Source organism: Capra hircus, chromosome 3, assembly GCF_001704415.2.
Source record: "Capra hircus breed San Clemente chromosome 3, ASM170441v1, whole genome shotgun sequence".
In the NCBI taxonomy this organism is placed as follows: domain Eukaryota; kingdom Metazoa; phylum Chordata; class Mammalia; order Artiodactyla; family Bovidae; genus Capra; species Capra hircus.
This window is the reverse complement of record NC_030810.1, coordinates 90,966,235-91,254,592: the sequence shown is the minus strand read 5'-3', so window position 1 is coordinate 91,254,592 and position 288,358 is coordinate 90,966,235. Positions and strand designations below refer to the sequence as shown.

The following is a 288,358-nucleotide window of genomic DNA, read 5'->3' as shown; positions in this document are numbered from 1 at the left end:
TGTGTGTGTGCACTCAGTGTCAGACTCTCTGTGACCCCACGGACTGTAGCCTGCCAGACTCCTCTTCCATGGGATTCTCCAGGCAACAGTACTGGAGTGGGTTGCTACTTTCTTCTCCAGGAGATCTTTCTGACCCAGGGATTGGACCCCAATCTCTGGCATCTCCTTCACTGGCAGGCCAATTCTTTACCACTAGTGCCACCTGGGAAGCCCCCAAACTTCTTTGATTTCCCACTAAAACATCTCCTTCCCTCTCTTTCCCAGTCTTGGTAATGGCTCTGTGCTCAGACCAGAATCCTAAGAGTCATTCTCAGTTCGCCCACTCATCCCCAACACAGGAATCTCCAGCAGGTCCTGTCCCCTCGGGCTATGTATTAAAGCCAGTGTGGTCTCATTGACACACTGCCACTACCCTAGTCAATCACCGATATCCTGCTTCTGGGCTCACTGCTGTGGCCTGCCTAATCTCCCTACGAGTAGCTTCCACTCCTGCTCTCCTGGAGTCCTCTCTCCCAAAATGCCTGTTCACAATTTAAAACAAATCAGATCATATTTCTCTCCTGGTTAAAGCCCTCCAAAGGCATCTCTTTCCACCTAGAATAAAATCCAACTATTTCCATGGTCTGCAAGGCTCAGATAATCTGGCGTTTGGCCCCTCTGTAGTCCCATCAATTACCACTCTCTAGCTGTGCTGCTCGTTTTTGTGGTCCTCCAATATTCCTTGGCTTTGTTGTTTTCTTCACCTACAAGGTTCTCCTCGGACTTCCATTGGCTCTTTGCTTCCTTCTCATGATTTAGACCCCAAAGACCTTCCCTGACCATATTTAACATTGTCTCTTTGCCCAACCCCACTTCATCCCATTACCCTGTTTTATTTCCTTTAGTCTCTGAAAATTAGCATATACATTTATTTTTCATTAACTCTCTTGCTTATATTTTGTCTCTCTCCATTAGAATTTCAACTGTGGATGGGACTTCCCTGGTGGTCCGGTGGCTGAGAACCTGCCTTCTCATGTAAAGGACATGGATTCAATCCCAGATCAGGCAACTGAGCCTGTGCCACAACTACTGAGCCCACATGCTCTGGAGCCCAGACTCTGAAACAAGAGAAGCCCACGTGCCACAACAAAGGCCCAGCCCAGCCAAAAAGTGGTAAACAAAAATAAATTTTAAAAAAATTGGAAAGGAATTTAAACTATGGGAGCAGGGGCCTCATCTCCTGGGGTCCACTATTCTGATGACTAGACAGTATCTGGCACATAAGAGGTGCTCCATGAATGCATGAATGGAATACTAAGGTCCTCAAAGTGGGATCCTTGCTTTGGGTGAATTACTAGTGTCTTCTGCTGCTCCCAGGTCAGCACTGTGGCCCAAGCAGGTATCCACCAAACGCATGCTGGTTGCATGATCAGAGAAAATTTTCTCCTAGAATTTCTGGGTGGTACTAGGACTTCACATTCAGAAATCCATCCCATCGTGTTCTTGAATGAGACCCAGAGAGTCCTCCTCAGTTTTTCCCTAGAGGAGGTCTCTGCTCAGTGAGACATAGTCATCCTCCACACACAGATAGGCCTGACCTACCCCAAACGTGGGACATTGCTGTTTTAACCAAACTCACATACGTAAACATTTTCTGGATTTTTAATTACTTCCAACACAGAGAACACATGTGGAGGCCCTTGCCAGTCATTCTGCATCTCTTACCACTTCAAACTGCTTGGGAAAATGAGTTTTTCTGCCACAGGGGACATAGAAGAAAATGAAGGATTTTTTTTAATTAAGTCCATATTTAGTGCTCTTCTCAGACGCCTTGCGTCCATGTGTAATAAATGGAAGTGGGCTCGTGTTCTTGGAAACTGATTTCTCCATTCCCCTGAGTACTCTGTATTTGCTGGGCCGCTGACTTTAACAGTCCCTTGGAAAGCTGTTCTGAACTCCAGATCCACTACGGGGAGTGGTGGGGGTGGCCAGGTCTGGCAGCTAGAACTGTGGCAGCAGGTTCCTTGAGCCTCCTGAAGAGTCTGCAGGAGGCAGAGTCTGACGAGGAAAACTCTGAGCTTTAGATGTTGAGTCCTGGGCAGTTGCTGCTCTTCTGAGAGTACGTGATCACACAGAACAGGAAGTCCCCAGTACAGCTGTTTGTGTCCTGTCCCCGTCTGCCCACCCCCACTCCTCATCACCATATTCATCCATTCCCATTCTGGCCTGATTACTCCAGGCCAGGAAGGAGGAGGAGGAAAGTGATTTAAAGTAAGTTAAGTAGGCTTGGCATTAGCCTCAAAGAAGGAAGCAGCCGTGTCTATTTTGGGCAATACCATTTCTCAACAAAATTATCCAAACTTCTCTTCCTTTGGTAAAAGGTGCTGGGAAACCAAGCTGACTAAGCAATGTGTTTGCTTAAGGCTCTTTTTGGTTGCAAATAATAAATACCCACTTGGGCTAACTTCAACAAAATAGGAAAATGGATCATATGGATACAAGAATATCTCACAGAACCAAGGATCGGGGAGAGGATACGGGTCTCAGGACAGATCTAAACTAGGAGCCATGGGAAAGTAACGGGCCATTTTCTATTTTTCTTTTACTTTAGAATCACGTAGACACTCATGTCTGTTTCTCTCTGTACCTCTCTTTGATTCTTCTCTCTTCTGCCATAGACTTTTTGTTTCTGTTTGTTTCTGCTTCTCTCTACATGAGACCATTATTCAGCTCTCAGTTCATACTTTCTCAGTTCAAGCCACACACAGGAACCCCCTGCTCATGAATCACAGGTTCTCAGGAGGAAGAATCTGATTGGCTCAGCTGAGTCAAGTACCAACAGCTGATCCAATCCAATTTCAGCCAGGTGGACATACGTTGCTGTTGTTCAGTCACTCAGTCGTGTCCAATTCTTTGTGACCCCATGGACGGCAGCACAACCACAGGCTTCCCTGTCCTTCAGTATCTCCTGGAGTTAGATCAGACTCATGTCCATTGAGTTGGTGATGCCATCCAACCATCTCATCCTCTGTTGCCCCCTTCTCTTCCTGCCCTCAATCTTTCCCAACATCAGGATATTTTCCAATAAGACGACTCTTCCCATCAGGTGGCCAAAGTGTTGGAGCTTCAGCATCGGCCCTCCCAATGAATATTCAGGGTTGATTTCCTTTAGGATTGACTGGTTTGATCTTCTTGCAGTCCGAGGGACTCTCAAGAGTTCTCTCTAGCACCACAGTTCAAAAGCATCGATTCTTCAGCACTCAACCTTCTTTTTGGTCCAACTGTCACATCCATACATGACTACTGGAAAAACCATAGCTTTCACTATATGGATCTTTGTAGGCAAAGCGATGTCTCTGCTTTTCAATATGCTGTCTAGGTTTGTCATAGATTTTTTTCTAAGGAGCAAGTGCCTTTTAATTTCATGGCTGCAGTCACCATCTGCAGTGATTTTGGAGCCCAAGAAAATAAAGTCTGTTGTTGTTTCCATTTTTTCCCTATCTATTTGCCATGAAGTGATGGGACCAGATGCCAGAATCTTAGTTGTGAACATATACTAACTCATATTGGGAAGTCATCCCATGCATCACTGGGGCCACAGAGGGCTAGGCAGCAATCCCCCAAATACTGAGAGTATGTGATTACCCTTCACTGACAGAGAGCCACTTTTTCTTTGTTGCTGTTCTGTTCCTTTAACTCCAGCAACCTTGGAATATTCAAAAATGACTATAATCTGACTCTTTGTTTATTGCTTTTTTATCTAAGAAAGGATCATTGGTTATTAGACTTTTCTAATGAATCCTAAAATTATTTTTTCCAAAGTAGATTTTTTCCCCCTTCTTTTTGAATGTCTGAACAAGGGTTTTCAAACCCTAGCTCATCATCAGTCATTCAAACACTGGAAACTAAGGTAGCAGTCCTGGGACCATTAAGTTAGTTAAGGCTAAGGAATAATAGTAATGATAATCATAATGGGAAGTGGAAAGTAAAGGAGAAGAAATAGATGTGGAAGAGGAGGAGTGAATGTGTATTGAATACTTACGATTGCCAGGCATTGTAATAAACATCTTAGGGACCCAGTGACCAATCCTTTCCTCAAGCAAGTTAGAGACACAGGGAGCTCTAACTGTATTATCCACCCACGTTCAGGACCACTGCTCTGCCCCTTCACCCCTGTGGGTGCTTGGCTTGATTACACAAAATATTACTGACTATTTTCGTTTACACAAATAGCTTTCATTTATACCTAATCACCACATAGCACAAAGATGATTATGTGTTGATTAACTTTGCTTTAAGATTAATCTCAACATTAAACTCTTCCCATTATTTTCAGCCTTCCTAGTTAATTGTTTGTACAAAATTGATTGTCTACTCCAACTTAAAAATAATTAGAGGAAATATTATGATAATAGGCTATAATATAGATGGCACACGCACGGGCCCTTCCCAAGCAGCAGAGGATAATTGGATATTTTGAAAAATTGATCTTAGACTATCTGGATATCCCTTTGGAAATGGAAAGAATATTAGTGTCATGGAGATCTATAGTATGGTCTAGTTGCATTTTTAAGATGCTAAATAGAGAAGTGGGCAACAAGTTACTGTGGAAGAATACCATTACTAAAATCAAAGTCATGGTCAGCCTGCCTCCAACAACAACTAGCTATGATACTTCTGGGAAGTGAGGATATGGGGTCCTGTAGGGGTAAACATTTGTTGCATGTATACCATTGTAAATATTAATACTGCCTGATACTTTAGTAACAATAATAAGTAATGACAATAATACAGAAACAATAGAAACAAGATAGCTAGCATCTATTGAGCTCTTGTACCATGTAATATCATATTTAATCCTCAGAATAACCCTGAGGGGTTGGTGCTGTCACTGAAGCTCTACTTTGGCCACCTGATGCAAAGAGTCAACTCATTGGAAAAGACCCTGACGCTGGGAAAGATTGAAGGCAGGAGGAGAAGCGGATGACAGAGGATGAGATGGTTGGATGGCATCACGAACTTGGTGGACATGAGTTTGAGCAAACTCCAGAAGATAGTGAAGGAGAGAGAAGCCTGGTGACTTACAGTCCATGAAGTCACAAAGAGTCAGACATGCCCTAGTGACTGAACAACAACAGCAACAAGTTGGTGTTGTCATTGCCCTGAGTTTTCCAGAAGAGGAAACAAAAGTTGGGAGACGCTAAAAAAAAAAAAGACCATGTTGGTAATTCCTAGCTAATCTGGATCTGAATCCAGGCCTGTCGAGCATCAAAACTTACAATCTTTCCTGTTCTTCTAGGCTGTCTCCAAGATCGCTAATCTCCAAGAATCTCAGCTTCCTCATTTGTAAAGTTGGATAATAATATTTTTACTTAAAACACAATATCTTGATGAGAGTCACAGGGTCACACACCTGTGTTGCTCACCTAGCAGTGGCTCAGGGCAGAGTTGCTACATGACGGATGATACTGTTGTTGCCATTATAGCACTCACTGAAGAGAGATGAGCAATTTCCTTTTAGAATATCATCTTCGTGCTGAGTCTCAGGCACAAACCTGGAAGCACTTTTTAAATACTAGAACATGTAAACTTGTTAACAGACTCACAAAGTTTACCTATTTTCCTTGGGAAATGTAGGCAATCCTGCCTTCCTTCTCTCTTTTCCTCTTTCTCCCCTTCCATTCCTTTTGTCCCTCTTTAATTCTTCCTCTGCTGTCTTTCGATGCTGCAACAAACTCACCACCCTTTGCACTCCTGCCTCGTTGGGGAAAGCATTAACCAGGGAGCCCAGGAGAGCATGTGTTTTCATCAGCCACCTGTGATTCACTGAGACGTGGCTTTGTCGCCCTGAAGACAGACGGAAACCTGAGAACGAGCTGCACACCCAGCAGTGGCTCAGGGCAGAGTCGCCACGTGACGGATGATTCTGTTGTGCCAGGTAGGGGACTCACTGGAGAGAGATGAGCAATTTCCTTTTATAATATCATCTCCGTGCTGGGTCTCGGGCACAAACCTGGAATTCTCTTAGAGGAAATTAGACATCTGCCCTTGATAGGGTAATACAGATAAGGCATAGCATCTGTGACCAGAAGATTAAGATCTGAGTCCCAGCTGTGCTACTCTTTGCTGTGTGACCTTGGGGAAGTCACTTAATCTCTCTGAGCCTCAATTTTCTCATCTCTAAAAAGAGGCTCGTGGTAACAATGTTGTGTTGGAGACGTGTATATTAAATGAAGTAATAGATACTTTGTAAACAGTGGTCTTATGATTAATCACAACTTAGTTGTGATTATAATTATATATTTTTTCCAGCAATGAGGAGAGGATAGGTGAAAGGCAGTGCCCTGAGACTCTTCCTCATGGCTAGAGTCTACACAGGGTTCACCTGGCATTTATAGTCTTTTATTTTTATTATTAGAAAAACAAGCACAGGTGTCTCTTAGAACTTGCAGCATGGACTCCTGCGCCTGAGACAAAGGCAGTGGTGAGCGTGGGCACATGGGGTAACTTCTAGGGGACTGGGCTTTGGGGGGACGAGCCATTTCCTACAGGAAGAGCACTAATGGCTCAGGAAAGTAAATGAAGAAGGGAGAGGCAGATATCCATTATACACAGTTAGCAATCACCCCACAGCCCTGGCCCCCATGGATTCCAACACCCGCAAAGCTATTGCCTTTCCTACCTCTGTCTCTAACTGCCCAGATACTCCTTCTAGTCTGACTTTGAGGAGGCAAGGATGCTGGAGAAGGAAGATATCTTGTGAGGTTTGCCCCAGACCCTGCATCCCCTCATTGTCAGAGCAAGCTCGGCTGTATCACATCCTTAGACAGAGCAATGGCCACACCCCCACGGAAAAAGGAGTGTGATCCTTGAAGCTTGGTGTTAGAGAACAGGGAATCATTCAAGTTCTGCCACAAAAGTGCTGTGACTTCAGCAGTTCACTTAATCTCTGAGCTATATTCTCAGGCAAATGGAGATGTTAACATTTGTTCTGACTTCCTCATGTTGTTGATATGAGGATCAAATTAAAAACCAAAACAAAGAAATCATGGGAACTAAAAAGTCTGTTTAAATGTTTATTTTTATTATTTTTAAACATTTTGTTTATTTGTTTACGTAGAGCTGCACTGGGCCTTCGTTGCTGCGCTTGGGCTTTCTCTGGTTGCGGTGAGTGGGGGCTACTCTCTGTTGCCATGGACAGGCTTCTCATTTAAGTGCCTTCTCTTGCTACAACGCACAGGCTCTAGGGCTCAGGCTGCAGGCGTTGTGGCACACAGGCTTAGCTGGCCTGCAGCATGTGGAATCCTCCCGGACCAGGGATGGAGCCCACGTCCCTGGCATTGGCAGGCAAATTCTTAACCAATGGACCACTAGGGAAGTCCTGAATGTTTATTTTTATGAGAACAATAAAACAGTTAAAAGCAATAGGCTAGGTGAACACCTCGCAACATGGTTGGATCTTAAATACCTGGCCCTAAATAGAAAATGCAAGAAGTATATAATGAGCTCTCTAACACAATGCCAGTCACATAAATTTAAAGCATATGCTCACTAAAAATAATAAAATATATGCTCACAAAACAGTCATTCACATTTTTCAAAAATTCAGCCCTAAACAAATTAGAACAGTAATAAGGAATGGGGATAAAATGAATGAATGAATGGCAAGGGTTTGCGTGGACCAATGGCGGTAGTATTCCATGAGCTGAGGAGTAGATGAATCCAATCCCATGTACCTAAAATTCACACACACACACAAATTGTTATTATTAATGTGTCAACTGTGGGAAGTAAAAGAGGAGTATCGACAATATTTTTTTCTGTGATGTGGTCATTCATTCCAAACATCTACAACAGACCAGACTATGCCAGCTGCTAGAATTATAGAGCTTTAAAAAAATAGGTCCCATCCTCACATCTGCTGTTTACAGAAAAGGAAACAAATGATTACAGTATGAGTGATGGTGTCTGACAGAGATGAGGGTGAGGGGACGCAGAGAGAGGGCCTTCATCTAGCTTGGGCCGAGGGAGTGGGCTAGGGCAGCGAAGGCTAGAAGAGGGGTGCTTGGGCTGTCCTGGAAGGATAAAAGGTGGGAACAGAGGCTTCAGGGTTAGGAAATGGCAAGTTCAGTGGCATCAAGGCTTAAAAGAGTGAGAACAAGGGCCCCACAGAGCTGAGGCTAGAGACACAGGCTAGACACTGCTCTGAAGAGCCTCTCAGAACAGGATGGGGAGTCTAGATTTTCTGTAAACTCATGGGTGCCAATGTGGCTTTACACAAGAGAATATCACACCCAGAGATGCATTTTTAATAGCATCTCTGGACACAGAAATTTTCTATGAGGGAAGCCTGAAGGTGAGGAGACCGCTTAAGGGGTTGTGGAAACACTGGAAGCCTGATCTAAAGCAGCAGCCGTGGGATGGAGAGAAGAAGCCAGTCTCCTCTGACCACCTCTGACCAATTCTCTACCTGACGTCCAGCTGGACACCAAGCCATGTGATCCTGGATTCTCCCTCACCTTCCTATCTCACGTCCTTGGTCTCCATCTCCACGGCCACCTCTTTAGTTCCAAGCTTCTTTTCGGACCCCAAGTTCAGGTGATCATGTCCTTCTCCAGAACAGGAAATCCAGGAGGAGGCAGGCTTGGGCAAGACAATGAATTCAGTTTTGGAGAGACAGCTTGTGCACACAGGACTGCAACTCAGGAGAGGCTGCCGGAGTCTAACTCCAGCAGCCAGAGATTCAACCTGAAGAAATGGACGGTGTTGGCGAATGAGACAGCCTCTCATTTTTCTATGGACTGCCTGTTTATTCCAAGTTTAAGATTCTCTTTGATACTTTTACAAAAACATTAGGCCAGAGGTTTGACATTTTCAGTTCCCCCTCTCCCAGATTTATTATCTCCATAAATCACTGTTGCTTCTCAAACAGAGTTCCTGCTTCAGTGATTCTCTCGGAATCAACCTTATCATCTACTATCTACCTCCTCTAATGTGTCCTATAGTTGGCTTGTGATTACATTGTATTCATGCTATATTCCTCAGCTTACTACTTATCTTCCTAAATCCTGTTTGCTCCTAACATCCTGAGTTCACTATATCTTAAAAAGGCTTCTAGCTATCAGTTCAGTTCAGTCACTCAGTCGTGTCCGACTCTTTGCGACCCCATGAATTGCAGCACGCCAGGCCTCCCTGTCCATCATCATCTCCCGGAGTTCACTCAACTCACATCCATCGAGTCAGTGATGCCATTCAGCCATCTCATCCTCTGTTGTCCCCTTCTCCTCCTGCCTCCAATCCCTCCCAGCATCAGAGTCTTTTCCAATGAGTCAACTCTTTGCATGAGGTGGCCAAATTACTGGAACTTAAGCTTTAGCATCATTCCTTCCAAATAAATCCCAGGGCTGATCTCCTTCAGAATGGACTGGTTGGATCTCCTTGCAGTCCAAGGGACTCTCAAGAGTCTTCTCCAACACCATGGTTCAAAAGTATCAATTGTTCGGCGCTCAGCCTTCTTCACAGTCCAACTCTCACATCCATATGTGACCACAGGAAAAACCAGAGCCTTGACTAGACGGACCTTTGTTGGCAAAGTAATGTCTCTGCTTTTTAATATGCTATCTAGGTTGGTCATAACTTTTTTTCCAAGGAGTAAGCGTCTTTTAATTTTATGGCTGCAGTCACCATCTGCAGTGATTTTGGAGCCCAAAAAAATAAAATCTGACACTGCTTCTACTGTTTCCACATCTATTTCCCATGAAGTGATGGGACCGGATGCCATGATCTTAGTTTTCTGAATGTTGAGCTTTAAGCCAAATTTTTCACTCTCCACTTTCACTTTCATCAAGAGGCTTTTTAGTTCCTCTTCACTTTCTGCCATAAGGATGGTGTCATCTGCATATCTGAGGTTATTGATATTTCTCCCGGCAATCTTGATTCCAGCCTGTGTTTCTTCAAGTCCAGCGTTTCTCATGAGGTACTCTGCAGAGAAGTTAAATAAGCAGGGTGATAATATGCAGCCTTGATGTACTCCTTTTCCTATTTGGAACCAGTCTGTTGTTCCATGTCCAGTTCTAACTGTTGCTTCCTGACCTGCATACGGATTTCTCAAGAGGCAGGTCAGGTGGTCTGGTATTCCCATCTCTTTCAGAATTTTCCACAGTTTATTGTGGTCCACACAGTCAAAGGCTTTGGCATAGTCAAGAAAGCAGAAATAGATGTTTTTGTGGAACTCTCTTGCTTTTTCCATGATCCAGCAGATGTTGGCAATTTGATCTCTGGTTTCTCTGCCTTTTCTAAAACCAGGTTGAACATCTGGAAGTTCATGGTTCACATATTGCTGAAGCCTTGCTTGGAGAATTTTGAGCATTACTTTACTAGCATGTGAGATGAGTGCAATTGTGTGGTAGTTTGAGCATTCTTTGGCATTGCCTTTCTTTGGAATTGGATTGAAAATGGACCTTTTCCAGTCCTGTGGCCACTGCTGAGTTTTCCAAATTTGTGGGCATATTGCGTGCAGCACTTTCACAGCATCATCTTTCAGGATTTGAAACAGCTCAACTGGAATGCCATCACATCCACTAGCTTTGTTCGTAGTGATGCTTTCTAAGGCCCACTTGACTTCATATTCCAGGATGTCTGGCTCTAGATGAGTGATCACACCATCATGATTATTTGGGTCATGAAGATCTTTTTTGTACAGTTCTGTGTATTCTTGCCACCTCTTCTTAATATCTTCTGCTTCTGTTAGGTCCATACCATTTCTGTCCTTTATCGAGCCCATCTTTGCATGAAATGTTCCCTTGGTATCTCTAATTTTCTTGAAGAGATCTCTAGTCTTTCCCATTCTGTTCTTCTCCTCTATTTCTTTGCATTGATCGCTGAAGAAGGCTTCTTATCTCTTCTTGCTAGTCTCTGGAACTCTGCATTCAGATGCTTATATCTTTCCTTTTCTCCTTGGCTTTTCGCCTCTCTTCTTTTCACAGCTATTTGTAAGGCCTCCCCAGACAGCCATTTTGCTTTTTTGCATTTCTTTTCCATGGGGATGGTCTTGATCCCTGTCTCCTGTACAGTGCCATGAACCTCATTTCCATAGTTCATCAGGCACTCTATCTATCAGATCTAGGCCCTTAAATCTATTTCTCACTTCCACTGTATAATCATAAGGGATTTGATTGAGGTCATACCTGAATGGTCTAGTGGTTTTCCCTACTTTCTTCAATTTGAGTCTGAATTTGGTAATAAGGAGTTCATGATCTGAGCCATAGTCAGCTCCTGGTCTTGTTTTTGTTGACTGTATAGAGCTTCTCCATCTTTGGCAGCAAAGAATATAATCAATCTGATTTCGGTGTTGACCATCTGGTGATGTCCATGTGTAGAGTCTTCTCTTGTGTTGTTGGAAGAGGGTGTTTGCTATGACCAGCGCATTTTCTTGGTAAAACTCTATCAGTCTTTGCCCTGCTTCATTCGCATTCCAAGGCCAAATTTGCCTGTTACTTCAGCTGTTTCTTGACTTCCTACTTTTGCATTCCAGTCCCCTATAATGAAAAGGACATCTTTTTTGGGTGTTATTTCTAAAAGGTCTTGTAGGTCTTCATAGACCCGTTCAACTTGAGCTTCTTCAGCGTTACTGGTTGGGTCATAGACTTACTTGGATGCAGTCTCAAAAATGACAGAATGATCTCTGTTCGTTTCTAGCTATAGTGTCTCTAAAAATTCCTAACTTCTATAAGCTATAGTAAAATATGCTAACTTTACAACTTTCCTTAAATCTTTAACTTCTATTTAACTATTTCTAAACCCTAAATTCAGTAAACTCCTTTGCCATAAACATTCTCCTTGCAAATAGGCTTCAGATATCAGTCTCTCCCATGGCCTCAAGCTGCGGCCTATGTGCTCATCCTGGAACACTCTTTTGTAAAAGTCCTTGAACAAATGTCAATGATTAACTTTATGAATTATTTTCAGAGCAATGCTGCAGAAGGTTTTGTGCCTTCTCATGCTCCTCTCAAGAACAATAAGCACCTTAATATTCCTTTTCAGTCAACTCAGCCGAGGAGAGGAAAAGACAAGTCAGAATTAGGAGGCCTAACTCCTTCATCCCGGGATCCGTGCCTGCGGAATGAGGAGAGGGGGCTGGGGACCGTGCCTCCATTTTGTCAGTAATGCCTAACACGGCTCCCAACAAGAGGCCCTGAGTTGGAAATATCCACATTTGGCAGCACTGAAATGTGAAGCCTCTGGAAGAATTGATATATCAGGAGAACTTAGAGCTGAAAGAAGAGGGCCAAGAACAGACCGTTCATTTAAGTTGGGGGAATAGAGACTGTGAAAAAGGGAAAGAAGAGAGACCAGAGGAAATGAGATTAAAAGTGAGTGGTGGGGCTCAGAGCTAAAAAAATTCCACCTGCCAATGCAGGAGACACGGGTTTGATCCCTGACCCAGGAAGATCCCACGTAATGCAGAGCAGCAAGGCCCATGCAACACAGCTGTTGAGCCTGTCTGTGCTTCAGAGCCTGGGAGCTGCAGCTACTAACGCCTGAGCACCCTGGAGTCCATGCTCCACAACCAGAGAAGCCACCACAAGGGGAAGCCTGTACTCCACAGCTAGAGAGCAGCCCCCGCTCGCCACAACCAGAGAAAAGCCTGCAACGAAGACCCGACATAGTCAACAACAAGATAAACAAATAAAATTTTAATGAGTCATGAAAAGGAGGAGGAAGCCAGGTTCATCAGATAATGCAAACAGGTCAAATAACATCAAGACTGAGGTGAGTACAGCAACCAAAAGGCCTGTGGTCACAACAGAGAAAATAAAAGCAGCAGGTACAGAAAACTTTTTCAAGAGATCTGGCTAAGAAGAGAAAGAGGGAGATAGAACTGGGACTAGAGGGAAACAAGGAAGGAATTTTAAAAGAATGAGAACATACAGCATATGGAACCATATTCAATATCTTATAATAACCTACAATGGGAAAGAATCTGAAAAGGAATATATATATATATGAACCATTTTTCTATACACCTGAAACATTGTAAATTACCTATACTTACATAAAACTTAAACATTTAAAAATTTTTTTTTGAAGAATGAGAACAACTTGAGTATCTTTAGAGGAAAGGTATGGGGAGAGAGGAAGAGATTGAAGATTCAAGTTCATTTCAGTTCAGTCACTCAGTCATATCCGACTCTTTGCAACCCCATGGACTGCAGCACACCAGGCATCCCTGTCCATCACCAACTCTTGGAGCTTGCTCAAACTCATGTCCATTGAGTCAGTGTTGCCAACCAACCATCTCATCCTCTGTCGTCCCTTTCTCCTCCCCCTGCCATCTTTCCCAGCATCAGAGTCTTCTCCAATAAGTCAGTTCTTTGCATCAGGTGGCCAAAGTATTGAAACTTCAGCTTCAGCATCAGTCCTTCTAATGAATATTCAGGACTGATTTCCTTTAGGATTGACTGGTTGGATCTCCTTGCAGTCCAAGGGACTCTCAAGAGTTTTCTCCAACAACACAGTTTAAAAACATCAATTCTTTGGCACTCAGCTTTCTTTACAGTCCAGCTCTCACATCTGTACATGACTACTGGAAGATGCAAGAAATATGGGAAAACTGATGCTAGGGGATCCCAGAGAAGGTGATGAGGGCAGAGCAAGGACACAGCTGAAAGGGCCCATATGGATTGAGGAAGGGACACCTTTACCCCTGGATGCAATGAATTTTCCATCTTTCCTGAAATAGTAATGTGTACACAGCTTTCTGCTCCCTGTAAAATAAGACTGGTATCTGTTAACGAGATTACTCTAAATTTTCATGACTTTCCCATTTTCTCTTTCCCCAACTTCCTCCAACAATGGCAAGAATGCTGAGGCGGGTGCCTGAGAAGCAGGAAGAAGGGCCAGGAGCCAGTAGAGTTGGGAATGGGAAAGGGAAGCAGCCCATAATGGGACATAGAGAGGCGTCAACATTCCTTCTAATCGCCAATTTAATGCCTCTGCTGAACCAGGCAGGCACAGAGAAACTGTCCTGGCTTCCCCACTGTTTAAACCTGTTCTTACTTCCCCCTCCTCCCAACTCCAGATCCACCTCAGTCTTTAACTTCCCCACTGTTCTTTCATCGCTGGCTCCTGATACTTTGCGCTGCCTCCAGAGTTCTGCCTTGTATTGAATACTTTGACACTCTAGAGGGCTTTTGTCTATCTTAGGCAAAGGGATCTGAGGTGGTTAACTAAGATATATTGAATATAACAAGATTTTTAAAATACTTAGATCACGAATCAAAAGAAAAAGCAAAATTAGAATAGGATAGTCAAGGTAAGGTGAAAATGCCCAAAATACATTCCATAAGTTTCTTTTACTATAAATGATCATAGATTGAGGACTTTCCTGGTGGTCCAGTGGTTAAGAATCCGCCTGCCAATGCAGAGGACATGGGTTCAATCCCTGGTTGAGGAACTAAGATTCCACATGCTGCGGGGCAACTAAGCCCGTGCATCATAACTACTGAGCCCACGCTCTAGAGCCCAGGCTTTGCAACAAGAGAAGCCGCTGCAACAAGAAGCTTGCGCATCTCAGCCAGAGAGTGGACCCCATTCTCTGCATCTAGAGAAAGTCTGTGTGCAGTAATGATGACCAAATGCAGCCTAAATAAATAAAATAAAAATGATCATAGATTGGCCTCCTAACAGCCAATATAAGGCAACAGGAGAAGGTATGCAATTTACTGTGCTTTTAAATAAAAACTAATGCATTAAAATCAAGAATAAAGGCAATCCAAAACAAAAGAGGGGCAAAAGGAACCTCCAAGATGAACGTTAGGACAGTTCCAGAGTACTAGCCATCAGAAAGAATGTTGTAGGAGCTGTCTCCATCAGAGGAAACTGATGGAATACCTGATACGTTTGAAAGTATTAAAAAGTTTAGACAATTAAAGGAATGTTTGGCATGAAATAATGATAAATACTTAGAAATTAAGCATAAAGACATGGTAATAATTATCCCCAGCATAAACAAATAAAACAGTGTAAGAAAGAAAGACTAATAGGGCTGCTACAAATAGCATTTCTGTGGTCCTAATTATGTAACCATGAAATATCAATATAATGTTGATCACATCTATGCCATAATGAGAGGAGAAGAAAGTCATTGTGAGAGATAATAATGTTTATTGCTTTAATTTGCTAGTTTGCGTGTAATTGTATTTCTCACTATAAAAATGAAAAAGTAGGAAATTGATAACACCTCAAACAATAAAAAAAATCAGGAAGAAGAAGTTTAAGCTTGTTATTTAGAGATACAAAAGTTTGTAACAACAACAACAAAAATAGCTTACAAAATTAGGGGCTGGAGATCCACTTCCAAGATGGCTCATTCACAAGACTGGCAGGTTCTTGTTGGAAGATGGAGAATGGAGGCCTTGGTCCCTTACCACACAGACCTCTCCTTAGGGCTGATAGCGTGTCCTCGTAACAAGCAGCCAAATTCCCCCAGAGTGGGCAGGACGGGTACGCAGGACGCAGTACCTGATGATGATCTAGCTTCAGAAATCACACTCCGTCATTTCAGATGACTCCTACTGGTCACACAGGAGGACGCTACTCAGTGGGGGCAGTGACTAAAGAGAGACGTGAACTACCAGGTGGCCTGGTGGTAAATAATCCACCTGCCACCGCAGGAGATGCACATTCAGTCCCTGGGCTGGGAAGGTTCTCTGAAGGGGGAAGATTCCCTGCAGGAGGAAATGGCAACCACACTCTAGTATTCTTGCCTGGAGAATCCCATGGACAGAGGAGCATGTCGGGCTACAGTCCATGGGGTTGCAAAAGAGTTGGACATGACTGAGCAACTGAGTGCACACACACACAAGGATTATTGAAGGCTGCTACACAAGTATCCAAAAAGTATTATACAAACTTGCTAATAAAGTAAACCACATTCTTAACATTCTTATGATAAGGACATCGTTAGGCCAGTGGCATAGCAGAGAAGTCCTGTTCTAAAAAGCTAGCCAACCAAAGGCCAAAATGATAGGTGCCAGCACCCTGCTCCCTGAAGGTCTCTGTACTTATCTGTAGATAAGACAGGGAATCCAGAGGGAATGCATGTCTTTTGCCTCCAATGATGCTATTTTTTGCAACCGAGCATTTGGTAAATGCTGAGCTGCAGGAAGCTCAGTGTTATGCTATTTGACAAGTACATGGAGTTCAGCTCCTCCCTGCTACCAATTAAGAGCAGATCCACAGTCTTTAATAGGCTGAGCTGGAGACGGGCTGTCATCCACCTGAGAAAGTTCAGGAGCCTGGCTGGGACACATGAGTGGTTAGAAGGACAGCCTCTTGGATGTAATATCTGTCCTCCATACAGAGACCCTTGGCATTCAGGACATCCCAGCTTTAAATCCATACCCTTCCTTTATGCCCAAGAGCAGGAAAATGATTTGTTTCCTCTTTTAAAGTTCTGTTTTTAAAAAATGTATTTATTTTTTTAAATTACATTTATTTTGGCTATGCTGGTCTTCTTCGCTGCCTGGGCTTTTCTCTAGTTGCAGTGAGTGACTTCTTATTGTGGTGGCTTCTCTAGTTGCAGCTCCCAGGCTCTAGAGTACAGGCTCAGCAGCTGTGGCTCATGGGCTTAACTGCTCCGTGGCACATAGGATCTTCCCAGGTCAGGGATTGAACTCGTGTCTCCTGCATTGGCAGGGGGATTCTTTACCACTGAGTCACCAGGGAAGCCCCATCTCTTTTAAAGTTCTATCAACCCTCAAAGTCCAGTTCAAAGCACCCAATCCATCAAGGCTTCATCACTCCCTCCATACCTGCTATTCTACCTTCTCCCAGCGAGCACTCAGGCCGCTCAGACTGCTCCCTATACAAAGTATGGTTAACAGGGTGGACGTAGTGACTCCAACAACTCCACCGTCTCTTTCAGGTACAGATCACACCTCATCCAGGCTTGTACCTTCCTAGGCCTCAGGTCTGTCCACAAGAAGCCCTTGGCACTTTTGTACCTACAAAGTGTGCCTTCAGAACTGGATGATTCCAGGGGTACAGGGGTGCCTGCAAAGAACAGCCATGATTTTGTGTGTTTGTTCAGACATTTCTTCCCCCCTGAGGAAAAAAACAGTTTTCATCAGAATCTCATGGCCCAGAGAGGTTAAGAATCCTTGTCAGAGGACACAAATCAGAGGGCATGCAAGGTTATTGGTTTGGACCACAGAGTGTTTGGAGGAGGAAGGGAACAATATTTAAAAGTAAGAGGATTTTACACAAAAATAAAGATTTATAGCTATACAAATAAAAAACAGACCCAAAAAAATGGAAAAGGAGGCAACACTGAGCCCACATTCCCTGGTGGCAAGAATTAGCTAGTTCGGAGCAGAGCTGCTCTTCAGATGGGACACAGGCTCCCCACAGTCCCCACCAGACCAATTTCTTTTTGATGATTCTGCCTTCTTGACCCTGGTTTAGATTCTTTGTTGTAGATCTTCAAAAACTGGTGACTGTTTCTCTCCCAGCAGTCGGTTTTACTGGTTTCAGGCCACTGCTGGCCATTAGGAACTCTCTGCACCCCAGAGCCGCATCTCACAGGGGAGCTCACCCTTAGGCAGGCTGTTCTTCCCGTTGCTAACATCTCCTAGCGGGGAAGGGACCTATCAGAGCTGACACTCCTGCCTGACTGCGCCCCCCGTTCCTGATTGGCGGCTGAGCAGAGAAAGCTGGCCGTGTCCTTCCTCCCTCCCTCTCCTCCCGCCCCAAGCCACCCAACCCATCAAGCGAGTGGGCTTCCGTTTCTTCAGGCCTTGTGGACATGTGTACAAGGGAAGGACATTAACAACCTCATTTTGCTGGATATGAGCGCTTTTTAGAAACATAGCTTTATTTAGTTATTTATTGTTTTAGCTGTGCTGGTTCTTTGCTGCGGCATGCTTGCTTCTCGTAGCAGTGGCTTTTCTTGTTGCAGAGCATGGGCTCTGGGACACAGGCTCAGTTGTGGCTCGAGAGCTGTAGAACCGGGGCTCAGTAGCTGTGGCACAGAGGCTTAGCAGCTCGCAGCACGGGAGATCTCTCAGACCAGGGATAGAACCGGTGTCCCCTGCATTGCAAGGCGGACTCTTAATCACTGGACATCAGAGAAGTCCTACATGTGAGAGCTTTAATAGGTAGTGAAGGTGATACTTTGTTCTCCATTGGTCTACACAGTTGTGTATTTCCTCTTGAGACTGTATATGCAGGAATCACAGTGCTCTACACTGTGACCTTAGGCAAATCATTTAATCTCTCTTCTGCCTCAGTTTCCTGGGCTGTAGAAAGAGGATAAGACTAGTGTCACCTTCAGTGAGATGTTTAGAATACACCAAATAATCCATTTTTTACTTAATATTCAGGACACAATAAGAACTCAGTAATTGTAATCTATTATCGATATAATTTCTGATCTCATTACTAAAAATTAAACAAAACAAAAGTAAGAAAGCCAATAACAAAATAGACAAATGCAGATTTTCTTTGCTTGGAGCACTCCTCTCCCTCCTTTCAATGGCCTCTGAAATGGTCCCAGGAAACCCCCAGGCATTCACTCCCAGGGGTCCTCCAGTTCAGTTCGGTCGCTCAGTCATGTCTGACTCTTTGCAACCCCATGGGCTGCAGCACATCAGGCTTCCCTGTCCATCATCAACTCTCAGAGCTTGCTCAAACTCCTGTCCATCACGTTAGTGATGCCATCAACAATCTCATCTTCTGTCATCCCCTTCTCCTCCTGCCTTTCAATATTTCCCAGCATCAGAGTCTTTTCGAATGAGTCAGTTCTTCTAACTCATTGGTGTGTTCTATTGAATACACCAATCTGGTGTATTCTATTGAATCAGGTGGTCAAAGTATTGGAGTTTCAGCTTCAACATCAATCCTTCCAATGAACACCCAGGACTGATCTCCTTTAGGATGAACTGGTTGGATCTCCTTGCAGTCCAAGGGACTCTCAAGAGTCTTCTCCAACACCACAGTTCAAAAGCATCAATTCTTCAGCATTCAGCTTTCTTTATAGCCCAACTCTCACAACCATACATGACTACTGGAAAAACCATAGCTTTGACTAGACGGACATTTGTTGGTACAGTAATGTCCCTGCTTTTTAATATGTTGTCTAGGCTGGTCATGGCTTTCTTCCAAGGAGCAAGCATCTTTTAATTTCATGGCTGCAGTCACCATCAGCAGTGATTTTGGAGCCCAGAAAAATAAAGTCAGCCACTGTTTCCGCTGTTTCCCCATCTATTTGCCAGGAAGTGATGGGATCGGATGCCATGATATTAGTTTTCTGAATGTTGACATTTAAGCCAACTTTTTCACTCTCTTTCACTTTCATCAAGAGGCTCTTTAGTTCTTCTTCACTTTCTGCCATAAGGGTGGTGTCATCTGCATACCTGAGATTATTGATATTTCTCCCGGCAATCTTGATTCCAGTTTATGCTTCATCCAGCCCAGCATTTCACTTGATGTACTGCATATAAGTTAAATAAGCAAGGTGACAATATACAGCCTTGATGTACTCCTTTCCTAATTTTGAACCAGTCCATTGTTCCATGTCTGGTTCTAACTGTTTCTTCTTGACCTGCATACAGATTTCTCAGGAGGCAAGTAAAGTGGTCTGGTATTCCCATCTCTTCAAGAATTTCCCAGTTTGTTGTGATCAACACAGTCAAAGGCTTTAGCATAGTCAATGAAGCAGAAGTAGGTGTTTTATGGGAATTCTCTTGCCTTTTCTATGATCCACCGAATGTTGGCAATTTGATCTCTGGCTCCTCTGCCTTTTCTAAAACCAGCTTGAACATCTGGAAGTTCACAGTTCATGTACTGTTGAAGCCTGGCTTGGAGAATCTTGAGCATTACTTTGCTAGCATGTGAGATGAGTGCAATCGTGCGGTAGTTTGAGCATTCTTTGGCATTGCTTTTCTTTGGGGTTGGAATGAAAACTGACCTTTTCCAGTGTTGTGGCCACTGCTGAGTTTTCCAAATTTGCTGGCCTATTGAGGAGTGCAACACTTTAACAGCATCATCTGTTAGGGTTTGAAATAACTCCACTGGAATTCCATCACCTCCAGTAGCTTTGTTTGTAGTGATGCCTCCCAAGGCCCACTTGACTTCACATTCCAGGATATCTGCCTCTAGATGAGTGATCATGCCATTGTGATTATCTGGGTCATGAAGATCTTTTTTCTATAGTTCTTCTGTATATTCTTGCCACCTCTTCTTAATATCTTCTGCTTGTGTTAGGTCCATACCATTTCTGTCCTTTATTTTTCCGTCTTTGCATCAGATGTAATCTTGGTATCTTTAATTTTCTTGAAGAGATCTCTAGTCTTTCCCATTCTATTATTTTCCTCTATTTCTTTGCATTGATCATTGAGGAAGGCTTTCTTCTCTCTCATTGCTATTCTTTGGAACTCTGCATTCAAATTGGAATATCTTTCCTTTCTCCTTTCAGCTCTCCTTTCCTTTCTCTCTTCTCAGCTATTTGTAAGGCCTCCTCAAACAACCATTTTGCCTTTTTGCATTTCTTTTTCTTGGAGATGTTCTTGATCACTGTCTCCTATACATGTCACGAACCTCTGTCCATACTTCTTCAGGTACTTTGTCTATCAGATATAATCCCTTGAATCTATTTGTCACATCTACTGTATAATCATAAGGGATTTAAGTCATACCTGAATGGTCTAGTGGTTTTCCCTACTTTCTTCAATTTAAGTTTGAACTTTGCAATAAGGAGTTCATGATCTGAGCCACAGTCAACTCTCAGTTTTGTTTTTGCTGACTGTATGGAGCTTCTCCATCTTTGGCTACAAAGAATATAATCAATCTGATTTCGGTATTGACCATCTGGTGAAATCCACGTGTAGAGTCTTCTCTTGTGTTGTTGGAAGAGGGTGTTTGCTATGACCAGTGCATTCTCTTGGCAAAACTCTGTTAGCCTTTGCCCTGCTTCATTTTGTACTCCAAGGCCAAATTTTCCTGTTACTCCAGGTATCTCTTGACTTCCTACTTTTGTATTCTAATCCCCTATAATGAAAAGGATGGCTTTTTGGGGTGTTATGTCTAGAAGGTCTTGTAGGTCTTCAAAGAGCAGTTCAACTTCAGCTTCTTCAGCATTACTGGTTGCGGCATAGGCTTGGGTTACTCTGATACTGAATGACAACTGTTAAAGACAGCAGAGTGGAAGGATGTATGCTCATCTTCTCCTGAGAGCACTCCAAAATTACAACTCACTGCTGAAGAACTGTCTACAGGAGAACATTTGATCCCACCATAAAAAGGTACCCCATGTCTAAGAGCAAAGGAGAAGCCCCAGAAAGATGGTAGGAGGGGCAAAATCACATTTAGAATCAAAACCCATATCTGCCAGAGACATTCAGAGGGCTCAAATGCTGGGAGCCAGCACGGGAGATCACACCCTTGACAGGGTCATGTGGAAGAGAACTGTTAAGCAAGGCTTCAGGACTCGAGGGGCTCCCTAGACTTTCTCAGGCATCTACCCCAAAACCAGAGTCTGTCTGCCTTATTGTATTATGCCTGTCACCAATGCTCCTGACATTAACAGGGGGCTATCTCTGACCACCTTTCTCTGGAGAAAATCAACTTAGGGCTCTAGCTAATAAGTCTCCTGGACATGAGCGGAATATTTCAAATCAAACCCCCTCTGTTAGCATTCTAGCTTGCTTGGCAGGTATATCCAGACTCTTGCAGCTACACATATGATTATTTACAGCCTCCCAACTGTGAGAGGCATGGAAAGCCTAAAACATAGAGCCTTTCAAAGAGTTAAAAGTTATCAGAGTAGTGCTGGTGTAGGATTTCATTATTGGGCCAATGCTTGTTGCTAAGTTCCCATATCTCTTATCCACTGTGCACCTGGGAGTGCATTAGTTAACATAGTGAGAATGTAAGAAAAACAAGTGTAGCCTTGAATTTAACCACATCAGAACTTTGAGCTAATTGGTTCTTTCTTGTAACTCACTGCACCTTTGCCCTGTGAAAAACATAATTCTGTTTAGCATTTTTTGAGGCTGACATAGATTAGAAATATAAAGAAAAAATACTTTGTGGGAAAATAAGTTTTCTGGTTGAGCAGCCTTTATCAAAAAAGAAGGTCATAAATTGTTCACAGGCCTCCAAGGCCAGAAGATACTGTACACAACATCATTTGTGGGAAAGGTATGCAGAAAAAATCCTGGTTTCGATAAGGGCAAAACTGCTGGAATGTTTGGGCTGACTCTGTATGACCTTGCATCTTTCATTTCCCTCTATGTATGAGGCAAGGTATAAAAGTACCATTTGAAAAATAAAGTAATGGGGCCTCGCTCACTGAAGCAGCTTGGTCTCCCCGTGTCAATCATTCTCTCTCTCTCTCCCTCTCCTTCTCTTTTTCAGGCTGATCCCTTGGAGCATAGAGGCTCCCTGCGTTCACTTATCTGCCCAGGTTTCTAAGACCTGAACAGGAAGATGTTCTGCGTCTTCACTCCCTTGGGAGACCAGGAGGGCACCTATGGCCTCCGTGAACAGGGCAAACTTCTTGTCTAGGAGTTTTATTGGCTTTCTATGTAAACCAAGGAATATCAGCCTCTTTCTCTCCTCTATTTTCTTATCTACAACATTCTTTCCTTATCTCTCTCTAAATCCTCCGCTGACGCCGTTTTTCCTTCAGGTTCCCCTAGATCCTGTGAGGGCTGGAACCCAGCACTCAAACAAAACTTTGTGTGCATCAGGAGACCCAACAGAGCCTGAGCCAGACCCTCCTTTGAGTGTTTGAATGTGTCCTGTGGACGTACAGGTCAGCAGTGGCCTGCCACAGGGGCAGAGGCTCTGGGTGCAGCAGACCTGGATATGGGATAAGCCCTCTTGGAGGAGGTTGCCTTTAACCCCACCACGGAGCCTCCAGAAGTTACACAGGACTGGGGAAACAGACCAGGACCCAGGAGGGCACAGATAAAACCTTGTGCACCCCAGGACCCAGGAGAAAGGAGCAGTGACCCCACAAGAGACTGACCCATACTTGGCCATAAGTGTCTAGCAGTCTCTGACAGAGGCATGGGTCAGCAGTGGCCTGCTGCAGGATTGGGGGCACTGAGTGCTCAGTGCATGCACAGGACCTTTTGAAGGAGGTCGCCATTATCTTCATTACCTAAACCATAGTTTGGTCCTCAGGTCAAACACTAGGGAGGGAACACAGCCCTGTCCACAACAGAAAATTGGATTAAAGATTTACTGAGCATGGCCTCGCCCATCAGAACAAGACCCAGTATCCCCCTCAGTCAGTCTCTCCCATCAGGAAGCTTCCATAAACTTCTTATCCTTATCTATCAGAGGGCAGACAGAATGAAAACCACAATCACAGACAACTAATCAAACTAATCACATGGACCACAGCCTTGTCTAACTCAGTGAAACTATGAGCCATGCCATGTAGAGCCACCCAAGACAGATGGGTCATGGTGGAGAGTTCTGACAAAATGTGGCCACTGGAGAAGGGAATGGCAAACCACTGCAGTATTCTTGCCTTGAGAACCCTATGAACAGCATGAAAAGGCAAAAAGATAGGACACTGAAAGACGAACTCTCCAGGTCAGTAGGTGCCCAATATGCTACTGGAGAACAGTGGAGAAATAACTCCAGAAAGAATGAAGCAAAAACAACACCCAGCTGTGGATGTGACTGGTGATGAAAGCCTGATGCTGTAAAGAACAATATTGCATAGAACCTAGAATGTTAGGTTTGTGAATCAAGGTAAATTGAAAGCGGTCAAACAAGAGATGGCAAGAGTGGACATTGACATTTTAGCAATCAGTGAACTAAAAAGGACTGGAATGGGCAAATTTAACTCAGGAGTCTTCCAAACTTAGTTCAAAACCACTTTTTTTTTCTTCAGACAATACTACAAAACTACAGTGATCAAAACAGTGTGGTACCGGCACAAAAACAGAAATTTGGCTCAATGGAACAGAATAGAAAGCCCAGAATTAAACCCGCACACCTATGGCCAATTGTGTGTGTTAGTCACTCAATCATGTTCAACTCTTTGTGACTCCCATGGACTGTAGCCCACCAGGCTCCTCTGTCCTCTAGTATTCTCCAGGCAAGAATACTGGACTGTGTTGCCATGCCTTCCTCTAGGAGATCTTCCCAACCCAGGGATCGAAACAGCATCTCTTATGTCTCCTGCATGGGCAGGTGGGTCATTTAACAGTAGCACCACCTGGGAAGCCAAATCAACTATATTTTAATTAAAAAAAAAATAGTACTTAAAGGAAAAAAAAACCATTAAATATATAATATATATATATATTTTTTTTATTCCCTCTGCTATTTCAATGTTCTCCACCAACCTGGTGCTGGAGTTAGACACCTGAAAGTTACCATAGATTCCTCTCTCTTCCCTACTCTTCAGCAATGCCACACTCTGTTGGCAATCCCTCTTAAATTTCTCCCCATCTCTCACCTTTTCTACTATCCCTGTCATGAATTCAATAATTCACTCATTTAGCAAATACTGATACCTACTATATGCCAGGTACTGCAATAGATACTATGGATATAGCAGTGATCAAAACAAGCACATCCCTGCCTTCAAGGAAGTTTCATTCTCCTGGAAGAAGACAGAACATAACAGAGAAGTAAAAGATGTGGTAGGTGGAAACAAAGAAACAAACATGGAAGCGGGATAGGGAGAAAAGGACTGTTTTAAGTAAACTAAGGGTCTTCATTCAATTCAAATGATGATTGGACCTACTATTGTGAACAAGAATCCCATAGGGAAAAAAAAAAAAGAATCCCGTAGAAGAGATGGAGTAGTCCTTATAGTCAACAAAAGAGTCTGAAATGCAGTACTTGGGTGCAATCTCAAAAATGACAGAAGGATCTCAGTTCATTTCCAAGGCAAACCATTCAAATCACAGTAATCCAAGTCTATGCTCCAACCACTGATGCTGAAGAAGCTGAAATTGACTTTTTCTATGAAAACCTATAACACCTTCTAGAACTAACACCCAAAAAGATGTCCTTTTCATCATAGGGAATTGGAATGCAAAATTATGAAGTCCAGAGATACCCAGAATAACAGGCAAGTTTGGCCCTAGAGTGCAAAATGAAGCAGAGCATAGGTTAATAGAGTTTTGTTAAGAGAACATGTCGGTCATAGCAAACACCCTTTTCCAACAACTCAAGAGATGACTCTACATATGGACATCACCAGATGGTCAATATCATACAGTCAAAGCTATGATTTTTCCAGTAATCATGTCCAATTCTCAGATGTGAGAATTGGACCATAAAGAAGGCTGAGAGCCAAAGAGTTGATTCTTTTGAATTGTGGTGCTGGAGAAGACTCTTGAGAATCCCCTGTACTGCAAGGAGATCAAACAAGTCAATCCTAAAGGATATCAACCCTGAATGTTCATTGGAAGGACTGTTGCTGAAGCTGAAGCTTTGCCCACTTAATGCGAAGGGCCAACTCATTGGAAAAGACACTGATGCTGGGAAAGACTGAAGGCAAATGGAGAAAGGGGTGGCAGGGGGGATAAAATGTTTAGATAGCATCACTGACTCAATGGACATGAAACTAAGTAAACTCCAGGAGATAGTGGAAGACAGTCCATGGGGTTGCAAAGACTCAGACATGACTTAGCAACTGAACAACAACAATGCTTCATTAGAAAGTAGACCTTAAGCAAAGGCTTAAATCAGGTAAGGGAGTGAACCTTGTGAACATCTAGAGAAAGATCATTCCAGACAGGAAAGAGAAGGTGCAAAGGCCCTGAGGTCAGTGTGACAGGCATGTTCAAGGATCAGCTAGTAGTCGGTGTGGCTGAGCCAGGAGAGACGGAGTGGGAGATGAGGTCACAGAGATAATGGATCAGTCTGGGGGCCTGATGCTTCATTTGTAATGGCTTCGGTCTTTACTCAGAGTCCATGGGAAACCTTAACTGAAACTCATTTCTCACCTGCCTCACTGCAATGGTCTTCTGTCTGGCCCCTCTGACTCCAGTCTTCACCGGTCAGTGCTGCCAGAGTCAGCCTTTTAAGGCCCATCACTCCCATTCTTTACACCTTCAGCAGGCCCCCACTGTTGCCAGAAAATATCAGTTTCCTTGTGAATTTTTTAAACTTTGTGGTTCAGGTTTAGATACACCTCTCTCATCTTCCTATAGTGTGGTCCAAGGAGCATGCCCTGCCCTCAGCCAGCTGAAACCCATTCAAATTCCTGTGTGGGGCCCCACCTCTCACCCTGTATCTGTTTCAGCTGTTCCTTCTGCTTACAGTGTTCAAGCCTTTCCCTTCCATCTCTTCTGAACACCCAAGCACTTCCCTAACCAGCCTGGAGGTGGGGAAGGGCCAGGAGGCTCCCATCCTGTGGGTGCCTCTGCCACAGCCCTGTCTCGTTGTTTTCTCTTGGCTCATTCATCTGTCTGAGCTATAGAGTGCTTTGAAGACTAGCGTCTTTTTCAACTCAGTACCTCTAGTGCTCAGTGCAATTCCTTGCACGTAGTAGCCACTCAATTAAATTTTAGTTTTAAAATGAATGATCTCTTTCCTTCCCTCTTCAATCCCAACCCATTAAGCTAGAATTAATCTCTCCTCTGCTCTTAAGCACCTTCTTGCATTTGATTTTTAGCAGTTATCACAGTCCAACTTTCATTAGTTTTGTGTGTTATAGCCCCTCCTGGATTATAAACTAACTGTCCAGGAACACTGGAATTAATTTTGGTAACCACATTCCATTTCATCCCCTCACTACCTAGAATGACGCCTCTCACAGAGAGATTCTAATAAAATTAAGAGCGTGGGCTTTGGGATTGAACTGACATTTGATTCTCAGCTTCCAGGTCTGTGAAGGCTTGTCTGGCTACACTTTGTCCATCCTTTTTTGGAAAATGAAGATGAGGATGGTGATGCCTATTTCAAGAAAAATGAGCACAGGGTTTGTCTGCTCATCAAGGGCTCAACAAAGGCAGCTGTGATCATTAGAGGCCCTGTGCAGAATTTTTCAAATTTGTGTGAAGTTCAGCCCTCATCCCCATCCTACCTTTTAAAAAATATTTATTTAATCATTTATTTGGCTGTGCTGGGTCTCAGTTGTGGCATGCAGGATCTTTAGTTGTGGCATATGGGATCTAGTTCCCTGATCAGGGATAGAACTCAGGGCCCCTGCATTGAGTCTTCGCCACTGGACCACCAGGGAAGTCCTACTCAGCCCCTTTTATTCCTTTTTTTCCCTTGGGTGCACTGTGAGGCTTTCTTATCTCTTCTTGCTATTCTCCGGAACTCTGCATTCAGATGCTTTTATCTTTCCTTTTCTCCTTGGCTTTTCGCCTCTCTTCTTTTCACAGCTATTTGTAAGGCCTCCCCAGACAGCCATTTTGCTTTTTTGCATTTCTTTTCCATGGGGATGGTCTTGATCCCTGTCTCCTGCACAATGTCACGAACCTCATTCCATAGTTCATCAGGCACTCTATCTATCAGATCTAGGCCCTTAAATCTATTTCTCACTTCCACTGTATAATCATAAGGGATTTGATTGAGGTCATACCTGAATGGTCTAGTGGTTTTCCCTACTTTCTTCAATTTGAGTCTGAATTTGGTAATAAGGAGTTCATGATCTGAGCCATAGTCAGCTCCTGGTCTTGTTTTTGTTGACTGTATAGAGCTTCTCCATCTTTGGCTGCAAAGAATATAATCAATCTGATTTCGATGTTGACCATCTGGTGATGTCCATGTGTAGAGTCTTCTCTTGTGTTGTTGGAAGAGGGTGTTTGCTATGACCAGTGCATTTTCTTGGCAAAATTCTATTATTCTTTGCCCTGCTTCATTCCGCATTCCAAGGCCAAATTTGCCTGTTACTCCAGGTGTTTCTTGGCTTCCTACTTTTGCATTCCAGTCCTATAATGAAAAGGACATCTTTTTTGGGTGTTATTTCTAAAAGGTCTTGTAGGTCTTCATAGACCCATTCAACTTCAGCTTCTTCAGCGTTACTGGTTGGGGCATAGACTTGGATTGCTGTGATATTGAATGGTTTGCCTTGGAGATGAACAGAAATCATTCTGTCGTTTTTGAGATTGCATCCAAGTACTGCATTTCGGACTCTTTTGTTGACCATGATGGCTACTCCATTTCTTCTGAGGGATTCCTGCCTGCTGTAGTAGATATAATGGTCATCTGAGTTAAATTCACCCATTCCAGTCCATTTTAGTTCATTGATTCCTAGAATGTCGATGTTCACTCTTGCCATCTCTTATTTGACCACTTCCAATTTGCCTTGATTCTTGGACCTGACATTCCAGGATCCTATGCAATATTGCTCTTTACAGCATCGGACCTTGCTTCTATCACCAGTCACATCCACAACTGGGTATTGTTTTTGCTTTGGCTCCATCCCTTCATTCTTTCTGGAGTTATTTCTCCACTGATCTCCAGTAGCACATTGGGCACCTACTGACCTGGGGAGTTCCTCTTTCAGTATCCTATCATTTTGCCTTTTCATACTGTTCATGGGGTTCTCAAGGCAAGAATACTGAAGTGGTTTCCCATTCCCTTCTCCAGTGGACCACGTTCTGTCAGACCTCTCCACCATGACCCTCCCCTCTTGGGTTGCCCCGCAGGCATGGCTTGGTTTCATTGAGTTAGACAAGGCTGTGGTCCTAGTGTGATTAGATTGACTAGTTTTCTGTGCGTATGGTTTCAGTGTGTCTGCCCTCTGATGCCCTCTTGCAACACCTACCATCTTACTTGGGTTTCTCTTACCTTGGGTGTAGGGTATCTCTTCACGGCTGCTCCAGCAAAGCACAGCCGCTGTTCCTTACCTTGGATGAGGAGAATCTCCTCTCTGCCACCCTTCCTGACCTTCAACATGGGATAGCTCCTCTAGGCCCTCCTGTGCCTGCTTAGCCACTGCTCCTTAGGTTGCTCCTCCCGGCCGTCGGCCCTGGCCTCGGGCATGGGTGGCTCCTCAGGGCCACCACCCCTGGCCTCGGGCGTGAGGTGTCTCCTCCCGGCCACCACTGACCTCGGACGTGGGGCAGCTCCTCTCGGCCGCCTCTCCTGACCTTGGACGCGGGGTAATAGAGGAAAAGAACAGAATGGGAAAGACTAGAGATCTCTTCAAGAAAATTAGAGATACCAAGGGAACATTTCATGCAAAGATGGGCTCGATAAAGGACAGAAATGGTATGGACCTAACAGAAGCAGAAGATATTAAGAAGAGGCGGCAAGAATACACAGAAGAACTGTACAAAAAAGATCTTCACGACCCAGATAATCATGATGGTGTGATCACTCATCTAGAGCCAGACATCCTGGAATATGAAGTCAAGTGGGCCTTAGAAAGCATCACTACAAACAAAGCTAGTGGATGTGATGGCATTCCAGTTGAGCTGTTTCAAATCCTGAAAGATGATGCTGTGAAAGTGCTGCACGCAATATGCCCACAAATTTGGAAAACTCAGCAGTGACCACAGGACTGGAAAAGGTCCATTTTCAATTCAATTCCAAAGAAAGGCAATGCCGAAGAATGCTCAAACTACTGCACAATTGCACTCATCTCACATGCTAGTAAAGTAAAGCTCAAAATTCTCCAAGCAAGGCTTCAGCAATATGTGAACCATGAACTACCTGATGTTCAACCTGGTTTTAGAAAAGGCAGAGAAATCAGAGATCAAATTGCCAACATCTGCTGGATCATGGAAAAAGCAAGAGAGTTCCACAAAAACATCTATTTCTGCTTAATTGACTGTGCCAAAGCCTTTGACTGTGTGGATCACAATAAACTGTGGAAAATTCTGAAAGAGATGGGAATACCAGACCACCTGACCTGCCTCTTGAGAAATCTGTATGCAGGTCAGGAAGCAACAGTTAGAACTGGACATGGAACAACAGACTGGTTCCAAATAGGAAAAGGAGTATGTCAAGGCTGTATATTGTTACCCTGGTTATTTAACTTCTATGCAGAGTACAACATGAGAAACGCTGGACTTGAAGAAACACAGGCTGGAATCAAGATTGCCGGGAGAAATATCAATAACCTCAGATATGCAGATGACACTACCCTTATGGCAGAAAGTGAAGAGGAACTAAAAAGCCTCCCTGTGGTCATGTATGGATGTGAGAGCTGGACTGTGAAGAAGGCAGAGCACCGAAGAATTGATGCTTTTGAGCTGTGGTGTTGGAGAAGACTCTTGAGAGTCCCTTGGACTGCAAGGAGATCCAACCAGTCCACTCTAAAGGAGATCAGCCCTGGAATTTCTTTGGAAGGAATGATGCTAAAGCTGAAACTCCAGTACTTTGGCTACCTCATATGAAGAGTTGACTCATTGGAAAAGACTCTGGTGCTGGGAGGGATTGGGGTCAGGAGGAGAAAGGGACGACAGAGGATGAGATGGCTGGATGACATCACGGACTCGATGGATGTGAGTCTGAGTAAACTCTGGGAGTTGGTGATGGACAGGGAGGCCTGGCGTGCTGCAATTCATGGGGTCACAAGGAGTCGGACATGACTGAGCGACTGAACTGAACTGAACTGTGCTGTGAGGTACATGGGATCTAAGTTCTCCAACTAGGAATCGAACCCAAACCCTCTACAGTGGAAGTGCAGAGTCTTAACCTCTGGACCACCAGGGAAGCCCCTCATCCTTCCCCCGACCCTTTCAGCCCCTTTCAAAGGGGACATTTTTCATAGGCTCCCTTAGAACTCAAGTGCAAAGACAGTGACTTAAAAATATCTATAAATTGTGTCTTTATAAAAGGTGTCAGTAATTTTGTAAAACTTGCCATAAGACTGAAAAGTCAAAATTCAAGCAATTGTTAAAGAACTTGCAGAAGCTCAGGCTTGTGTCCACAGACCTTTTGTTTACTAAGTGGACTTGGGACAGAACCAAAGGCCCAAAGGCAGAGGGTGGCTGGGGGAGGCAGTGGGCGAGGGAAGGGGTGCAGGGAGGGGCAGTTGGGAGTCCTTGGTTCTTCCCATGATGGGAAGGGGGACACTAGGGAGGAGGAGTCAAAAAGCCAGCTGTTTGTCCCTGGAGACTCTAGCCTGGTGTACAGCCAGCTGGTGGGAGTGAGGAACCTCCCACCAGAGCCCAGGAACCTGCAGCGCCTTGCACAAGGCTAAGGGGAGATCAACTGTGGGCAGAGGCAGAAAGAAGTTCTGGGAAAACACTATAACTCAGAAATTTTTATCTGCAGCAGATGGGAAAGATCACCAAGCCAACAGAGGGTCATCCAAGCAAAGAAGAACCAGGGCAACTAAATATGAAGCCAGACCCCTGCTTCTTCCTGGCCCCATACCCTGCCGGAGCCAAGGAGCATTTGGGGTCTGCTTCATTGCTCGTCTCTAAAGACCACTTCTCAACCCCAGGCCTCCAAGAACACACGCCTCCCCTCTCCTCTCACCTGGCAGTGACCCTGGCCACTGACCCAGAGCGGAAACATCTAGAGGTTCTCCGAGATCGCGAGAGCCCCCTCCCCCGACCCTAGCGTCGTATGGCAGCTTCTCCCACAGTCAGACAGGCCTCGGCCTCCACAGTAAACAGACCAATCACGTATTATTCCCCCTCCCCAAGACAGAAAGAAACATCTAAATGACCCAGGCAGCCACAGGCCGACTCCTTCAGCAACTGCAAACAGAGATCATTTATATTCAGAATGGATCTGCAGAGGGCAGCGGCCTCTCCATGCTCTTTTCACACTGGAAGAGGCTATCGAGCTGGAGATGTTATTTTCCTCCACTCAGGAGGCTTCAGAAGGAGTGCAGATGTGCAGCTAAGCTGAGCACCCTTAAACATTCCCAGTGGCATCTCTGTGGGCTTCCCAGGTGGTGGTAGTGGTAAAGAGCCTGCCTGCCAATGCAGGAGATGTAAGAGACGTGGGTTTGATCCCTGGGTTGGAAAGTTCCCCTGGAGGAGGGCATGGCAACCCACTCCAGTATTCTTGCCTGGAGAATCCCATGGACAGAGGAGCCTGGTGGGCTGCAGGCCGTGGGGTCGCAAAGAGTCGGACACGACTGAAGCAACTTAGCACAGCATAGCAGCCCTGCAGGGGCAGACGGTGTCCTTTCCCTACAGCCATCGAATGTGACACAGCTCCTGGGAGCCCTCTTTCCCCGGCTGTCAGATCCTTAGTTGTCTCCTGGAAGAGCTGTAGATGAGAGGAAAACCAGCTCTGTTCCAGATCTTTGTAGTGTAGACCAGGATCCGAACTTGGAAAAGAAACTCAGCTGCTGACCCAGAGCCCAAAGGCCCCAGCAGAGCTCCCTTGTCTCCCATCACTGTCTTAGCCCTTCTTCCACCCCCTCCCTCCTCCCTTCCCCACTGGAATTTGGAACCCTTTTCCAGAGGCCTATTTGGCAACGATGTGCGCCAAAGGTCTTCCTAAGTCTGATTTCTAGGAACTATCCCAAGAAAATAATGTTTTGTTTATATCCATGAGTATTCTCTTTGGAGTATTATTTATAATAAACACAAAATGACCCAACAGTAAGGAGACTGAGTAGATGATGGTATCCTTATACACTAGAGTATCATAAAATCTGAGGGGAAAAAATATAGCTCAGGCTACACTGGGAATTGTTTAGAAGCATTTTCCAATACATTATTCCTGCATATTGCCAATGACACAAAGATAGAGGAAAGCAAAAATATGTACAAAAGAGGACTAGAAAGTTATGTTGCCGTGTGCTGGGTATATGGACGGTTTCTTTGTACTCATCATTTTTTCCACAGTTAACATGTCTTATATTTCAGTCAGAGTGTAAAAAGCAATTAATTGTCCATCTTTTTAAAACACAGACACGTACTTTTACCCAATACACATATTTGTGGAGCAAACATCTTAATGGTTGGTCTTCTGAGAAAAGCCAGAGCTGGAAAGGGCAGATGACAGAACAAGAGATGGGTCAGTGAAAGAATCACCGGCTGGTGGGTGTAGCTACATAACTTCAGGACCCAGTGCACAATGAAAGCAAAGGGGCTCCTCTATCAAAACTTACGAACCTCAAGACAGCAAGAGCAGAGCATTAAACCAAGTGTGGGACCCTTCTAAGTGTGGGGAGCTTTGCGACCCTTGTGCAGGCATCACCTGCCCAGGAAGCTGATTCTGTTCATTGACCTTGAGCAGAACACTGTGGCCCAGCAGATGAGGGTGCGCAGACCAGCAGCGAGCTCGGAGGAACAGCTCAGAGGCCCCACTGTCCCCTCGCCTGTTGCTGAACAGGTTTCATTCTTCATGAATTCCCCTTCCCAGCAATCAACCTCTGAAACAAAGGCAAACTTCACCATCTACGTGCAAATCAGAAACCAGCCAAGATGACTTAAACCCTGGATCATAACCTCCCCCACCTTTTTTTTTGAAGGTAACTGTTTATTTATTCTAAGGATAACAGAAAGATGCCAAGCCATCTTCTACCCTGAAATTAATGACTGTCCCTACTGAGAATAGAATGTGGATTTTTTTTTTAAGCAATTTCTGATTGTTTTCTCTCCAGAATCATCAAGAACCCAATTGGCACAGTTTCATGGTCTTTTTCAGCTCCCAGTCCCCCCTCCGTTTTTTTTGGCCAATCCCTTTATTTTGCAAACAGAGAGGAAATTCATTAACAAATTCACTACAGAGCATTATTCATTCCACATGTCTCATTCGGAGGTTTTTAATATCAGGAGTTACAGTAAATCACCTTTGAGTTGTGATCCTATGAATCTAGCAAGGCTCATAGAGCAGTATCCCTGCTAATGACCAAACGAAGGTGAGGTTGGAGGAAAGTGTGTTGATTCCCCTTGTCTGGGGAGGAGCAAACTCAGTAACTAACCCTTGGATTAAATTATGTGCAAAGCAAATCTCTCCCTCTGCAGCCAGTCACAGAGGCCGCCTGCTGCAGAAATGCAAACAAGTCGGATTCAAACCACAGCCAGACACCTGCCTAAGCCAGAGCTTGTGAAAAATGGATTGGGAGTCACTCAGGCAGAAATGTACACGCCAAATTTCTTCCTCCATCTTCTCCGGGAGACTTCACCTGAGGCCGAGTCAGGGGTGGGTGGGGCAGGACCCAAGTTCGACCCTTTGCCCTAGTAGCCAGAAGAGCGTCGCTCATTTTCCAAGGTGAAGCATGCGGAGCTTTGCCCCATGGCCAGCCATGCCAAGGCCTTTGAACTCTTCTCTCTTGACTTTCCTCTTTTTTATCTTGCTAAAAACTTTAACAAAATTTCAATGTTGGAAAATATTGTGAGGGGCATCTATTCCACTCCTCTAACACTTGCCTTCCTCTGTGGAGCCCCACCCAACTTTCACCCAGCCTTTGCTTGAATACCTCCAGGAATAGGGAGCTCACTACCACCAAAGGTAATAAAACATTCTAGCACAGGGCTGACCATTCTTCCTTTTGTTAAATGGAACTCCCTCTCTTTGTGTAATTTATCCCTACTGAGGGCTGCCGGGAGCCAGTGTGAGGAATCCCGCCCGTGACAAGGTCATGAGGAAGGAAGCTGACATACGCAAGGCGTGCTCAGACTTCAGGGGCCCCTCTGGAAATTCCTAAGCATGTACCCCAACAAAAATCTGCCGGGTTTTGTGCTCTGCTTTTCCACTCTTCTGACATTTTCTGGAAAAAGTCAATTCAGGGCTTTAGTCTTCGGCATTTGAAAGAGTGTTTCAATCCAAAAACCCTCTGATGGCTTTCTAGCCTGCCTGCAGGACTCGTACAGCTGCGCATGTGATTGTTTGAGGCCTCCTGACCGCAGGAGGCACAGGAAGCTTAAAACATCCTAGGAATGTAGGAGCTTCCGAGGAGTCAAAATCTTTAGAATAGGACTGATTAAAAGTTTCATTTTTTGGGTCAATGCTTGCTGCCAAATTTTCATATCCTTTATTTTTGGATATAGTTGGTATATAGAAAAACAAGTGGTAGACCTGGTATTAGCAACATTAGATCTTTGAGTTAAGTACCTTCTTTGTTATATCCCACTGCACCTTTGTTCTATAGAGATGTAACTTTGACGCTTTAAGGAGATGCAGATTAAAGAAAAACACTTCAGGGGAAACAAAATTAACATTCATTAAGGAAGAGAGCCAAAAAGTGTTAACAAGCCTCTTGGCCAGAAGATAATGTAAATCACCTGAGACCTTTTGTATACAAAATGATGTATAAAAAGAATCTGGGTTGCGAACGCTACGTAATTTTGTGTTACCCATTGATCTCCGTGTTTTATCAAAAGTATAAAAGGCCTTCTGAACAATAAAGGATGGGGCCAGGGGCCAGGGGCTAGGGGCCAGTGGCCAGTTTCTCGGGCCAGCTTCTCGAACTAGTCTCTCGGCCTGGTTTCTTGGGACTCTGGCTCCCCCCATGTCTTTCTCTCTCTTTCTTCTTCTCTCCCTTTCCCTCTCTCTGCTCTTTACTTTAACTTCAGGCTGAATCTCCACCTGGGGCGCGGAGGCTCGCCGGGTCTACTTACTTGCCCTGGCTGTTAAGACCCGCGCGAAAGGGAGCTTAAGGCGAGGCACCCTTAGATATTCAAGCGGGCGCCGGTGGCCCAACGTAGATGGTGCAAATTCCTTGTCTGGAATTTTATTGGCCTTCCGCGTAAACCAAGCTATTCAGCCCTCTTCCTCCACTTAATCTTCTTACTACACTATAGTTTCTTAATCTAATCTTACATTAATAAACAAACAAGTCTTTCCACGCCAACGCCGTCCACTCTTCGAATTCCCTGGATCCACCGGGGCTGGACCCCGGCAGAGGGCCTTGCTTTACACTTACGGGCCAGATGAAACAACTGTTATGATGACCTTTCTCATATTTGAAGACAGGGCTCTTACTTCCCACAGGTCTTTTCTTCGGTGGATATTAACAATACCAGATCCCAGTGACCTTGCCTTGTGACAGCCTCTTGGAGGCTCAAATTTCTTGCTTGTAGAATAGAGATAATGACATCAACTTTTCCGGATTGTTGCTGGGATTAAAAAGAAGGCATGCAAAGCCTCTCACAGCAGCCTAGCACCCAGTAGGTGCCTAATAACTAGTAGCAGATCTGATTAGCCATTTCACCTAGGGCAGAAAAGAACATTCTTTCTCAGACCTGACCCAGCAGAGTGACCAGACTGATTCCCGCAGCCCCCTAGCCCCGCCCTCCCACCGCCCCACTAATGCTGTGCTTCTCATTTGGCCTGAGATGTCTCATCTTCAGGGGCAGTCACAAGACACACAGCACCTACTAACATAAACCTTATAGCAACTAAAAGCCTGAAGTCTTCTTGTTTGTAGCCTGTCATGCTATCAAAGGTGATTGTGAAATGGGAAGATGCCTATCAAGGACACATTGTAAAGGCTCAAAAAAAGCGAGGAGCTGTTAGCTGTTACTGGTTGACCAATACTGTCCAGGAGGGGGAGGGGAGGCTGGCCACGAGGCGAGTTGCTGTGGACCCCTGGCAAGTTCCCCTGGCCCTCACTTCTTAACCATATCTCCGTCGTCTCTTGCTGCCTTTGTGCCAAATTCCCTTTGCTGTTGGCTGTTCCCCTAATTTTCCTTCTCAGACTTAGAGCTGATTCCCAGCCCTCACCTTCCCAACAGCTGATTCTTCCTAAGGTCAACTTTCTCCATTTCACTCGGTATCTCATCCTTTGCTCTTCTGCAAGAAGCCTCCTACACACACGCCTGTCCTCATCCTGTGTGGGCTGGTTCCCTCTCTCCATCACACTGACCATCAACCTCTGCCCAGATGCCAGGCTTTCCCCTTCTGGAAACAAACTCTGAGGAGAAACAGGAATGGAGCAGCACCCCACTGGGAAGTCCCAGTGCCCTGCGAAGCCCCAGACAGATGCACCACGACGCATGCTTCCCCCACTTCTGGGGTCTGTCCAGGACCCTCCCACATGGACACAGGGATGCCTGAACCAGGATGCTCTGTACTGTGTGTAACAGTGAGAAGTGGAAACAGCCAGCAGGAGGGGAGAGACAGGCGCAGGAATACAGCAGGAGTGAAAATGAAGGAGCCGGAGCTCTGTGACCATCCTGGGCAACCTCCAAAATAATGCTGGAGCTTAAAAAGATTGCATACATGTACTTAATAGAAGGCACTTCCCTGGTGGCTCAGCAGTAAAGAATCTACCTGCCAATGCAGGAGACCTGGCTTCAACCCCTCGGTGGGGAAGGAAATGGCAACCCACTCCAGTATTCTTGCCTGGGAAATCCCATGGACAGAGGCGCCTGGTGGGCTACAGTGTGTGGGGTCCCAGAATCGAACATGACTGAGCAATGGAACAACAATAACATTTATGGAAGATACTTTTTATGTGAATTTTAAAACATACAAAATAATTCTACAAGCTGACTTGGTACAGATATGTGCAATGAACACATTGTTTTAAACACAAGGGGATGATACTGATTTAAGGATAGTAGTAACCTGTGAGGAGAGAGGTGAGGTGAGGGTGGGGAAGATGGTTAACTGAATCTGTAAGCTTATATGTCTTTTTTTTTTTTAAGAAAGAAAGATCTACAGCAAGCATCAGAAATGTGAACATTTTAAGTCTGAGTGGTGATTCATGGTTGCCAATTATATTATTTTCTGTACATTTAAAATATCAACATTTCATAATATAAAATATTTAAACAAAACTTCCCTCAACCCTGCTTCTCTTTCTCTCCGCCTCCTGCCAAGCACACCTGCCTGTCGAACACCCAGTTTCTTCAGTGAGCAGCCTTGTTTCACGGCCTCCCCTCCCCTCACCAACTTGTACTTCAAAACAGATGCCCTCCAGCTGCTTCCCTCACCATTCTGACCTCTCCGAATGTTTGAGGTTCCTGGCTGCCTCCTCCTTCTTGGTCCTTCCTCCTCTCAGATTTAGAAATGAGGACTTTCCCTAGTTCTACACAGTCTCTTTCCTCCACTGGCTCCTCTTCATTCTCCCACGCATGCTAAGCCGCTTCAGTCGTGTCCAACCCTTTATAAACCTATGGACCATAGCCCGCCAGGCTCCTCTGTCCATGGGATTCTCCAGGCAAGAACACTGGAGTGGGGCGCCATTTCCTCCTATAGGGGGTCTTCCCCACCCAGGGATTGAACCGGTGTCTCATATTTCCTGCGTTGGCAGGTGGGTTCTTTACCATTGGCACCATCTGGCAATCCCCTCAACATGCTTAGTTCATTAGTTCAATGCTCAGTTGTGTCTGACTCTTTGTGACGTCATAGACTGCAGCACACCAGGCTTCCCTGTCCATCACCAATTCCCGGAGCCTACTCAAACTCATGTCCATCACGTTGGTGATGCCATCCAACCATCTCATCCTCTGTTGTCCCATTCCCCTCCCACCTTCAATCTTTCCAAGCATCGGAGTCTTTTCCAATGAGTCAGTTCTTTGCATCAGGTGGCCAAAGTATTGGAGTTTCAGCTTCAGCATCAGTCCTTCCAATGAATATTCAGGACTGATTTCCTTTAGGATGGACTGGTTGGATCTCCTTTCAGTCCAAGGGACTCTCAAGAGTCTTCTCCAACACCACAGTTCAAAAGCATCAGTTCTTCAACACTCAGCCTTCTTTATAGTCCAGCTCTCACATCCATACATGACCCCTGGAAAAACCATAGCTTCTACTAGGTGGACCTTTGTTGGTTAGCTCAACTCAAAAAGAACTCCCTTAGCAATATGGCCTGATTGAGAGTTTTGGGCTTTTATCTCACTGTACACCCTTAGAGGCAATTTATATTCTCATAAAACTCACCTAGTAGCTCTTTCCTGACTATGCTTGCACCTGACCATCTCCACACCTGGGCTCCTGTCCTCTCCTGGGGCACCCTTTCAGTCCAGCCCTTCCTCTGAGGCCACCTCAAACACTACCACCTCATGGCACCTCTTCAAATCCCCCTCCTGGAGTACGGACCACTCCCTCCTTGGAATTCTCATGAAGCACTGCTCTCTAACACCACTTATCCTAAACTATCCAGCCACAGGCAGAGGGAAATCCATGCCTGTCTTATCATTCTACCCTTGGCCGCCTCCCCATTCCCCCATCCCAACTGAGTGGTCAGTTTCTGAGGCCCGGAAGTCATCACGTCTTCTCAGCCCCCAGCACAAAGTCTGGCTCTCATTAAATGTGTTGGGAATCACTGTTTTGAGGCTTGAAACCACTGCACTTGTGCTGTGCAGGGTGGGTGCCAAAGGCTCTGTAAACAGTGCCGCTGTTTATTATTTCTGTGGGTGGCAGGCCTGGAGGCAAGTGCTCTACAGAGGCTGCGGCCCAAGGCGAAGATGAATTCCGGGGGGGCATCCAGTGAGACTTGCTGCAGGGGATGCGCAACTGGCAACAAGGTCCTGTTCCTAGGAGACTTGTAAGGAAAACTGCAAAAAAAGGAGAACTGGCTAGGGTTCTGGCTGCTGGCTGTCTCCCGAGGGAAGCTGCTCCTTCAGGAGAGCTTGTGTGCTGGTGTGTGCTCCGTCGTGTCTGACTCTTTGCAATCGTGTGGACTGTAGCCCGCCATGCTCCTCTGTCCATGTGGTTGGTTCTTCAGGCAAGAATACTGGAGTGGGTTGCCACTTCCTACTCCAGGGGATTTTCCCGACCCAGGGATCAAACCCGCGTCTCTTGCATCTCCTTCACTGGCAAGTGGATTCTTTACCGCTGAGCCACCCGGAAAGCCCTCAGGAGCACTTACACCCGTGCAAACTCCTAGTCCAGAGCACTTGCCTTCAAGCTCACGGTGAACAAGTTTGGAAGGAGAGGACAGCCCTGGACAGTGAGGACCCTCCTTCCTCCCTTTGTGCCCTTCCCTCTCCGTGTTCTTCGCAAACATCCATTAAGCCTGAGGAGTAGCTACCACCGCTATAAAGAGGAAGTCAGTCTAGTCCGGGAAGATGGGTCCATTAACAAGCAGTGACATACAGCAAGACACCGTGACACAGGCACTGGAGCCAGGAGAGACTCTGGGGCAGGACGTCAGTTGGGAGACTCCTGCAGTGGCCCAGCTGAGTGATGACGAGAGTGGTGTGCAGAGGGGCCCTCCCTCCAGTCAAGCTGAGGACCCTCCAGAAGTTGACACACTCCCTGTACCATGAACAAAGTCCTCTTGCTGCACAAGTCTGACCACGCTGCAGTGTGGTTTCTATTTATTCATGTCTTTAAACCAGAAGTCCACAAACTGTGAACACATGTCCACATCCTTGGACATTGACTGTTGTGAGGAAGTGAAGTTGCTCAGTCGTGTCCGACTCTTTGTGACCCCATAGACTGTAGCCTACCAGGCTCCTCTGTCCATGGGATTTTCCAGGCAATAGTACTGGGGTGGGTTGCCATTTCCTTCTCCAGGGGATCTTCCCAACCCAGGGCTCGAACCCGGGTCTCCCGAATTGTAGACAGATGCTTTAGCATCTGAGCCACCAGGGAAGTCCAATTGTGAGGAGGCATGTAGTATATACTTCACCAATATCCATTACATTTTTCATTAATCAATTGCCTGTCCAAGCTGGCTTTGACATGGCAGTGTTCCCACAGGTGCTGCTTTTCACACAAGCCCCATTCAGACTTCAGCATCTCTCAGTGACCTTCCCTAACTCAGATGTGTGTCTCACCTCCAGATTTGCTTCCTGCTCTATGACTAGGCGGACTTCCCAGGTGGCTCAGTAGTAAAGAATCCACCCGCCAGTGTGGAAGCCACAGGAGATGTAGGTTCTGTCCCTGGGTTGGGAAGATCCCTTGGAGGAGAAAATGGCAACCCACTCCAGTATTCTTGTGTGGGAAACCCCATGGACAGAGGTGTGGCTACAGTCTACGGGTCGCAAAGTTGGATGCAACTGAGCATGTGCGCGCTATAACTAGGCATTGGGCTTCACTCTACACTGCGTGGTGTTCTGACTTGCAGCCTGGGCACCATCTATGACTGCGTTTTCTGCCTTCTGATGACCGCTCACAGTGGTTCAGTCTCATAACAGGGTCCAAGTTCCGTAGAAATCATATCCCCTTTGAGAGTCTGAGATGCCTATTACAAGTTCCTTTTGTTTGTAATAATCAACTCTCCTAATGATGTCTTTTTTTATTTGTACAACATCCCCTTTATCCTTCTTGCCAGACAGGTTCCTCGGCCTGTCCCATTCCTAGCACAGTCACGAGACACTCGACGATAAATCTTAATGGAGTGATCTGAGCAGCAGGCCTGTGTGTGGCTCTGTGATTTACAAAACACTTTCACATGTGTTATCTCATTTTAGTCATCACACTGCCCCTGTGAGGGAGATACGAATATTGTTGTTACCTTACAGGTGAGGAAACTGAGATTATGCAGGCAGAATAGAGCTGAACTACAACTTGAATTTCAGATGTCTGCTCTGGGCCCTGCCACTGTCCTGTCCTCGGGGAAATGGTAAGCCATGCTCATCTTTCCCAGACCATGAATCCGTAAGAGTGTTGAGCTGCCTCCCTTGTCCTCATTAAAAACCCACAGATCATAAATCCCAATTTGTGGCTGATAATTTGTCTGCAATTTACAGGCTTTCAAATGAATACTAAAGCCCGGTTTAAATGAGATTACTTCTACCTCAATTTAAAATCCAGTGATAAAGACTTCCCTGGCCGTCCAGTGCTTAGGACTCTGTGCCTTCACTGCTATGAATCCAAGTTCAACCCCTGGCTGGGGAACAAAGTCTGCAAGCCACAAGTGACAGCCAGCCAAAGGCCAAAACAAACAAACAAAAAACCCACTGATAAAACTAACATTTCTCTTACCTACTTATTAAGCTAATGTTGCTAGCTTACATCATTAAACCTTCCCTTAGATATCTAAACAACATACAGCAGTAAAAAGTATTTCACCTCAGTCTGGACTAAGGAGGGTTGGAAAGGACGGAGAGAGAAAGCGAAGGGAATTTGTAGGTCATAGTCAGGAATGAGAGGAGAAATCCACAGCTGTGTGCGTTTACTTCCCCCTCTGCTGGGAGGGAAAAATGCTTAAGAATCCAGGTCATCAGGCAGATATTCCAGGGGTAGAACATTGAATCCTCAGTCACTGCCAGCATAAACCATATACCTGCTTCACAAATCACAGAGTAAACTGATCACATCACGCTGGAAGGCACTGGAAGGGCATGGTGAGTTAGAAAATATTTGCGTGCCTTGAGGGTCCTAAACCAGATGACATTAAGCCTCTTCCAGATTAAAATAGGCTATGCTTCCGGTCTGTAGAATACTCTGCCACATTCCTTGTGACGCCAATAAAAGTGCCTGGCATGATTGCCAACTTGAAATCTTTCAGAGCCTTTTAGCTCTTGTTCCGTCCAAGCCTAAGTGGACAGCCAATTAGAAACAGTGATGGAGATTTCTCAGAGTGGCCCCAAAGGCTACAGGCAGAACTGACAGGTGACAGTGAAGGAGCAGAGAGGAGAAACATGAAGAAGAAAAGCATCATAGCCGCACTGTACACAGCATAACTGGTTCCGAAGGCATCAGGGCAAAGCAACACGATGCAGTAATTGATGTTGATAACCCGGAGTCACCAAGAGGTTAAATCATAGATACGTCACTGCGAGCTGATCATTCAACTCATTTACAAAGTATTTATCAGACACCTCATGTGCACCTGACTCTGCCTGGATCCCCAGCATAGCAAGATGAATATGACACGGTCCCTGCCCTCAAAAGGCTCTCTGGACTTCAATTTCTTCGAGTGTAAAAGGAGGGAGCTAAACTCAATAATTCCTAAGATTCCTTCCTGGAGATCCTAAAAGCTTTATGCATTAGGACTTGAACCTCAACAGTCCTATGAGATGGTAATCCAGATAACATAATCCTATTTTGCAAATGAGCACTGAGACTCAAGGAGGTTAGCATGTGACACAAGGTCACACAGTGGATGAGGAGCAAAGCCTGGACACTCAGCCACACGAACCCGTCACACTGAGATGGAAAGGTCTTTCTCCCTTCCCTGTGCTCTCTCCACACTGTCTTCCTTCCTCCAAAAGGACAGGCAGAATAGATGGAAAACAGCTCATGCATTTCACAGCTGCCTGGATTTACAACATTTATAATATTCAGCAGCCACAAAACAAAAATCACGTGCAATTGGACAGTAAAAAGTATCTGTAAGATCAAGTGCAACCAAAGTGCACCGAAGGATCTGTCAAAACCAACAGCAAATAAATCCAAAAAAGTCAACAGTGATGGCTACTAGGGACACATGCTGAACAACTGAAATATCTCCAAGGGAGAAAACGTGGTAGAAGGGAAAAGGCAGCTTGGGAGCACTGTATTTTTTAAAAAAGAAAAGAAAACTAAGACCTACACACACACACATATCATTGCTAGTGGAGTTGGTTCAGGTGCAGAGAAAGCGTGGAGGTGCTTCCACACAGCTTGCTTTCTTCCCCCACCGCTAGCACAGGACACCTGTCAACCCTGCTGTTGTTGATCATGTACTGATTATGGTGGGAAACAAGGGCTCTCCCTTCCCATAGACAATGTACAAGTGGAGAGCGAAGGCAGCCAGAGAACCAGTGGGTTGAGACAGATGGCTGATCACCACACAGAGACGGCAGCTGCATACTGTCTGATATGCGACTGCAAGTCACATCCCTGGGGACAAGCATGCAGTGAGCTCCTTTATTTTCCTGGATGTTCTGCTAGATATTTCATACACAGTAGTCCATCTACTGCTCACAACACGTCTGTGAGTGGGTAACACTCACTGACACTCAGAGAATTGATTTGCCCAGGATCATACAGCCAGTGAGTGGCTGAGCAAGGATTTTTGTTTTCCCCTTGGTGGCAAAAAGCTTTATTGTTTCTATTTAGTCCAAGGGTTGGGAGAGGGATCCAGGGTGGTTTAAAAGCTGCCTAGTGGTTGCAGAGAGGGGCTTCAAAGAGAAGCCTTATTAGGGGGGCTCCTCAATGGCTGCTGGGCTCCTGAGGCTCCTAGCCATGCTTAAGGGTGAGCCTTTGGAAGATAAATTCACCCAGCCCAGCATGGGGACCAGCCAGCCTGTGGAGGTTGGTCAGGTGGTCACCCATCTTCTGAAGAGTTTCAAGTTTCACCTCCTCACCTAGGAACTGGCTCTCCAGGAAGTTACAGAGGTGGGAATCTGCACGGGCAGAACCCAGGCCATGCAGATCCAATATGGCCAGGTTTGGGTTCTTCTGTATGAGAAGGGTGGCTTCCAGGGTGTCCCAGGTTTTACACCACTCATCTTGAGATGGCTTCTGCACATCCTGGAGGAGGGCGTGATGCCACCCCGCTGGTTTTGCATTTTCAAGAGACCTTTGGCACCCTCTCGCTTCTCCTCAGCCAATTTGTAAAACAAAGTGGCCCAGGCCTTCCAGAGCCACATCATCTCAGTGGGAATAGAAGCTCAGAGAGAGGTAGGTGTAGGAGGCCGGCAGACATGCTAACCAGGTGGCTGATGGCAGGCTCCACCTCAGTGGAATAATTCTGATAAATCTGGGAGTTCATCAGTTCCGTTCGGTTCAGTCACTCAGTTGTGTCTGACTCTTTGCGACCCCATGGACTGCAGCACACCAAGCTTCCCTGTCCTTCACCATCTCCCGGAGCTCGCTCAAACTCAAGTCCATAGAGTCAGTTCTTCACATCAGTTCATGGTTGTTCAGTAATAAGGAGTTAAGCTCAAAAAATGATGTTGGCTAAATATCGTATATTAACACATAAGACTGGAATCTAGAAAGATGGTACTGATGAGCCTATTTGCAGGGCAGCAGCAGAGACGCAGACACAGAGAACAGACCTGTGGGCACAGCAGGGGAAGGAGAGGGTGGGACGGATTGAGGGAGTCGCATGGAAACATACACATGACCACATGTGAAATAGATAGCCAGGGGAATTTGCTGTGTGATGCAGGGAGTCAGCATTGGTGCTCTGTGACAACCTCGGGGCGGGGATGGAAGGCGGAAGGAAGGTTCAAGAGGGAGGGGACATAGGTACACCTATGGCTGATTCTTGTTGATGTATGGCAGAAACCAATACAATATTGTAAAACAATTACCCTCCAATTAAAAATAATTTTTTTAAAAAAGCAAAAAAAAAAACCCCCAAAATGGTGTTAGCTGATGGAGGACAACTGAGTGGCTGATTCCAAAGGCTGCGAGTAGAAAAAAAGTTGGAGGGTGGTCAGAGGCTGGAGCAAGGAGCCTCCCTGGGTCTTTTTCATCCAAGCACGAGACAGATCCGTGGGGCCGTGGGGGTGTGCTGCACCTGAGCAAGGATTTGAACTCAGCTGTGTTCAGAGCTCCAGCTCTTCCAGCTCCTCCCCATAGCCTCTAAGACTGTATTCTGGTCCCACGACACTCATGATGATGCAATCATAGACCAATCATTAAATCTCTTCTATTCCTCAGGTTCCTGAGAACTGCCTGTCTCACGGAATTGTTGTAAAGTCCGAGGAGATAAAAAGCACGAGCCTTTCTCAGTCTGAGAAGACTCCTGCAACCAAGATGATGTTGATAACGATAACAATGCTTATTGAGCACCTATTATGTGCCAGGCACTGGTTTGCTGCTTTACAAGGATTACCTCACTTCGTTCTCACAGCTATACATGGAATTGGTATTATCTGCATTCTATAGATGAAGAAACCCAGGCTCGAAGAGAAATAATAGGAAATAGGAAAATAGTAAAGAGAAGTTAATAGGAAACCCAGGCTCAAAGAGAAATGATAGGAAATGGCAGGGCTGGGGAGGGAATGGGCTTAACTATTCCATGATCCCTGCTGTGAACCAGATGCTGAACAACAAAGGTCTGCCCACTGCCTTCTGTAGTTTTATTGCCTTCCTCCCCTGTGGCCACAGGGCTTAGCCTCCTTTGAGACATTCTCCTTAGATGTAGGAGCTAGAAATTGTCACTGTGAGAAGGCCAATATATCCCGCAGTTGAAAAGAGACTGCATTCTGTTTTTATCTGTAGCTTGTCTTTGTCCAGCTGAATTGAAAAATGCCACCAAAAACGTTTACTTCTTGCTGAACTGAGTTAGCGGACAAATCTGCCCAGAGTTCCAAGGGTTCACAGTCTCTCGGGGGACCACGAATACAGTATATATTGAGCTCCGTCTGAGCCAGGGTCTGGGTGAGGCCCTGGGGACTCAAAGAATATCAAGAAACAACACATGATGGTACTGGCTCCACCTGGGATGCGCAGAGGGTAAGTCAGGGCCCAGAGGGAAAAGACCCTGGCCCTGCCGGAGGGTGGGGGGACCAAGGGAGATTGGAAACAGCCAGGAAAGCCTCCCAGTGGAAGTGGGGCTTGAGAGCTACATTCTGATAAAGAGTTGGCGTATATGGTCTCTAATCCTCATTGCAACAATCCTCTTGGGCAGATATTATTATCTCATAGATAAGGTATTAAGCAACTTGCTCAAAGCATCAGAGCAGAGCCAGATGCCGACCCAAGGAGCGTTCTGACTCCAAGCTTGCCAGACCCTAAAGTAGCATCAGGCTGCTGCAGAGAATAGTGTTATGAGCTACGATGGAGAAACACACCAGGAGGGGCTGGTAACAGGCGAGGGTAACTGAGTCGCCATCTCTGAGGTGTCAGGAAGGACAAATGGTGTGAGCCAGCCGTGGTACAATGATTCAGGACAGGCCTGCACAGATTCTTCATTATTCTAGTGAGTCCTCTAGGTCCCAGGCAGGGAGGAACATCCTAAAGCAGGGGTCCTCAACCCCTCTAGCAGGCCCCACGCCTGTTAGGAAGCAGGCCACACAACAGGAAGTGGGCGGTGAGGGATGGAAGTCTCATCTGTACTTACAGCTCCTCCCCATCACTCCCTTTACTTCCTGAGCTCCGCCTGCTGTCAGATCAGCGGAGGCATTAGATTCTCATAGGAGCACAAATCCTACTGTGATTGTTCATGCAAGGGATCTAGGTTGCATGCTCCTTGTGAGAACAATCTCGAAACCATCTTTCCCATGCCAGTGCATGGAGAAATTGTCTTCCACAAAACTGGTCCCTGGTGCCAAAAGGTCAGGAGTCACTACTCTAAAGAGTCAAGGCCTCAAGGCCATGTGCCCAACAATTCAGGTGATTTTTTTGGTGGGAAGCTAAGGTAAGATGAGGAATCAGATTGGGGTTTTAGGAAACCTACTTGAGCAAAAAAATGAATTAAGAAAAGCAAACAAGCAAAGGGGGTATTTAAGGATTCAGGCATTTTGTAGAACCCAAGGGCTAGTGAGGTATTGTGACCACAGGAGGGCTAGTTGAGATCACTGCTCACAGCCTGCATCAGCTGCCCCCTCCCTCCTGCCTCTGCTGCTATCTGGTGTCTCCTCATCCTTTGCCCTCTGTGGTCTGGCTCTCACTCTCTCTCCACGGCAGGGAAAAGATGCTTCCAGACACTCTCTCAGACCTAACGTCTCTGATTGCAATTCTAAATCCCCAGGAGAGGCAATCTGATTTGTTCCCCTTGGGCCACACAATTGTGGATGAGGAGGTAGGGTGTCCATTCTCAGAGAAGGCAGAGTTGGGAAGGCTGGAGGTCATGACCTGGAGGTCATGTCAGGGTGTTCTGGAGATGAGTCCAACTGCAGATATTGTCAGAACCCATGTTCTGGAGAGAGGCTGCCAAGAGGCCTTCGTTTTTACTTTCTCATTCTGCTCTGCAAAGTAATACACTGGCTTCCATATTTATAATTCTTCTATGGTATAATTAAATCCATAAATGAAGATTTAATCTTTTAAGCTCTGCATTGTGAGAGCAGAAGTTAAAGAGCAGGCAGAGGAGAGCTTACCAGGCCTGGTGGCCGGGGCAGCAGAGGAGGATGCATCCTGGCTGCAGGGGCAGAGCAACAGGAGAGGCTGCAGCTGCAGAGAGGGGCTAAGGGTGGAAGGATGGCTCCTGCCCTCTGGCTGAAGCCTGGAAGAGCCCTCCTAGAGCAGAGACGGCACTGCTGAGGCTCAAAGTCCTCTCCTGCAGGTTGGGAGACACACCAGGACCGTCTCCACAGCTCTCACGGTGAGCATGTTCTGACCTAAAGCAGGTGGAGAAATAAGAATCGGTGGAAGGGATGCTTCCAGGAAACTTGGGGAAGGGTCCCTATGCAAGGAGAAGGAATCCAGAAAGTTTGCGACTGGAGGAGGAAAAGGGCAAGGACTCTGGTTCCTGTTTAGCTCAGAGCCCGATTCCAGAGGAAGCACTGACAGCTGAATCAACAACTTCATTCCTTATAACTCTGCCCTCTCGCTCCCCACCATTTGGGACTTAGACAACACTGGCTCAGGTTCCTCCATGAAAAAGTGACAACATGAACACGTTGGTTTCTCTCGTGGGCAGACACAAAGGCCAGCACTGGGGAGGAGAGGATATTGAGAATAAAGAGGAGAGCTGGGAAGTGAGGGTGGGGAACTCTTGAGGGCAGAATAGGGGTAAAGGGGACCTCTTCAAGCCTGCTTGTGATGCAGAGACACGCCTGGACCAAACACCTGGCAGACAGCTGTCCCCGCAGCAGCGGCACCTCCTGCTGCTTGACTCCATTCCTGCATCCCCATCCCTGGTGGTTACTGCCTTCAGGCTGGGGGCTGGAGGCAGATGTGGAACTTCTCTATGGACTCTTAGCCCCTCCTTCTCCCATTAGGGCCACTGCTTCCCACTGTCTTTTGTTCAATCCAAACCAGAGGTCATAACCTGCTTCTGTCAAGTGACATGTAATGGAGGGTCTGAAAAGGGGCTGTGAAGCTGTTTTCTGATGATAGGATTCAGCCACCAAGGTACTCTCTCTGAGCAGCAGTTAATTTCCGTTAATGAATTTGGACAGTTCACTGGATCGGCCCACACAGTTCCACTCACCTTCTAAAACAGCTCCCAAAATAGCACTAGCTATTGTACAGGAGCCAAAAAGAAAAAAAAAGGCAGAAAGTAAGTAGTGACAAGACCTCAGAGATTTCCGCCCTTTCAGAAAAGTCTGAGTGAACTTTTCCAAAAAAATTTTAAGCAAAAAAAAAAAAGTAAATAAAAAAGCTACTTTTTTCCTCTTTGAGGAACCCGGAAAAGAAAGATGACATAAAGATAGGCACACACATGGTGAGGCTGAAGCACCAGTTCTTAGTCCTCACGCCTCATACTGATGGAGAAGGCAATGGCAACCCACTCCAGTACTCTTGCCTGGAAAATCCCATGGACGAAGGAGCCTAGTAGGCTGCAGTCCATGGGGTCACTAAGAGTCAGACACGACTGAGAGACTTCACTTTCACTTTTCACTTTCATGCACTGGAGAAAGAAATGCAAGCCACTCCAGTGTTCTTGCCTGGAGAATCCCAGGGACGGGGGAGCCTGTTGGGCTGCCGTCTATGGGGTTGCACAGAGTCGGACACGACTGAAGCGACTTCACAGCAGCAGCAGCCTCACACTGATGTCATTTACACAGAGCCCCGGAGCTATTCCCTCCTCAGGGTCTTCAAAAAGCCACTTCTGCCGTTTGGTGCTGTATCAAGATACCTCTACAGACGGGGCCTGGTCCTCGATCCAGCAGCCTATGGTCAGGTCCTTACCGAGTGTCACACTAAGGAGCCGAGCTCCTCCCCTCCCCCACCCCGCCCCGCGTACACGCCCCCTCCTCAGAGCCCGGGCCCCTTGTCTCCAGGCCTGCGGGAACTCCTCCTCCTCCACAGCCTCTCGTGCACCGTGCGCTGCGGAACCAGATGTTCCGTGGGCAGACCCCTCTGTGGGCTGACAGGTGGTGATTACTGCTGCCAGCCTCACATTACAGAGAACTGAATGGGAGCGAGCCCCCACCCGTCCTGGGCTCCCCACAATAGGGCCTTTGTGAGGTGCTTCAGGGCTTTCTTTTCCCCTGCCTCCCCAACCTACGTCAGGAGCAGCTCCGCCTGGGGAGACAAGAAAACAAAAGGAGGATGGCAGGGCCCTGACTGATAACCTTACCCTGGGTTGCGGCTGGGCGAGGGAGAGATATCCTCGGAGGAAAAGACCAGGTCCCTTTCCCCTCCTGCTAAGAGATTAAAACCAGGGGGACCCCGGGGGCTGCTCCAAGGTCAATTTCACTGTCAAAGCAGTGGATCTTGTCCATCAGAGGGCCTTGCTCCTGAATGTTGGTCATGAGGATGAGGCTGGAACCGGGCCTGGTACAGAGCTCAGCAGATGCCTAGAGAATGGACTCCAAAACCTAGGTTTCCATCTCCTGTCCCTTCTCCCTTCCCACAATGGTCTTCTGCATGTCTCGACCAGAGGCCGGGGTGCTAGGCAGCAAAGGGTTAAGTTTCCAGGACTTCTGGACAGACTTCCAGGGCTCCAGGACTGAGGTAGGTAGGTGGGGGCGAGGTGGGTGGAGAGAAGGATGTGTTGGGAAACTGGTAAGGACGTGGTCACTGCCCCTCCTCCTCACCCAAACCGCAGACGCTGTGGCAGCCGGAAAATCAGAGTGCTGCAGACCAAGAGTGCAATTGAGCAACCTGGCCCTGGGGGTGAGCCCCAGGCTAGAGGTGGGAGCGGGCTTCAGTGTAGGGGCGGCGCAGAGTCCACTTCAGAAGTGAGACAGTTCTTACTGAACACACACGTATATTCAGGGCCCTAGTTCCCACGTTCGACTGCAGTGTGACTAAAATCCATTTTCTGCTTCAAAACCTCAGAGAATTGGAATTGGAAGCTCTGCCCCTGGGCCCCAGTCCCGTGGCCACAGGCACGGTGCCATTTGGGGTTCTGGGAAGGCTGGTGTGGACAACGGTGGGTGTGGAGGGAAGCCTTTCGCCCAACCTCCCTAAGTGGCAGATACCCCGCCTCCCCAGGCGCCTCCCGATGAAGTCTGTAACTAGAGAAGCCCCTCTGCCTTGGCCTGGGAGCCTATCCAAGGCCCTAATGTGGCTTAAGGAGTGGCTATATGGCGGAGAAAATGGACGATCCTGGGGAGAAATCTGATCCAAGGGCTACCCCAAACACACACAGGCGCGGAGCAGTGGATTTTCCTTTTAATGCAAAAGTCTGCAGTACAGAAGGAGTCCCATTCTCTAGGGCACGGAAGGGAAAGGGAGAGAGGGCAGAGCTAAAAGTCTCCTCCTCACCGTCTCTCCCCTGACTCCCACTGAAGCCAGAAACATTCTGTTGCCTGATCACTGGGGTTGCCCCCATGCATTTAAAGGTCAGAGCTCTGGAACGGGGTCTTCTTTCACTGGCTTGTAATTTGTTTACATGTGGCAGCAGAGGAGTGAACATCTGGGGCTTTCTTTTAGCTCGGAAAGGATTCCTTAAGATCTGGAATCCCATGTGAAATGCATGGGGCCGGGAGAATTTAGCTTCCGTGGATTAAAAACAGAGATTTGAATCACAACTTGCCCACATCTGGAGAATGAAGAGCAGGAAACTCAGGATATAAATGTATGGAGGTGAAAGAAATTCAAAAAAATAAGACCAGCTCCCTCAAACTTCTTCCTCTTTCTTCCTCATCTCCAGCTTGTAGACAATCTGGTAGCCATCATCCCAGGCGTAGAGCTGGCGCTCACGGGGGTTATAGCGCAGGCTGGCATGGGCGCCATATCGGCGGGGGAAATAAGGGAGTGCTGCCCTTTCAGGGGTCAGGGTGCCGCTGGCGTCAAAGGAGCACTGGACACGAGCACGACTGGCAGGGCGGGTATTATAGACGACGTAGAGGGTCCCACAGATGACAAAGGCGGCCTCAGCATTCTCTCGGGGACATGGGGTATCCCACTGCTGCTCTGTGTCCAGTGTCTGTGGGTCTAACTTGGCCAGACACAAGTGCCTGTCATCTTCCCGGGTGGCATAGACAGCCCAAAGGCCCTCCTCGTCAGCCGCCAGGTCTATGTATGTGTCTGCTGTCAGCCCATACGGGGGGATCAAACCCTCTGCTGGGAACACTGAACTGTCCGCCACTGTCCGGTTTGCCAGGTGGAACTTGATGAGCTGCAAAGTGTTCTGCAACTCACCGCCCCCTCCAGGCCCTCCGGGGGGCCTCCGGGCATAATACAGAAAGCCACCATATACCAGCTGGCCCGTGCCTACCCAGGGGAAGGGCACCCGGACCCGGGAAGCCTTCCGGGCGGCCATGGCAAGGGTGAAGTCACGCAGTCTTGGGAAGACAAAGGCTGTGTCATTCTGGGTGCCATCTAACACGTAGATCTTCTCTGCTGGGCCCAGTGGATCCTTTGTCCATAGACCGGCTGGGCCACCAAACCGCTTCAGGATCTTCATTGATCTCACCTGAGAGATCGTGTAGCCACAGTCTCATGGGAAAGGAGAAAAACACAGAACAAGGAAATACAGGCAAGAGTTAGATGCTCACTGCAGGAACCTCCCTGGGTGGGCAGTTTGGACAAGAGCGGGCATTTGCCCAGTGGATGCCTCTACTCTATGGAAGATTGGGAGAAAGGGCACCAGAGGCCTGGGTCCCCAGAAACTCTCCTCAATGAACCTGATATTACAGAGATTTCCCTAAAAGAGACTCCAGAAGATAGAGCCAAACAGACTGGGATAAGGAGAAAAAAGGGAAAGACTCAAGGAAGAACACAGGGGTCTGTTTCAGATTGCTTACCTGTTATCATATCATACTTCTCATTTCTTCTGCCCTTGCCTTTGGTTCCAGGGCCTCCGGTCACCTTCTCATCAACCTCTACACATGGCAGGGCTGGATTCTGGGTCTCCAGATAGTCCACCTCCCGCTCCAGACGGTCTACTCTCCCGGAGATGGTGTCAGCTTCGGTTCTGAGCGCCTCCCGTTCCTTCTCGGCCACCTCCAACAGCGGCAGCATCTTGTTCTTGAAGTCCCGCAGCTCAGCAGCATGCCGACTACTCTGGTCCTGGCACTGGGCCAGCCGTTCCTGAAGGGATGGGGCAGCAGGAAGGAGGGCTGCAGGGTCACAACTCCCAGGCAGGAAGAGGCCCGAGCAGGGAGTCGGGAATGGAAAAAGGCACAAACTCAGCCAGGCATCAGCATTCCCCGCAATCCCCACAGAAAGGAAACAAAATGTTCAAGATGCTCAATGTGCAAAGAGCCGGGCTAAGACCCACACAGGCCCCTATCCTGACTTTGCATCCTCTGGCCTGCTCTCTGTGAGCAGTGCCACCGAATCATCTGAGCCTCTAGGGCAGTCTAAGTGCATGAGGGTGAGAAGGGATCTCTGCTCCATTATGCTACCCCCCTCTTAGGAATTAGGATGCTACAGGCTCCAAGCCATTAAATAGAAAGGTGCAGATTCTCTGAGAACTTCCAACTTTTAATAGAACCATCAGCTCCTCTTGAGATGGATAAATCCTTGCAGTTCTAGCTCTCACTTCCTCTGTTCCCTTATCCCATTTAACCCCAGGGGTGAAACACAGCGGTCTGTTTGCTTTAGAACTGCACTATGAATGCTGGCTTCCCTGGTGGCTCAGTGGTAAAGAATTCGCCTGCAATGCAGGAGATACAGAAGACTGGGGTTCAATCCCTGGGTCTGGAAGATCCCCTGGAGGAGGAAATGGCAACCCACTCCAGTATTCCTGCCTTAAGAATCCATGGACAGAGGAGCCTGGTGGGCTACAGTTCATGGGGTCTCAAGAGTCGGACAAGTCTGAGCACACATGCACTGCATTCTATGGATGTGGGGAAAGAGGAAGACTTGCAATTCTGAGAATCTTCTTATTAAAAGATGGAGTTTTCTGTAGGTACTAACAGAGCCTAATTTGTCATCCATCCCCAGGTCCCTGACAAACTGGATGAATCAACTTAGAAGATATGGAATCCTTCCGGGCTGGGCCAGAAGAGTCACTTACCTCTAAGGCAGCTAATCGGCGTTCCATGTATTCCACAAGGTGGTGCTGCTGTCCTTGAAGGGGTCCCAACCATGACAAAAGGAACAAGATCAGGAGCGGAGTGCGGGGCCCCATGGCAGTGGAATAGTAGGGCCAGAGTGTGTAGTCGTGTGTGCGGTTGGCCTCTTCCACTCAAGCCGGCGGGTTAGCTTTGGAGGCGGGGTGGGGGCGGTGCCTTCTCTCCTCCATCTCTGGTCTCTCTCACTACTCTGGAATGCTTTTAGTCTCTTTAAGGCCCCCGCCCCCTCCTTTCCGCCTGGACTGATCAAACACAGATGGCCCTATTGCAGAGCAGCCAGAAGCTTTAACCACTTCCTGCCTAGGCTGCAGGCTCCCCAGGAGAGGAGATGGGGACTGGAAACCCTAGGGCAAAGGCCTTCTGGGCAGTCATCCAGGAAAAGGAGCTAGCAGGGGGAGGCAGAAACCCCAGAGAAAACTCAGCAAACTTATTTCTGCTTTAGAATGCTTCCGACGCTGACTTCAGAAACATTCTTCATTTACCCTTCCTTTCCCAGCAATAATAGCATGGATTGTTTTCTGCCTTTGGTGGAAGCTGGAAGCAGGGGAGATGAGGTCTGAGGGGAAGAGGTGGGAAAAAAGGCCATAGTGCTCACGGCTTTAGTATCTTCCTCTACAGCTCACTGGCGCCACCTTGTGCTAAGCACCCGGTGTCATCTCACAATTAACAGGAAAACCAAGGCTTAGACTTCACCTCCAGTGGAAAATTTTCCACAAGGCAAGCCAAGTAGACTGAATTTACAAGGGTTTTCATGATTAAAATGCACCTTTCCCCACGGACTATCCAATTACCTAAGGAGCTTCTCTTTGATATAGCCTAAGAAAGACAATGTAACTGAGATTATAACTAAAGAAACAAAAAAACCCAAACCAGGTCACTGAAAAATTAGTAAATTAATTCTTGATTATCTGGAAGACAGCCTGACAGCAGTCATTCTATATTCCCTTTTGCCTGAAAGCTCCTAGAATATTATCTTACCAAAACTAGGGAGTGTTCAGTGAGTTCACAATAATTTTACACTCATTTAGGGGGAAAAATCTGAAAAATATATATTTGTAAATAAATGTACTCTGACTTCCCTAGTAATGGGAGAGAACAGACTATTGATAATTTCTCTTGGTTACGGCTCCAAAGGGCGTTTCTGTTTTCTCATTTCTATATTCCAACTATGACTGCAGGAGCCCCAAATGAATTAATGGCCACTGTAAGATAGACTTGTCTTGAAACCCATACATCAAAAGAAGTCAAATAAACATAGCATGTATTCAGAGACCCACGGTGATGAATCTAGACAAATCAGGAGAAATTTTATTCATTTTAATCATGAGAAATCTGATCAGAAATTCTCCTCTAAAAAACAAACAAAAACTAGTCTTCTAACAGTACAGCTTGAAAGGAGGGGAAAATAGCATCATCTTGTGGTTATTCTTATTTTCATTTTGGTACTTTAAATGTTTGGTGGAACATGCTAGGAAGCAGTTTCATTAATGAGGGTCAGAAGTTTCTGCCTTTTCCAAAGGGCTAGATCCAGATGCTCTTAAGTTAGGGCCCTGGACACTCCATTCTGGGGAAGTGTCCCCCTATCAGGCCCTAGTCATTTCTGCTGTGGAGATTTGTATGAAGAAGGAACTTGTCTCTAACATTCTACCAGTCTTCAGATGCAACGTATTCAGCCACTCCAAAGATGCCATTGTTGATCCTCTTTGCACCCTTGTAACACAAGTCAAAACCAGTCACATGAATCAGAAAATTTACCCATTTTATTGATGCATTGCAATTGCTCTACATTTTACCATATTATGTAGAAAATACTGAAAATACAAGCTACTTTGTAAAACCAAAGACAAACATTGAATCCAAAGATAAACTATGTTTTACACAATGGACCCTTTTCCCGTAGTTAGTATTAAATTTTAAATATCTATTTTTTTTGTTAAAATGATTATTTTACATACTCCCTAAGTACATCTGCGTTACAAACATAGCTCAGTAATTCTCAGAAACTGTTTCTAGAGGCTTTTTGTAAAAGGAAGCGCACAACCAGAAAAGGGAGAAAGCAAAAAAAGTTTAAATCGCACACAGTAACTAGCATATCAAATACATTTAATAAAGTTGGAATTCCATTGCAATTTCAAGGATTCGAAGCAGAAATACTAACGTTACATATAATGTACATAAAATGTACTGCTACATGTAGTGAGATTATTTTTCAAGCTGAATCAAAACCACACATTATATAAAGTTTAGCAACAAACAACCATGTAGACATGCTGCACCATCCATCAGTTTAAAACAAAATCGAAATAGGAAGCAGGCTTGGGTCATTCCTGTCACTGAGAGGCAATTCATTTCCTGTCCTAAAACAAACCATCCTAACCAGTGGGTTTCTGCGTAATAACGCTGAATAAAACACACATTACTGCACTTGCCTGGCTAAGGGCAGTCAAGCTAGCCCCTCCAGTGGAGGACGATGGGCGGCCAGAACTGTTTAAATGGTGTTCTCATTCCTGGGGCTGGGGTTTTAGCTGAGCACTGACCAACTCTGGAGTGATCAAGTGTCCTGATGAGCCTAGAGTGGCTGCACCTTCCCACTTTCTCTCTCACCCCTGAAGTGGGGAAGCTGGAAATACAAGTTCTGAGAGGACTTAAAGCCTTAAGCCTTAAGTCTGAGGTGAGGCCTCTGTGACCTGGGCCAGCTGCTCACTTTATTCAAGGGACTTCCCCCATCCTGTCAGGGCTAGCAATGTTAAGCCCCAGAGACAGAATCTAGGCCACATTGAGCACATACGCATTCAACAGACACGGATGCATTTTCATCTTGGTAAATCTGAAATGCCAATTTGCAAAATTAAAACTGAAGATCTCTAAAATTCTTAAAGCCACACACTGCTAGTAAGGTGACTATGATAACAATATAAGCTCTGAGTATTATTGTCTTCTCCCCATGAAGACTCCTATCTTAAGTGGTATCCACTTACCAGACTGAAGGTGGGGGGTGGGGGGGCGCAGGAGTGGAGTGTTTTGTGTCCCGCCCCCCCACCCCGCATCTCATTTCTTACAAAAACAACAAAACTTATCCCTTGTAGAGGAAAGATAATGAACAAAAAAAGCTTCCACAGATCTGCCTTTGAGCAAGAAAATGAGAATGTGTTTGGCAAAAAGAGACACAAAGATCACCCACGCTGACACAGAAAACTGTATAATACTAGTGACAGAAACTGTACATATTGCTTGGGTATCTTGACCAATACAGTGCTGAAAACAGAACTCAATATAATGATGAAAAGAAAGCAGAAAAACATCAACATGTTCCTGGTAGGCTGTTCTGACTATCTGCCCCATCCTGAAAGCCCTTCCTCCTTCCAATGAAGAAATTCCAAATACCTTGACAGCTCCTCGGTGTTCAACCTGGTACAGAGCTTGCTGACCAGGTCCCATGAAATCTCCCATCTCCATCCTGCACCTCCTTGACACCATCTCTACAAAGAACCAGTCCTAGATGTATCCCTCAAATCTATAACCTTCAGTTCAGATGGAACACATCCACATCTTAGGGTTAACCTTCTTTCCCCAAATCTTTTACAGGCAGGAACTTTGCCATCCCCAGTACCCTCTTCTTGACCCAGATCCGTGCAGGAGCTGAGAGTACAAGGACAATTTCACAGTTTGAAGGGCCCCAAGAATACAGAAGTTGTTAAAAAGAAACCTCAAAAGCCCAATGACTCAACAGGCTTTGGTTCCTTCTTAATATTCTTCACCGGTTAAGAAACCTTTCTGTGAGTTCCCGGTCACCAGCGGCATCACAAAACTCCTCCTCACAGTATTGGGGACATGGTGGGCAATACAACAGGCTCTTTGGTATAAACACATCTGTTAGGCGTTTTTTTTTCAACAAGCAAATATTTTACTAGGAATGTTGACTATTCGCAGGAAGGACTGCCACATGGGAAAAGGAAAAATAATCAATCATCTAAAAGTGATTGCACATATTTAAAAAAACAGGGCGGGGGGATGCATATTTAATATTGACTTGACTCCTCTCACCTGCTTCCTAAATTCTCACAGAAGCAAAGTAGCAATGCACAGTGAGAGAGCCACATGGGGAAAATGCTTCTGTGAGAACACAGCTGAGAATCCAAAACAGAAAAGGGTAGAGATGGTGAGTGAAAAAGAGAAGCTGCTGTTTTTATTTTCCAATGTCGGCAGGGAAACTGAGAACAATGCATATACACAACACAGCTACTAATCCTGTTCTGATAAATCCCAGTGAACAGCTTTGGGTCCACGGGGGCTTGCTGGTCCGTCCTAAGGCAAGCTCACTGTAAACTCTATGAACCACTACATTATCATATAAGGCACTACAATAAGGGAAGGAGGAGAAAGGGAAGGAAGAGACACACACTGAACAACTCCTCACCAGACACACCTGTGCAAAACAATTCCAAGGGTCTCCTCTCCTTGCAGGCAATGCCCCTGCTCACTCAGCACTACAGTAATATGCTCTATTATAATCGCAGTTAGTTCACATACATTCCAACAAGTATCAGTTCATTTTGGTTTAAATACAATGGAGACATCAATTTTATCTCCGGGGTAACACTGGAGGATCAGATACACACTAAATACACAATTCAAGTGTAATCACTACACATTTGATTACAAATAACATTTTGGGTTAGCAGGAAAAATTGCTTGTTATAGTCTTCTAATCAGTATGTACATATTTAATTATGCAAAATATTAAAACACCACCATTACAAAACTTCTAAAATATTTTTAAATTCAGTAATAAATTTTTAAAATATTTTTTGCAATTCCTACATGCACTTATTATATAAGTCTTAGTAAGAGAGCATTCAATTTGCTGCTGGCATACAAAGAAAGCTACTTTTAAATATAAAAGCTATACACAACGTTCTTATCTGATTTCAGATCCTTTAGCTTTCTCCCCAAATAAATCACATAGAACAAAGGGAGAGATGAGGCAAAGAGAGAAAGAGGTGTATTATTGAAAATTCATACTAATCTTCAGGCAAAGCTCATCAATGCTAGTATCGCATAATACAAAAAGAGCTTGCATATAATAAAACCACCACCACCATACAATAATAACCACCTTAATGGCTTTTCCAAGAATAAAATTGAAGCTGAATCAGAGAAAGACTTTTTTAAAATAATTTAAAAAGAATGCACAGGGTTTCATTTAAAAAGAACACCCGGTGCTTTCTTGGTAGGTATGGATTCCCTCACACTAAGTTACCAGCAAATGGTGAGCTGCCTTTTTTAACACTACTTTATAATAAACACAGGAGCAACTGAGAGAATCCCAATAGTAACACAGAGTAGTATGTAACCAGTTTTGCAAAAATAAAAATTTCCCACTAAATATAACATGACATGAAAACAAAACTAAAACACTGTAAGCTTAAATGTCCCATTAGCAAAGGTGAAAGTCTGAGAAATGCGAGACAGTAAAATACAGACTTGTGCAAGCTGCTCTTAAGAGAAGCAATGAAGTCTTGGTTTTTAAACAAGCAGAAAGTAATGGTTTTCCTTTCCTTACTTGTTACCAGATTTCAAGTCCTCCTATCAGCATGTTTCCTCTGACCAGGAATTACAATAAAATAAAGTTAAATAAAGAGATACTTCACTTGTTTTTAAAAGCATTTATAGAAATCAAGTCAGAGAGGGAAAATATTTTTCAAAGGTAACTTCAGAATGATCTCTCTTCCTTGGTAACTGCAGACGATGGGCATCTGAACTCTTCCAAATACCAAAAATGCTGTCACAAAAATAAAGAATTAAAAAACAGGGCAGACTTTGGGAGACTACAACAATGCAGTCAATACTGAGACAGGGTCCCCAGAGAAAAGCCTTCTGCTTCAGTGGGCCCCTGTGGAGCAAGTTGCTGGCTACGGAGTTTCAGGAGAGGGTAAGGGAGGGGCTCATGACAGCCCATTAAGAACTCTCAACCCTCCCCTCCCTTATGCTCACCAACTACAAGTAAGAATACTGGCTGATCTTGGTAGGACTCAGTGGGTATCCAGTGTAAATGGTTGAGCCTCGGGAAGACCCAATGTAAGACTGGGTGGCAAACTGGTGTTGGTACTGAGCAGGGGCCACGCTGGCAGAAGTGAGGAGACTGGGCCCAACACTGACAGGGACCTGGTGCACCAGAGTGCTCGGATGGGTGGCATAGGCTGCAGCGTGCCTTGAGGAGCCCTGCGGGGAGAAGAGATGAGCAATGGAGGTGGTGGAGCCCAATGCAGCCGCAGAGGTGGGGGCAGCATACGTATACAGATGAGGCTGGCTCGGCAGGTGAGCAGGGGCTGGGGCCAGGTGGGGGTGCCCCGTCGAGTGTAGTGGGCTGCCATGCTGGAAGGCGTAGGGGGCTTGGGAGAGCGGGGCCACAAATGCCTGCTGCCTGCGGGGGGCAGGGTTGCTGCTTCTCTCCTGCGAGGTTGGAGCTGATGATGACTGCTGGTTCTGGAAGGAGGAAGAAGGGAGTGAGGAATCTTGAGGTCACTAATGGCCAATTTTGAGAGTTGAGGTTCTAACGTAAACTGCTTCTGGGCTGCCAGAGCACAGAACTCCCAGACTGACAATGCTGTCAGAAGGCAGCCATCCATCCCTCTGCCTCCTGGCAGAACAGATCCTAACCCAGCCCAAACAGCAGCAGTTTGCTCTCCAGTATCACAGAGGAAAGGGGGAAAAAAAGAGTTCACAGGGGTTACCCACTCCTACAAGCGAGTAACTGTCAACTCAACTCACCCTATTCTGGCGTCAGTGACTTTGAATCTTCCCTAACCTCTCTTCCTTGCCAATGTTTCTTTTGTTCTCCTCTAAGTTCTTCACATCCCTCTTGAACTGTGGTGCCTAAAACACATGCACTAACTCGAACGTACATCTGCACCTGCATGTGCTCTCTCTCACACACACACACACATGTGCACACAAACCCACAGTTACACACTCAGTTACACTTTCTCACTGCTAATAGCTTTCATACAAGCACCAGAATTTTAGCTGAGGAAAAAGTGAACACAAATAGAGTAGGGACCCTCCCCACCCATTAGAAGATCAGATGCGGGGAAAAGAGCCCCAAATCCCAGACTCGAGCAACATGTAAGACTAGAACCAGTAGATTAAGTGTATAGACAGCTTTTCACTGTCCCTTGCTTCAAGTAAACAGAATGAGGCTCAAGTGATTTATGACCCAGGAGATAAAAGAAGAGAATCTGGTCTCGGCGCTGGTGGTGGTGCAGAGCTAGGCATGGACTAAAGCATCCTTTGGTGCTTTCTAAATTCCAGGCATTTCTCTAATTATCCAGGACAGACTCAGAAGGCCTGATGGGAAACCTGGACCGTATACTCTGAACACACTCACAGAGGGAACAGAGAGACACGGCACATGCAGATGCGATGCGGGCCATGAACACCAAGCTGTCTAACACAAAAGGTGCTTCATTTGGCTTTATTCAGCAATCCAGCCAGAAGCGGGTTTCTCCAGAAAGCAACAATAGGGGGCGTCCCAAACAGAAAGCAGCAGCCCCTAGCGCTTACCTGGCTAAGGTTGAGTGGCTGCGCTGCGCTGGTCCCCCCGCGTTGAGCTCGGTACCCTGTGGGGGTGATACAGCATCCAGATGACTGCCCACTCACTGAAGCCACTGGCTTGGTCTTACTACTCAGGAGACCTAAAAAAAGGGTCAGTCAGGCCTTAGTTATGAGCAGACATGGGCTCAGGATCACTGAGCTAAACCTCACATGCCAGCACATTAATCTGTATGAGGTTTGCAAGAGTTAAGGTTTCATGTGTATCTTATTTCCTCAATTATATTTACACCAGAGGAACAAAAACTATGTTATCCCTTTTTGTCTTCCTATAGAGCTCCAAGAGGGTCCTTAGAAGGGTCACTTCAGTAAATGGTATCTGATCTCCAGTAACGTGTTAAGGTGCTATTAGAAATATAAATGCAAGTAAGAACAGACCCTGCTCCCAAGAAGCCTAGGGTTTTATGTATGAAGGAATTAAACAAGAACAGAAATGACAATGTGAAACTGAGTAAGATACTGGTAATACTTCAGAACATTAAGGTGTCAAAGGGGTTTAAAGGAAGACAAGATTGTATCTTGTTGGGCATTCACTGTCTTGAAATTCTAAGAAACTACAGCTGAATATAAGCATGATCAGTTTTCAAAATTTTGCTTCCTTCTGTGGCCTCATGAGGAAAACTGGAGCATATATTCAGTGACTGGTGGAGCATCCTATTTTCTTTGGACCCAGTACAGGACAGAGCTCCTAGTAATGCTGCTCAGGGATTCCCCAGTGGCTTAGTGGTAAAGAATACGCTTGCCAACGCAGGAGTCCTAGGTTCGATCCCTGGGTCGGAAAGATCCCTTGGAGGAGGAAATGTCAAGCCACTCCAATATTCTTGCCTGGAGAATTCCATGGACAGAGAAGCCTGGTGGGCTCTAGTCCATAGGGCTGCAGAGTCAGACATGACTGAAGCAACTTAGCACAGCTTAGCATCAGAAAGTTTTGCCCTGTCTGCAGTGGACAGCTATTTCTGAGGAGAAGAACCACCCTCAAACTAGAACCCTGCTTATGTCTCTGGTAGTATTATAATTCACAGTAAAATACAAAGTTATAAAAGTATGGAAGGGATGGCTATATTGATGCCAAAAATTCACAAGCCTCTCTATAGAGTATAAAGTTGCCACTGAAAAAGAGCTGCCTAGACAAGGACTGTTTTCTAGGCCCCCTTGCTTCTAGGTGGGGACATGTGATGAGTTTTCACTATTTCCGGGGCTAAAGAGGTTACAACTGTGTGTGCCTGCTCTATACTTCCTTCTTCCGTCCGACTGGATACTGAGGATTCCAAGGCTCTGATCCCTAACTTTCTGCAGGCCTACCAACCAGGAGCACTGGGAACTCATGCGAATAAGGAGAAAATTTCTATCATGTTAAGCCAGGAAAACTGGGGTTTGTTATTACAGTTTGCATTTCATTACCCAATAACTAAACCAGGAAGCCTAACCCCAGCATCTCACAGAACAAACAAAGATGGAGGTAATTCGGTTGATAATACAACCCATAAAAGCATCACTGCTATGCCACTGGGTAAGAAAAGATCTAAAGTACCTACTGCTTTCCAAAACAGCTTTTGTAATCATTTTTAATATTATCAGTATTCAATATTACCCTATTTCGGGACTGTCAAATTTGAATCACCTGTGGCAAAAAAACCCCACCAAAAACTGCCTGCTAATTCTCCATGCCACCCAACACATGTCTTATCTACCTTCTTCCATCAACAGTAAGTACATTTCTGAGACTACAAGCTCATTTTTATATTAATCCAAGCAAAATGAACACAAGGAGATAAAAATTGATGGCAAAAAATAATTTCCCATTACAAGGAACTGATTCCTAAATTAGGTAACTTTTAGGAAAATCTATACCACGAGACTGTACCACTGGCACAAGTTGTAGTTGTTGTTTAGTTCAGTCGTGTCCTATGGACTTCTGTCCCTGGGATTTCCCAGGCAGAATACTGGAGTGGGTTGCCGTTTCCCTCTCCAGGGGATCTTCCAGACCCAGGGATCGAACAGGGATGTATGTACTAAGGATACACACATTAAAGGAGAATTCAATTCCAGCTATGACAATACTCACCTGAGGCCTGGGTTGCTACAGTGCAGTCACCAAGCTGAGTTTTCAGTGGAGGTACAATGATGGTGCGGGTGCCAGGACCCTCTCCCACGACTCTGCCAGGCCCCTCCGGAAGGGGCCCACTATTGCCCCGGAGAGCACTCAGGGTCTCAGTGGAGTACGGGCTGCTCAAGGAAGAGTCAGAGTCTGGAGAATCATTGACAGTGACGTAACTGATGACATTAGACCTTGCCTTCAGGCCAGAGCTGAGGAGAAGAAAAATACATGAAAATTCAACCTTCTTATAGCAATGTTTCTTTGCTAGTCTCCAGTCCTCCCGTTACAGCAATGATGATAATCATTGTGATAGTAATAATTAACAGTAGTGGCAACAAATTTCTGAGTACTTTTTATGCATCAAGCACTATTCTTACACTCTACATGTATCTCATTGAATCCTCACAACACTTTCAGGAAGCAGGTACTTGATCCGTGTTTTGCAGAGAAGGAAACTGAGGCAGAGGGAGATTAAGAAACTTGACTGTAGTCACACAAGTGGTACGTGGTGAAGACAGGATTCAGATTCAGGACAGTGACTCCAAAGTACACACTTTTAACAACTATTCTATGTTGCCTCTTAGCCATTCCTATTCACAGTAATTTCAACAGTATTCTTCAAACACCACTTTTTTTTCATATCACCCTGCTATAAGGCAATGGCACCCCACTCCAGTACTCCTGCCTGGAAAATCCATGGACGGAGGCACCTGGTAGGGTGCAGTCTATGGGGTCACTAAGAGTCGGACACGACTGAGCGACTTCACTTTCACCTTTCACTTTCACGCACTAGAGAAGGAAATGGCAACCCACTCCAGTGTTCTTTCTTGGGAGAATCCAAGGGACAGGGGAGCCTGGTGAGGTCACACAGAGTTGGACACAACTGAAGTGACTTAGCAGCAGCAGCAGCAGCTAGACTATAAGCAGTTCCTTACTCTAACTAAACTTTTCACTATAGGTGTTTCCTAAAAAAGTTTCTTCACAAACTAATCCCTACCTTACTACTTTTACTTTTTCCTTAATTTTAAATAGGCTTTGCTCCAGTCAAAGCAATCCTGCCAGTTATATAATTTTTGTCATTATTATGTTCCTCAGTGGAAAATTTACTTTTTTCTTCCCCAAATCAGTTCAATGACCACTCTCAAAACTTAGTTATCACCTCTTCTATATGCCAAACACCAAAAACCCAATGAAAAAGAACACAGAACAATCAAGGCAACTGACTATGCTCAGACCAAGAGAGGTGTGTATCACAGTCCTTAAACGTATCCACTCTCTTAGTTCACTGCTCAATTAAACTTGGATTAAGGTGTTGGGATAAAAGGAAACAATCTGGTACTTAAACTCTTAAGCTGAATGATCATGTAGCAGTCGGGGGAAAGGCGGCAGCCCTACTTAAAGCTCTACCTCTTCCAAAGAGGTCTGTTTACATAAAGAATTACACGAATTTCAGATAATCTCATATCTTCCAACTTGTTCCAATCAACTGTTGTTTATATGCTTCTGTTACAGTACCTGTTTTCAGACTCTGAAGTTCCTTAAAACCAGGGGATCATGTCTGTAGTATATAATGCGCATTCTAAGCCGGAGTAGCCTGAGTAACCATCGAATGTATCTGAACGAATGACTTAACTGATGAATGTAATATTAAAGAAAACCTGACAATGTTCAGTGATGGAAACTTCAGTGCTCTGGCTCACTCACGAAAGGCCATGCTTCCAAAATAGCCCTTTTCAGTCCTTCCTTTCACAGCCACTAGTCTGAAGCCAACAGACTAAGACCAAAAGCAGGAGCCACAGAGCCTGGGGAACTGTCACCTGTCTTACCTATTGGGTTTGTATTTGTTGTCCTCTTCCTCATCAGTGTCGCTGCGGATGGTGATGACACTCACAGCAGGGCTGGGAGTATCTGGAATGATGATTGGCTGATGCTGATCCTGAACAGGAACTAGGGAATTATAGGAAGATGTGGTACGGAGGGGGCTGCTCCCAACCAGAGAATAGACTTGAGATGGCAGAACATCCAGAGAGGACCTGTAACAAAAAGTCGTAAGAAAGATCATTCAGGCTTGGTCCCCCAAACTATAATAGATAACTTTACCCCAGAACTCTGATTTCTTTTTACCAAATCATTAAGCCAATATATTTAACTATAAAAGTTCTAAACTAACTGCTCTAGCCAGAGGTTCCAGGGGCAAGAACACCATAATTAGAATATAGATTTTCATTTTTGTATGCCTTTTTACCCTGTGGTTAAATTTCACTGTGTAAAGTGGGCAAAAAAATAAAACATCAGCCAAAATCAGGCTGGATTCAAAGTAGCAGCAGAAAGAAATGATTAGTGTAACCAGGACACCTCTGTTCTGTGTGCATGCCCAAAGGTTAGCTCTTTCCCATTTGGCAGCTTCTTGCTGCTTCATACCAAAAGTGTCTATACTCCACACTCTAAATGCCAGGCAACATCTCTCTCAAACTGGCAGTTTAACTATCAGCCCTAACAGAGACTTACTTAGAAGAGACTGGAGCAGACTGCTTATTCTTCTTTGAAGGGAGGGAACTGGATTGTTGTTGTCTGACAACATGGGCAACGCCAACATTAAGGGGCTGAGCAGTGGCCAAAGTCACGTGGTTCGTCAGCAAGGACGGCTGCTGCATGATAGTGCTGTACTGGTTGCCATGAGAGTGGGCACTCCTGCAGCGACAGGAAGAGAAGCGTGAATGCCGCAAACACTCAGAAACCAGGGCCAAACAGGTACGAAAAGCAATGAAAACAACCGAATAAACAGTCTTTATTTCAGGCTGGGCACCTGGATTATAAAGCTTTGGGGGTTTTCACTGTATGGTTTCTAATTGTATAAGACTTCCTTTAAATCTGAAGAAATCAATTCCTGAACTTAAAACCTACTGTTTCCCTGTATTCGAAGTTTTCTTGTAACTCCATCTCCTAGCCTGATATGGATTCTTTTCTTCAAGGGTTTCACAGAGATAAATCTTTCCTTTATTTTCTTCCTGTCTCACCAAATCTTCAAGTGCCCCTTCCCTAAGGGATCTGCCCTTGTAAATCTCCCAGAAAGGAACACAGGGCACTTGCCTCCAGTCTGTGAGCTGCTGGCCGCTGCCCATGGCCTCTGGGATCACTGCAGTGGGCTGGACAGAGTTGTGTAGAGCTACCCCAGGCAACTGTTGCCAAGTGGAAGGCAGGAGAATTTGTTGGGTTCCTCCAGGCCAAGCCTGCTGTAAGGAAACACAAAAAGATCCAGACTTGACTCATTCTTGGCTTTTTCTTTCTTTTTAGATGAAAGAAAAATTCATATCTTAAAAGAAGTTCCTTGTAGATTGTTAACTTGCAGAGATTAAAAAAGGAAGGTCAGAGGGGCTCAAGGTTACAAGTCTCATACACAGGGAAAAAGAATGCACTGCTTTCTCTTGGCCACCTCCATAACCTGACCACCAGGGTATTAAAGAAAGGCAGATCCCTGTGGTTAAGAGTTTCTACTGCACTGTAGAGTAAAGAGGTAAGCTCCTGTTAAATGCTAAAGTAATATTTTTGCAAAGGGTCTAAAACTGTCCCTAGAAAGAGTTAAGACAACTCCCTTGAGATTAAAAATAAGAATTTAAAAATGTGAGTGCCAATCAGATAAAAGACATCAGGTCAATTCGACCCATAAAACAAAGAGAAGAATTGTTCCTTTTTAAAACTGTAGTACTCGGAAAATGGAGCCAGATGTGGATGACCAAAGGCCAAAATCCTTTGGCAAACAAGCTTATGCCAGCAAGAGAAAACTAACATCATTTATAAGTCATGTGATAGAACTTTTTAAAGGCAATAAAAAATATTTAACAAATAGATGCAGTGTACCATATTTTGTATTTGGTAGTTTCCTAAAATATGTGTAATTTGTAAGAACATAACTCGACATAAAAACTAATCACTGAAACAAAATACATTATTTGTAGTTTTTAACAAGCCATGCCACTTGCAATAGATATCAACAAATGTGTTTTCTGTACTTCTTATGAAAATTGTGGCATTTCCTTAAAAAAAGGGAACAGATTTGAAAGTCTGCTTTTTAAACCTGAATTCTACAGTAGAGTCACCTACAATGCCTGAGTACATATTGTTCTGTTTCTTGAATTTCAAACTGCAAGGCCATCAACACACTGTTTTAAAAATATTTCTGCAAGTAACAGATCCACTTGTTACAAATACCGGTTCCAAACAAGAAGCCTTCAAATCAGAGAAACTGCAAACATGTCTGCTACCATAAGCAGAATTCAAAACAAAACAAAACAGAAAATAAGAGAAGTATGTTAAGTTACACCATGCGTCTTTCCATAAGCCAACACCTGCACAAGACAAAGCATGTAGTTTAATACAGAGCAAGAAATAACATTTCAACGTGAGGCAGAAATCTGGCGTTCCAAGCGACGAACTGTTTTGACAGAGGAAGAGCAAAAATATGCAAAGCTTAGCAAATGACTAGTGCAAACTTAAGAGAAGCAGCAAAGGAGAAGTGTCAACTACCATTCCCAACCTCAAAACTAGAGGTGTGCAAGTTAAAACCAGTGGCTTGGATCACTCCAAGTTGGAAATTCATCTGACTCCCTTATACTCAGCATTTATGCTCATGATGGAATTGTTTTGGCAGTGACAGACTTTTAAACTGGAAACTAAACAAACCCCAGCAACCAAAATATGTATTCTGAAAGTGTTTTTCACTCACATGAGTCCTTGAGAAACAACAAAAGAAATTTAAAGCCACTTTGAAAGATGGGGAAATATCAGGATTCAACAGTATCAAATAGGTTTTCAAATGCTTATCTGATTTTAATTTTTAAATAATTAAATGCTGGACGTCAAATAAATAATTCTAACTCTCCCCCCAAAACCAAAACACATCCAAAAATCACTGTTAGGGTTCCAAATGTTGAAATATACCTCAAAGTTCTATCTGAGATAGAACTAATTTCTAAGACCCATACTACTACATTTGATGCTGTATTTAATAACTTTTCTCCATGACTTTTGATAACAAAGATATTATTCTTACATAAAGTTTTTCAATCATATTTTCACCTTGGTATAAAGACCTATTTGTAAAATCATTTATTTCCCTATAAATGAGTTCACTTTTGATTTCAACCAACAAATGAAATATGATCTAAAAAGGCTCTAAGGGGAACATGTTTAAATGGAAGATATAAGCTGCCACTGATCATGAGTGGCAAAGAGTCATCTTCATAGGTTCATGGAGGGAAAGTTAATACCAACTAATGAATAAATTACAAGAATTTTAAACATTTCTAATGCACAAAACGTTTAGAAGCTTGAAACAGTAGGTAAAGGAAGGAAGCTAACTTGCCAAAGAGTTCAAATTTTGGCCATCCAGGTACCTGTAGCAGAGCCAAACTAAAGGCCACCTCCTTCATTCTTAAGGTTCAGAAGGTAAAAGATAGGGCAGAGAACAGATAGCAGTGCTGAAGCTCTTCTGAGGCTACACCAAGAGCTTTCATCACACTAGGCTGGCAAAGAAAAACCAAAGGATCTGACTCTTCCGGAGTCACACTGAACACCAGAGTCAAACAGTGAGCGCTTCAGCAAATGTCAGGGAGGAAAACAACGAGACATTAAAGATGCAGTAAGAACACAGCCACAAGATGGCACATGCTTCCATGCCCTCTGCAAAGACTCAGTTAAAAACATGTTTTTGGAAAAATGAGAAAACCAGAAAAAAACAGAACAGAAACAAACAGGAAAAATTAAAAATAAGAAAGAAACCAAAGAAACTCCGTTAGTAACACAATCAAGTGAGGGGAATTACCAGTACAGCGGCAGTCTGTTCAACCAGCGCCGGCCGGCCGGCTGCGCAGCTCAGAGTAAAGGGCACCGCATACTGCGGTGTGATGGTGGCTACTTGAGGGTGGAGAGTTGCTACCATTAGTGGTGTACAGCTTCCCTGAAATGTAGATTAGGCAGGTGAGTGAAACAAACACCGAGGCAGGTTATCTGGATTCAGAAGGGTTTTCATTCCCCCCAAGTTATTACCAAAAATATGCAGTAGTTTCACATCATTTAAAATTCATGTACCAAACACAACTTTCCCCTCCAACTCCGCACAGCATTGGCCAACTAGGTCAAATGTCAATGGCCTAAAGCAAAAAAAATATATAGGAATCCTTCTTGGACCAGATTCAGAGGATCAGGAAACTGAGTTACTAAAAAACTCAGTTAACAAAAGCATGTATTAAGATTTCTCCTCTTCCTGCTCACAATGAGGGTTTTGGATTTCAGGATTTGCTATATGTCGTGAACCACAAACATTTACACACAGAATTTAAAATACAGTATCTGTTGTTTATAGGAATATTTCATGAGTTTCTTGATCACCTTAGTTGCATTTTGCATGGCAGGTATAAAGTTTTAAAACTTTCTACAGCCTACTTAAACACAAGGAATGAAGGGATGTATTACTTGAAGAGATATCCTGATATGATCAAACCTCTCAACTGTGATGAAATTCTCAAAGACTAAAGGGGACACTAAGAGAGCAAAAGGGAAACCTTTTATGTTTAGAATTCAAGTGTTAAAATTACATGTTATACTTTAAGAGCATCTAAATAAAAGATTTACTTCATCCCACAAAATTAAATTTACTCGGGATGATTTCTCAAAGTCTGGCTATTTAAATCTCCAAGTCTAAGGAAGACCATGGCAGAGCTGCAATAGCTTTAGGAATGAGTACATCATTCCATTATAGACGTTCCATTTTAAGTCCACTGAATATGACCAAGAAAGATCTTATGGTCAAAGCAAATTTCATTTTCTAGGACCAAATATCTGATTCTCAACAGTGCTTCAGGGAACTTCGGCACTATTGAGTGTCCAAGCTGCTCTCACTCTTACCTGGGTGAGAACCCCCGACTGTATCTGTAGTGGCTGAGCAGCTGGTGCCTGGGGGACAATTGGCACTGCATTATCCATCCTCACAGGGAATCCAGAGTGTTTTGTTGTTGCTTGTAGTCCAGCTGTAAAAAGCAACATCACAATTATATTGCTTTGCTAGGTCTGGGGGGTACTACCTGTTTGGGAGGTTTTTGGTTTTTAGCTTTTCAGTTCAAATAATCCACCACCCAGGTTTTCAGTCTAGACACTTTAAACAAAGGAGTTTCACCAAAGTCTGAGAAGTTAAGAAAAGGGAGACTTGATTCCCTTCAGGTTAGATCAACAGAAAGATGCTTGACAGGGGGAGGGCTAGTTTCAGGAAATTCTAAATTTTTTTTTTATCCAACAAAGCTTAAAACATTATACTCATTCCACTCCCATTAACAGTAGAGGCAAAAATAAACAACTTTGCTTAGTAAGTTACATTCACCTTTTAATCTACTAAAGACAGAAAAAAACTTAAGCATTAAAAAAAATATATTAAAAGCAAAGACTTCATAACTTTTAGTTAGATAAGGAACATTATAAAAAGCTCAATAATTTATTATCTCAGTCACCTTCTTGTTTAGAATATTTTAAGGGGATGTTTTTACCCAACTCCTCAAAAATATATAACCTAGGTCACAAATTAGCCTTAACTATTATGTGAACTGAAGGAATTATACCTAGGACAAAAGTATTTTAAAAGTAGACATTGCGGTTTACAGAAATATTTTTCAGTACTTATTTTAGAAACCTGCTCTCATCACTAATAGCTTTCTAAGAAGACTCTTTTGTTGCCTTTAAAACAATGACCGTATCTCATTACTGTTTTACTCATTATCCTCTGGGCACACATGCTGAAGAAATGTTTCCTACAAATAGGAGTATCCCATTCTAGGGAAGAAGGAGGCTCAAGATAGTTTCCCCTTTTGCTAACACTTGAGAAAAGAACCTTCAAAGCTTTCTTTTAAATCTATCCTGTCAAAGCTTTCCATGTAGAGAACTTAAGTTTCTATTATGCCTCTAATTCACTAAAGCTTGCATTTTTGTTAAAAGAGAGGATACAGCCATTTTAATTAGAATACTCTGTCAGTGACACTTTCTGGGCTATCACCAACTAGTTTCTCTGAAAGTTACTATGGAGGTATCAAATGAGCACAACTCATAAACTCTAATATGTTGCTTCCGGGAATTTTCCATTTCATAGTTCAAGTAACTTAGTAACTAACTGTCATTTAGGAAAACATAATCCAGAAATCTACAAAGTAAGAGAGACTAGTAAAATAAGAATTAGAATACTGTAATAATAACTTTTTAAACAGTGCTCAGTTCAGTTTCAGTTCAGTTCAGTCGCTCAGTCGTGTCCAACTCTTTGCGACCCTATGAACTGCAGCACGCCAGGCTTCCCTGTCCATCACCAACTCCTGGAGTTCACTCAGACTCACGTCCATCGAGTCAGTGATGCCATCCAGCCATCTCATCCTCTGTCATCCCCTTCTCTTCCTGCCCCCAATCCCTCCCAGCATCAGTGTCTTTTCCAATGAGTCAACTCTTCGCATGAGGTGGCCAAAGTACTGGAGTTTCAGTTTTAGCATCATTCCTTCCCTGGTGGCTCAGATGGTAAAGCGTCTGCCTGCAATACAGGAGACCCAGGTTCGATCCCTGGGTTGGGAAGATCTCCTGGAGAAGGAAATGGCAACCCACTCCAGTATTCCTGCTTGGAGAATCCCAGGGACGGAGGAGCCTGGTAGGCTACAGTCCATGGGGTCGCAAGAGTCTGACTTCACTTCACTTCCAAAGAAATCCCAGGGCTGATCTCCTTCAGAATGGACTGGTTGGATCTCCTTGCAGTCCAAGGGACTCTCAAGAGCCTTCTGCAACACAATTCAAAAGCATCAATTCTTGGGCGCTCAGCTTTCTTCGCAGTCCAACTCTCACATCCATACATGACTACTGGAAAAACCATAGCCTTGACTAGACAAACCTTAGTCGGCAAAGTAATGTCTCTGCTTTTGAATATGCTATCTAGGTTCGTCACAACTTCCCTTCCAAGGAGTAAGCGTCTTTTAATTTCATGGCTGCAGTCACCATCTCCAGTGATTTTGGAGCCCAGAAAAATAAAGTCTGACACTGTTTCCACCGTTTCCCCATCTATTTCCCATGAAGTGATGGGACCAGATTCCATGATCTTTGTTTTCTGAATGTTCAGCTTTAAGCCAACTTTCTCACTCTCCACTTTCACTTTCATCAAGAGGCTTTTTAGTTCCTCTTCACTTTCTGCCATAAGGGTGGTGTCATCTGCATATCTGAGGTTATTGATATTTCTCCCGGCAATCCTGATTCCAGCTGGTGCTTCCTCTAGCCCAGCGATTCTCATGATGTACTCTGCATAGAAGTTAAATAAGCAGGGTGACAATATACAGCCTTGATGTACTCCTTTTCCTATTTGGAACCAGTCTGTTGTTCCATGTCCAGTTCTAACTGTTGCTTCCTGACCTGCATACAGGTTTCTCAAGAGGAAGGTCAGGTGGTCTGGTATTCCCATCTCTTTCAGAATTTTCCACAGTTTCTTTTTGGCATAGTCAATAAAGCAGAAATAGATGTTTTTCTGGAACTCTCTTGCTTTTTCCATGATCCAGCGGATGTGGGCAACTTGATCTCTGGTTCCTCTGCCTTTTCTAAAACCAGCTTGAACACCTGGAAGTTCATGGTTCACGTATTGCTGAAGCCTGGCTTGGAGAATTTTGAGCATTACTTTACTAGCATGTGAGATGAGTGCAATTGTGTGGTAGTTTGAGCATTCTTTGGCATTGCCTTTCTTTGGGATTGAAAACGGACCTTTTCCAGTCCTGTGGTCACTGCTGAGTTTTCCAAATTTGCTGGCATATTGAGTGCAGCACTTTCACAGAATTATCTTTCAGGATTTGAAATAGCTCAACTGGAATTCCATCACCTCCACTAGCTTTGTTCAGTGATGCTTTCTAAGGCCCACTTGACTTCACATTCCAGGATGTCTGGCTCTAGGTGAGTGATCACACCACCGTGATTATCTTGGTCATGAAGATCTTTTTTGTACAGTTCTGTGTATTCTTGCCACCTCTTCTCAATATCTTCTGCTTCTGTTAGGTCCAGACCATTTCTGTCCTTTATCAAGCCCATCTTTGCATGAAATGTTCCCTTGGTATCTCTAATTTTCTTGAAGAGATCTCTAGTCTTTCCCATTCTGTTCTTTTCCTCTATTTCTTTGCACTGATCCCTGAGGAAGGCTCTCTTATCTCTTCTTGCTATTCTTTGGAACTCTGCATTCAGATGCTTGTATCTTTCCTTTTCTCCTTGGCTTTTCGCTTCTCTTCTTTTCACAGCTATTTGTAAGGCCTCCTCAGACAGCCATTTTGCTTTTTTGCATTTCTTTTCCATGGGGATGGTCTTGATCCCTGTCTCCTGTACAATGCCATGAACTTCAGTCCATAGTTCATCAGGCACTCTATCTATCAGATCTAGGCCCTTAAATCTATTTCTCACTTCCACTGTATAATCATAAGGGATTTGATTTAGGTCATACCTGAATGGTCTAGTGGTTTTCCCTGCTTTCTTCAATTTAAGTCTGAATTTGGCAATAAGGAGCTCATGATCTGAGCCACAGTCAGCTTCCAGTCTTGTTTTTGCTGACTGTATAGAGCTTTTCCATCTTTGACTGCAAAGAATATAATCAATCTGATTTCAATGTTGACCATCTGGTGATGTCCATGTGTAGAGTCTTCTCTTGTGTTGTTGGAAGAGGGTGTTTGCTATGACCAGTGCGTTCTCTTGGCAAAACTCTATTAGCCTTTGCCCTGCTTCATTCCGTATTCCAAGGCCAAATTTGCCTGTTACTCCAGGTGTTTCTTGACTTCCTACTTTTGCATTCCAGTCCCCTATAATGAAAAGGACATCTTTTTGGGGTGTTAGCTCTAAAAGGTCTTGGAGGTCTTCACAGACCCGTTCAACTTCAGCTTCTTCAGCATTACTTGTTGGGGCATAGACTTGGATTCCTGTCATATTGAATAGTTTGCCTTGGAAATGAAGAGAGATCATTTCAGACTCTTGTTGACCATGATGGCTACTCCATTTCTTCTAAGGGATTCCTGCCTGCAGTAGTAGATATAATGGTCATCTGAGTTAAATTCACCCATTCCAGTCCATTTTAGTTTGCTGAATCCTAGAATGTCAACATTCACTCTTGCCATCTCCTGTTTGACCACTTCCAATTTGCCTTGATTCATGGACCTAACATTCCAGGTTCCTATGCAATATTGCTCTTTACAGCATCAGATCTTGCTTCTATCACCAGTCACATCCACAGCTGGGTACTGTTTTTGCTTTCGCTCCATCCCTTCATTCTTTTTGGAGTTATTTCTCCACTGATCTCCAGTAGCTTATTGGGCAGCTACCGACCTGGAGAGTTCCTCTTTCAGTATCCTATCCTTTTGCCTTTTCATACTGTTCATGGGGTTCTCAAAGCAAGTGCTAATTACATAAAAATAGAAGGGAACAAATCCAGGTATCCAGATTTTAAAAATTACCAGCCATTCTTCCTAAGGCAATGCTATTTAATTAGAAAGCTAGGTAACATCAAAATTCTTGTCTATATCCCCATGGCTTACCAACATTATTATATATATACTATAACTACATTATTATAATAGCCGCTTACAAATTGTTAGGAACTGAGGAGACAAAATTTAGAAAGAAATGTTCACTATAGAAGCTCAGCTTTGTGTCCTAGGATGATGAAATAAAAAGAGGACGAAATTACAGAATAATAGTTTCCACGGAGCAAAATGTGTATCTATTTTGGTCAACTGGAATACTACAGAAAGTAGTATTTATATACCGACCCACAAATGTGACTCTAAGTATTAGATTGCTACAGTAATTTAGGCTAAGCCACAGCAGTCAAGATAGTTTAAAACTAGCTTTTTCAGGGAAGCCTCAAGTGGAAACAAAGAATTAACCAAAGGCAACACTTTGGGAAGGCTCTCCCTGAGTCCTGAACTAAAAGGATTAAAGTTTTATTTTTGTTTTTGAACACAGCCCTTTAAATTAAAACAAAAAACCATGGAAGTATGGAAAGAAGAGTAAAACTATCTAATGATGAGGGTCTACTCTCCTCTAAGTACAGGCATCTCATAAAAGAGACGATGGTGAAACAAAGAAGGCAAACCTGTAATAGAGGACTGTTGGGCAGAGACCAGCACATGGCTATGGCTGGCAAATCAACTGACAACTCTTTACCACTATTTGAGTTTAAATACTGAAAGGTAGTAAAGAATAACACACTATATAAACTATGGACCCCACTGCCTGGGTTCAAACTGTGGTTCTCCCACTAACCAGTCATAAAAAAAACTGGGCAGATGAGGGACTCATGATCAATTTTCTCATCTACAAACTGGGGATAATGACATTACCCACTTCCAAAGGTTGGTTGTGAGGATGAATTAATACATGTAAAAGCACTTAGAACATTATCTGACATGCAGTAATACATATCAGTTTTAAATAACACTGTCATCACTGTATTCTAAAACTCCCTTTCCTTTGGAAATTTTAAAATTTGCTCTACCTAGCTCCTCAGGTTATTTAGGCTTCCTATATAGGAAAAAATTTTCTAAAGCTATACTTACCTAATTATACCAAAACCAGTTAAACCACTTTTCCCTTCTACCTCTTCTGTTTACATTTTTCTTTGCTAAAAGAACTAAAAGTTCTTCTGCCTCATCTCTTAAATATCATCTGAGAAGCAGGAGAAAACTTAAGAGTCCCACATCTGAAAACTGTTACAATGAAACTCACTTTGGAAAAGGTGATGGGGAAGGAGATGGCTATTTGCTAAGTAGAAGAATCACTCAACATATGATAACCCAGAGTACAGAATTTACTATGAAGCACACGCAAAAAGTAATTTGGTAAATTAGGCTAGATTTGCATTTACGGATCTTGAATCTGCTCCTCCGCTCTCCCTGCGGTTCCTCCCTGGTTTACATCGCTATCGCTCTCCTGTCCTCCCGGTAATCTCTCAGTCTCCCCTAGCCCCTCTTTGAAGCCTTCTGCTTGCTCCGACTCTGTCAGAAACCAAACAAACAAGAGGGTCACAGTCAATAAGTAACTGAAGTAAGAAGATAAAAATGCTAACTGCTTCTATGTGAACTGCTGTGAGTAGCCTGAATCCAGGTTTATTCCCAGAGGACACAGACACTGACTTTCTAATGGGAAAGTCCAAATGTTGTCAGAATATATCCTTAAAATAATTTAACTTTTAAAATTATTTTTTAAATGGTTCATGAGATCAATGAACACTGAACCACAGTGAGAAAATGAGGAAGGACAGAAATGTGAAAATCAAAATCTTATTCTAACACATTGGGTGAGAGCTCCCTTCTTCAGCTACTCTGTTCCTGTTGATAGGCGTTTGTAGGAACAATATAATTTATAAGCTGAAGCAGATAATCTTAATAATGCCTTCCCCACCTAAATACCTCAGCTTGTAGAATTTTTCAGTTCAATAATGATCTTTATTTCTGAATATAACAAGAGATTTCTATATTCTTAAACAAGAGTTTTACATTTTTGAATGAAATTACTTTTTCACTTGGAATACTAATTTTATTTTTATTATGGATTGATAGAGGAAATACAATTCAGTATACAGCAGTTCTGTTTCAAACAATTTTTCAAGATGTATATACTCTGCACATTGAGAAATACATGTTTATGCCAGATACAGGACATTGGTACAAGGTCTCAATGTACAAGAAAACTGGTATCGGGCAATTCAAATAAGCAAACAGTAACTGAACTCCTATGTGTCAGAGAGTATCATGATTAGACATGTAACCAGTATAAAAAAGGTCAGCCTTCTTCAGTTATCTTCGTATCAGAGACTGAGTTTAAATCTATCAAAGATCAAAACTAAGCAACTAGATACCTAATGAGGAGCTGCCTAAAGCAGGTAGGTCTGATACAGATAATACAAGAGTTTCCCCACTTACTTTGAAAAGCAGGTGGACATACTATAAATGTTTGCTGGAATGGATCTGTCTGAGTGCAAATCTGGGTAGCTCCAGGCTGCAAGGAAACACCCTGCTGGGCGACACCAGGGACGGGTGCTGCAGATGATGGGTACAAAGCTGACTGGTAGTTTAGCAGGGAGACATCGGAATTAGCCAGAGAAAGAGTAGCAGCTGCTGCAGTAGAACTGGAAGCTAGAACACTGGCCTAAAAATGAAAGGATTACAATTGGTACAGACATTCTCACATACACAGAATCTATCCAGAAAACGAGGAACAAAGTTTTAAAATGTAATGCTAACTGTCTTTGAAATAACTCTCTGCTTAAGAAATTCTTCCTATCTCTAAACTTAAGGTCAATTATAAAATTGGAAAATAAAAAAACCAAGAATAAAAAACAGTTCTGCTCTAGTTGAAGATATATGAATAAACCCCTACCTCTTCCTTCTTTGTAAAAAGCTACTGGATATGAGATCCCACAGAATTTCATATGCTCTTCCATTTAAAAGGTAGAACTAGCTAAGAAATTAGGAAACAATGTCTTCAGAAACAAACTTAAAAGTAAATATCACTGTTTGGCAAACAAATGCAAAACCACTCTTAATTAATGGAATTCATAGAAACAAAGAGTCGATCAGGGGTTGGTGGGCAGGACAAGATTTCAGTTTATCAGATAAGTTAATTCTGAGGATCTAATATACAGCATAAAAAAAAATTAGTGAAAACACCGTTTTATACATGTAATGAGAACTATCTAACAAAGAGAGAGTCATTTGTCTGAAGTCAGTACATGAACAGCAATAATAACTAAAGAAGCCAGGTTCCACTTATTTGACTATGCTAAGGCTATGTTAGCACATGACCAACAGGTATTATCAGTCTGAAACTTCTTATGAAGCAACCATCAAAGCAAAGACTGGTTTCTTTACCTCACCCTGTACTCTTACTAGGTTTTACCCCACTTAGGTTCTGAGTTTCCAAAATCATTTACTGAATACCTGATTGTGCACTGTATTGAGCTGGTTGCTGAAGCTCATAGTTAGATTTGTGCTTGTATTTGGAGCAACATGCGTGGTGAAGGGACTCTTAATCTGACTCACTGTATCATACATGTGGACCCTCCGTTTGCAGATCTCCATGTTCTGGAAACAAGACTTAACACTGAAAAGGAGATTAAAAAGTCAATGAAATAAATCTGTGATTTAAGAAGATAGCAAATAACTCAAGATAAATACGATCAATGTTTTTCCCTCCTGAGTACTTTCAGAGAAAATGAACCAAGCATCTTTCAGAGAAAATGAATCAAGCATTTTTATAACCATAAAGAGGAAAAACACACATCTAATTTTTAATCTCATCACTTTTCAATGAGAAGAAAAACCATCATTGAGCCAAATATGCAAGTACCAAAGCCCACTGCTCATGTGATACTTCCATACAGCTGTAAGATAAAAACAGAGAACCTGTTGAGTGTAAGTCAACAGACAACTACATCATGGCAAAATGCCCCAGACCATACTATACTCACTGATTGCTATGTGGAAAATCCAGAAGGTGAGTCATTGTCACAAACTGGTGGTTAAGAGTTTTCAGAGGAGTAATTCTCTTATCTGCATCAATTGTTAGCATTTTCTTTAACAGATCAATATATTCTCTTCGATCTGCCTTCTCTGCCAACATATCTGTTCCCTCTAAGTCTGTAGACATGTTCACCTTCCAAGGAAAATTTAGAAATATTACAGTTCATCACTTAACCTTTAATGCTGACATTTAATATCTGTATTGTATATATATATATTTATACATATATAATATTAATATGTATGCTTTGTGTGTGTGTGTGTGTGTGTGTGTGTTAGTCGCTCAGTTGTGTCCAACTCTTTGTGACCCCACAGACTGTAGCCCACCAGGCTTCTCTGTCCATGGAATTCTCCAGGCAAGAATACTGGAGTGGATTGCCATTCCCTTCTCCAGAAGAACTTCCCAACCCAGGAATCAAACCCTGGTTTCCTGCATGGCAGGCAGATTCTTTACCAATGTATGCTTTATAGATAAATACAAATATATGTGTAGAGATAGATAGATAGATAGATCTCAAGAGAAACACCTGATGAAATTTTTTCACAAATGGAAGCTCTTATACTAAAATATTCAATTTGGTACAGTTCATTGGTAGAATAAAGATGCATAAGCTCTTTTCATTAAAAATCTGTATAAAAGAGGTTAAACAAAAATGACTGTTATTACTTAAATACAAGTTTCTATTGCTGAAAAGATAAAATGAGACAGTATGTGATTAAAGAGAGTTTGGAATAAAAGCCCTAAATAAATGCAGCTTTTATGCAGGAGCTATTTATTCAGTAGAGAAAATGGACAAGAAAGAAACCTTCATAAATAGTATTTCAAAATTCTGACATGCATCAAGACTAGTTAAGCAAAAGCAAAGGAGAAATAATTCTAAAAATATCCTTTGCTAGGATTCAATCATTCTTTTAATACATGGCAGAATATTAACGTGTTTAGGTAAAAAATGAAAAAAAAACACTGAATCTATCTTTAATATAACTAATGGAAGTGTATCTCTGATTAAGGAGATACACAAATGTCTGACTTTCTGAAACATTCCATACTCACCTGAGCCATATCATCTAAACAATTAAAAATGTACTTTCGAGCTTCTTTTGACTTGATCCCGGTTTCCAATTCATGTTCTTCAGGTGTCTACAAAATACAGGTTTTAAAAAATTCCATCCGTATGATATTTCCACATTTTATTCTAAATTAAAGCCAGATTACAAAGAAACAAGTATCATCATCTTCCCAACTGGAGGTCACAAACATGAAAGTAATTTACAACCAGGAAGTCTTCCAGTAGAGATGGGACCTTGATACCTGGCCTCCCTTTCAACAGTGATAAAATAAATGTGCAACCAATGATGTAGCACAGTTCCTGAAGGATGCCAGTTAAGGACAGACATAGCCATTTTTCTCTAAACGCTACTTTCAAATGAAACAACACTTCAAATGCTACCTATTCAAAAGGTTCAGAAACAGAGAGTACTACTGGACTAATTAACTTACTCACATTTCAATGTTTTCAAGAAAATAGGTAAGGTCTTAATACGGGCGGTTATAAAATTATGCTGTGTATCATATTTACTGAGAATTCACTAAAAAAAGATAACCACTACTGAATTACTCTAGTTCTTCCTATCACTCAATGATAAGTGAGCACTACTCTCCATACCCTCTTCTTAGCTGCTGGTTCAAATATATAAAACAATCTCAGCTAACTGTACTGGAATTTAATGTTTTGTTTTTTTTTTTTTAACCTTGAGGATAAGGCATATGAGTACAATGAAATAATTTCTCCAAGTATTTCCTCCTGCAAATATACATTCTCACTGCCCACCATCCTTCACCTCAATTTAATAACTAAACTTTGAATTCAAATTGAGATTAAGGAGTACAGGAATGAGTAGTATAGAACAATAAAAGTCAGACCTTAAGTCTCCATAGCGGGTACCCCAGATTAGGATCTCTGTTGAAAAACCTAGTAGTTTTTGTTCCGGCACTGAGAAGATATTCAGCTGGCAGGCCTTGTGTTTGTGAAATGTAACGAATCTGAAATGTCAAAATCATCAAAACATTGATTTGGAGTGAAAAGGGAAATTATTAAAAACTTTCACACTAAAATATTATTAGCTCTAGTCCAAAAAGAAAAAGATAGGTACCACAAAGAAATTAACTATTTGATCAATACAAATGAAATTTATCTGTAAATGCATATATTATTCCCAAATATTTATTCAGTAACTTTCTTGTCACTATACCTGTTATTTACAAGGAAAACTCAGTTTTGAAAATTTTCTGTGTGGCCTTTATCGGTTTCCTGTAGACTTCTGATACAGAGCTCAAAAAAAAGAGATTTCTAGGACAGAACAAAGTTTTCAACAAACTATTTTATGGATTACCAAGGTTATGTTTGTTGATACATCAGATTCAAAAGATCAGGAGAAAATTTCCATAAGCCTCTTTCTTCCTTAGCTACCTCTAGCTCTAACTCTAGCTCCAGTCAATAGTCCCTAGTCAACTGTCCCTACTCTACACTGCCCCAGAGCTTCTCTCTCATACCATAAAATTAAGCACTTAATTCAGTTTCTCTATTCCCATATCAATAAGGGCAGGTACTATGCTCATTCATTCACTATTTATTGAACAACTACTTTGAACTAGGCTAGCAGTTCTCAAAGTGTGGTCTGGGGAACACTGCCACTAAGCTGCTGCTAAGTCACTTCAGTCGTGTCCGATTCTGTGCGACCCCATAGACGGCCTCCTACCAGGCTCCCCTGTCCCTGGGATTCTCCAGGCAAGAACACTGGAGTGGGTTGCCATTTCCTTCTCCAATGCATGAAAGTGAAAAGTCAAAGTGAAGTCGCTCAGTCAGGTCCGACTCTCAGCGACCCCATGGACTGCAGCCTACTAGGCTCCTCCGCGCATGGGATTTTCCAGGCAAGAGTACTGGAGTGGGGTGCCATTGCCTTCTCCGGGGGAACACTGAGGGGTCCCCAATATCTATTTAGGAATCTATGAAATATAAACTATTTTCATAATAGTACTAAGAAGTTATTTGTCTTTTTCATTTCTTTCTCACGGGTATACAGTAGAGAGTTCCAGAAGTGATGTGTGATGATGTAATTGCTCCAATGGCTAACGAGACATGTGCTTGTATATTCTTGTGTTTTAACAGTTTCCCAGTTTTATTGTCCACACCTGTCTTTACTTTCACAATTCTCTCTATCCCACAAGGCAATCTGCTCCTTTCCCATGCGGCTCAGCTGGTAAAGAATCTAGCTGCAATGTGGGAGACCTGGGTTTGATCCCTGGGTTGGGAAGATCCCCTGGAGAAGGGAAAGGCTACCCATTCCAATATTCTGGCCTGGAGAATTCCATGAACTATATATAGTCCATGGGGTTGCAGAGTCGGACACACCTGAGCAACTTTCACATAACCAATTGAAAGGAAAATAATAGGTTTTTTTTTTTTTACATTCCCCCCACCCCTCAGATATGCAGATGACCCCACCCTTACGGCAGAAAGTGAAGAAGAACTAAAGAGCCTCTTGATGAAAGTGAAAGAGGAGTGAAAATGTTGGCTTAAAGCTCAACATTCAGAAAATGAAGATGGCATCTGGTCCCATCACTTCATGGCAAATAGATGGAGAAACAATGGAAACAGTGGCTGACTTTATTTTTCTGGGCTCCAAAATCACTGCAGATGGTGACTGCAGCCATGAAATTAAAAGACGCTTACTCCTTGGAAGGAAAGTTATGACCAACCTAGACAGCATATTAAAAAGCAGAGGCATTACTTTGCCAACAAAGGTCTGTCTAGTCAAGGCTATGGTTTTTCCAGTGGTCATGTATGGATGTGAGAGTTGGACTATAAAGAAAGCTGAGCACAGAAAAATTGATGCTTTTGAACTGTACTGTTTGCGAAGACTCTTGAGAGTTCCTTGGACTGTGAGGAGATCCAATCAGTCTACCCTAAAGGAGATCAGTCCTGGGTGTTCACTGCAAGGACTGATGTTGAAGCTGACACTCCAATACTTTAGCCATCTGATGTGAAGAGCTGACTCATTGGAAAAGACCCTGATGCTGGGAAAGATTGAGGGCAGGAGAAGAAGGGAATGACAGAGGATGAGATGGTTGGATGGCATCACCGACTCAATGGAAATAGGTTTGGGTGGACTCCGGTAGTTGGTGATGGACAGGGAGGCCTGGCATGCTGCGGTTCGTGGGGTAGCAAAGAGTCGGACATGACTGAGTGACTGAATTGAACTGAACTGAACACCTCTAGGAGCTTCCCAGTTGGTGCTACAGATAGAGAATATATTGGCCAACAGAGGAGACACAAGAAACAAGGGTTCGATCCTGGGTCAAGAAGATTCCCTGAAACAGGAAAATGCCAACCCACTCCATTATTCTTCCCTGGAGAATCTCATGGACAGAGGAGCCTGGTGGGCTACAGTCCACAGGGCAGAAAAGAGTCAGACAACTGAGTGACCGAGCACACGTACTCCGTATGAGGATGGCTGTATTTAATGATGAAATCAGAAACTTGTAAGCAAGTTTCTCATCTCTCCGCCCCAAAAACTTCAGTTTTAATCATTAACGCAATGTATATTTATAGACATAAGCTATATAAAAGAGCTGTTTGGGGTCCTCAACAATTTTTTAAGAGAATAAAGCAGAGGTCAGTCTACAGGCCAAACCTGGCCTGCTAGCTATCACAAGACAATTTTAGACAATAGCAGGATATTACCCTGAGTCTGTAGGACATACTTAACTGGAAGCCGCAATAAAGCATTAGCAAAATAGAAAGAAAATTTTTTAAATTGTGAATAGGAACACTTTAAATGTGAACTTCTTTTGCATACACAAAGGGTGAAATACCAGGACAAAATCTGTTCAATTAAATACTATGCAGACATTTTAAATGATAGAAGTATATTTACTGACATTGTAAGAAAGATATTTCATAATATCCTAAATGAAAAAGCAGATTACAAATTAAATATAACCTCACTTAAATTACACTTCCCTGATTCCAAGAGGTATGTTTTTTCACATTAACATCTTTGCAATTAGGATATGTGTTAACAACTTACAGCCACGATAAATCATGGTTTAATTGCAAGCATTCTTTCTTAGAGGTACAGAAAAGTAGTGCGTCTCTCAACCAATGGTGTGTTAGATTTGACAGACAGTGTGTAGTTCCTCTATATCCGTTTATATTTGAAACATAACTATATGCAGCGCATATTCATTCATTCTTTCTTTCTTTCAGTAAGTACTTATTGAGCCAGACAACGATTTTTAAAACAAACATGACTCCTGCTCTCATAGACCTTGCAGTCAAGTGAAGGAAACAGACACTGAATGTATAATTCAAACTGAACAAGTATCCTGAAGAAAATAAATACGCTTCTACAAAAGGAACCTGACCAAGATGGAGGACTGGTGAGGAAAAGGTCCTTGAAGACGTGACACTTTAGCTAATAAATGAGTAGGGACTGACTAAATGAAATAAATGAGTGGTGGAGAAGCTTTCCCAACTAAGAGAACAGTACGCATGAGGGCCTGTGCTAGAAGGAAACACTCTTAACCAGTGCTGAAATAATGCCAGTGGGTCTAGAGCAAGAAAAGCAAGAAGTGGTGTGAGAGCAAATCTAGAAAGGGAGAGAAGAAGGGGGGGAACAACCCACGTAGGGGCTCACAGGCCATATTAAGAATTTAGCCCTTTAATCTAAGTGACAGGAAACCACTAAAAGAGGAAAGGAGTGGGATCATCAAATTGGTGTTCTGAAAAACATCGCTCTGGAAAAAAGACTGGAGGGAGGCCAGAGTAGATAAAGGGAGGTTGTCTAGTAGCCCATGTAAGTGATGGAGACAGACTGGACTAGGGTAATAGCAGCAGGAAAAAATGAGTATACTCAAGAGGCATTAGGACACAGATGGTCAGGTGATGCATGCGTGTGCACATGCACACACACACTGCAAAACGACACTTTCCTTCAGAGAATTTATCTCAATTGTCCTACTTAATTATTTGTATAATTATTAATGTCTATTTCCCATCACCAATATACAGGCTCCATGACGGTAAGGATAATGTTCTATTCAGTGCTGTATCCCACATAATCAGAGCACCTGTGATACAAAGTAGGTACTCAATAAATATATAAAGAAAATTAACAATTAAATGTGTAAATAAATATAAAATATACCAAAATGTAACAGGTTACCCTGGAGGGGTAGAACTACCAAAGCATGAAATTTTGTCTCCTGGCTCACTGCATCTTTTCTAGTTTTTCTACAATGATGCACTTACAAAATTAAAACATTAAAAAATTGTAATAACTGTTAAAGTAGAATGGGAACTATCATACAGATACTGCTTTTCACATAGCTTAAAATAAAGCAACAAAAGCCCCACCTTTATGTAAACAGAAAGTGTTACTGTCATTTGTTATTTTAAACAGTTGAAATGTTTCCAACAAAGTTGATGCTATTAACTAATATCTGGAGAGGATACACACATTTGACTTTAAGATTCACAAACATTTGCTGTAAAATCTCAACTTTAGCATTTCCAAAAACGCCACAGCTGATATCATACTTAACAATGAAAGACTGCTTTCCCCTTAAAATCAGGAACAAGACAAGAAAACCAGCTCTTGCTATTTCTATTCAACACTGTACTAGTGTGGTTCGGTGCAAAGCAGTTAAGCAAGGAGAAGAAAGGAATCCAGACTGGAAAATAAAATGGAAAATTTATTTGCAGATGACACGAATGAACAACTGAAAATAAAATTAATAATTCTATTCACTATAGCACCAAAAAAAGAACACTTAGAAGTAAATTTAACAAAAGAAGTAAAAAAAACTTGAACTCTGAAAATTACAGAACACTGCTAAAGAAAACCTAAATAAACCTGATCATGTTTATGGATCAGAAGCCAGTATTGTTAAGATGGGATACTTCCAAAAGTTATCTTCAGATTCAAGCAATCCCTTTAAAAAATAAATTAATAACTTTCTTGGGACAAAAACAGAAAAATCCACCCTAAAATTCCTATTGAATTTCAAGGGACCCTGAATAGCCAGATCAATCTTAAAACAAACAGTTAGAGGACTCACTCATAGCTCAGTCAGTAAAGAATCTGCCTGCAATGTAGGATACCCAGGTTCAATTCCTGGGTCGTGAAGATACCCTGGAAAAGGAAATGGCAACCCACTCCAGGATTCTTGCCTGGAAAATCCCATGGACAGAGGAGCCTGGCAGGCTACGGTCTATGGGACTGCAAGAGTTGGACACAACTTGGCGACTCAATCACCACCACCTGAGGACTCACAATTACTGTTTTAAAAACTGACTGCCACCAGACAGAGAAAGACAAATACAAATGGTGTCACTTATATGTGGAATCTAAAATATGACACATAGGAGCTTATTTACAAAGCAGAAATAGACTCAATGACACAGAAAACAAATGTATGGTTACCAAAGGGGAAAAGGGATGAGAGGGATGAATTAGGAGTTTGGGATTAACAGATATCCCGTATAGGGAACTATATCTATTATCTTGCAATCACTTAGAATAGAAAAGAATGTGAAAAAAAAGTACACACACACACACAGGAATCACTCTGCTGTACACTTGGAACTAACACAACATTGTAAACCAGCTATACTTCAATTTAAACAAAAAGAAGGAAAGAAAGCTGACTACCAAACTATAGTAATCAAAATGGCATGCTACTGGCATACAGACAGATATAGGATATAGGTCAATGGAAAAGAACCAACAATTCAGAAATAAATCATTACATTTATTTATGGTCAACTGATTTTTGACAAGAATGCCCAGACAATTCTTGGAGAAAGATGTCTTTTAGAAAACAGTATCGAGATAACAGAAAACCCACACACAAAAAATTGAAACTGGATACTTTCCTCACCCAATATTTAAAACTTAATAAAATGACTCAAAAACCTAAATGTATGAGCTAAAACTATAAAACTATTTGAAGAAAACATAGGAAAAAAGCTTAATTTGTTTTGCCAGTGATTTCTTAGATATGATACCACAAGTATAAGCAACAAAAGGAAAATTGACTTCATCAAAATTTAAAACTTTTGGGTAAACACTATCAACTGAGTGAAAAGACAGCCACATGGAATAGTAGAGTATTTGGAAATCATTTATTTGATAAGGGATTAATAATAAGAATACAGAAAGAACTCCCGTAGCTCAATAACAACAAAAATTCAAAAATGGGCAGTGGACTTGAATAGGCTTCTCCAAAGAAGATATACAGATGCCCAATAAGCACATAAAACAATGCTCATCACCACTAATCATTAGAGAAATACAAATCAAAACCCCAAAGAGATATCACAACATACCCATAAGAATAGCTATTATTTTTTAAAAAAAGAAAGAAAATAACCAGCCTTGGCAATGATGAAAGATGTAGGGAAACTGGAACTCTTGTACATTGCTGGTAGGAATGTAAAATGGTGTAACCACTGTGGAAAGAAGCTTGTTGGTTCCTCAAAAACTTAAACATAGAATTACCATATGACATTACCATATGACCCAGCAGTTCTATTGGGTTGGCCAAAAAGTTCTGTAAGATGTTACAGAAAAACTTAAATGAACTTGTTAGCCAACCAATACTTTTAGCTCTACACCCAAAAAAAGTCAAAGTGTTAGTCACTCAGTTGTGCCCAACTCTTTGCAACCCCGTGGACTGTAGCCCACCAGGCTCCTCTATCCATGGAATTCTCCAGGCAAGAGTACTGGAGCGTGTTGCCATTCCCTTCTCCAGGGATCGAACCTGGGTCTTCTGCATTATAGGCAGATTCTTTATTGCTGAGCCACCAGGGAAGCACCTTTAACACCCAAAGGAATTGAAAACAGGGACTTAAACATTTTGTTTAAGGCAGGAGAAGGGGATGACAGTCTTCCCTGGTGGCTCAGATGGTAAAGCGTCTGCCTGCAATGTGGGAGACCCGGGTTCGATCCCTGGGTTGGGAAGATCTCCTGGAGAAGGAAACAGCAACCTACTCCAGTACTCTTGCCTGGAAAATCCCACGGACGGAGGAGCCTGGCAGGCTACAGTCCATGGGGTTGCAAAGAGTCGGACACGACTGAGCGACTTCACTTATTGCTGAGCCACCAGGGAAGCACCTTTAATACCCAAAGGAATTGAAAACAGGGACTTAAAACATTTTGTTTAAGGCAGGAGAAGGGGACGACAGAGGATGAGATGACTGGTTGGATGGCATCACCGACTTGATGGACATGAGTTTGAGCAAGCTCTGGGAGTTGGTGATAGACAGGGAAGCAAGGCACAGGGTCCAAGGTGTCACAAAGAGTGGGACACAACTGAGCAACTGAACTGAACTGATCCATAGCACCATCATTCATGACAGCCAAAAGGTGGTAACAACCCAAGTGTCCATCAACAGATGAACACATTAAAAATGTGGTATACATATATTAATATATTTGTACACAGACACATATACACACAATGAAACACTAACCAGGCATAAAAAGTAATGAAGTTCTGATACATGCAACAGCATGAATGAAAAACATCATGCTAAGTACAAGAAGCCCATCACAAAACACCACACATTGTATATACTGAATAAAATATACTAGAACGGGCAACTCTAAAGAGACTGAAAGGAGTCCCTAGGGTGGCAGTGGTGGGGCAGTTAGCAGACTGGGTAGTGACTGCTAATAAGTACTGGGTTTCATTTTACAGTCCTGAAAATGTTCCAAACTGAGTGCAGTGATGGTTCACAACCCTGTGAACATACTAAAGACCACTTGAAATGGCTGAATTATATGGTATGTGAATTATACCTCAATAAAGTTGTTTAAAAAAACCTCAGCTGTAGGAATAATGATCCTGCCTCATGAATCTTTTTGTATAAGCAAAGATACCTCAAGATAAACTATCCCCAATCCTGCTCTACAACAACAACATCTGATTTATCCATTATTCAGCATGGGAAAAACAACTTCCTCCTACTACCCATAGTTTCAATCTATACACCAGGCAAAAATTCCCAAAACCACCAGATCATTTCTTTACATGATGAGCCCCCCACTGTACCTTAGCTTCTAGATCTAATTTTACTGGGTTCTACTTCCTGGGAACATTACAATATAATCTGTTCACTAAGTTTGAAGAGATGCCACGAAACAGCTGCCTAGGAATGGCACTCTGGAGGCTATAATTGCTCAGAGCAAGGTTTCTTAATCAGGGGGTCCATGAGTTCCCTAACTTTGTATATAAGACACTGTATATATATTTTTCTGAGAAGATTCACACCAGATTCTCAAAAGAGTTTAAAACCCAAAGGGGAGAATTAGTGAACTGGTCCAACTAATGGTGGCTTTCCATCATTTAATCTCCCTCATACTTATTTGTGGTTGTTAAAATAACGAAGGTGGCTCCTGGCTATAAGGTGGATGAAAGACTGAAAAATTAAAAATTACAAAACTCAACCTAACTGGTTACTTATCAAATGAGCAACTCATTGTTTATGTCAGACTCTGATGACAGGAAAGACTGAAGGCAAAGAGAAGGAGGTGGCAGAGGATGAGATGGTTAGACAGCATCACCGACTCAATGGACATAAACTTGAGCAAACAGTGGAGGGGACAGTGGAGGACAGAGGAAACTCAGGCGACAGTCCACGGGGCTGCAAAGTGTAGGACAGGACTTAGTGACGGAACAAAAACAATCACAGAGACAAGTCCAAAGAGCCAAACTGTTAGAAACTGAAAAATGCTACATCTACTCTAAAATGGATCTAGGTTGAATGAGAGAACACACTATTTTACTCTTTTTCCTTTTAGAAATTCAAAATAACCATTCACTTCTCAAAACAAAAACAAAAACAAAAACCTCCTGTATCTACTGTGTCCCAAATACAATGTTAGCAGTTGAGGATACACTGGTAGAATCAAGCAATCTCTGCCCTCAAAGAGCTCACAGCATAGTAGTTAGAACTGGCTTTTTGAAAGAAGAAGAAATGAGAATTCACAATTTTCTTCCAAGGCAAAACTTTTCCCTTTAGGACCAGTTTCTTAGGAAGCCATAGCATATCTTCTAAAGCTTGTCTATTCTGAAACATAGATCATTTATTAAAGTACCTTTCAACTCTTACGATTTCCCTCCTAAATCCTATGTTACAGCGACCTAATACACATTGCAGCTTCTGGGGTCCAATGTGTTTCAGTATGCAGAGAGTAATTACTTTAGTGGGTGTCATGTGTAAAAGGAAATAATAGCACTGAATGAGCCAAAGTTCGCTTTTAAAATTCCAACTTCACATCCTTACACTACTTTCATACCTTAACTGACAAGACACATTAGCTAACTAAAGTTAAGTCTCACTACAGGTCTGGAAAAGTAGCAATCTAAAGTAATACGAATAAAATCCTTTTTAAAAGTACAGAATTGCAAATATAACTTCCAGACTAAAAAGCAGGTAGACAAACTTTAATTCTTTATAAAATTATTTCTAATTGGATTATTCTTTCCCTGCAATCTAAATACTTCACTAGTAACTTCTATTCCTCTAGCATCTTTCACCAGTTAACTACTTGCTTCCTATCGCTATCCAAATAAACACTCTTACCTGATCATATTCTGAAGCACCAGGATAAAGAGGCCATCCCAGGAACAGCTCTGCTATCACACAGCCCAATGACCACATATCAATAGCTTCACAAAATGGTAAGCCAAGAATAATTTCAGGGGCTCTAGCAAAAACAAAAATAGCAGATTAAAAAAGATACACACTATTTTGGGAAACTGTGCTGTTACTATTCGTTTTAGTATTAGTAAAGGTATACTGATTTAATGACACTAAATATAATCTTGGGTATAAAATCTGTAATTTGAAACTTGGCCCTAGATATGGTTCTTGAATTTCAGAAAAGTACTACCCATGTATAAACTACAAACTGCATAATAATCCCTATAGAGTTCAGGAAGCATCACATAATCAAACACATTAATATTTCTGCAACAAAACATATGAGCAATCACACTAAGCCAGACAAATACCTTTAACAGCCTTACATTGATTCAAGTCAGGTCTTGCTAATAATAGCTTACACCAAACTTAGAAAAAGATTTAGTTTTGAAAGCTTTCTGAATTTTGAAAATTTAGCACTTTTTATCCTTAGCACCTTTTCAATTACAGAAAAATCAATTAAGTGGCCTGACCAATAAATACTCTTTGTGACAGATATGCCTTCTGTAGAAATAATGGTGGTTCATACCCTAGTTCCATCACTTGAAAGCTGCAGGCAATTAGTTTCTCCGTATGTCATGTTCCTCATTCATAAAATGGAGATGAGTACCTACTACACAGGGCTGTGGTAAGGTTTAAATAAATAAGTAAACAAGAAGATGATAATGCTGAAGATGTTGTTGCTCAAATACTAAAGCTCTTGATCAGTGTCTAGCACACAGTAAGCACTATGAAACTGTTAGATAAAATAATGACTATTATTATTACATCATCATTTTTAAAAGACTGAACCCTCTGTGTGCTTTCAGAAATATTCATTTTGATTAATACTCTAGTGAGAAACCCAACCCTAGGGAACCTTAAAGAGAAGACTACAGTAATATCATAAACTAAGAGCTTTACATATATATATATATATATGTATGTATATATATGAATACATCCAAGGCAAAGTCCCACTTACAGAGAAGGAAACAGACACAAATAGATTAAGAAATCTACCCCAAATCATATAATTAATTAATGGCAGAGCTAGAATTTGAATTCTAGTAGTCTAGCTCTGAAGTTGAGTAAATTGTACTATTACTCTAAGTAAGCAAAAGTTAAATACATACCCTGACATGAAAAGCCAACTCACTGAAAAAGACCCTGATGCCAGGAAATACTGAAGGCAAAAGGGAAAGACGGAGGCAAAGGATGAGAGGTTAGATATCATCACCAACTCAATGGACATGAATTTGAGAACACTCCGAGAGATAGTGAAGGACAGGGAAGCCTGGCATGCTACAGTCCTCGGGGTCACAAAGAGTCAGACATGACTTAGCGACTGAGCAATAACAACAAATACATACCCATCTATATACATCTATTTGGCATTGTGGTATACATGGTGTTTTCCAAACTGTGACAAATAGATAAATGGATTCAAGAGGGGGATAATATTAATAAACGACACATACGTAGGGCCAAGCGTGTACCATGCACTGTTGTAGGTTCTTTATAAATATGGGGTTTACTTAATCCTATTTACAACAATCTTATCAAAGTACTGTCACTGTTGAGCCCTCAATTACATGATGCACATTTTTCACATTTTAACATCTCTAAAATTGAGACACTTGCAAATGACAATATATTTTAGTTAATAGTAATGTTTTTACTTTCTTATTAGTAACATAAATAGTATTTCATCTTATAATCAATGGCACTTTGCCTCTACATTAAAAGTATCATTTCTATTTTAAAGATAAAGAAACTGGACACGGACAGGTTAAGGAGCTCAAGGCTGGCCACCAGGCAGTCTGGGTCCAAGAACTGAGCTCTTAAAACACTTTATTATCTCCAAATAATTTCCTTTCCTTCTATTAAGTACCAGAATTTGAATCCGTAAGGACACTCCAGATCCAGATCCTTCATTTAACAGGAGCTAAATGGAAAAGCAGATCTCTCCATTAGGACCCATCTCATAGCTGTCTCCTTGCAAGTGTCTCAAATTTTTACTTTCAAGCAGTATGTGTTTATTGTTGCTCTGTGTGTATGTGGAAGAAGGGGGAGGGGGACAAATATTGAGTGAGGAGGGTATAAAGATATTTCTTTTAATAAGAATATTACTTTCCTAGAGTAATTTTCTAAACAGCCCCTAGAAAACAGGGTAAATTAGAGGACTCCAATAGTGTAAGCTCCCGGCCCGCTGGGACTTACACTATGTGACCAGAAAGGGCAGAACCACTAATACCATCAGGTTTTGTTCCATTTGATGTGCCCTGTGTCTTTTTTAGCCAAAGAAAACAACTTTCAAAAGTGACATTCCTGTTGCAGGAGGCTAGAGCCCCACATTACTGATGGAATTTCAGAGTTCAATTAAATACAACCATGTGTCATATTTGAGAGCATTAATAAACTAGAGGGTAAGCCTGAAACATAAAAGCCTTTCTAAAATTAAAAAAGAACAAAATTTTTACTTTCACTGAGCAGACTCATTAATTTCTAAGTTCATGACAGTGCCAAAAATAGCTGGCAGGGAGAATGCAAATGGCTTTGTGCCAAAATAAAAACTGGGCTTAGAACATTCCTAAACATCAACTGAAGAGCAGCAGATTGATTTTGCCATTCCCACTATACCAGGAAGACATTTCAAAATCTGAAAGGTAGGTCACAGGGAGGGGCCAGACCACCCAATAACTTACTTTTTTTGAAAGATAGCCATAACACATGATAACTGTTAGGCTTCAAAGGCTTAAAATTTCAGGGAAATTAAGAAAAATGCTAATCCCATCCCCCAAACTCCATAAAACAAAAACCCCTGAAGATTGGCTGGAATCAGTTTTTCCATTTGGTCTTGCTCTGCTTCTAAGTAACAAAAGCAGCTAAGGATTTTGAGCTAAAGCTCACTCAAAACAGTTAACTCTGCCACTTCTACTATACAAAAATACGAAAGCAGTAAAAATAAAATAAGGCTGCTCAATCTACTGAGGACTTTTCACTACCATTACAGCCTCAACATGTTAGACTTATGTAAACTCTAGGAAGCAAAAAGACTGAAGCTATATACTTTTTTTTTTTAAATCATTTACAGCAGGTTTACCTCTAAAGACAGAATGGTTTAAACTTTGAATTCAGATCAAAATTCTCTGTAATATTCTCATTACGATAACATCTCTCCCCTGGCCTCTATTATTTCTCAATCCCTCAATATAAACTAGACACTGAAATTCTGGATCTACCTCATCTATATAATAAGTTACTCACTCTTCTAGGTTCTTATCAGCTCTGACATTCTAACAACTAGGCAGTAAAAAAGATTACACACAGGAAAAAGAAAAACAAACTAGCAGCCTTGAGTAGAAAAATGGCATTAACTGTACTTTGGACATAGTGACTCTCTTCTTTGAAGATACATTCCGTCCTTAAAGAACAAATACTAAACAAGATTTCCCAACTCCTGTAAATTGAAAAATTCCACCTAAATCATAAAGCTCTGTTTCACTGGAACCCAGAGCAAGCTGAAGTTGGGATAACTTAAGAACACAAATCATTCTCTGCTCATTTTCAGGAACACTCTTGTTTCATCCCACCCATCTCAGAGGCATCAAACCAAATAGATGTTATATAAAGTCTAACTTCCTGCATCTGTAGCTTAGGTGTAACTGTGGTTTCAGTGTCAAATGAAATTGCATTGCTTTTTGTCTAGGATAAACTAACGATTATACACTGGAAGTGAGAAATAGATTTAAGGGACTATATCTGATAGACAGAGTGCCTGATGAACTATAGATCGAGGTTCGTGACATTGACCAGCAGACAGGGTGCAACCCATCCCTAAGAAAAAGAAATACGAGAAAGCAAAATGGCTGTCTGAGGAGGCCTTACAAATAGCTGTGAAAAGAAGCGAAGCAAAAAAGCAAAGGAGAAAAAGAAAGATATACCCATTTGAATGCAGAGTTCCAAAGAATAGCAAGGAGAGATAAGAAAGCCTTCCTCAGCGATCAATGCAAAGAAATAGCGGAAAACAATAAAATGGGGAAGACTAGAGATCTCTTCTAGAATTTAGAGATACCAAGGGAACATTTCATGCAAAGATGGGCTCAATAAAGGACAGAAATGGTATGGACCTAACAGAAGCAGAAGATATTAAGAAGAGGTGGCAAGAATACACAAGAGAACTGTACAGAAAAGATCTTCACGATCAAGATAATCACTATGGTGTGATCACTCACCTAGAGCCAGACATCCTGGAATGTGAAGTCAAGTGGGCCTTAGAAAGCATCACTATGAACAAAGCTAGTGGAGGTGATGGAATTCCAGCTGAGCTATTTCAAATTCTAAAAGATGATTGTGAATGTGCTGCACTCAATATGTGCGAATGTGCTGCACTCAATATGAGAGCAAATTTAGAAAACTCAGCAGTGGCCATGGGACTGGAAAAGGTCAGTTTCCAATCCAATCCCAAAGAAAGGCAATGCCAAAGAATGCTCAAACTACCATACAATTGCACCCATCTCACACAGTAGTAAAGTAATGCTCAAAATTCTCCAAGTCAGGCTTCAGCAATATGTGAACCGTGAACTTCCAGAGGTTCAAGTTGGTTTTAGAAAAGGCAGAGGAACCAGAGATCAAATTGCCAACAAGAGTTCCAGAAAAACATCTATTTGACTATGTCAAAGCCTTTGACTATGTGGATCGCAATAAACTGTGGGAAATTCTGAAAGAGATGGGAATACCAGATCACCTGACCTGCCTCTTGAGAAACCTGTATGCAGGTCAGGGAGCAACAGTCAGAACTGGACATGGAACAACAGACTGGTTCCAAATAGGAAAAGGAGTACATCAAGGCTGTATATTGTCACCTTGCTTATTTAACTGCTATGCAGAGTACATCATGAGAAACGCTGGGCTGGAAGAAGCACAAGCTGGAATCAAGACTGCCGGGAGAAATAGCAATAACCTCAGATATGCAGATGACACCACCCTTACAGCTGAAAGTGAAGAGGAACTAAAAAGTCTCTTGATGAAAGTAAAAGAGAAGAGTGAAAAAGCTGGCTTAAAGCTCAATATTCAGGAAACTAAGATCATGGCATCCGGTCCCATCACTTCATGGGAAATAGATGGAGAAACAGTGGAAACAGTGACAGACTTTATTTTGGGGAGCTCCAAAATCACTGCAAATGGTGACTGCAGCCATGAAATTAAAAGACGCTGACTCCTTGGAAGGAAAGTTATGACCAACCTAGACAGCATATTAAAAAGCAGAGACATTACTTTGCCAATAAATGTCCATCTAGTCAAGACTATGGTTTTTCCAGTGGTCATGTATGGATGTGAGAATTGGACTATAAAGAAAGCTGAGCGCCAAAGAATTGATGCTTTTGAACTGTGGTGTTGGAGAAGACTCTTGAGTCCCTTGGACTGCAAGGAGATCCAACCAGTCCATCCTAAGGGAAATCAGTCCTGAATATTCATCATTGTAAGGACTGATGTTGAAGCTGAAACTCTAATACTTTGGCCACCTGATGCAAAGAGCTGACTCATTTGAAAAGACCCTGATGCTGGGAAAGATTGAAGGTGGGAGGAGAAGGGGACAACAGAGGATAAAATGGCTGGATGGCATCACCGACTCAATGGGCATGAATTTGAGTAAACTCCGGCAGGTGGTGATGGACAGGGAGGCCTGTAGTGCTGCAGTCCATGGGGTCACAAAGAGTCAGACACGACTAAGCTGAACTGAACTGAAACTGAAAATATGCTTTCCTTATCTAGACCTTGTCCTTCCATACATAATAAAGTGATCTCAGCTCTAAATGAAGGCCAGCTGGCCTGTTCAAAATGGAAAAGCATTGAGCTGTAAGTATGGCAAACCTTTGTGTCTAAAACCCAAGCCCCAAAGACAGCAACTTTTCTTGGAATTAATCTACATTTACAATTACAGTGGGTTAGGAAATAAAGTATTTTCATCCAGCCACACCTATGGCCAACAGAAACAGCACAGTGGCAAAAACTTATGTCAACTGATAGTATTCTGGCATGTTATCAGCGAGATGAAGCAATGTAAACTAAAAGGGAGGCCAGGGGAAGGCCGGCTCTGGAGCCAGAATGCTCCACTAGTCAAAAGGATTACAGAGAATTTTTCTGAAAAGACAAAGAGGGTAAGGATTTAATGGACTCTAATAAAGCAACAATGCAACATGAAGAGAACCACTGTGGATAAAATTAATGATAAAAAAGGAATGCCTGAGCTGCTACTCCCCTTGCCTTAGGCCCACCATCAAGTATTACTGTGATACAGCTTTATAAAACTATAAAAAGAAAAGATAAAAATAGACAAGGGTGGACTGGAAGACAATGTTGTTGAGATATTGGTACTATACAAGATGATTTGCAGATTCAGTGTGATCCCTATCAAACACCAAGGAGTTTTTTTTCAGAAACAGAAAAATCCATCCTAAAATTCATACAGAATTTCAGGAGACTCCAAATAGCCAAAACAACCTTGAAAGAAAATAAAACCAGAGGTCTCACACTTTCTGATTTCAAAACAAAGCTACAAGCAGTCAAAAAAGCATGGTACGGGCATAAGGACAGACATTTAGAACAATGGAAAAGAACAGACAGCCCAGAAATAAACCCTCATACTTATGGTCAAAGGATTCTGACAAAGAGTGTCAAGACCATTCAATGGAGAAAGGATAGTCTTTTTAGCAAATGGTGCTGGAAAAACTGAATAATCAACATGCAGAAGAATAAAACTGGACCCATATTTCATAGCATACAAAAATTAACCCAAAATGGATCAAAACCCTAAGAGCTAATGCTATTCAAAGAAAACACAGGGGAAAAGCTTCATGACATTGACTTGGCAATCATTTCTTGGATATGATACCAAAAGTACAAAGCAACAGCAACAAAAAAGACAAAATTCATCAAAATTTAAAACTTTTGTGCAAATGACACTATCAAAAGGGTGGAAAGGAAACCCCACTGAATGGGAGAAAATGTCTGCAAATCATGTATCTGACCAGGCATTAATACCTAGAGTATATAAAGAACTTTTACAACTCAACAACAACAACAAAAAAAGACAATCCAATTCAAAAATGCACAAAGAACTTGTCCAAAGACGATGGCCCCAAAGCACATGAAATGATGTTCATCATCACTAATTATTAGGGAAATGCAAATCAAAACTATATGAGATATCATTTCACATACATAAGGATGGCTATTATCCAAAAAAAAAAAAAGAGGGAGAGAGAAAGAAAATAACAACTGTTGGTATGCAGAAAAATTGGAATCTCCCTGCACGGCTGGTGGGAATAAAAAATCATGCAGTGGCTGAGGAAAACAGTTTGGTGGCTCCTCAGCAGGTTAAGTCATTACCATCTGAACCAGCAACCCTAATTCTAGTTTTATACCCCCAAAAAAGCAAAAACTGGGACTCAAACACTTGAATGTCAATGTTCATTACACCATTATTCACAATAGCCAAAAATGTAGAAACAATCCAAGTGTTCATCAACAGAGGAAAGATAAATAAAACGTGGTCTAGACATGCAATGAAATATTCAGTCCTGAAAAGGAATGAAATTCTAATACAAGCTACAGAATTTCAGAGATTAACCTTGAAGACATTATGCTAAGTGAAGTAAGTCAGACCCAAAGGACAAATACTTTATGATTCCACTTATCTGCAATATCTAGAACAGACAAATTCACAGAGACAGAAAATCAAACAGAGGTAACTGGGGTGGCTGGTGTAGGAGAATAGAATAGTTACTGCCTAATGGTTACAGAGTTTCTGTTTTGAGTGATAAAAAAAATTTGGAAGGACTTCCCTGATGGTCCAGCGGTTAAGAATTTGCCTGCCAATGCAGGGGACATAGGTTCCATCCCTGGTGGGGGACCTAAGATTCCGTGTGTGTGTTTGTGTGTGTGCGAGCACGAGCTTAGTTGCTCAGTCATGTCTGACTCTTTGTGACCCCACTGACTGTAGCCTGTCAGGCTCCTCTGTCCACGCGATTCTCCAGGCAAGAATACTGGAGTGGGTTGCCATTCCCTTCTCCAGAGGATCTTCCCGATCCAGGGATCAAAACCAGGCCTCCTGCACTGCAGGCGGATTCGTTACCGTCAGAGTGCAGTGCAGATCACTTGCACCTTGGGGCAACTAAGCCCAGGTGCCACAGCTAACGAACCCACACATCACAACCAGAGAAAAGCCCGAGCAACAGTGAAGAGCCTGCCTGCCGCTGAAGATCCAGCAGAGCCAGAAAACAAAATTCAGAAGCGGACAGCGGGGAAGGCTACAGGGCATTGTGAAGGCACTGCATGACGCTGAATGGCACGTGTTAAAAAGCTAAGTACCACAATTAGAAAAACAAAAAATAGATAGGTGGCATATTTTCTGAATCCCTGCACAGGTTAAAATATCCTTGTATTTTTTTCACTTGTAATATAAAATTCTTAGTTCAGAATTTCTATTCCCTCAAAATGTATTAGCCAAACATAAAACCTGACAAAACTTATTTTTGGGGTTATCTTTATTACTGTTTCACTTCCTGATTGGGTGTGTGTACAATCTGTGTTTAATGCATGACCATTAAAATAAATATCAGATTCCCTAAAATTAATAACTAGACAGATAAATGAGGTACTGAGAAATAAAAGTTCATATACAGATTTTTTCCTTTCTTTCAGTAATGCACCTTGATTATAGTACAGACAAAATTCTATATTTTAGCATTTAAGTTCTGTTCCAATAATTACTATGTATTGAAAAGGTAGCTTTATTAGAAGTATCAATATGGAAATATAAATCACTGAAGTATAAGGTGCTTCGGTCAAGGCCATTTTAGGATAACCAAATGAGTTCATATGCAAGTAAGTTCAAAGACCTATGGAGAATATTAAAACAAGAAAAGATCTTAGCAATTATCTAATCCAATTCTATTATGCAAGAGAGAAAACATAAAATAATAAAATGATGCTACAGTTAAAACTTGGAATTACTCCAAGGCATCTCACCTGCCAAGACTGGAACCTGGAAAAAATAGCAGCATATGCCCAAATTCATCACAATTAAGTAAATATCTTATATATTTAAAGATACTTTAAAATGGGAAGATTATGTATAAAGGTAGCAAGAAGGAATCAGATGCTAGAATAATTCAACTAGGAACAAATTTCAGAATCAGACTGAATTAATTTTTCTAGAGTTAAAATTGCAGAAATAAAATAATGTTACATACAGGAATCCCACATACAGGGAATAAACTGAAATATATTACCCTATTCTGTGCTGAAATCTGTAAATAATTCATTGTTATATGTAGCCCTTTGTAGTACATGCTAAATATAAAGACAGATCTCTAGTTTGAGACACGTGTTTTAGCATTTGCCACTTGCCTGTAGTAACGTGACTGTAAGTAGGTTGAGCACACAGCTTTGGAAACGTGACTAGCAGAACCAAAGTCAATGACCTTCACTCGGTAGGGCTGGCGCACTGGATCAACCAGCATTATGTTTTCAGGCTTAAGGTCAGCATGAATTAGACCAAGGCTCTTGAGCTTCATCAGGGCAGTGGCCACCTGCTGCAAGATTGGCCTGATGTACTTGAGTGGCAGTGGACTAAACTTGTTCTGCTTTAGAAAATCATATAAGTTCTGTTCCAGCATCTCGAACACAAGGCAGGTATGATTCTTATGCTGAAAGCACTCATAAGAACGGACAAAATTATACTCATCAGCATTTTCACTGCTTAGGCGAGAAAGAATGCTCACTTCAATCTGTCCCTGTCTGGCATAGGAGGGGTGGTTCTTCAAGATTTTAATAGCCACAATTTCCTTGGTGCTCCGCTTCCAGCACTTAGCCACCTGTCCAAATGTTCCCCGACCTAGGAACTCCAAGACTTCATAGCTGTTTGTCATAGAGCAAAGGATCTCATGCTGGACCAGCTGGTAATCCCCTTCTCCGCTGGAACTGCTACTCTTTGTGGTGACAGTGGTGGTCGTGGCAGCAGCACCCACCACAGTCCTGTTTTGCAGCATGAGAGGGGGATGTTCTTCTATGATTTGCACGCTACCGTTGCTGTCAACTTCCTCACTTTTTCTTTTCAATCCACATTTTTGATATGGCTCAAGCAAAGAAACGTTGCTTCTGTGAGTCAGGGTCTGGCTACTTTGAAAGGTTGACGTAGCAGCACTGGCCGAGCTATCAGCAGCTGTTACAACAATATGCTCCACTGCAGGAGCTGGGAGGAGGAGGCCCTGGTCGTAAGCAGGGATGTTGAAATTTGCTACCTGGTGAGAGGAGTTGGCTTGCCCTTGTGTGGCTGGGAGGGTTTTGCTGTGGGTATAATATTTGTCGTTGCTGCTCTGTCCAGAAACATCCCAGCCAGAGGGCTCTATTTTCAGCTTCTTCGCACTGCAGAAGGCACTCGACGACACTGATGGGGGGGAAAACACCTGCAGCTGTGATGCCATACCTACATTGAGAAAGAGGAAGAGGAATTAAGCCCTTAATTTTATACAACTCCTCACTTAGTACAGTAGGAAGTTTTCAGTTCAAAAAACCCACAAGTAAACGTGTATCTGGGATGTTTTATTTTATACATTTTCCAAAACTTGTTGCCCATTAAAGAAGGATAAACTTTTTGGTCTAATTACACATCCTGAATCACTCTTTGAGACTCAGCAATAATAGGACAGATTGTTAAAGCGTATGAACATCTATGATGGTTTATAAAATAAAAGCAACATCAATGATAATGCCTTAGATGACTGGTCATCTACGATGCACCAAGAGGCAGTCTAAGCACTTCAAACACATTAACTTAATTCTCACCACAACCTTTTTAAAAAGATACTATCCTTACTTCCACTCTAGAGATGAGGAAACTAAGGCAGAGAGTGGTTAAAATAACTTGCCCCAAATAAGAGAGCCAAGTGGCAGGACTAGAATTCAAACCCAAGTTCTTTGGCCTCAGAGTTTATTCCACAGCTCTGTCTTCATTGGAGAAGGCAAGAGCACCCCACTCCAGTACTCTTGCCTGGAAAATTCCATGGACAGAGGAGCTTGGTGGGCTGCAGTCCATGGGGCTGCTAAGAGTCAGACACGACTGAGTGACTTCACTTTCACTTTTCACTTTCATGCACTGGAGAAGGAAATGGCAACCCACTCCAGTGTTCTTGCCTGGAGAATCCCAGGGACGGGGGAGCCTGGTGGGCTGCCGTCTATGGGGTCGCACAGAGCTGGACACGAATGAATCGACTTAGCAGCAGCAGCAGCAGCAGCACTGTCTTCATTCCTGTCCTAATTAGCTTTTTAATCAATTATTTAAATTTAGACATAGATTGTATATAATATTATAACTATACAATTCATAGATGAATCAAATTTGGGCAGGATACTCAATATTACTAAGTAACAGATCCAAAAGGATCACCAAGAACAGAAACCATAAAGTAAACGTAGCTGATGACATTTAACACAAATACAGACTTCCTACTTAGGTCTGAAATCTGGCTAGCACAAAACACAAGGTTAACAGATACAAGGTTAAGCAGGAGCATATATGAAAAACACACCTTTGTTAGCAGGAGAAACCCTATGTAATAATGTTCCTCTCTCCTCAAAAGCGAATTCAATCTTAAACTATGTTCACAGAAAAAGTAGTGTCCAGAACATGGCAGACAATAGCTCTGTCCACTGCACTGTAAAAGGACCACCGATAAACTGACCAGAAGAAAGGAATCAGGATGAGGTGAAACCTAGAGAGGACCTTCTGAAGAACCTTGGGGAAATCATCCTTAGAAAAATATGGGGAAAGGTAACAAGAATTGCCCACTTATATACAGACACCTCGAGCTCAATAAGCCCAAAGACTAATTACAAATTTGGACCAGTACGAACTTTAGACTAAAGTCCAAACTTGGCACTGTGATAAAGAATCTGCCTGCTAGTGCTGGAGACGTGAGATGTGGGTTCCACCCCTGGGTCAGGAAGATCCCCTGGAGGAGGGCATGGCAACCCATTCTAGTATTCTTGCCTGGAAAATTCCATGGACAGAAGAGCCTGGCAGACTGCAGTCCGTAAGGCTGCAAAGAGTCAGACACAACTGAGCACAAATGTCCAGAGAGTTGACTGAGCCCACAAGCCATTTCATATTTATCTTCTCCCTTCCCAACTATATAACCCTCAGATGCCTCAGGGCTCATACTATCCTCCTCCTCTTGTTTCCCCCTTTTTACTACTTTCGAACAGTATTTATCTGTTTCTCTATTTGTAAATTTTCTCTAACCCAGACTCCTCTCTTCAGCTCCAAATCCTTATTTCACACTTCAATCTGGATCCCTTAGAGACATCTCAATTCAACATGCCCCAAATTCAACTTTTTTAAGACTCCCACACCCAGTTGTTTACCTCAACTGAGAGACACTACCATACATCCAATATCTCAAGCAGAAAATCTAGGTGGCAATGAGTCTCTGTTTCTTAATCTACAAAATGGTGACAGCAATACCTACATTTGGGGGCTCTTCTGAGAATTAAATGATTTAATACAGAGGACAGGCTTAGTGTCTAGAACTCATTTAATATTATTATCCTGACTCATTCCCCTCCCTTACTACCTTCCCTTGGGCTTCCCTCATGGCTCAGACGGTAAAGCGTCTGCCTACACTTCGGGAGACCCGGGTTTGAGCCCTGGGCCGGGAAGATCCTCTGGAGAAGGAAATGGCAACCCACTCCAGTACTCTTGCCTGGAAAATCCCATGAAGGAGCCCGGTCGGCTATAGTCGGCTATAGTCCATGGGGTCGCAAAGACACAACTGAGCAACTTCACTACACTACACTACCTTCCCTTAATCCCCATGTCTAATCTATAACCAAATCTCATCACTCCACCTTCTAAGTGAAGCTGTCTTACAAAATCTCCTCACTTCAATTCCTCCACCACTCCAGCCATGCTGCCCTTTTTGCAGTTTTGGGGAGGCCCTCTAGTATGCTGGGAGAATTTGTTAGGAAAACTGTTTCCTTCCTCTCACAAACTCTGTCACCACTACATTCCCAACAGCATGCTGTTCCTACCTTATAACATTAAATTATTTATTTATAATGTTATATTCCCAGGTACGGTAAAAGTTCCATGAACGCTGGGACCGTATCTGTCTTGCGTCACCAGAACGTGCCACACACGCTGGCGGGTGATTTGACCACTGCCAGCCAACCTCATTTCTAGTCCCTACTGCTTGTGCTAAACTCCAGGATACTCAAATGCTTGTTTTGGCTTTTTGACATCCCTCTTTTAGCTGTGCTGCCCTTGTGATAATGGGGGAAGTCTCCCCTCTAGTAGAGACTGTAGCTTTATTAGTCATAAGAGAATAAACACACATACCTAGAAAGGAAGGAAACATGGCAAAGGGATGTTACAGAACGAAAAGAAGCAACGTGTGTTTTTCTTTGTGCCTGGATGTAGCTAAAAACCATCTGCACTGGACCAAAGAGCTGAAAGGAAGAACCCTCAACCATCAATTTCTAAAATGCTGTCTGGATTTACTTTGAACAGGGTTTCCATAATTTATAAGAACCTTGAAGAGAAAAAAAGTGTAAATTAAAAGAACATCATTGCAATTTAACTCCTAGGTTACAAATTCACAAATCATCTTGTTCCACCTATATCACTGACATAATACCAAACTATAATAAAACAAGAACTGAAATCAAGTAGTGCCTTTACAAAATTTACCTATTAATATATGAAAAAATAACATCATAAAATCAAACATTTTTGAAATTGGTTTCCATCATATATTTGCTAAATCTTTCAGCACAACCTTCTTATACCTGAAAGTGAAAAAGTGAAAGTGAAGTCCCTCAGTTGTATCTGACTCTTGGCAACCCCATGGACTGTACCCTATCAGGCTCCTCTGTCCATGGGATTTTCCAGGCAAGGGTACTGGAGTGGGTTGCTATTTCCTTCTCCAGGGGATCTTCCCCCAACCAGGGACTGAACCCAGGTCTCCCACATTGCAGGCAGACGCTTTACCAACTGAGCCACCAGGGAAGCTTCTACCTAAGAGTATCATAAAACTATCTGAATACAAAATTTGCAGTTTGTAGCTATGTTAGGAATATGGAGGTTTAAAGTAATAACACTGAAAAGAATTCATGAAATATAACAACAAATTTTTAAAGTATGCTCCTAATTAGACACTTCGTAAAAATATTCTATTTACCAGAGCAACGTAATGACAACTTGTCACCCAATGAACTAAATAACAGATACTGATGGCTTCAAATTCACACTGAGCATTGCAAAAAGTACAAGTTCTAAGAAACTGTTCTGAAAGTTTAAGTATATAAATGAATATAATTCTTATCCAGTAAGACAAATTTAAGTCCACCCATAGGGAAATAACAACCCACAATTTCAGTGGCCTTCCCCCTCCCCCCAACCCCCCAGCAAGGGTATGTGATACTGCAGTCAACAGTTTGCCACCAGAACTCTCACAGTGTGGGTGACATTCATCCTGACCTCAACTAGCACTATGTGGGGAAAAAAAAAAAAACACAATCAAAACTGCCTAGAAAAATCTACACTCTTAATTTACATTACCATTTGAAACTCAGCTAAAAACAGCCATCCCTAGACACAAAATACTATGTCTCACAAAATTTGCTTTGTCAAATGGGGAGACACTTTTCTTCCTAGGCTGAGACTTCCCAAACAAAACTATGCAACAGAATTAACATCTGTGAAAAATTTACTATGTATCACACTCTGTTGAGCATATTACACATATTTTCAATTCACATGAGAACTGCTCCCAATAAATTAAAAGCTAACTTCCTGAAAATGTTGCACCTCTTGACTCTAGCAGTAAACTAGTCTTTGCATTTCAAACCTGATTTTCCAAGGATTTAGCTATCTAAATATAATGACAAACTTGCCCACTGAATTAATCCCAAACCAGAACCGGTAGCCAAAAGGCTACTGGTACGTGTATGTATTACTAAAAAGAGAACTGAGTCTTGCTAGGATCCAAGGCCGGAGAAGGCAATGGCACCCCAGTCCAGTACTCTTGCCTGGAAAATCCCATACATGGAGAAGCCTGGTGGGCTGCAGTCCATGGGGTCACTACGAGTTGGACACGACTGAGCGACTTCACTTTCACTTTACACTTTCACACACTGGAGAAGGAAATGGTAACCCACACTCCAGTGTTCTGGCCTGGAGAATCCCAGGGACAGGGGAGCCTGGTGGGCTGCCGTCTATGGGGTCACACAGAGTCGGACACGACTGAAGCTACTTAGCAGCACAGCAGGATCCAAGGCTATCAAAAACAGTCAAGTTAAGAGCTTCCCCACTCCCTCCCATGAGCACATCTATTTGACAATATTAACGGGGTGCCCCACCTTAGCGGCAGGATTCCCTGGTAGCTCAGCGGTACAGAATCGCCTGCCAGTGCAGGAGAAACAAGTTCATTCCCTGGGTGGGGAAGATCCCCTGGAGAAGGAAACGGCAACCCACTCCCGTATTCTCGCCTGGAAAATCCCACAGACAGAGGAGCCTGGCGGGCTACAGACCATGCACGGGGTCGCAGAAGTGCTGGACATGACTTAGCAACTAAGCAACAACCACTACCATCCTATGGGCACTACAGGTAGATAAGCAAAAAGTGAAACTGTTAGTTGCTCAGTTGTGTCAGACTTTGCAACTCCATCTTCTATAGCCTGCCAGGCTCCTCTATCCATGGAATTCTCCAAGCAAGGATTCTCAAGTGGGTTGCCATTTCTTTCTCCAGGGGTCTTCCCGACCCAGGGATTGAACCCCAGTCTCCTGCATTGCTGGCAGATTCTTTACCCACTGAGCTACCAGGAAAGCCCACAGGTAGATAATCTTACCATAAAGAATTCAGATATTATAATTATGAATGAAACTGCTGGGTATGACCATCAAAGTTACCACTGGTCAGTATTTTGCCTTAGTCTTCAGTAACTTCCTTCTTCTCCCTGAGACACCAATAATAAATTCCCAATGCTTTTACTTGGTGTCACCTTTGTCTTTTTGATACAATTTAACAACTGGTTAACTAAATAACTATAAAATCAGTACTATATACTGATTTCTTCCTCTAGAACTTGTCCTCAGCTGCCATGCACACAGATGTACATATTCTCCAGTACACTGATATAGAAAGAGTATTCAGTGGGTAAATAAGAATACACATTCTGTAAAAAAAGGGTAAGACTGGGAAGAAAACTCTTCCACTGGAACACCAAATATCTCTCACTCCACTCCTACCGTACAATCCTGTACTGCTTACTTCAACTGCCTAACCTGTCTCCCCAAATGGTAGTCTTTGGCCTTCTTTTTAAGCTCCCTTCTCCAATTCATTCTTCACCTTACAATCAAAGTTTTTACAAATGCATATCTATCTCCCACTTAAAATTTAGAATAAAGTCCAAAATCTCTCATTTGGATTGTCAGGCTTTGTAAGCTCTGGACCCTGACTATTTTGTAGCCTCATTTCACCAACTCTTTCCTGCAGCACTTCCTTTTCCAGTAGTTCTAAATATCTCTGGGTCTAAACTTGACTGCTCCTGCCTCAGTTCCTTCACACATAACACTGTCTCTCTAAATTTCATTCTACCCTTTTAGTTAGCCTTCTTTTAACTACCATTTATCCTTTCAGCCTCTACTTAAAGCTCATGTTTTCAGTGTGGCACAAGACTGTTGGTCTGGATTATAGTTTAGTCTCTCCTCCATCCCATGCACAAAGCCAGACTCCATTTACCAGTCCCTCTCTCCAATACAAAGTGATACATGAGCCTTTAGCATTCTCTTCCTTTTCCACCAAGAGGAACCCACGAAGACCCAGTTTCTGCCAGGAGACAACACTCGAGGGAGGGCAGAGCAGCAAGATGGAAAGAGCACGGGTACCTGAATGATCATATAGAGCAGAGTCCCCTGCCCATCAAAAAGTAGCAGAAGGACCCAAAAAGGAAAACAAGGGCCAGAACACATACTGACTTGTGGGCCACTCTGGATTTTTATTCTAAGTATGACTATTTGAAAATATTTATTTAAAAGATAACTTCTAAAAAAAAAGTTGACTTCCCTTCTGAACTGCAAGTTCTAAGAGGGCAATTGTCAATAGCAGAGTATCATCTTCCTTTGTATCACCAGCATCAATCATAATGGACGGAATACAGCATGTGTCAAATGTTTGATAGAATGAATGAATATAAAGAGACCATGTTATTTCTCCATATATAAAGGGATCTCAGAAGTCATTCTCACTAAATTAGAGAAATACACGTGATAAAAATTACAGCCTCTTGTCTACAAGAGAATACTTTTCTAAGTATAGTAATATAGAAGAAAAAAATAACCTTGAAGCCCTGAGGACACTATTTGAATCAAAGTTCCCCACCCCCTTTCCTGTAGCACTTCCTTCATATGGAACCATGTGTAAGGAGCCAGTTCCCCAACCAGTATGCAAAAACAGGGTGTGGAATAGTGGTGTTAGCTGACAAAGTAGTAACTCTACAATTCTATGTAATTTCCAGCCATTTAAACCAATTTTGGAATATTTTGGTAAACTGGCTGAGGTGCTTTCCTTCTAGGGAAGAAATTTTTTTCCTAAATTTCAATAGCTGTCTTAGATTTATTTGGAATGACAAACCTAAAGCAACAGAACAAAAGAAAAGTAGGTTTTTCTGGTGTTTGGTAAAATGGTACTATCCTAGTATGTACACAGGACAGTCTATAATATCTATAAAGTTAACAGTAAAGAAAACTATACCTCAGTTTCTATCATAAGAAAAATGGCAAATTAACAAAGCATAGACCAATATGAAACACGAACACTAAGAGAGGACCTTTAGCCAGAAAGGGCCTAAGGAAAATAGGACTCAAGTAGGGTAACAACAGTCTGACAGATGGAAGGCAGATGAAGGTCTTACAGATAAAAGAGCTAACTTGAGAAAGTATTCCAGGGGATATGGAAAAATGAAAAGCTGTTTAGAGTATTTGACTGGAGAAGACACTGGCAAAAGAAAAAAGTACAGGGATTCTTGCAGCTAAAATAGAGCTTAAAAGACCCTTTCTAAAACGCCCTAATTCTAAGATGAGAAAAAGTAGACCCAAGAAAGCCACACAAGTTTTACCCAGAGCTAATTAACAGTAATGCTGTCAAAAAATTCAGGTTTTCTGATTCTTTTTCATTAAGTATGGTGGGAAAGCATTGTCCCAGGCATCCTTAAAGAAGCCAAAAGAAATGCACCCAAGTTTCCCTGTCTCCAAAGAACTTAAAATGTTGCTTAGTTAGTGTGACACATAAAAAAGGAAAATATAAAAACAGGATGTAAAAAATTTTTTAAGTGTCAAATTATGCTTTACAAAAATACATAAGGTATTTAGGGAGCTGGGAGATTGGAAATAAAAAATAAAAACAAAAAAGGAACCAAAAAGCACATCAATGACTGTTGAAGTGGTACTTGAAAGAAAAATTATTTTGATGACTTCTGTTCAGAATGGAATTAAATTTAAGGGACGAAACTGGGGAGGAATTAATAACTGTAACTTTAAAAATTATGGATTGCTTTATACAGTCATGAAAATAAAAGGGCCAATCAGGAAGTTCATGTTTGCAAAATTACCTCAAATTACAGAAGAACCAGTTACAATATATAACTAACAAGTTGCACAAGTTCCAAGTGTAAGAAGTTCATAAGGCAGGTTTGGCTCACTGATTTCTACCAACAGAACCAATGACTAAGCTGTGCTTATGAAAACCAAACCACAGAAAAAAAGAATTCTATTTTCCAGAGAATTGTGGATGTTGAGATTATCTTTTTTTTTCCCCCCCTGTTAGTAGAAAGTTCTGGTTTGGTTTTCAATCTCAAGTTACCAATCAACTTGCTCTGCAATCCATAAAACTACAGTGTCCAGATAGGATAAAGATATCGCCAGCAAAAGTCTTATTATTAACCAGAGTCAGTATATTTACAAGATCTCATTCACCATTTTACTGGTAAAATGCTTTACTAGCCTGACTGCCTCCAGTTGCAACCACAAGTACCTTACCAAAATATTCTTCAAGCCAGGGAACAGTGTCTTAAAGTCAATGATATCCTTCTTCACACCATCATACCAGTTCTACAACACAGAACCCGGAGATTATTACATGTATCTCCAAAATCACCAGCTGCATTAACAACAACTATATAAAATGACCTGCATATTTTTTAGATGTTTTACAGAGAGCTTTAGACCTACATATGAAAAAGAGCTGGTAATGATTTGCATTCTCTGTATTTTAAAAAAAAACTACACTACAGACCAGGAATCAAAAATAGCTTTACACAAACAAGAGCAAAATTGTAGGTTTTGCTGAGGGCATCAGCCACTTAATTTAACCCCATTTCATCAGGAGCAGGAAGCCATGCTGCTGTTTTCATCAGTTACTAGGAAACAAATAAGATAAAGGAAGGATTGGGCAGAAGAGTCTATAGCTGAAATTAATAATTTGATACAGTGACTGAAAATTCCCAAAGGAAAAAAGCACCTAGAGCTGCCTCAAAAAGAGAATCTGCAACATAATCAATGGTTTAATTGGAGAAAAGACACACTCGAGCTTGGGGCTGTTTTTTCCCCCCTTCTCTAGCCCCTCCTCCCTTCCCCCACCTAAACAGGAAAGAAAGCGCGCCCAGCGTAAACACAGGCCAAACCTCACGGTTTGTCACCACAACAAACTGGAGGTTAGACCAGCGCTCTTGGAGACTGAGTCCCAGGTCTCGGTTGCTAGGCACAAAAACGGCCTCTTTCCCACAGACCTGTGAACACCGGGGCGGGGGTGGGGGTGGGGGACTGGGGCGCGGAGGCTCACCCAAGAGTTTTGGTGGTTTCCTCCCACCCCACCCCCGAGACTTTTTTTTTTTTTTAACGAAAGCTTTGGCAAAGTGGCGACAAACAGCAAAAGTTTCCCTTTGAGCCAGACTTCTAGATCTACCTAACACAGATATACATTTAGGTTGGCCGGTCCCACGGAGTCTCCACCATCATCACGATTTACCAAGCTAACGATTAAAGAACACAAGCGGAGAGGATAGGAGGGCTTCCACACCCACCCCACGCCGCCGTCCGTTCCAGACACCGCTTCCTTGTCCCCAGCAGCACAGATAGCCCCAAACCAAGGCGCTAAGCAGAGCTGTGAAATTCACACGCGCAAGCCATACAGTGGGAACCGGCCACGACACCCGAGGAAAAACCGGCCGGGTGAGGAGAGGCCAGGCGGCCCCCTGTCATCTGAGGACAACACGCCCAGGAGAGAAGTGGCAGGACACAGGAGGAGTTGCCTCGAAAAGAAGCCCACTGCCTCCCCACTTTCTTGGGAACGCCATCCCCTCCGCGGCCGGGCCGCAGGGCTTGGCGCCGGGTCCCGGGTGGGGGCTGCCGAGGGAGGCGCCCCCCGCAAGGCCGGGCGCCCCGGAGAGCCCGCGGCCAGCCTGGCCCCGCCTCGGGGACTCGATAGGAGATCGCTCCCCGCCGAGGCCCCTGCCCGCCCGCTCTCCCGCCTCGACTCACCGCCGGTGTGTCTTCTGGTTCTCAGCCGCGAGCTGGGGCTGCCGTGAGGAGGCGGCGGAGGAGACGAGATCCGGGGCCCCGCCGCCGGGTCATCATACCCCCTGCGCGAGCCGGCCCGGGCCCCGGCCCCCGCCCCCCGGAGCCGTCCCCGCGCCCGTCCCGCGAGGGGAGCCTTCTCAGCCTCCCGCCCGCTCCACCGCCCGGCCCCTCTCCGCCGCCGCCGCCGCCTCAGACCCGCGCGCTCCCTCCTCGGCCTCCCGCTGCTGTCCGGGGCCACCGCCGGGCCCCTAGCTCCGCAGCCGCGGTTGTCGCCAGACCCGACAAGCTGAGCGCCGAGCGTCCGCCCTCATCCGGCCCGCCCCGCCTCACGGGAACTAGTCCCGGGTCCCGCGCCATGACACCTACTGAGGCGGAAGTCCGGGAGAGCGGGAGGATTACGACGACCTCATATTACGGGTGGGAGTGGAAGTGGGAGTGAGTGGACCTCCGTGGGGAGCCAGCGTGGATCGAGTGCTGGGGCCATCTCCCCGCCCCCTCCGCACGGCCAACACCGAGGTGACTTAAAGGTGCCTAGTGTCGGTGTGAGGTCCAGGTTTAAAATGTCATCCCCGCTAGTGTGACATCACCACCGCCTAGTGTGACACCTCCAGAGATTGAGCAGCGCGCGGGGAGGCAGCTGGGAAGGAATGACCCAAGTTTAGGCTTTACTGTTTCCTCGCTATCTAGAGACGTTCTAGCTGCTTGGCAGAGGTGTATGGGATCTGTGAGCCTCCACGCCCATTAGGACCCCCTCAGGGGGCTCTTCCATTCCCTCCTAGGGAAGCTGGGTTTGCAACAGGAGGTGAGAAAGAACAGCTGTAATCTGAACCCTACCCCTCAAGCGCTTCAGTGAGCTCATACTACCATAATTTTCTCTCCTCTACCAGGAGATAGTAAAACCGAGTGTTCAGGAAAAGGAATGCAACGTTCTGGAAAAAATAAACGCTGCCTGAAAACTAGGTTATCCTAAAAGAAAGACAGTTTCCATCTCCCTTGGCCAAGAGATTCTGAAAGTCTTCAGATATACCTCTTGGTGTGTAAAATGCTCTGATTCCTAAAGTGTGGGACATTTTTAGGCAGACAGTTTATTTTTTTCCTTCCTACAAGTTCTGGAGGCAGCAAGGATCTGAGCCCTAGAAAGTGATTGTACAGAACTATGGTATTTACTTGCATATACTCTTTAAGGGGGCTTCCCAGATGGTGCTAGTGGTAAAGAATCCACTTGTTAATGCAGGAGATTTAAGAGATGTGGGTTCCATCCCTGCATCAGGAAGATCCCCTAGAGGAGGGCATGGCAACCCACTCCATTATACTTGCCTGGAGAATACTGGAGGAGAGAGGAGCTTGGTGGGCTATCAAGGGTGGTAAAGAGCTGGACACGGCTGAAGTGACTTAGAATGCTGGCACTCTTTAAGGAGAGGGCAGATACAGCTAAAACAAGATTATACTATCAGGTTACATTCCTCAGGTCCCAGTCATTTTACCTCTTTGGGTTTTGTTTGTTGTTATTATTCAGTCCCTAAGTCATGTCTGACTCTTTGTGACCCCAGGGATTACAGCACCCCAGGCTCCTCTGTCCTCCACAATTTCCCAGAGTTTGCTCAAATTCATGTTCATTGAGTTGGTGATGCTATCTAACCATCTTATCCTCTGCTGCCTCTCTCCTTTTGCCTTCAGTCTTTCCCAGCATCAGAGTGTTTTCCAGTGAGTTGGCTCTTTGCATCAGGTGGCCAAAGTATTAGAGCTTCAGCTTTAGCATCAGTCCTTCTCATGAATATTCAGGGTTTATTTCCTTTAGAATTGGTTTGATCTTCTTGCAGTCCAGAGGGCTCTCAAGAGTCTTCTCCAACACCACAATTCCAAAGCATCAATTCTTCGGTGCTTAGCCTTCTTTATGGTCCAATTCTCACATCCTTACGTGACTACTGGTAAAACCATAACTTTGACTGTGCAGTCCTTGGTCAGCAAAGTGATGTCTCTGCTTTTTTAATATACAGTCTAGTTTTCTTATAGCTTTCCTTCCAAGGAGCAAGCCTTTTAATTTCATGGCTGCAGTCACCTTCTGTAGTGATTTTGATGCTCAGGAAAAGAAAATCTGTCACTGTTTCCTCTTTTTCCCCTTCTATTTGCCATGAAGTGATGGTACTGGTTGTCATGATCTTAGTTTTTTGAATGTTGAGTTTCAAGCCAGCTTTTTCACTCTCCTCTTTCACCCTCATTAGGAGGCTCTTTAGTTCCTCTTCACTTTCTGCCATTAGAGTTGTATCACCTGTCTATTTGAGGTTGTTGATATTTCTCCCAGCAATCCTGATTCCAGCCTGGGATTCATCCAGCCTAGCATTTCGAATGATGTACTTACTCTACATATAAGTTAAATAAGCAGGGTGACAATATACTTGTTGTACTCCTTTCCTAATTTTAAACCAGTCAGTTCCATACCTGGTTCTAACTGTTGCTTCTTGACATGCATACAGGCTTCTCAGAAGACAGGTAAGGTGGTCTGATAGTCCCATCTCTTTAAGAATTTTCCACTGATTATTGTGATCCACACAAAGGCTTAGGCATAGTCAATGAAGCAAAAGTGGATGTTGTTAATATTTATTTTATTTATTTATTTGGCTGCACTAGACCTTAGTTGGGGCATGCAGGATATTTTAGTTGCGACATGCCGGATCTAGTTCACTGATTAGGGATCAAACCCAGCTCTCATGCACTGGGAGTGTGGAGTGTTAGCAACTGGACCAACAAGGAAGTCCCTTGTTAAACCTCTTTGGATCAAAGAGATCATTTTTGTGAAGATGTGCTCAAGTGGTTATGCAGCCTTTGGATTTCTCTCTTGCCTTAACAACACTAGAAACAGTTCTATTGGGAAGAGGAAAGTTTATTTCCCTGGAGAACCAGGGTTAGCAAGAATGTTCAATTCCACAGGGAAGTTTTGGTTACTTATTTTAACAGAAACTTGGAGGACATGAAGTGCTACACTGGGCTGACCTGGGAAACATCGAGACATAGAGAGTGGGCAAACAGGGCTGCCTGGGGGGCCAGGAGAAAGGCAGAGCTTGAGCTCCAGGGAAGAGCAGATCTCACTTGAAAAGCAGGCTTCCAATACCCTAATTGCTTACTGTGCTTTGGTTTAACTCAACTGCATGACAAGCCTCTAAGCTCCTGTTAGGAGAATAGAACATTATGTCCCTTTCTGCTTGTCAAACACATCTCACAATTTGCCCTGAGGATGCCTTTTCCGATTAACTCCCACTTCTAGTTATTCAGTCCTGCATCATTATTTGACTACTTCACTTGCTTCTAGTACACTATTTATTTATACTTGTTGATATCATTTTCATTGCTCTTTGGTCATTTCCTCAGTCAGTCTCACTATACGGAGACCTTTTCAAATCTGGTGTTTTCCCCTCTCTAATATTTATATCCATCCAACAAACTGCCTGCTCAATGGCAGGTACTCTCCTAGACCCTCAGTCAGATGCGAGATGAATAAGACATGGTCTTTTCCCTCAGAAAATTGAACAATGTAGTGGGCGGGGGCGGGGGGAGGGGTAATGCATGGGTGATGTATTTCCATGAAGAAATACATCTACCTGAAGAAGATTTGAATGACAGTGTCAAGACTGTCATTCACCATCAGAGAAGGTGATATTTAAGCATGGTCTGCTCAGAGAAGTTTCAGAGTTTAACCAAAGTTCATTTGTTCATTCCGCAGAAATCTATTGAGTATCTTCTGTGTGCCAGGCACTGTGTTAGAATTAAAGATACGAAGAAGAAAAGGTGTGGTCTGTGCTCTGAAGGAGCTCCCAGTTCAGCAGAGGAATGTCAGGATTGGGGAACTAAAATGGGCTGAGTCAGATTTTGAAAGGCAGCGCAGAGCTGGTAGAATTGAATCAGGCAAGAAATATGAAGGAATGTGTGCTTTAAAGAGAGACCTGGTAGCATGAGGAGGATGGCAGGCTGGAGTGGGGAAAGACTGGAGAAACAGAGCGTACTTAGAAAAGAAAACTATGATGGGGGTTTGATGAAGCAGAAAACTTGGAGAGAAGGGGGCAGATATGTGAACTACTGGGCTTCCCAGGTGGCGCTAGTGGTAAAGAACCCACCAGCCAATACAGGAGAAGAGACGTGGGTCTGATCTCTGGGTCGAGAAGATACCCTGGAGGAGGACATAGCAACCCACTCCAGTACTCTTGCCTGGAAATTCCCATGGACAGAGAGGCCTGGCAGGCTGCAGTCCACAGGATCACAAAGAGTCAGACATGGCTGAAATGACTTAGCAGGCACGCGTGTGAACTATTTCCTCCCAAATTCAGGGCAGCTGGAGAGGGAGATGGAGCTGTTGCCAGTTGGAAGCATTGATGTCTCATCTAGGGTATGATATCCCTCTAGGGCTTGGAGCCTGGATTCCGTATTGGAGGCCAGAAGTCTCTTCCGCAGGAGCTGCAGTGCATAAGGCCAAGTAGAAGCTGACCAAAAGGCTGTCTTGAGAGAAACTAAGGCAAAGTAGCTACACAAGTAGTAGATATGAGGGACCAAGAAGAAAAAAGATTTCAAACAGAGACCAACAGTTGCAAAACTGGGAAAACCAGATGAGAGGGAAAGACTGAAGTGAAGAATAGAAGGCAAAACAGGGGAAATTTTTTGAAAGAGGAAGAGAAAATCCTCACTGATTTTTAAAATTTATTTTTAATTGGAGGATAATTGCTTTACAATTTCATTGGTTTCTGCCATGTATCAACATGAATCAGCCATAGGTGTACGTATGTCTCCTCCCTCTTGAACTTCCCTCCATCTCCCGCCCAGTCCCACCCCTCTGAGCTCCCTTTTCCTAGAGCAAATGACTACTGTCTGTTGTCCATATGGCAATGTATGTTTCAGTGCTACTCTCCCGGTTTGTCCCCCGCTCTCCTGCCCCCGCTGTGTCCACAAGTCTCTTCACTGTGTCTGCATCTCCAGTGCTGCCCTGCATATAGGTTCATCAGCACCATCTTTCTAGATCCCATATGTATGTGTTCACATATGATACTTGTTTTTCTCTTTCTGACTTACTTCACTCTGCATAATAGGCTCTAGGTTCATCCACCTCATTAGAACTGACTCAAATTCTTTTTTATGGCTGAGTAATTTTCTACTGTATATATGTACCACAGCTTCTTTATTCATATGTCAGTGGATGTCTCAGCAGCTTCCATGCCCTAGCTATTGTAAATAGCGCTGCAGTGAACACTGGGGTACATGTGTCTTTTTCAATTATGATTTCATCAGGGTGTATGCCCAGTAGTGGGATTGCTGGGTGACATGGTAATTTTATTTCTAGTTTTTAAATGAATCTCCATGCTGTTCTCCATACTGGCTATATCAATTTGCCTTCCCACCAACAGTGCTACAGGGTTCCCTTTTCTCCAAACCTGTCTAGGTTGGTCATAGCTTTTCTTCCAAGGAGCAAGTGTCTTAATTTCATGGCTGCAGTCACCATCTGCAGTGACTTTGGAGCCCAAGAAAATAAAGTCTGTCACTGTTTCCATTGTTTCCCCATCTATTTGCCATGAAGTGATGGGACGGGGTGCCATGATCTTCGTTTTCTGAATGTTGAGCTTTAAGCCAACTTTTTCACTCTCCTCTTTCGCTTTCCTCAAGAGGCTCTTTAGTTCCTCTTTGCTTTTTTGCCATAAGGGTGGTGTCATCTGCATATCTGAGGTTATTGATATTTCTCCTGGTAATCTTGATTCCAGCTTGTGTTTCATCCAGCCTGGAATTTTGCATAATGTACTCTGCATATAAGTTAAATAGGCAAGATGACAATATACAGCCTTGATGTGTTCCTTTCCTAATTGTGAACCAGTCCATTGTTCCATGTCTGGTTCTAACTGTTTCTTCTTAACCTGCATACACATTCCTCAGGAGGCAGATAAAGCGGTCTGGTATTCCCATCTCTTTAAGAATTTTCCAGTTTGTTGTGATCAGCACAGTCAAAGGCTTTAGCATAGTCAATGAAGCAGAAGTAGATGTTTTACGAGAATTCTCTTGCTTTTTCTATGATCCAACGGATCTTGGCAATTTGATCTCTGGTTCCTCTGCCATTTCTAAATTCAGCTTGAACATCTGGAAGTTCTGAGTTCACATATTGTTGAAGCCTAGCTTAGAGAATTTTGAGCATTACTTTGCTAGCTTGTGAAATGAGTATAATTGTGTGGTAGTTTGAACATTCTTTGGCATTGCCTTTCTTTAGGATTGGAATGAAACCTGACCTTTTCCAGTCCTATGGCCACTGCTGAGTTTTCCAAATTTGCTGACATATTGAGTGCAGCACTTTCACAGCATCATCTTTTAGGATTTGAAATAGCTCAGCTGGAATTCCTTCACCTCCACTAGCTTTGTTCATAGTGATGCTTTCTAAGGCCCACTTGACTTCACATTCCAGGATGTCTGGCTGTAGGTGCATGATCACAACATCATGGTTATCTGGGTCATTTAAATCTTTTTGGTTCTTCTGTGTATTGTTGCTACCTCTTCCTAATATCTTCTGATTCTGTTAGGTCCATACCGTTTCTGTCCTTTATTGAGCCCATCTTTGCATGAAATGTTCCCTTGGTATCTCTAATTTTCTTGAAGAGATCTCTAGTCTTTTCATTTCTGTTGTTTTCCTCTGTTTATTTGCATTGATCACTTTGGAAGACTTTCTTATCTCTCCCTGCTATTCTTTGGAACTCTGCATTCAGATGGGTATATCTTTCCTTTTCTTCTTTGCCTTTCACTTTTCTTCTTTTCACAGCTATTTGTAAGGCCTCGTCAAACAACCATTTTGCCTTTTTGCATTTCTTTTTCTTGGCGATAGTCTTGATCCCTGTTTCCTGTACAGTGTTACAATTCTCCATCCATAGTTATTCAGGCATTTATCAGATCTAATCCCTTGAATCTGTTTGTCACTGTATAATCATAAGGGATTTGATTTAGGTCATACCTGAATGGCCTAGTGGTTTTCCCTACTTTCTTCAATTTAAGTCTGAATTTGGCAATAAGGAATTCATGATCTGAGCCACAGTCAGCTCCTGGTCTTGTTTCTGCTGACTGTATACAACTTCTCCATCTTCAGCTGCAAAGAATATAATCAGTCTGATTTTGGTATTGACCATCTGGTGATGTTGATGTGTAGAATCATCTATTGTGTTATTGGGAAAGGGTGTTTGCTATGACCAGTTCATTCTCTTGGCAAAATTCTGTTAGCTTTTGCCCTGCTTCATTTGTACTCCAAGGCCAAATTTTCCTGTTACTCCAGATATCTCTTGACTTCCTACTTTTGCATTCTAGTCCCCCATAATGAAAAGGACATCTTTTTTTTGGTGTTAGTTCTAGAAGGTGTTGTAGATCTTCATAGAACCGTTCAGCTTCTTCAGCATTTCTGGTCGGGGCATAGGCTTAGATTACTGTGATATTGAATGGTTTACCTTGGAAACAGAGATCATTCTGTCGTTTTTGAGACTGCAACCAAGTACTGGATTTCAGACTCTTTTGTTGACTATGATGACTATTCCATTTCCTCTAAGGGATTCTTGCCCACAGTAGTAGATATAATGGACATCTGAATTAAATTAGCTTATGCCAGTCCATTTTAGTTCACTGTATAAGCTGTATAAGCTGTATGAGCTCTTTATATTTTCTGGAGATTAATACTTTGTCAGTTGTTTTAGTTTGCTATTATTTTCTCCCATTCTTAAGGTTGTCTTTTAATTCTGTTTATTGTTTCCTTTGCAGTGCAGAAGCTTTTAAATTTAATTAAGTCTCATTTGTTTATTTTTGTTTTTAATCCATTATTCTAGGAGGTGGGTCAAAGAAGATCTTGCTGGGATGTATATCAAAGGTGTACTGCCTATGTTTTCCTCTAAGAGCTTTATAGTTTCTGGCCTTACATTTAAGACTTTAATCCATTTTGAGTTTATTTTTGTGTATAGTGTTAGGAAGTGTTCTGGTTTCATTCTTTTACATGTAGCTCTTCAGTTTTCCCACTTATTGTATAGCCTCTTTTCTCCATTGTATATTCTTGCCTCCTTTGTCAAAGCTAAGGTGCTCAGAGGTGTGTGGATTTATCTCTGGGCTGTTTCTCTGCTGGTACCATACTCTCCTGATGACTGTAGCTTTGTAGTATAGTCTGAAGTCAGGACGACTGATTCCTCTAGCTCAGTTTTTCTTTCTCAAGATTACTTTGGCTGTTTGGGGTCTTTCGTGTTTCCACACAAATTGTGAAATTTTTTCTTCTAGTTCTGTGAAAAATACCATTGGTAGTTTCACAGGGATTGAATTGAGTCTGTAAGGGCAAGTATAGTCATTTTCACAATATTGATTCTTCCAGTCCTAGGACATGATATATCTCTCCATTTATTTGTGTCATCTTTGATTTCTTTCCAGATTTTTTCTGTTAATTTATTTATTTTTGTCTGTGCTGGGTCTCCGTAGCTACACATTGGCTATCTCTAGTTGCAGTGAAAGAAGGCCACTCTAGTTGCGGAAGTGCACAGGCTTCCCCTTTCCATGGCTTGTCCTATTGTGTAGCATGAGCTCTAGAGCGTGGGCTCATTTGTCCTGGTACATGGGCTTAGTTGCTCTGCAGCATGTGGAATCTTCCCAGACCAGGGATCAAACCCATGTCTCCTGCATTGACAGGTGTATTCCTAACCACTGGAACACCAGGGATGTCCCCCTCACTGATTTTTTTAAATCTAGACTCCAGAAAACTTTTTACTTGCAAATAATTCCAAACTCATAGAAAAGTTGCAAGAATAACAATAATAATATAACCCATATAACCTTTTACTCAGATTTACTAATTAACCTTTTGACCCTCTTGCTTTAACATTTGCATGCTTAGTTGCTCAGTTGTGTCTGGCTCTTTGGCCTGTAACCTTCCAGGCTCCTCTGTCCATAGGATTTTTCAGGCAAGAATACTGGAGTGGATTGCCATTTCCTCCACCAGGGGATCTTTCTGACCCAGGGATCAAACCCGCATCTGTTGCAGAATAATGATATTGTGGCCTTCTCAGAATATCACACCCAAAGTCAGATGATGTCCCTGTCCCTCATTGGGTAGTAATATTTTTTTATTGATGTGTACTTGATTTACAATATTGTGTTAGTTTCAGGTGTACAGTGACATGATTAAATTATATACATGTATTTTTCAGATTATTTTTCATTATAGTTTATTATAAGATATTGAATATAGTTCCCTGTGATATACAGTAAATCCTTGATGCTTATCTATTTTATGTATAGTAGTTTATATCTGTTGTGAGTTCCCAAGTGGCACAGTGGTAAAGAAACCATCTGCCAATGCAGGAGATGCAGGAGACTGGGGTTCAATCCCTGGGTCGGGAAGACCCCCTGGAGAAGGAAATGGCAGCCCACCTCACTATTCTTGCCTGGAAAATCCCATGGACAGAGGAGCCTGGCAGGCTACAGTCCATGGGATCACAAAGAGTCAGACACAATTGAGCACAATGCGTGAAGTTTATATCTGTTAATCCCATACTCCTAATTTATCCCTCCTCCTTTTCCCCTCTTTGGTAAACATAAATTTATTTTCTACATCTGTAAATCTGTTTCTGTTCTGTTTATAGATTTATTTGTATTATTTTTTAGATTCTACATATAATGATAGAGGCTGAAACTCCAATACTTTGGCCACCTCATGCGAAGAGTTGACTTATTGGAAAAGACCCTGATGCTGGGAGGGGTTGGGGTCAGGAGGAGAAGGAGACGACAAAGGATGAGATGGCTGGATGGCATCACCAACTCGGTGCACATGAGTTTGGGTAACTCCAGGAGTTGGTGATGGACAGGGAGGCCTAGCATGCTGCGATTCATGGGGTCGCAAAGAGCTGGACACGACTGAGTGACTGAACTGATAGAGTGATAATAATTTTGATCACCTTGTTGAGCTATCTGATTTCTCCACAACATATTTACTATTTTTTTCTTGTTATAAGTAATCTGTGGGAAGACACCTGAGACCACTAGAATATCCTGCTCCTCATTAGACATGTTCCTTTAGATTTAGCATCAATTGGTGATTCCTGCCTGTACCAATCCTCCCTTCTCTCAATTTATTTAGTTATCTATTTATTAATGATATAGACTTGTGGATTACTGTGTTCTTCAGTGACCTTACTGTTCTTAATTATTTGAATACTGAAAATTTCCAGCATACTCTATAACAAGATATTCTAGATTCCTCTTGTACTTTCTCTTCCTTAACCCTAAGATAAGCCATTTCTCTGAGGAGTCCTGGTTCTTTTTGTGGGGAATTGTATTAGACAACAAAGTCTGGGCACTAGGGATGTAATGCTTTCTTAAAGGATGCCTGTGGCCTTGGGTATGACTGCCAACCCTGAGTGGACAGTTTGCTCACTCATCGCTTCCCCCAGGGTTGCAAGACTCTGGTATCCCCAAGATTTTTCTTTCCAAGACTCCTTTAGGTTGTCTTTAGCAAAGAAAGCTTTGGTAGAAGAATATGGCAGACATTGCTTATTGCCTATTCCATGAAGAGTTCGGGTTCACAACTGCTGTAGCAAATAAAATCCATAACTCTGTGGCTTAACACAATTAAGCTGCATTGCTTGCTCATGTCATTAGTCTGTTTTTGGTGGCCAGAGCAAAGTACCAGGAATGAGAGAGTTGCTCTGCTCTGTGAAATCATTCAAGGATTCAGGTGCCTCCCATATAAATTCTTGCAGCTTCACCATTCCTTGGAGCCTTGAATTTCTCCACTGAGTATTTTGCATCTGGCCAGGAAAAAAAACGGAAAGAGAAAATAAGGGTGATTTGTGTGGGGAGTTTTCATTTATAGGCCAGAACTGGAGGTAGCAAATACATTCATCTACTCTGTACACTTTACATTGGTGAGAACTCAGGAACGTGGATGCTGCTAACTGCCGAGAGATTAGGAGACGATGCAATCTAGCTGTGTGCCCAAGAGGAAAATAGATATGATTTAGTATCTATTCCCTTAATCTAACTGTTAAGGGAACAGTTATCGACTCTAGTACTCTTGCCTGGAGAATTCCATGGACAGAGACTGGCGGGGTCACACAGAGTTGGACATAACTAAGAGACTAACACTGTCACACTTATCCAAACGCCATTCCCTAGATCCGTTCTTCCCTATTAACAGAATCCCAGTTTCATTCAGATAGAAGGAAGATCCTTTGATTTCAAGGAAGCTAAGTTCCTCTCCGTTAAGTGAAAAAATGAAAGTGTTAGCCACTCAGTCATGTCCGACTCTTTGCGACCCCATAGACTGTAGCCTGCCAGGCTCCTCTGTTCTTGGAATTCTCCAGGCAAGAATACTGGGGTAGGCAGCCATTCCTTTCCCCAGGGGATCTTCCCAACTGAGGAACTGAACTCGGGTCTCCTGCATTTCAGGCAGATTCTTTATCATCTGAGCCACCGAGAAGCCCTTTCCCACTCCCCAAATCAGGATAAATCACAATTTGTCTAAATTAATCCTGGTGATACCATTTCTCCTTGCCAATGATTGGTCTAGGAGTGGGTACAGGACATAGTTCTGGTTAATGAAATATGAAAAGTCTTCTGGAAGGCTCTTAGGGAATTTTTTATTTTTGCATAAAGAGAAAATTTTCTTTTGCTCCTTTCTCTGTCTTTTGGCTAAGACAAAAGGATAAATACCCAAGGTCTGGAGCTACCATGGCTGTCTTTTGCTCAAATGGGGGCATCAGTCTTTGTTCTTAGTAACTATCTTAAGTACATTTTTCATGTAAAATGTGAACAGAGGAATAAATATGCCATTATGTTATCATATATAAGGGATATTAGCTGAAGTATGACAGGTACACTCTTGGGAAGGAGTGGTTATCGTCTGCACTAGGCTGTCAGACAGCCGCGGGATTAGAAGCTAAAACCAGGGCAGAGAAGAGCATGATATACAAAATTGAAAACTGAATCACCCATGCACATTTGGAAGCTGCCCAGGATAATCAGGTGAGCAAGGACTCTCCATATCGTTAGGAAGGTCCCCTCTATATATTGGGAGAAGGCTATGTTACCTCACTGCATCCACATTACTCTCCTTCCCCAGCATCTCCCCGTTAAAGCTAGGTTGGTTACTGGGCTGCACAGTGTGATTGCAGGCAGGAATCTGACTTGCTTGCTCTCAGGTCTACATCCTGTTTTCTTTTTGGATCACAATAGGACATTTTGAGGATTGGGTTCCAGCAGAAGTGATAGCTTTGGCCGAACATGAGCTTGGGTGAAGACTATGCCTATGGGGTTAAAGAGAAAGAGTCAAGGGCTTCCCTGGTGGCACAGCAGATAGGAATTCACCTGCCGATGAAGGGGAAACTGGTTCGATCCCTGGTTCGGAAAGATCCTGCAGGCAACTAAAGCCTGTGCACCACAATACTGAAGCCTGTGTGCCTAGAGCCTGTGCTCCCCACCCAGAGAAGCCACCACAATGAGAAGCCTGTGTACTGCAACCGAGAACAGGAAAGTGACTCAAGAGAGAGGTGGTGTTGCACAACATTGTGAATGCATTAAATGCCACTGAATTGTACACTTAAAAATGGTTGTTTGTTATGCAAATTTCACCTCAATTTTTTTTTTTTAAAAAGGAGGATGGAAGTTTGCAGGATTTAGAAATAATGGGTAAAAGACTTCACCCCTAATTTTTCTGATTTTCAAGGGTCAACCCAGAGACTCTTCTGAGAGAAGAGCAAATGCCTTAACCACTTATACAACAATTATGAAGGAAGGAGGGTTTGAGGTTTCATTTCTGTTTCCTCCCTTATCCATACATAACCATCGTCCTGTCTCACTTTCTTCATATACTAGATCTTTATTCAGCAAAACCAAGGGATAATGCTTTTCTCTCCCTTTACCTGGATCAGCATCATTCCTCGTTATCATGCCTCCATCATTTCCTAGCTTTTCACCTTTTCTTTGACCAACTGTTACACGCATGAGCTTTTATCACCTTCCTTCCATACGTCATTCCCTATCATCAGTTCTAAGCAAAAGCCAAAACAAATGCTGGAAGAATGCACACAAAGACTCACAAGGGAGAGGGCAATGAATCAGGACAGGACCTCAAATTTTAATAACTGATTCTTATTTATGCTGTGTCATTTTGCAGTTCCTACAAACTCTGAAATCAAAAAGACCTTAATGAAATATCTCTTGCCAAACACAATTCCTGATATGTGGTCAGTAATAATAGCTATTTTGCTGAGTAAATTACTGAGTGTTTATTCATGGTACTCAAAGCATCAGAATTCAGTAAACTATAGAATAGAGTTTAAGAAATTTCAAAATAGCAGTCTTCACCTTTGGCCATGCATTTAACTGATTTTTTTTCTATTATTGCTTTTGGAAACTCATTTGTATGAAATCTGTAAGTTGTCAGCAAGTGATTAGCAAGTGGTTCTCTCTGGTGGGGGTGGGGGAGCTGCCCTATCAAAACAAACCATAGAGGGTAAATTTTCTGATGTGAAATAGGGTTTCTGCCTGATCAACCTCAGTGCTCCCAGAATGTCCAGTATAAACAAAAAGCATGGGCTTTGGAGCTTAAAGTCACTAGGAATCCTAACTCTTCTAGTTATGAGGGTATGATAGTGGGTCTGTTCATGAGCCTCACTTATCTCATCCTTAAAATGGAGATGGTAATAATACCTTTTCTGTACCTCCCTCTTTCTGTCCATTGGAAAATTTCTTCAATGTTACTTTCAAACAATATCCTGAAATCCACTGCCATTCATCTCTGCTGATAACTGTCTACAAAATAAAAAGTCTCTGGAAGTAGAATATCGAATAATAACAAATATGGATTTGTCAGTCCTCTCTTGATTTAAAAGTGCAGGTTTTAATTATGTATGTCCTGACTAAGAGCCTTGCAGAAAGAGACTGCTCTTTCGTGAACCAAAATTGCCTTGCTCATTCAGGTGCTTTTCTGTAAGGACATAAAGTCTCACTACTTGGTGGATTAAACAGAAAGGATTGAATCAAACTAAATACGGTAATGCTGTGTCTTCTACTGTGTCTTATCCTAGATCTCCCCTAGAAGATGCAGCTATTCAAAGGTCAGGACTAATGTTATTTGCTATAACATTTCATAATAATTTAAATAATTAAAAAATAAGCTTTCTCTGATAAATTCATTTTTGTTTACTGAAAAGTCCGAGTCTCTCAGGAAGTGTAACCTCTAACCCCAAGGCTTGTGTTGACTCCAAAGCAAGTAAAACATGTGTTTTCCTCTTAAGTACCTAGTTCTAAAACATGTCTATTATAGGAAATAATGTTGATTCATAAAATATTTCAATTATTTACTTGTAGATAAATAATTTTTTTTTCTTCTTCCTTTCTTCATTTCCTCCAAATATGTTTATCTATGTAATATCTTTGGGTATATAGATATACTTTTCCCTTGTGAAAGCTCTGATAGAAGAAAAGGGATGTCTTTCTCCCTTCAGCTGCTTGTGCTAAAGAAGTAACTCTGATTTGTATCCAAACGCAATGCAAAAACACCAGTATCTCTCACTGCTAGAGGAGCTTCCTGACTGGTATTCTTGCTTCATTCTTGCCCTATTCTCCATCTTTTGCTTTCAAAAATATGTATCAGGTCGTACCACCCCAGTACACTAAAGCACCTTCCATAGCACTTAGACTAAAACCCAATCTTCTTGCTCTGTAGGTCACATCTGATCCGACTCCTACCTCTGCCTCTGATCCCGTCTCTTCTTCTCTTCCACCTGCACAGCTCTTGCTGATGTTCCTTGGGCATAGAGCTTATGGCCATCACGTGGTTTTGGTGCTGATGCTGCCCCCAGATCTTCACCTGGCCGGCTCCTTTTCATCTCTCAGGTCTTGAAGTGTCATTCCCGCCGGGATACTTCCTTGACCTTTATCTGAACTGCTCCCCACCCCTATTAAACCAGTATTAATATTTTCTTCTTCCTCTTCTTTTAAAAATTTTTTAATCTTTTTTATTATTTATTTATTAATTTATTTGGCTGCACCAGTCTTAGTTGTGGCATGTGGGATCTTTAGTTGTAGCATGCAAACTTTTAGTTGGCGACACTAAGATCTAGTTCCCTGACCAGGAATCAAATCCAGGCCCCCTGCATTGGGAGCATGGAGTCTTAGCCACTGGACCACCAGGGAAGTTCCAGTCTTATTTTCTTCTTAACGCATATCACGATTTGATATTTATTTATGTATACTGCCTCTCTCCTTTAGAATGTTGAGGTTCCATGTGGGTAGGACTTTTTCTATCTTGGTCACTATTTCGTATCCCCAATGTCTAGAAAAGATGCCTGGCACATAGGCATTCATTAAATATTTGTTTAATGAACAAATGAATGAAGAGATTTATGGATACTAGTTTTCTCACTGGGATAGTTGCAAGTTATAGAGATAATATTTATACTGTATCTGCCAAACTTAAGCATTCAGTATTGGTCAGGTCAGCTCCTTGGGGTCTTTGAACTCTGCTTTATTCCCTCTTGGAGAGAAATAGTGTTTATTGAAGGAGGGTTCCCTAAAGGATGTGCCATCCATCCATTCCTCCGGGTTAATTCATTTATTCATTCACCCAATGTTTATCGTTAAGAACCTGGTATGTGTTCTAGACAGCAGGAATAAAACAGTGAACAAAACAATCAAAAAGAAAAAAAAGAATCCTATAGTTTACATTCTAGTCCATGAGGCACACACTAACCTCAGTAGATAAATGATATCATGTGGAAGGTGCTCTGTGGAGAAAATGCAAGGCAGGGAAAGAGGGAGTAGTGGGCAAGGCAGCTGCAATTTTAAATAAGATGGTCAAGAATAGCCTCATTAAGCAAAACCTTGAAGTAGGCGAGGGAGCCATGTGGGTGGAAAAGATGGTGGGGAGAGGGAAGAAGTGAGGTGACTGTTTACAGGGTAGATTGGAGTAGCTGCAAGGAGGCCAGCATGCCTGGAGCAGAGTAAGTGAAGGGTGGAGAGGAGGAGTAGGTGAGGCAATCTGGAAATCACAGAGGCCATGCAGACCACCAGGAGAACTTAGGTTTTTATTCTGAGTGAGCTGGAAAGCCGTTGGAGGATTTGAGCAGAGAAATAACATGCTATGACTTATACCATGGCTATCATGGGGACTCTATTTGGAGAAAAGGGGGACAGTGTTGGAGGCAGAGAGAACATTTAGGAGGCTATTGAAGAACTTGCACAAGAGACAAAGGTTGCTTGGACAAGTGTAGTAGAGGTTAAGACGGTGAAAGGAAGATTCAGGATATGTTTCAGGGTAGAGTCAACAGTATTTACTAAGACGCGGGTGGGAGGGGAAAGCAATGAGAAAGGGAGAATATGAAACTAAGCTTACTAGGGACATGTAATAGGATTGCTTAGCAGTATGGAAGGCCATTCTGATGTTTGAAATCATGATTTTAAAATGAAACCAGACGGTCTGATGGAATGATTTCTCCAGGAACATCTAGCTGCTCCAGTGCAGGCAAAGAGTAAATGAATATTATGGTTTATCCAGAACTGGAGTTTTTCAAGGCAAGGTTGAGTGAGAGAAAGGGAGTGATATTATAAAGATGGATTGTAGGATACAGTTCAGTGAAGGAAGGAAGTGAAGCTCAGAGAGGGCTCATGAACAGTGAAACATTGGCAATGAAGATACTTGAGCAAGTCAGCTGGAGAAAAGAGGGTTTACATTTGAGATTTCAAATGTAGTATAACTTCTATTAATGACGGGGTGGTAAGGTAGAGGGAAATGAGGTCTTTGGAAATGACGAGGTCAGAGACTCAGACACCGGAACGCTGATATCATCCAGGGTGGAGACGGCATTCGGAAGGAGGACAGAGCAGGTGGAGGTGTCGGGGGAGTGGCCCTCAGAAAGCGTGGAAGCTCTCACCCCTCTCCACATACCTTGCCCTGTGCGTTGCTTCCACCTGGCTGTTCCTGACTTATATCTTTTTATAATAAACTGATCTAGTGAGCAAGGTATTTCTCTGAGTTCTGTGCATTGCTTTAGCAAACCAGTCAAATCCAAAGAGGGGATCACTGAAACCTCCAATCTATTGTGGTCACTCAGAAACACAGATGATGACCTGGACTTGCAATGGGCATCTCAGGTGGTGAGGGGACAGTCTTGTGAGACTGAAGCCTTAATCTGTAAGATCTGATGCTATCTCCAAGTGGACAGTCTCAGACCTGAATTGAATTGTAGGACACTCAAATGGTGTTAGCATTGCTGGTTGGCAGGGAAACCCCTGGCTCCAGTTTAGGAACTGGATGCTCAGATCTTTTAGCAGGTTTTCTCTATACTTTATATTCTGGACTCCCTAAGCACCAGGAGTCTGGTTTTTCTCTCATGCTTTGTTTCTACAGAGTCTGGTTAGTAGGCGGAGTGGGCTTGACCCAATCTTCTTTGCTTCTCAAAAGCACACCTTTCAGAGAGCACATTAAGGATGGGCCTGTAGCACTGGGGATGAACTTCATCCTCCACTCCCCAAAGTTATGAGAATTGATGAGAGGAGTCAGGACTGGTTAGATAGCCCTAATGCAATGGTTGGCTTGTGTTTTAAAATCTCTCACTGGGCTGGGTCTCCACTGCTGTGCGAGGGCTACTCTCTAGGTGCGGTGCTTGGGCTTCCCACTGTGGCGGCTTCTCTTGTTGCGGGGCACAGGCTCCAGGCATGCAGGCTTTGGTAGTTGCAGCAGGCGGTCTCAGTAGCTGTGGTGCAGGGACTTAGTCCCCGCCACGTCATGTGGAATCTTCCCAGACTAGGACTTGAACCTGTGTCCCTGGCATTGGCAGGTGGATTCCTACTCCCTGGACCACCAGGATAGTCCCAATAGTGTTTTGATTATGTAAATATTGCAAGGGAAAAACTAACCCAAGGTGAGCCAGAAGTTTTGTGTGATTGAAAGGTGATTCAGTAAGCTTTCTGTTTAGGAAAAGAACCAAGCCCAAGATTCTGGGAGCTTTCTGTGGTCTGGTGGGTCGAGGAGGTGTTCAAAGAGAAGGTTCTCTAGGATTGAGATAGTCAAGGTGGAAGGGTATATCTAAATAAAAGCACTGTGACCAAAATAAAGACAAGCTTGGGGCTTCACTGGTGGTCTAGTGGTTGAGAATCTGCCTGCCAATGCAGGGAACACGGGTTGATCCCTGGTCTGGGAAGATACCACATGCCTCTGGGCAGCTAAGCCTATGCACCACAACTACTGAAGCCCACATGCCCCAGAGCCTGTACTCAACAGAAGCCACTGCAATGAGGAGCCCATGCACCACAACAAAGATTAGCCCCTGTTCAGTACAACCAGAGAAAGCCCACTCCAAGAAAGCCCAGCAACGAAGACCTAGCACAGCCAAAAATAAATCAATCATCTGAAAAAAAAAAAAAAAAAAGACAACATTCTGAGGATGAGAATCCCCCATGGGCAGTTGTAGACACAAATATTCTATAAGGGCAAGCAGAATCATTTTCTAGTGATGTAGATGGCATATCCCACAGAAGAGAAAGGGAAAAGTGCCAAGAACTCAAGACAAAACAGCTTGTGGTGGTGGTGCTCAGGGAGGGTGAGAGGTGGGAAGCAAGTAACAGGCCAAGGGCTAGTCACCAGCGATTGCATTGAAAATTCACGCACATACAGGGAACTATATTCAAGATCCTTGATAAACCACAATGGAAAATAATATGAAAAAGAATGTATGTATGTATGTATGTATGTATAACTGAATCACTTTGCTGTACAGTAAAAATTAATACATTATAAACCAACTATACTTCAATAAAACAATTTTTAAAAATGTGAACATGGACCTCCAGATGGAATTTCTCCTATTTATGAACCACTCCAAGAATGCAGAGGGAACTGTCCCCTTAGTGGACTTGAGATAAGAGAGCCCAGATCTGAATCCCGTTTCTTGAACAAGCAGACTCACTTATCTTCTGTTTCCTACCACGAAGGGCAGTCTGGTCACGTGTATGAGAGGGTTGCCCAAGGCCAGTCAGGCAGATTTTCTTCTCTAAAGGGACTTAAATCACTGTCAGTCTCCTTGTGGAAAAGTACAAGTTTTCTCACAGATCATGAAGCAAATAACTAATTGATCTCTAGGGAACTTTCTGTCTCCCAGTAACTTGAAGCTTAATTGCAAGATCTTCACAGATCAATGGGGTCATCCTTAGATTCTAAAAATAAATTGGCTTCTTAAAGATACATGCATTGGAGCATTTTTGTATGAGAGTGTTAAGAAATCAAATAATACAACTGCCAATCTCTACTATAAGCCAGAAAATTTGATTTAGAATAGTATGGAATCTTACCATTGTTAATACAGACATGCCACCGACAACTACATTTCTCAAAGCCCTTTGCTTCTCACCCTCCGCCCACCATCTGAATTCATGTAAATCCCGCTTCAAGGAATACGTGTGACACAGCACATGCCAAGAGTGGGCAAGTATCCTCGTGCTAGAAGATAACTCCCATCTGGGGGCCCTTGTACTGAAGACTGCCTTATCTCTCCCAGCCACCTTTGCATAGCACAGAAGTGAGACAGCAGAGGCTCCCAGACGAAGTCTAAACCTTGCCCACATAGCTTAGTAAATATTTATTAAGTATGCAAGGTGATTCCATGTGTTGACATCTACCATCCTAATAACATCATTTGAACTTAATGAGTCTTCGTGGTATTTTAAAATTTTATGTATTTTTGGCTGTGCTGGGTCTTCATTGCTGCCTGTGGGCTTTTCTCTAGTTGCAGAGTCGGGGCTACTCTCTAGTTGTGTGCAGGCTTCTTATTGCAGTGGCTTCTCTTGCTGTGGAGCACGGGCTCTAGGGTCCACAGGCTTCAACAGTTGCAGCTCATGGGCTCAGTTGTTGGGGCTCCTGGTCTCTACAGCACAGGCTCTATAGTTGCTTGGTTGCTCTGTGGAGTGTGGGATCTTCCTGGAGCAGGGATCAAACCCTTATCTCCTGCATTGGCAGGTGGATTCTTTACCACTGAGCCACCAGGGAAGCCCTCTCATAGTATTTTACTGCTATCCTCTTCTGCAGAAAAGGTAGCAAGGAAACCTCCTAGGGGGCAACTAGGCACCATCTGCATCAAGAGCTTAAAACTGTTGGGATTAGCAGATGCAAACTACTACCTAGAGAATGGATAAACAACAAGGTCCTACTGCACAGCACTGGGAACTACACTCAATATCCTGTAATAAACCATAATGGAAAAGAATATGGAAAAGAATGGATACATATACATATCTTTTCATATTCTTTTCCATTATATGTATATACGTATATATGCTGCTGCTGCTGCTAAGTCGCTTCAGTCGCGTCTGGCTCTGTGCGACCCCACAGACGGCAGCCCACCAGGCTCCCCCATCCCTGGGATTCTCCAGGCAAGAACACTGGAGTGGGTTGCCGTTTCCTTCTCCAATGCATGAAGGTGAAAAGAGAAAGTGAAGTCGCTCAGTCTGACTCTTAGTGACCCCATGGACTGCAGCCTACCAGGCTCCTCCGTCCATGGGATTTTCCAGGCAAGAGTACTGGAGTGGGGTGCCATTGCCTTCTCCGATATGTATGTATACGTATATATATATGTATAACTGAATCACTTTGCTGTACAGCAGAAGTTAACACAACATCGGAAATCAACTACACTTAAAACTAAATTACAAAACCTTAAAACTGTTATCCCACTTCCAGCAATTAAGTCCAAGAAAATAAACACAAATAGGCATGTGCCATTGTCATGGCACAATATGTCATGTGCCATGACACAGGCATAAGGATATTCATTGCAATATGTATAACTGTGAAAGAAAGAGCACACAAAATGATAAATAAAACAAATAGTTTAATTAAGCTATACCCACAATAGGGTATTATAAAACTATTAAAATGACATTTTGTATGAGAAAGGGCTTAAGATATTAATAAAGTGAAATGCAGGATATAAAACTGCATACAATATTACCCCAATTTGGAAAAAATTTGTACATTTAATATATTTGCACACACAGAAAAAGACTAGAAGACAATTGATCCACATGGAAGAAGTTTGAGTTTTTTCCTTCTTTATAGTTTATGACCTCCAAAGTTTATTTTATCAGAGAATAATTTTAAGAACCAGAGGCTAAGAGTACCAATATTTGAAATACCCAGCATGTGGAAGGCACTGAGCTAGGAATCTGACCAACTATCTAAGGTCCATAGCAGTCAGGAGAGGTCAGGTAGCCCTAGTGGTCAAGAACCCGCCTGTCAATGCAGGAGACACGGGAGATGTGGCTTCAACCCCTCGGTGGGGAAGGAAATGGCAACCCACTCCAGTATTCTTGTCTGGGAAATCCCATGGACAGGTGCTGCAGTCTATGGCGCTGCAAAGAGTCAGACACGACTGAGCACACACACAAGCATCTCAATGCCTAGTTTACAGATGAGAAACTGAGGCTCTGTTACGGAAGCCTGGGATCCCTATTTGCCCAGGCCTTGGACTCATGCCCAGGACAGTGCCCACGTCCCCTGCTGCCCCACATGCCTCACCAGTATGGTTCCTAGTAGGCCCACAGGAGGGTTGCAGTGAAGGTCACTGACAAAACAGAACTGTGTACAGCTTGCCCTACAGAAAGGCCTTATTTTGCTTTCTAAACTCTTCATATCTTCCTCCAGAAGTAGACAATTTCCTCCCCTCTGGAAAAGAAACACAGGCCTCTTCACTGGGAAGGTTTGAGCTCCACTGTGAAACAAGTTTTTATCCATGTGTCCAGCTCCACACGCCTGTGCCCTCTGAAACCATGCTATCGGCTGTCGTGCTTATTGGTTTGGCATTTTGTCAGGCTGTGAGCAGAAGGACAGGGCAGAACGTCACACCCCCACCCCTTCCACCAGCTGGCTTCTTGGTCTCTGCCCTGGATACTAAAACCAACAGGCTGTGTCCTCTGGCTATCAACCTGAGGACGAGGGGAGATAGAGTAGAAGGGGGGACAGCAAATATGCCAGTTATGTGACCAATCGGGACTACCTGGCAGCATATTTGATCTTCTGTAACCTTATTTTGCCACACAGTTGGGGCCTCCAGGTGGCTGGGAGGCCCATTCTAACCCTCAGCCTAACTGTTGGCTGAGTTCCAGGTACTGCCTTGGTGAGGGGCGTCCAGTCCCCCCAGCTGGCTCTCTTCCAGGTAGGTCCCCAGGGACACTAACTGCAAACTTTCATGGAGGAGAGGTGGAATTTTTCTCCACTTTTCTAAGGACATTCATCACTTCCTGTTCCCTCCCTGAGGCAGAGACAGGAAGTGACTTAGATGGGGTCAGTGACATTCAGGACTGGAGCAAGCTGCCTGGGTCACCACTCTATCTTCCTGCACCACAGTTCCTGAATTAAAGAACAGAACTACCTAGGGGCTTTTATCTAGGAAGAGACAGAAGGGGACATGGGGAATGACACATGACATGCAAAACAGGGGGAATAAACTGGTCCTTTCTGAAAAGACCCTTCATCTCTCTCTGCAGTCACAAAAGGGGACTACATGTTCAAAAAGGTTACAGAAATACTGGGTTAAACAAAGTTTAAAAGTTCCTATAGGACTTCTCAGAACATTTAAGTGCTCACAAATACTGTAAAGGTATTATAATGGAAAGTGTTTCTTAAACACCAGTCAATTAGAGAACCAAGGATTCCATAAGCACCAGGAGTCCAATGAACACACCTTGAGAAGTGTTGTTACAGGGTGGGCCTGTAACACAGAAAAGGCCCCAAATAAGCCATCTACCACTATCTTCAAAAGTACAGTAGGGCTGTGGCACTGCCATTTGTTAGTGGTGGAAATACAGAGTGCTAACTTTGAAAATAAACAACTCTTGATGCATTTTTAAAAAAGTGCAGTCAGATCAAGCAAGGTTGTCATTCTGTACTCTCCCGTCTGTACTCAAGAGTTTGTGGTATTTTTCCACCTGCTGGTCGAAGACCCTGGAAGAAAATCCTGTCTGGATAAAGTTCACTGGAGTCAGAAGGTATTTGAGTGCCAGGCCCCTGAACTCAGAAGCCAGAAGATGGGCAGCCTCACTGCTGGGAGACAGGGGAGAATCCTGGCCCATCCAGGCTCTCTGGTTCTCTGTGCCTCCCAAGGCCACACTGTCTCCCATGGGTACCAAGTAGGGCCCTACACCAATTTCCTCCCCAGTTTCCAGAGAAGGAAATTTCTCATTTGTAGACCTTAAGTGTACCGGAAAACCCGAAGGGGTAGTTACTATAGTCATCATCTTCTGGGACTCAGAGGAAGGGACTGCCCCCTCCCCTTCTCGGCTGCAGACATCTGGGAACGACTGCTTCTTGATTTGCAGAGGATGGCGGGAGGGCTGCTTCTCAAGCTCCCCAGCCAGGTTCTCATTCTTGGTCTTCTTTGAGTCCCTGTCAGCTTGAGAGTGATCAGCATCTTCCTCAAGGGATTCAAACACGACACCCTGGGTTCTCAGTCTCTTGAGCTTCCTTTCTAAAAACAGCCAGAGAAAACTTGGATTTCTGGAGGAGGAACTCATGTATTGCTGTACAGAGTCTGGAATCAGGGGCACAGAGAGCCTGGGGCTCAAGCTGTCCTGGAAGTAGTCCCTACAGGGTTGTCGCCGGACAATGGGCACCACCTGGCAAGGTTTTAGTGCTGCAACAAAGACACGGAGCTCTGAGTAGGAGGAATGGTCAGAGTAAGGGATGACGTGGATATCCGGGTGGGAGCGGTAGATCTTCCGGCTGGTGGGGAGGATGGCAATTGTAGGGTGGGTCTGGTTCCAACGCAGCATGGCGGAATGGCAGATCTCCATGTGGTCCACAGCATGGATGCGGCCAGCCTTCTCCTCCACTGTGAACACATCCGCCAGGCCCAGCAGCTGTACCAATTCCAGGCGCCGAGGACTCAGTACCACCCAGGTCTGAAACTCCAGGGCCAGCCGCTCCAGCAGTGACTCTTTTCCCAGGCTATAGAGTCCTGAATAATGTTAAAGAGATTGGGGAAACTAACAAAGGAAGACAATGAAGCTATGTTACTGTAGTTGTTCGGTTGCTAAATCATGTCCAACTCTTTTGTGACACCTCATGGACTGTAGCCCGCCAGGCTCCTCTGTCCATGGGATTTCCCAGGCAAGAATCCTGGAGTGGGTAGCCACTTCCTCCTCCAGGGGATCTTCCTCACACAGGGACTGAACCCGCGTCTCCCACAGTGGCAGGTGGATTCTTTACCACTGAGCCACCAGAGAAGCCACAGTGAAGCTATGTGCTTAGTCGCTCAGTCGTGTCAGACTCTGCGACCCCGAGGACTGAGGTCCACCAGGCTCCTCTGTCCGTGGAGGATTCTCCAGGCAAGAACACTGGAGTGGGTTGCCATGCCCTCCTTAATGAAGCTATGGGGGAATCCTAATAAGTCAACCAAGTGTTTTAATAAAAATACACAAAGTTAATGGGACTATCCCCTGTTTGTATATCAGGAAGGAGGTGCATGTGAGCTAGGTATATGGAGGATGGGGCTTCCCAGGAGGCTCAGTGGTAGAGTCCACCTGCCAATCTAGGAGACGCAGGCAGTTGGGACAATCCCCTGGAGGAGGAAATGGCAACGCACTCCAGTATTCCTGCCTGGAGAATCCCATGGACAGAGGAGCCTGGCGGGCTACAGTCCATGGAGTCACAGAGGGTGGGATGGGACTGAGCACAGATGGAGGATGGGGTAGGGAGAAAGCTCACACAGAATCCACTCATTGATTCAGTTCAGCAAAGGAACGCACCTACCAAGCGTTTAGCACTGTGAAAACAAACAACAATCTCAGCCCTCAGGGAGTGTCATCTACACGAGGATCCAGAAAAAATGCATGTTAGAGACATGCACACAGTATTATGGGGTACAGAGAAGTATCTACCAGTTGATGGAGTTAGGGAAAGCTTCCTGATAACAAACACTTAGCTGAGTCCTAAATGATGGGTCCAAGTTAATCTGGCAAGGGAAGGGGATGGCAGAGAACATTTTAAGAGAGGTCATTTTGGTGTTTCTAAGGTAGAAAGAAATGGGTAAGAAAGGACACTAGAGAGGTGAGCAAGGGCCATATAACAGAGGGCTTTGCATGTACTGCTAGGGAGCTTGGATTTGATTCTGTTAAGTAAAGGTGAATCATGGAGGAGCTGAAAGCAGGAAAATGGCTAATTCAAATCACAGGATCAGAGCAGGGTTTTAGGGAAAAAAAAAAAAGTGGCAGCAATGTTATTCGAAGGCCTGGACAAGACTATATTGAAAGCAGAAGTACCAGTTAGAAGGTCCAAATAGTACTTCGAGAGAAAGAAATGAAGGCCTGAATTTGGATAATGCTTATGATAACAGATATAGGAGATGCTATTTAAACAGTTGTTCACAAACCTTTTCTGAGGGTGTGTTTCAAGTCTACAGTCAGATTGTGCCCTCCTTTAAAGAACCTGTATTTCCTTTATATCCACTTTATTCCTCATCATGGTTCAAAATCTCACTCTTTGGGCACAAATGTAGCTGATTTCTCTCTCCCTATCCCCCCTCACCCTTTTTTTAAAAAACTTATCCTAGGCCCTTTACTACTAGACTTTAAACCCTCATATTTTATTCATTTTTCTATTCCCACTGCCTATCAGAATATTTGACACATAGTACGGGCTTATTGTATATCTGAAAAGTTAATCAAGCCCTTCTGTAGTACCCTCCTAGCCAGCTATGCTCCTCTAGGAAAATTCTGTGTTAAAAACTCCTTTTAAAATATTCATCTTGGTGGCAAATCTTCCTTTTGTGGATTTATTACAATTTTGGAAACAATCAAAAAAGTCATTTGGCTTCCCTGGTGGTCCAGTGCCTAAGACTCCATGCTTCCAATGCAGGGGGCCTGGGTTCAATCCCTAGTCAGGGAACTAGATCCCACATGCCACAGCTGAGACCCATCACAGCTAAATAAATTAAAATGTTTAAAAAAGGTATTTGGAATTAAATCTATTACATTTTAAAAAATAAAAACTGATTTTCATAAACTATCTCAAAAGGCAATTCCAGCTGCAATTTCAATGTATCTAATTACAAGCTTAACACTCACTTGAGTATCTACATTCTGATAAACTGTATTCACTTTCTAATAAATATCAAATAATATCAAATAAATATCAATAAATATCAAATTCCTCTATCAGGCATTAATCTAGGCATCTGGCAGATATCCATAAGTGAAACAAAGAGCCTGTTTATTGTGAAATTTCCATTCTAGCAGGGGGAGACACAAACACATAAGACTTCTTCCCACCTCCAACCCTGCTCTCAAGGAATAAACGTGTGTGTGGCAGAAGTGGGGACAGGCAATCAACAATAAGCAACAGTACAGGAAAACATGAAGTCTGTGGGAAGTTGAGTGCCATGAAAAAGTGAAAAAGTTGAACTGGCTTAGGGGATCTGAGGCTGGGAATGTGGCAGCAGAGATGTACTTTTAAATAATAAGGTCAGGGTAGATTTCATGGAGAAAAAGAGATCTGCACAAAGACATGAAAGATGTAAGAACCCCCAAAGAACCTAGATTCACTAGTTCCATGAGCGAGAGAAAAAGGAAAACCCTCACCAATTTTTACGTTATGTTGTGGATGCTTTCGAATGAGCTCAACAATCTGGCGGGCAGCTTCTTCTCGGGAAGGAAGAACTAGGTCTGGGTTGTAATTGGTATTGTCTAGGTATAAGGTATGAATCTGCTTCCCCAGTCTCAGGGCTGGCTCCTTCAGCATGGATGGTGTATACCGAAAATCACCTGGGAAAAAAATATGGGGGGCATAGTCAGAGACAAAAGCATAGAAGACAAGCCTCTCCCAATTCCAACAGCAGATGGGCATTTGCCTATTGGCATCTTGGAAAAAACTAGAGTCTAGTAGTGATCTAATGTAGCAGAGTTTCTTTGTGGCAATGTCTCCATCGTGCTCCTGCATTTTCATTACTCTTTGCAAAGTGGGTGTTCTTTGGAAGGAATGATATTAAAGCTGAAACTCCAGTACTCTGGCCATCTCATGCGAAGAGTTGACTCGTTGGAAAACGCTCTGATGCTGGGAGGGATTGGGGGCAGGAGGAAAAGGGGATGACAGAGGATGAGATGGCTGGATGGCATCACCAACTCAATGGACGTGAGTTTGAGTGAACTCTGGGAGATGGTGATGGACAGGGAGGCCTGGCGTGCTGTGATTCATGGGGTTGCAACTGAGCGACTGAACTGAACTGAACTGTACCCTTAAAGAATGAAAAATTAATTGAGAAAGGGTCATTGTGCTCATGTGACATGAAGCTAGGAAGCCTCCAGGCTTCTACTATGAATCAAAACTACTCAAGAAAAGTAATGTTGGGAATTTTCTGGCCGTCCCGTGGTTAAGATTCAGTGCTTTCATTGCTGGCAGGACTGGTTCAATCCCAGGTTGGGGAACTAAGATCTTGAAAACCATAGCACTTGGTCAAAAAAAAAAAAAAGGGTGTCTAGGCTGGGAAAGTGGGAAGGACCCCTCTGGAAGCCCACCTGTGTAGAGGATGGTTCCAAAGTATCCTTCAAAGAGAAACATGACAGAGCCAGGGCAGTGATTGGCATCCAAGAGGGTGACCGTCATGGTCTCTCGCCCAACTTCATCTAGAGGCAGGACATGGCTCTCACCAACCTCCAGGGCTCGGATCCACTGCTTAGATACCTGAAGAAACAGCAGGTCATCCCAGGAAACAGACGCCTCTCCCTGATACCTCCCTGGTTCAGAAGCTGTGATAGGGATCACAGCCCTCTCTTCCTCTTCCCTCTCTCTACCCCATCCTTCCTACAAGGCTAAATTAAGAGTCCAGAAAGCAAGTCTACTCAACCATTCCTCAACTTTCCAAATCATAATAACCCCTTGGAGTGCTGTGCTCAGTCACTCAGTCGTGGCCAACTCTTTGCCACCCCATGGACTGTAGCCCACTAGATTCCTCTGTCCATAGAATTCTCCAGGCAAGAATACTGCAGTGTGTTACCACACCCTTCTCCAGGGGATTTTGCCGACCCGGGATCGGACCCAGGTCTCCCGAATTGCAGGCGGATTCTTTACCGTCTGAGCCACCAGGGTAGCCCTTGGGTGGGTACCTGTGAAAAAAATTCCAGCCAGATTTCCAGAACCTACATCAGCTATGTCTACTGATTCATATGTGGGAGGAGGGAGGCACTGGAGAATCTTACTCAGAACATTAGGTGAATTCTTAGGAGCCAAGTTTGGAAAACACTGGCCTAGCTTATGTGAAGAAGTAGGAACAGTTTCCTTGAAAGGCCTAGAAGTCCTCCCCAGTTTTATCCGGGAAACATCCCAAGCCGGCCAGTTGGAAACCACTCTTGTTCTGGGTTTAATATATGCACTTCTGGGTTCCCCAAAACTGTCGCTTTTGTAAAAATCAGTTCTCCTGGCCACAACTCTATGACTCCAAGGCTGACAGACCGGAAGACCCCACCCAGATGCCAGGACTAATTCTCCGAGGCCGACTCCAGCCCCCCATACCTGTAGGTGACGGTGCAAGAGGTAAGCCGTGATTGGGGAGCAGTAGAGGGGCCGGGTCCAGGTGCTAGTCAGACCCACCGTGTGGTCCGAGTGCATGTGGGTCAAGAAGAAGAGTCGGGCGGAGCCAGCCCGGCGCAGGCTCCAAAAATCCACAGCGATGGGCGTATGAGGGATCAAGACCCCGTTCATGGTGGCGGGGTTCGAGTCACCAGTGGGTTCATGGGAACAGAGCTCCTGTGTGAGGCTCCTACCATGCCGCCCTGAAAAAAAACATGCTCGGGCAAGAACAGGGCTAGAGACCGTAAGGAAAAGCCAGCCCAGTGAGGGAACGAATGGCCAGATTGGGCAGAAAGAAGGAAGTGACCTTGCTGGTAGGAGTTTGGATGGAATCTCAAACCGCAGAAGGCGCCCAACCGAGCGCCACTCCCCCGAACGCGCAGGACCAGGGGCAGAAGCCCGGCACTCAAAGCGCGCGCTGCTGGGCGGAGACAGGCCGAAGTAGTCAACTTCCGATTGCCCGCAGCAGCTCCGCCAGAGGGAGCCGCGCAGCAGCGCCGGGAGGTGAGAGGTTGGGGGAAGGGCACCCAAAGGTCGGGATTCAGGCTGCGCTCGGCGCTCACTGGGAGAGGGTGATTGGCAGCTGCAATACGCGGTCCCTCTGGAGGAGGCGGGACTTCCGCAGAGAGCTTGATTGGGCCTCTAGGTGACGGCAACCGCGTGGAGGCGCAAGAAAGGCTGGAACTGGAGAGGGAGGGGTTCACGGACAGTTGGCTGCTGGGCTGGAAATCAAGCCGAGGACCTAGAGGTTGGGGAGAGCTCTGTGGGCGGGGTGAACCAGCCTGCGGGTCCCGGGATAGAATCGCAGAGCCTCGGGTGGGCTGCTCCCGGAAGCAAGAGGGTTGAAGTTGAGTATGCTAGGTCCTGGTTGCGGGCCCTGGGGAAGACAAGGCTGGGGCGAGATCGCGCCTGTTGTCCCTTCGCTGACTGACATTTCCTTTACCCAGGTCCCCACATCAGGGCTAGAAGGAGCCCGAGTTCCCTAGGGATCTGTGGAAACTGCCCCGTGACTGTTGGAGAAGATGCCGTACCTTGGCTCCGAGGACGTGGTGAAGGAGCTGAAGAAGGCTCTGTGTAATCCTCACATTCAGGCTGATAGGCTGCGCTATCGGAGTGTCATCCAGCGAGTGATTAGGTATCACCTAACGCCCTAATTCCCCCATTGCCACCCCCAGCAGGCCTCTCTCCCCATGGCTGCGCAGAAAGCGTTAGTGAATTCTCATACATGGCAGTTGTACGGTTTGGCCTTTCTGCTTCTCTGGAATGACATATAAGTCTCCCTTGTGGGGCATATTTTGCTTCTTTTACTCAGCTGGGTGATTTCAACCATATCTTGAACTTGTACTGCTGATCTATATCTAGTACAAACGTCCTTTTTTATCCTCAGACTCAGACATCCTATTGCTTGCTTGGCATTTCTGCCTGGATATGTCTTCAAAGACATGCAAAATAGCACCTGCATTCTTCCCTCCACCTTCCCAGACCTGCTCTTCTGCTTGTATTGTGTTGATACATGTCACCACCCAGCTGCCCAAATGTGGGAGTCAGTCTTGATGACACCTGATCTTCACTGCTCAAGTCAGGTGGTATGGATTTATGGTTCTAAATATCCGTCCTTTTTTTAAAAAATTGGCACTGCTGTTCTGCTTTCTTTATTAAAAAGAATTGCAGTGGTTTAAGAATAGGTCAGGGCTTCCCTGCTGACTCAGTGGTAAAGAATCTGCTGCCAATGCAGGAGACTCCAGTTTCATACCTGGGTCAGGAAGATCCCCTGGAGAAGGAAATGGCAACAGACTCCAGGATTCTTGCTTGGAAAATCCCAGGACAGAGGAGCCTGGCAGGCTATAGGCCATGGGGTTGCAAAAAGAGTCAGATATGTCTTAGCAACTAAACAACAACAAAGTATCAGGTCATCTTGAGTGACTAAAACAACAGCAGAGTATTAGGTCATCTTGCTCCCATTTCAGTTAGAATGATTTTCCAATATATGAATTTGACAATGTATCTCTTGCCTGTAGCAAACTTTCTATCACAAACTTTAGCATGCACGGAAGTTTTTAAGAATGCTTTTTAAAATTTTAATGCTTTTTATGCTTTTTTCATGCTTCTTTAATGCTTTTTAAGAAAATGTAAAAATTTCATTCAATCCAGTAATTCTGATTTCAGTAGGTGGGATGGAACCCAGGAATCTGCATTTTGAACAGACATCCCCTCAAATTCCTATAGGAGATCACAGTTTACTGTGATCTACAGAATAAAGTCCAAATTTCTTACCATAACATCCAAGGAACACCCTGTTAACTACCTTCAGACTGTCAAAAGAATATACCATTCTTGCTCATGTCCACATGCCTTACGGTGTGTATCATTACCTATCTACTACACTTCCCTGGAGCTCCTGCTAATTTGACTCAGGTATTACTTCTTGGCAGTGTTAGATACCCACTGCACCTTATCTGTTATTTCTGTTGTGATACTTATCAGTCATTCTGTAATTAGAGGTGTCCTTGTCTGCCCGCTCGGTAGATTTGAGTTCCTTCAGATCCGAGAACATGCCTTCCTCAGATTATGTCCCCAGAACATATCCCTGGAATGTAAAAGCTGAATGCCGTTGGAATGCATCAATACTAGGAATTCTGTGTTTGTTGAATGAACAGAAGAACGTTTATTGCAGGCCATGGTAAGTTTTGTGTGATATGATAGAAAAGGTAGACCTGGTTGCTTCCCTCTGAAAGGTCACAGTCTAGTTAGCTATCCAGGACATGTATAAGTAAAAGGCTTTCTGTAGGTTGGTGGTGGTGGGTTGGGGATCATATATTTTACTTTTCCCTGCTGTGTGTATTGGTTTCAGGCACATGACTCAAGGGGTGGACATGTCTGGTGTTTTCATGGAAATGGTGAAAGCTAGTGCCACTGTGGATATTGTTCAGAAGAAGTTAGTTTATCTCTACATGTGTACCTACGCTCCCCTGAAACCAGATCTGGCTCTCCTGGCCATCAATACACTGTGCAAAGACTGTTCGGACCCCAACCCGATGGTGCGAGGGCTGGCATTACGGAGCATGTGTAGCCTCAGGTGAGCTCTCTCTTCCCTTCCTGCATCTCAGTGGCTGAAGAGTTCATGTGGTCACAGGCAGAATTTTAATGATGACAATTTATTTGAGTTCCTTAATACTGGGAGAAACACGGTTGTAACCTGAACTCAGGTTGTCAGCCATTACTTTGATTTAAAAAACTATATAGATGATTTTATTAAGGGATTTTTTTCTACCTTACTCTCAGTGAGATGGTTAAAGATTTCTAAATGTGCGTGTATTTTAACTTGCCTGTGTAGCATTATTCCACATGAAAAGTCAAGTGATGCATTTTAAGTTTGGCAGCAGCTTTCTTGAGTTTGTTGAGAAGAATCTGACCAATGCATATTCAAACATCTACTAAGCCCTCTGTTAAGTGAATAGGGACTAAATTATGTCAACACGAGTACTTTAGGATCTGGCTGACTCCAGAATGTGTTGCTTAGGATGCCTGGTGTGCAGGAATATATCCAACAGCCAATTCTCAATGGTCTGCGGGATAAGGCTTCATATGTCAGGAGGGTAGCAGTCCTTGGCTGTGCCAAGATGCATAATCTTCATGGTGACTCTGAAGTGGGTAAGTTTCAATGTAATCTATCATCATCAGTATTTATTTGTGCTTCCATTATATGACTTTGTGAAACATTATGTCGTTTGGTAGAAAATAAAAATGTGGCTCTACTGGATATCCCTTTTCTAAAATTTCATTTTATTTCTTAAATTTATTTTTATTTGGAGGATAATTGCTTTACATGTTGTGTTGGTTTCTGCCGTAGAACAACGTGAATCATCCAGAAATATACATATATCCTCTCCCTCTTGAACTTCCCTTCCACCGTAGGTGTCTCTTTTAAGTAGGATGCAAGGCTTGGTATTTTCTGAGCTTAAAGAAGTTCTTTCTTTGGGGTTCAGGTGAAATTCTTTGCATCAACTACTTAGGATAGTCTGGAAATGGCAATTTTTAGCCTTGTGCATTGTTACTGCTTTTGTTACTTTTGTGTAATAGCAGAGAGGTTCAGTTTTGTCTGCCTGGAACTATTATTCTGGCTCTACCCCCATGACTCTGAAGTTTCTGTTTATATGAGATCTTTGTTCTTTTGTAGATGGTGCCCTGGTAAATGAATTATACAGTTTGCTGCGCGACCAGGATCCAATTGTGGTTGTGAACTGCCTAAGGTCTCTAGAGGAAATTCTGAAACAGGAAGGAGGTGTTGTCATCAATAAGCCCATCGCCCACCATCTCTTAAATCGGTTTGGACGCCTCTGTTCTCTTTTTATCATGATCAGATCTGCATCTCTGCATCATAGTCGGATCTTGTTGATGTATTGAATGAAGGAGAGGTTCTTGAACAACTTCTGTAGAGCAGTAAAAAAAAAGTTAACTGTAACCATTAACTACCTCATGTTTCATTGTAAGTTTTGTGTGTCTTTTTTTTTTTTGGTCTTAGTTTCTTTTGATAATATAGAGAGATGGCAGAAAGATCCTTCAGGGATAGGTTCTGTCCCTGCAGTCATTATGTCCCCCAAACTAAGCCATTCACACATACTATCTTACAATGTAGAGAGTCTGGGTCTAGGCTATAGCAATCATGTCTTTGGCCCTAGATGAGAATGCATTTGTACTGTGAACTCATCTTGTTATTTAAAGACTTTGTATAAACTTTAAGTAATATGTAAAAAGAATAATTCAGTTATGGTACAACGCATTTTTAAGAATTCTCCCCTTATCGTGATGAGCAGATGACTAGTGACAGAGCAATCGCATGGAGGTGGTCCTAATTTTGTTGCTAACATAGCCCATTTGTTTTCTTTTTTGGATAGAATGTCAAAACTGGACCAGTGGGGCCAGGCTGAAGTCTTGAACTTTCTGCTCCGCTACCAACCCCGAAGTGAGGAGGAGCTGTTTGACATTCTCAATCTGTTGGACAGTTTTCTCAAGAGCAGCAGCCCAGGCGTGGTGATGGGAGCCACAAAACTCTTTCTGATCTTGGCCAAAAAATTCCCCCACGTGCAGACCGACGTGCTCATGCAAGTCAAGGGCCCTCTGCTGGCTGCCTGTTCTTCAGAGAGTCGAGAGCTCTGCTTTGCTGCCCTCTGCCATGTGCGCCAGATCCTGCACAGCTTGCCGGGTCACTTCAGCAGCCACTACAAGAAGTTTTTCTGCTCCTATTCGGAGCCCCACTACATCAAGCTCCAGAAGGTGGAGGTGCTGTGTGAGCTGGTGAACGATGAGAATGTGCAGCAGGTGCTGGAGGAGCTTCGAGGGTACTGCACCGACGTGTCCGCCGACTTCGCGCAGGCTGCCATCCTCGCCATTGGTAGGTGTCTGCTGCTTTTCCTTCATGAGAGACTATACCAAACAGCTAGAGAGCTGGGGAACCACAGAGAGCAAAAGGGAATGAGTCTTGCTTCAAGGGAAAGGATCTAGCTTCAAAACACTGGGTCAGTGACTGCAAATAAGTGGGGGAGGAAGGCTCTTTTGGCCAACACCGGCGTTGCCACGTCTTTTCTAGGATATAGACTACAGGTGATTCAAAGTATCACATGATTAATTAATTGATTTTAAAAAACATTTATTTATTTTGGGTTGCACTGGGTCTTAGTTGCTGCTCTGAAGCTTTCTCTAGTTGAGGAAGCGGGGACTACTCTTTATTGTGTACACGGGCTTCTCATTGTGTGGCTTCTCTTGCTGTGGAGCATGGACTCTAGGTGCACTGGCTTCCCTAGCTGTAGCTCTTGGGCTCTGGTGCTCTGGCTGGGTAGTTGAGGCTCCCGAGCTTAGCTGCCCCACAGCATATGGGATCGTCCTGGAACAGGGCTTGAACCCGTGTCCTCCTGCATTGGCAGGCAGATTCCCATCCACTGTCAGACCATCCGGGAAGTCCAACACAATTTATATTGCCTCTTGTTGTACCTTACTGAAAATGCTTTTCTGTATATCGTCTTCCTACAGTCTTGTGAGACAGTCAAGAAAAATGGACAAGTGGTTATTAACTTCGTTTTCAAGATGAAGCAACTCGGGCACAAAAAGATTCTTAAATTGCCCAAAGTTTATATAGTTCCTGAACTGGGACTGAAACCCAACTTTCCTGACTCAAAGTCCTGTGTCAATTCAACAATCATTTATTGAGCTTCTACTCTGGGCTACTCCGTATTATGCTGAGTAGACCAACATGGAGTAAAACCTAAGGCCTACAGACCTTTTCACACTACCATGTCTGGAATTTAAAGAGCTAGAGTGAGCCACAACATGAAAGCAGCTGGAGAGCTCAGTTTTGGAGGACTTCAAGGGAAGGAGGAGGAGGAGGAACTCTCCTATGTAGAATAAAGTATGGCTATTTTTAGGGGCAGAAAAGAGGAAACAAGAGGGGAGTAGAAACCCTGCCATCTGGAGGCTGCGGTCAAGTGTCCCCAGCAGGAATACTCCTGCGCAGGTGTGCTGCAACAAGCTGGCTGCCACATAAATACTCTGAAATTTTCAACCTTGTTCAATAGGGAATTCATTTTTACCTAAGTTCCCTTAAATTCTTATTTCATCAAGCAAGGTGTGATTCTTTTTTTTTTTAGGTATTTCCGGTCCTCTTTGTTTTTGGTTGGTAGGAAATTGTTTTAGAATGAGGTGCTAATATTTGACTTAACACTTTTTCTGCTTTCCTTCCTCTGTAGGTGGCATCGCCAGGACCTATACGGATCAGTGTATGCAGATTCTAACAGAGTTGCTGGGCCTTCGACAAGAGCACATTACCACGGGTAATAGCTACCATTCTAGGATTTTTTTGTGTGTTTCGGAGGGGGACCAATTTCCTGGCCTGTGATGGTTTCTCAGAACATGTTTGTTGTTGAATATGAGAGGTTTAAGTTTTTCTTTACGTCATCATTTGTTGCCATCAGAGGAGCATATAGACCTAACAGGGCAGGGAGTCTCCAGGTTGCCGTGAGTCTTCAAGGCTGTTGTTTAGCTAATGAAGGGTGCTAGGATGACCTTGCTTGTCATTTCCCCACCTTTGTCCCTCTTTTTGCTTTACAACAGCAACTGTAAGCAGTGGCTGCCAGACCTGGGACTAGAATGACACAAACAAGGTGCCAAGAATACAGACATTGAAAGGGGCGCTCACTGCTATATAGAGCATGGGTAAACAACAGGGTCCTACTGTACAGCACAGGGATCTATATGCAGTGTCCTGTGATGAGCCAGAACGGAGGCCTTCCCTGGCGGCCTAGTGTTTCAGAATCCACCTGCCAATGCAGGGCACACCGGTTCAGTCCCTGGTCTGAGAAGATCCCACATGCAGTGGGGCAGCTAAGCCGGTGCGCCACAACTACTGAAGCCCATGCGCCTAGAGCCTATGCCCTGCGACAAGAAAAGCCACAGTAATGAGAAGCCCATGCACAGCAACGCGAGGGTAGCCTCCACCTACCGCAACTAGAAAAAAGCCCGCACAGCGACGAAGACCCGGCACAGCTTAAAAAAAAGCCTTACGAGAAAAGAGTATATATATATACATGTAATGTATATAGAGAGTCACTCAGTCTCAGGTTCATGCAGGTGCTACCTCTGTGTGTCCTCTTATGTTTTACAACCTGGCACCTTGCTCGCTTCACCGTAGCCCCAGCCCTAGTGTCTCCATTTATACTTCAGAGCATCATTCAATAGCAGCACTCCCCCACATTTGTATATGGCTTTCCAGTTTACCAAGTGCCTTTGCATACATTAATTCTTGTATCCTAATGGCAATCAGAGAAGAGCAACATTCATTTAAGAACTTGTTGCCCATGCCAGACCTTTCTCAGGTGATCACTGACCACCCCCTCCAACTCCCATTTTGCAGACATTCCTGCAGCCTGACTGTGTGACTTTTCTTAAGATTCCTTCCCACACGGAGGCTCTAACCCTGTGCTCTTGTGTCCTGAGCTTGCTGCAGTGGTGGTGCAGACTTTCCGAGACCTGGCATGGTTGTGTCCTCAGTGTACGGAAGCTGTGTGTCAGGCCCTGCCCGGCTGTGAGGAGAACATTCAAGACAGCGAGGTAGACTACGATTCTCCTTTACTTCCTGATAAAGGGGAAGTGCTTGGGACCTGCTCTGTGAAATGGAATCGAATTATTCTTTCTATGCAGTGTCTGAAGTGGGAATTCTTAGAATCAGTTGCCACCTCAGATTCTCTTTTGGGTGTAGGCAGGATATAAATCATGAAAACATTAGGATTTAACTATGGTTTCCTCACAAATATTTTGATACCATTAATCTCATGTAACGTATTCATTATTCTGAGTGAGAGATTTAGACCATAGGGTTTTCAGCTGGCATGAAAAGCAGAGTCATTTGTGGACTTTCTACATGTGTTTACACTTCATCCCAGATCTACTCAGCTACTCAGAAGTGGGAACCCCTGGACACATACAGTTTCAAGAAGCCTTTCTAATGTGCACTCTAGGTTAATCACCACTTTAATGGAGTAACTTAGGGAAATCTTCCAGTAACTTCCACTGAAGCATGAAACCCCAAATTGGGGCCAAAGCCCCAAAACTGAGGAATCTTTATTGCTTAAACAACATAGGCGTGAGAGTCATAAGTCTCCTTTTTTGTGTAGAATTTTGTTCCTGTTTGTTGTAGAGAGTTTAGTAGGGGGTAGATCAATAAATGCAAGCTGAAGCAAATAAAATACACTTTTTCTGCTAACTCTAGGGGAAAAGCAAAACCTGCTGCTGTCTGCCGTCTGCTCTCGCCTGGGTTTTGGACAGCCAAATGTTAAGCATCTGTTCTTACTTGCTAATTCCCTAGGGGAAGCAGGCACTTATCTGGTTACTCGGTGTCCATGGGACGAGAATCCCCAATGCTCCTTATGTGTTGGAAGACTTCATAGAGAATGTGAAGTCAGAGACGTTCCCTGCTGTCAAGATGGAGCTGCTCACAGCTGTGCTGCGCCTCTTCCTCTCTCGCCCAGCTGAGTGCCAGGACATGCTAGGCCGCTTGTTACACTACTGCATAGGTAGGCTCTTCAGAGGAAATGGTACTTGCTGTGGCCAGTTGTGTATACCTCCTGGTGGCTCAGATGATAAAGAACCTGCCTGCAATGCAGGAGACCTGGGATTGATCCCTGGGTTGGAAAGATCCCCCAGAGAAGGGAATGGCAACTCACTCAGTATTCTTGCCTGGAGAATTCCATGGACAGAGGAGCCTCGTTAACTACAGTCCATGTGATCACAAGGAGTCAGACACAACTGAATGACTAACCCTTTCACGTCGGTTGTAGAGGTTCTCACAGCTTTCATTGTTTGATGAGCTGTGTCTGGGACCCAAGGAGAAAATGTCAGCATTTTCTAGGGTTTCCTCCCTCCTATTCTGGTGGGCACAGGGATAGAAAGAATGTTTTTATTTTTAATTAACTCAACCTGTTATCTTTCCTCAGAGGAAGAAAAGGACATGGCAGTACGAGACCGAGGTCTCTTCTATTACCGCCTCCTCTTAGCTGGCATCAGTGAAGCAAAGCAGATCCTGTGTAGCCCTAAATCTGACCCTTCCCTCAGACTTTTGGAGGATCAGGCAGAAAGACCTGTGAACAGCTGGGCCTTGGACTTCAACACTCTGGTGCCAGTATACGGCAAAGCCCGCTGGGCAACCATAGCTAAATGCCAGGGAGTAGAACATCATGGCCCAGAGCTTCCTAACACTGCAGCCTTTCCCACATCAGGTAAAAATCATCCTTATTTTCTATCTTGTCATGAAAAATCTTTATGGTAGAGAGTAAAGTACCCCAGCTAAACTTCAGATTGTTGCTTGAATTTTGTCTTTGTGAACAAGAAAATTTGCCATTGGTTATTTAAGCCATTTCTCCAAAGATAAAAATCACATTGTGTACTTTCAGAAATCTAGATTTTAAAATGTAGTTTCAGCAGACTGAGAGCATCTCTTAAATAAGCTTTCTGACTCTTGTAGGATCCCTGATTCCCGAAGAGAACAAGGAGAGGGTTCAGGAACTCCCTGATTCCGGAGCCCTCATGCTCATCCCCAATCACCAGCTTACTGCTGAGTGTTTTGAGAAAACTTGGCTGAGCCTCAAAGTTGCTCATCAGCAGGTGTTCCCGTGGCAGGGAGCAGTCCATCCTGACACCCTGCAGATGGCGCTGCAAGTCGTGAACATCCAGACCATCGCGATGAGCCGGGCTGGGACTCAGCCATGGAAAGCCTACCTCACTGCTCAGGACGACACTGGCTGTCTGTTCCTAACAGAACTGCTGCTGGAGCCTGCGAACTTGCAAATGCAGATCTCAGTGAAACAAAGCGAGGCGAGGACAGAGACACTGAAGAGTTTTATTTCTGTTTTAGAAACTGTGATTGGAACGATTGGAGACATAAAATCATAACATGGCTTCTTGTCTGTCCATAGTGAGATGAAAGCTGTCAGAGTTCCTTAGTTTTTCTTATTATCACTGCTTGTAAGTCCAGATAATATCGGAATCTGGGAGTGAAGATTCTTCCATATTTGTCCAAAGAACATTGACATGTTCCTCTCATACCTATTGGTGAATGACCCCACGTTTCCAAGTGATGTTATAAAGATTAATGTTGTTGGGGAGAGGGTGAGGGTAGAATTTGTATTCTTTTCTAATTAGTTTAAGGGATTATTTTACTAATTAAAGATGTCTGATGTGTCTGGAAACTGACAGGGATATCAGTTTGTAAGGGTCATCTTTTCTTCCCTGGATTACTACAGTAAATTCCTTACTGTTATAATATTTTAATCATGCTTTTTAGGCCAGAGTTCAAAGCCCTAGCGTGGTCTCCAAAGTTCCTCCTCTGTGCTGTGCCTCAGTGCTCACCAGAATACCCCGTGTTCTGGCAAAAGAAAAGCACTTGCAGTTCCCTGAATATACTCAGCTCTCTCTTATCTCTGTGTTTTTATTTCTTGCCTAGGATATTTCCTCACCCTCATATCTTTTTAAGTAACACTTAGTCTATCTTTCGGAGAAGGCAGTGGCACCCCACTCCAGTACTCTTGCCTGGAAAACCCCATGGGCAGAGGAGCCTGGTGGGCTGCAGTCCATGGGGTCGCTATGAGTCGGACACAGCTGAGCGACTTCCCTTTCACTTTTCACTTTCCTGCATTGGAGAAGGAAATGGCACCCCACTCCAGTGTTCTTGCCTGGAGAATCCCAGGGACGGGGGAGCCTGGTGGGCTGCTGTCTATGGGGTCGCACAGAGTTGGACACGACTGAAGCGACGCAGCAGCAGCAGCAGCAGCAGCAGCCTGTCTTTTGGTGTTCAGTTCAGGTATGAGCTCTTTCAGGATATTTTCTGTGACCCTCGCTGCCTTCGTTAGGGGTTTCATTCAAGCTGTGAAAGCAGTCAGTGCATATGTCTCGCAGTACTATTGGGGTGGCGCTAAAGGACCCAGCTTAAGAGACGTAAGAGATGTGGGTTCGAACCCTGGTTTGGGAAGATCCCCTGGAAGAAGACCCATTCCAGTATTCTTGCCTGGAGAATCCCATGGACAGAGGAGCCTGGTAAACTACAGTCCATAGGGTCGCAAAGAGCTGGACTGAAGTGATTTAGCACAGCACAGCAGTACTGTTCTAATTGTTGTCTTGTCACGCTTTCTCATGTTTAATTTTCTTCATAACTGACCACATTTTGTACATGGAGACAACTTATGGCCAAAACAGATGTAATAAACTGATGGTAAAGTAAAAATAACCAGAGAACCCAGCATAGGAAAAATAAGAATACCTGTTAAGACCAGCTGGGTTAGGGATGGGAAAGCATACAAATGTCCAGGCTGAAAGAGCCTACATAGTCGATACAGTTGAGGTTGTATTTAGCTTTGATTTGCATGCTAAGTAGCTTCAGTCATGTCTGACTCTTTGTGACCTCGTGGACTGTAGCCCACCAGGCTCCTCTGTCTGTGGGGATTCTCCAAGAATGAATATTGGAGTGGGTTGCCAAGCCCTCCTCCAGGGGATCTTCCCGACTCAGGGATCGAACCTGCATCTCTTGCGTCTCCTGCATTGGCAGGCGGGTTCTTTACCACTAGCGCCACCTGGAAGCAGCCAGAATAAAGAGAAATGATTGTGTAGTTGTCACCAGAGAGAAATAAATATTTCAATTCTAATTTCTAAAAGAAATTTACATGTAATTTTACACGGATGGCACTGAATGGTATGTAGAATACTTGTGTGGCAAGTTAGTAAAGTGTTTCACATGACTTTCTTGTGGTGTTCATCAGTCTGAACAGAGAGCATAATTTTAATATGAAGCTTAGTGAGGGCATTCTTCAAGAACTAAAGATACTATGACCCAAATATCATCCAGCTTAACTAAAGGACCTCTTCTACCTGGATCCATAGATGGACTGCATATCCTTCAAATAATGCTTTGCCTATGATTTCTCTCAGCTAAGCTTTTAATAGGAGTAGGAAACAGATAGTGCTGAATTTTCTGGCAAGGACCTGGATTTAGTCAATTGTCTGTCTCTGCCAGACAGTTTTTAAGGACAGTGATTATCTTTCTTTCCTTCTGTCTACAGTGCCTATGAGATAATGGTTACTCAATAAATAGTACTGAATGAATGGCTGTAAGTTTTGAATAATTAGATTCTGATGGTATTTGTAGACTGGTGTTTGAAGTGTGTTTTGTTACACTGCATTGACCATATAGAAGATAATAGATGGAATTCCATTTCGGCTAGGGTTTCTCAGAAGTGGTGCTACTGACATTTGGGGCCATATAATTCTTTGCTGTAGGGGGTTTATCTGTGCACTGTAGGATAATCATCAGCATCTCTGATCTATACCATTAGATGCCCCCAAACCCCTGTTGTGGCAACTAAAAATATCTTCAGATGTTGCCAGGTTACCATGGAAGTAAAAAATCACCCACAGTTGAAAAAGACAGATCTGGATCCTGGATCCCCAGGGACTGAAAGGAGGAGGATCAGAACAGCTTCAGAATCACTTTCCATATTTTGACTTGTTCAGTTAAACTGAATGTTTAATTAGGTACTGAAACAAAGTCGAAGTGTTAAGTGCTGTCAGTTTTAAGTATTGGAAGGGAACAGGATGTAAGTGGTAGAAATTGAGTAAATTGATTGACTTCTTAAAAAATTAAGGGTTATCACTGAATTGCTGAACCAAAGAAAATTAGGTACAGCTCAGTAATTGAATGTTAACTACAGTGATCCTAACTATAGGAGCTTTTAGAATATTAAGCCCTACTTGGTTGCTTTCCTGTAAAGTGAGAAGCATAGCGGAATATGAAACTGTTGCTTTTGAAAACACCACCCTGTTGGCAGAATGCAAAGAGGAACTTAAAAGAAACTTTTAATAAAGGTGAAAGAGGAGAGTGAAGAAACTGGCTTAAAAGTCAACATTTAGAAAACTAAGATTATGGCATCTGGTCCGATCACTTCATGGCAAATAGATGGAGAAACAATGGAAATAGTGACAGACTTTATATTCTTGGGCTCCAAAATCACTGTAGATGGTGACTGCAGCCATGAAATTAGAAGATGCTTGCCCATTGGGAGAAAAGCTATGACAACTTAGACACCATATTAAAAAGCAGACACCACTTTGTTAACAAAGGCCAGTATAGTCAAAATTATCATTTTTCCAGTAGTCACGTACAGATGTGAGAGTTGGACCATAAAGAAGGCCAGTACCAAAGGACTGGTGCTTTTGAACTGTGGTGTTGGAGAAGACTCTTGAGAGTCCCTTGGACAGCAAGGAGATCAAACCGGTCAATCCTAAAGGAAATCAATCCTGAATATTCATTGGAAGGACTGATGCTGAAGCTGAAGCTCCAATACTTTGGCCATCTTATGGGAAGAGCTGACTCATTGGAAAAGACCCTGATGCTGGGAAAGATTGAAGTCAGGAGGAGAAGGGGATGACAGAGGATGAGATGGTTTGATGGCATCACTGACTCAATGGACATGAGTTTGAGCAAGCTCTGGGAGTTGGTGATGGACAGGGAAGCCTGGTGAGCTGCAGTCCATGGCGTTGCAAAGAGTCAGACATGACCGAGCGACTGAATAACAGAAGCAACAATTTAAAAATCACCTCAGTGAAGAACTGACTTTTCTTAACTATCACCTGGTTTTACTCATTTACAAGCAAAATGAATAAAGCTTCCCTAGTGGCTCAGATGGTAAAGAATCCGCCTGCTGTGCAGGAGACCCGAGTTCGAACCCTGGTCAGGAAGACTCCCCTGAAGAAGGGAATGGCAACCCATTCCAGTATTCTTGCCTGGAGAATTCCACAAACAGGGGATCCTGGTGGGCTATAGTCCATGGGGTCCCAAAGAGTTGGACGTGACTGAGTGACTAACACTTTTACTTTCATAAAATAAAGTTAATTATTTAATATTCCTCCTCCCTAGGAGCACTCTCTAGTCTCTGCAGATAGACTGGTTTGATGATATAGGCCGATGCTTATCTTTAAAATCTATGAAGGTAGTTGATACTGTACTTTTAGAAAAATGTCCTTCTAATGTCTTCGTTGGGGGAGGGAGGTGGGAGGGGGGTTCATGTTTGGGAACACATGTAAGAATTAAAGATTTTAAAATTTAAAAAAATAAAATAATTAAAAAAAGGGAAAAAAATCAACAATTGAATTACCATATAAAAAAATAAATAAAAAGAATGTGTTAATTCCTAAAAAAAAATAAATAATGTCTTCGTTGGTGACACATATAATGAGGGCCCACCAATGACCGTGGTGCTTTGGAACATTACAGAAGCAATCATTTACATAGTTCCTGATGATCATTTTTGGCTTCCCTGGTGGCTCAGAGGGTAAAGCGTCTGCCTACAATGTGGGAGATCTGGGTTCAATCCCTGGGTCAGGAAGATCCCCTAGAGAAGGAAATGGCACCCCACTCCAGTACTCTTGCCTGGAAAATCCCATGGACTGAGAAGCCTGGTAGGCTACAGCCCATGGGGTCGCAAAGAGTCAGATACGACTGAGCGACTTCACTTTGATGATCATTTTACAGCTATGGACCAGCAACTGTTAGATGCCTCCATTCCCTCCTTTTTGAATTGGAGTTCTGTTACAGTTATTCTATCACTTTTTCATAGGTTGAGTATTTGGGGGTGAGGAGGCAAAGAACATTTTTTCTTAGTTACAGGTCATCACATTGAGAGGAGCTGTACCCCAGGATCCTCATTCACGTGCAGGCCTGGTGCAGAGGACAAGATCCTGGATTTTGAGCTAATGATATAATGAGATGAGGCTTTGGGAAAAAGATATAAAGTATTATGCCCAGAGCAACAAGAGAAACAAGTGAAAGTGAAAAAATTCTGGCCTCATTTTTCAGTAATAATTAAGAGTACAATATTTGAACTACACGAGTGAAGAGTATGTGGGCTGGGGGCAGGGAGGGGAAGGAATGGTTGGAAGGGTATTCCACTGAAGGCTCAGAGAGAAGTAAATAAAGGAGGAAGTTTTACCCCACATTGCTCATGAAAGATATACTTTGGTTCTCTAGCCTTATACCATTGACTGTATGAAATAATGTAAAGGATATATAAGATTATGCAAAGATTAGATTCCCAAAATTGCATTTGCCCATATGTATACCAGTAGTGAAATAAGGAAGGTGGGTTATTATTATGGGGAAAGGTTTACTATTGATAGTAAGACATACTTGGTTTTAAATTTCTGTTCTACTGCTTACTGATGCCACTTACCTTGGGGAGGCTATTTAACACCAGCTGGATTATATCTTACAATTTTTTTTTTTTGTTTTTGTGTATTATTTTGGGAATATGTCATAAATGTATTTGTTGGAATCCTTAACTTGTCAGTGGCTAGCTCTAGTGTGAAAGGACATTGGCCTAGAATTATCTTTGCAGAATCTTCTGACATTAGAAGTCTGAAAGCTACTTAGACATTGTTTTTAGCTTTAGTGATAATGACAAATAAAAATGACCCTTTAGCTATATAATTCCTAGTCCCAAAGGAATGTATGATCTTTTTTTTTTTTTAAGAATGGAATAGAAAGCAGAAGATTGGCTCTGATTATTTTGCAAGCTAGAAATTCCACTTTGAACAGTTAACTTACTGTTTATGCTTGAATGTCATCCTACTAGTTCACCAGGTCAGAATACCCTGGAAAAGTTGATAGGTTTGAGTGCTGCTTCTGAGACACAAACCCAGAATCTAGGTGTAGCTCCATTAAGAAGGCAACCACTAAAAATCAGTGTCCAGTCCTGAGAACCTGTAAAACACTGATGGAGTCCAGCCCTGTTGGAAGACCCCACTTAATTCTATTAGAGAATAGATCCCAGATTCCTTTCATCTCGGTGATTAGACCCTGGGCTAAAAGGAAGACATTTAACTCTTGCTATATTTCAGATGGGTTTCCCTGAGGGCTCAGACAGTAAAGAATTACCTGCAAAGCAGGAGACCCAGTTTCCCTGGGTCAAGGATATCCCCTGGAGAAGGGAATGGCAACCCACTCCAGTATTTTTGCATGGAGAATCCCATGGACAGAGGAGCCTGGATGACTACAGTCCATAGCTTCGCAAAGAGTTAGATGTGACTGAGCAACTAACACACACACACACACACGTATTTCAGATGCTGCTTGACTCTTCCACATAACATTATCTTACTTAATCCTCATTATTTCCCTGTGAAATACTTTGTATTATTCCCATTTGCAATTCCTCAAATGCCCCAATTTTTATTCATCTCCTCAGCTTTTACATGTCCTGTTCCCTCTATCTGGAATGGTTTTACTCCTACTCTTTGCCTAATTAGTCCTCACTTGTCCTTCAGAGCTCCTCTCAGATGTTACGACTTAAAGGAAGCCTTCTTTATTTTGGTTTGTTTCCTTATTACACACTATATCTCAATAAGCACAAGAAATTATGTGATTAGTTACTTAATATCTGTCATTTATGTCCATGTGTGAGCCCATGAGGATAGGAACTGCATCTGTGTCATTTTTCTGGATTATTTATATGCCAAGTATGTGCAGTTCCTTACACACAGGTACTCAGTAAATAATCAGTGTGCCATTGTGGCAAATGACTGCTGTCAGGAGTTGAATGTTTGTGTAATATAACTTCAAAAACTTCTTTCTTTAAATTACACCATACCCAGAACCCAACAGGAAGTTTCTTAGTGATTATTACCCAAGAGGCTCTTCCTTGTCTCTTTCAGTTCTGGATTGGCTATCTCACTAGTATAAGTTATCCATTAACCCTGGCTTGGGTGTGGCTCTCAGGGAACTGAAAGTCTTCAATAAGCCTCCCCACCTGTGTGCGGGTGAGCTCTGTAGAACAGTCTCGCCCTTTCTGAGCAGCTGCTTTGAAGACAGGTGGAAGGAAAGACTCCAGGACCCCACGTCCCATTAAGTAACTTTACATGAGGACACATCTGGTTTACCAGGGTTTCTGACTTCCTGCTGAACTGAATTGCTTGTTCTGTAGGAAAGCAAAACTTGACTGCAAACATACATCTAAAATGAAGAGCCCCCGAACTTTTGAGGAACAAACAGCATGCATAGTGGACGCTCTCCTCGCCGACTTCTTAGGCCCCGCTTGGCCGGTTGGTAACCGGACCCTACAATGTGCAGAGGAACCAGATGCAGGTAAGGCTTCTGGGCCTGAGGTGGTAATTGCAAGTCTGTAAGAAAATCGGAATCTGCTAACTTATTTCCTCTGAAGTCTCAAAAGGCAAACTAAGTTTTCAGCAATATCTGAAGTCCCTGTAGCAGAGAAAGAGATTCTCAGCGAAGGGAGAATTTTTTGTCTATTGGTGTTGACGCTATAGTAAAGATTTTCTTGGGAGGATGGGAACTGGATTGTTTAGAAATCTAGAGAACTTTCTTCAATGCCCAGGTCCCTGGGGCTTGCCATCACTTCAGGCATTGTGATAAATGCGACTGTGCCCCATCTGTTTTAGGGGAGGTTTCCTCTTTTGATGTGGCCATCATTGCGGGTCGCCTTCGGATGCTGGGTGACAAATTCAATGGAGAATTGGAAGCTTCTGCCAGAAATGTCATCGCAGAAACCATTCGGGGACAGGTCAAGTTTCCACTACTTCTTTCTATTGTTGGCTTCTTGTTTATTCTATTTCAGACACCGTTCTCTTACTATGCCAATACAACTGTGACTACAAATGTTCTATGAAAAATTGGGGGGCTTATTGCATCCAAGGAGATACAGCAGGAATTCTTCAATTCTAAGTCTTTAGCAGTTAATCAAAGACAAGGTGATATTGAGGTGAAAAGCTTTTGGCACAGGCTCATCAGCCTTCTGATTGTTTTTCATCAGAGCTGTGTTATATGGCAGAGAGTGTGTGTGTGTATATATATATACACACACACACTCTCTCTCTCTCTCTCTCTCTCTCTATATATATATATATATATATATATATATATATAGCACTTTATTCTTGGTAAAACATTCTATTCTTTTAGCACCTGTTAAAATATTTTGCTGGTGAAAGTGAAAGTCATTCAGTCATGTCCCAACTCTTTGTGAACCCACGGACTATACAGTCCATGGAATTCTCCAGGTCAGAATACTGGAATGGGTAGCCTTTCCTTTCTCCAGGGGGATCTTCCTAACCCAGGGATCGAACCCAGGTCTCCCGCATTGCAGGTGGACTTCTTACCAGCTCAGTCACAAGGGAAGCGTTTATTTTGTTGGTAGTGGGCATCTTGTTTCCCCACAAGATCCAGCAATAAAATTATATACAGGAAGGATAGGCATTTGACAATTCTGATACAATGGGGAATGAGTACTTACAGCAGGCCACTTAGGTGTATCTGGCTTTTCATCAGAGTTCTGATTCTTGGATTCTGTATTGGATATAAATACAATAGACCATGTTTTAGATGAGGTTGCTGATTAATATCAATAATGAAAGCTAGTATTAACTCATTACTTCCCATGTGTTAGACAATATTCTAAATGTTTTACACTTATTATCTCATTTAATCCTTACACTACTTTATGAGGCATCATAGAAACAATTGTAGTGCAGCTTTTCCCCATGTATGTATAACATTGTAAGAGCAAACATCTAACCCAATTTTGTCCACTTGCTGTATTCACACAACTTAGATTGTAGAACCTATACGCCAGGTGACCCCAACCTGTAAGATCTAATCCCTGATGACCTGAGGTAGAGCTGATGTAATAAAAATAGAAATAAAGTACACAATAAATGTAATGTGCTTAAATCATCTTGAAACCATCCCCCACCCCTAGTCTGTGGAAAAACAGCCTTCCACAAAACTGGCCCCTGATCCCAAAAAAGTTGGGGACTGCTGATCGGTCCTCAATTTTCTGACTTAATATCCATTTAAGCAGATAAGGAAACTGCGTGTGTGTGCTTAGTTGCTCAGTTGTGTCTGACCCTTTGTGACCTCATGGACTGTAGCCCGCCAGGCTCCTCTGTCCATGGGGATTCTCCAGGCAAGAATACTGGAGTGAGTTGCCATTCCCTTTTCCAGGGGATCCATCCAGGGATCAAACCTAGGTCTCAGGCATTGCAGGCAGATTCTTTACTCTGTGAGCCCCCAGGGAAGCCCAAGGTTCATGTGTACCACATAATTCCATTTCTGTATATACCACAGCATGCTTGCCACCAAATGGCAGGTTTCTCTCCATCACCATAAAATCGACTGTCTTTTCATATTTTGACCTTATTTTTTATTTCAATGTGGACTCATGAATTCCTACTATATTCAATGGGTTATAATCTGTTGCTATCATTATTTATTTGTGTGCCCGAATTGCCCCAGATTCTACCAGTAGGAGTCCTTTCAGTCTGGACTGTGATTTTGGCATGTCCCTATCATTCTCCAAGAACTACTTTAATTTCTTTTACAGAAGATCTTGTATTTTCCAAGCCACAACCTGAAATTAGCCATTTTCCTGGGAACTCTGATTTCTTTTTACAGAGAACAAAATTTGGAAACCAGGATATGGGCACTCTCACCGTGGATGCCCTTCTCAGCTTCTTTGGGTTCTGACACCCTGCTCTGACTACCATGGGCCCTCTGTGCCACACCACAGAAATCTTTCTTGGCCCCACCTAGGGCTTCCCTTGTGGCTCAGCTGGTAAAGAATCCACCTGCAATGTGGGAGACCTAGATTTGATCCCTGGGTTGGGAAGAGCCCCTGGAGAAGGGAAAGGCTACCCACTCCAGTATTCTGACCTGGGGAATTCCATGGACTGTGTAGTCCGTGGGATCGCGAAGAGTCAGACATGACTGAGCAACTTTCACTTTCACTGGCCCCAAATAATGGCTTTTGGATCAAACTTTCGGGGAAGGATAAAGGAAGAGGAAAAGCTTAATCTATTTTTTACTTTAGAGTTTCCAAGACTTCAGTCTTTTAAGCTAGACATTCAGGATTTGACTAGCTCTACTGTCACGTACTTAGGATTTTTCTTTCAAATCATTTTTTTTTTCTTTAATCATTTTTTCCATCCTGAGAAAATTGTGGGTTTGATGGGCTACTTATGTTTTTTTCCTAATACCCATTGCAATAAATTAAAAAATATTAAAATAAGAAAAGTTTATCCATTTACTCTTTAAGATTACCTTATGGGTGGGAGGGGAGTTGGACGAAGAATGGATACATGTATATATACTGTTGAGTCCCTTCCCTCTTCACCTGAAACTCACAACATTGTTAATCACCTATATCCCAATACAAAATGAAATGTTTGAAAAAATATTATCTCAAAATAAATTTACTTAATTAAAAATATGATCAAGGAAAAAAAGATTACCTTAAATACAACCAATGTGTCCTTGCCGTTCTTTGAGAAACACTTGCCTTACTGGATTCCTGCAACTCTAGCCTCCTGTACTTTTTTAGTGATACTCCACTGATAGATTTTCTGTCTTTCCCCAGGCAGTTACTGTACTTCAGAACACAGTGAAATCTCTCAGCAATGCCTGGTGTACCCAAGATTCCAGCTTGGCTTACGAGAGAGCCTTTCTGGCAGTGTCTGTGAAGCTTCTTGAACATGTGGCCCACATGGATCCTAACGTGGCAGGACAGGTGGCGAGGCCCATGACGAATATGATCAATGGCAACACTGCCATCCGAGAGTACATCCAGGGCCAGGGAGGATGGGTAAGTATTTTGGACCCCTGTCTTTGCTGGATATTGGCATTGTTTTTATATTAATATATATATTTATATTAATACCTGAGACTCCAGTTCATGGTTCTTTCTGTCAGTTGGAAACCATGCGGGTAAATAGGACTTCCAGCTTTGCTGAAAATGACAGGATTATTCGGTGGGGGGTGGGGTGTTGCCATGGAAAAGGGGAGCAGTCAGAAGCTCAGCCAGCAGGTCTTGGACCCCAAGTGTGCATGCTTCAGTCATGGCCAGCTCTTTGCAACCCTATGGATTGCAGCATCTCAGGCTTCTCTCTCCATGGGATTCTCCAGACAAGAATACTGAAGTGGGTTGCCATGCCCTCCTCCAGAGGATCTTCCTGACCCAGAAATCGAAGCTGCATCTCTTGCACTGTCTCCTGCATTGCAGGCAGATTCTTTACCGTTGAGCTGCCGGGGAAGCCCTGGACCCCAGAGGCAGGTTGCCTAAAATACTGACTGCTAACTTTGTCAAACTAATTTCCACTTCCTTCACATAATCATCTGTGATTATATTTATGGTGAGGTTGTAACGTCAGTCTGACTTTGCTCTACCCCTTGGTAAGTTTCTGGATCTCCTTCCCCTAACATCTTTTGGGTGTATGTTGAGGAAGTTCAGAATCACCTTACTATTGTCTAACCAAGAACAATGACATCTGCTGTGGTGGTAACGATAGGTGGCGTTCTAAGCCTCTGCCTTAGAGCATCTGCTCTGTGGAACATGTGTTTTCATTTCCAGGATGAGCAAAAGCCTTAATAGGAGCGGGCTTCCCTTGAGGTGTCTGCAGGTCTTTCTGGTTTCTTAAGGGAGTTCCTGAAGACCATCCCTTTGATTGTAGGATATTCATTGTCTTTCCTAGGAAAATCTGGAGGGCTGAAGAAGAGATGGAGCTGTTTCCCAGCCTGAACAGGACTTCTTTGACTGATCGGATGATTGATCTTTGGTGATTAAAATCAAGAAACAAGCAAATAAAAACCCTTTCTCTTGTACAGCACTTAATTTAGCTGAATAATCTCTTTTCTACTGATTGTTAAAGTTAGGAGCATCACCCAGAGGTCTACAGAGATTTTTATACTTTCTGTTTTTACATGAGGGGTCTTCCACAGTGACGCAGTAGTTTTAATGAGATTTTTAGTGCAACAAAGACCTCCAGATGCAAAGTAATGACTTTAGAAGTGGAGTTCCAGGCAACAGGGCAGGTTGCTGGAGACAATGTAGGGAAAAGGGAGCCCACAGTGAACCATTCCATCAGATTTAGCTCCATCCTCTGATAAGGCATCTTGTCTACTAATTTTGCAGTCTAAAGCATTTCAGGGAGATCTTTGGTTTAGAAAATCTTGTTATTTTAAGTTGAGGATTTTCTTTTAAATTCATAACCTAAATCTCATGTTAATTTCACTGGAGCCAAATTATATTATCTATTGTCAAGGCTGGAAGCAAGAAAATAGCAGTCTGTTCATCTGCTTTTCTATTAGAAAGGCCAAAAAGCAACAGACCAGTCACTGCCTTTCTATCACTACAGAATACAGGAAGTGCTGGCCCCCTTCTGGGACTGTAGGGCCATCTTATCTTAGATGAAGCTAGCTGTGTACATGCCGTAGTGTTTCTCGAAGTGCAGTTCACTTACCACTTGTGGACGTTATACGTTGCTGATTTCCAGGCTGTATCCCTAGAGATTCTGTTTTGGTAGGGGTAGGCTGGGCCTAGGATCGTACCTTTTTAATTGGTCCCACTGGTGTGCATACAAATTTTTAGAACCATCACGTTCGAGCAAGGGTTGGGGAATTACAACCCACAAACCAAATCAGCCCACAGTTTTGTTTTTTTTTTTAAAGAAAGTTTTATTGGAATGCAACTACACTCACTTGTTTACATATTACCTGTGGCTGTTGTAGCATTGTAACCACAGAGTTGAGTTATGGCAGACACCATATAGCCTGTCCTGTAAAACCTAAAATGTCTACTCCCTGGCCCTTTTCAGACCTCTGTTCTAGAGCTCCATGACCATTTCTCCTTGAGTAATTTAAACTTTGTTGCAATCCTGATAATTCTAAAAGAAACCGTAGGTAGGATGACTCTTTTTATCAGAATTTAGTTTGAGTGTTTGTTAGTTCTTGCATAATCCACACTTTCTCTAAAACAAATCAGTGAACTCCTGGACTCCTGAGTATTCGACAGAGGTGTGTATTTCCTTGGTCCTGCCACAAGTGATTAGAACTTATTGGAAGTAAAACATATGGTTTCTATGATCTGTGTATCACATAACAGTTCTTAATAATCTCATGGATTAATAGACAGTCATCAAGTAGAGACTTCTTCATCTCTAAGCTCCAGAAACTAGATGACTTACCTAAACATCAAGAAGGAAAGCACTACTGTTTAAGTGAGGCGTTAATGGCTTTGGCTTAAGTTTAACAAAGCTAACCACATCCCCTCCCCTCAACCAGCCAGCTATCTGGCTCCTCTAGATGTACAGACATAAAGATATAGTGCTGCTAATATATTTTGACTTTTTCAAGTTATGCTATTTCCTCTATTCTTCAATAAATTAAGTTGGTAATCCAGAAATGAGATTTCATGTTTCTCTTTAGTAGAAATTAGCTTTTCTTGCTACCAACTTCAGACACTTGATGTATTCCTTTGTCCCTTACATTACTGTAAACCCAACATGGTGAGTTTTGTGGTATTTGACCTCTTAGGTGAAATCATTATTTTCACTTTGACTAACGCTGTTCTGTTCATGAAATAAAATTCTCTCTGTGCGTTTGATCTAATTCTCAGCAAGTGGAATCTAAATTGAATGATATAGCAACAGGAAGCAGATTGCTGGTTGCCAAGAGCAGAGATTGGGGATTGGGGTAGAGAAAATAGGTGAAGGTGGTCAAAGGGTACAAACTTCCTATGAGAAGTTCTGGGGATGAAATGTATAGCATGTTGACTATAGTTAACAATCTTGCTTAGTCACCAGTAGTGTCCAACTCTTTTGCAACTACATGGACTGTAGGCTTCTCTGTCCGTAGGATTTCCCAGGAAAGAATACCAGAATAGGTTGCCATTTTCTCCTCCAGGGGATCTTCCTGATCCAGAGATTGAACTCATGTTTCCTGCATTGCAGACAGATTCTTTACTGCTGAGTCACCAGGGAAGTGCATGTTTATCAATACTATAATATATATTTGAATCTAATGGAGTAGATTTTTAAAATTCTCAATGCACACACAAATTATAGCTATGTGAGGTGATAGGTTTGTTAACTAACTTTATTATGGTGATCATTTTACAAACATATATATCAAATAATTGCATTGTATGCCTTAAATTTACACAATGTCATATCTCAATAAAAGTGGAAAAAAATAAATTGAATGATAAGTATTAGAGGTTAGCAGTGTTCTCTTTTTATTCTTCCCCCTCTTAGCCATGCCAGCTCCCTTTTGTTGTCCTATGAGGCCCATAAAACATCAGAATGTGAATCTAGCTCCAAGTATACTGTAGTATCTTTTTTGGGGGCCATGCCACACAGCTTGTAGGACCTTAGTTCCCCAACCAGGCCACACCAGTGAAAGTACAGAGTCCTAACCACTGGACCACCAAGGAGTTCCCCTGTTGTGTAATACCTTGAGACAGAGGATATGGTGCTAGGCAAATAGATAAGGCAGCTCTGTCCTGGGTGTTGTGTTTGTTGCTAGGCCACCCTCTGTCCTAGGAGAGCTGAAGTGATCTGGGCTGCGTGAAAGAAACACTGTAGCCCAGAGATCATGAATGCATTTAGACTGTCTGATTTTAACAACTTGATTTCACCATAGACAAATCATGTGACATTGGGCAAGTAATCCAACTCCTTTGTGCTTATGTTCCCACAATAGGATTATTGTGAGGGATAAATGATACAATATACATTGTGAAGGGTTTAGCCTAATGCCTGGAATATGTTAAGCACTGCTTGAACAATTCAGAGACTCTGTGGTTTGAGATTCATAAAGTTCTAGCTGGACTTTTTTCTCTTCATTAATTCTGCCTCCCACAAAGGCAAACCAGTCTTATTTTACATTTCACCTCAATGTGATTCCTAAACCTGACTTATTTTCCTTCTTCCGAAATCCATACCCACAAACTCTGACTCTTTATTTCTATCGACCTTTCTTATCCCCACACTTTCCCAGATTGCCATCCAACTAACTCAAAACCTCAGTCATTTTTCCTTTCTCCCTCTCTCTGGCTCTATGCCCCCATTTAGTCTTGCTCACTGTTCCTTCCTTTTTGTCCTGATTCTTCCTACAAGCATTTATTACCACCTGCTGGGACTTCTGATAAAACCTCCTAGTTAAGCTTTCGGTTGATCATCCTGTTGAAAGCTTGACCCATTCCAATCTGTCCCATGTATTACCACCAAGTTGCCCAAAGCTGTGACTTTTTTTTGGTCCCTTTTTGGACATGGTATAATTCATTCTGAAATTTTACATGCCACTAAACAAGATTTTGAAACTTTAATAAAATGTATCAGGACTTCCCTGGTGGCCCAGTGGTTAAGAATCTGCCTGCCAGTGCAGAAGGCATGGATTCTGTCTCTGGTCCAGGAAGACTCCACACTCTGCAGGGCAACTAAGCTAATGTGCCACAGCTACTGAGCCCACATTCTAGAGCGTGTGCTCCACAACAAGAGAAGCCACTGCAGGGAGAAGCTTGTGTACCACAACTGGGGAGTAGCCCTCACTTACTGCAACCAGAGAAAGCCTGTGTAGCGACGAAGACCCAGCACACCAAAAACAAATAATTAAAAACTAAAATAAAAATCCCTTAAAAAATGTATCAGATGGGGGCACTTACTGTTTAAAAACTACGAATCATTTTCCCAAAGCATTGCTATGATTACTATTCTGTTGAAATCTTTCAGTAGAAGGTGACTGGATGTATTCATTACCTTGGTGATGGTTTCATGAGTGTGTACACATACCAAAACTTTTTATGAAAGTTTGAAATGTGTAGTTTATTGTATGTCAGCACTACCTCAATAAAGGTTGTTTTGTTTTGTTTTTTTTTTAAATCAGTGTTTTCCTATTTCCCATCAAATAAAGCCTGACTTTTCAGCCTGGTATTCAAGTTCCCTCAGGGTCTGGCACCAACTGCCTTTTCTAGTGTTACGGATCAAGACTCTTTTCTCCATAAGCCATGCTCCAGTCAAACAGCCATCATTAAGCCGCCCTCTGCCTATTGCTCTGTTTTCTATTGCTTTCTCTCAGGCTCTCCAGACATCTTCAAGACCCAGTTCAAATGCTCCTTCCTCTGTGAAGACTATACAGATAAGGGATTTCCCTGGTGGTCCAGTCGCTAAGACTCCACACTCCCAAAGCAGGGGGCCTGGGTTCGATCTTTGGTCAGGGAACTAGATCCCACATGCTTGCATGCTGCACCTGAAGATCCCACATGTTTTGACAAAGATCGAAGATCCCACGTGCAGCAACTAAAACCTGGGGCAGCCAAATAAATAATTTGTTTAAAGGCTATCTAGATAATCCAAGTAAGAAGTGATCTTTACCTTCTCATAATAGTTTTTTTTCTGGCTCTGACTCTGACTGTCTTCTCATAATTTTGTTTGCACCACATCTATGGTCTTATCACAAATGGTCTTGCTGCTAAGTCGCTTCAGTTGTGTCCAATTCTGTGCAACCCCATAGACGGCAGCCCACGAGGCTCCCCCGTCCCTGGGATTCTTGAGGCAAGAACACTAGAGTGGGTTGCCATTTCCTTCTCCAACGCATGAATGTGAAAAGTGAAAGTGAAGTCACTCAGTTGTGTCCGACTCTTAGCGATCCCATGGACTGTGCCTGCCAGGCTCCTCCGTCCATGGGATTTTCCAGGCAAGAGTGCTGGAGTGGGGTGCCATTGCCTTATCTGACAAATGGTCTTAAATTATAGTTATTTGTGTGTTTACCTTTTTTGGACATAGTTGGCTTTTTAAGCAACCTCTACATCTGTTTCACTTTGATAGTATATTTCACAGGGTCCTTAACACTAGGCAGATCTCCCCATTCTTACCACTTGTTAAGAACATGAGCCAGGCAAGGCTCATTCTTTACACCCTGCTGATTATTCAAGCTCCTTTTTTTGGTCTGCTTTCTAATTGCTTTTGAACCAGTTCAAAAAACTCTTCATTGTTTTTTAATCTTAATATAGTTGAAAACTTCTAGAACAGCAGGTAACCCCATTGTCCTGAGACATGTTAATAAACTGAGGGAAATACTCTTGTTCGATTGAGTGTGGTAAACACTGCATCTTATATCCTCCCTCTGCATTTGTGATATAGCATAGTGGAGGCACTGAAAAGTCCTGAAGTGAGGAAAACAGTTAAACTTTAACCTAGATCACAAAAATAAATATAATTTAAGACCATCTGTGATAAGATCATAGATGTGGACCTCTCAAATGTGTGTGTGGGTAGCAATTTAGGTGTCCCATGATAACATCAAACTCATTGTGTTTAAAACAGGACCACTTTTTTTTCCTCTTTAAACCCATTTCTAGGTAAAGCCATTCCTTTCCTCTCCCTGCCAAGAAGTCAACAGTGAAGGCCCCCATCATGGGGATTATTGAAATAGTCTCCCAGACCCGCCTTTAGGTTTGAATTACTCCAAACTCATTTCAGAGTAATATTACAAACATGCAAAAGTGATCATTTTGCTCAGAGGTTTAAAACTGGAGAGTGGGTCTCTGTTGCTTGTATCAGGAGAAAATGCAAACCATTTTAGAAGCCACACAAGGTCACTCATGATCAGGCCCCTTATCTGCCTTTCTAACCTTATTTATTGCTTTCCTAGCCTCATTACCCTCCTTGTTTCAGTCCCACCAATTCACCTAAGTTGCTTTCATTTTCAAGATTAATATTTATTAACACCATTTTCTTGGACTGGATGCCCCTTTCGCCTCATATCCCTCACCCCTTCATTTCTAGTGACTTAGTTCAAGATCACACAGACACTCTGCTTTATCCAGAGCTCGGGCTTTGGTTGGTTCTTGGATGGGGCTTCCCTGGTGTTTCTGATGGTAAAGAATCTGCCTGCAATGCAGGAGACCTGGGTTTGATCCCTAGGTTGGGATCCCTGGGAAGATCCCCTGGAGGAGGGAATGGCTATCCACTCCATTATTCTTATCTGGAGAATCCTGTGGACAGAGGAGCCTGCAGGGCTACAGTCCATGGGGTCGCTAAGAGTTGGACATGACTGAGTGACTTGACTTTCACTTTGGATGTACTGAGCACTCCTGGGCTGACTCTGCTAATCTGTTCCTGCCAATTCCCTCCTTCAGCTGGACCTTCATCCTCCTTTTCTGTTCTAAAGAAGTACGGCCTTGACACATTAAATAAGTTCTCCTCAGCTCCTGAGATTTGAGGTCAAGTGTATGGGTGTGAGAGTTGGACTATGAAGAAAGATGAGCGCCGAAGAATTAATGCTTTTGAATTGTTGTGTTGGAGAAGACTCTTGAGAGTCCCTTGGACTGCAAGGAGATCCACCCAGTCCATTCTAAAGGAGATCAGTCCTGGGTCTTCTTTGGAAGGACTGATGCTAAAGCTGAAACTCCAATACTTTGGCCACCTCATGCGAAGAGTTGACCCATTGGAAAAGACTCTGATGCTGGGAGAGATTGGGAGCAGGAGGAGAAGGGGATGACAGAGAATGAGATGGCTGGATGGCATCACGGACTCGATGGACGTGAGTCTGAGTGAACTCTGGGAGTTGGTGATGGACAGGGAGGCCTGGCGTGCTGTGATTCATGGGATCGCAAAGAGTCGGACACGACTGAGCGACTGAACTGACTGACTGACTGACTGAGACTTGGGTTGTATCCTCCCTGCCCACAGCTCCAAGTGGGAAGGTTGCTCAGCTTCTGAGAGGCTCCAAGTTTTTATCTGTACAATGGCCCGGATGATAATCCCTATCTCACAGGATTGTCGTGAGAAGTGTGTCAGAGTCTGTGGTAAGGCAGTTGGCACAGTGTCAGGCAGAGGCTCTAAAAACTTCTCCTGAACAATTCACCCATCAGTCTGTTGCAGTGAAAAGGAAAAAAGAAGAATGAGTTTTTCCTGTCTTTCCTGAGAACAAAGAAGATATCAGTGAGCAAACCTTATCACTCCTGTGCTAAGTCACTTTAGTCATGTCCAACTCTTTGCAACCCCGTGAACTGGGGCCCACCAGGCTCCTCTTCTGTGGGATTCTCCAGGCAAGTACACTGGAGTGGGTTGCCATTCCCTCCTCTAGGGGACCTTCCTGACCGAGGGATCGAACCTGTGTCTCTTATGTCTCCTGCACTGGCAGGTGAGTTGCACTGTGGTGTTGGAGAAGACTCTTGAGAGTCCCTTGGACTGCAAAGAGATCCAACCAGCCCATTCTGAAGGAGATCAACCCTGGGATTTCTTTGGAAGGAATGATGCTAAAGCTGAAACTCCAGTACTTTGGCCACCTCATGTGAAGAGTTGACTCATTGGAAAAGATTCTGATGCTGGGAGGGATTGGGGGCAGGAGGAGAAGGGGATGACAGAGGATGAGATGGTTAGACGGCATCACTGACTCAATGGATGTGAGTCTGAGTGAACTCCGGGAGTTGGTGATGGACAGGGAGGCCTGGCGTGCTGCGATTCATGGGGTCGCAAAGAGTTGGACACGACTGAGCGACTGAACTGAACTGAACTGAGCTCCATCTGGGAAGCCCCTTGATCACTCTTAGGTTTACTTTATTTTTTATTTTTTGGTTTAGTATGGTTTATTAAGCTGTGCCTTAGTACAGACGCTGGGGCTTGCCCATGGTGCTCTTAATGTACACGGCCCTGACGTTCTGCCAATTTTTCTTGAGCAATGATACCAGGAAGTTGACAGCTAAGTGGATGTTGTACACAAGCTCATCATCTGTCATCTTCACGTGGCCAACAGCCACTGCCAGACACAGCACCTTCTTCATCTGGAACTTGATCGTGGACTTCACTTCATCAACTTTGGCCACCATGTTCTCATTGTGGGTCAGCAAGGAAGGGAACTTGCCAGCCTTGTTCAGGCCTGGGCCCAGGATTCGGGGGATCTGCTTGATCAGAGACTCTGAAGCCAAAAAGGCATCATATTTCTTGGCCAGTTTCTTGACCAGTTTCTTATTCTTGTTGAGTTTTTTCAGTGCCTCGATGTCCATGTAGGGGATATCCACAGCCTTGGCCTCATCACAATGCTGCTGGTCCCCCAAGACACACACGGAGAACTTGGGGCGGGGAGTGGACTTAAGCCTGACGGTGCCCGAGAAACGTTTGTCCTTCTGAGGGTCATAGTTCTTCAGGTTGATCTGAAGCTCCTCCGTCTCCAAAAACTTTCCGCGCTTGCGCTGGTTCCCGTGCAGGACTTCCCGCACCGCCTCGTAGAGGGTGTCGCGGGAGACTTTGCTGCTCATAGTTCCCTAAGCCGCGATAACCGGAAAAGAGCTTAGGTTTACTTTAAACAACTGTTCCTAATCTAGTTTGTTCCTAATGTAGTCTGTAACTGTTTGCTTTTCTGCCCTCTAACTCTGCATTAGCTACCTTTTGTACCTATTATTCTTTGACTCTATGCTAATTACATCCTATATCTGGTGCTCACCTTTACAGCACTCTCTCTGCAGACCCCACCTGGTAGTTTTTCTCCTTGTATTATAGAAAGAAGGCCCAGGAGCGCACTACACAAAAGACAGTGGACAATTATTGGGCTACCCGACACCAGCCCGTGACTATTTTTGAAATAATGCAAGAGGAAGAATACAAGATCTTTATACTTTTGTTCCTCATCACCTACCCCAGCTGGGAGCCCTCATCATGTATAAGCCTTTAGACTCCTCATGGAAGTTGGGGGCACAGTTCTTGGGCACGAGCTTGTTGTGTCTGCCCTCTGTTGTCTAAGGATTAATGCCACCTTTCTATTTCCTCCAAACTGTCTCTGTACTTTTTTATTCAGCTTCAGTGGGCACAGAAACCCAAGACTTTTGGCAGCATCAGCTCCTTCATTCTGCAAATGGTTGCATGCTTCCTCTGCCGGCATGTGCCTAAGACAGGAGGAACGAGGGCAGGGCACAACCACTGAAAGAGTGACAGCCATTGAGGACACAGCAAAGCTGGTTAGAACTTACTAGGCCCACGATAGCAGAAGATTGACTTCCAGTGGACCTTGATCATTATTATTCACTCATTGTAATACATCAGTTAGGTCACACACACCACAGGCACCAGGACATTTATGACTGACCATAAAAGGCCAAAATTGGGTGGTAGCCCAATTCCTTGAAATCCCCACCCCTTCCCCAAAGTAGCTGGCATAATATTGCCACTCACTGGCCTATGAAATCACCCAACCCATAAACACTAACCACGCCCACACCTCAGGCCACTCTTGCCTCCTGACACAGACCACATTCTGTCTATAAAATGTGTATCTCTGCTTTCACTTCACTATGGCTCACTCTTGAATTATTTTCTGCCTTAGAAAAGGACCTTCACTTGGAATCTATCCCAGAGGCTCACCCAAGACCTAGAACATGATCATCCTCTCATGCCTCATTTTCTTGCAATCTCTTTATAAAAGATATTAATAAATCCACTTCTTGCCTATCACTTTGCCCAGGTGGCTCAGTGGTAAAGAATCCACCTGACAATGCAGGAGACGCTGGAGACACGGGTTTAATCCCTGGGTTGGGAAGATCTCCTGGAGGAGGAAATGGCAACCCACTCCAATGTTCTTGCCTGGGAAATCCCATGGACAGAGGAGCCCGGCGGCTACAGTCCACGGGGTCACAAATAGTCGGACACAACTGAGCAACTGAACATGCATGCACATGCACCTTCCCTACTAGAATAAACGGTCCTTGAATGAGGACAATTTGTTGTTCACTTCTGAAGCTTCCCTCTTCCCCATTCTCTTGCATGTATAGGGATTTCATAAATATTCATTAAATGGACAAATGAAGGAAAAATGAATGACCAATCAAATGAAAACTGAGACTTCAGGTTTGATTATATTTTGAACAAGACACCAAGCCTCACTAAGAGCTCTAACTCTATCAAAAAAAAAAGGTGAATTTCTTCAATTGAAAATTATCAGTTGACCTTTGCCTCTTGATTGTTTCTTAAACCAAAGGCAGAGTGTGATTCCTTGTGTAGCACATGGGAAGTTGACTGTGAAGCTCATGACTGGTGGACTGAAAAACATAATGAGATCCCAGAATGCTGCAATGACTAGAAGCCGATTGGAAGATGGGTAGGGGACTTTCCAGCTGAGGATGATGTGAAAACGAGCAAAGCAAATTAGCTGCATTAGAGGTGTTTTGAGTATTATTATTGGAGTAAATTGCTTTACAGTGATGTGTTAGCTTCTGCTGTAAAACAACTTGACTCAGCTATAAGCATACATTTATCCCCTCTCTCTTGAACCTCCCTCCCACCTCCCAGGTCATCACAGACACCAAGCTGAGCTCTCTGTACTCTACAGCAGCTTCCCACTAGCTGTCTCTTTTAGACAACATTACTAATTACTAGAAAAGCGCAAATCAAAACTATAATGAGGTATCAGGACACACTGGTTAGAATGGCCATCACGAAAAAAAAAAAATCTACAAATAATAATTGCTAGAGATGGTGTGGAAAAAAGAGGTGTTTTATAAGCCTCCTCAGTGTTCCTTTCTAAAAAGAGAAGTAGCTGATTCTGGAGATAAAGAAGGTCACTTCTTTCTGGGCCGCTGAAGCCCTCTGGGGGGGACTCTGCCTCAGTAATAGCACCATTTCTTCTATAGCACTAGTCCTGCTGCTTGGTCGGCAGCACTCAGGGGAGCGCTGTTTGCCAGGTTTCTGATCCTCCCTGTAGGGAAAGCCCATCTGCTCCTGGCACAGTGAAGGTGCCCGGGCAAAGACAAGCAGAGGCTGTGCCAGGCAAGAGACCTAGAGTTAGCCGATGGAGTGAGTAACCAAGTCAGAGTGGATGTCTCACCAAGGCCTAACCACAATAGTTAGTTATCACAGTAGAGCTATTTTAGGTATGCTCAAAACCATGTGAAGTCCTGTGGGTCACACAAATGTACAGAAGACGTTATCATTGCCTTTGAGAAGCTTAAAACTATAAGAGGCATTTTATATGTTTTCCTTTGAATAATTTCCTCTTTTAAATAAACTTATGGGAGACAAAGAACGTGTGGAGAAACTAAGCTTCCATAGCCGAACATAAAGACATACTGAAGAGATTCAGATTTAGAGAAATTCATAGTGACATGGAGTTGGGGCAGGATCTTTGAAGCAAGGAGTAACTAACTAGGCTTTATTTTCATCTTGGCAAAAACCAGGGGAAATGATGAGAAGTAACCAAAGATATCGGAGAAGGCAATGGCAACCCACTCCAGTGTTCTTGCCTGGAGAATCCCAGGGACGGGGGAGCCTGGTGGGCTGCCGTCTATGGGGTCGCACAGAGATGGACACAACTGAAGTGACTTAGCAGCAGCGGCAGCCAAAGGTATGGCTGTAGAATGAACAAAGTCTTAGCGTGATGTGGTTGGATAGGTTGGTTGGGGATATTTGATGAGGAAGGGCTTGGTGACAATCTGAGGAAGCTGTACTGGTTCCCATCGACTATCAGTAAGGACTTCTGTTGTTCCTCATTAAAGAGAAGTCTTCACTTTTTAAAAAATTTACTTATTTGTCTGTGCCAGGTCTCAGTTAGGGCATGGAAGCTCTTTGATCTTCATTGTGGTGTGCAGGATCTTAGTTATGGCATGTGGGATCTAGTTCCCTGTTAGGAATCGAACCTGGGCCTCCCACATTGGGAGCATGGAGTCCCAGCCACTGGACCACCAGGGAAATCCTGAGTCTTAACTTTTATCCAGCCTTAGTTACCAAGAGATACTAGATTGGGAAGATACAGATAGGAAGAGGACTAAGAGCTTATCACTGCAGGAATCCAAATGTGAAATGGGGATGCTGGTATACATGGGAACAGAGAAGACAAGTTGAAGTTGAAAGACATGGTAACCAAGAAGATGTTTATGAAGCACTGAGTGATTCACAGATACGCAAAGGCTATATAAGATCAATGGTCCTGGGATATAAGGGAAGGCAGGAGTAGTGAAATTAAAGCCGAGACTAATAAGTGGCTTTTCAAGGTAAAACGTGCCTCCTCAGAGAGAAGGATGTTCTGAGAAAATGGAATGTCTTTCTTGTCTAGTTTATCTTGTCCTAATGATTCACTGATATTCTCTTTGGTTAAAAGACTTTTTGTCCTCTAACTCCCAATCCCCATGACACTGATGTTTCCCCTTAAACTGGCACATTCCCCTCTTGTCGGAACAGGTGACAGAGTGATTGACGCCCCTCCCTGCTGTCATCTTTCTTCTGAACAAATACCAGCGGCAGGTGAGGCAGCAGTGAGATGTTCCTTCCTGACTCCTTTTCAGGCGCTACAGTTTTACTTTCCACTTGAGCCCGCCTTTGATGGTTCTGATAAAGTGTTTATGACTCTTTTACTGCATGGAACTGTTGTGTTCACTTAGGGTTTATGCTGGACTGGTTTAAGTGGTTCATTGTAAAACCTCTTCGATTCTTTAAGGTATTTGCTAATCTTTGCTGAATGACCTGTTTTCCTTCACCAGCTCTTGATCTACCCACAAGATACAAATGAGTCAACAGAATTGTTATCAAAAAGAATTATGCTCCTATTGTCCTCCAGTACCTGTAAAAAGAAGTGTGAACAATTAAGTAGTAACCTAGATTTATTAAACATAAAACAGGTGCTTTGTTTTCACCTTCAGTTTGTTTTTTGCTTGCTTGAGTGGTCTGCTCAGGAAATGGCCTTTTGGCTAAGTGGGTTTTTGAGGTTTAGTTATTTCACGATATTTCTATATCTTTGGTTTGAGAGTGGAACAGAATCCTGAGCATTGCTGCTTGGTTTTAAAGAAGATCTGCAGTTCTGCTAAGACGCTATTTTCAGATCCTCATACTCTGGATCTCAGCAAGTTTTTCTTTCTTATTGACTTTCTTATTTTCTTTCTTATCTCTATCTTATCCCTCCCTAAAAAGAGAATAAAGTTAGAAAGGGATTATTCTGAAATATGGGCTCAAGGAAAGTAGATGTAAATTTTATTCTGTGAGCTGTCTGTCTGTTACTTTACCAGTCAAGTTCTGATTTTGATTGAAGTGAAGACATTCTAAGGTCACAGAGTTTATGTAACTGTAGGTCTCTCAGCTGTCCAAATATAGGAAATCACTTTCTTTCAGGGTTATTCTTTCCTACTTTGCAAATAAGCAAATTCATTTGGAATATTTTAATTTTTATCAGTAATTAAATCTATATCTTTAGTTCTGAGATGCTTTATGAACTGGTTAACTGTTTTTCATCATGTTCTGGCTTGTTCACTATTGTATATGCAGCCCTTAATATAGTCCAATACTTAGCATTCAGTGGAAACTCAATAAATTTTTTGAACAGATTAATGGATTTTTGCAAGGGTGTTTTTTTTTCTAATTTAAAAAATGGTATGATAATTTTAAAAGAAGAACTTTAAAAACCATCCTTAATCCCAACACTTATTCAATTGATTCTTTTTTTTTTTTTTTCATCTTTTAGTCTTCATTTAGCCATGTGTGTACTTTCACATGGTTTTAGTCATGGTGAACTTGAAATTTTGTCTTTAAGATTTCCCCAGACTTCCCTAGTGGTACAGTGGATAAGAATCTGCCTGTCAGTGCAGGGGACATGGGTTCTATCCCTGGTCTGGGTAGACTCTGCATGCCCCGGAGCAGTTAGGCCTGTGTGCTACAACTACTGAGTCCAAGCGCTGCAACCACTGGAGCCTGTGCACCTGGAGCCTGGGCTCCGCAGGAAGAGAGGCCACTGCCACGCGAAGCCTGTGCGCCACAAGGAAGGCTAGACCCCACTCGCTGCTACGAGACAAAGCCTGCAAGGAGCAGTGAAGACCTGGTACAACCAATACAAAGATAAGTTTCCCCATATTTTTGTTTTTAAAAAGCCAAATTGAATTGTATTATCTAGAGCAGCAAGAAATTCTAAATTTAAAGCTAGTGGGGAATAATTTGAGAACTGTTACTCTTGGATGCGAAGAGTTGACTCAGTGGAAAGACTCTGATGCTGGGAAGGATTGGGGGCAGGAGGAAAAGGGGACGACAGCGGATGGCATCACCAACTCGATAGACATGAGTTTGAGTAAACTCCGGGAGTTGGTGATGGACAGGGAGGCCTGGTGTGCTGCGATTCATGGGGTCACAAAGAGTCAGACACAACTGAGCGACTGAAAGGAACTGAACTCTTGCTACGTAGTTAGAATAGAAAAAGGAGTCCAAAATGCTGATGGCTAAAAGACAAAGAAAGGAAAAAGCCCGCGAAAATGGAAAAACGAAAAGCCACGGACTGGACTGAGAACCTCCCGTGAAACAAACAGGCCCCCTTCCTGGCTAGCTCTAATTTGCATAGGGCAGGCTCAGCAGGGAGGAGACAAAACAGATAAAAAGAGGAAGCCAAGAAGAATTGAGGCCTTGAGGATGTACTATCCTTTGTTTATGGAATAAATAAAACTCTGAGCTGTAACAAAGAGCTGTAACACTGGTCCGCTGTTTGAAATCTTTGTGGTGGTGAGACAGAACTGAGGAAATTACACACTCTCCTGACATTCTGCTCTCAACAAGTGTTGAAAATACGGTTCATTTTATTAGGTGGACCTAAACTGAAATTCTTCATTGACTTCACATTGCCTGTAAGCAAGATACCTCAGTGACCTTTCCTTCCCTGTTATGAGGCTCAATAAAGCAGTTGCAGCCGAATAGTGTTCAGAATCATTTCCTAAAGAAAGTTTGAATAATGTTGCAAAACAGAAAGGATTGCTAATAGCAAATAGAGGAAGTTCCAACAGCACATTTCCAAATCTTCTTCACAATTATTTCAGACTCATTTTGTTAACATCTTATTTACTGATCTTCTGTCCTCAAATAGAGATGTTATACTGATTTTTGGTTCGTTATCACACCAAATGAGACACGCTTGGGTAGGCTTGTACCCATTGAGGAGATAACTCATGTAAGCTGATACATGGGAGCTTTTTCTAGAACAGCCTCCCTATCAGGGCCAAAACCCTACATGAACAGTGTGGCTTCCAGAATCAATGGCTTTTCTCCAGGCTTTGGTTGCAGAGTATATATATCTTCTCTAGAAATAGTTCTTCAGGCTTTCTGCCCTAAAAGGTGTATTATTGTCAGCAAAGTGGTTGATCTGACTCTTTTTCTGTTCCTTCATATTTTACTGGGACTTCCCAAGTGGCACTAGTGGTAAAGAACCCACCTGCCACTGCAGGAGATGCAGGAGACCTGGGTTTGATCCCTGGGTCAGGAAGATCTGCTGGAGGAGGATGTGGCAACCCCTTCTTGCCTGGTTACTCTCTTTCTGCTCTCTCATATTTTACTAGCATGAACCCAGGGGATTTTGTGTCAACTTCCTGGTCAGGTCCTCTTCATGGGGGCCACTGTGCTCATGGATCCCATGTAGGCCAGGGCTCTTAGTCTTTATATCCAGAAACCAAATGAAGCTCAGAAAGTGCTGGAAGGTGGGGGTGGGGGTCCTGAAAAGCTGTACTTCCCTTACTGGAGGTGAGCAGTTCCCCAGCCCTGGGAGAGACACAGACTCTCAGAAGCAGCTGACTTTGCTTCATCTGAAAGAGAGTTAGGTCTATAGGGCAGAAGCAAAAATTCAACAAAAATGCCTTCTCTGATGGACAGACGTTTGCCACCGATCACACTGACAAGAAAGCTTTAGAAGGTGTCTTAACTCTAAACAGTGTCTCCAAACTGTTTCCTCTTCTGGACCCACAAGAACTTTTACGGAGTTCTTTTGGGACATGAGGAAATAGAAGGTGTCAACAGGGGAAATGAGAGGTGGCAGAAACCATCCAGGAAACCTGTAATTCTGCCTTTTCTCTAGGTAACTGCCGTTTGCTTACAGGCAATGGAATGGAGTAGTCTCAGAGATAAGCAGACCACACATATGTTGTGTTCTAGCTACCCTCTTGTTTGTTAAAAACCTGAACTGCAACCAGGTTGCTTTCCTGAGAAGGAAGGCGCTAGGGCCCAGGAGTGAGGGTGCTGGCTTTGTTGTGTGACCACAGAGGCTGGTTACATACTAATTTCCTCTAGGGCTTGTGATGAAGTCAGTAAACCACAGCCTTCAACATGCTCTGCTCAAGCAGCTTCAGTGGCTTCTCAGTGCTGTCTCGGCCATGACACACATCTGACATGCCCTCCCTTAACCCACTCGTAGACTGTCTCTCTTCCCCTGCAGTATGGACCAAAGAGAAATTCTGCAGAAGTTCCTGGATGAGGCACAACACAGGAAAAGTAACAAAGAGGAGTTTGCTAATGAATTTCTGGTAAGTTCTATGTGTGACACTCTCAGACTCTTTACATAGACTGTTTGATGACAGTGGTTCAACTCTCATAGATCAAGTTGTTCGTCGGATAAAGTGAATTTCAGAACTTTCAGGGGAAGAAGGCAACCTAAAAGTTTGATTTCTCTAAGTGGTTTGTGTGTATTCTAGTTATTCTCTCCAAAATACAGTTTTAAATATTTTCCTTGCTAGTTCTTTGACTTTGACTAGGACTCCTATAGATGACATACATAATTCCAGTTGCATAAATATGATATTAATTGAACATCTGGAGTTCCCAGGTATCTGAGTTGGGTTTATGCTTCAAACAGCTAATTTTAATTAATGTCAAGAGAAAAGAAACCAAGACTAACTTTTCATGGAGCATTATGCTTTTATGGAACCCTCCTGTGGGTTCCATTTGGATGACAAAAACTCTTGAAGAGCACCCTAACTACTCTCTGCCATATTCATTTTTGCTTTTTTTAAATGAAGAAAAAATATGAGAACATGTGCTTTTACAGGAACGGGGTTTCCTTAATCTTCTTTTGCTTGGAGAGGTGGAATGGCTAGGATGGAGAGTAGAGAAAGGTGAGGGAGATGAAGAGAAACATAGGCACAAGGTAGCTTAAGGTTTGGTTACCTAGAGGGACACTGTATTTCCTCTAGCAGAACGGTGCTTATTGATGCAGGGGCAACTGGGTCAGCCTCATTCATCTTATAACCCAGCACATCAGATGACATAGGATGTCTGAGAGTACTTATCATGTATTTTGGAATACCTCCAGCTGGTGTTTCGGCTCTGTAAGAACTTCAAACCTTACCTTTTCAGTTGTGAGGATATTGAAAAAATAAGAGAATTTAAGTGTGAAGTCTAAAATTAAATCATGACTGTCATCAACCAAATTATCAACTACTTGGCATGTTCCTTAATCTCACCGAGTCTCTATTTTCTGAGTTCTGAAACAGGGATAATAATTTATGTCCTAACTCTCTGCACAAGATTATTGTGATGGCTAAAGATCAATACTAATACTTAAATGTGACCATTCATTCAGTAAATTTATTGCACACGTGCTATGTATCTAGTTCCAGGCACCAAGGAGATAGCAGTGAACAAAAAACCTTTGCCCTCATGGAGCTAACATTCTGATGTGTTCGTGCTAAGTTGTTTCAGTCATGTCCAACTCTGTGTGACCCTATGTACTATAGCCCACCAGGTTTCTCTGACCATGGGATTCTCCAGGCAAGAATACTGGAGTGGGTTGCCATGCTCTCCTCCAAGGGATCTTCTCGACCAGATAGTAAGATGTGAAAACACTCTGCAGATTCTTGAGTGATTAGATATCATGATGTGATCTCGTATTATGATAGAAACCCCTGTGTCAGCTCAACTTCGGGCGTGGTATCATGAAAAATGACACTCTAGTTCCCACTGGCCAGACAGTCTGAATCCCTCTAGTAGAATTAGCAGGGAGGGAGGGGAGGTGGAAAGCCTGGCCTATGTGTCTTAAACATGTACCTGGCCCTGGGCTAGAACTCCTGAGCCAAATATCTCCAATACAGAGAGGTAAGAAGCAAGCTGAGGGGGCAGGGGCAGCCTCTGTTTTATTTTGGTTGTGTTAGAAAGTAATATAGACTACCTCTCTGATATTTTACCTCTTCTTAGCTCAGTCATTATAACCTCTCACCAAATTATAGCAGCTACCTCACCTCCTGTTTTCTCTGCTCTAGTCTTGCCCTACCTTCAATTTTCCATTTGACACTCAAGTGATCTTTTAATACCACCAAGTGATCTGGTTATTTTTTTTCCCTGCTTAAAAACCTTTTATAGTTTGTGTTTTTTCCAGCTGTTTAAAATTGTGATAATACACATTTAGAAAACTACATAAAACCCAAGTATAATTGTAAAGTAACCACCACTCAGGTCAAAGAACAGAACACTGTCAGCCCCAGAAGACCTCCATGTGTCCCTTCCTCATCAGATCCCTCGCCCCCACCCCCACCCTACCCTGCTTTGCCCAAGGAATAATCACTCTCCTGACTTTTATATTAATCACTTCCTTGCTTTTCTAGCTCCTAATTTTGAGAACCTTGTTTTTGGGTGGTGATTAAGTGGAACCTCACTGTTCACTGACTCATGTCCTCCAGTGGAAAAACAGAGTCTTTCCCTCAACCCCACCTAAATGTTCAGCTAAGATACCAGAAAGAGTAGCTTAGGGGGAGGTGGGGGGTGGTGAAAGGGGCCAGGATGCTGGCTGGGACAAGGTAAATACTGCTCTTCAACAGGAAGGCTTTCCACCTGGTCATGTCCCCATTCCATCTTCAGCTCTGAATATATTCTCCCAGGATTTGATGTTTCTGAAATTTGAGGGCTGATTCTGTGACACATGGCCACTGCTGGCCTAAATGGGAGTGTCTCTGCAGGAATTGACTTCCCTGGTGGCTCAGACGGTAAAGCGTCTGCCTACAATGAGGGAGACCGGGGTTCGATCCCTGGGTTGGGAAGATCCCCTGGAGAAGGAAATAGCAACCCACTCCAGTACTCTTGCCTGGAAAATCCTATGGATGGAGGAGTCTGGTAGGCTACAGTCCATGGGGTCGCAAAGAGTTGGACACGGCTTAGCGACTTCACTTCACTTCTGCAGGAATTATCGAAAGATATCTCTACTTCCAGGTAGATACTCTGTACACCCTGCCCCCACTGGTTCATGGCTTAGATGTCAGTCCCCACTTCCCCCTTGGTCAAGCATTTTTGTGCAGCGCACAAAGCCCTGCTATGACAGCTAGAGCCGGTACTGGGCTGCTTTGGTCTTTTTCTCATGCCAAGGTCTTTTTCCCAAGGTAAGGCTAAACTCAATAATCCTCTTATTTTGTTGTTGTCTAAAATTTTTATTTATCTTTTATTTATTTATTTATATTATTTTTGGCTGCACTGGGTCTTCACTGATGCACTCAGGCTTTCTCTAGTTGCAGCAAGTGGGGGCTACTCTAGCTGCAGCGCTCTGGCTTCTCATCGCAGTGGCTTCTCTTGTTGTGGAGCACGGACTCTAGGGCACGCGGGCTTCAGAAGTTGCAGAATGTGGGCTCAGTAGTTGTGGCTCACGGGCTCTAGAGCATGTGAGCTTCAGTAGTTGTAGCACCTGGGCTTAGTTGCCCCATGGCATGTGGAATCTTCCCAGACCAAGGATTAAACCTTTGTCTCCTGCACTGGCATTCTTAACCTCTGGACCACCAGGGAAGTCTCTCAATAATACTTCTGTAGTTGAAACTATCACTGTGAGTGAAGTCACTCAGTCGTGTCCGGCTCTTTGTGACCCCATGGACGGTAGCCTACCAGGCTCCTCTGTCCATAGGATTTTCCAGGCAAGAGTACTGGAGTGGGTTGCCATTTCCTTCTCCAGGAGATCTTCCCGACCCAGGGATTGAACCCAGGTCTCCCACATTGTAGGCAGACGCTTTACCATCTGAGCCACCAGGGAAGAGACGACTCCTATAAGGTTCTCATGCCTTCATTCAAATATTTATTGAGTGCTTACTATGTGCAAAACATTGTGCTGGATACTGGTTCTGTGATACTCCATGCTTTAGCGGAGCTTATCTTTATAAGACATTAGAGATGTCTTAGAGAGGCAGACATTACACAACTAATTACTCTATTAAATATTTAATTATAATTGTGATAGTCTTGGGGAAATGTCAAGGAAACATCACATCCATTATCTTATTTATTACTCATTAAAAAAAAGCCTATGAGGCAGTTCTGATCTCTGACTTACTGATAAGGAGAATGCAGCTCTAAGAAGTTAAATAATTGGCTTAAGCTCACTCAGCTGCTCAGCCATAGACATGAAATTTAACCTCTGTCAAATAAGAGTCTATGAAATTAACCCTTATGCAATAATATCTTGCTTCAGCCAATAACTTTGAGTCCCTCATAGAACCTAGCCTAAAGGTGAGTCCCTAGTTGGCATAGTTTCTATATGGCAGAAATAGCAGTATGTAATCATACTATTGAAAATTTCTTAAAGATCCTTCAAAAAAAATAAAACTTTTATTGTCGTTTTTATAAAACAATGCTATTACAAGTTAAAAGAAAATAAATTCACCATAGTACCCACATCTCAACAAAGAAAATTTTAGGGGGTATAAAAATTCTAGTTTTTGTCCATTCATAGGATGCTTTTCATATCATTGTAATTATACACATAGCTATTATTTTATATTCTCATATTTTCACTTACTGCAACAAAATTATCATATTGATTAAAATCTATATTAATGACTTTTGATAATATGAAAATATAATAAAGTAATAGCTAACACTTTTATACCTCTTATGGAAACTGTTCTAAACACTTTTATATGTCAACTCATTTAAATCTATTGAGGAAGGCACTGTTATTATTTTCATTTTATGGATGAGGAAACTGAGACCCAGAGAGGTTAACTGACTTGCTCAGGGTCACATAGATAGTAAGTGGTGGAATTTACTTTTGAGTTAAGGCAGTCTTGCTGTTCTTGTGACAACTTTGGAGTCATATAAGTCTGGGTTTAAATTTGCATTCTGCCTATTATTAGTTATGTGACCTTGAACAAAGAACCTAAGTGGTAACTAGACTTCCCTGGTGGTCCAGTGATTAAGAAGCTGCCTTCCAATGCAGCGGACAGAGGTTCCATCCCTGGTTGGGGAACTAAGATTCCACATACTTCGTGGCAACTGAGCCTGTATGTATGATCAGACACGAGGTCGTATCTGACTCTTTGTGATCCCACGGACTGTAGCCCACCAGGCTTCTCTGTCCATGGGATTTTCCAGGGAAGAATATTGGAATGGGTTGCCATTTCCTCCTCCATAAGCCCACATGCCTCAACGGAAAGATCGCACATGCTGCAACTAAGAACAGACACGGCCACCCCACCAAAAAAAAAAAAAAAAAAAAAGTGGTAACAAAAATATTATTCACTTTGCAAAATTTCTGTGAATAGAATAAATATATAAAATGCCTGACATGAGGTAGGCACCCAAATAATTTATTTTTCTGTTGTTGGAAATTGAGGTTCTTTCTCATTTTTCATGATTATTGATATCACTGCAATAGATGTCCATGTGGTTTTCCCCTTTGTTTGGATTATATCCTGGAGCTAGATGCCCAAAAGTGTTACTACTGGACCAAAGAGTATTAGCATTTAATTGGTTAAGTTCAGATGTATTTCCAAGAGAGTATTTTTTAACTTACAGTATCTGAATTTATCATGTTCTCTACCACCAGCACTTCCCGGGTAGCTCAGTAGGTAAAGAATCAGCCTGCAATGCAGGAAACTGCTTGCAGTGCAGGAGCCCGGGGTTCGATCCCTGGGTCAGGAAGATTCCCTAGAGAAGGAAATGGCAACCCATTCCAGGATTCTTGCCTGGGAATTCCCATGGACACAGAAGCCTGGTGGGCTACAGTCCATGAGGTTGGGAAGTCAGACACGACTTAGCGACTCATGAACTAGTCTCAGTTAATATCTAAAAAAGATAGTAATAGATAAATTTTTTGACTGCTTATCATATGCTAGGCTATCAAAGTGGTTTACCATATATGATCTTAATCACTACAACAACCCCAAGAGGAAATAATTATCTTCATCTTATCCTTGAAATAGTAAAACCAGGATTTGGAACTCTGATATGTTTGATTCCAAGGCCTCTTAGCCTCTATACTTACACTACATCAAGTAAAATCATGTTTTATTTTTTAAATTTAATTAGTATAAAAGAGTACTTTGTTATGTTACTTTTGTTTATTTGATTTCCAAGCCTGAAAACTTTTCATCACTATTTTCAATCTGCATTTCCTCATATAAACTTACTGTTCGTGTATTTTCCATAATAGCTAACCCACTGAATCATGTTCCAGACTCTCTGCTTGAGTGCTTCATGAACAGAGCCTTATTTAATTCCCAAAGAGCCATTTGTAATGAACACTAATAAAGTCCCACATGGACCTATTGCCGAGTTCTCCAGCTTTTTACAGCATGCTCAGTTTCTTGTCCTTGTTATGTTTTCTCTGCCACAGGACTTTGTACACATGCTGTTACCTCTGCTTTGAATATTCCTTCACTCTCTTCTTTATCTACTTAACACTTCATAATTCTTCAGATATCAATTTGGTGGTCACTTTCTCAGAGAAGCCTTCCTTGACCTCCCTAAATAAATCAAATAAGCCCTCAGCAACATCTGTCATTTTTTAAAAGTTTCTCCCCAGTCTCCAGCTTTAGTAAAGTGTTCATAGCATTTATCACAGTTCCAATTATACGTTAGTTTGTGTTGTTATTTGATTAATGTTTGCTTTCCCATCAGACTGAAGCTCCACGAAGGCAAGGCTCAGATTTACTTCTGCTTATCTTGATATCCTCAACAACTAGAACAGTATTTGCTACGTGGTAGACACTGAGGGTCAGAGAAAACAAACAACTTGGCTAATGTCATGGAGATCATAAGTTGTAGAACTCAGATTTGAAATAAAACTATTTAACTTTTGAGTTTGTGCTCTTGGTCTCCATCACATCTCCCCACTCCCGTTTATCCATCCATCTTCCCAGGTGGAGCTAGTGGTAAAGAACCTGCCTGCCAAAGCAGGAGACGCAAGAGATGCAGGTTCAATCCCTGGGTTGGGAAGATCCCCTGGAGGAGGGCATGGCAACCCACTCCAGTATTCTTGCCTAGAGAATCCCATGGACAGAGGAGCCTGGTGGGTCGGACATGACTGAAGCAACTTAGCACGGCACAACACTCAACTTCTTAAGAGAACTGTAGAATATAAAATATACACAGGAAAGTGCTTTAAACACACACATACAATTTAACAATTAGTAATAAAGCAGGTATCTATATAAGTACCACTCAGAGCAAGAAATAGAACATTGCCCACACCCCAGAAATCCTTTAGGTGTTCTTCCAGATCATAACTCCCCTCAACTTCCACCTGACTAGAGGTAAACACTATCACAATGTTATTTTTTCCTTTGTTTTACATAGCTTCAAGGCCCATATATCACTAAGCAATAGAGATTAATTTTACTTGTTTTTGAATTCTATGTAAATAAAATGTCAAATATACATTTTTAATATTTTCCTTTTTCATTCTACATTGTATTTCTAAAATTCATTTAGTTGCATGTAGCTGGGTCTTCATTTTTTCTAATCATTTTTATGAATTCTTTTTAAAAGCATTTTTTTACACTATACCGTGTGGTAGGCAGAGCTTCCCTGACCAGGGATCAAACCCATGCCCCCTGCAGTAGAAGCACAGTCTTAACCACTAGACCACTGAAGTCCCATTTTTATGAATTCTGCCAAGGTTTAATACATGAAATTACTGTTGTGATCACAGAGTGCACTGAGAGAGACCAAGTAGTCACTTAGGGTAGTAGTAACTATTTTGAGTCACCATAGTTCAGTGTCTTGACTTTAGCTTTGTTGGTCTAAAAAATCAATTTTGTCAGTGCACTGAGAGTTGATCAGAATGAGGCAAATACATAGGAAATTCACCAAAAATAAGAATGCCAATTTACTGATTTGGGGTGGAGAAAAATTATTGTCAGAATAGAAGTTTGCATTGACTGGCCACCATGTTCTCTGAATTTGGAGAGAAACTTACGTGAGAAGCCAGTGATAGTAAGAAAGCTGCTTGATGAGCATGGTGATTTTAGTGACCTCACCTGTGATGGTATACAGTGTCTTCATCTCTTTGTTTGAACCCTCAGGGTGGTGTTCACCACTTTTTTCTGGACACTAGTGACTTTATTCTCCTTCTTCTAAACTTAATGAGGATCATCCTCTTCCTTTAATGCATTGTTTTAAATCCGATCATTGATAATTTACAAGGGAATAGGTATTCACTCTGGTCAACTACTACAACCAACTGCGGTTTTATTACATGTGCTTTTCAGCCATTGCGTTAAATGTGGGTTAAGGCTTGGCTATATGTTTCATGCTGGTCAATTTGATGCATTCCTTTATGGTTAAAACTCCTTAGGTGCTTTTTTCTTTTCTACATTGGAGGTAGTTGAGGCATCTTGATTTAAAAAGCACGTGTTTAAAAAAAAAGTATGATCATGTGGAAAAAGTGAGTTTAGAGAATGGCAAGTGTGCTAAATATGCATATATGAGTTTGTTGGATGTCTATACGTATTTGTTCAAAGACTGGATGTGCATACAGAAACAGGAACACAGTTTCATATAGGTAGGGTGATGCAATTACAGTGTATTTTCTTCCTTCTAAAAACTGTTTTGGAGAGAAGAAACTGCAAAGGGAAATTCAAATAAAATATAACTAATAACATTTTACCTACCAAATGCATCTATACTTAAAACATCATAATCTTTATGTTGGCCAGCATTTAGAATTATGCAGTCTTCTACACGGCTGGTATACTGGTCTCAAACATTGCTGTTATAACATTCTGGAGACAAAATTTGTATACTGGTTCTGATGTATATTTTGTTATATGGATTAAAAAAAACAGGCAAATTCATTGAACACTCCTAAGAATTCATGTGAAGGAAATAATAAAAGATATTTATATTGATTCTGGCCACCTATTGTAATATTGTTGGATTGTTTAGGAAGATTGAAAGCAACTTAAATGTCCAAGAGTATAAAGGAATGGGTTAAGTAACTTATGTTGCATCTCATACAATAGAAGAGTCTGCAGGTGGATTCTTTAACGTTTAAGCCACCAGGGAGGCCCACAAATAATGCAGAAGAATGCAAACTGTTAACTAAAGAGAGCAAGTTATAAAACCCTATGTGCAGTATGAGCCCATCTTCTTTACACATGCGAATAAAAGGCTGGAATGTAATATTTCAAAATATTAAGAATAATTAACTCTGAGGGTTAAAGATAAGGTGATTTTTAATCATCTTTTTACGGGTTCTGTATATTCTAAAATTTCTGCAATTCATATGCATTACTTTTTACTTTAAAAATCTATATTAAAATTTTTCCTTTAGTGTTGTTGGGTTCCATTTAAACAATAAAAAGTAAAAAAAAAAAGAATTTTATGCTTCCTGGATATGAGGTGCTTTTGTAGAAGAGGTAAATATGGAATGTATTAATACAAAGACATTTATTAAATATGAAGCACTCGATGAACCCTAATGGAAAGAATATATCCAGTCCTGAAGGTCAAGTGCTAATGTCAGTTTATAACGCACTAGAAGTCAGGTTGGTGTTGTAGCAACTTGTGAAGACTTTATCATAGACAGACCAGAGAAGACCTAGATACATCTTAGCTCTATAGAGAAGATATAGATACATCCTCGTTCTGTATTTATTTATAACAATACTAGCCAAGCAGTCATGAACACAGTACCTCCTGCATAGCAAGTGCACAAACATCTGTTGAGTTGAAATGACTCAATTATGTGAATTGGCCTACCACTTGAACAAACGTATCAGCATTTCCTGACTTTTGTACCCGTTGTGCTCAGTCCCTCAGTTGTGTCTGACTGTCTGCAACACTATGGACTTTAGCCCGCCAGGCTCCTCTCTCCATGGAATTTTCCAGGCAAGAATCGTGGAGTGAGTTGCCATTTCCTACTCCATTCTACCCATTAAGGTGAAGTTTTTTTTAGTGCTTCCGCTAGAATTAATATATCATATTATCTGTAAAGCTAGTTTCTCCCAGTTCCATCTTCAGCCTCCAGTCCCATGTAGGACCATCCAGTCCCACATTTAAAGTTATTCACTGGACATTTAAAATACATTTAAATCCATTTCTCTTTACCATATCCTTACATTTTATTGATCTAAATTTGAAACTCTTTGTTTACTCACCACAGTTTAGCTACTGCTTTCCCACTGGCAACACAATCCCCGTAAGCTTGCCTGTCTAGTTGAAGATGATTGCGTGCACAGTCAGGGCCAGTTCAGTCTTGTTCCCCATTCCTACTAGTGGTAGCCTTGTTTGCTGGACATAGAGGCCTGAGCTCCTAATTCCATTCCTTTGCATTTATGCTGTCTCTATCCTGTTGGAGCCTTGGAATAGATAATACTGACCTGCCATTGTAAGGCACTGAAGAACTACCTTAAGAGGCTCTGGAGACACTTCAATTTTGAGTCCCCTCTTCTGCCTAGCTCAGGAGGGCGGCACCCAGATGTAACTCATGCTCTGCTTTCTATACAATAGTGTAGTCCTCCAAGGCAGAGAGTGCCAACACCAAATGTGGTCTGTGCTTTCTTCTTTCTTCCTCTTCTCTTCTGAGAGTGATGTTGATTCATTTACTAGCAGTCGCTGTTCTAGTCAGTGAAAAAGAGCATGCAATAGATTCAGTCCTGATTTCCACAATTTCATAGCCAGGACCTCAGTTCTGTTTTCCTGTCTTGAAATGGGGGGACTTTCCTGGTGGTTCAGCGGTTAAGACTCCATGCTCTCAATGCAGAGGGCCTAGGTTCGATCCCTGGTCAGGGAACTAGATCCCACATGCCACAACTGAGAGTTCAAATGCCCCAACTAAAGATCCCGCATAGTGCAGCAAAGATGGAAAATCCCGCATGCGGCAACTAAGACCCAGCATAGCCAAATAAATAAATAAAAATTAAAATTAAAAAATTATTCAGAAAAAGAAGAAAAGAAAGAAAAGAAAGGGGTATAGTCCACAAACCAAATCAGCATACTTTTAGCTTATCAAGCATATGCACAGAATCCAGTTTCTCATACATTCCAAATGATCAGGACTCAGGAGGCCCCTTTCCTCTATTCTCTCAGCAGCTTTTTTTCATTTCCTGATTTCTCTCATTGGTGCTGCCTTTAGGAACTCATATCCACTTTGCGGTTGGTAGAGAAATACTTTCTCCCTTCAACCTCTCTTTTCTCCCCCAACCCAGCCCACCCTAATGGTTCTGCTTTCTCTTTTATACTCTTTTCCTTCCAACCTTCAGATTTTCTCTTATTCTTGTGAGGTTTACTAGTTGTCTGTCCTGAGTCGGCTCTGCTTTATTCCCTGGTGGGGTGTTGGAGCCTTGGGGGTCTAGCAGAGAGAGAAGGAGAGTGAGAAAAAGACCTTCACAGTAGTCTGACCTTTAGGTAAGACATCTGAAAAAAAAACTTTCACACTTTCCAAATTAACAGTTCTACAGGCATTTCCTACGTGATGTTTTGCTAAAAGAATGTCTGCATTTGTCATCCAGCCAGATAACTCTGGGAGAAGGAACAGAGTAGGAAATAAAAATCCATTCTCTTAGAGGAAAACATAGGCAGAACACTTGATGACATAAATCAAAGCAAGACCCTCTATGACCCACCTCCTAAAGTAATGGAAATAAAAACAAAACTAAACAAGTGGGCCCTGATTAAACTTAAAAGCTTTTGCACAGCAAAGGAAACTATAAGCAAAGTGAAAAGACAGCCCTCAAAATGGAAGAAAATAATAGCAAACAAAACAACTGACAAAGAATTAATTTCAAAAATATACAAGCAGCTCATACAACTCAATGTCAGACAAACAACCAACCCAATCAAAAAGTGGGAAAAAGACCTAAACAGACAGTTCTCCAAAGGAGACATACAGGTGGCTAATAAACACATGAAAAGGTGCTCAACATCGCTCATTATGAGAGAAATAGAAATCAAAACTACTGTGAGATATCACCTTACACCAGTCAGAATGGCCATCATCAAAAAGTCTACAAACAATAAATGCTGGAGAGGATGTGGAGAAAAGGGAACGCTCTTGCACTGTTGGTGGGAATGTAAATTGATACAGCCAGTCTGGAAGACGGTATGGAGATTCCTAAAGAAACTAGAAATAAAACCACCCTATGACACAGCAATCCCACTCCTATGCATATACCCTGAGGAAACCAAAATTGAAAGAGACACGTGTATCCCACTGTTCATTGCAGCACTATTTACAATAGCTAGAACATAGAAGCAACCTATGTAAGAATTAAAGATTTTAAAATTAAAAAATAAAAAACTAAAATAAATAAATAAATAAATAAAAGAAAAAAAAATAAATAAAAACTTTAATTGCAAGAAAAAAAAGTATATCTTATATCAAAAAAAAAAAAAAAGAAGCAACCTAGATGTCCATCAACAGATGAATGGATAAAGAAGTTGTGGTACATATACACAATGGAATATTCAGTTCAGTTCAGTTCAGTCGCTCAGTCGTGTCCGACTCTTTGCGACCCCATGAATTGCAGTACACCAGGCCTCCCTGTCCATCACCAACTCCTGGAGTTCACTCAGACTCACGTCCATCGAGTCAGTGATACCATCCATCCTTCTCCTCCTGCCCACAATCCCTCCCAACATCAGAGTCTTTTCCAACGAGTCAACTCTTCGCATGAGGTGGCCAAAGTACTGGAGTTTCAGCTTCAGCATCAGTCCTTCCAAAGAAATCCCAGAGCTGATCTCCTTCAGAATGGACTGGTTGGATCTCCGTGCAGTCCAAGGGACTCTCAAGAGTCTTCTCCAACACCACAGTTCAAAAGCATCAATTCTTCGGCGCTCAGCCTTCTTCACTCAGCCATAAAAAGGAATGCCTTTGAGTCAGTTCTGATGAGGTGGATGAACCTAGAACCTATTATACAGAGTGAAGTGAGTCAGAAAGAGAAAGATAAATATAATATTCTAATGCATATATATGAAATCTAGAAAAATGGTACTGCAGAACTTATTTACAGGGCAGCAATGGAGAAACAGACGTAGAGAACAGACTTATGGATATGGGGAGAGGGGAGGAGAGGGTGAGATGTATGGAAAGAGTGACATGGAAACTTACATTACCATATGTAAAATAGATAGCCAATGGGAATTTGCTATATGGCTCAGGAAACTCAAACAGGGGCTCTGTATCAATCTAGAGGGGTGGGATGGGGTGGGAGATGGGAGGAAGGTTCAAAAGGGAGGGGATATATGTACACCTATGGCTGATTCATGCTGAGGTTTGACAGAAAACAGCAAAATTCTGTAAAGCAACTATCCTTCAATAAAAAATTAATTGATTTAAAAAATCCATTCTCTCCCATTGTTGAAGGTGGCAGTCAAGACAGCTAAAAAATAATACATTACACACACATAAAACTTTTTTTCTGTGAAATTTCACCAAATTAATTCAGGCTTACCTTTCAAAAAGAACTTTGGCTATGGCATTCTCCCTGGAAAGCATTCCACAAGTAAGCAAAGCAAGACAAACAAAAACAGCATAACAGTATAAACTGTTCTGGAGAGTTTTAGAATGAGCTTCTCTGGGATTTGACATCTTTTCAGCAGCCCTAGAATCAATGGCTAGTTGAAAATTATCATTATAAAGGTGCACAAGATCAGAGAGAGCTGAAAATTGGTATAACTTGGATATTGGCATAAGTTGGAAATATTTTATAGTCTTTCATGTATTTGGGTTACATCCTTAAATTCTGAAACTAGCCCACTTTCATCCATCTTGGTGTAAAAATATGCTGCATAAAGACCATTTCAGCATCTTTCTTCCTAAATTCAATTCTGAAAACCCACAAGAATTCAAACCATGGTAAGAAACTAGGATTTAACAAGTGACTATATACTTGCTTTTATATAGGTTGCCTGTGTCTGACTTAACTCTAGAAACAGAAAAAAAAGGTCATTAGAACAATACATGCTGGCATTTCTGGTCCAGCAGATAAGCCGACGGTGGCTGTCTGTCCCATTTGTCATTGTTATTTGGAAAAAGCATACTCTTCTATACTCTGAGTTGTTATAATGATTAATGATCTATTTATTATTTGGAATCTGTTTAATTAGATTCAAGATATTTGATAATTTGTTGTATAATGAAGTCCCAGCTAACAAATGTCTCATGACCCCAACTTTTTCCCTCTCCTTGCAGACTCAGCTATCAAGTTACCCTGAGCTAATTTTGAAATCTAATGATGAATTTGGATGATTTGTTGGACAAATTTTTATTCTCACCTACCTTTTTTATCTCTGTCTCTCTGTGTCATCATTCCTTTATTTTAGATTCTCCCTTTCTCACCCATTTTTAAAAAAATGACTTAGTTATTAGTGTCCTTAAGTAAACTCCTACAGACAGATACATATCCTAATTAAGTGAAAACTCTATATGAAATATAAACAATTAAGAAAAATAGTGATTTCCTTCTTTTTAAGTTTTTTTTTTCCTTATTGCCAGTCACATGAGAAATTTTCTTTTTCTATTTCCTTATTGCTATCTATTAGTTTACCCTGTGGAAAAAAATAGTCCATAATCATGGGTGAGAAAAGCAGAAGCTGTACTAGGTATACACATTTTTATGAGAAAGGAAAGGAAAGCCATAGTTTTAAAGAAGTGATGTTACATATAATCGTCAGTGACATCAGTTTGTACAATCTTGAAAGAACTTAGAAATCAATCTTTGGGAGACTCATAACTGTAGGACAGTAGGGAATATGGGAAAATTAACTTGGGATCCAACTGAGGAGAATCAGAAAAACCCGGCTAAGGAGTTTTTCTTTTTTTCTAGTAGCAAGAGAGATTAGCTGAAGTAGTCTTTAGCATGAGAGAGATAAGGAAAGCAATACTTTAGTAAGATTAAGTTAGGATCAAAAGTGAGTGAAGTCGCTCAGTTGTGTCCAACTCTTTGTGACCCCATGGACGGCAGCCTACCAGGCTCCTCCGTCCATGGGATTTTCCAGGCAAGAGTACTGGAGTGGGGTGCCACTGCCTTCTCCATTTGTCACACTTAGGCCTTACCAAATACAAATATAAAAGGGGATTAAAACAAACTACTAAGTCAAAATCTTTATGTAGAGTAGCAGCTTTCACAAAATAAAATGGACCTAGTTCCATACAATTGTATGCATACAGCCAATTTTATTCCCAGAGTCCCAGAGTCTTGCACTATTAAAATAAAATGCCTAATAGATTTGAATGGGGAAAGAGAAAGGTGTGAAGATGAGTTTAGAAGCAACAGTGACAGTTCAAGCTTTAAAGCCTGAATTAAGGTATCTCTAGGGACATAGGAAGGAAGGCTGATACAAGATATTACATGTAAAGAATCATTTACATTTGCTGACTGAATTAGAGGTGGGAACTGTGGGAAGTGGGGAAAGTAACTCTCTATTTCTGGAGTATGGTTGCCTGGGATAAAGATGGTGCTGTTGGCAATCCGACTCTGTGCGACCCCATAGATGGCAGCCCACCAGGCTCCCCCGTCCCTGGGATTTTCCAAGCAAGAATACTGGACTGGGCTGCCATTTCCTTCTCCAATGCATGAAAGTGAAAAGTGAAAGTGAATTCGCTCAGTCATGTCTGACTCTCAGAGACCCCATGGGCTGCAGCCTACCAGGCTCCTCCATCCATGGGATTTTCCAGGCAAGAGTACTGGAGTGGGGTGCCATTGCCTTCTCCACAGTAAGGACAGTGATTATTTTAGTTTGGGATGTGCTCAGTTTAAGACATCTAAGTGGATATGTCTAGAACGTGGTTGGAAATTCAGGACTGGAAATTAGTAATCAAATCTCATTGAAAAAATTTGAAAGTTATCCAATAGGGGTTGGAATTATAATTCAATATGAATCACTTAGATACATTTTTGAAAACATTGGTACGTCTTCTATGATGATGTTTCTGAGCAAATGTACTTAGTGAGAAGAGCAGAGAGTTGAGGAGTTAACTTTGGAATGTTGGATAATTAACAATTAGAAGACAGAAACAGACATACAGGCATTAAGAAAGAATGTGAAGAGGGAAAGAGAAGTCAGAAAAGAAAGAGGAGAACCAAAATGATATAGACTAATAAGGGCAAAAGGGAGGAGGAAATTTCAAGAAGGAAGTTAAGTTAAAGAGAATGAAGACTGAGAAGATGCTTAGGGTTCTGACCCATAGGAAGTAAATAATAATCTTCACGTGACCAAGTCATCATTAAATAGTGGGTAAATAATGAAAATTATTTTCTGCAGTTCAAGTCAATAAATATTTATTAGCTACCACAGATGTTTTTCCCTTGTCTTTCTCAAACTGAGTAACAGTCAATAAAGTTTTCAGATCTACTAAATGAAGTTTCTTTGAGTCATAATGAGTTAAGATCTGGGATGAAGTTGATTCATCAGATGGAGCTAAAGAGGAACTATCATTTCTTCTGAACCCAAATTTCACTCTGTACTATAATATTGGCAAGTGAGAATAGTTTTATTTATTTATTGTTTTAGTAACAATACCTTTTCTTTATTAAACAGGTACTCTGTACCAGTACCGCACATATGATAACTCATTTAATTCACTCACAACTCTAAGACAAATATCCTCACATTTTACTTAAAAAGCAACTGAGACACTGAAAGATTAAATAACTTGCCCAACTTCATTCAGCCAGTACTGCGCCCATCTCAAAAATATACACTGGAATCAACCACAAAGCTGGTTAGCAATACAGATGCCCACACATCTCCAGTAACCGCCATTAGTCACGGGATACAGGTCACAACACAGCTTAAGCGCTGACTCCAGTTCTAGGATACCTCAGTTTAGAATTCTGAACATGGTGTTTGGTAGTTTTGTGATCTTGGGGCACTTATTTCTCTGTGCCTCAGTTTCCTCATCTTTAAAACAGAGAATAAGGAGATACTTTTAAGGAGATACTTCACTGCCTTTTTCAACCATGTTATGCCACCCTCTGGCTGACCCAGATCATAGTCTACAAATGAAATATGATACTGTTTAAAGATTCATGTTTGGTTGAGGGGTGGGCTTAAAGTTTAGGTTATATAAAAGAATGACTGCTTTGGGGACTGAAATCTTGGAAATTTTGCTAACTAGAGAGATCGTATTCATCTTAAGCTCCATTTCTACTTAAAATAGTCCTGTAATAGCTGTAAAGAAAGTCAGTCAAACGTTTAGTATCTGACTCTTTGGATGGAATACAGAATATGTGCTCAGAAGATATTATCTTTTAAACAATATTCACTAGTTTCACCTCTAAGTTTTTTCTATCTGTAGCTCAGTTGCCTTAAGTGTGATCTTTTCATTTCTCCAAATGTCACTGAACCCTGTTATCTTTATGCTCTGGGCTCCCTTGTGAATGGAACCAGCCCTAGAGGATACTATGTGTGAGTATGTGTTAGTTGTTCAGTTGTGTCTGTCTCTTTACAACCCCATGGACTGTAACCTGCCAGACTCCTCTGTCCATGGGATTCTCCAGGCAAGAATACTGGAGTAGATAGCCATTCCCTTCTCCAGGGGATCTTCCTGACCCAGAGATCAAACCTGGGTCTCCTGCACTATAGGCAGATTCTTTACGGTCTGAGCCACCAGGGAAGCTAAAACAGCTGAAGCGGAATATTTGGGCAGAGGGGAAGGAAATCTCTCTAGAGATAGCTTCTTGCCTCTTTTCCCTAGGATGATTGAATTATTGTGATTTTATTACAGATGCTGAAAAGACTATCCGCCAAATATAAGGCAGAAAAAACCTATCCCACAACTGTGGCTGAGAGGCCTAAGAATATCAAGAAAAACAGATATAAGGATATTTTGCCCTGTAAGTTTCACTTCTCCCTTTAAACTTGTACCTTTTCCCTAATTCAGTCATCTTATCTCTTTTTACCCATTGGTTGCTATTCCTAACCCTGGATCATGGCTTTGACAAATTAGTTTGTACTGTATATGACTACAAAAGAACATTCATTCATTCATCTACTCTTTAATCACTTATGAGCATCCACTATTCACAGTGCTAGTTTCAGACTTACAGAAGCCCTCTGAACAAACCCTCTTAATTAATCTTTCTTTTGTATTATAGATGACCATAGCCTAGTAGAACTGTTCTTGATAACCTCTGATGAGGATTCCAGCTACATCAATGCCAACTTCATTAAGGTACATTGAATATTCTGTATTTCTCTAGGTACTTAAAAAATGGGGAGGGGGGGTGGAGGAATACTAGACAAGAAGAAGAGTATGTTTTTTTGTAGTTACCCCATGTAATTTCTCTTCCCCTTTAGGGAGTTTATGGACCCAAGACTTATATTGCCACCCAGGGACCTTTGCCTACAACTGTCCTGGATTTCTGGAGGATGATTTGGGAATACAGCATCCTGGTAAGTGCAGAGTTGCTTTCGTTACTATATTCTCTAGTTCTTAGAGATGTGGGGGATAGGGTGGCAGGATAAGTGACTGAGGTTTCCTGTGTATCAGAATCATTGCTTTTCGGGGTCAGTTGCTAGAATATTGTTGTTCAGGCAACTTTTAGTCAAAATCAGTCACTATTGTTCAGGGAAACAAAAGTTCTCTTTCTGACAGTATCATTTGTTAACAAGAATTTATTGATTTGAATAGAGAAAAGGGAAGTGAGGACAGAGAAAGAAGAGTAGGAGCAACATTTTATATAATTATTAGGATTTCTTTTTTGGTTATAAAACAAACAAAAAAAGAACGACACTTTTGGACTCTGGGACTCATGTATTAACTGCTTTTCAAACTGTATCAGTATTTAAGTCTCTATTTTATCACCCTAGATCATTGTTATGGCGTGCATGGAGTTTGAAATGGGAAAGGTGAGTTGCTGTTTGAGTTGACTCATTGGAAAAGATTCTGATGCTGGGAGGGATTGGGGGCAGGAGGAGAAGGGGATGACAGAGGATGAGATGGCTGGATGGCATCACTGACTCGATGGACGTGAGTCTGAGTGAACTCCGGGAGTTGCTGATGGACAGGGAGGCCTGCCGTGCTGCGATTCATGGGGTCGCAAAGAGTCGGACACGACTGAGCAACTGAACTGAACTGAACTGAACTGAAAGGAAAAAAAAAAACGAAGGGGGAAACTTGGTAGCAGAATTTTCCTTAACTGTGACTTGGTAGACATTCCTTCAGTTTGGGAATGCCAAATGATTCTCAAGGGTTTTCTTTAAACCCATGAGAACCTCTTTTGCCCATTTCCCCTGTGTTTGAAAATAAAAATAAAGTATACTTTTTAAAATAACAATTCATTTTCCTGTTGTTATTAATCAGACACTTTAGACTGCCAGTCAGAGCTCCTTTCGTGCCACTTGGCATGGCCTTCATTAACCATGTAGCACTTGAAATATGGCTGGTGTGGCTGAGGAACTCAGTTAGCTTATCTTAATGCATTTAAATTTAAAGAATGATATTCAATTCAGTTATTGGAAAACCTGATTTGGAACTTGGGTATGTGAATCTTTTTCAACCATAGATTTTATGAAATCTAAATGGATATAAAATATTTCCAATGAAAATTTAGCATAGCAATTGAAACATGCTTTAAATATAAAATATATAATAGATTTTGAAGACAGTTTAAAAATGTCAAATATCTAATAACCATTTTAGTTTGATTACAACTTGACAATTTTTTTTATTTATTGGGCTAAGATATTATAACAATTAACCCTACTATTTTTTTCATCTTTGAATGTGGCTATTAGGAAAATCTTAATTATATATGTAGCTCATATTATATTTCTATTGAACAACACTCTTTGAAACTACTGTTGCCATTCTGAATTGATACAATTCCAATGAAAACCAAGGGAACTTGGGGTTTCAGTTAGCTTGTGTAGCTTTGTTTTAATCCTTTTGAGATACTGAAATTTTCAGATCCCTATTTCTACTTTTTGAGACTTCCAGGAAGTCTTAAATTTGTATATCCTTTGAGGTTTGTTTTCCTATCTTTGGAAAATTCAGACTTGTGTTGAAGTCCAAGGGCATTAGAAATTCCTAACCTAGGGTAAAGGACACAGCTGAATCTGCTTCTGAATGGGGGATAGGGTTTCATTGTCCGGGAAAGACTAGAATATATGGAAGGAAATCACCACCTTTTGCTTTGTGCAACAGAAAAAATGTGAGCGCTACTGGGCTGAACCAGGAGACACGCAACTGCAACTTGGTCCTTTCTCTATATCCTGTGTAAGTATGATGTCTATTTCCATTATGGCTGAGCAGATGCTCCAGAACCTACTTTACAGAGAGTAGTTTTTGAATATTAGTCTTTGAAATAACTAAAATTTTGATTTACTTCTTAGGAAGCTGAAAATAGAAAATCTGATTATACAATCAGGACTCTAAAAGCCAAGTTCAATAGTGTAAGTATAGAACACTAAAGGTAAACTCAAAGCCTCCAGAGACCAGGCAAGTAAATGTGCACGTATGTGATGCAGTCTGGAAATATCATAACAGGGAATGGGAGGGCCTGTGATGTTCTGGAGAGACCATAATACCCAAAAGAGGCCTTTGGTGTAATCTGTGGTCCCCAACCTATTTCACACCAATGGCCCACATATAAAATGATATTATTTCTAGGGTGAATAGAGGCTGGGAACCAACTTGAAAGCTCAGACTGCTCTGTTTCTCTAAGGCAAAGGGATTTAGTACCTCAGCTGCCTGTGACTCATTTAAAGGATACCAGTTGGGAAGCTCTGGTATGGACCATTTTCACATCTACATTCTCTTGTGAGTAGATAGGAACAGGCCAATAGTGAGCGACCTGAAATTTCTTATAATTGCTCTTACAGGGCATATAGTCTGTAGGGAAGCAGATTACATAAATTGCAAAAAAGATAAAGATGCTACTTAGTAAGACAGAGTAATCTTGTGATAGAATGAGGTGACATGCTAATCCTGAACTCTCCTTTTATCCTGGTTATTTTCATAGGAAACTCGAACCATCTATCAGTTCCATTATAAGAATTGGCCAGACCATGATGTGCCTTCATCTATAGACCCTATTCTTGAGCTCATTTGGGATGTGCGTTGTTACCAAGACGATAACAGTGTTCCCATATGCATTCACTGCAGGTATGATGCTGTTGTATGAACCTTCTCCCCAGAATAAACCAAATGTCACACTCAGGCCAGGACTCCTGCTTTTAACCAAAGGAAGACTGACTTTGTTGGAATTTAAACCCTACATAGATGTAGGTTCCTAATTTGAAGCTCATGTTTTCCAGTCACTCAGAAAGGAATCAAGTTTAAAAATGGGAATGATTGAAAGAGAAAGGTCAGTAGAAGAAACTCTGATAAATTCAACCTGAGAATTAATTATTTTTTTTAAAATGGTAAATTACTTGTGAACAGCATAGCTCTAGAGATGTTTTGCTGTGAGAACTTGCCTAAGACCTGTCCTGAGGCTTGGTGTAGTAGTCTATGGCAACTGAAAAACGTGTTCTGGGAAATGGTAGGGTTTAGACAGTTTCATGGTCTCTAGATTTCTTCTTCCTCAAATCTGCTGGTGAAATTTTTCAGCCATGATCCACTCTCTGCAACTATACATGCTACTGTGATCTTTCATTTCAGCGCTGGTTGTGGAAGGACTGGTGTTCTCTGTGCTATTGATTACACATGGATGTTGCTAAAAGATGGGGTGAGTTTTTCTCAATAGGCACTTGCTATTTTCTTAACCTTGTTACTTTCAGACTTAGAAATTGTCTGGTTCTTCAAAACATCTATCTTTAGGATTCTAGAATATTCACTTGTAGATTGGCTTTGTCAGACAATTAACTTAGTTCCTAAATTGGTGGTTCTCAAAATGTGGTCCCCAGACAAGAAGCATCAGTATCACCCGGGGAACTCGTTAGAAATGCAAACTTTTGGGCCCCACCTCAGATGAACTGAAGTAGAAACTCTGGAGGGGGTGGGGCTGGCAAGTTCTCTAGGTGCTTCTGGAGAGAAGTAGTTTTGGTAACCACTGTCCTAAATCACAGTTACCCTTCCTTTAACCAGGTAACTTGCATTAAGAATTTTGCTGCTTTCTGTCAAACCTTAGCATGAATCAGCCATAGGTATACATATATCCCCTCCCTTTTGAACCTCTCTCCCATCTCCCGCCCCACCCCATCCCTCTAGATTGATACAGAGCCCCTGTTTGAGTTTCCTGAGCCATACAGCAAATTCCTATTGGCTATCTATTTTACATATGGTAATGTAAGTTTCCATGTCATTCTTTTCATACATCTCACCCTCTCCTCCCCTCTCCCCATGTCCATAAGTCTATTCTGTCTGTTTCTCCATTGCCGCCCTGAAAATAAGTTCTTCAGTACCATTTTTCTAGATTTCATATATATGCATTACAATATGATATTTATCTTTCTCTTTCTGACTCACTTCACTCTGTATAATAGGTTCTAGGTTCATCCACCTCATCAGAACTGACTCAAAGGCATTCCTTTTTATTGCTGAGTAATATTCCATTGTGTATAAGTACCAAACTTCTTTATCCATTCATCTGTCGATGGACATCTAGGTTGCTTCCATGTTCTAGCTATCGTAAATAGTGCTGCAATGAACAATGGGATACACGTGTCTCTTTCAATTTTGGTTTCCTCAGAGTATATGTATAGGAGTGGGACTGCTGTGTCATAGGGTGGTTTTATTATTGTTTAAGGAATCTCCATACCATCTTCCATAGTGGCTGTATCAATTTACATTCCTACCAACAGTGCAAGAGTGTTCCCTTTTCTCCACATCCTCTCCAGAATTTACTGTTTGTAGACTTTTTGATAATGGCCATTCTGACCGGTGTGAGGTGGTATCTCATAGTAGTTTTGATTTCTATTTCTCTACTAATAAGCGATGTTGAGCACCTTTTCATGTGTTTATTAGCCATCTATATGTCTCCTTTGGAGAACTGTCTGTTTAGGTCTTTTTCCCACTTTTTGATTGGGTTGGTTGTTTGTCTGGCATTGAGTTGTATGAGCTGCTTGTATATTTTGGAAATTAATCCAAGTTGTTTCATTTGTTATTATTTTCTCCCATTCTGAGGGTTGTCTTTTCACCTTGCTTCAAGTTTCCTTTGCTGTGAAAAATCTTTGAAGTTTTTCTATGAGGGCCCACTTGTTTACTTTTGTTTTTATTTCCATTACTTTAGGAGGTGGGTCATAGAGGATCTTGCTTTGATTTATGTCATCGAGTGTTCTGCCTATGTTTTTCTTTAAGAGTTTTATAGTTTCTGGTCTTACATTGTGGTCTTTAATCCATTTTGAGTTTATCTTTGTGTATGGTGTTAAGAAGTTTCATTCTTTTACATGTAGCTGTCCAGTTTTCCCAGCATCATTTATTGAAGAGGCTGTCTTTGCCCCATTGTATATTCTTGCCTCCTTTGTCAAAAATAAGGTACCCATAGGTACATGGGTTTATTTCTGGGCTTTTTTTTTGGGGGGGGGCGCTCTTTATCTTGTTCCATTGGTCTATATTTCTGTTTTTGTGCCAGTACCATAGTGTACTGATGACCATAGCTTTGTAGTATAATCTGAAGGCAGGAAGGTTGATTCTTCCAGCTCCATTTTTCTTTCTCAAGACTGCTTTGGCTATTTGGGGTCTTTTGTGTTTCTATATGAATTTGTGAAATTTTTTGTTCTAATTCTGAAAAAACCATTGGTAATTTGATAGGGGTCGCAGTGAATCTGTAGATTGCATTTGGTAGTATAGTCATTTTCACAATATTGATTCTTCCTACCCAGGAACATGGAATATCTCTTTATCTGTTTATGTCATCTTTGATTTCTCTCATTAGTGTCTTACAATTTTCTGTATACAGTTCTTTTGTCTCCTTAGGTAAGTTTATTCCTAGATAATTAATTCTTTTTGTTGCAGTGGTGAATGGGATTGATTCCTTAATTTCTCTTTCTGATTTTTCATTTTTAGTATATAGAAATGCAAGTGATTTCTGTGTATTGACTTTGTATCCTGCAACTTTGCTAAATTCACTGATTAGCTCTAGGAATTTTCTGATACTATCTTTAGGATTTTCTATGTACAGTATCATGTCATCTGAAAACAGGGAGAGCTTTACTTCTTCTTTTCTGATCTGGATTTCTTTTATTTCTTTTTCTTCTCTGATTGCTATAGCTAGGACTTCCAGAAATTCGTTGAATAATAGTGGAGAAAGTGGACACCCTTGTCTTGTTCCTGATCTTAGGGGGAATGCTTTCAGTTTTTTACCATTGAAAATGATGTTTGCTGTAGGCTTATCATATATGACCTTTACTATGTTGAGATAGTTTCCTTCTATACCCATTTTTTGAAGAGTTTTAATCATAAATGAGTGCTGAATTTTGTCAAAGGCTTTTTCTGCATCTATTGAGATTATAATATGGTTTTATCTTTCAATTTGTTAATATAGTTTATCACATTGATTGATTTGTATATATTGAAGAATCCTTGCATTCCTGGAATAAATTCAACTTGATCATGGTGTATGAACTTTTTGATGTGTTGCTGAATTCTATTTGCTAAAATTTTGTTGAGGATTTTGAATGTATGTTCATCAGTGATATTGTCCTATAGTTTTCTTTTTTTGTGCTGTCTTTGTCTGGTTTTGGTATCAGGGTGATAGTGGCCTCATAGAATGAGTTTAGAAGTGTTCCTTCCTTGGCAATTTTTTGAAAGAGTTTTAGAAGGAGAGGGATTAGCTCTTCTCTAAATGTTTGATAGAATTCTCCCGTGAAGTCATCTGGTCCTGGGCTTTTGTTTTTTTGGAGATTTTTGATCACAGCTTCGATTTCAGTGCTTGTAATTGGGTTGTAAATAATTTCTATTTCTTCCTGGTTCAGTCTTGGAAGATTGAACTTTTCTGAGAATCTGTCCATTTCTTCCAAGTTATCCATTTTATTGCCATATAGTTGTTCATAATAGTCTCTCATAATCTTTGTACTTCTGCATTGTCTGTTGTAACCTCTCTTTTTTCATTTCTAATTTTGTTGATGAGTCTGGCTAAAGGATTGTCAATTTTGTTTATCTTCTCAAAGAGCCAGCTTTTAGTTTTATTAACCTTTACTATCGTTTCTTTCATTTCTTTTTCATTTATTTCTGCTCAGATCTTTATGATTTCTTTCCTTCTACTAATTTTGGGGTGTTTTTGTTCTTCTTTTCCCAGTTGTTTTAGGTGTAAAGTTAGGTTGTCTATTCGATGTTTTTCTTGTTTCTTGAGGTAGGATTGTATTGCTATAAACTTCCCTCTTAGAAGTGCTTTCACTGTATCCCGTAAGTTTTCAGCTGTCATGTTTTCATTGTCATTTGTTTCTAGAAACTTTTTTATTTCCTTTTTGATTTCTTCAGTAACCTCTTGGGTTTTTAGAAATGTGTTGTTTAATCTCCATGTGTTTGTGTTTCTTATAGTTTTTTTTCTTGTAATTGATATCTTCGCTTGTAGTGTTGTGATCAGAGAAGATGCTTGATATAATTTCAATTTTCTTAATTTACTGAAGTTTGATTTGTGACCCAAGATGTGGTCTATCCTGGAGAATGTTCCATGTGCACTTGAGAAGGTGTATTCTTTTACATTTGGATGGAATGTCCTGAAGATATCAATGAGATCCATCTCATCTAATGTATCATTTAAAACTTGTGTTTCCTTATTAATTTTCCGTTTTGATGATCTGTCCATTGGTGTGAGTGGGGTGTTCCCTCATTATATTTTTACCTTCAGACATTTGATCACCCAATGTAAAATCATTCTGAAGAGTTTCTTCAGCATTTCATAGGTTCTAAGTAATGATGCAAGTGATGAAAAACCTCATTAGTTTTAAAAGTGCATTCTTTTTTTCTACATAGGAACAAAAGAGTAAGATATTTTTTCCTTTTATTTGATAGATAATTCCTGAGAACTTCAGTGTTTTTAGTTTGATCCAGGAAATGCGAACACAGAGGCCTTCATTAGTTCAAACTCAGGTATGGACTATGGTGAATAATATAACATGTCTGAGTCTGGTGCCATCTCTTTATTTAGTAACAGCAAGGCATACAAAAATAGCTGACTGCTTTACTATCAAGGGTTTTGCTCCATTTACACTTCCTCTAACTCTGAATGTCCCAATATTTTTCCTGTATCCCTTGCCCTGGACCAAATTCCTTTCATTCCTTATATTTTATTGTCTGTTCAGAAAATATTAAGAAAGCAATATAATATTTCTTACAAAGGATATTAAAAAAATCTACAAACTATTTGACCTATTAGAAAGAAATAGCTGGGTCAGGTTAATCTGAAATTTTGTGGCGGTAATTCATTTCTGAAACCATACAAAATCAGAGATTTGTAATTTCTTCTTCAGGAGGTAGTAACAGAATCTGGAGAATTATATTATTTTCTTCATTTTAGAAAACAATAAAAAATTTAAAAATCATCCATAATCCTGTCACCTAGAAAGAGTTACTGTTACTATTTTTCTATAGTTTTTCCTGGTCCTTATTGTATGCATATTAAAAAAAATTTAAAACTCCATAAATTACAATAATATTATATATATACGGTTATATGTGTATCATAGTATATGATTAACCCACCCCAGAATGCTCATACCTATTCATTCCATAAAAAATGCTTTCCACCTGTTCTCTCTTCTCCAGCTCACATTCTACCTCTTAGGTAAAACATTCCCAGTCCAAATCTCTCACATTCTATAATATTTCAGCATCCATATATGTGTTAACTCACTCAGTCGTGTCTGACACTTTGCGACCCCATTACTTCTCTAACAATGGAATTCTCCTGACAGGCTTCTCTATCCATGGAATTCTCCAGGCAAGAATACTGGAATGGGTGGCCATTCCCTTCTCCAGAGGATCTTCCCAACCCAGGGATTGAACCTGGGTCTTCTGTGTTGCAGGCAGCTTCTTTACCATCTGAGCTCCCAGGGAAGCCCAACACCCATATTTTATCCATATTTCAACACCAATAATTTTACCTATATTTCTAAATGGTCTCCATCTTTAAGATAGAGTTAAGCATTCACCCATTCACCCTTTCATCAAACAGTCATTGGGTTTTTTTAGGTAAGAGACTTTTTTCATGGGTGTCTCTGATGACTCAGGGATAAACAATCTGCGTACAAAGCAAGAGACGCAGGAGACATAGATTCCATCCCTGGGCTGGGAAGATCCCCTGGAGGAGGGAGTGGCAAACTCCCATGTGGAAAATCCCATGGACAGAGGAGCCTGGTGGTCTACAGTCCATAGGGTCACAAAGAGTTGGACACGACTGAAGCAACTAAACACACAGAACATTTTGCATAGTTTGTTAGAACTATTTCTTATTGCTAAAATAGTAAGACCCTAGTGGTTAAAGCTGGAGAAGCCAGTGGCACCCCACTCCAGTACTCTTGCCTGGCAAATCCCATGGACAGAGGAGCCTGGTAGGCTGCAGTCCGTGGGGTCGCTAAGAGTCGGACACGTCTGAGTGACTTCACTTTCACTTTTCACTTTCGTGCATTGGAGAAGGAAATGGCAACCTACTCCAGTGTTCTTGCCTGGAGAATCCCAGGGATGGGGGAGCCTGGTGGGCTGCCGTCTACAGGGTCGCACTGACTGAAGACACAACTGAAGCGACTTTGCAGCAGCAGCAGCAGTGTTTAAAGCACTTACAAATGAACTTGAACACAGGTTTAGAAGTAAAAAAATTGACAATGGCACTTTAGATGTTTTTATGTAAAAGTTCTAAATCAAAGGGAAAAAATTAAGAGCTATTATAATATAAACCTTCTGTTTGGCCCACACAGGTTTTCCACTAATAGTTAGTGGAAAAAGAATTCTTTTTCATGTGTATGACTGTAGGTGTTTTCTATATTCAACCTTTAGGGGGGAAAGTTTATGTGAAATGAAAGTATTGGCTGGTTTAAGGCTGTCAGACTTAAGGCCAATCCATGTAGATATATAAAGATTCCAGGAAGCATGCAACCTAAGTGTATAACATTAAACTGTATTACTGAATCAATAAATAAAGCCATACATCATTTCAGAAAAAGTCCATTTCAAGCCTATATGTAAGAGTTGGAAGACAGCTGACATAGTTTTAAGATAGCTTTCACATTTTGGCATTATCAACAACTAAATAACTTACCTGCCGTAGCTGCTTTTTTTGATACCTCTCTAACCAGGAAATAGCACTGTAACCAGATGAGTGCTTCCTGTCTGATTTTCCCGTCTTCTTTAGAAAAAACTGAAGAGTCGGCCAATGGCTATGTTGGATGATACAGACTCTGCACTGTTCTCCTGCTACAATTACTTTTGGCAAAAGTTATATTTTGTTTGTATACGATTGTGTAAACTGTCATTGAAAAACCTGAATAGGCCTATTTAGGTGAAAAATAGATCCAAAAATCAAGTGCTTGAGCAGGTACAGAGGCAAAAACAAGGTAGTAAAGACCTATAAACCTGTAATTATAGCGGTCTCATTTCTCTGCAGTGGAATTCCTTTATAACCACAAATTTCCAAACTCTATTTAGTGGTCTTCTTTTCTTTGGTATCTTTGCTAAGACAGAATTTCAGCAGCTTGATCCAAATGCACTAAGAGTCAAAGGTTCAGGTACTAACCCAAGACATTGAAATTACTTCTGAATGATCTCAGACAAATCATAAACAGGGTTAACAACCTAGCTACTTTACAGATCAACTGTGAGAGTCATATTGAAGTTATTTATTAGCCATCAACAACATTAATCTACTTTTTCCCAGAAGAGATGAATAACCCTCAAAAAATGCATCTGAGATGAAATAAAAAACAATTTTTTTTTGGCCATGTGGCATGCAGAATTTTAGTTTCCCCATCAGGGATCAAAACTGTGCCCCTTGCAATGGAAGAGCAAAGTCTTAAACACTGGACCTCCAGGGAGGTCCCTGGAATGAAAATTTTTAAGTGTGAGCAAACAAAATTAGAGGGAGGATAGTGGAAGGAAAAATAAATAAGAAAGTGGGGTTACAATATAAAAAGCCTGCTGCAAGGTCCTTGTATATTAGCTAGAGGTAGATCAAATATTTGGCTGTTTCTAGCATCCTAAAAATGCTTTGAAACCTGACATGGGCTGCACAGACATAAGGCACTATCATTAAACTAATGTTTCAGGTTTGCTATACTAGGATTTGATTGGTGTTCATACTCCTGAAATTCTGTTAGTTCACCAAGTTTTTGTTTATTTTCATTTATTCCGGTTTGCGATGCTCTTCAGCAACAGTATGAACTGGTCTACAACGCTGTATTAGAACTATTTACGAGACAGATGGATGTTATCAGGGATAAACACTCTGGAACAGAGGTACATTTTAAATTTGATGTTTTGTAAAAAAAAATGTTTTCATGTTGATTTTGGTCAAAGGATCTCAGATTAGTTGCAGGGCGACTTATAATTTATCATCACAACTAAACTGGAGTGTCAGATGTGCACGCGGCTGCACTATAAATCTCCTGTGAAGAAGGACAATTTAATTGAAGTACTTTAACTTAGAAAATTAATGTCTTGGTTAACCTTTTGCATACCATTTTAAGCTCAATTTAGAAACCATAGGAGCGGGTGAAAGGGCAAGCATATATTCTGTTTTCATGTTTTAGACAGTTGTGCGGCAAGTTAGAAGTTAGAGTGACAATTATAAAGTGAAATTGTATTTGAGTACTTTACATGATTTTTCAGGTTACTCAAGCTTCATTTTGATGGCATATGTACCATCAAATTTTGAAAATATTTTAGAATATCCCAAGGATTCTTAGCTGAAAATGTTGGGTATAAAAACAATTATGATTTGACCAAATTCTAATTGAAAAATATTGAGCATTCTAGATATGTTATTTTGAGCTCATCACAAAAATTGATGTCAAATATTTACTATGGAATCATGAATTATTAGATTCTGAACAAACCTTAATAAGACAAAATTACTGATTGACCTTCCAGGGTGTATGTAATATATACAAATTAATTAAAATTTTAACACTACATTTTGTATTATGCATCTGAAAATATTCACTGAGTACCTATTGTTTTCACAGTATTAGGAATACAAAGTATATAAGATGTGACTCTCACAACTCTTATCACTTGAATGAGTAAGCATTTGGAGTGAAAAAAAATTTAAAAACTATTGAGGCTAGAGAATGAACTATGCAATCCTATAGTGAATGTCAGCTCTGAAGAAAAAGTGTAGGAGAAGGAGATGAAAACGAGAATATAGTTGCCAGACATTGTTACTTATATCCTGTTCATGCCTACTTCATTGGCTAGTACTCCCAAAACAAGCTTAAATAACAGAAGTGATTGCATGACCTAATTTTAATGGAAGAGATTCTCACGTTTTACTACTAACTGTCGTGTTGGTTTGATTGGAGGTATTTTATTTGTTTATTTTATTATCTTTTTTGGCTGTGCTGGGTCTTCACTGCTGTGTGAGGGCTTTCTCTAGTTGTGGCAAGTGGGGGCCACTCTCTGTTGCGGTGTGCAAGCTTCTCACTGTGGTGGCTTCCCTTGTTGCGGAGCGTGGGCTCTAGGTGCATGGGCTTCATAGTTGCAGCTTGCGGGCTTTAGAGTATGGGCTCAGTAGTTGTGGCGCAAGGGCTCAGTTGCCCCATGGCATGTGAGATTGCTCCAGACCAGGGATTGAACCTGTGTTTCCTGCATTGGCAGGCAAATTCTTCTGGACCACCAGGGAAGTCTGAGATATATCTTTTAATTGTTTAAAGGAAGTATTAACTGACTTCTATTTTATTAAGAATTTTTTTCAGAAAGAATGTTGAAATCTATCAACTGTATATCTTTGCATTTATAGAATGATAACATGGATCTTCTCCTTTGACATGGTGATACAGTCATATCCTTGCTCTTCGAATAAAACCTTCTTGAACAAAGAATATTCTCCTAACATGCTGCTGGAGTATGTGGTTCAATATTTTAGGTTCTAGCAAATGTCAGTACTCAGATATAGCCCATGGCTCCAGACAGTTGAGTTGTTTGGAGTGTGCCCTTAGTCAATAAATAGGAACATAGGAATATGGTTCAACCTCCCACAGAAGGAATTGATTAACATCAGCCAAGGAGGACTTCTGTTTCTGGGAATATCAAGTAGATATACTTTCCCCTATTCTTTCCACTAAATATGACTAGAAACCCTGGACAACATACATATAAAATAAATATAAGAAGACTCTGAAAGATGGAGAGGAGACAGACCATCTAGGAACACTGGGACTCAAGGAATGACATAAAGGTGAGTTCCTTGAGTTTTCTTTTTCTTCATATATCACAGATTTGGAACTGAAGAAATCAACAAATTGGAAGTGCCAACAGAGCAGACAACAAAAACCCAACAGAATCCTGCTCTCTCCAGTCAAAGAACCAGGAAAGGGGCAGTTGAGCAAACTAGAAAACTTTAAGATACTAAGTATTTTACTTCAGTCAACACCAAAGAAAAAACCGGCCCCCAACCCCACCTATGCCAACAAAGAAGTGGAGAGCCTAGATTTCTATCCTCACAAAAATGGTAATACAGAGAAGGACAACAGGTCAGCTATAAATACTCTCTCTATCAGAGGGCCAGTGTTATGTGTCATTCTTGTGATCATTCTAACAAAGAAAAATATACAATCATTTAAAACAAGAAAAAGTCAAGTAAAGAGCTAGGAGTTTTATTTCCACTGGCCTGAAATGAGGTTCCCCTGCAGTGTCAGTGGAAACCAGGTGGGGAGCCTGAGTTTCTACCTGGCAGTAACCTGGTTCCCCAACGTCTCTCCACTGATGGGGTGTCAGAAGAGGCCTAGCGGAGACTCAGGACTTTCAACATCATCCAGCAGTAATGAGACCACCCAGACCATGGTGTCACTAGAGACCACCTGGAGAGCCTCTCCCGTGGTGTCTCCCTTCAGGTGTTAACAGAGACTGTGAGAAAACTGGTGGGGATTGAATCCACTTGGCAATGGCAAAGCAGTAATGAGGTAGCGCCCCCACCCTTCTTCTTTCCCCTGTCAGAATGGGGTTTTAAAAGCTACCCAGTTAAAAGAGAATAATATAACAATACAAAAACGTCTAGACTTCATGTGAAAAATCATCTGTCATACCAAGAACCAGGAGGATCTCAAACCAAATGAGTAAAAGACAATCAACAGATGACAACACTAAGATGACAGAGATGTAAGGATTATCTGACAAAGATTCTAAAGCAGCCATGATTAAAATGCTTCAGCGAGCAATTACAGGCATGGTTAAAACAAATGAAAGAATAAAAAGTCTCAGCAAAGAAATATAAAGACCTTGCAAAGAAAGAGAAGATATAAAGAAGAACCAAAAAGGAATTTTACAGTTGAAAAATAATGGTAATGGAAACAAAACAGCTCAGTAGATGGATTTAACAACACAGTACAGGACACAAGGGAAGAATCAATGAATTGAAAGACAAAACAATAGAAACTGCCCAATTTGAGCAATAGAAATAAAATAGACTAAAAAATAAAATAAAAATAAAATATAGAGCTTTAGGAAACTAAGTGACAATAACAAAACCCCTAGCATTAATGTCATTGATGTCCAAGGAGGAAAGGAGAAAAAAGGCAAGTCTAAAAAAGTACTGAAATTCTCATCATAAGTAAACTTCAGAAAACTAAATACAAAAATTCTAGGAAGCAGCCAAAGAAAAATGATATTAACTGAAGGGGAGAAACAATTAGAATGAAAATTAATACGTCATCAGAAAACATGGGGGTCAGAAGGAAGTGGCACAGTATTTTACAAGCGCTGAAGGAAAAAAGCTTGTCAACATCTACATCCAGTAAAAAATATCCTTCAAGAATGAAGGGGAAATCAAGACAGTCTCAGGTGAAGAAAACCTAAGGGGATTTGTTGCCAGTAGATAGACCTACCCTAAAAAAATGGCAAAGGAATTTTTCTAAATAGAAAGGAAAGGAAAAATAATATGGTAAGCAACATGGTTAAATATAATAGGTTTTCTTTTTTCTCTTGATTTTTCTAAATCATTTAATGATTGAAGCGAAAATTATAATGCTGATATGGTTCTAAATGTATTAGAAGAAATATTTAAGACAATTGCATTACAAAAAAGGAAGGGTTAGACACGTAAAGGGAGGTAAGGCTTCTGTATTGAATTAGTAAAACAGTAACACTTACAGACTTTGATAAGTCATGAATATATGGTGTAATTACTACAGCCACTCCTCTGTACAAAGATATATTTTAAAAAACATTATAGGTAAATCAAAATGAAATTCTAAATATGCAGGAAAGAGAAAAAGGCAGGAAAAAGAAATGAGAAATGGAGAACAAACAGAAAACAATAGATAAAGTTGGAGACAAGCTCTACCACATTAATAATTACACTGAAAGTAAGTAATACAAATATACCAATTAACAGACAGATTGGCAGAGTGTATTGAAAACATGACCCAACTATATGCTGTTTGTAAGAACTACATTTCAAATATATAGGTTGGTTTAAAATAAAGGATTAGAAAAATATATATCGTGTAAACATGAATAAAGGGAAAGCAAGAGTAACTATATTAATAACAGAGAGACCTCAGAATAAAGTTATTATCCCACAGAAATGAAGGGATACTGTATAATGATAAAAGGGTCAATCCACCAATAAGACGTATTTAACAATCCTAAGTGTGTATGGACCAGACCTGCAAGATATGTGAAGCAAAAACTGATAGGATTAAAAGGAGCAATAGAAAAATCCACAGTTATATTTGGAGACTTCAATACCCCTCTCTCAAAATTTATAGAACTCAGCAAGAACTGTGCAAGAATATGTGAGAACTTAACACCACCACCACCACCAACTAACAGGATCAAATTGATATTTATAGGAGTCTCCACCCAACAACACAAGAATATACATTTTTTTCAAGTCCTGATTGAACATATACCAAGGTGGATCACATCCTGGGCCATTAAACAATCTCAAAAATATAAAGAATTGATATCATATAGAATGTATTCTCTGAGGTCTATGGAATGAAAATCAAAGTTGATAACAGAAAAATAACAAGAAAAGAACCAAGTACTTGGAAACCACGTAAGACTTCGAAAAAATCCATTGACTCCAAAAAGGAAGTTTAAAGAGAAATTTCTGAAAAACACATTGAACTGAATAAAAATACGAAAATACCATATATTGAGATTTGTCACACAGAGCTCCAGGAGTGCTGAGAGCAAAGTTTATAGCACCTTAAATCTATATAATAAAAAATTATTGTTGTTGTTTAGTCACTAAGTTGTGTCCAATTCTTTTGTGACCCCATGGACTGTAGCCTGCCAGGCTCCTATGCCCATGGGATTTCCCAGGCAAGAATACTGGAGTCGGTTGCCATTTCCTTATCCAGGGAGTCTTCCTGACCCAGGGATCGTGACAGAGGAGCCTGCCAGGCTCTAGTCTATGGGGTTGCAAAGAGTTGAACACAACTTAACAACTAAACAACTAACATATACACACACACACACACACACACACGCACATATGTATTAAAATATAAATATATATATATCTCACATCTTCTTTATCTATTCATCTGTTGATGGACATTTAAATAGCTTCCATATCTTAGCTATTATAAATTGTGCTGCTATGAACATAAGGGTGCATGCATATTTTCTTCTTTATTTGTTGAAAACAACTTTCTTTTTAAGTTTTTGAATTATAGTTTTGTCTGGATATATGCCCAGGAGTGGGATTGCTGGATTTTATGACTTTAGTTTTTTGAGGATCCTCCATACTGTTTTCCATGGTGACTGCACCAATTTACATTCCCACCAACAGTGTAAGAGGGCTCCCTTTTCTCCCTACCCTATCCAGTATTTATTTGTAGACTTAATGGTCATTCAGACTGGTGTGAGGTAGTACCTCATAGTTTTGATTTGCATTTCTCTAATAATTAGCAATAATGAGCATTTTTTCATATGCGTTTTGGCCACCTGTGTATCTTTGGAGAAATGTCTATTTAGGTTTTCTGCCCATTTTTTCGATTAGATTGTTTGGTTTTTTTGTCATTGAGTTGTATGAGCTGTTTGTGTATTTTGGAAATTAATCCCTTGTTGGTTGTATCATTTGCAAATATTTTTTCCTAGTCCCTAGTGTCTTTTTGTTTGTTTATGGTTTCCTTTGCTGTGCAAAAGCTTGTTAGTTTGATTGGGTTCCATTTGTTTATATTAGCTTTTATTCTATTGCCTTGGGAGACTGACCTAAGAAAACATTGGTACAATTTATGTTAGAGAATTCTCTTCTAGGATTTTTATCCTTCTTTGGATTTTATGAAAATTAAAAAGTAAAAATTTTATGGTATCGTATCTTAAAGTCTTTAAGCCATTTGAGTTTATTTTTGTGTATGATATGAGGGTGTGTTCTAATTTCATTGTTTTACATTCAGCTGTCCAACTTTTCCACCACAACTTGCTGAAGAGACTGTTTTTCTCCATTGTATATTCTTGCCTCTTTTGTTGAAAATTAATTGACTGTAGGTGTGTGGGTTTATTTCTGGGCTCTCTATTCTTTTCTATTGTCCATATATCTGTTTTTGTGTCTTTTTCCCATTTTTGAGTTGGTTGTTTTTGAGTCTTAGAGGTTCTCTATGGGGAGGGAGGAGAGAGAGGGGTTCAGAATGGGGAACACGTGTATACCTGTGGCGGATTCATGTTGATGTATGGCAAAACCTATACAATATTGTAAAGTAATTAACCTCCAATTAAAATAAATAAATTTATATTTAAAAAAAGTTCTCTAAATATTCTGAATATTAATCCTTATCAGATATATGTGTTGCCCTTTTACTCTGTTGATTTTGCCCTTTGATGCATATAACTTTTTAATTTTCATAAAATCCAATTTGTCTTTTTTTGTTTTGTTGATAGTGCCTTTGGTGTCATATATATGAAATCATTGCCAGACCCAATGCCATGAAGCTTTCTGTTTTCTTCTAAGAGTTTTAGTTTTAGCTCTTATGTTTAGGTATTTGATCCATTTTGAGTTAATCTTTGTATATACTGCAAGAATCCAACATTTTTTTTGCATGTAGATGCCCAGTTTTCCCAGCATCATTTGTTGAAAAGGCTGTCTCTTCTCCATTGAATGCTCTAGGCAACCTCATCAAAAATCAATTGCTCATTGATTTCCCTGGTGGTCCAGTGGCTAAGACTCCACATTCTTGATGCAGGGAACCCAGGTTCAATCCCTGGTCAGGGAACTAGATCTCACATACTTCAACAGACACCAAAGATCCTGCATGTCACAAATAAGACCCAACATAGCCAAATAAATATTTTAAACAATCAATTGCTCTTTCTGTGAGTTTACTGTGCTGTTGCTGCTGCTGCTGCTGCTGAGTCGCTTCAGTCGTGTCTGACTCTGTGAGACCCCATAGACGGCAGCCCACCAGGCTCCCCCGTCCCTGGGATTCTCCAGGCAAGAACACTGCAGTGGGTTGCCATGTCCTTCTCCAATGCATGAAAGTGAAAAGTGAAAGTGAAGTCGCTCAGTCGTGTCCGACTCCTTGTGACACCATGGACTGCAGCCTACCAGGCTCCTCCATCCATGGGATTTTCCAGGCAAGAGTGCTGGAGTGGGGTGCCACTGCCTTCTCCAGAGTTTACTGTTAGGCTCTCTATTTTATTCCATTAATCTGTATGGCTGTTCAATGTCAGTACCATATTGTTTTATTGGTAAGTTTTACATATTGTAAAACTTATTACATAAGTTTTATTAAAACTTTATTGTTTTATTACTGTTTGTAGTACCTCTTGATAACAAGAAGTTTAAGTCCTTCATCTTTGCTCTTCTTTTTCAAGATTGTCTTAGCTAGCCAGAGTCCCTTGAGATTCTGCATGAATTTTAAGATGAGGTTTTCTATTTCTGCAAAGGCATCATTTTGATAGGGATTGCGCTGAATCTGTAGATTCCTTTGGGTAATGGTATTGTAACAATAATAATATCATCCACTTCATGAACATAGATTGTCTCCCCTTTGTTTTGTCAGCAATGCTTTGTAGTTTTCAGCGTATAAGTCTTTCATTTCTTTGGTTAAATTTATTCTTTAGTATGTATATTTTTGATGCTAATTGCTTTTCTAATTTTCTTTTCAGATTGTTTATTGTTACTTTATAGTAATGCAACTGGTTTTTGTGTGTTGACTGTATATTCTGCAACTTTTCTGAATTGGTTTATTAGGTCTTGCAATTGTGTGTGTGTGTGTGTGTGTAATCCTTCCACATATAAAATCATGTCATCTGCGAATGAAGATAACTTTGCTTACTTCTTTTCCATTTTGATAGCTTTTTTTTTTGTGTGTGTGCACCTAATTGCTCTTGCTAGACCCTCCAGTATTATGTTGACTAAAAGTGGTAAAAATTGGCATCCTTGTCATATGCCTGATCTTGGGAGAAAGCTTTTAATCTTTCACCATTGAGTATGATATTAGCTGTAGGTTTTTCATATATGGCCTTTATCATATTGAGGAAGTTCCCTTAAATTCCCAGTTTATTAGAGTATTTTTATCAAGAATTTGTCAAAATTTTCTGCATCAATTGATATGATCACGTGGATTTCTTCCCTTTAATTCTCTTATGATATGTTACATTGATTTCTTATGTCTTAAATCCCAGTTGGTCAAGGGGTATAATTCTTTTCCTACACTGAATTCAGTTTGCTAGTATTTTATTGAGGACTTTGCATCAATATTCATGAAGAATATTGGTCTGAGGCTTTCTTTTGCTTGTAGCATCTTTGTCTAGTTTTGGTAACAGGGATTTACTGTTCTTATAGGGTCATCGACTTGGCACTGTCAGTCAATTTTTAGGAAGAGTTTGTGCAGGTGTTTATTCTTCCTTAAATGTTTGGTAGAATTCACCAGTGAAGCTGATCCTGGACTTTTCTTTGTTGGGAAAATATTTGATTACTGATTCAGTCTACTCACCAGTTGTAAGTCTATTCAGATTTTGCATTTCTTTCTGAGTCAGTTTTGGTTGATCAAGTATTTCAGGAATTTGTCCACTTAATCCAGGTTATACAATTTGTTGGCATACAATTGTTCCTATTATGTATATTTTTCATTTCTATGAAGTTGGGCATAATGTCCCCACTTTTATTTCTGTAATTTGAGATTTTAGCAAGTTTAGTCTTCTCTTTTTTCCTTTGTCCATCTAGTTAAAGGTTTGTGAATTTTTACTGATCTTTTCAAAGGATCAAATTTTGGTTTTGTTGGTTTTCTCCATTGTTTTCTTAGTCTCTATTTCATTTATCTCTGCTGTAATCTTTTTTTACCTCTAAGAACTGCTTTCACTGTATTCCGTATATTTTGGTATGATGTATTTTCATTTATTTCTAAGCATTCTCTCATTTCTATTGTGATTTCTCCTTTGACCTGCTAGTTGTTTAACCTAGTTTAATTTATACATATGTGTGACTTTTCCAGTTTTTCCTCTGTTATTCATTTCTAGTCTCAATCCATTCTAATTGAAAAAGATACTCTGTATGACTTCTCTTTTTTTAAATTTATTAAAGCTTGTTTTGTGGACTAATATATGGTCTGTCCTAGAGAACATTCCATAAATGTTTGAGAAAAATGTCTGTGTTGCTGGGTAGAGTGTTCTATAAGCATTTGTTAGTTCATATCAGTTTACGTGATTATCCAAGTCTGCCCTCTATTTCTTTGTTGATCTTCTGATTGTTCTATTCATTAATAAAAGTGGAGTATTAAATCATCTGTATCAGTTTACTAGGCTGTAACAAGTACTATAAACCAAGGGGGGCTTAAAACTCACAGTTCTGGAGTCACAAAGTCTAAAGCCAAGGTGTCACCAAGGCCACGGTCTCTCAGAGCTCTGGGGGAAGAATCTCCCTTGCCTATCCCTATTTCCTGGTGTTTCCAGAAGTCCTTGGTGTTCTTTGGCTTGCAGATACATCGCCCCAGCCTCTGTCTCCATCATTGCACCATATTCTCCCTGTGCTTTCTCTTCTTATAAGGACACAAGTCATTGTATTAAGGCCCACTATAATCCAATATGATCTCATCTTAGATTACATTTGCAAAAATCCTATTTCCAAATAAAGTCACATTCACAGATTTCAGGGATTAGATTTCAACATATCTTTTTGAGAGTCACAATTAAACCCATTATAAGTGGAATCTTATCACTGCTGAGTTTTAGAAAACAAATTTAAATAGCTCCAAAGGCAGGATATTTTTTACAATTGCTGGTAGCTTGGATTCCATGAGTCACAGTAACAAATTTCATAATGTGATAATTGCTATGAAGAAAATAAAGATTGAGAGTGTTTGCGCAGGTGGGTGGGAGTGTGATTTTAGGTTGAGTGGTCAGGGAAGGTTTCCTTACGTAGGTGACATTTAAGCAGAGAATAATCACTTAAGAAAGAACCAACCATGCAAAATGTATTGAGCAAGGGTATTTCAATCAGAAAGAATAGTAAAAGCTTTGAATTGGAAATGAATTTGGTATACTTAAGGAATGGCAAGAAAACTGGTATAGCTGGAGCACAGTAAGGAAGAAAAAGATGGAGCAAGCATGAGGACATAACATAAAAAGCTGAGATGATGAAATTTCTGAAAGTACAATGTTTTTGAGAATAAAGTTGTATTTTAAGTAAACAACATTTTAAAACTTTCACATATGAAAGATGATGCTAAGCAAATCCTTCTTAATCTCCATAACACTATTTAATCTTTTATTTTGATCCTTTTGATCTCAGTGTGTGAACAAGTTCTTGCTGCATTCAATATTTTGGAAACTCATATGATTCTTTCATGAATTATTTTAAATCTTTATATTTTCTGAGAAATAACTTTTCCATTTTATGAATGTTAAAATCTATCATGACCATCGCTTCACTAAAAATCAATCTCTCACTTCTCTTGAAGATTCAAGCAAAGGACTCAGTTTTTGAGCAAAATCCCAACATAAAAGCAAAATCTTATTCTCCTAATTTACCAAAAAGGTAAGTATAGTTTTACACATACAATGTTGTCTAATTGTGTCTGGGAGGAATATCTCATGTTTATATCTCATCGTGATGCTGAGAAGAGGATATGGGAAGAGGCCTTTTTGGAATATGGTATCATCATCCCTTTCTTTCTGTTTCAGCAACATAAAAGAAGCAAAAGTGATGAACCAACAGAGCAAAGGAAGGATAAGGGTGAAAAGTGCAGAAGCTTCTTCCTTTGACCTCAGGACTTCTGAAATAAATGAAAAGGAAGGGTTAGACATGCACCCTGCTAAACAGAGCAGTTCTTTAGAGTTTTTGGAACTGAACTGTGGTTGTAATAAAAATGCTGACACAACCATGAAATGGGAGACAAAGGTATTCCCAATAGCTGGGGAGCCTCTTCAGAAGCATCAAAGTTTGGACTTGAGTTCCATTTTGTTTGGAGCATATCCTAAATCTAAACCTGTAAATGCAGCAGGAAGATATTCTAATTTAAAGGTGCCAATACTGCGGACCAAATCAACTCCCTTTGAATTGATGCAACAGAGAGACAGCAAAGAGTTGGACATAAAGGGAAATTTTTATTTGGAATCTCAACCACACAATTGTTGTGTTGATCAGGCTCAAAAAGTGATGCATGTTTCTTCAGCAGAACTGAATTTTTCACCATCACATGACTCTAAGCATCAAACGTGCAATGCTGCTAATGCAAAGCAGCATGTCTGTGGTGCTTTTAATGAGCATTCTTATATGTCTTTAGTAGAAGATCCTTATTTTTCATCATTGTCTCCAAGTAGTGCTCATTCTAAGATGTCTTTTGATTTACCTCAGAAGCAAGATGGAAGTGTTTTACCTTGTTCTTCCCTGTCAAAATCCTCTACAACCCTCTTTCCTCATTACAGTTCACATGATTCTTTAACACTGACTACCCTGACCAATTTTCCCCCACCACTGAACCAAGAGACAGCAGCAGTAGGTAAGTTATTTTTAAAAGTTAATATGGCATTTTAGATACTTTGTTTCTGTAAGTTGGTTTCATCTCACCTTCCCCCTTATCATGCTTCATTCTCTGCTTGCCTCTTTTTCCTCCTCCTCCTCAAAAAAAAAAAAAAAGAAAGAAAGAAAGAAAAATTCCATGAAACAAGCAACAGTAGAGGCAGTCAGATCTAGTACAGGACCTATGCCAGCAGGCGTGTTTCTAAAGGCAGTAATCCTCATTCCTCAATGTGTCTATCAAAAGTCCACAGTTTGATGACCCAGAGAGATGTTATGGGGAGAGAGGTGGGAGGGGGGTTCATGTTTGGGAACGCATGTAAGAATTAAAGATTAAAAAAAAAAAAAGTCCACAGTTTATAAACCTTAGCATGCAGAAACAACTTGCAAAAGAACATCAGAAAAGATTCGATCAACAGTACCACATGGTCACTCAGAATTTTTGTTGGAGAACCATGTGGCTATACTAAATTGAACAGATTGCTAAGAATTGAATTCTCTTCCTGCAGGAGTTGGAAGAGAAGGATTTGATTTCCTCTTGTCCTTTAATAGGGGCTTCCTTGGTGGTTCAGTAAAGAATCTGCCTGCAATACAGGAGAACTCGGTTCAGTCCCTCGGTCAGGAAGATCCCCTGGAGAAGAGAATGGCTACTCACTCCAGTATTCTTGCCTGGAGAATTCCAAGAACAGAGGATTCTGGCAGGCTATAGTCCATGGGGTTGCAAAGAGTCAGACATGACTGAGTGACTAACACTTTCACTTTCTGTCCTTTTATAATAATTTTTAGATGAGGATATATGTTCAGTAGTCTGTGTGAGATTTTAATCTTATATAAATCTTTAATTTCATACTTTATCTCCTTTACAATTCTGTATTTTTGCATATTATGTAAAAATTGCTGTGCTAAGTTGCTTAGTCATATCTGACTCTTAGCAACTCTATGGACTGTAGCCCTCCAGACTTCTCTGTCCATGGGATTTTCCAGGTAAGAATACTAGAGTGGGTTGCCATGCCCTCCTCCAGGGGATCTTCCCAACCCAGGGATTGAACCTGTTTCTCTTGTCTCCTGCATTGGCAGGTGGGTTCTTTATCACTATCACCACCTGGAAAGCTCTTAGGCAAAAAAAATGTTTTATATTACTGCTGCTGCCACTGCTGCTAAGTCATTTCAGTCGTGTCCGACTCTGTGCGACCCCATAGACGGGGTCTAAATATTCTAGAATATTTAGAATATTCTAAATATTCTATTAGATAATTGTAATAGACGGCAGCACACCAGGCTCCCCCGTCCCTGGGATTCTCCAGACACTGGAGTGGGTTGCCATTTGGTTTGAAAGTAGAAGTAAATACTCTATTAGATAATTGTAACAGTTTGACGTGGAAGAAGACGAAGGAAAGCAAAAACAACAAATTTAACTCTTTTAGGTATATCATCAGAAATTTATATAGAACATTCCACCTAAGTAGGAAATAGAGAAAACTTTTTCTCTATGACATCATTTGTAAAGAATCCTCCGGCTAATGCAGTAGACGTGGGTTCAATCCTGGGTCAGGAAGATCACCTGGCGGAGGAAATAGCAACTCGCTCCAGTATCTTGCTTGAAAAATCCCATGGATAGAGGAGCTGGGCAGGCTACAGTCCCTGGGGTCACAAAGAGTAGGACATGACTGAGCGATAGAGCACCCACCCATGACATTTACCGTACAGAGTTCCTCAAAAGATACACAGATGCATAGCTTTGTTATAAAAATATTTCATCTGTATCTAGTTCCTTCTTTGATTAGAAGGAAAGGTTATATACTTTGATCTTGTTTTATGATTTAAAGAAATTTTATTTTTCTAGATATCCACAATACCTTAAACTTGTCTGAGTGCCAACTTTGGAAACCAAATCTTTTTCAAGGAGTGTAGCAACACTGACATGTGTGCCATCTGGTGGCAATTTCTTGTAACAGCAGATTCTATAAAAATTCTGAATACATCTATAGACATATATTAACAGAAAACCTTGTTATACCATTGTTTTGTAAAAAGGTAAATGTCAATATTCTTAATTCTATAAAAATGAAGAAATACTAAATCTTTATGATTTTACCTCCTCTGTAATTGAATCTGGCATGTTAAGGCGCTTCATGATGCTGTATTGTATATTCTATGTAAAACAGGGCAAACGTTATGCAGAAAACAAAGCTTCCTAAATTAATATTAAAATTTTAATTATGTTAACTGATACTCAGCAACTTAATTAAAATATCCTTGGGCTTTTAAAAGAAGTAAATTTTGAAGAATTAAAAAAAACCCTGGGTTTACAACTTAGGATGAGAGAACTTTTCCATGAGTGAACAGATACCAGCTTATACATCTTAGTGATGTTTGACATAATTTGTATCAAGATTAGAATATAAGAATTTTCTTTGGATTTTTGAGTGAACAGATACCAGCTTAAATATCTTTTAAAAATCTTTGAATTTTTCTAATTAAAAATTGTGATTTTATTTTTGATAGCAACTTCTCCACAGATAGATGATGAAATCCCTCCTCCACTTCCTGAACGGACACCTGAATCTTTTATTGTAGTAGAGGAAGCCGGTGAGTACAGTTCAGTAAGTGTAAAGTGAAGTGCGGATTAACTAGGTTATTTCTCAGGTCCTTTCAGTATTCTGGGTGCCATTGCTGAGTAACACTTGCCCTTTAAAATTACAATACTCCTAAGAATTGAATCATATTTATTTATTTATGTTACAGGAGAACTCCCACAGGGTGTTCCCAAATCTTCATCTTCACCTGTGAAGGTAAAAATTGGAACATCACTAGAATGTAGCGGAACATCTGAATCAAAGAAATCTGATGATCTGGTAAGACTTAGACCAAGCAAGGTCAATAACTATTTTTTTTTGACTCTACTCACTAAGATTCAACACACTGTGGTCTATTCTTTATATATTTTTAACATCTATCACTTAGTAAATGTTGAGTGAATACTTTTTATAAAACAATGTGGTAGAGAATGTAGGGAATAAAAAGATATGTATAATATACAGTTATTGTCTTTAAGAAATTTGAAGTTTAGCAGTAGAGATATAGCATGTGTATACAAAGTCTATTTTTGTCTGTATTTATTATAATAACAAGACAAATATAATCAACGCCATATGAAAGCTCTTAAGCTTTGAAAGAGTGAGAAATCCCTTCAGGTTGGAAGTGATCAAGGAAGATTTAGTGAAAGAGTAAACATTTGACCTTATTCATAAAGCACAATCAAGGCAAAAATAATTGTTTCATAAGTAGATTGCTTGTTCATAGTAGTCATCTGGTAGGCAGTTTCTTGTTAGCTCTGATACCATATTATAGAGAGCAGTTTTTGAAAAATAACAGATGTCTATATTATTTAATATAAACCTTCTGGAATTATGTTCTCTGCCTCTAGAAGAAAAACCTACACTTTCAACAATCTGTTATGCATTTGTGTACAATTCTATGAGGAACCAACTATCTTAACCTTTCAGTGATCAGAAGAGTAATTATCTAAAACATTTAAACATGTCTACAGCTGCAGTGGTGGTAAAAATATTCTCCACCTTTTAAATTACACTTTTAACGTACTAGTAACTGTTACTGTTTGGAGAAGGCGATGGCACCCCACTCCAGTACTCTTGCCTGGAAAATCCCATGGACAGAGGAGCCTGGTGGGCTGTAGTCCATGGGGTCGCGAAGAGTCGGACACGACTGAGCGACTTCACTTTTACTTTTCACTTTCATGCATTCGAGAAGGAAATGGCAACCCACTCCAGTGTTCTTGCCCGGAGAATCCCAGGGACGGGGGAGCCTGGTGGGCTGCCGTCTATGGGGTCACACAGAGTCGGACACAATTGAAACGACTTAGCAGCAGCAGCAGCAACTATTACTGTTACTGCTAATGGTCCTTATCTTAACAAGTCCTAGGGCAAAAACAATCCCTCTATTCCAGCATCATGAAGTCATTTCAATTGCAACAACCTAACCTTAAATTTTCAGGGAAATGTTCTCAGTAGGAGGAAATAAGTACAGAAAGGATCAACTTAGAATCAATATTCATGACATATAAAAAAACCACTGGAAGAATAGATGATTTTTCACAATTCATTCAGCATATTTATAAATTAGGAAAAATAGGGAAAACATAATTCTATTGGTATATGAAATATAATTTTTTTAAATGCTATTCATTGCCTAGAGTTTATAGATTTGTGTACATGTTGTTCTTTCATTTTTTTTTTCTTCCAGAGTGTAAAACCCCAGAGTCCAAAATCAGGTAAAACATTTATTTTCCTTGGCTTTAGGTGACATTTAGCCGTAAGAATTTGTACTGCCAAGAATGGCTCATTAAGTTTAGAGTAATTCACCTCAGGAGATGGCATGGTTTCCATAATAGCTTCCACTACTCATTGATTTACTTCTGGTTTTCCTAGGCTAGTAGTTTTGTTTTGTGAAGGGTAAGAGGAAAACAGGATTTTAGAATTCTCCTTGATAAACAACCCAACTATTTCGGATACAACTTCTTAAAACTTTGCAGCAGTTCCATTTTACTGGTTTTATCATTGTTAACATTGTCATTCTGAAAAACTATTTCTGACCACTGAGGTTTTTAACTTGCTGTTGCTTCTCCAGTACTTTCTGACTTGTTTTATGCAATGAACACCACCACCAACAGCCAACAGTTATTGAACACTGATAGGTATTTTACATATATTATGACAGGTAGTAGTTACCCTTAACACATTTATTCATATTAACATATTATTCAAATACATAAATAAGTAGTATAACATAGATGTTAAAAAGCATGGGCTTCAGAGTCAGGCAGACTTTCATTCAAAATCCCCAGCCTACCAACAGTTATCAAAATCTATGACCTTGTTTAAGTTATATATCGCTGTTGTTCAGTTGCTAAGTGATGTCCAACTCTTTGCGACTATGAACTGTGATTTTTCTCATTGATAAAATGAGGATAATAGAACTTCCCTTCTAAGAGGATTTTTGTGAGGATTTAGTGAGATAATATAAGTATAAAGCTTTTAGCACAGTGGTTATCAAATAAGTTCTCATTAAATGTTATCAGGGAATCCCCTCATTAAATGTTACCTATTATAATTATTAGGTAATTATTAAATGAACATTTTAAGTTCTGTGTGCCTTATCCAATGTTAGAATAGGCAGGATATATAAGAAAGAGCACTTGCTTAATGATTACAGTGTTAGTCGCTCAGTTGAGACCGACTCTTGTGACCCCATGGACTGTAGTCCACCAGGCTCCTCTGTCCATGGGATTCTTCAGGCAAGAAGACTGGAGTGGGCTGCTTAATGATTATATACTCAAATTGGGTAGACAAAATTAATACTCATTGCACCTATTAAGTTATAATCTATATGGCATTGATTCTAATCACCAGGGGTCTGGAAAAACAAAAGGCATCATTGGAGTGGTTAGGGAAGGTTTCATTGAGTAGAGAAAAGAAATTGAAAATTATTGATAGAAGAAAAAAGAGTGAATTCTAGGAGCAGGGATCAGAGTAACAGTGACTCAAAGGTAAAAATAGGCATGATGGGTACAGATCATAAACTGTAAGGAAACTGTAAGTAGGTTAATTTAATTGCAACAGAGGTTCTGTTTTAGGGAAATAAGGAAAATAAACTTGGATAGATAATGTGGGAAAGTTCTGAAGGACTTAAAGGATATGCAGATGAAATACGCAGAACAAATCTATATATAGAGAAAGCATATTTGTGGTTGCCCATCTAATCTGGGGGTAATGGGAAGTGATTACTAAATGGGTGTGTAGTTTGTTTTCAGGAAGATTAAAATTTGCCACCAGACTGCGGTGATATTCGGACATCAATGTGAGTGTACTAAATGTCATTAATGGCAAATATTGTTATGTGTATTTTATCATACACAAAATTTGGCAGAAAAATTTAGATTTAATAAGTAATAAGCATTATAGGTTATCAGGGGAGCATTAAGGTGAAAATGGTATTTTGGAAAGGTATTTGGCAGGATATTGTTATCTGAAAGTTATAGTTCTCATAATACTTCCTAAAATCAAACCCACTCCATGATTCTTGCCAGAAAAATCCCATGGACAGAGGATCCTGGTGGGCTACTGTCCATGGGATCACAAAAGAGTCAGACACAACTTAGCAACTAAATAACAACAGATATTACTCAATTGTTAAAGAATTAAATATTGTCATTTGAATAAAAAAATACTTCCTAAAATCAAACTGGAAGGTGATAAGCTACTTTAGAGTAGTTATCAAATATTTATTAAATGCCTACTATTTGCCAGTGATTGTATTTGATGGAAGTACTGCATTGATATTTAATTTTTGCATATTACCCAGGAAACAAACAATAAACAAGAGAACTTGCTTTATAGATAAGTCTTAAGACCTAAAAAACCCAATGACCAAAAGACAGATAAAACTCTAGCACTTAACAATGTATTCATTTTCAAAAGACATTAATAAAGTATATAATTGTACCTAGTGCTATACAAAGGAGTACATCAAGGCTGTATATTGTCACCCTGCTTATTTAACTTCTATGCAGAGTACATCATGAGAAACGCTGGACTGGAAGAAGCACAAGCTGGAATCAAGATTGCCAGGAGAAATATCAATAACCTCAGATATGCAGATGACACCACCCTTATGGCAGAAAATGAAGAGGAGCTAAAAAGCCTCTTGATGAAAGTGAAAGAGGAGAGCGAAAAAGTTGGCTTAAAGCTCAACATTCAGAAAACGAAGATCATGGCATCCGGTCCCATCACTTCATGGGAAATAGATGGGGAAACAGTGGAAACAGTGTCAGACTTTTTGTTTTTTTGGGCTCCCAAATCACTGCAGATGGTGACTGCAGCCATGAAATTAAAAGACATTTACTCCTTGGAAGAAAAGTTATGACCAACCTAGATAGCATGTTCAAAAGCAGAGACATTACTTTGCGACTAAGGTCCGTCTAGTCAAGGCTATGGTTTTTCCAGTGGTCATGTATGGATGTGAGAGTTGGACTGTGAAGAAGGCTGAGCGCTATAGAATTGATGCTTTTGAAGTGTGGTGTTGGAGAAGACTCTTGAGAGTCCCTTGGACTGCAAGGAGATCCAAATAGTCCATTCTGAAGGAGATCAACCCTGGGATTTCTTTGGAAGGAATGATGCTAAAGCTGAAACTCCAGTACTTTGGCCACCTCACGGAAAGAGTTGACTCATTGGAAAACTCTGATGCTGGGAGGGATTGGGGGCAGGAGGAGAAGGGGACGACAGAGGATGAGATGGCTGGATGGCATCATGGGCTCGATGGATGTGAGTCTGAGTGAACTCCAGGAGATGGTGATGGACAGGGAAGCCTAGAGTGCTGCGATTCATGGGGTCGCAAAGAGTCGGACACGACTGAGCTACTGACCTGAACTGAACTGAGTGCTGTACAATGAGGAGCATACATCAATAGAATACCATTTGTATCTTTAGGACTTATGTTGTGAGAAAACAGCTCCATTATTTAAAATTCTTTATCACGGAAATGGGCTTTCAGGTGGCTGAGTGGTAAAGAATCTGTCTGTAATGCAGGAGCCACAGGTTTAGTCCTTGGGTCAGGAAGATCCTCTGGAGAAGGAAAGAGCAACCCACTCTAGTACTCTTGCCTGGGAAATTCCACAGAGGAGCCTGGTGGGCTACAGTCCATGGGGTCCCAAAGAGTCGGACACAACTTAGCAACTAAACAACAACAATCAAATCACAGAACTATTAAACATACATTTAAACCTACCATAATAGCATTAATCACACTAATAAAATTAATAATTGCTTAATATTATCTAATATCCAGACTTTGTTCATTTTCTTGAATTGTCTCAAGCATGTCTTTTTTTTTCTAAACAATGTTTTACAGTTGATTTATCTGAAGCTGGATTCAAAGTCTACATCTCGCATTTGTTTTATATGTGTGTTAAGCCTTTTAAAGTTGGTAACAGTTCTTTTTTTATGTTCTCTCTTGCCATTTATTTGTTGAAGGGAATGTCCTTAAGACTGTTCATATTCCAAATTTGGCTGTTTGTATCCTCATGGTTTTATTTAACACATTCCTCTATGTCTAGGATTCCCTGCAAAATTACAGTAAGACTAGAAGCTTGATTAAAGTCAGGTTCAAATTCTTTGGAAGAGTACTTTTATAAGTTAGCTATTATGTTTGTGATAAAGCATAGGTTCACTGACTAAAGAGCTACAATAACAAAAATTTTAAGGCTCCAGTCATTGTTCAGATAATTTTTTATTTGGGTATTACAGGTTAATATTGAAAAATTGGAAAAACAATATAAAACCAAAAAGGGATTTTTAAAAATACTTTTTATTGGAGCTTAGTTGATTTACAGTGTTGTTAGTTTCAGGTGTACAGCAAAGTGAATCAGTTATACATATACATACATCCACTCTTTTTTAGATTCTTTTCCCATATTGGCCATTACAGAGTACTGGGTAGATTTCCTTGTGCTACACAGTAGGTTCCTATTAGTTATCTATTTTATATTAGTGTGTATATATAAGTCCAAATCTCCCAATTTATCTCTTCCCTCTTCCCCTTTAGTGACCATAAATTTGTTCTCTACATCTGTGACTCTATTTCTATTTTGTGAATAAGTTCATTTGTACCATTTTGTTTTTGATTCCACAAATAAGCAATATCATACATTTGTCTCAAAAAATGAGCTTAACTTAGGACTTTCAATTGATAGTTTTTTTTGGTATACTCTTTTTTTCACAGATCTACAAGATCGTTCTTCTTCCCCACCACCTCCACTGCCAGAGAGAACCTTAGAGTCTTTCCTTCTTGCTGATGAAGATTGTAAGTGACAGCACTCTCTCTCAAAATTTATAGAAAAATGAGACCATTAAAAGTTAACAATAAAATAGGACCTAAATGGAAAAGGTACAAAGAATGATTAAATAAGATAAAGATAATAAATTTTAAAAATGCATAATCTACTGCAAAAATAATGTACAGAAAAATCAAGCTAAGAATTACTGAATATATACCTGTATGTAATCTGAAGTCTTAAGAAGCTATGCAACAAAACATTTTGTTTTTTAGGTATACAGGCTCAACCTGTAGAGACTTGTTCTAGCTGTCCTAACACCATGGAAAATTCATCTTCTTCAAAACAGACACTGAAACCTCCAGGAAAGAATTTTACAAGGAGTAAGGTAAAAAAGATAGGAATTTATGGGACTATGCCAGAGGTGTCCTAATCCTTGTCACTCCACCCCTCCAGCATTAAGATGAAAAAATTAGACTAAATATCTTCACAAATATTGATTGATAGTCTCACAGCAATCAAAATTAATAGAGGGAAACCAAAAATTAAAAAAAAAACAACTTAGAGCATGCCCCCCAAAACTATCAACTTCTTTCCCCCTGAAACTAGACAAAACTGATTCCAAAGTTTATATGTGCAGGGAAAGAGCAAGAATAGTCAGGAAACAGCAAAAAAGAAAAAAAAAAAAGGGCAGTGAAAGAAAGGGTAGTCTTATCAGATATATTAAAATATTATAAAGCCCAAATAATTAAAATGGCGTGATATTGGTTTATGAAAAGAAACATACACCAACAGAGCAGAAGAAAAAGATGGAGAACAAAGATGAGAGCATTTTCACTAGGATATTCTGAATTACAAATAATCTACATTTAAAAATCTAAATAAAATTTTTCAAAAAGGAATTTTAAAATATCTAATATATAGAAGATTACATCTCTGTTAAGTGTTAGAAAAATAGAAATGCCATAAAGGACATCTGAATGTCCTTGAAAAGAGTACAGTCAATTATTAGAATATAATACCTATATGAGAAATAAAATGAAAGTTATCAAAAAAATAATATACTGTGGGATAGAGTGAAAAACATACACCCTGAGGAAATGTGAAGAAAAGGAGACATCTGGGTAGATTTTTAGAAGAGGTAAGTTAGAGACTCCACCATCAAGGAGGCAGAAGATATGGGTTTGCTTAAAGGAGGGAGAAGGAAGTAGCATGGTTAACAGTATGAAGAGAATCTTAGTAAATCGAGTACAGAATATGACTGGCAAATTTTTTTGACTAGAATGGGAATGGCAGTGTATCACAGGTATCTTCAGAAGCCACTGTGGGTCCTGGAATGGTCACTTAATAAAGAAAGGAAGTAGGGACTTCCCAGCTGGTCCAGTGGTTAAGACATGGAGGTTAAGACCTGCAGGGGACCCGGGTTCCATCCCTGGTCTGGGAAGATTCCATATGCTGAGGCGCAATTAAGCCTGTGTTCCTACCATAGCTACTGCGCTGGCACTCTAGAGCCCATGAGCTGCAACTATTGCGTCTGTGTGCCTAGAGCCCATGCTTCCAAACAAGAGAAGCCCCCGCAGGGAGAAGCCCATGCACCACGACTAGAGGCAGCTGTCACGTAGCAAATGAAGACCCAGTGCAGCCACATAAATTAATAAATCAGTACATAAAATAGATTAAAAAATAAAGAAGAAAAGTAGAAACTCCATCTTTTTTCACGACAGAATAATAGTATTATTTCTAAACAGCAAGATAAGACAAGTAGAGACTTGGCACTGAGTTAAAAATGGCATGATAGAAAAATAATTTTGTGTATTTTGATATCCATTTTTAAAGAAATTAATCCTCTTGACTGAAGTCTATATTTCTAGTTGATTAAAGTGTTTGGATTTCACAAGGAAAAAACTAACCTTTTCCTTTTCTTCATTTTTGTAGAGTTTGAAAATTTTACGAAACGTGAAAAAGAGTAAGTTACTTATTTTTAGAATATATATACCACTTTCTGCAATGTGGGAGACCCAGGTTCGATCCCTGGGTGGGGAAGATCCCCTGGAGAATGAAATGGCACCCACTCCAGCATTCTTGCCTGGAAAATTCCATGGACTGAGGAGACTGGTAGGCTACAGTCCATGGGGTTGCAAAGAGTCGGACGTGACTGAGCGACTTCACTTTCTTTCACTTCACATACCACTTTCAGTATATGTAATTTTTCCTTATATAACCACTGGGAAAATAATTAACAGTATTATTCCTAAATAGAACCTTGCTAAGGGCCTATATATCAGAACAGTCACCTCCAGGCCTTGCCCTGTTGTTAGGCTCCACAATGCTAAAATACTGGGTAGGGAGTAAGGGGAGGGAAAAGTTTCTGTGTGATTCACAGGAATAACAGCATGATGTTTGGCACTTTCTACACATCCTAAAATGCTGTCATTACTGTGTTATTTAAAACTCCCAGCAGTCTAACCTCAGATGTATTTTCTTTGAAAGTAGTCACAGCAAAGCATATTGTGAAACAAATGTGTTGATTTAATGAAATAAGCAAAGTATTGACACATTTCCATTTTTACCAAATATTATTAGCAATAAAAGTCTGTTGCTTACTGTTTTTCCTATATTGTAATGAAAACAAAACCCTGACTCCTGAAACTATGGGAAACTGGTTATCTTCAAAATCCTATTTATAACTACAAAGTATATGGTGGTATATTTCTTACAAACTTGATCCACCGGGTTAATCATCAAGGATTAAACAGCTATACTGGTATTGTGGGGAGGGACAAAGAGCACTGAGAAAACTTGGATATAAGGTGTTAGCTAAGTAAGAAGGTTTATAGCTGAATATTACTCTTTTCTTCTGAGTTTTCACTCTATCTCCCTGTGCATAAGCTTGTGCTAGTCTGCTTTTATTGCTACCACACTTGATCTCTGAAGTGAACTAATTTCCTACCTATAATAAAGCATGATTGGAAAATATACTCTTTCCTCTAAAGTCAGTGAAAAGAGAATTTAAACATTTCAAGAGGAAATTATAGTCTGAAAGTGTTAGTTGCTTAGTCGTGTCCAACTCTTTTCAATCTCATGGACTGTAGCCAGGCTCCTCTGTCCATGGGATTCTCTAGGCAAGAGTGGGTTCCCTTCTCCAGTAGAGCTTCCTGCCCCAGGGATCAAACCTGGATCTCCTGCATTGCAGGCAAATTCAGGAAAGCATGATTGGAAAATAGAGTCTTTCTTCTGAAGTCAGTCAAAAGAGAATTCAAACATTTCAAGAGCAAATTATAGTAGAAAACCTAAGAAATAAAATGGCAAAAAGCAAAAACATACGTAAATTGAATAGTTAGCCAAAGATTGATTTGATTAGCTTAGCTTACGAAACATTGTTTTCTACAATGTGGGAGACCTGGGTTCAATCCCTGGGTCAGGAATATCCCCTGGAGAAGGAAATGGCAACCCACGCCAGTACTCTTGCCTGGAAAATCCCATGGACAGAGAAGCCTGGTAGGCTACAATCCATGGGGTTGCAGAGAGTTGGACATGACTGAGTGACCTCACTTTCATGAAACATCATTTTCTTTCTCTTAAAAAAAGCAGAAAATAAACCCTTATAGGTCATGTTAATGACCCAAAAGGAAGTCACAGAAGAGTTTTAGACAGATATGTTACAAAATCTGTTTTTTGAAAAGATCTATGGCTGCTGGTGACAAGAGTTGAAGATGTCAGCTATGACATCCAATGCTACTTTTGGTGGGAAACTTTAGTTGCTGAGAAATCCTTTACTTACAAGCAACAGAAAACCCAACTTGAGCTAGTTTAAGTAGAAAAGAGGAATTTATTGACTTATGACCAAGAGTTCAAATGATATAGTTAGGGCCTAATCTCTTATTCCATATCTCCCAACTTTGTTTCTGTCTGTTAGAATACTCAGGCAGGCTTTTACCATGTGATTTCAGGCTTATAATGAAAAAAATGAGCTCCTTCCTGGTTGCTCAAGCCACAGCTTGATGGATGACTAGTGTTGTTAGGCCTGCTTGTCTTGGCTAAACCTAAACCAGTTATCGCCAGTATACTTAATGCTTGGATTAAGAGGATAGTGTCATGCCTAATATTTAACAATTGTTACCCATGGACGCTGACCAATAGAGATTGAGGTCAGATCCAAACAACTGGTGACCATGGCAAAGTACCAACTGACAGCCCTGGTCATAAGGCAGCTCTCTGATCTATGGGTAGATCAGCGCCACAAGAGATATGGGAGGTGAACACTGGAAAGCGGTGACTTCTTAAAGTAAAATTCAATTATCAGAAGAAGGAATTAATGCTGGGCAGGAAGCATTAAAGTATCCATGACTAGCTATAAGCAAAATAGTAGTTCACTATATATATGCAAAACTTTTGTCTCCAGTTATAAAATGCCAGTTTTCCCTTTTGGGACGATTGTTTTCTTTCTGAAGGATGTATACAACTCAGCTCATGTACAATAGGGGATGATAGCTATCTTCTGAACTTTCTCACCTTCACCCACTTGTTATCCATGCCTCTATCATCAGTGGCTAGCCTAATTCTTAGCACTAGTAGGTGTTCAATAAATATTTTACTTGAATCTGACTGAAATTCATGATATAACTCTAGTGATTCATACTGATGTAGCTCCAGGAAGTGTGAGGGCTTTCTAGAATTTTTTGTATGTAAAAACATATATGCAGTCCTCACACTATATTCTGATAATGATGAGAACAAAAAAAGGTGTATATTTAGCAATTTCTCCCCAATTATGTACTGTTTCCTAGAAAGTTCATACAAGCCTGAAATTATCTTTTTTTGGTGATAAGACAGTACTTGTGCAAAATATGAACCATGTTTTCATTGGATTGTTTTCAGAATTGTGTAGATATTGATATATGAATATATTAAGGTGATAGGAAGAGAAATGTATTTTTAAGCCTGCCTATATGGAGCTAAAATAGCAAAACAAAGCAACATAACAGTGCTTTTTGTAAGATTCTGGACCTAACTATAAACATCCATAATAGGAAAAATGTTGGTTGGAAAGTGAATAAAGATATTCCAGAGTAGAGGATGGTGGAAGAAAAACTACAGACTTGCCATGGATGAGCTAATGTGGAGAACAAATTATTTAAAAATGTACTTAAGAGTGATCAGAATGCAAAGTAAGATGCAGTTGAAAACCAAAACGTAAACCCCGTAAAAAGTAGATTCACAATAAAATAGATCATATTCTTGAATCTTTTGGTGATTCTCTTTAGGGTTGGGTTTACCATATGATGTTTGCAAAGAAAACTTAAAAAAATGAGAAAATTATAATATGAACTCATTTGTAAGCATTTATATTTTGTCACATGTGTTTATCTAGAAGTATTAATTTGTTGGAAACGTTTAATCTCAACAATTATGTGGTCTGAGTCTATATTCATCCTTTCCCTTACAATTTTTTCTTTTGATTCTAGGTGTCTGTAATTCGTCCCCACCAAACAAGCCTGCACAGACTGTTCAGTCAAATAACTCCAGCTCCTTTTTGAATTTTGGTATGTGTGTTACTTTCCAGTAGAGTTCATTTGCAGTATAAGAGATAGAACATTAACATGATTTAAGGTTACATGTATAAGTCCTTATGTTTATATTCTTTTTCATGCCATTTATCTTTTTATTTTCAGCTCCTCCTACATGTTACATAGGCCTGAATTGCCTAGCATATGTGGAAAATAAAACTAGGTATCAAATGATCATGTTGGCATGTAATAAATGAATGTGAAAGCCACATGCAGAAATTCTGAAATACTATTAATACTCTAATTCATATCTAAGCAAAGTTATAAGAAATATTCAAGTGTGATGAAAAGAACAGATGATGCTACTATCTAATCTTATTAAAACTCATTCGACAGTGGAAGGTAAAGCACAATTCTGAGAGTTTAAAGGAACTGTTTGCCCAGTTGCTCTTTAATATAAACTATAAATTTAAAATAATTTTATATTAAGCATCTACTATTTATATAACATGAATTCATACTATTTAAGGTAGTATTATATATACTATATAGTTTTTTTGTAAGATATATAGTAAATGGTATAGGATATTACTACTAAAAATTATTAACCAAAAAACAGAACCCCTGAAAAGGTCTGGGGGACCTACAGTAGTCCCAAGGACCACCCCCTGAGGAATTGTTGCTCCATGGTATTGTCCTTATCTGAATGATCAAAACTGTTGCAGCCACATTCTTACTATAGGTGGCGAGAAGAGAGAAAAATGTTGAAGAGGTGTGGCCTCCTCTTCAGGACTTACGGCACTATCCTAGAAGAGGCAACATTATGCTATACATGTGCTACATCCAAACTATAAAAGACACCCGGAAAATGCAATAACACTGGGCAGATAAGTTTCCCATATACTAATCTATTCCTCAAGAAGAAACAAAGAAAAATTTGGGTGGACAGGTAGCAATTTCTACCACAATTGGGGTTATGGTCCCTATTTCACCAAGGCAAAGTGTTTAACTAGAATCTCTGGATCTGTTTCTTATGTTTTAAAATTTTTACTTGGATTACATTAACTCTAAGGTTTAATATGTTATATTTAGAAAAAAGTTATTATTCTTATTAAATCATTTAGTTATAAAGTTCATATAGGATATTCTATAACCTATGAAAAAAGCACCAAACTTTGCCTGAAACATAAATGTTCCTTGCTTTCTTCTTTTCTCTCAATCAGACACACCACTTGAATAGCTCATGGCCTGTCTAATTTTACAACAAGGGCTTAATGAAGAGCTGACTCACTGGAAAAGACCCTGATGCTAGGAAAGATTGAGGATGGGAGGAGAAGGGGGTGATAGAGCATGAGATGGTTGGATGGTATCACCAATTCAAAGGACATCAGTTTGAGCAAGCTCTGGGAGACAGTGAAGGAAGGGGAAGCCTGGCTTGCTGCAGTCAACCAGGTGGCAAAGAGTCAGATATGAATTAGCTACTGAAAGCAACAATGGGCTGAGTTGCTCTGTGGCATGTGGGATCTTCCCGGATCAGGGATAGAACCCATGTCTCCTGCATTGGCAGGCAGATTCCTTACCACTGAGCCACCAGGGAAGCCCTCCATCAATTGTCTTATTGTCATATACCAGCAACTATTTATACAGCATTTACATTATATAAGGTATTATAAGTAATCTAGAGATGATGCCATTCCTTTCTCCAGGGGATCTTCCCGACCCAGGGATCAAACATGGGTCTCCTGCATTGCAGGCAGTGCTGTATTATATATTTGAAAGCTGTTAAAAATCTTAAATCAAAGAGAAAAATCTTAAAAACTCATCAAACAAACAAGATGGTGATGATGTGAGGGGATGGAGGTGTCAAACTTAATGAGCTAATCATTTCACAACATTTATGTGTATCAAATCATATACCTTAAATGTACATATGTCACAAGTAAACACACATATGTCAAGATTATCTCAATATTGGAGAAAAAATACTGATCACTAAAGGCTATTATAACCATCTAATTATTACCATTATTAAATTTTTAAGTGTTCCACAAATGTAAGGTGCTATTAGAATTCTATTGTCATCATTTAAGCACTAATGTAATTACTAGAATGCTTTTATAATCCATTACTAAATTGATCAAAGATGCTAACCTTTTAGGGGAAAAAAATTCCTTATATTTCCACATATATCAATACATTCAAAAGAAAAAGTGTTCATTTCTATATAAGAGATCTTTTTTCATTTAGTTTTATTTTTGTTCCCAGGTTTTGCAAATCGTTTTTCAAAACCCAAAGGACCAAGGAAACCACCATCAACTTGGAAAATTTAAAACAGCTTTGGAATATTGCCTGCAAGTGAATCTGCAAATAAAACTAATAGAATACTGCTAGCTAAAATAAGTGTATATTCGTAATATCAACCATGAAGATATGGTAATAATGTTAACAGCTTTAAAAGAAGACCCATATGCAAATAAGTGTCAGAAGTTCTACATTTCATCTCATTTACATTGGGTTGGAAAGCACAAACAGGAGTTTGTCATTTAAACTTATGTACAGAGAATGCTGTATGAGAAAGTTTTAGAATGGACTTATTTTTCCTTTTTAGAAGTTATCTTTATTCTACTTTACCTTTCTACCTAAATATAAACTTAAAAGATTTGTAAAAATTTGAGAAGTTACTATAAAAAGTGTTTTGAAAAATCTTACCTTGTGGTTGCAGTACAAAATTACTGCTTGTGAAAACGATTAATTCTTCAGAGTTACTTCTGCCTAAATGCAGTACACATCTTTTTCCAAGTGTTGTGGGAAACAAAGTAGTGAGAAAAGAAGTTACACCTAAAGAGAATAAAATATATACTTAATGACAGTAATCAGGCTTTTGTTTGGATATACCAAATAATAAGATGTTCAATTCCTGAAAAGCTTTAGCCAAAGCTGTTCAATTACCAAATCTAGAAAAATAGCAGAAAAATCAACAAAATAGCAGGGTGGGAAGTGGGAGGGAGGTTCAAGAGGGAAGCGACCCTGCTTACCTATGGCTGATTCATGTTGATGTAAGGAAGAAACAAACACAATACTGTAAAGCAATTATCCTTCAATCAAAAATAAAGACAAAACAGAACAAAAAGCAGCTGTATAAACATGCTTTGTTTATACAGTAGCATGTTTTCATTTCAAAGGTCCTGTAAAACGTGCAACTTATATCCAACTAACCAGAGGTACTACTAGCTAAAATTTTCTCTATATTATTATGGATTTGCCTTAAGAAAGTTGATCTTTCAAATCTAATTGTATATAACAAACAAGTTAGTGGGTGATTGTTACAAAGGATTCCCCCTTGACTAATAATGATTTCACTTAAAAAGTTTATAGCTTTACGAAAATGAAATACATAGTCATTTGTTCTTCAATATTATTCATTAGGAACCCCAATGAAGACACACATTAGATGAAATATTACCTTTTTATTGTGTAGTGTACTGTATACAAGAGGTGCTCAATAAACTTTCTGGTTTTTAAACTAACTTTATAGTGTTCACTGAGCTGAATACTTCATGATACTACTGGTATCAAACCACAGTGATTTTATCTTGAGTAGTTTATTGTAATCAATTACTTCCAAATATCTTTATCAAGGCGGTAAAATTGTAACGTGACGATCAAATTGTAAATAAATTTCCGATCAAATTGTAAATAAACTTCCGGGCAGAAAACTTGGTGAGTAGTGATGATTTCTGGAGCGTGCTATGGTAGACACACTTCTCAAATTTATGCAGCCGTATATTTACGATTTGAAAAAATCTTGAGAAATTTCAAAACATACTTTTCCATCTAGGATTTTTTCGCAACTGCAGGAACGGATTTAAATAATAGATAGACTCTACCTTTCCAGGCACTAGAGGGGCTGTGACTCGATGGAGAGGTGGGCGGCGCTCAGCAGGCTCCCAGGCAATTCTTGCACCTGCCTTGTCGCGCCTGTGCTTGTAACCATAGCAATTACTGCCCAGGAAGAGGTTCAGAAATGTCTGATTTGCAGCTCCATTCTATCTTAAAGCAAAATCGCCCTCATTTGCTATGTTACTACGTTCCCTTTTCCTCTGCATCTCATCGCTTGTCCAGGGTTGTAAAAGGCCGGAGATTCTTTTACCTCACAAAGGTTATGAGAGGAATAGCAAACTGAAAAGTAACTATGGAGACCACCTACTCCGTGTAAAATGACGAAGGGGCACACGGAGACGATAATGGGAACGCGCCTACAGACTTCGAAAGCTATTAACATTGTTTCGGCCGTTAAGGCGGTTGGCGGCAACTCTCCGCCCAGCGGCGGTTGCGTCGCAGCCCGAAGCGTGACTCGGCGCACGCTCTCTTTCTGCTCCTCGGCTCGACGAGCCAGCTACGCGGTGGGGGCGCGGGGAACTACCGCTCCCGTGAGGCTCTGCGCGGCCTTGGGTACTTTACAATAGAGCTCGGTCGGAGGGGCCTGCGGAGAAGCGCCGGGAAGTGCCGCTTCCGGCATGTTCAGCTCTGGACGAAGAATGGCCGAGAAGTGGAGGGTGGGGGAGAGACTCCAATGCCCAGCGGGCCGTGCGCGGGCGGCGCTTGCGCGATACGCGGACGGGGGGGCGGTCGGGCCATTTAAATGTGTGTTTGTGGGTGAAATGGCTGCGCAGGTCGGAGCGGTGCGCGTAGTACGGGCGGTGGCGGCGCAGGAGGAGGCGGACAAAGACGGGAAGGAGAAACCCCACGCTGGGGTCTCGCCGCGGGGAGTTAAGCGGCAGCGCCGAGCGAGCAGCGGGGGGTCTCAGGAGAAGAGAGGGCGGCCGAGCCAGGACCCCCCTCTCGCTCCCCCTCACCGGCGGCGTCGCAGCCGCCAACATCCCGGGCCGCTGCCGCCAACGAATGCAGCCCCAACCGTCCCAGGCCCTGTTGAGCCTCTGCTCCTGCCGCCTCCGCCGCCACCTTCGCTGGCACCCGCCGGACCCGCTGTCGCTGCCCCGCTCCCGGCCCCGGGCACCTCGGCCCTCTTCACCTTCTCGCCCCTGACGGTGAGCGCAGCCGGGCCCAAGCATAAGGGCCACAAGGAGCGGCACAAGCACCATCACCACCGCGGCTCTGATGGTGACCCCGGCCCCTGCGCTCCGGGAGAGCTCAAGCACAAGGACAAGCAGGAAAACGGCGAGAGGACAGGAGGGGTGCCTCTCCTCAAGGCCCCCAAGAGAGGTGAGAGCAGCCGAACTGCCCCGAGCTCGGGCTCTATCTGGGTCTCTCTCTGTTTCGATATCCCGCCCCTTTAATCCTGAAAGACGCCTGCCCTCCGCTTACCTCCTGCTGCTCTACTCCCCTAAGCCCACTGGGGTGGACCCTGGATTTCCGTCCGTCGACACGGTCTGACCTACTTGAAGCTTCTTGCTTCGAGGCCGAGCTGTCAGTTACTAACCCCCTTACCATTCCCCCCTCCCGGAGCCTTTACGTTTGTTTTCAAAATCGTCAGGGTTTCCGCGCCGCGCGATCCTTGGCATGGGATAGTATGTGGGGTATTAAAAACTGTCTGAAGTAAAGGCTTGTCGCTAAAACACCCCCCCCACCCCGTTTTCCTTGATGGAAAGCTCCACAAAATTAACGAGTATGGTTTGGGGCTATTAAGGAGTTTGAATTTTTACCGAGATTAATTAGCTCGACTCACAGGTTGCCTTAGCTTCTGAAAGATGAGATATCAAACACAGTTTATCTTGTGTGTGTTTTTTTTAATGTGGAGGTAAAAATCGTTTTTAATTTTCAGGAAAGGGTTTTCTCTCTTCTTTGATCATTGAAAATAGTACCAGCCGAGCCTCTGAAAAGTGGAAATGTTCAGTAGGCGATAGTAGAGACAAGAATTCCAGTTGCATTTTAATTAACCTGGCACAACAAATTGAGAATTTATTTCCAGTAGACTTACTAAAGTCAAGAATATAATCCAGAAGATGTAGGACTCTACTAAGTGAGTGTGGGTTCTAGAGAAATTAGATTCACAAAAATTGCTGTTTTCCTATTCGAAAGTACCTGTAGCATTTATTTTCATTCTCTTTGGTAGAGGGAGGCGGGGGCGCGGATAAGAATTTTGACTATGCCATGTATTTGTACTTTGTAGGTGATTTTATGTAATTTCTTAGCATTATCTTCTGAAGAGTTTAAAATACTTATGTGTTCTTAGTACTGGGGCAGTTGAGTTATGTGTTAATGAACTAGTCTTTCAGTCTCAGGTTGGGTGAGTTTTGGCTTTCTTACACATATTTGGTCTTAACCTAGGGCTAATTAGTTTGTTTTGTGATGGTGCAGTTTGTTGCAGATTACTGCTCAGTAAGTTTTTATTGAACTGAATTAAATTTTTCTTCCTTTGTTGGTATCTGAGTCTTATTCTGAGGAATAGAACTTGTGCCAGATGGACAGGAGTGCCAGTTTCCACCACCAGTATACAATAATCTTGCTCTGTTTTATTTTTACCTTTATTTTTCACTTTTTCATTTCATATGTGTATGTATTTTTGTGGGTTTTAATTGTATAGAGCCAGAGGGAATCTTAGAGATCATCCAAATCAAATTTGTTTTGTAGAAGAATGAAAACCCAGGCCTAAAGTAGCGAAGAGACTTGTCTAATCTAGTCACAGTTAATTAGTAACAAGTAAAAAATCATTGGCATAATAGAGAGTAGAACCTAGATCTCCTGAATCCTAGTTCAAGCTTCATCGTCTAGCTGCATGGTGTTGCTTTCTCATATTGCTATTCATTTTTTCCAGTTCTTTGCTTACCTTTTCCCTGTTCTTTGGCGTCAGAATGGCAGTAACCAGTTCCATTTAGAATTTCTGACATCGCCTCCTGTTATGGGGGGAAGCAGCAAATGCATGTATAATAATTCACAGTGTGTGTCTCTGAAAATTGTAGAGGCCGTGTCTTAGAAAACAAACAAAAACAAACCTTTAACCCAGTGCTGCCTCCCAGAACTTTTTTCCAGTGATAAAAATGTTTTGCATAAATGTGTTGCCCAGTGTGGTAATGATTAGTATGTGGCCCTTCAAACAAATCTTGAAGCCTTGGCTCGTGTGACTGAGGAACTGAATTTTTAATTTTATTTAATTCTAATTATTTTTTAATTAAGTAGTTCCTTTCAGCTAGTGGCTACCACACTGTACAGTGCAGCTCCAAGCATATGTGGTTTTCCAGTGTGTGAAGAAGGAAAAGTGTGTTATAGTGAGGTCATTTAAACATTTTAACTTTAAAAAAAATTGAGATGTAACTGATCTATATAACATTATATTATTTTTAAGTATACAAAGTAATGGTTCAGTATTTGTGTACATTGCAAAATGATCACCACAATAACTGTAGTTTAAACAATTTGACTTTTGAATGAGACTTGGGTTATGTGTTCTGGAGGGAAAGGTTCCCTGTTCAGATATATTGGGGGAAAAACCAATACAGTAGCCTTCTAGATACAAGACACACACTGGCATTTTAAAAGTTCTGAGAATCTTACAGAAAATAAACTGGTTTAACCTTTGTTTAATCCAGGCTTTTGCACAACACTTTGATGAATACCTTTTGTTTTCCCACTGAATATCTTTATACTTGGTATAGTGATATGCTGGAGGCATGCCTCTGGAATCCATCTGAGTGTAAATCATGGCTCTACCACTTACTGTGTGACTATGGACAAATTACCTTAAGCTACCTCAGTTTCAGTTTTCTTATCTGTAAAATAAGGTTGAAGTATTTCTTTTGTAAGATTGTTTGTAGCTTAAGTGAGGCACTATGTGGAAAGCACTTAAAACAATGTCTGGCTGTTACTAGGTACTGTTAAAGCTGCTTTTTGTTATTTTGTCATGCTTGGTCCTTGAAACAACTCTAAGGTTAATAAGGAGAGTTGCTCGACCCTTGTTATTTATAGAACTATATCTTCCCTTATCCTCAGATTTTCGGGAACTCTTTTAACTTATTTTGAGATAATTAATATATTCACAGGAAATGGCAAAAATAAAATAGGGAGGTCCTTACCCTACACTAATTTCCTCCAGAGGTTACATCTTACATAACTATTATATAATATCAACACCAGAAAAATTAACATCGTTACAATGGTGTGCCTATACTTTTGTGCTGTTTTAACAGTTGTAGATTAGTTTAACCACCACTGCAGTCAAGGTACAGGACTATTCCATGACCACAAAAATCCCCCTTGTGCTCTGTCTTTGTAATATTAGAACTTACTGTGTCTCCTCACCTTCCCCAATCCCTGGAAACCACTAATTTGTTCTCCATGTCTATAATTTTGTCATTCTGAGAATGTTACATAAATGGAATATATAGTGTGCAATTTTTTGAGATTTTTTTCCACCCAGCATGTCCTTGAGATCTATTCAAGTTGTATGTATCAGTAGCTCACTTATTTTCATTGCTGAGTAGTGTTGTATGGTATGGATATGCCACAGCTTAACTAGTGACTTGTTGAAGGACATTTTGGTTGTTTCCAATTTGGCCATTTTGAACAAGGCTTCTGTGAACTTCATGTTCAGGTTTTTGTGTAAACGTGAATTTTCATTTCTCTGTGAATGTAGTTGCTGGCAAATGCATGTTTAGGTTTTATTTTTCGAAGATATGGCCAAACTATTTCTTGAAATATCTGTACCATTTTACATTCCCACAGCAGTGTATGAGAGGTCTATTTTCTCTGCATCCTTGCCAGTATATGGTATTGTTACTATTTTTATTTTACTGTTTTAGTATGTGTAATGATACCGCATCATGGACTGAAATTGCATCTCTCCAATGGTTAGTGATATTTAACATCTTTCCATGCCATCATTTGCTGTCCATATAGTCTCATCAGTAAAATGTCTCTTTATGTCTTCTTCCCATTTTCTAATTTATTACTATTTTTTTGGCTTTTTTATTATTGAGTTTTGAGAATTCTTCATGTATTACAGATTTGTATATTCTCAGAATAATGGTTTGCAAATATTTTCTCCCACTCTGTTATTTGTCTTTGCGTCCTCTTAACAGTGTCTTTCAGAGAGCAAATATTTTTAATTTTATTTCAGTTAATGTATTGATTTTCTTTTATGGATTATGCTTTTGGTGTCACATCTAAGGTCCCAAGACCTCGGTCCCAAAGATTTTCTTCTACTGGTTTTCCAAAAGTTTTTTTTAATTTCAACTTTTACATTTGAATCCCTGATCCATTTAAGTTAATTTTGTATAATACGTGTGGTTTAGGTCAAGGTTCGTTTTTTTTGGCCTATGATATCTAATTGCTCCAGCACCTTTTGCTGAAAAGACTCTGCTTCCTTCATTGAATTACTTCTGTACCTTTGTCAAAAATCAATTCCACTGCTTATTTTTGTATAACCTGTGAGCTGAGAATGTTTTTATATGTTAATTGGCTGCGAAAAATGTATGACATGTGAAAATCATATGAAATTGAAGTTCAGTGTCCAGAAATAAAATCTTATTGGAACACCACTCTTCTCATTCAGATGTATTGTATACATTCAGAGTTGTTGCACTGTAGCAGTATAGGCAGTAGTTGGGACAGACAATATGACCTGCAAACTTACTCTGGCTCTTTGTAGAAGTTTGCTGATCTCTGAAGAAGGCCATTCAGCTAAGAGACACGTTTCTACATACCAGCTGAACAGTACTCAATCCAAATTCGTGTATGAGTTAATTATGAATTTTGACTCAGACATTTGGAGTTGCTCAAGCTCCCGAGGTGGTCCTAGTGTAAAGAATCTCTGTAATGCAGGAGGCATAAGGTTCAATCCTTAGGTTGGGAAGATCCCTTGAAGAACGAAATGGCAACCCACTCCAGTATTCTTGCCTGGAGCATCCCCATGGACAGAGGAGCCTGGGTGGGCTACAGTCCATGGGGTCGCAAAGAGTCAGACATGACTGAAAGACTAAGCACAGCCCAGCACAGCACATACAGAGAACTGATATAAATAGATAATCTCATTTATCAGAGCAATACCTTCAGGGACTGATATATTTCTTTACTTACCTAGAGAAAGATGAAGAAGCCTTCAAGGACATATTTACATAACCTTAATAATGTTATTTTTGTGATTATGCAGAATTATCATGTAGTGGGCACTCAGTAAAATATTTTTTGACTGTGTGATGCTCCATTTATTGGAGGTTCTTCCAGGCCATCTCAGGTCTGTTGATTGTAGTTAGATACTTTCAATTTTATCATCTAGGGAGAATAGATCTAGGGAGAACAGGGAGAGAGAAGGCAGAAAGAAGAATTTTGGGGTCAGACAGGTAAGAGTTTAAATTTATTTTGTCACCTGTTCCCTTTGTGACTTAAGTAACTTGGTCTTCCCACGTGGCACAGGAAACGCAGGAGAGGTGGGTTTGATCCTTGGGTGGGGAAGATCCCTGAAGAAGAAAACGGCAACCCACCTCAGTATTCTGGCCTGGAAAATTCCTTGCACAGAGGAGCCTGGCAGCTACAGTCCATGGGGTCACAGAGTCAAACACGACTGAGCGTACACACGCAGAAGTAACATATCTTGTCTCAAGCTCTGTTTTCTTCTCTGTAAAAAGAATTTATGTATCTCCTTCACTGGATTGGAGATTAAAATGAGATAAACACACATGATCCCTAGCAGACACTTAATGAATAATAGTTTTCTTCCCTCTTTCAGATATATCTCCCCTTTTTATGTGATTCTCTGTGGCTCACCCCTAGCTCTAGTTTTGATATCCCAGAATTATGACCAGTTATTTCAAGGAATGTAATAAAATATTATTATGAAAGTGATAAAGGTGTTGAGAGGACTTACTGTGTGTCAGATACTATAATGAGGGCTTTATATTCATTGTCTCATTTAATTCTTACATAACTCTGAAATAGATACTAGTATTAATAATGTTTTATGTGGTAAAATTAAAGTTTAAGGAAATTTATGAGCTTTCCCAGAGGTGTTATGTATTGAGTATTTGTCATGTTTTGGAACTGTTCTAAATACTTTATATGCTTTGTTTCATGTACTCTGCACACTGATTTTATGAGGAGATACTGTACTTCCTCCTCCTATTTTACCAGTGAGAAACAGGGTATTAATAAAAAGAAATTAACTTGCAAAGGTAATACTGCTACGACGTGTTGGGACAGGGATTCAAATCTAGCCAATCACTTTTAAACACCATAATTAGAGGGGTTGTGTGTGGGTACAACAAGGCCGTGTTATTAAGTGTACAGTGATTACTAACATGGTGGCCTTCCAAATTTGCAGTTTTTTGTTTTTCCTTTTGAATCAGATTTTTATATGGAGCTGGAAGAACTTTTAATAAGACCAAAGAGTATTTATTTGAGAAAGTTAGCCTTTATTCTTTATTATGATTAGTAAAATATTAAAAAAATTATAATTGTTTTGCTTTTGCTTATCCACCATGATTTTTAGAAATTGAGGATATTGCCTATTTTTCAGTTATAAGCTATAATTCAAGCATAAGAATGGTGTTGATGAATTTAAATTTTGTAATGTGAAAAGTTATTTTTTTTGCATTAATGAAGGCTTTCAATAGTGATGTTAAATAAATGGTACTGTTTAATAGTTGATAATATATTAATCATATTAGCATGCATAAGGATTTTATGGATAGTGTCATGTATTAATCTATAGTTATAATGCCCTTTTTTAAAAGACAGCCAGCAATTTATCTCTCAAATGTATATCTTCCTCTGTAGCATTACATATTTCTCTTTAATCTGATGACAATAAATAATAACTTTTCCGCTGTAGGGAAATACACTTGAATACGTTCTCTGGAAAACTAAAAACTCTCTGCTAGAGATGGAAGAATTGTGAAGACTTTAGACATTGCCCTTTTTAAAAAACTGATATGTAATCGACATATAACATTGTGTAAGTTTAAGGTATACAGCATTGATTTGATACATTTATTGCAAAGACATTGACTTTTAAATAACATTTTTAATGCAAGGCAAGATAAATTTGGTATCATTCTCTAAAAGCAACAGTGACTAACTTCCTGCAATAACCTTTAACAATTTTGTGTATGTATGCTATTCTTAATTAGTTGCTGTCACAATAATACAAAAATAAATGTTATTCATGAAAATTCATAGTATGATACAGGTAGCTTCAAATTTTTCTATAAATGCAGGCTTACTTTATCTGACTGAGCCTTAGGGAAGAATCAAAATTTGAAAAATAGGACTAGTGAGGAGATGGACATTTATTTCATATTTTAAACTTTTATGTTTGAAATGTGAGATTGCAATCAGTTTAAAGCCCTTTTCATTTCCTTGTGCAGTGGTTTTTTTTGAGATGGACTGTGTTGGGCTAATTGAATGGTTCTCATATAAATGAGTTTTGGAATAAAACCCACAGAGACTTGACCATCATAGAAATACCATTGGTAAGCTGATAGTATAGAAAATGTGTTACAATCAAGGCAGCTTCTTCTTGGTGTTAATTTCAGTGGCAGATCTAGGTCACAATTCATCTTCTGCATACCAAATGCCTCCTCTGAAGCTTAAAATAACAAGACCTATTCAGAGGTATTTTTTTCTTTTTATTTTTTTCCTGCGAAATTGCCAAAACATTTAGCAGAGGATAATTAGATGACTATTTTAAAATTGGTCTAACCTTTATATTTAATAGCATTAACATTTGGTTGCTTGGGAGGATTGCCCAAATTACTGATTTGATATATGAGAGAAGTATTACATTAATTTTATTTGGTAAAAAATATAAATTACTAAGTATTTTAAGAATTCTCCAAGATTTAGTTACGTATGAAAGATGGCCTTTCCTTTTGCAGCTTTAAACAATCTAATTACATTATATTTTGATATATGATTTCAGTTCACTCGTAAGTGATGGTTGCAAATGAAAGGTTTTATTTTTGTTAAATTTTTATTTTAATTTTTATTTCTGTTAAACAGACTGAAAGTCATTGGTATCTGTATACTTTGAAGTCTGACTTGTACATTTAAATATTTTCTTTAGAAAGTTTGTATAACTATTGTAATATCTGATGACTTGGAATGATTTTGTATTAAGTAGTGTGATTTGTCATACATTTACATATTATACCAAGTAAATTCTTCACTGTAAAAGCTATTGAATTTGTTCTTCCTAGATCTAGTAGTAGGATTAATTGGAGTATCAGTCTTAACATTGAATTACTGTATCACGTCAGAAATACAGTTTTTGGATGGATAAATTCTATACAATAAATACCACTCCAAGCTTGAAGGATGGTCAGGACCATACTTGTTATTTAGTCCTGAATATTTCTTTCTAGTGTTATTTTCCAGCTAGTAAATACAGATGCCGTTTTATTTTGGGTTTATCAACCTATGATAATCCTTTAAAAATTAAAAGTACTTTTTCAAATTATAAAAGTAATGTACCTTTATTATAGAAATTAGAAAATAAAGATAAGCCAAAAAGAAGAAAGACATTTATAATCCTACCAGCCTAGATAACTGCCATTATTACCTTGATGTTTATTTCTCAGATTTTTTGTGTGTTGTACATACACAGAATATAAATAGATTGGTCATACTTTTTTCTTTTGCTTATCTCTAGAATATTTTTCCCTAGAAACTATGCCTACCTTGTCTTATTACTGAGGGCTCAGCCTAAATGTCACCTTCCAAAGAGAGCTTCCCTAGCATCTAGAGTAGCATGCTGTTACTTTCTAGTCCAACTAGACTATAAGGTCTAGGAGAGTAGGGAGGGACAAGATCTGTTTCAGTCAACGCTGTAACTCTAGTGCTTAGAAGGGTTTCTGGCATATAGTGGGTACTTAATAAATGTTTAAATGAATATTTTTAAAAATGAGATCAGATTATACATACGTTAGATGCTCTGGAAAGAAAGGGAAGATGTGTATTGCTTACAGTCTAGAGGAAAGGTGGACAATTAATATGGTAAGTTTATATAATAGAGGAAGTACAGTATTAAGGAAGCATGTAGTAGAAGGTATCCAAATTGGGTGGGGACGAGTTGTTAGAGAAGGCTTTCTGGAAGCGTGACAATGTAAGCATTTCATAACCTTGTAATTTGTCAGCTCTTTTCATCTATAATATAATTTATAATGGTTGGGTAGTAGTTTATCCAGAGTTTAATGTAAATACCAGAGTTTAATCCATATCCTGTTGTTAGTCATTTAGGGGATTCCCTAAATAACACTGTCGTCCATATCTTTATATGTCTTTTCTTAGTTATTATTTTCTTATTTTCTTGAGTAATTTTTACTTGGGGTGGAGTTTATGAGACCAAGAATTATAAATATTTTCAGGGCTTTGTACATATTCGTTTTGGGGATACCAAATTGCCCTCCATGACAGTTGTACCAGTTTATATTTCTAGTAACAATATATAAGAATGCCACCCGCCAAAGTTGCCAATTTGTTAGGCAAAATGATGATGTTACAGCTTAATTTGTTCTTATTTGCTTCACCTGTATGTATCATACTAGTTTTATAGACAAACAGAAAAATAATGGCAAGCGTTAATTTAGATTTTACAGTTCTTGAGCAGATATTCCATACAGTATGGTATATGTGAAATTATTCAGATATTTATCTTTAGTTATCTTTAGTTTTGATTATAAATCATATTAAGTTATATGCTTACCTTTTCATTATTTAGCAAAGTGTTCAATTCAGAATATTTTTGTATTTTAAGATCTTTGTCTTATTTTATAAACATGTAAATTATAATGACAAATTCGGGAGAAACTGAAAATAGGCTATTTAATTTCAGATTGCATACCTTAAGAAGCTTGTATGTTGACACTAGGCCTAGTAACTAACTTCTTTTTAATTATTGTGGCCAGAAACACCAGATGAAAATGGTAAAACCCAGAGAGCTGATGATTTTGTCTTGAAGAAAATAAAGAAGAAAAAGAAAAAGAAACACCGAGAAGATATGCGAGGAAGACGCCTTAAAATGTACAATAAGGAAGTACAAACCATCTGTGCTGGCCTGACCCGCATCAGTAAGGAAATCCTCACCCAAGGACAAATAAATAGCACTTCAGGAGTTAATAAGGAGTCCTTCAGGTATCTGAAAGATGAACAGCTGTGTCGATTAAATTTGGGCATGCAAGAATATCGGGTACCCCAAGGAGTACAAACACCTTTTATGACTCACCAGGAACATTCTATTCGTAGAAATTTCTTAAAAACAGGTACTAAATTTAGCAACTTTATTCATGAGGAACACCAGTCCAATGGTGGTGCTCTTGTCCTTCACGCTTACATGGATGAACTCTCATTTTTGTCTCCAATGGAGATGGAGAGATTTTCTGAGGAGTTTCTTGCTTTGACATTCAGTGAAAACGAGAAAAATGCTGCTTACTATGCTTTAGCAATAGTGCATGGAGCGGCTGCTTATCTCCCAGACTTCTTGGACTACTTTGCTTTTAATTTCCCCAACACTCCAGTGAAAATGGAAATTCTGGGCAAGAAAGATATTGAAACAACCACCATTTCAAATTTTCACACTCAGGTAAGGTAAAAATCATTGTTAAATTGTTTAGTAAATACAGGTTACAGTACCTCAAAAGTATTAACTTCATTCTGTTGCATAACACATAGTGGCACACTTTTGATTAAAATTCATGGTGGTAAAAGTGGTTCAGATTGTTTATAACTCTAACTAAAAAAATCTTAACTGCTGAAATTCTTTGGGGTGTGGCTTGTTACTTGCTTGGTCTAAGAAATGCTTTATACCTGTTTTACATCCTTTTTTGTGGAACAAATTTTTATGGGAAACCAGCTTGAAAACCAATCCAGTTTTTTGTAAATTGGGTAATATTAGTGTGGATGATGTGATTTAGATCTGGTAGCTACAGGGTAACTAGTTAAGACTTAACTTTTATGTCATGATAAAACACATGAGGGCATTGGCCTACTTGTCAGGTTTTTGCTGTTTTTGTTTCTCTTCTTTCAGTAACTTGTTGGCAGTCTATCCCAGAAACATACCCCATTTATGTGACTTGGAAGTGTCACTAGGAAGACCGCCATAGCCTCTGCTCCTTCTGCCTATGCATTATAGTAGGTAAAGACATTTTCTGAAGCCTTGCTTGGGCAGCTAGGCTTAAGTCAGCAGGGAAACCGCTCCTTCCTAACCAGTGGTTTTTAACCAAACATTTTTTCAGTGAAGTTATTTTAGGGCATAAAAAGAAGTTGATAATGTGTCCTAGTTTTTTTCTTGCTTGCTTTTTTCATAAGGATTCTGAACATGAATGGTCAGCTATAATTTGTATTATAGGTATAAATTCTACAGTAGTTTAGTGGAGACTGTTTTACTTTTTAGAGATTTATGATTATATAACCTGTTTTTTCAGGTTATCTAATAATTTGCTGCCATTCTTTTCCTTAAGATTTTTTTTTTTTAAGTAAATAGATTTGCATCACAAGACTCTCAGCCACCTGCATTATAGTGGTTTCAAGCCACTTAGATTTATATGAAACCTTCTCTGACTTGAATCTTTTTAGTGATTCTTGCCATCCTTGCCTCCAGTGAGGGGAGTATCCAGTTTAGATTTATGAGCTTCAGAATTTCTCTAATTGAAGTTCTCTCTGCAGTAGAGAGAGCAGGAGCAGCCAATCTGGAGAGGTCGCAAGATGGGGCTGCCCAAGATGTTGGAACACGATGTGCAATAAAGGGCTTCGTCTTGGATTTTGGCCTTATTACCACAATCAGGTACCGAAGTGCTGACTTTTGTAGTAGATTTTCTTTTTTCTTTTTCTTTTTTTTTTAAAGGAGTTTTGCCCTTTGAAGGTTAAGGAATCCTATTTTTATAAATATTGGACAAGGGACTGAAAATAATTCTCTTAAATATAGTTCTTAATCCTCCTAAGTCCCTATCTAACAAAGAAGGATATTGCTGAGAGCAGAATTAATGTTCTCTATCAATTTTTTCGTTTAGAAAAATGCAGCAAATTTCCTATTCTAATTGATAGACCAGCAGACATATCTGAGAAATAAGCCAGAAACTTGGGGGTGGGGGGAATATCTTGGTTTTCTAATGGTGATTTTTTTTTTAACTTTCATGTTAGCTAGTCTCTAGTGGATCAAGCTTATGTGTCAATAGACAGTACCCAGTCTAAATAATTAATAGAATAAAATATCTCTAAATATTCCCTGCTGATTTTTGTCCTCCAACTATTTTTTTTTAATGGAGCTGAAATTTAAATGACTGTACCAACAACTTACCTTGAGATTTGTTTTGAGATTTATAAACTAGACACTTTTTAAGAACATGACAAATATTATTATTAATCATTTCAACCACCTAAGGATATTGAGGGCTGTTAAGTAAGTCTTGTGTTCCAGTGATCCTGGCACTTAATTTTATTTATGAATTTTAGTCATTGGAGAGACATGAGGTGCGGGTATAGGAGATTATCATAGCCTGTGAAACTATGAATTTGCAGCTAAAATTTTTGGCAGTTGGGATGGAACCTCACATAGTAGTTCAGATTTGTTTAGCACTTTGGGGTTTATAGCAATGCTTTCATGTTCATATCTTACTATTTGAAATAATCTGTGGGGGAGGAGGTAAGCAGTTTAAGTAGAAATACTGGTCAGGGGATTCCCTGGTGGCCAAGTGGTTAGGACTTGGTGCTTTCACTGCTGAGGGCCCATGTTCAGTCTCTGGCTAGGGAACGAAGATCCCATAAGCCATGAAACATGCCTCCCTCTTCCCTCCAGAAAGAAACAGTATGCAAACCTAAGCCACGGGAACGACAGATGCATTGTTTTACCAATACTCCTTCCCTCACTGATGAAACTATGTGGTTAGTGAAGTTAAAATATCTCACTTTAATATAGTGTTCAGAAAGCTATTGTAATGTTTTTCAAAATACTCTTAGATTGTTGGGGATTAAGTGAATACCTTATGAATTCTGTGTTTTGTTAAGCCTTATAAATTTCTGTTAAAAATAAAGTGAAGTAAATTTTTTATCACCTTAGAGATACAGTTAATGGAAGTTATTTATAGTTTAAATATGTAGCCATGATAATTATTCATGACTATATTTCAAGACAGTTTATTCAGCAAACATTTGTTGAGAACTTACCGTGTACTGCACAGTCTGTTCTTAAAAGAACTAATTGATGAGCTCAATCCTAGTGGAAGAGATGAATAAACTAGCAATTATAATACAGTTTTAAGTATTAGAATAGAGGTTTGCATAGGCAAAACCCTGAAATAGAGGGAGCATAGTTTGTGGTGTTACCTAACTCAGAATTAAAGTGATTAGAAAAGGCATTTTAAAGCATGTGATGCTTGAATAGAGTCTTGAAAGAAGATTACTTAGTGTAATAAGGTCATCTTAAACATAGTGAATAATGAATAATAGCCTGTGCAAATATACGGAGCCATTAGAGAATGGGGCACTTTCAGGAGGCTGCAGATAGCTTGACGTGCATAGTAAGAGTATATGCTGACTGTTAAGGGCAGTTAATGCTGGAGAGAGAGACACAAATCAAAGTTGTGAAGAGCTTCGTATGACGTGCTTTAAAAAAGTACTTTTTCCTGAAGGAAATGGGGAATCATTGGTGAATTTTAATAGCAGAGTGCTATCAAGTTTGCAAAGATTGCACAGTAGTGAGAAGGGTGAAATAGAGGAAAATGAGATTGAAAGCACGATGACTGGTTAGATTACTGTGGTAACTAGATTGGAAATGATCCATGTCCAAACTGATACTGACATTAGAGAGGAAGGAATGAAATTTGAGAAATAATTAGAAGATGGGATTAATTGCACTGGGTGAGGGAGAAGAATGGAGTATTAAAATTATTTGGACAAATGAGCGGACTCTGGTGACAAAGTCAATACAGGATTGAAAAAGGTAGTTTCTAGGTGTTTAGTTTGAGATATTTTATGTTGAGGTACTTGTGAAGACAAACAAATTTCTGTCTGTTAGTAAGATACATGGATCTTAGACTGGGAGACATATCTAGACCTAAGATACAGAAGTTGGACCATGAGATAGATGATCCAGGGACAGCATTAGAAATGGAAGAGAGAAAGCTGTGAATGGAATTCTTTGATGCATCCACATGTATGAGGAACATCGGAACAATTCAAAAAGAAAGAGAGGTAGAAGGAAGGTTACAGTACAGCTTTTCTAGGTTTTAAGAATTGATGAAGGGCTTAAATATCACATCCATATTAGGAGTCAAGTAAGATAAGGACAGAAAAGTGTTAGGTTGCTTAATTAGGAATTTAATTGGAAATATTATTTAGACCAGTGCTTTGCAAACAATGGCCATTTAAATATTGTAAATTATGCTTTTTTTGAGAAGCTTGGTACTTGCTCTGTGAATAAATTTGGCACCACCAGGGAACTTGCTAGAAATGCAGACTCTCAGATCCCTACCCAGATCTTGAGTCAGAATCTGCATTTTAACAAGATCCTCAGGTTATTCATATACATATTAAGGTTTGAGAAGTACTACTTTAGAACTTACTGGCTCAGGCCGGAGAAAGTAAAATTCAAATATAGGTTTTATTATGTGCAAGAAAAATTATAGCTTCTGTTACTTTTATGTATTTAAATTATTGTAGTAGGCAAGCTAGGATGCACATGGAAGTGCTTGTTTTCCTTTACTGTTCAAAAAAAGTCAAATGTTTTAACACTGAAGGAGGTAAGTTCATGATAAATATCAGTTGAAGATGATTGTCAAATTTGATTACTTATCTCTTAGAAGTTGATAACAGAATAATTTTATAAAGTTGAGTTTCCAATCTAAACTACTACACATATATTGATAATATGGTATTTTTATAATTCTGTAGGATTATTCAGGTCAAATTAAGTTTTACATAATCATTGGCCAAATAACAGTTTTGACCAAAAGTTTGTGTTTGTGGAATGTTTTGGTCAGTTAATGGAGAAAAATTAGTGTTCACTTAGAAATGTATTTGCTTCTTAAAAAACTATGGAATATATATAATTTATGGGGTTTTTTTTGGCTTGGATGTTATTTCTTATAATTATTAGCTACTTGGAAACTTTTTTTTTATGGTTTTCAACTTTGAAGTGTGGTAGTTCTGCAATAAGTATGCACTCCTTGGTTTGGGAACCAGATCCCACTTGTCACAGGGCAACTGATTCTGAGAGCTGCAACTAGAGAAGACTGTGAGCAGCAACAAAGAGCCTGCACGCCACAACTAAGACCCAACGCAGCCACATAAATAAATAAATATTTTTTAAAAAAGAGAAAGAGCGTAGAACTAGAAGACTGCTTTGTAGCTTGGTAAATAACTGAGAAACTCTTAAGGAACTACACATCAGTGTGTTACATAAAAGAAGAAATAAACATTTTAGTTAACTGACTATAAAACAGCATAAAAATGGTAGGTTTTTTTTTTTTTTTTCCTCTCATTCTGAGTACAGCTTACAATAGACTCATTTTGACTCATGCTGCTTTTTTACTGTATGTTTTAAAGTGGGAATGCCTTTCTATTCACAGGTCACAAGGTTAGGAAGATGGCTGGCAAGCTTTTTCCTTTCTGTTTTTTTTTTAAAAACAATCAGCTCGAAAAGGCTTCTTCCTGAAAGATGAGTTCTATGCAGTAATTACTGCCCTACCACCCCTCACCACCTCCCCCCACCTCTCCTCCCCTCAGGGTTTTTCCATATTGTGTATTTATAGCTTGGTGTTCTACTAGGTTTTTCTTTTTTAAAAAGAAGTTGTTTTGTTTTATTCTTCTAGAGCAGTTTTGGTTCACAGCAAAATTGAGAGGAAGGTATGGAAATTTCCTATATACTTCCAGGCCCCACGTATGCATTTGTTCCTCCCATTATCAGCATATCCCACCTCCCCAACCCTTCACCCCCACCCCCCTGCTCTCCCCACCAGAGTGATAAATTTAATTGTTGAGTCTACACTGATAACATCATAATCATCCAAGGTTCATACTTTACATTACAGTTCACTCCTGGTATTGTACAATCTCTGGGTTTGGACTAATGTATAATGATATATGTTCATCATTAGGGTAACATACAGAGTATTTTCAAACTGCCTGAAAAATCCTCTGTGCTGTGCCTGATTCTTCCCTATCTCCCCTTCTAACCCCTGCCACCCACTGAGCTTTTTTAGTGTTTCTGTAGTTTCAACTTTAAAAGAATGTCATATAGTTGGAATCATATAACGTGTAGCCTTTTCAGATTGGCTTCTTCCACTTAGTAAAATATACATTTACACTTCCTCTGTGTTTTCATGGGTTAATATGTGTGCTTAGTCGCTCAGTTGTGTCTGACTCTTTGCAACCCCATGGACTATAGCCCACCAGGCTCCTCTGTCCATGGGGATTCTCCAGGCAAGAATACTGGGGTGGGTTGCCATGACCTTCTCCAGGAGATCTTCCCAACCCAGGGATTGAACCCGGGTCTCCCACGTTGAGGGCACATTCTTTTACCATCTGAGCCACCAGGGAAGCCTGCTTGATAGCTCATTGATAGCCAGTGTGATAGCTCATCATGACTTGATCAGTTCAGTTGCTTAGTCGAGTCTGACTCTTGGCAACCCCACGGGCTGCAGCTAACCAGGCTTCCCTGTCCATCATCAACTTCTGGAGCTTGCTCAAACTCATGTGCATCGAGTCAGTGATGCCATCCAACCATCTCATCCTCTGTCGTCCCCTTCTCCTGCTTTCAGTCTTTCCCAGCATTAGTGTCTTTTCCAATAAGTCAGTTCTTCCATCAGGTGGCCAAAGTATTGTGCTTCAGTTTCAGCATCAGTCCTTCCAGTGGATATTCAGGGTTAATTTCCTTTACAATTGACTGGTTTGATCTTGTAGTCCAAGGGACTCTCAAGAGTCTTCTCCAACACCACAGTACAAAAGCATCAATTCTTTGGCGCTCAGCTTTGTATATGGTCCAACTCTTACAACCGTACATGACTACTGGAAACTGTAGCTTTGACTAGACAGACCTTTGTCGGCAAAGGAATGTCTCTGCTTTTTAATATGCTGTCTAGGTTGGTCATAGCTTTTCTTGCAAGGAGCAAGCGTCTTTTAATTTCTGGCTGCGGTCACCACTGCAGTGATTTTGGAGCCCAAATAAAGTCTGTCACTGTTTCCGTTGTTTCCCCATCTCTGCCATGAAGTGATGGGACCGGATGCCACGATTTTAGTTTTTTGAATGTTGAGTTTTAAGCCAGCTTTTTCACTGTCCTCTTTCACTTTCATCAAGAGGCTCTTCAGTTCCTCTTTGCTTTCTGCCATAAGGATGGTGTCATCTGCATATCTGAGGTTATTAGTATTTCCCTCTGCAATTTTGATTCCAGCTTGTGCTTCATCCAGCCCAGCATTTCACATGATGTACTTTGCTTTTTTTTAGGACTGAATATTAATAATATTTCATTGTCTGGATGTACCACAGTTTATTTATCCATTCATTTATTAAAGGACTTGTTGGTTGCTTCCAGGTTTTGGCTATTATGAGTAAAGCTACTGTCTTCTAATTTTTAACTGATCTGTGGCTATCCTTATTACAAGGTGTATTATTGGGGAGCACAGCTGAAGCTTATTTAACACTCAGCAGTTGATACAGGGTAACTTTATAAAGTTTCTGATCTAAAGGACTAGGTATGTATTGACATAGAGCAATATATATTGCAAAATATATTCAAATACAATTGTTTCAACTTTTATAGGTACTATAAATACATTTAAAAATTTAATGCATGCAAAGCTAGCTATCATTTCCCCATGGGCATTACCCTCCTATGTACAAACTATCCTCCCCTACTTGCTTTGCCTTCTGATTTTACTAGAGGGTGAGTTTTCCCTGTTTGGCATTATGTCTCTTGCTTCCATAGCAGCCTTATTTTTTCCTGTTCTTTGTTCTCTACATACCTCCCTCCAGTTCTCATTATACTTGCTTCTTCCTTCCCATCACATACTTTGGGAAGTGGTAGAACTCAATTTGTTCTTTGTTTTCAAGTGCCATTTCCAGGCCAGAGTTTCTCAAACATGCCAGATCCTAAGAATAATCTGGCCTTGCTAGTTCCAGACACATATTTAGAATCTCATGTTCCACTACTGGAATTTCTGATTCATTCTGTCTAGAGTGAGACCTGAGATAGATACTCAAGTGATTTGATTCTTGTGATCAGGCAAGTGTAAGAAACACTAAACAACTTCATCATTCCAAACAGAAACTCTATACCCACTTCCTTAGGATCTTTACTCACCCCCATCGCATCTTTCTCCCTTCCATTGCCCTATAAAGAAAATTGCACATTATTTTAAGTGAATTCCTGCTTCATATGTTTTCTTCATTTTAATTAAAGGAATATTTTTATTCTCCCAAGAAGTCAGTCTTTATTCTATGAGATTTATTTCAGTATATATCATCTAATGTTTTGCTATGCGTGTATGCACATATAAACAATGTTACATAACAATTTTGTGTGATTTAACACATAAATCATAAATGGCATGTATCTGTCTACACATTGCTTTGGTTCAACATTGCTATTTTAAAATTTCAACATTGCTTTTTAGAATTACATTGATACATGTAATTCTGATTCATTTATTTTAACCACTGTGTGTGTGTGTGTGTCACTATATCACTTTATTTATTTTCTTGTTTTTGAGCATTTAGCATGTTTGCAGTTTTGTAATACTATTGTGTTGGATTAAGAATATATTTGGAAATTTATCCTGAGGTGTATATATCTTGTATACATCCCACGTATCCTGTACACGTATATAGTGGGATTTCTGTTTGCCTTTTTCTCCTCTTCTGGGAGTCTGTGACTATTTTGTTACCTTAATTCAGTGACTCAAATATCTGAAAAGTCTTTCTTCTACCGTTACATTTGATTGGTAGTTCAGGTAGATGTGAAATTCTAGGTTGGAGATATTTATCTGCAGATTTATAAAGGTGTTGCTCCAGTTAAGCTTTGAGTGTTGCTACTGAGAAATCCAATGTCAAGGTGCCCTGTTTTTTCTCTCTGGAAGCTGTCAAAACCTCCTTCCTATAAAATTTCTAAACACTGAGAATAATGTGCCTTGAGATGGGTCTCTTTTTGCTTTTAAATTTTTTTAATTTATGAGATAAATGATAAACAGGTGTAAAGAATAATAAGCACATGTATTCTCACCACTGTGTAATTGAAGGCCGCCTCCAACCCCTGTGGCTTTTCTCAGGTCTCATTGGTGTGAGTCTTGTTGTTCACTCTGATGAACATTTAGATTTTTTCAGTGTGGGAATGCATATCCTTCTGTTTGTTCTCCTGTTGCTTCTTTGTTAATTTCCTTACCTCAGTTTTCCTGTCCTTGTGAAACTTTTATGAGTTGGATTGAACCTCCAATTTTCTTACCGATCCTTTTATTTTTCTTTGTCTTTTTATTCTACTTTTTGGGTAGATTTAACTTTCTTCTTTTTCTGCTGTTGGTTTATTTCAGCTGTACTACTTTGTATTTAAGAGCTTGTTCTTGTTTTTAGCTTTTTTTCTTTCAGAGAAATAACTTTCCTGTTTTTATTTCATGAGTGCAGTATCATCTTTCATCTCTCTGATGGTATTAATTATACTTGTTTTGAGATTTTCTTTTATCTCTAAATTGTCTCTGTTTCATCAAGTTTCTTTTTGTTTGTCTTAATCTTCTGTTAGATACTTTCTTCAAAGGTCTGGTGATCTGTTTATATTTAAATATGAATCAGTGCAAAACTGATTAGAAACTCATGAACTCGTAGGTGGCACTTACCATTTGATGATGACTGGGTAAGGACTCTAGCCATGTCATTATCAGAAAACTCCAGATATTAGCATTTCGAGATCTTTTCTTTGGGGCTTTTAATTTTTACAGCTAAGAATCTACCATATTTTTGCTAGAGGAGTAGAGCTGCTAGAATTCTTGGGACTGAACTGTGGAAATAGGTAGATGATTTCATTGTTAAACTATATGGAATTTAATTCTGTCTTTTCAGTATACAGGGTTTCTTTCACACTTCCACAGGTGTACCTGGTAGTTTTGTTTCTGTAGCCTCTTGTCCATTTTCTCCACAAATATAGATAGGATAAGAAAAAGGATTGGATGTGGGAGGTGGAAAAGTGAGTACGGGGAGGGGTCTGAATGACTTGTAAACCGATTTTAAACCCATCTTCATTGTTTTAGTTCTGTCCTTTGTTTCCCATCTTCTGGGATATTTAGCCTTTCCATGAGTTTGTAGCACGAACTTGCTTTTGAGGTATCTTCTATATTCAGTGTTCAGAGTTCTCAGTTGCTGATTCTCCTATACATTTTTTACCTTCAGAATATGTTTTGATAGCTTGTTTCTATCATTTTCACTTCTGTTTGAGCTTCTGAAATTTATAGCCTTTCTGTTTTACTCAATTGAGTGGGGTTTTGATAAGAAATAAAAATAAATCATATGTTCAGTCTACCTTAACTAGCAGCCTTCTTTACCTTTTCACTACTCTTTGTATTAGTACTAAAGCATCACACAAAAGAAGACATAAATGGAAAGATATACCACATTCTTGAATTGAGAAGAATCAACATTAAAATGATGATTTCCCCTAAATTGTAAGTCAAACATAATCCCAATAAGAACCCCAATAATTGTTTTTTTCTGGGACAATCACTTGACTTGGAAATTTATGTGAAAAAACAGATAAGAACTTTGAAAAAGAAAAGCAGTGATGGAGGAGTGCCTTATCAGATACTAATATATTTTAAAGATGTAATTATTAAATAAGCATAGACTAGTTTGTGAACATTGTTCAGTGAAACAGAAAAGTCCAGAAGTAGACCCAAATACGTATACACATGTGATATATAAAAATGATAGCATCTGAAGTCGTTGGTGACAGAGAGATGGTAGTGCTGGGACTAAAGTTTAGTAGGTATCTAAAGTTTATATTAGTATTCGTATCACTGTATACCATCATAAATTCCAAATGGGGTCAATGATTTAAATGTAGAAAATCAAGAGAAATATAAGAAAACAAGAATTCTTTCATAACTTTGGAGTGGCAAAGGTCTTTTTAACTATGACCAAAACAAAACCAAAAATCACATAAACAAGGTCAAAAGACAAATCTGTATCATTGACAGAAGATTAACCTTTCTAAACTATGAAGAGCTCTAGAAATACTAACGGATAAGAGGAATACTAGCAACACAGTATAAAAATAAGCATTCCAAATGGACACTTAACAGAGAAATACGAATGGCCCTTTAATCCTCTTATCTGAAAAGGTATGCAACTTCATTCTTAAGAAAAAGAAATAAAAACTACTAAAATGCCAGTTTTAACTTATTAGTAAAAATCCAGAAGTTTTTTAATATCCTCTTAATGGGGTAGTGGGGCAATTCATACTTTCTTATGCTGCTGGTGAAAGCTTATACACCCTATTAAGGGTTGTTTAGTCTTTCCATCCTAATTCTCCCTGATCCTGTGTCCTTCTCTAACCACAAACCATTCTTATTTTCACAGTCAAACTTCTTGAAAGAATTGTCTGCATTTGCTGTCTCCATTTCCTTGTATCTCCACATCAGTTTGGTTTCTGGCCTCATAATTAATTTCCCTGAAACATCTCTTGCTAAGGTCACCAGCGAGCATTTTTCATCTTCATCCTCCTAGAAGTCTCAGCAGCATTTTGATCAAATTCCTTGAGATATTTTCTTACTTCGATTTTCATAATACTGTGCTCTCTTGGTTTTTATCAGACCTCTCTGACCACTTGACAACTCCTTTACAATGTTTTTTTGTTGACTTTTCTTTGCCCTTTGTGTTTTTTAATTTGGAGCTTTCTAAGATGCTTGCTCTTTGAACTCTTATTTTCTCTAGTCAGGTCTCTTTTAAAACTGCATTAACAAATTACCACAAAACATAGTGCCGAAGTGTTACTGAGTTTGTGTGGGGGGCAGAGGGGCAGAGTCCTGCTACTCACTGCTCAGAAGCCAATAAGCAGGCCAGGTTGCTGGGAAGGAAAAGTGAAAGTGGAGTCGCTCAGTCGTGTCCAACTCTTTGCAACCGCATGGACTGCAGCCCACCAGGCTCCTCTGTCCATGGAATTCTCTAGGCAAGAATACTGGAGTGGGTTGCCATTTCCTTCTCCAAGGGATCTTCCCAACCCAGGGATTGAACCTGGTTTTCCCGCATTGTGGGTAGGTGGAAAGGAAAGTTTCCATTATTTCAGGTGCCAGCAACTGGGGTTGTGGGTGGGGGGAGTGTGGTGAGAGTACAGACATCTGTCCAAAGGCTGACTCCCCAGCCCTGACAAGCAGGGAGTTGAGAGCATTTATAGACAGGGGCGGGGGGTGGTTCTCCATGCAGAAACAGCACAGTAATCTCTAACAGTCATCTTCAAATTGGTCATCAGTGGTCTGACTAGCATCATCATGATGGTTTTGCTGCTGCTGCTGCTAAGTTGCTTCAGTCGTGTCCGACTCTGTGTGACCCCATAGATGGCAGCCCACCAGGCTCCCCCGTCGCTGGGATTCTTCGGGCAAGAACACTGGAGTGGGGTGCCATTTCCTTCTCCAGTGCATGAAAGTGAAAAGTTGAAAGTGAAGTCTCTCAGTCATGTCTGACTCTTAGTGACCCCATGGACTGCAGCCTACCAGGCTCCTCCATCCATGGGATTTTCCAGGCAAGAGTACTGGAGTGGGGCCTCGTTGCCTTCTCCCCATGATGGTTTTTGGTACAGTTAATCTTCAGTTCAGGGTGGACTCCTTTGTTTGCAGGCAGTTCTTGGAATTGTGGCAGCTCGGGTTCTTGTTTCAGTCTGGTTATCTTGTAGTTAACTTTTCCATCTGAGGTCTTAGTATCTACAAGACAGCTCACAGGATATGGCCCAGAATATTATCTATAGCCCTTGAGAAAGGGCTGAAAGTCCTTGACTGTGCTTAATGACTAGATTATTATTCTTTAGTCTCCTCTGACTGTTCTCCTTTGTTCCCACATTTCTCACTTTTCTGATTAAACTTATTCTTGACTGAAGTTTTCCACAGGCAAAAGGCAGGCAGAGGACATGGGGGGTGCGGCAAGGACCTGTATGCCCCTGCTCCATCATTAAGGCAATATACATTCAGTCTCTTCAGTTCTGAAGGCTCTGAAGACTCTTTTCCTTAAAATTTGCTTGTTTTTTTGTTTGCCTTTTTTTTTTAGTGGCCATTTGTGTTTCCTGGCTTGCGAGTCCCTTCCTCCATCCTCAGAGTGCCTCAGTCCAGTCTCAGCATCTATCATTACATCACCTTCTCTTTGCAGATCCCCTCTGCTTCCTTCTTTTGACACCTGTGATTACATTTAGGGCTCACCTGGGTAACCCAGACTATCTCCCCATCTCCAAAGTCTTAATTCATTCACAGCTGCCAAGTCCTTTTGCCATGTAAAATAACAGTCACAGGTTCTAGGGATTAAGACCTTGAGAGTCTTTAGAAGAGTTGTTCTTTAGCTCACCTTGTCCCCAGCTGAAGATATCACCTCCCCACCCAAACCTGGTCCTCTCTTCTGGTAGAAAGAGTGGTTTCTCTGTTTGGTTGCCAGGGGCAGAACCTGTAAGACATTCTTGACAATCCTTTCTCTTCTCTTTCATATCTGATCTTTCCCCAAGACCTCACAGTTTTATTGTTATTTTTCAAGTTTTTAAAACATCAACTCCACTGCTGAAAGCTTAGTCTGTTGTTTCTTGTTTGGAATATTCCAGAAACCTCCTAATTAGTCTCTTCTCTTTCACTGTCCCTTTACAAAACGAAACCAAACCCCAAGCCACCTACCCCCCTTAAAAAAGGCAAACCTGATAACTTTCTTTTACTTTTGTGACTTTCCAAATTCTTAACATGATCTTCAAGGATTTCTATAATACAACTACAGTTCGTTTCTCCAGTCTTATCTTTATTTTTCTCTTTTGTTTTCTATTTAGCACCATTAGCTTTCTTTTAGACCCTAGAAAGAGTGATGCTTAAGGATCTTGTTTCCTTTAAACTTGTTATGTGTGCTTAGTCACTCAGCTGTGTCCAACTCTTTGAGACCCTGTGGATTGTAGCCTGCCAGACTCCTCTGTTCATGGGGATTCTCTGGGCAAGAATACTGGAGTGGGTTTGCCGTGCCCTCTTGCAGGGGATCTTCCCAACCCAGGGATCAAACCCAGCTTTCCCACAGGCAGGTCTTTACCCTCTGAGCCACCAGGGAAGCCCAAGAATACTAGAGTGGGTAGGCTATCCCTTCTCCAGGGGAACTTCCCAACCCTGGAATTGAACCAGGGTCTCCTGCATTGCAGGCAGACCTTTACCAGCTGAGGTACCTGGAAGCTCTTAAACTTGTTCTGTAGAGTTTAATTCATTGTTATTTTTGAGGAACAGTTTATTCCCTAGATCAGGATCCCATGTTCTTCTTCATAGTGTCCTGTAAGTGCCTGAAGACTTGTCATACTTTATAGTTAAATATTTGTTTAGTGTCTGCCTCTTTCTACTAGACTAAGTTTACAGGGACTAGTTAAAGGTCTGGTTTGCTGTATCTGTATTTAGGACAGTTTCTGTGTATAATATATGGTAAACTTTGATTAAATGAATGATACTGGCCTTCCTGTAATCCTTATGCTTTATTTAAGGTTATGTAAAGCTACTTGTGAGAAGACTCCAAGTGTTTGAAGATTATTGTGTCCCCACTTTAATAATTCCAAGTCGTATACTTCTGAAATATTTTTAATTTCATCATTCTTCTTCCAATTTTTTGATTTCCAAGTCACTAATCATCTTAGTTGTTCTCTTTTGAGTGTGCTTTTTAAACAGACTTCTTTTTTTTTTTAGCCCAGAGCAGGAGATAATACTCCAGATGTCATCTGTGCAGTGTGAAGTATTACCTCCTTTAGTACAAAGTGTACATATGATACAGGCTAAACCACCATAACAAAGAGATCGCACATACAGTAGCTAGAAAAAAATAAGTTTCTCTCTTAAATAACAAGTCTAGAGGTAAAGCAGCTCTGTCCCATCTGATGTCATCTTGGATTCTACTTTCATTCTATCTTTGGTTTTTCCATTTCCTTTGACTTTGTCATGTGCATGGTTGAACTTGGCCCTCAAAAGAAAAAAAGAGGAAGTAGAGAGCAGGCAGTTTATGTATGCTCTAGAAATTGCGTATGTAACTTATGCTAACATTTTGGCCAGAACTTAGTCACACTTAGCTGCCAAGCAGCTCTATGCCCAAAAAGTTTTGTAAGTAAAAAAAAAAGGACAGAATAGTTACTGGGCAGTAATTAGTAATTTGCTTGTTTGGCATTAGGTCACAGTTAGTACATGTTGAATTTCTGGCCATAAATGTTGTTAGTCTTCTAACTTGTGCTGTTAATTTTTAAAATACATTATAAACATTAGCATTTGTTAAATTATTGTATATAAACAGTAGATACTATTAAACAGCTCTACTACTACCACCTTTTTGGGGGGCCAGAGTTTAATGGCTGACTATTTCTAGACTCAGTAAGCATAAATTCAACAATTTCTCCTCTTCAGGTTTACTTCTCTTTCCAGAATAGGAGAGGATGTTTTATGTTACCTCATGTTACATATTAATTATTCTAGGTGTTTGCCTTTTTACGTTGTCTTCAAGTTCAGTGCTATTGAATTTGGTAGTACTTAAATTAGCTAATCATGGAGTACTGTATAAAAATGTTAATTCAGTTTCCCTTTTTGTGTAAAATTTAAAGCAATGTGATTTCAAATTTTTAATGCATTGAGTTGTATAATCTCAAAGCCAGCAGGCAACAGAAGTTGATGAAAACTACCACATGGCTGTGTACTTCTTCAAGATTAAGTTATGTGAGATTTAAATGGTGACTCATCTTTGGGAGACTTACCATGTAGTTTGAAAGCCTTTGCTGTAAGGAATTTCTGATAATTGGGAATAGCTGGAGGAGGTATTTGGAGGAGACTGGTAATTTCTTTTATTAACCCTGAAAGCATATGGTTCCTAGAGCTGGTATCAATACCAAAGTTAAATCTGCTTTAGTTGTTTAGGGTGCTTGGCTTAGAAAGGTTAGAATAATGCTTGCTTAGAAAAACTTCTTACCTCTATATCACATAATATAGCCTTTTTCCCAGACTGCCTCCCCTGACTTTTAATAGCATGATGATCATACAGACAAATGGAATGTAATTCATACAAATATATGCAACGTAATTCTGGTCTGGGATCACCTAAGGAGATCTGGGGGGAAAGATTCATAAGGAATTAAGAAATGACTGCTCTTTAATAACAAGATCTCAGACCTTTTGTGTGTGTGTGTATATGTATGTGTATGTGTAGAATGACATTAAATTGTCTATAGAAAAAAAAAAGCAGTGGGATGATTTTGAAAACGCTGCTAAAAAACCAGCAGTAAAGAACTGTAAGAAATACTAGAAGGTCCTTCATTCTTTCTGTTAAGCAAAATAGTCGGTTTTTGAAACAGTAACAATTGTCTTTAAAAAAATTTTTGACTGTTCAGTAGAGACCTACCTTTAAAAAAAGTATAATTATATATTAGGCTTCTCAACTTAATCTGCATCTTACATAATGTAGAAAATGCTAGGTTACTGAACCAAGGTGGAATGCTTGTTAGAATCTAGTGTTTAAGTCATCTGTATGTACAGGATCTGTCTCTCCATTTGAGAAACAATTCATTTTGAATTGGAGGTTGGAGTATTAAGAACATACATAGTATGACTAGAATTGATATCAGCTTATATTGTATTGTTGGTAGATTGTGTATGAAGGTTAGGATTCTCTGGGCTTCCTATTTCTTAGGGCTGCTTAGAACATGCCTGAAGCTTACTAGAGAATTGATACAGGATGTCTGTGTGCTTGCAGGTAACATTAGATTATTATAAGAGTAATCAGAAAGGCTTCCAGAGGAAAAGTCTAGAACCAGTCTCTGAAAGTTAAGATTTAGGTTGACAGAGAAGAAGACATTCCAAGAAGGCAGACTCAAGAGAAAAATCACTGCCGGTAGATACAAGTTTGGCTAAATTGGTTAGAAAAAATGATCAGCCTACCTGGGCGGAGAATCTTACATGGAAGTGATGGGAGATTGGTTTTGATAATAGTCGTCCTTGGATCTGGCTTGATGTGAAAGCTTTCAGCCTAGGGACTACAAAATGAATATGGAAGATTAATTTGACTTTTTTGTCAAATTAATAGCCTTTTTTTGTTTTTTTTTCTATCCTGTCAGTTTAACTATTTTTTTACTGATTTTTTTTTCCTAACAAAGACTGCAAGTATTTAAAGAGTTAAAAATCATCATTCCCAGAGAAATTTAAGTATATCTTAATGTTTTCAGTATTTCCTTGAGATTTCCTTGGTACCATGGACTGACTTGCATTTTGGAATTTCTGTTTGTGGTTCATATGTCAATATATTTGTCAGTGTGCTAGGGTGCCTTTCTGTAACTGTTGATTTTATCCAAGGTACTGACCATTGAGTTCTTAGTATATAAAAGAAATAGGAATATTGGAAACAATACGATATCCTGATTCTTATAGTATACTTCACTCCTTTCCGCCCCCCTTTCGTTTCATCTCAGGTCAACAGGACATACTGCTGTGGCACCTACCGAGCAGGTCCTATGCGGCAGATAAGTCTCGTTGGAGCAGTAGATGAAGAAGTTGGTGATTATTTCCCAGAGTTCCTTGATATGTTAGAAGAATCACCATTTCTGAAAGTGAGTGTTTTTCAGATTATTAAAGTTCTGATCACTATTTAAATGGATACTTTGCATTAAAAAATCTTAAGCTAATCATAGGGGCTTCCCAGGTGGCACAGTGGTAAAGAATCTGCCTACAATGCAGGAGGCACAAGAAATGCAGGTTCAATCCCTGGTTCAGGAAGATCCCTTGGAGGAGGAAATGGCAATCTGCTTCAGTATTTTCGCCAGGAAAATTCTGTGAACAGAGGACAGACTGGCAGGTTACAGTCACTGGGGCCACAAAGAGTCAGACATGACAGAGTGACTGAGGACATGCATACACAAGCTAATCTTATCTGTTAAAATTCAGTTTTATCCCATATTTTAAAGAGAAATGTTCAGAAAATTGTTTAAGTAAAATACTTAACTTCACTTATGTTTTTTTACATATAAATTACTATCTAATACAACATTTTTTTTCTTCTTATACATACACAAAATAAGCTTTCTAAAGCTTTCTTTTGGGTGTGAGGAGTTAACTTGTAAGTAGTCTAAAAAATTTCCTTTAACGTGACTTATTCTTTTGACTTCCAGATGACTTTGCCCTGGGGTACACTTTCCAGCCTCCGACTCCAGTGTAGGTCCCAGAGTGATGATGGGCCCATCATGTGGGTCAGGCCAGGAGAGCAGATGATCCCTACAGCAGACATGCCAAAGTCACCCTTCAAAAGACGACGGTAAACACTGGTTTTTCTCAGATAAGCAAAAGCCCTTTTTCAGTTGGTTGCTTATAGAAATGATTGAGAGTTGAGCAGCTTGAAAACCACTTTTTCTGATTTATTTAAAGAGCTGTCTTAAGTAAATCTCTTTAAGTTGTCAGTTCCTTAGTCCAGTTCACTCATTACACCGATACCAGAGTGAGGCATCCTTTTAAAAATAAAAAAAAATCCTTCAATTCTTAAAACCTGGGTCCTAATTGCCTGCGAATTAAATGTTCAAACTCCTTTGTGTGGTTGATAGGTTCTGTTATCATCTGGCCCTGACAGTATCTCTTCTAGGTGTATCTGCTTTTAGTCTGGGCCGGTCACACTGAATTCAGTTTCTAAACCATGGTCTTTCACATCTGTTTGCTTTTGCCCTGCTCTTTTTACTTGGAGTAGCATCCCTTCATCATCTTCCTTTCTACCTGATCTACTCTTCATGAATTTTCAAAACTCAACTTGGATGTCACTTCCTTTGTGAAGCTTTTCTTTGTTCCCTTAAACAATTGGTCATTCCCTTTTCAGTGCTCACACATCATTCTGTTCGTTAATGATCTGTTGACAAAGTTTTTGGTTTTTACTATAAATTTTAACCTTTTTGAGGACAATCTAATTCTTCATAGCGCATAGCAAGTGATCAGTATTTGCTGAGTGTAAAACCAGTGATGTATAGTAATTCATATTGGCCTAACATTTTTTGTTTGAAGCAAAATTTGTTTAAAACAAATGTAGATTAACTTACTTTAGGACTATGAGAACAAATCTCATTTAATGAGACTGAACATGGCATATATTTGCTTAGATTATGGAAATAGGAACTCAAAATTAAGGTCCCCAAAATGAGTTTTAACAGATTAGCTTTAGACCTTACCTTAAAACTCAAAGAAAAGTAATACTAGAGCTAAGTATGGATAACCTTAGTACTTGGCGATAATTATGAAAATAGTTTATAAAAACCATAAATGCGAGGTGGTAGCATGATAGAACATGGCAATAAACCAAAACCTCTGCACATTGCTAAACCACAGCAGTTTTTGTACCTCATAATGATGAATTTTGATATTCTAAATTCTTAAGTATTGTATATATTTTTTTATTCTATGATTTTTCCCCAAAGGAAATAATTGTTTGGTTTCCTGATTGGTATAAACTTATAAAACAAACATCAGATAACAGAAAAAAAGTAAAAAGGCAAAAAATATCTATAATCCCACTCATTCAGGCATGGTAACCTTTAAATTTTGGTCTATATTCACTCATAAATTTTCTTTGTACACAGATGAATTCCTTCTTTACATGATGATTACTTTAAAATGTGTCTTACTAAGATGCAGCCATACCATCATTTCTAAATAACTGTAGTTTTGACTGTGTGTTTGTATCAAGATCTATTTTACCAATTCCTTATTAATGTAAATTGTTTCTATTTTTTTAGTATATTGACAAATGGTATTTTGATAAACATGACAATGGTGTGCTGGAGCCAGTTTATACCAGCTCATAGGGCCATTGTTAGCCTCACAATTCCACATTGAGTGAGATCACATGAATAGCTTGAAATTGGCCATGTTGGGAGTATTCATACCACAGAAATCAGCAAATCAGCTAGTAGGTTGGTACAAAAGTAATTGTAGTTTCGGACTGTGAGTTTTAAATCATTTTAACTAGGCTCAAACACACTTTATTAGTCAAAATAGAAACCATTACAGTCAGCAACAGCTGTACAACCACCTACAATGTACACCAACCAACGAGAAATATGTTTGTTTATTTCTGTAGCATAAAAGTCCATGCTTTGGGATCAGCAAACACTTGGAAAGCATTTTCTGCCTCATGCTGGTTGTGGAAGCATTTTCCCTGCAAAAAGTTGTCAGGATGCTTGAAGAAGTGGTAGTTGGTTGGCAAGAGGTCAGGTAAATATGGCAGATGAGGCAAAACTTCGATAGCCTAATTCATTCAATTTTTGAAGTGTTGGTTGTGAGATGGGCAGTCAGGCATTGTCGTAGAGAAGAATTGGGCCCTTTCTGTTGACCAATGCCAGCTGCTTGCATTGCAGTTTTCCGTGCATCTCATCGATTTGCTGAGCATACTTTTCAGAAGTAATGATTTCGCTAGGATTCAAAAAGCTGTAGTGGATCAGACCGACAGCAGACCACCAATGACCATCACCTTTTTTTGGTGCAAGTTTGGCTTTGGGAAGTGAATGGAGCTTCTTCTCAGTCCAACAGTGAGCTGATTGTCACCAGTTGTGTAAAATCCGCTTTTCATCACACATCACAGTCCAATCAAGAAATGGTTCATTGTTATGTAGAATAAGAGAAGATGACACTTCAAAAAGGACACTATTTTTGATATGCAGTTAACTCATGAGGCATCCACTTAGTGGGCTTTTTCATCTTTCCAACTTGCTTCAAATGCCAAACAACCACAGAATGGTCGAGGTTGAGTTCTTCGGCAACTTCTTGTGCGAGGATCAGCTCTGATGATTCTTTCAGTTGGTTGCTATCACCTTCAAATGGCCGGCCACAGTGCTTCTCATCTTCAAGGCTCTCATCTTTGCAAAAACCCCTTGAACTACCACTGCACTGTATGTTCGTTTGTAGTTCCTGGGCCACCTGTGTTGTTAATGTTGCGAGTTGTCTCCGCTGCTTTACGACTCTTTTTGAACTCGAATAAGAAAATTGCTCAAGTGTGCTTTTTGTCTAACATCATTTCTATAGCCTAAAATAAATACAAAGTAAACAGTAAGCAATAAGTCATTAGCAAAACAGAAAGCAAGAAATGTACATTAAAATCGTGTATAACATAATCACATTATTTAGGAATGTATTCCAATATTAAATGGCAAATTTCAACAATGAAAACTGCAATTTCTTTTGCACCAACCTAATGCAAATCAGCCATCTCCCCCACTAAAGCCAATTACTAAACATGTATGGTACATCATTGTGGCTGGCTAGTGGGTTGACTGGCTGGTTGGTTGATAGGTAGGTAGGTAGGTAGATATTTTTTGTGTATATGCATGTTTATTTTCTTAGTAGAAATTGCTAAAGGCTCAAAGTATATACACATTTCTAAATGACTTCCAGAAATGTACCAATTTATATTTCCACCCACATAGTAAGATAGTACCCTTTCCCCTGAATCCTCCACTAACATTCTCTTTTTTCATCTGATTGGACAAAAATGTTATTTTAATTTGCCTTTTTTGAGGGGTTTGAATTTCTTCTTCTGTGATTCCCTTTTAATTTTCTTTACTTATATTTCCATTGAGATGTTGTTTCTTTTCTGTTTAGTCACAAAGTTTTATTCATATGTTGTCAGATATATCTTTTCCTCTGAGATTTCTTTCTTAGTGGCAAATTTAGAAAGGCCTTCTCTCATTTAGTGTTACAAAATACTCACATTTTCTCCTAGTTACATATGTGATTTCAGTAATATGTATCTAACCTGGTGTTGATTTCAGTATAGAGGGAGAGATTCTGTTTAACATTCTTTTCAAGTAATTAGACAGTTAAACCCACATTGTTTATTTAACAATTTATTATTTTTCCACTGATCTGAGGTACTATCAAATTTAATTTCTGTTGGGATTAAATATTCTTAAGAGAGGCATCAAAAGCAGTTTGAATTAGAGTGAATAAATCAGAACTTAAACAGTAATGTCATCTTTATGTGTTATTGAGAATGTCCTGTTGCTGAAAATGATGAAATCAATGTAGAAGCTGTTTAGTTATCAAGGGCATTGCAAATGAAGATGATTTTAAATTTATGAACTGTAGAGTTAAAGAAATATATGCACAGGGTTTTAAAACATCAAACAGTATGGGGGGGGTTAAAATTAAAACAAAATCCTGGCTACCTTTTCCTCCAGATGCAAACACGTTTTTTTCACCAGAGGCAAAAATGTGTGTTTTTAATGCCTTTTTTTGTTTTAAGGCTTTGGCAGGAAATTTGTCAATTTCATGGTATACTAGGTAGGGATTCCTTCCTTTTGGGATTTTCCAGATAGTTAAATGACTCTTACTCTAGCCTTTCCCCGCTCCTTGTACTTTTTGTCAACTGTGCTTATACATTGGTGAGGTTAATTCATATTCTGTTTTAAAACTGTAATTAGACTCTATATGCTTTGTCAAGAGGAGTATTCTAAAATTTGAAAGTCAGTAAATGGCATTTAAAATAATATGGGTAGTTAAGTTTACTGGAGGCTATAATTTGTATTCTAAGGTTCGAGTGGTTTGTTGTCACTCAAAGGAATAATAAACAAAGGATCTTTCTTTTCTATATTTCACCTAGATACTGAAAATCATGCCACATTTTAGTTTGGTTCATATTTGGATCTTGCTGGTTATTTTTGAATTGTTTGGTTTTTCTTGTTTCTGATGGCCTTTTTTGAGGGGATACTATACACTTTTGACCATATTTCTGATATCTTCTATTCTTTCTATTGTTTAAGATTGGGCTTCCCTGGTAGCTCAGACGGTAAAGAATCTGCTTGCAAAGCAGGAGACCTGTAATCCCTGGATTGGGAAGATCCCCTGGAGAAGGGAATGGCAGCCCACTCCAGTATTCTTGCCTGGAGAATTTCATGAACAGCAGAGCCTGGTGGGGCTTCAGTCCAAGGGAGTCACAAAGACTTTTTTCTAAAATCACACCAACTTTCTGCATGGCTTTGGCACTGCTTCTTTTTGGCTTTTTTTAAATATAGCTTCTTTGAGGGAGAATGTTGTTAGTTACATTGCATTCTTTGCTTTTATCATACCCTCAGGAATCCAGAATGTCAACCATACTGTCTGGTCTAACATCACTTTTCACCTGGAAATCTTGTGGAGCTCTGTGTTTTCTTTACCTCAGTGTGAAGAGCTTATTTCACAGTTATCTACCTAGTAGTTCCCATTTAATGCTTTTCTACCTAAACTTATGGTTGTCTTCTTCCTGGGTTTATTTTTCTGCTTGATCACATATTCATTATATTCTAAGAAAGGGAAGATATTGAGTGATCATAATGTCTGAAAATTTCTTTTTCTGTTGTTATATATGATCTGTAGTTTAGCTGGAGTCTAGAAGATGTATTTTCCTTAGGATTTTTTAACATTACCCCACTGTCTTCTGGTATCTAATATTGTTTATGAGATGTCTTAATGCCAGTGTCATTATTGTTCTTTTGTAAGTAACCTATTTTCTTTTCCTCTCCTGGGACCTTAGTTTCACAATGACACATCTTTGCTTGGGTTTTTAATTCCTATTCTTACATTTTAATCCTTTTTGTTGTTTGGTGGGTTCCTTAAACTTAAAATTCATGTCTTTTTTGATTTCTGGAAATTTTTCTTGCTTAGTTGCTTCAGTAATCTCTTCATTTCTCTATTATTTCTTTCTATTGTTGCTTGTAACCAAAACCATTGGTTTTGGAAATTGCTGTTGGTTGAATAATAGATCTCTCAGTTTGATTATCTTCATATTTCTTATTATCTTTCTGCTTTTGATTTTGGGACATTTACTTGACTTTAATTGTCTTCTGAAAAATTTCTTAAAATTTCTTAAATTTCAATGTTGTTTATTTTGGTGTTTTTCAGGCTGCTCTAGACTGTCTTCACATATCTGGTGATTCTTGGTTGACTTGTTTCTATTTAGAAATAAAGCGTTGGGGTTACTGGGCATTCTTTTTGTATTTCAGTAAGGCTTGTCAATAGGTAGGTTTCACTTTAGAGTTAACTGGCATAGAAGTGGACGTTAAAGGATATGTCCAAATGCCAGAGGATTACGTGAGTTAATATAGTAAGTTCAGTGTGTTTAGAGAAGAACATGCAGGATTTTTTGGCTGAAAGTTTATCAGAATGGTTTTGGTTACAAGCAACAAAATTGATTCAAACTGGTTCATAAAATAAAATGTCTTATATTTGAGGAAGTTGAGAGAGGTTGATCTAGGCAGCATATAGTCAGTGGTGCAGTGTTGTCATCAAGGAACAAGGTCTTTCCCTTTTCTCTCTGTCATTCTCTCTGCCTAGGCTATGTATTTACAGTGGCTTCCGTTATGGTTGCTGCTGAATGGTGATAGCGGTTCTAGGTGTACATCTGGATCTGATTACATCTAAAAAAAGAAAAGAGTTTTTCTTTTACTACTTTCTTAGGAGCCAGGGAGCTGCTTCCCAAAAGTCTTAGCAGATTTCTTCTCATATTGCTAGCCAGAATCGGTTTGTGCTTATTCCTGTATCATTCACTGGCAAGAGGAATGAGCTTAACATAGTTTGCCAGAACTCATGAGGATCCATCTCTGAAACTTGTGAATGAGGGTAGGGACAGAGAGACCTAATAAAAAGTAGAGTTCTTTCAAAGAAATTAAGGTGAGAGATAAATGCTGATGGGTTACCTACATTGCCCTCCGTATGAGTTTAAATACCTGACCAAATTTCTGCCACTGGAGTGACAGGTGACAGGTTTATGTGCAGAATTTCACTTTATTTGCTCTTTTTTCAACTGTACTTCCTTTCTGTCCATTATCCGTATTTTACTAACCTTTTTAGCTGCCATTCCCTTCTTGTTTAGTCTAGGCCTGTGGCTTTCTCAGCTCAGTTTCATTAGTCGAAAAACACTTTTAATCATTTTTCATCTTCCAGAAATGTGTTGATGGTGTTCATTTACTGATTTATTTTCTTTGTTGCTTCGCATTCATTCCTTTACTGTCACCCTTAGATTATTATATTTAGAAGGTTTTTAGCACACAAAAAACTCCCATGTATTCAATAGCAACAGTTACCAATTTATAGTCAGTTCTGTTTCATCTATAATCCCATCCACTCCTCCACTTCTGTTCCCCACCCTTACTACATTAGCTTGAAGTCTTACTTCCATTTTCATGTGGAAGGAGATGTAGATGCTCAGGTTGCCATCTTCAGTTAAGTCTAGTAGAATGCTTTGAGACTTAAAAATGACTCCAGGTATAGGAAACATACAGCCTTGAATTCTGAATCAAATTTTGTGTTACTAGGCAACTAACCTTTTAGTAATTTCTTATTTCATATTAGAGTATAGCCAATTAAAAATGCTGTGATTATTTCCGGTGGACAGCAAAGTGACTCAGCTATACATACACATGTATCCATTGTCCCCTAAACTCCTCTTTTATCCAGCTTGCCCCATAACGTTGAGCAGAGTTCCCTGTGCTATATATCGTAGGTCCTTGTTGATTATCCATTTTAAATAGAGCAGTATATACATATTAAAGAGCTATATATATCTGTCTATTTATTTATAGTGTTTGTATATTCAAACACTGCATTTGTGCCAGATCAAGATAACAGCCGTCATATTATCATGACATCATGACTGAGAAAAGGAGGTCACCCCATTCAGCATTACATTATGGCATGTCAGATGTTGATGATCGAAATCTCTGAACCTTCTCAGCCCTCATTTAAGATTTGGTATTTTAGTAGACTGTTTTCTCTTACTGCTGTTAATTTTTTATGTTGCTGCTTTCTTCTTCCTCGTTATTTTGAAACCAAATTGACTACAGATCAATGAATGAAATTAAAAATCTCCAGTACCTACCTCGGACCAGTGAACCCCGGGAAGTCCTCTTTGAAGATAGGACAAGAGCTCATGCTGATCATGTAGGTCAGGGGTTTGACTGGCAGAGTACGGCTGCTGTTGGGGTTTTGAAAGCTGTACAGTTTGGTGAATGGTAAGTTAATGGAACTCAATTCCAAGATTGAGTCCACATTTTCTCAAGGCAGCATTAACCAATCTGAAAAGTTGGGAACAGTTTTGATTGTGGTAAAATACACATAACAAAATTAAAATGAAAATCTTAACAATTTTTAAGTATAGTAATGTTAAGTATATTCACATTGTTGTAAAACAAATCTCTAGAACTTTTTCATCTTGCAGAACTGTAACTCTATACCTTTTATTCAATAACTCCCCTTTCTCCTCTCCCCCAGTTCCTGGCGAACATCACTCTATGAATTTGACCACTTTAAATACGTCATATAAATGGCATCAAACAGTTGTTGTCTTTTTGTGATTGACTTATTTCAGTCAGCATTGTATCCTCAAGGTTCATCCATATGGTACCGTGTGTCATAATTTCCTTCCTTTTAAAGGCTGAATAGTACTTCATTATATGTATATGCTATGTTTTGTTTGTCCATTTGTCTGTCAGTGGACACTTGAGTCGTATCCACCTTTTGGCTGTTAGGAGCAAACATCTTTTCATGCCCGTGCTTTCATTCTTTTGGGTATATACCCGGAAGTGGAATTGCTAGATCATATAGTAATTCTATTTTTAATTTTGGGAGCAACTGCTATACTAGCTTTCTTACAGGTTGCACCCTTTTACACTCAGTTAGGGCCTGGTTTTAACAAGGCTCAGAACATATTTAAAAGCTGTATTTTACTTTGTTTTTCATATTTATGCCTTTAGGGTCTTCAATATTATTGTAGAGTTTGGTTTGATCTTTAGAATTAGAGTTCAGTCACAGATTGACAGTAATATTTTGAGTTAAAGATTATTTTTTTTCCTACTCTATACTTTGAAAACTGGAATGTGTGGTATTTGTGTCTGAGATGTATTCTGTCCATTTCTTTTTGTCAAGATGATGACGTCCAGTGGCATGGAGATGGTGAGGCAAAGTGGTTAGATGATTTAGTCATTAATGTTTAAGTTTTATAAACTAATTTTAATTTTTTAAAAATTAAAACAACTAATTCTAATTTTTTAAAAATCACTTTATTGGTGTTTTATTTTTTTAAGTTGATGAAAGAAACAAATGTATACTTTGTCCTTAGGTGTTATGCATCTATTTCTTTGCTAGTGTAGCAGTTCCAGGAACAAGAAGATTTAAATTGTCATCATTTTCCATTATGAAATGCTTGTTTCTAAAACTTAATTTTGTCAATATTAGGAGTGACCAACCTCGCATAACCAAAGATGTGATTTGTTTTCATGCTGAGGATTTTACTGATGTTGTACAGAGACTTCAGTTAGACCTTCATGAACCTCCAGTTTCCCAGGTAAGAACTTTTGCTTTTCCTTTGCTCCTTGAGTGAGATCTTGGAAATTAAGTATCTCTACTTATTTATTTTTGCATTTTGTCTTTTAGTTGGATACATGGTATAGTGAATTTCATTTTAAAAGCTGTTTGTGGAGGATGTTGAAAATCATTAAAATGGAGCTTCCCAAGCAGAATGTTTAGGGTCTCCCTTCAGTCGTTGGGATGCCAGGTGGGCCTGAGGTGGTCAGTTTGGGCCATGAGCAGTCCCAGCTGTTAACCAAATTGCACTGTGTGCCCTCACCTACAAAAGGCTGGAAGACAGTGAAAGAAACAGATGTTGTTGCTCTGGCATGGGGCAAAGAATATTGATATTTAGTTGCATTTTGAATTATTTAATGATTCTGTAGGCCAGTCCTAATTTTAACCTGTACTTTATTACTAGAAAAGTAATAACATATGAGGAAAAGTGTATCTCAGGAATTGTAGGAAATTATATATTGTATAGTATTGTTAGGCTTTAATTTGAACCTACTGTTTTCCTGTGCTGATTATTTTATTTGACTTAATAAATCTCATGAAACTTTTTTCCTTTTTTCAGTGTGTGCAGTGGGTGGATGAAGCAAAACTAAACCAAATGAGGCGGGAAGGCATTCGTTATGCTCGAATTCAACTGTGTGACAATGATATCTACTTCATCCCTAGAAATGTCATTCATCAGTTCAAAACAGTGTCAGCAGTGTGCAGCTTAGCCTGGCATATAAGGCTTAAACAGTACCACCCTGTTGTGGATGCCTCTCAAAACACAGAAGGCAGTTCTAATGTGGACTGTGATTTAACTGGAAAGCAAGAATTAGAAGTTGACTCCCAATGTGTGAGGATAAAATCTGAATCTGAGGAAACATGCACAGAGACGCAGCTTTTGACAACTGCTTCATCGTCCTTCCCACCTTCATCTGAACTTAATCTACAGCAAGATCAGATGACTCCTATTCCAGTTTTAAAGGTGGAAAGTAGACTGGACTCTGACCAGCAACACAGTCTACAGGAACACTCAAGCACTCCTGTGTGATATGTACATATTCAAACACATTTTTTAACTTTTTTAAATTTTGATGTGAAGTTATAGTTTTATAACTGGCTTAAGTTAAGTTTTATTGGAGAAATCTTGCCTATAATTCTATAAAGAGAAATGACATTCCACAAATGTCAAGCATATCTTTTTTACACAGATTATGCAAAGTTAAGAGTTGTATCTTATCCCGTTAGTACAGTATGTAATAGTGGGTCTGCTGCTACTTTCTGTTTTAAGGTGTGAGGTAACAGTTCAATCTCTTCTTCAAATCAAAATGAGAATTCTCTGGAATAACAGATTCTTATTTGGTAAATTAATTCACTTCCTTTAATTTTATCTTGACTTGTCTCTTGCCGTTTTTGCTGTTTTTTTATGATAGAAGATCAGATTTATGGTTTAGTACTTGTGCTCTTATGGCACAGATCCAGTTTCTACAGTAAAAATGGCATAGGTTGCAGGAAAGAGGTCCTGCATCTTATACATGGGCAAGCCATTTATTTAGTTTCAACCATAAAGAGCAGGTAGTTTCTAAGGAATTCAGTGGCTCTCTGATTTCTCAACAAGAGAAAGCACAGCACTTTCTGATCCAAACTGTTTTTTTTTTTTTTTTTGTATCTGTTATTTAAAGCCCAGTGGATATTTCAATTAAAAATATCTAAAGATGAATAGTCCTTGGTCATTCATTCCCCATGGTTCATTAATCTCTTCTAGAATACTTGGTAACTATGGAAGATATTTTGGGTAAGAGAGATAATGTTGACATGATACTCTATATTGTTCTGCTTCCTAGCATCCTCACATTTTGTGTGGACACTTTTGCTTCCTAAACTGATCATGAGTATCAAACTTATAGAATGATATCTATCTTTCAGATGAGGCTGCCATATTTTGTGCATGAAACTTAGGAAAAACTATTTTTGTCACCTAGCATCAACCTCTTCATGATAAAGATCTGTTGACTTCACAGTTTCAACTGGTGAATACCTGGGTTTATTTATTATTGCTCTGTGTTGCTACTGTCTAATAAAGAATATGGCACTAGACTTCATCCTAGAGTTTCAGGTAGCCTAATCCTTATTAGTGCCTGAGTATTTAACAGTTTTTTTTCCGAACAGGCACAATTCATATAGCTAGTATAGTCTTAACTTTCTGTTATTTTAGAATGTTAATGTGATACACATTTCACTTTCTCTTAGTTAATAATATGATAGGCCTTTTGCTTATTAAAGGAAGAGTACTCCCCACACCTAAGACCAGATTCTTGTATCTACCTGGTTATAGTGCAATTTGGAGATTTTTTTTTTTTTCCTGGAGAGTGAGATTTGGAATATTTGCATTAACATAGGCAAAAAAAGATGCTGCTTTATTATGTCTGTCACCATGAAAACATAGCTGCATCTTTTGAAATACAAATATGAATTTTCTCTAAAATATTCTGAAATAGGTTAAATCTTATATAAATATTACTTTGTGCAATATTGTTGTGTAGTTCAATGCATATTAGCAAAGTATAGAGGTCACTGTGTAAACCGATAGAAAAGTAACCATCAGCAAATACTGCAGTGATTAGTTAGAATCTGTATTATTCCTTATATATATGTATATGTATGTATTCTCTGTTACAAAGGATGAAGACAAATAGAGAAACATTTCAGTGTAAACCATTTATGAATTGGAAGTGATATTGGTTTTAGTTATCTTTGTAAATAAGGTAATTAGAATGGTATGAAGAGTAATGTGGTTATTGCAGGGGTGTTTCAAAATCCTGGGTATAAATTTTAGGGTAAATTCTAGTTTATCAAGACTAGTTTTTAAGGGACCTGCCTTTGAGGGTGTTTTTTGTTATTTTAGGGGGAGGGGGTGAATCACTAAGTACGTGGGTTTGGGTTATTTCTTGTTTTTGTTTTTCTGTCCAGAAGAATTTCATAGAGCTTTACCAGGCTGTGCAAAGTAAAATTCTTCTCAGGCAACATTTGCTTTTCAAAATAATCATGAAGAACAAGGTTGTTAAAGCGAAAACTTTTAATTTTTTGTCTTCCAAGATCCGATTTCCCCATCTCCCACTTGCCATCCAGCAGATGCCATCTGTCATCTAAGCTGGTCATTGCTAATAAACAAGGAGACTGTCTCCTGACAGCCAGCACTGTGTATAATCACTCAGGAACCAGCGGATCTGCAAAGACCTACAATCAAAAACAAATCCCCATTTTCTTTTTATAAAACATTCTACCCTCAACTCCAATATAACATATTGAAAACAGTATAAAGATGTTTAAAATCATGTACTAATAAATTCATTGTATGTTAGAACTGCAATAGAACCGAGAGAGAAACATTTAGCTAGTAATGTATCTGGAAACTGAATGTCCTATGTGAGTATTAGATTTTAATAGCATGCTTTAAAGACTGATGAATATAAAAGCGCAAGTTTTGAGTTTGTTACTGCTTTAAAGCTGTATCCTAGTTTAGCGATACAAATGATAGCAACTTTTCTAAAATCATTAAATTATTTGGTTTGGTGGAGTGAGGCATGGAACAATCTGGCGTCTTCTGATTTGTAAAGTAGTGATGGCAGTGAAGTTGTAACTGAAGTTTAAGCTGATCTTCCTTTTGGTATATTATCCGTTGTGCCAACTCTTTTGAGATTACTTGCAGAATGTGGCTATAAGTTTTAGTATTTTGTGGAGCAGAGGGATATTTTTTAAATGTTCTTATGAAAAAGGATCCAGTAAATAAGTATTCCTAACTTAGTAATTAGAATATTTTATGGTATTCACTAATCAGGAGAAAAGTCTTCCCCTTGCCTCAGAAGTCATACTGTAATTACCAAGATGTACTTGGAGTAGGATTATGATTCAAAGAAGTAGCCCAAATTCATAAAGCAATAATAACTACAGATCTGCTTTCCCCTCCAAAGTTTTAACTCTTTACAAATGAATTCCTCGGCTTAATTGTACTTTTAATTTGCTAATACTTAGGATTTGTTTCACTGGTACTTTATTATTAATACTTCAAATTAAAGACATTTGGAAGGTCCCCTTTCCCCTTAGAGCCAGCTGGAATAACGACTAACTAATATGAAAAGCTCTTGTAGGGGGAAAAAGGAGCTTATCAAATAAAATTATTTACTAAACCTTAGGAAAAATGTTTTGCATCAGTCTTAATAGGCAAAAAATTCATGCTTAGTGACTGGAGAGATTTTTGCTTGTAGCTTTTCCCTCTATAAATACTATCTAGAATGAAAGCTAATTTAGGAACAAGACTAACATTCAAAAAACCCTTAGTGCATATATTTTTAATTATTATTAGCTCATTATTAGATCGTTTATTTTCATCTGTATTTGCCATTAAAATTTATTTGCATTTATATCTTTAGAATAACTGAGTTTGTGTCTGTTTTATCATTGCTACAAGTTTTATAAAAAGAACCTTTCACTAGTACATGCCAGAGGTTCATATTTCTGCTAAGTATTATTTTTTTTAAAAACAGATTGTTGCTGTATTTATTGGTCATGCAGTAAGTAGAGGAAATGTACAAGACAGATGTTTTTCTTTAGCACATGGACCTATCCTCATCCTGAAAGTTTGTTGCTTTAAAAGCAAGTATCTCTCCATAAATATTATGGCCTTCCATTTTCTTCATACATCTTTTAGGATTCACTTGTGCATGTAGTTGAGACCAATGTCTCTTAATATAGCACTTTTCAATTCTCTCTAAAAAACTTATGTACTACTATCACGTTGTAAATTTTCATGTAATAGTGTTTTCTGTGACTAAACTCCATTTTGATTGGCAGCTAAGACTTTTTTTTCCTGTGGCTTTAATTTATCTAAGAGGTCTTTGCATATAGATGAAATGTATAATTTGCCTGGCGGACTATTTGCGTTTTGTGGCCTTAGTTTGTTTATTGACATTAATGAGTGTTTTAAAAAGGTTTTTAATGAATAGTCTTAAATCTAAATTTGTGTGAATAATAATCCTTTTAACACAGTGCTTTTTTGTAGCTGTCTAAGTGTGTTAAATTGTTAAGCTATTTCTTTGTAAAATAGGACAATGGAATGCATAGTTTTTTTTTTTCCTGTAAAGTATTTTTTTAATAAACAAAGTCTGATTTGTCCTTTACTGATGTTTCATGACAAAATGAATAGCACATATGAATTCTAGCTACCTGGAACCTGTTTTTAAAGTATTTATCCCTCTCTCTGTTTTCTATTATTTTGTACTATTTTAGAAAATCTTGACTTCTTAAGGAAAAGGCTATAGATGCCAGGGTAAAATTTCATCCATATTAAGAGGCAGTTAGTTTGTGGGGAAGAAGGAAAACTATGCTTGGCATTGTGGCAGTTAACCCTCTTACCGCAAAAATTGTTTAGTATCTGAGAGAAGTCTTAAATTTTTGATCTGGAGATGTTGATATTTTTGAAAGTACATGCATGCAGTGTTAATGAACATGCTCTTATAGACGTTTCAGATGTCATTGCTGTATTAAGTGACATAACTCAGTGGTTTTTTTTCTCATCAGTTCTTATTTGTGTGAACTTCTCATTAATTAAGGTACCTTTCCTAAGCACTGATAGCTCTCGCTTATGATTAGGAAAGGAAAAGGAGAGGAACTGATGTTTTTTGAGTAACTGTTGAGGAGAAGGGGACGACAGAGGATGAGATGGTTGGATGGCATCACGGACTAAATGGACATGGGTTTGGGTGGACTCCAGTAGTTGGTGATGGAGTGCTGTGGTTCATGGGGTTGCAAAGAGTCGGAGACGACTGAGCAACTGAACTGAACATTTAATCCTCACAGCCTTGAATAGGAAGGTAACAACACAATCTCCATAATACAGGTGATAAAACAGGCTGTTAGACCGAATAAATTACCTGAAGTTAAATAGTGGGAGCAGGCATTTGAATGCAGTTGTGGGCTCAAAGCCCATGCTTTGTTCAGTAAGAGCCTTAGAGGGAGCATTGTAACTTTGTACATGGGGCTCCTGAAAGATTTGCTACTTAGTTTTCCCTGATTGCAGTTCTTCCAGGAACTCCCCCTAAAGCCTCTTTGTGTGCTAATAAACTAAAATGCTTAATTAGTGTAACTTACCTCTTAAAGCAAATATTTAGATATACAAAAAAATGACTTTTTGATTAGTCATTCTTCCCGTGCTTTTCTTTAATCAGCCATTCCTCTTGAAACCCAACAGAACTTTTAGCTGTAAGGACGGGAAAAGGTGTCAAGAAGAAAAAGCAGAAAGGAAACCACTGCCAATGTGTGGAATATAGAAATAAGACGGGTAAAATGATTTTAAATTATTCTGTGGGAGTTACTTTTATCTTGGTCGATTTTCCTCATCGGTGAAACAGGGATAGTAACTTCCATTTATGTCTATTTGCATTTACATTTACAACTGCCCATCTAAGGCTTTCTGGACTGTTCTCATTATCTCATTAGCTTTAAACGGACCCAAATGGTACCATTGCTGGCCAAGCAAGGACACTGCTTCAATTGAGGTTAGAATCACCGTTAGAGGTCAGTGTTCCATTAATGGCCAAAAAAAAAAAAAAAAAAACGGTAAAGGAGAGGAAAGCTGCTTGCTTAAAACCTTAACCCATTCTTACATATTCATTTGAGGTCGCAACCATTCCTTTCTCCTGACCTGTGTCAGCCTGCTTGAACAAACAGTTCCCCTCGCTACCTGCCCCGCTCCTCCTTTATTTACCCTTGAGCACCCAGAAAGCTGAAGTCCCAGAGCGGTTGAGAGGCGGGAGAGATTTAATAAGCCGCAGCTTGCCAGGTCTTTCGTTCCAGAGCAGCGTAAATTCACGAAAACATTTGTTCTTTTAGCAAAGGTTGAGAAACTTTCGGCCAGGCTCGTGCCAGACCCTAGTTTCTGATGTCATGGAGCCCCCAGCCCACTGAGGAAGGCCGACAGTAAATAATGAAGCACAAAGAAATATAAAACATAAGGAAAGACGAGTGTTGCAAAGAAACGAACAGGGACTATAGAAATATCTGCACCGACCTACTTTAGACGGATGGCTGGGAAGTCATTTCTGAAGAAGTGACCTGAAGGGTGATCTGAGGGAGCTGCTCAGGGCCTATACCGCCGCGGGGTAGCTCCCCAGCTCCTAGGTCCCGAGCCTGGCGGAGGCTCGGCGGGAAGGACCCGGGCCGGGGGCGGAGCCAACTTCACTGCAAACCCCGGAAAGCGGAAGCTGCAGCCCGGCTGCACCGTGGTCTGCGGAGCTGCTGCTTCCCGGGTCTGGGTCGGCTGAGTCACGGCCCGGCCCGGCCCGGCCTAGCGAGGGCGCGTGCCCGCCGCCCCGAAGCAGCTGCCACCCGGACCTTGGGACCTCTGCACTTGACTTTTCCGGCCGGGCACAAAACCTTCGGCCGTTGCCGTAGCGACTGGCAGTCTAGCGAATACCCCCTTCACTTTTTATCGTCCTCCTTTCTCAGTTCATTGTTTGGTTATTTTAGGGTCAGTCCGATGACCCTATAGGTCGGGCTTGGAGGGCGCCGGCTCTCTGGCGGCAGACTGCCCTCGTCTGGGCGCTGGGCAGCCGGCGGCCTCCGCGGTCTCCATGGTAACGGCCCGGCCGGCGTCTCTGCCTCGGGGGGAAGATGCGGCCTGCCGGGTCCGCCGCCTCGCCCCCGGCCTCACGGGAGGGCCGGGGCCACTGAGAAGGCAGGTCCCGGCCGCCGGACGGCGGGGCGTTGGTCGCCAGGTGAGTGCAGGACCTTGGAGAGAGGAGTAGGTAGGGTGCGGGTCAACTCCAGCGACCTCCCCTCCTCTCCTGCCTTCCTGCATCCCTAAACACACCCGCACAAAATCTCTCAGAGAGGCTCCGGTCGCCGCTGCGCCAGAGGGTTTTGTTTGTTTGGTTTTTTTTTTTTGGTATGCTTTTTTTTTTTTTTTTTTCCTGGCAAACAGCCGGAGAACGAGACGGTCAGCAGCTTATGGAGAGGCTGAGAGAAGCGTTTTTTGACTTCTGCCCAAACTGGGAAAGTACCTTTAAACTACTGGACTCACCGACTGGTTTTCCTTCGTTTTCAGTGAAATCTCGTTCTCTGGCTGGAGACACAGATGGCCTCAAATGAGAGAGATGCTATATCGTGGTACCAAAAGAAGGTAATGTCAGTGTATTTTTATTTGTAAACATGCTCCCTGCAGAAAGCTCCCACAAAGAATACCTGTCACGTTAGTTTTTAATGAGTTTGGTAGTGCAGTGTATTCTTACATGGTATCTCAAATGGGAAATCTAGTACAAGGTCACTAGGTCTTTTGAATTCAGTTCCAGGTCCCCGCATAAGATTTTCAACCTTCCGTCTCCAGACTACATTCACAGTGTCACAGCAGTGCTATGAGAGTTTGCTTCTCATCAAATTGCTGTTTTTTTAGACATAAAACTTTTATCTGCACAGCTCAGACTGTTAGTGTCAGCAATCTTAATGAGCTGCCGATAACCTTTTATTTCTATTTAGTTTTCTACTGATATTTTTTCTTAAGTGGAAATATCTTTTAAGGTTTATATTTAATTTGAAATATTTTGGACATTGCTTCCAGCTAAGTTTGAAATTTTGAAGGAAATAGTCCTTGGAAATAATAATTTATCCTAGCCTCAGAAAAGCACAGACATTTCCCAGATATCATATAGACACTTTAAATAATTTCATGACTTGTGAGACTTGGCCTAAATAAAAGGATTTCCTTTCCATCATTTAAGTAGCCTGCTTCTTTTTTCAGATTGGAGCATATGATCAGCAGATATGGGAAAAGTCAATCGAACAGACACAGATTAAGGTAAATTGATTTCTCTGATTTTTTCCACTTTGTTTTACTGCATTAATGTGTTGTAAGTACTGGATTGTACTTACTTAAAAAAAAAAAATCTGCACTTATCCACTAAGATAGTCTTTGTTCTTTGAAGTTTATAAGGAAAACAACAGTACCAGTGGGATGATAAATGACAATTAACATTTGGCCTCCGTATGAGAGAAACAGAAAGGGTTAGTTGGTCTGTGATTAATTTGAAATCAAATATCCAGTATAAACGGAACTATGGCTTTTTAACTGGCAGTAGTTAAGAGTTAGCTGTGGTAATACAAGGCCAATTTGCTAGAGCTTCAAGGTTTTCAGGTGGAGTTGTGAAAATGAACAGTCCAGGTGTTTTAGAGCATCTCCTCCTCCTGGCCTATCGCCTCCTTCACCCTTGCCTTTCGTCCCCACCCCTCCCACTCCCTCTTCCTCTTTTTCTTCCTCTGCAAGTCAAATTAAATCCATTTGTTACCCGAATCACTTTTTCAATCACTGGTTTAGAGTATGATCTTAAGTATTTCAGGTTCTTAATGTTTTTCTACACTACTTTTGGATGTGAGCAGTTTCTTGGAGTTATTTCATGCTAACCACGAAACCAAAAATTGATGTGTAATTGAGATGCCCAGTTTATTAATTTATAATAGGGGAAGGAAGGGTTAAATAATCTAATGTTCCCAAACCAGGGCTGTGGGATCAATATGTGTTACGGGAGTGGAGGGGGGGTGGGGGTGGGGGTTGGGGAAGGAGAGGTTGGGGGAGGGGGGGTTGGGGAGGTGTGGGAGTGTTGCAAATTAGTCATGGAATTGTTGCTTGGTAGCCATATGTAATTGCATAGTCTTGACAGATGTGGAACAGCCTAAAGACCATCCTGCGCTTAAAGAATGTCTATTGACCTTAATATTTAGATCTACAGATATAGGGTCTTAACCTCCTTGGAAAGTACTGAATAATGGCTGGCAGATTCTTGTTTTTGAACCTTTCTTTTTAAAAGATCTTTCCTCTGACCCTCTGTGAACATTAAAAAAAAAATTTATGTCTGGGTGTTATATTTGCTTCAGTTGTGTCCGACTCTTTGCAACCCTATGGATTGTAGCCCACCAGGCTCCTCTGTCCGTGGACTTTTCTAGGCAAGAATGCTGGAGTGGGTTGCCATGCCCTTCTCCAGGGGATCTTCCCAATCCAGGGATCAAACCCACGCCTCTTAGGTCTCCTGCATTGGCAGACAGGTTCTTTACCATTAGCACCACCTGGGAAGCCAGTACAACTTAATAGTTGGTTCTCTTTATCTCCAAGTCAGATTGGTTGGGCTGGGACATTTAAATCTCAGCTGAAATACTTTTAGGGCGTGTTCTTTTATAAGCCAATCAACTAAGAAGTTATTAGAAATACATGGTACTTGGTTAACTTTTCATGATTTTGTACAGTCTCTGATGTTTTATAGAAATAGGAGATGGGGTTAGGATGAATAAATCCCCCAGTTTTATATTGTAGCTCTCAAATCCTGTCCTGTTGTTCTATTGTGAGCTCCAAAAAGTGTGGGTAGTAAGTCTGGTATAATGGAAAGCGCCCAGTACTAGGAGTTGGATCTCCTTTTGTGAGCTCTCTAGCTTTGTGATCTTGAAAAAGCCCTGTAGTTTGACTGGTTTTGGTTTATTTATGTTTTAAAAGATTTTGCTTCCTGCCATACAAATTCTTTACCTACCTCTTTCCTCTACCTGATTTAAAATATTTCCACAACTCTTATTTCCATGCCATTTATACATACCCTCCTTTTGTACACTGTATCCTGTGTTATTTGTTAACCTGTGTGTTTTCATGGACCTCAGGGACAGGAATTGCATTTGTACCCGTTTTTAGAACATCTTGATTCATACTAGGAACTTGGTATTTCTGTGTTTGATTAAAGCCCACCTATTATGTATATTTTTAATCATTGTTTTCTCATAAGATATTCTTAACACCTCCTTAGTGTAACAGTGGAAAGAATAAAATTAAAGAGAACGCTAAAATTTACTGTTAAGGTACCAAGGCCTCCCAGGTGCTAACATGGTTCTTGCCTTCATGAATTTCACAATCTAAATGGTGGTGGGAGAAAAGCCAAGTTTTTAAGTGTGTTTAAGTCTTAGATGAAAACTGACAAAAAGTATAGGTTACAAAGAAGTATTTAATGCAATTTAAAACAGATTACATAAAATATAATGATTTTTGAAAACAAAGAAAAAAATTTGAAAAAACAAAAAATTACATCAGATGAATATAATAAAGTTAGAAATTATATAATAAAAATATAATTCAAAGTTATAAAATCATAAAAAAATCTTAACTTGGATCATGCAAAGTGGTAGCCACTGTACTACAAACATTTACTGAGCTACTGTCTTTAAAGCATTTTGCTAGGTGCTGATTACAAGGAGAAAAAGTATTTACAAACAGAAGTATAACAATTATAGAGAAGAATAAGTAGCCCAATCTGGTTGAAAATATAAGATATGCAAATGAAATGAAAGATTATAAGTCAGTTTGAGCTGAGTTCACTGTTCTAAGAACTTCAGACACTATATTAAAGAAAGTGAAAAAAAATGGTATGGTTTTGAGTAGAGGAGGCACATCATATTTTTTTGGGAGGATAGAAAAAAATGTAGTTATAACAAAATTTGTAAAGGCTTCCAAAGCAATGCTTGATGAAATTATATCACTCTAAATGTCTATATTAACAAAAAAAAGTCTAGATTGATTAGGAAGGAAGAGTCACAATGATTCAAGCTAATATGAAAAGAATCAGAAATAAAGTCAAATAAAGTGGATGAAATATAAAAAAAAAAACAAATTTTAATTCTTGTTTAACAGTATTGTTAGCAGCTACCTCTATTGTAGGCAATCAAAACTTTAGCACGCCAAGAGAATAACAATTGATTATACCTACAAGAAAACAAGTCAACTTATGAAGCTCACTCTGATTAAAGTCACATCAAATCAAGTCTGCTTTATTGTGACCCCATCTTGTTGGGTTTGTTTTTTGAAGCCTAGAATTAAGCAAAACAAAAAAACAGAAATAAGTTTTAAGAATACCCTTAAAACAAAAAGATAAGCTTACATCTTTTTCTCTATTCCTGACTCCCTTTTACTGGGTACATTTAATCCTAATGCTCCTTAAAGGAATACTGTTATTAGTATTTAAGTTTCATCAAGTAACACATGCCATATACTTTTATTATTCTTTAAAAATAATCAAAACAGTACCAAAAAATCGGAGTAAGTTGAAAAAGGTAGCCCAATTTTCCCACCTTACCCACTCTCCAATTTTATTCATTAAAAAAAATAGCTTTCAATCTTTTTTAGCCCTTTTTCTTGTTTACTTACATAGGTCTAAATAATATGATGTTTATACTGCTATTTTTCAAGATTGATTGTTTTAAAAATC

The 288,358-nt window shown here is 40.9% G+C and overlaps 7 protein-coding genes, 2 long non-coding RNA genes and 2 pseudogenes across 14 annotated transcripts; 5 read left to right on the top strand and 6 right to left on the bottom strand.

Annotated features, from left to right (window-relative positions):
- LOC102180909 lies at positions 43,891-44,425 on the bottom strand (annotated as a pseudogene).
- OLFML3 (olfactomedin like 3) lies at positions 50,879-53,947 on the bottom strand. The gene is made up of 3 exons (XM_005677850.3): positions 53,690-53,947; positions 52,473-52,758; positions 50,879-52,164 (listed from the first exon to the last, which is right to left on the bottom strand). Exons 1-3 carry the CDS (start codon positions 53,801-53,803, stop codon positions 51,344-51,346), a joined length of 1,221 nt encoding a protein of 406 aa, XP_005677907.1. The 5' UTR covers positions 53,804-53,947; the 3' UTR covers positions 50,879-51,343.
- HIPK1 (homeodomain interacting protein kinase 1) lies at positions 55,050-111,629 on the bottom strand. 4 transcript variants are annotated; one of them, XM_018045939.1, is made up of 16 exons: positions 111,366-111,629; positions 100,181-101,258; positions 90,665-90,788; positions 80,935-81,054; positions 80,065-80,151; positions 78,959-79,143; positions 78,429-78,591; positions 77,412-77,637; positions 70,360-70,481; positions 69,278-69,412; positions 66,547-66,689; positions 65,965-66,147; positions 65,283-65,489; positions 63,424-63,665; positions 61,311-61,441; positions 55,050-55,457 (listed from the first exon to the last, which is right to left on the bottom strand). In XM_018045939.1, exons 2-16 carry the CDS (start codon positions 101,254-101,256, stop codon positions 55,392-55,394), a joined length of 3,210 nt encoding a protein of 1,069 aa, XP_017901428.1. In that variant the 5' UTR covers positions 101,257-101,258; positions 111,366-111,629; the 3' UTR covers positions 55,050-55,391. The 4 variants fall into 4 exon arrangements, with proteins under 4 accessions (XP_017901428.1, XP_017901427.1, XP_017901425.1 ...); XM_018045938.1 differs by lacking the exon at positions 55,050-55,457 and adding an exon at positions 55,486-60,233 and having other exon boundaries at positions 66,547-66,686; positions 111,366-111,627; XM_018045936.1 differs by lacking the exon at positions 55,050-55,457 and adding an exon at positions 55,486-60,233 and having other exon boundaries at positions 111,366-111,626.
- On the bottom strand, positions 132,250-140,522 carry DCLRE1B (DNA cross-link repair 1B). The gene is made up of 4 exons (XM_005677854.3): positions 139,933-140,522; positions 138,939-139,104; positions 138,006-138,188; positions 132,250-135,385 (listed from the first exon to the last, which is right to left on the bottom strand). The coding sequence occupies exons 1-4, from the start codon at positions 140,119-140,121 to the stop codon at positions 134,295-134,297; spliced, it is 1,629 nt and encodes a 542-aa protein (XP_005677911.1). The 5' UTR covers positions 140,122-140,522; the 3' UTR covers positions 132,250-134,294.
- AP4B1 (adaptor related protein complex 4 beta 1 subunit) lies at positions 140,625-150,950 on the top strand. Of its 2 annotated transcripts, none has more exons than XM_005677855.3 (11): positions 140,625-140,737; positions 140,937-141,124; positions 142,841-143,065; positions 143,510-143,640; positions 144,167-144,314; positions 144,885-145,381; positions 146,730-146,813; positions 147,986-148,089; positions 148,844-149,051; positions 149,472-149,753; positions 149,999-150,950. In XM_005677855.3, exons 2-11 carry the CDS (start codon positions 141,012-141,014, stop codon positions 150,424-150,426), a joined length of 2,220 nt encoding a protein of 739 aa, XP_005677912.1. In that variant the 5' UTR covers positions 140,625-140,737; positions 140,937-141,011; the 3' UTR covers positions 150,427-150,950. The 2 variants fall into 2 exon arrangements, with proteins under 2 accessions (XP_005677912.1, XP_017901424.1); XM_018045935.1 differs by having other exon boundaries at positions 140,720-140,836.
- BCL2L15 (BCL2 like 15) lies at positions 157,269-163,967 on the top strand. The gene is made up of 4 exons (XM_018045934.1): positions 157,269-157,660; positions 157,975-158,096; positions 160,947-161,171; positions 162,058-163,967. Exons 1-4 carry the CDS (start codon positions 157,534-157,536, stop codon positions 162,073-162,075), a joined length of 492 nt encoding a protein of 163 aa, XP_017901423.1. The 5' UTR covers positions 157,269-157,533; the 3' UTR covers positions 162,076-163,967.
- LOC102169442 lies at positions 169,934-170,648 on the bottom strand (annotated as a pseudogene). Its single transcript, XR_001295464.2, has one exon. The product of XR_001295464.2 is annotated as a 60S ribosomal protein L10a pseudogene (transcript).
- Positions 178,411-237,155, top strand: PTPN22 (protein tyrosine phosphatase, non-receptor type 22). The gene is made up of 21 exons (XM_013962523.2): positions 178,411-178,607; positions 196,004-196,112; positions 196,374-196,450; positions 196,576-196,671; positions 197,089-197,127; positions 198,425-198,496; positions 198,613-198,672; positions 199,242-199,384; positions 199,883-199,949; positions 204,176-204,253; positions 207,524-207,610; positions 218,221-218,297; positions 218,444-219,261; positions 221,784-221,867; positions 222,024-222,133; positions 223,542-223,569; positions 228,075-228,155; positions 228,402-228,514; positions 230,062-230,092; positions 233,592-233,669; positions 235,899-237,155. Exons 1-21 carry the CDS (start codon positions 178,521-178,523, stop codon positions 235,961-235,963), a joined length of 2,400 nt encoding a protein of 799 aa, XP_013817977.1. The 5' UTR covers positions 178,411-178,520; the 3' UTR covers positions 235,964-237,155.
- Positions 238,094-281,251, top strand: RSBN1 (round spermatid basic protein 1). Its single transcript, XM_005677865.3, has 7 exons — positions 238,094-238,856; positions 248,489-249,162; positions 266,201-266,338; positions 266,897-267,039; positions 274,577-274,744; positions 275,967-276,075; positions 276,655-281,251. The coding sequence occupies exons 1-7, from the start codon at positions 238,151-238,153 to the stop codon at positions 277,123-277,125; spliced, it is 2,409 nt and encodes an 802-aa protein (XP_005677922.3). The 5' UTR covers positions 238,094-238,150; the 3' UTR covers positions 277,126-281,251.
- Positions 268,813-283,288, bottom strand: LOC106501937. Its single transcript, XR_001295465.2, has 3 exons — positions 283,141-283,288; positions 274,612-274,807; positions 268,813-269,784 (listed from the first exon to the last, which is right to left on the bottom strand). It is a non-coding gene; the product is annotated as an uncharacterized LOC106501937 (long non-coding RNA).
- Positions 283,328-284,925, top strand: LOC108635586. The gene is made up of 3 exons (XR_001917856.1): positions 283,328-283,846; positions 284,176-284,250; positions 284,866-284,925. It is a non-coding gene; the product is annotated as an uncharacterized LOC108635586 (long non-coding RNA).

Coding starts and splice junctions, on each gene's coding strand:
- HIPK1 (XM_018045936.1), bottom strand. CDS start 101,256: ATGGCATCACAGCTGCAGGTGTTTTCCCCCCCATCAGTGTCGTCGAGT. Junction 77,638..78,428: donor TCAATACAGTGCACAATCAG/GTATTCAGTAAA, acceptor TTTCATTTTTAG/GCCAGTGTTCTAGCTTCCAG. Junction 66,148..66,546: donor CAGCAGCTCACAGACTGGAG/GCAAGTGCCCTG, acceptor CTGTCGCTGCAG/GAGTGCCCACTCTCATGGCA.
- DCLRE1B (XM_005677854.3), bottom strand. CDS start 140,121: ATGAACGGGGTCTTGATCCCTCATACGCCCATCGCTGTGGATTTTTGG. Junction 139,105..139,932: donor TCTTGCACCGTCACCTACAG/GTATGGGGGGCT, acceptor CTGTTTCTTCAG/GTATCTAAGCAGTGGATCCG. Junction 135,386..138,005: donor ACAACATAACGTAAAAATTG/GTGAGGGTTTTC, acceptor AACATTATTCAG/GACTCTATAGCCTGGGAAAA.
- PTPN22 (XM_013962523.2), top strand. CDS start 178,521: ATGGACCAAAGAGAAATTCTGCAGAAGTTCCTGGATGAGGCACAACAC. Junction 178,608..196,003: donor AGTTTGCTAATGAATTTCTG/GTAAGTTCTATG, acceptor ATTTTATTACAG/ATGCTGAAAAGACTATCCGC. Junction 219,262..221,783: donor CCAAGAGACAGCAGCAGTAG/GTAAGTTATTTT, acceptor TATTTTTGATAG/CAACTTCTCCACAGATAGAT.
- OLFML3 (XM_005677850.3), bottom strand. CDS start 53,803: ATGGGGCCCCGCACTCCGCTCCTGATCTTGTTCCTTTTGTCATGGTTG. Junction 52,759..53,689: donor GCCGATTAGCTGCCTTAGAG/GTAAGTGACTCT, acceptor CCATCCCTTCAG/GAACGGCTGGCCCAGTGCCA. Junction 52,165..52,472: donor GAAGTATGATATGATAACAG/GTAAGCAATCTG, acceptor CTTTCCCATGAG/ACTGTGGCTACACGATCTCT.
- RSBN1 (XM_005677865.3), top strand. CDS start 238,151: ATGTTCAGCTCTGGACGAAGAATGGCCGAGAAGTGGAGGGTGGGGGAG. Junction 249,163..266,200: donor TTTCAAATTTTCACACTCAG/GTAAGGTAAAAA, acceptor GTTTCATCTCAG/GTCAACAGGACATACTGCTG. Junction 266,339..266,896: donor AAGAATCACCATTTCTGAAA/GTGAGTGTTTTT, acceptor TTTGACTTCCAG/ATGACTTTGCCCTGGGGTAC.
- AP4B1 (XM_005677855.3), top strand. CDS start 141,012: ATGCCGTACCTTGGCTCCGAGGACGTGGTGAAGGAGCTGAAGAAGGCT. Junction 141,125..142,840: donor GTCATCCAGCGAGTGATTAG/GTATCACCTAAC, acceptor TATTGGTTTCAG/GCACATGACTCAAGGGGTGG. Junction 143,641..144,166: donor TCATGGTGACTCTGAAGTGG/GTAAGTTTCAAT, acceptor GTTCTTTTGTAG/ATGGTGCCCTGGTAAATGAA.
- BCL2L15 (XM_018045934.1), top strand. CDS start 157,534: ATGAAGAGCCCCCGAACTTTTGAGGAACAAACAGCATGCATAGTGGAC. Junction 157,661..157,974: donor TGCAGAGGAACCAGATGCAG/GTAAGGCTTCTG, acceptor CATCTGTTTTAG/GGGAGGTTTCCTCTTTTGAT. Junction 158,097..160,946: donor CAGAAACCATTCGGGGACAG/GTCAAGTTTCCA, acceptor GTCTTTCCCCAG/GCAGTTACTGTACTTCAGAA.